Raw genomic sequence first — 288358 nt, forward strand, 5'->3', positions numbered from 1 at the left:
ATTTACATTTTAAGTTCAAAATTGAAAATTGTAATATTTAAAAATTAATATTAAATTTTATTTTTTAATTTTAAATGTTTACATTTTAAATTTAAAAATCTAAATTTAAAATTGTAAAATTCTTGAATTCAAATTTTTGGTGATTTTATATTTTAAAATTTCAAAAATTTCAATTTTGAATGATAACATTTTTTCATTTTTAATGTTTTAAATAGAAATTTTTAAAATTGACTTTAAATTTTTTAAATTTTAATTTCTAAATTTTAAAATTGAAAATCCTAATATTATAATTTTTAAATTTGTTAATTAAAAATTTAAATTTAAATGTTAAAATTTAAAATTTTGTGTTTTAATATTAAATTTTTGATTTTAGTATTTTGATTTTTAAAATGTAAAATTCTCTCTATATAAAATTAAAATCTAAAATTGTTATGAGTTTCTGAAATTTAAAGTCAAAGTTTTTAATTTAAATGTTAAATTCTTAAACATTACATTTTAAAATTTAAAATTAAATTGTGTTTGAGATTTAATCATCTGATTTTTCTTATGTAGCATGATAATTGTGTGTATATATATATATATATATATATATATATATATATATATATGAATTGCACGTGTTTAACATATATTAGATTACTTGCCATCTAGAGGAGAAAGTAGGGGGAAGACAGGGAAAAATTTGGAACATAAGGTTTTGCAAGGGAGAATGTTGAAATTTATCCATACATATGTTTTGAAAATAACAATCTTTAGTAATAAAAAAGAAAAGAAAAGATTGAACAAATTAGATTTTAAATGTCCAATATTAAAAATTAAAAATATTTAAAATACTTTTAAAATTTGACATTAAAATATTAATGTCAAGAAATTAAAAATTCCTAAATTTTAAAAATTAAATTTTGTATTAATTTTAAGTCAATTTAAATAAACAAAATAGAAATAAATTACATTAAAATTTTAATTTCCAATTTAAAATTTAAAAATAAAAAACTTTAGATTAAAAACTCAAATTTAACTATTTAGAATTTTAATTTTGAATTATCGTCTTGTAAATTTTGAAAATTTTAGGTTTTCAATTTAAAATTTTCAAAATTTCAAATTTAAACTCAGCGTGTTTAAGATATTAAAATTAAAAGAATGTCTGAATCAGGTGAGTCTGAATTACAGTGTTGTTATGATGAGAAGAGGAATGTTGAAATAGAATAAAGAAGACTATTGAACAAATATGTGGAAAATAAAGCAATTTTATTTTAATTTTTAATTTTTAAATTAAATTTCTTTCATCATTTTTACCTTTTCAATTTTCTTAATTTTAAAATTTGATCCCCACAATTTCTATTTCAAATGCAAAATTTTACATTCTATATTTTAAAATTTGAATTTTAATATCTTAATTTAGACATTTTAAAATTTGGAATATTTATATTCTAAATTTTTAAAGTTTATGTTTGTAATTTAAAAATTTTAATTTTAATGTGTAGAATTCTAATTTTGACATTTTATAATTTTCTTCAAATAATGGATTATTTTTCATGTCAGGCAGCTGTTTGTTTTATGAATAATAGCTGAAATTCAGTTATTAAACATAGACGATTGAAGGGAAGAGAGGCATATGGCAATTTAGTGGCATCTAGTTAGAAGGTAAGTTACTACAATAACTTAAATTGATGAAGGCATGCTATGATTATTGGTGTCTTCCTCTTTTTCATGGATCTGCTACACAGTATCTACATGATTTTGGTCACTGATAGGGCAATCATAGATTTAGAATTAAATGCAAAGATTTCAGTCTACTAAACAAAGGGACCTTACAGAAGATGATGTGTAAGGTTCTCTTCAACTTTAAATCTTATGAAAAAAATGCTTTAGAAGCAGTTCACTTTCTCCTATTTCCTTTCTTTTCAAAACTTCCCCTTCTTTCCCTTATTTGCCATCATATCTTGTCTATGTTTTAAGTCTAAAGTATCAATACTGGTAAGAGTCTTTAGTATCTTGAGTCCTGTTTTAGGGAAAGGAAGGATATAAAAGGTTAAAAATATATGATGACTGGCTACATGCTATAGGATAGGGATGAACATAAATAAAGGAGACTCGGTAACACAAATCTATAAATCTCTTGTAATATATTGCTTTTTATAGTTATTAATGAATTTGGAAAATAGGAAAAATTCTTCCTAGTGGAAAGAAGTGTAATGAGCTGAGGTTTGAATTGATGCACTGAGGTCCCAAGTACATGAGGCTAAAAGTAATGGGGCTATACTCTATTAATATACATGATTGGATAAAGAATGGTCCCTGCCCACTCTCCGTGCAAGTCCTGATGTGTTGTATAGGAAATGACGATTTTGGTGGGTGGAGGCAGAGAGAGAGAGACAGGAAGAGAAGCTGGGAGAGATTGGGCCTGGGTTCGAGACTCCGAGATGCTGGTTGTGTGGCTGCTGGTCGAGCTAGCTTCTTGACTCAGCTGCACACATTGCTATCGCCAATTCTCTTCCACCTCCGATCCTTCTTTACTGAGAATAAAGACTGACGATTTTCCCCTAACCTGAATTCCTGACTCCTGCTGATTTAAAAATACACGATCTTCACAAAGAAGGAAATACAAATTTAAGCACAATGTCTTTATCTGCACTGGGTTTTGAACTATAATCTTGTTTATATAATGGGCATATTAACTTTTTTTTTTTTTAAGCTGTAAGCCTTATTTTTGGTCTAAAGCTTTCTTTTCATACTTCATATAAATCATAATTGTTTAGAACTTGGAATTTTTTATGCATTTTTACTTTCACAATATTGCCTTGAACATGAACTGTAGAAAAGCCTAATCAAATTGTTTTTATTCCTTCAACTTTGACATTCTTCAAAATCAGAAGACTGAGGCAGAGATTTTTTTTTTTTTTTTTTTGAACATGCATGGGATGAACATTTAGGTATTCTGAGAATAACACATTCAAGGTCTCAAGTCTCTTGACCTCCCACCTCATTCAGTGCATTTCAAAAGTTCTGGATGATGACCCTTTGGAGTGAAGCTTCATGTATAATTTGAATTTGAATTTTGTTTCTGACCATAATTTAGGAAGGGGTTCTTCTCCTTGAGACATGAATAAGCAATCAAAACATTCTGAATTGCTTATTTGAGAATAATCTTCTCTTTTACAAATGGCATAACATAAATTGTTCTAGTTCATTATTTCAATGTATTTTTTTCTACTTGATTTAAAGTTCAGAATTTCAACTTTTTTGTCCCACAAGTCTGCTAAGAGACATAGATCTGCTCATTTGAACCTATGAATAGAAGTGAAACAATTAAAACACAATTTGTCAGAGGAAAAGAAAGAAAAAGATTATGGATATAGGTGCTTGGTTAAATGAGAGAAAATAAATCATGGATCTTAATCTGACATCTATGAACTTTTTTTCCTAATGTTTTTATAAATGCATTTCAATATAATTAATTTCTTTTAAAATTCTACATATTTTATTTCATGTATTTCAAAACAGTATTATAAGAAGGGGTTCAAAGGTTTGGACAAAATGCCAAAAAGGGTCCATGATACAAGAAAAATTAACAATCTCTGTCCCAAACCTTTTAGTTTGACACTCAGTAAAGTTCTTGTAGAATGGTATTAGGAGCCAGACAGGAATCCATCAAGTAAAACATGGGGGTTAGCTGCAGTGGAAAAGGACCAAAGTTAGAATAGGAGTCCAAGCAATGGAGGAATCAAGAAGCTGAAATTCTATTCCTAATTCATCTATTACTTTTGATTAATTACCACTAATATTGAAAGATTGAAATATATAGTCAAAAGATTAATAAATGGTGAATTAAGAGACTTGGATTCTAGGTAAGAACTCTTTTATTTATTAGTCATGTGCCTTTGGTAAAGTTGCTTGAGACTTCACTTTCTCACTTGTCCAAATGGGTTGATTCCTGCTTTCTCCACCTTGCTAGATTGTCAGGAGGGTCAAATAAGACAATACCTTCAAAAGCACTTTGTAAACTATAAAACTCTATGATTGCAAGGTGTAATTATTGCCAGCAGAATGCTCAGCTCTTTTCTCACATTTATGGTTCTGGATTTTAGGATAAATGGTTGAGAGGGACAAGTGTATAAACAGTTCCACTGTTGTTTTTGGCTATTGGAGGACACTGACCATTCCTTGGGTGGGAGCTGTGGACAGTGGAAGAGGTTTCTGTCCTGTAAATTTGAGCTTGCATTTCACAGAAGCCAAACTTGCTCAGCAGAATGAAGAAATCCCTTCTAAAAGTCTTGGTGAAGATAGCATACAGGAAAGGGTTGGCACAGGAATTAATGGGGTAGAACAGAACTAAAAGAATCTTTGACTTGGAGACAGTGATGAGGGGCATTTTGACGGAAGCTGAGATAGCAAAGAAGGAGATGGGCGCCATGCAGAGGAAGTCGGTGAAAATGAGCATGGCCATGCGCTTGGCAATCTTGGTATCACTGGTAGAAGAGACGATATTTGGGTTCCTCACAGTGAAGTAGATATGGGTATAACAAGTACAGATGATCACAAAGGCTAAAACATTGAGCACAAGGAGGAATATAACATAGAGCTGCGACAAAGTGCTATCGATATCCATGGGCAGGCAGATGCTCACCTTCATGTAGCTGCTGACGCCAAAAATGGGCAAGAGGGCAACCGAGAAAGCAAAGATCCATCCTATCAACATGATGCTGGCAGCGTGGCGGAGTCTCACCTTGCGGTCCAGCTGCATGGCATAGGTGATAGTGTGCCACCTCTCCAAAGTGATGGCTGTCAGTGTGTAGACAGAGAGCTCACTGGCAAAGACAGTGAAGAAACCTGCAGCATCACAGCCTGCGCCAGTTTGCCAGTCAATAGCATAGTTGTGGTACTGACTCTTGGTATGAATGTCCACTGAGGCAATAAGCAGTAGGTAGACCCCAATGCAGAGGTCAGCAAAAGCCAAATTGCACATAAGGAACCGGGGGACAGTGAGTTTGTACTGACTGGTGATCAAGATCACCAGCACCACAGTGTTCCCAGTGATGGAGAGGATACTAATGAACCATATGAGGACTCGGAGGAAGTTGTATCCCATGATGTCTTCACAAGGGTTAAATGCATCAGGTTTAGGAGAGCAAGCAACATCAACCACTTCATTACATAAGTCATAGTCAAATTCACTTTCTGTTATGTCAAACTCTTTGTTGAGGCTTGATATATATTCTTCTTCCATAGATCTTCTTCTATAACCCCACTCCATAGCCAGATCATTACTATCTTGTCTCACAAAAGATTTGTTGCAAATTGGATGCAACTCAAAACTAAAAAAAAAAAAAAAAAAAAAAAAAAAAAAAGTTTTAATGACTTGATTCCAGATTGCCAAGAACATTATTGCAATTATATGTGGTAGAAACATTGTGATTTCTGAGATTTCTTACCACCTTTGCCCTTCCTCCACCCTTAGCAGCTTATTGACTTTAAGGTCAAGTTTAAGGGTTGTTATTACTTTATATTCTTACATTCTTATACCTGACTCTCTCTCCCTATCCACTTTCCTATGTCTTCTGTATCCAAGAACATAAAATACAGGCATTTTCAGTGGCCATTCTCCTTGACTAAAACTCTTTTGTCTCTGCTTCCTGGCTTCTTTGGCTTCTTTTAAGTCTCAGCTAAAGTCTCATGTTCTATAAGAAATCTTTTTCAGTTTTCCCTAGTCTTAGTGCCTTCCCTCTAAGATGATATCTAACTTAGTCTATTTGTACTTAGCTGTTTGCATGTTGTCTTCCATTAGACAATGCGCTCCTTGAGAGGACTGTTTTTGTTTTTTCCTTACTTTGCATTCTCATTGCACAGCGCATGATAGATGCTTAATAAATGCTTGTTTTTATTTGTCATTTAGTCAACATATGCAAAAAGAAGAGTATGGGATTTACCTATTTTAATAATGGGCCCTGTAGCCCTCTTCTCCATACTCCTTCAGTTTGGTCAGTTGGTTTGTCTTAGAGTGAGACTGAGTTGTTCCTGATACTCATAATAAATCATTTCTTTACCATCATTCCACTCCTCTTCTCTCCCACCATCCTGTTAATCACCATCACTTAAGTTCAATCTCATTTTGTTTGAGTTAGGTGGCACAGTGGATAGAGTTCCAGTCCTGGAGTCAGGAAAACATCAATTCAAGTCTGGTGTCAGACACTATATGAACCTGGACAAGTAATTTAAACTTGTCTGCCTCAGTTTCCTCATGTATAAAATGAGCTGGAGAAGGAAATAGCAAACCACTCCTGTATCTTTGCTAAGAAAACCCTAAGTGGGGTTATGAAAAATTGGGCATAACTGAAATGACTAAATAATATCAGCAGCAATAATGATATTTTGTAGAAGAGAAAACTGATACTCAAAAATGGGAAGTGATATTAAATGGCAGAGTCTGGACTATCAGATCTTCTTCTTCTTCTTTTTTTTTTTTTTAAACTTTGCTTACCTAAGAATATAGAACATATTTTTAGCACATATGTTTAGAAATTATTGAAATGTTTATTTCATTGATTTTTATAAACACACATATGTTACATATATATTTTGGTACAGGATCTGTTATTTCATTGGTGTAAGTAGATTATTCTTTGTTTTTTTATGTTTTTATTTTTTCCTCAGGCAATTGGGATTAAGTGACTTGCCCAGGGTCACACAGCTAGGAAATATTAAGTGAATCAAGTCACATTTTAACTCAGATCCTCCTGACTTCAAGGCTGATGCTCTATCCAGTGCTCCACCTAGTTGCCTCAAGTAGGTTATTCTTAATGAGACTGCCCTCTCTACCAATATGTAGTCTAAAATTTATAGTAATTTAGAGTTGCATATTGCATATTAATGTTGCATATTAATAGAAATATTTTGTAATATGGACATCCTGACTCAATTATAGAATCTTTAGTGCATTTGCAGCCTGAGGATTAATATTACTACTGCCTTTTTTTTTTTTTTTTTGCCTTCTCATTCCCCTTCCCTACCACCTTGATCTGCCTAGATAAAGAAAATCATGAAAGTTGTTCCTATTAGTAAAACACTTTCTTTAAAGCAATTTTATATAGTAGGTAATAAACATATTGATTCATTGAGTTTCTTCCTTTTGTCCTTTATCCCTTCTTTTTTTGCCTTTCCATTTCTTCTTCCTAGTCTTCCATTCCTTCCCTCCTAGAAGAAGATTTCCTTCTTCTAAACAGGTAGTATGGGGAAGGGTGTTAGTATTAAGAAGGAAAATATATTCTCCTAAAGTGCCTAGGGACTAACTCATATATAAGGAGGAGTTGGCTTATTCAGGATTTCATATTATATTTCTTTCCAGGTTCCCACATTAATTTTCTCTGTCTTGGTCTCCATTTTAATTCAAACGTTCATGAGAATTTGTCAGTCTTAAAGAGACATTTTAAGATAGATTTGTATTGAAGCCAAATGAAAAATACTCTAATCAGACAGATGGATGCCAAATATAGAGAATAATATCAAGATAATCTCTCTGTTATGAAGCAGCAATAAAGTTATGATAAAATCTTACATGGAAATTTTATTTGAATACAGTAAGGTAGTTATTAGCAACTAACTATAAGATTCATGATTCACAACTTATCTGTTCTTTAAAGGAGAAACTCTATAATATGAATGCAGCATCTTTATTCATCATGTCCATAATCCAGGTTTCTGGTTTTCTGCTGGCTGCAATGAAGAGTATTGTAAAATAATCTGGAGGCTTTCCCAATAAGAGATTACTCAATCAGAGATAAATGAAGAGGTGCAGAGTTTGCATTTAGTAACTTATTTAATATTGGTTAGTATTGGTTGGAATGATTTCCAATCAAGTACCCCAGGGTACTTGGACTGGATTGTCAGTGAAGTATGGCTTGCTTTGAGCCAAAAGCAAGCCCAGAAGAGAATACTACCTTCTGAAAAGTACAAAGGCAAGTAAACCTTTTCCTCTGCTCAAAGAGAACCACTCTTTGAATCAGGGCAAGTCTTTTTAGAAGCAAGAAAGTTTTTCATATCACAACCTGCATTCTCTTAAAGAATGCTAAATAACTGACATGTAGAAAATGGAAAAAAAAAGTGAGAGAGAATTCCTGTTAACTACAGAAATTAATCAATTTATAAAAGATGTGTAAATTAATTATGAGAATTAAGTAACCAGTGCTTAATAGAAACATAATAGGAAATGAGTCTGTGTTTCAATAGTATATGATAAACAGGTGTTATGGGAATTTAAAGGGAGAGCCCATTTTGGATTTGGAAGGCTTCATGGAACAAGAGAACCTGGAATTGGACCAAAAAGGATAAAAAAGTTCTTTGACAAAACCACAGTGCACCTGGTTATAGCCTCAGTTGCTATGATGCATTAAGACCAGAACAGGAGTGTTAGGTAGTGCTGGTTGTGGAGTCAGGATGTGTTTAAATCTTGCCTCAGACTAGCTCTGTGACCCTGGGAATGTTGCTTAAGCCTATTTGCCTCAGTTTACTCATTTGTAAAATGAGCTGAAGAATGACAAACCACTCCAGTATCTTTGTAAAGAAAATCCTGAATGGGGCTGTGAAAAATTGTGCCCAACTGAAACAACTGAGCAACAAGAAAACTGGAATCATCCCAGCAACAACAATAAAATGATACATGTTTGCAGTGTTGGCAACATTCCAGGCAATGCTCTGAACATCTCTGAGCCACCTGCTCTTGTGGTGATCTTAATGTCCTTTGAGATTTCTCCTGGGGGGATTTCAGTTTCAGGGACTTGTAGGCTAATTGGTATCTTTCTTGGCCTGGTAGGAATTTCTATTTCTAATAAGAAAAAGGCAGCCCTTCTGCCCAGGTCTGGGCCCTTATGAATTCTAATTGCAGAGAGGAGTTGTGATTGGTCTTGAGTTAATCTCCAAAGTACTGGCTGACTGAATATGGTCCCTTAATGCATACTAATGGTTCTTTTGGAAAAGAAACCCTTTATCTGCAAATCATCTAAGTGGGCTTCAGCCTAGCTCTAAGTGGATCTCATCTTTGCTCTAAGTCATTTTAAAAACACTTCAGGACTTGAGGACATTTCATTCATGGCTGTGCATGAATTTGCCTGGGTGTATAACTCTGTATATGGTTTGTTTGGGTATTTATGTTTGGACTTCTCTTCTCTTGGAGTTCTCACAGAAATGATCCTCAGTAGTAATAAACTGAAACCCATAGTGAGTAGTCAAAGGCACTGGATTTGGGATTAAAAAGATAAATCTACATGTATATAAATGCAGCATTTTCCAAAGGCTGGGAACCTGAGTGACCTGGCAAAGATTTCCGGGAACTCTTGTTATGTTTTCCCATCTCTCTTCCATTTTTTAAAAAGTTCCTCCTTTCCTTTCTCCTTGGCCATTGATCAATCTGGGCTTGTGAGATATGTGTGTGTGTGTGTGTGTGTGTGTGTGTGTGTGTATGTGGGGGGAACAAGGGGGAATAATGAGGACAGCTCAAGAAAGCAGCAAACAAAAGGGAAGATGAAATGACAGATTCCAAGTGGTGACATCAGGAAGAAAAGGCATTTCCGTGACAGCCTGTATATGCTTTGGTGTAGATGTCCCTAATGGACTGATTGGATCTATCAATATCCCCAGAAATTACCAAATAAGATTGAATGAAAAATAAGGGCATGACTTACGCTTGCCGTCTCCAGTTTGCAAAGGCACAACAGTGGCTGGGATAGGTGAGGTTGGCTTCCACTAGCTCAGCAAACTTTTCCAAGTTGGGAAGAGTTTTAAAGTTGTAAGCTGACTTGGCCTTCAGTTTCTTAAGATTTTTCAAGCCATCGCTAGGGAGGGAATGGATCCTGGTCCTGGAAATATCTCTTTAAGCAGAAATTGAGAAGGAGAAGAGCAGGATTAAAGGAAAGATTTTAGGATATCTTGCTTAGAAGGTGAAAGACCAGAAATGCTCACAAAATATCTACATAAAGTACAGGGGGAAGTTTTGGACTGGTTCCCTTACCTTGGATTATTTTGTACATAATGGTTTTTCTAAAGTATTACTTTCTCATTGTCTGCTCCCTACTCAGAACTTTCAGTGACTACCTATTGCCTTTAGGGTAAAGGCTGAACATTTACAAATTAGCCCTATATAATCCATTCAGATTTATTTCTCATTTTTTCTATTGTAGACTAATACAAACTATGCCTGCTAATCCAGTTTATCCTAGATACTATGATTTATTAATAGCATGCACTCACCTGATGTAAAGAAGATACCAAAGAGATGTACCTTAGCTATCTTCCTTCTACTCTTACACCCCCATCCCCTCATTCCCCAGTATTAGTTCTGAAATTGTTTTATACTTAGGAGGACCAAAGTTTGTAGCCTTTTACAAATGCATCAATCTAGGACCAAGGAAGCCCAGACCAATTTTAATTAACAATCACAAATAAGCTAGAGTTGATAATATTTCAACAGTGTTTTAGGGTTATATGAAGAAATTTAGTCATAACTCTTTCGATGTATTCTATTTTCCCCATTCCCAGAAGGATCCTGAGCCTGACCAGTTTCTGAACATATTTTGCACATTCTTTTCTCTATGATTTTGCAATGCTCTTGTCATTGCCTAGAGCAGGACTTCTTAAATTTTTTCCAGTCACAATTCCTTTTCATTCAAGAAATTTTTACATGACTTCATCTTGAATCTGAGCCCAGGTGTTTCTGGCAGCATTCACCCATGTGTAGTGCAAAGTGTGTATGTTGTATATTCAGAACCAAGGTTATAATGAAGTCTGGTGACACAACACAGACAAGCAGACAAGTGCTGCAAGAAATACCTTGGACTCATTATCCATTAGATTTTGAATTAGTTTTTGGTCATTTCACTGAGAAATCTTTTATTGTTGCCAAATTTTTTTTTACAACCCCCACATTAAGTTATGGGACCCATATGAAGTCATGACCTACACTGTTTTAGAAGCGTTGGCTTGTTCTGGAAAGATTTACATGTACTGATGCTGAGCAAAACAAGCAGAGCCAGAAATGCATTGTACACAATAACAGCAAAAAGATCTACTATGAAAGACTTGGTTCTTTTTAGTGGTTCAGTGATCCAAAGCAATCTCAATAGAATTTGGTCAGAAAATATCATCTGCATCCAGAAAAAAGAATAAGGAGACTGGATGTATATCAGTATGTGCTATGTTCATTTTTTTTTTCCTGTTTTTTTTTCTCTCTCGTGGTTTTTTTCTTTTACTCTGATTTTTCTCTCCCAGCATGATACATAAAGTAATATGTATTAAAAATAAATAAATTTACTAGGAAAAAAGAAGTTACTCCTCTGCTTTTTATTTCTTCACACTTTATCTTTTTCTTTGGGCCAGCTTTCACTTCCATAGGTCTCACCATCAGGGAGCATCAGAGACAGGGGAGAGAAGACATTCCATTTAACAATTTTTTATTGAGTTCTTACTCTGTACAATAAAGTGAAGTGATATTTGTAGTGATTCATAAACTTTGAAATCAAATACATATGCTATTATATATTATCTATATCTATCTGTATGTATGTATGTACGTATATATCTATCTAATCTTCTTGTTCAAGGAAGACTAGCACCTCTAGCATGAGGGCTTGCTGAGCCCTTTTCATGGCTGCTCATCCACCTTTGGAGTCATCAGGCATTTATTTCTCACTTGTGACTCCAGGAAACTGTAGCTTGCACAGTATCCACACCCTAGTGAACCATCTTGGCAGACACCCTACTGAGCCACAAATCCATCCATGAGTTAGAGGGGTGTCTATCCCAAGTCTGTGAAGACTTCTCTGCCCTGCCCTGCCCTGCCCCTGAAATGGGCAGATAAGAACAATTTGTTGCAATGGCCTTGAAGGCATTTGAGGTAGATACAGTAAAGCACTTAGAGCTTGGTCACACAAGATGATCCATTGCATACTGTACTATTCATGATCATTCTGACTTTTGTCTTGCTGCTGGACTTCATTAAAGTCCAGGAAGAGAGAATGAGGCTGATGACTTTGTGCAACTCTATCTTGCTTATATCCAATTTATGTATGAATTAAGACATTACCTTTTGAGGTCATTGGACATATTTGAAAATGAAGGACAAAATAACAATATTTATGATTGAAGGAGGCAAAACCCTGTTCTTTAATCGTATAGGGGCTTTTGAGTTCTATTTTTATTGATATATTTAATTTTACATCAACTATATTTCCAATTATATGTCACCCTTCTCTCCTTTGCAGAAAATTATTCTTGTAAGAAAAATTTTTTAAAAAAGAGACAGGAAGAAAAAGCTTGAGCAAAACAAACCAATGGATCATGCCTGATAACATATGTGATGTTCTACAAGTATAGTACACAATATCTTCAGTAAAAAAGAGATCTTTTTTCTCATATTTTATTTGAATTCAAATTGAGTAATTTATATTAATAGCATTTTATATTATTATAAGTAATATTATCATGATTTATTTTAACAATCTCCATCTTTCTCACCCTTTCCTTTATAATTACTAGAAGTGCTGCTATTTTAATTTTGTTATCAACTTTTTCTGTTTTACATTCAATCTAGGCAATTCCTTTGGGGTCTCATCCTTGATGCACACCAGTCTGACCCAATAGTGTCTTCAAACATTTCTTTGAGTTCCTCTTGAGTTACTTTATATGGTGAATTCTTGACAAGGAGTGCCCTTGTGTCTTCCTCTGCCTTATCTCTTTTGCTTTTTCCAGTTTAATTTCAGAGCCAAACACTTTGGAGCTACTGAGTTCCAGAGCCTTTTCCATGTATATATTGGATTCAAATTTCATGTAGCTAAACTGTCTTGTGGCACCATATGATAAAGTTCTTTTTTGAAAACAAGTCTGTGATGCCAGGTTTTTTATTTTATTGTATTTGTTCTTTGTTTTATAGCTCAGAAGCAGTTTTGTTGAAGTTCAGGTTACCAGAGAAGAGACTAAAATTTATAGACACTCCAGCATCCAATTTTTGTTTCTTGAACCCTTTTCTTTTCTCCTCTTTCCTGGTGCTTCTCTCATAGACACTCCTCTTTTTCTTTCTATTCTTCCTCGTTGTCGTCTTCTTCTTCCTCATCTTTTTTTATCTTTCTCCTAAAATTTCTTGGTTTTCCCAGGTTTTTCCCAGAAGATGCCTTCATAGAGCAGGTGTGATTTCCATAGCTGCTTCTTTAGGGTCATCCTCATCTTCTTCATCCTTGTCACTGCCCTCCTCATCTTCCTCATCGTCCTCATCTTTAGAATTTTGTTTAGCAAGAGCTGATGCCATCTTAGTGACTATGGGAGGCTCAAGTTTTTCATCTTCCTCCTAATTCACTATCCTTTCCTTTAGATTCACAGTCCTCCTTGGAAATCTTCCTGATTTTTATTCCTTTGGTTGGGGATACTGCTGCTTCTGCCCGGGTGGCAATTGCCTTACCTGGAGTGCCTCACTTCTTGCTTGGCACTATGATGGATTTGGCTGGGGTGGCCACATTCTTGGTGGGAGCCACAGTAGTTGTTTTTTCCCAAGGTTCGTGACTTGCTTTTTCTGTCTTCTGACATATCCATGATCATGTCTTCTATCTCTTTTGGGGAAGGGCCATTTTCTTTGGCTCATCTTGACTTTTAGAAGCTTCCCCTAACTTCACTATGATGGCAGCATGTGAGTAGATTGTGGAAGGTAGAGATCTACCAGCCAAAGCCCATGTAATTGTTGATGGTGGCAGGTAGTAGGAGAAGGAATCTGTCTGCAAGTAGTTCTTTGCTGACTGAAACTTAGATGAAAGACTTCTTCATAATTCTCTTCTATCTCTCATATAATTTTTAAGTTCCCTTTTGAGCTCTTCCATGAATTCTTTGTGGGCTAGATAACACTTCCTGTTTTTTGTTGTTTTGCTCATAGGTGTTTTTACATTGTTGTTCTCTTCTGAGTCTGTGTCTTGATCTTCTGTCACTATAATAACTTTCTTCAGATTGTTTTTTGTTGTTGTTTTCTGCTCATCTTTTTTGGGGGCCTTTTCCCTTTCTTTTAAATTTGAGCCCTGCTCTTGGAGAGGAAGGGGCACTGTCTCAGGCTTCTTGTACCAGAGGATGCAGGTACTGGCTGTTTAACTAGTGATGCACTGATGTTGTCCTGAGGGCACTTGGGACCCTTATGTCTAGTGGTATGCTGAGGGAGCAAGATGGGGAATGGCTGGCATTACTAAGGCTGTAGGGGTTGAACAGCTTATCTGGTGTTGAGCTGGGGTCTTAGTGGTGGTATCTGGCACATGCTGAGGCTGGTGAGGTGTTTCTAGGTTTCCATAGGGCTATACTGAAGGACATGACAATCTGACTGCCAGTAGCTGTCTCTTTGTTGAGGGCTTTGGTGAAGCATGCCACAGATGTCCAACACTGGCAACTACCTGTTTGTTTAGGCACTCGTAGTCTGGTGTTTATCTGTTTGTCCAGAGCCACACTGAAGCACTTGAATGGGATCCTGTATCTTTGCCTAGGACTATGCTGAAGTACATGGAAATTCTCAGAGTTGGAGTCCGCCCATTCCCTGACATGCTGAGGTACATAGCCAATATTGGTGTTGGCATTTGCCTGCTCCACCATACCAAGGCTTAGGGATTTACCACTGATTTGCTGAGCTGGGGTGCACTCATTTTCTATCTTGAACTGTGCTCTCCTTTTATTCAAGTGAGAGGCACCTTTCTTGACAATCTTCCAAATTTCTTGAAATCAAAGATTGTTTTTCCTTCCATCCTTTTGTTGGTTCTGTTGTTCCAGGATTTGTTTGGGGGGTATTATTTTATCTTTATTTGGAGGTAAATGTGGGAGTTATGATTTGATTTGTGACTTACTCTGTCATCTTGGCTCCTGGAACTAAACTTATTGGACCTCAGAATTCTTAAGTGTGTGGTTTGTCTTCTGTGCTCCTAGTTCCCTATATATGAGCCCTCTGCTCCTGGTGTCTAGTCAATCATTCTGTTCTCTGACCAGTTAAGAGATCCAATTAAGGTTCATGTCCATATTCTATATTACGGAATTCTCTTCATTCTTCATGACCCTATCAAAACTTTACCTCAAAAATTGTTATGTTAGGAAAAAATTTTTTTTTCTCTTTAATTTTCTGCTTATTTAAAAAAAGAGAGAATAGGAAAAAGAAAGACAAAAAAGGAAAATGTAACAAAACAGAACAACTTCAAAAGAGAACATTGTAATATGCCCAGCAGAACATCAGGTAGGTTTCAAAATATATAACAGTAAATTTCTGCTTCAAGAAAGAATATATAATAGTAGAAAAATTGTATTCATGAGTTCTGTCTTTTCTTTGCTTCCTTGTAGGTTGTTCTTTTATTCTCTACTGCACATTTTTTTTTTTTTTTTACTTTATTCCTTTTTTTCCCACCACCTTCTCCAAGCAGGTTATAGTTAAGCACATGTGTATTTAATAGATATATCACACACACATATACACAAACATTCACTCCTTATATATACATGGACACACACACACAAACATATGTAATTCATACATATTCACAGACCCACACACATATACAGATACCTATATATTCACTCCCATTCCTTGTTGTAGTGTTTGTGTATATCTCTTCTATCTCTGCTCATTGCTCTACTTTAATTTTGCTCCTAAACTTGTCTTGCTATTACTTAACCTCCCCCCACCCATGGATTCTTCCTTTGTCAACTTTCCCCATCCTTTGCTTCACCCTTTTCCCATTCCTTCCTCCTTATTTCTTTATAGATTTTGGAGGACCCTTTATGATATCTGTATATATATGTATATATATAGATATATAGTATTGTCTATTTAACACATTTCTGATGTGAGTAGGTTTTCAGAATTGGGAGCCCTTCTCTCCCCTCTAATGCCTCTGTGTCTATTCTTTCCCTGTATCTCATTTGTATAAATCTTTCTTTTGAGCTACCCAATTACTAATGTCAATCTTAAATTTATGGTATACATTTCCATGTAAAAAACATAAACAGTTTGTTCATGTTAAGTTCCTTGAAATTAATCTTGGACATTGGCTCTTATAGGTTAAATTTTCTATTGAATTCAGATTTGGTTGAAAGTTCTAAAAATCTGCAAGTTCATTGAATGTCCTCTTTTTTTCATTCAATATTATAGATAATTTTTCTGGTTATGATATTTTTGGTTGCAGGCTTAGTTCTTTTGATTGCCAATGTATATGATTCCAGGATCTGCAGTCTTTTTTTTTGTAGCTGACAAAAAGTTCTATACAATTCAAATTGTAACTCCAGCACATTTGAATTTTTTTCTTGTTTTTTGCAAACTTTTCTCTTTGATTTAGGAATTTCAAAGTTTGGCAATAATATTTCTATGTGATTTCCACAAAGGATTTCTTTGAAGTGGTGATCTAGGGGTTTTTTCTATTTCTACTTTCCCTTTGTGTTCTATCATAACAAGACCATTCTCTTGAATTATTTCTTGTATTATTGGGTCTAGTTAGTTTTTTTTTTTTCCAACAGAGATGTTGTAATCTGTCCTTAAAGAGCTTGCTTCCTTTGTTGTTTTTGCTATTTTTATTTGATGGGCACTTTGAAATCAATCAGAGATTCTTTCATTTCCCATTCTGGAGTTGTAATGAACTTAATGCCTTCAACTAGCCATTGTTTAGTCACTTCAATTGTGTCCGAATCTTCATGATCTCTTTGAAATTTTCTTGGCAAAGAAACTGAAGTGGTTTTCCTTTTTTTTTTTTTTTCCAGTTTATTTTATAGATGATGAAATGAGGCAAACAGGGTTGAGTTGTCGGAGGTCACACAGATAGTAAGTATCTGAGGCTAAATTTGAACTCATGAAGAGGGGTCTTTCTAATTCTAAACCCAGTATACCATATCCTTTGCCACTTAGCTGCACATTTGCCATAGTACCCTGATTTAGAATACTATATTTGCAATTAGAAAATCTGGATTCAAGTACCACACTAGCTGTACAAGACAATTTCATCTCTCTGACTCCATAGTTTCTTTTTCTGTAAAGAGAGGAGATTAGCCTTGGTGGCTTTAAGGCTACCTTCTAGGTCTCAGTTTGTGACCAGTTACTGGTGTTTATTTCATGGCTGCAGCTCATAGCCCTCCATACTTGTTTATTCTATCATTCTTTTCTCTCCTTCCACAAATCTTCTATATAGCATGTATCTTATATACTACATTCATTGTTATGGATTGTTGAAAATACTTCTTCAAATGTAGAATGAGAATAATTCTATTTGCACTGCCCATATCATAGCATTGTTGCAAGGAAAGGTATAAATTGCAAAAGGATATATAAATGTGAGCTATTATTGTTTTCTGCACCCTTTCTGAGCCCTTCATATATTCAACCTGTAGTGTGAATCCTTGAGCTATTTGAGATAATTCACATAAACTGCCTTGCCAACTTTATTTTACTATATAAGTGTAAGCTATTATTATTATTGTTATTTTCTATACATATATGATTCCCTAACCCATCAGCAAATAAGATCTTTGTTGAGGATAGCTACCCTCTGTGTTAAAGTCTTTCCTTATTTAGATTAGACTTCTCCAGTTTCTTTAACTAATACTCAAGTACAGTGATTTCTGGCAATTTCACCATTCTGAGTGCTCTTCTCTGAATAACATCAAGCTTATTAATGCTCTCCTAAAATATAGCACCTGTATCTCCGCCCCCCCCCCAATCCTTTTATCCTGAGAAAGAGTAATCAACATTTGCTGCCTCCATTTCATCTCCAATACAGCTTGAGCTCTAACTTTTGCAATCTTCCTGCTTGAACCTAACACTCTATTGAAACTAATCTCCCAAAGGTCACCAAGACTTCTTAATCACAAAATCTTATTGATTTTTTTTTTCTGTTTTCATCCTCTTTGAAATTTCTGCGGTTTTGTTACACTGCTGATCATACATTCCTTCTAGATACTCTCCTCAGTTGACATCTCAACACTGCTTTCTTTTGCATCCCTTCCTATTTGTCTATAATTTAATTATTTAATAAAAGGACCAGATATGTCAATTGATGCAATAACTTGAAAATAATTAAAAATAATTTTCTACCATAAATTACTATAACTTTTATCTGTAGAAAATATTACTTGGATGTAAATAATCACTTGCAGGTATTACATTTTTTCTTTGAGATAAATATTTTCATCTTAATATTTTTAGCATATGTCAATACACTGAATCAAATGCTGCAGCTTAGTTTGTCGATATATTCTTAAATTCTGGTCCTTCTAGTATGCCCCATTAAGAACTGAGGATAAAAAATTGAACAATTAATGTACTTAAGGAGATTTTGTTCTACCTGGGATAAACATGTTGACAAATCATGCCTAGACAAAATATGCAAAAGAAGAAATTTAGATGTAGAGAGGGCCGTCAGCTAGAGAAATGAGGAAAAACTTTATGTAGAAAGAGTTTCAAAGGAAACAGGACTCTAGGAAACAGAAGAGAAGAGCAGACCATTCCAGACATGGGAGGCAGCCCACTGCAAAGGTGGAAAGATGGGAATTGGAGTGTCCAATTTAAAGAATAGCAAGGCCACATTCAGGGAGTATTGTTTAATGAGCCTGGAAAATTAAATTGGCCCTAAGTTAGGAAGAGATTTAAAAGTCAAGCAGAGGAATTTATATTTTATCCTAGAGGCAATATTTGAGTTAAATATGTATAAGAGTAACATGGTCATTCAATCACTTCAGGAAATTTTTTTGGCAACTCCGTAGACTTCATTGGAGAAGGAATGAATTTGATACAATGAGACTAATTTTCCAACTATTTAAATAGATTAGGTGATGATTGATAAGGGCCTAGATTAAGTTGGTAGCCATATGGGTAGAGAGAAGAGGATGGCTACAAAAGATGCCGTCTTTCGTCATTTCTTCCTTGTCATCAAATGATTAGCTATGTGGCATGAGTGATAGTGAGAAGTTAAGGATGACACTGTGACTGGAAAGATAATAATACCCTTGATAGTACCTTGAGGAGATAGGTGGATTTTGGGAGAAAAAATAATCAGGTATGTTTTGGACATGCTGAATTTGAAATTCCTATGAGACATCCAGTTTGAAATATCCAGTAGACATAATTGAATCTCTGGAAACACTGAGATCATCCAATGAATTAATGAGAGGAGAGAAGGAGAGAGAGCGAGTGAGTGAGAGATATAGACAGACAGAGACAGACAAACAGAGAAAGAGAGAGTGGGAGAAATGGGATCAGTTAAGAAATATTATGTAGAGATGATGAATTGGAAAAGAGTACTGAGGAGAGGTCAGACTTCATCCTTTCCTTTTTTCCTTTTTCCCCTTCCCTTCTTCCCTTTCCCCTTCCTTTTTTCTCTTTTCCTCTTTCCTTCTTACCCTCTTCCCCTCTTCCCTTTTCCCCTTCCCTTCCCTTCCATCTTTTCATTTTCCCCTTTCTCCTTTTTCCTTTCCCCTTTCCCTCTTTTCCCCCTTTCCTCACTTTTCTCCCCTTTCCTCTCTTTTCCCCCTTTTTTCTTTCTTGTCTTTTCTTTTCTTTCCTCTTTCCCCTTTCCCCTTTCCTTTCCTTTTTCTTTTTCATTTTCCTTTCTTCTTTCTTTTCCATTTTCCTTTCCTCTTTCCTTTCTTCCTTTCCTCTTTCCTTTCCTTCCTTCCCCCTTCTCTCCTTTCTTTTCTTCCCCCTTCTATCCTTTCCTTCCTTCCTCCCTTTCCTCCTTTCCTTCCTTCCTCCTTTTCTTCCTTTCCTTCCTTCCTCCTTTTCTTCCTTTCCTTCCTTCCTCCCTTCTTTCTTCCCTCCCTTCCTTCTTTCCTTTGAAAGTGGAGGGCAGTATAAAATTATAAAGCCTGATTTTGAAAGGAAGAATGTGAGGTAAGAATTTAGGTCTTAGTAAATACTGAGGGGTGGAAATATCAATGAATCAGTCAAAATTTATTAATCACCTACTATATTCCAGGGACTGTATTAAGTGTTGATTATACAAATACAAAGACAGTCCTTACCTTCCAGGGGCTTACTAATGGGAGAAGACTACAAAATGTGCTCAGAATTAAAAATATATTTGGGAAGGGTAAAGCATAGTGAGAGTCTCAGTTCTAATCAAGAGATTTTAAAGTTTTGAAGTGTTGAAATAAAAAACCCATAGATTATGGTGAGATCAAAACAGTGACTATTCTTATGTGTGATGAAGCTTGATGTCAAGGAAGATGAGAAAACTGAGCTATTGTGAGAATATGTGTTTGAGCTAATATCAACATATATTCCAACTATGTTGACAAGGGTTCAAGTAGAGAAGAAGCCTGTGAGACAGATTCTCCTTTTTCTAAGACTTTGCTAGATCATTATTTTCATCTGGAGGCATGTGGATGGTTCAAGTTCTTCCTTTCCTCTTCCTTTCAAATGGATTAAAAGAAGGGACTTTTCAGGAAAGATGAGATTATATCAAGCATGAAGAGATATATTCTGAAAACCTGAAAATGCTTCATTCTAGTAAGCATCATCTTCCAGAGACTAATTCAGAGAATGCCAGAGATTAAATACAACCCAGACTCTAAGGGCTATTGATGTTTAGAAGATGACAAGTGAGGGACATAGGAAATAGCACTAGACAAGTATCTCCTCACCTCTAGATCAAAGGAGTAATGTATGGATGAGTGCAGAGATAGTGATGAGTATTATTTATCCATTGAATAGTATGTAGGTCCTTCTGAGTATAGTAAAGGATGTTGAACTATGGAGAAAAAGAGTCAATTGATAGTGCAGAGCTGAATTGTATTGGGCTTTCAAATCTGGGAAGTCTAGACTTAGGCAATGAAAAGCTTTTGAAGATTTTTGAGCAGGCTAATGATGATAAAAATCAATTTTTTTAGTGAGATTAATCTGTCAAATTTGATTTGAGGAAGAGGAGGGAAACCAGGGACATGGAAGGCATATAGAGCCCCTATATGTAGTAACATAGGTTTGAAGTGATAAGTTTTTTTTTTCAATATTTGACCTGTATATTTGTGAATTAAGAAGCATTATGGAACTTCTCTTGCTCTCTGTGGCAAGACAAAGATGAATAAAACTGGTTTCTTGTTTAGAATATGTTTATTTGGAGAGAAAAACTCAAACACATGAAAAACAATAACTAAACCTGTAACAGTGACTGAACATAACTTAGACATAAACTTAACATAGGAAAAACAATAACAAAAATACAAAGTGAAAATTAGGGATAAAATTATAGCTAGCATTTATATAATGCTTTATGATTTGCAAAGACTTGATAAATATCATTTTATTTTATCCTCACAACAACCCTAGGTGATAGGTTTTATCCCCATTTTACAAAAGAGGAAATTAGTAGAGGTAATTGACTTGTCTAGTTTTATTCGATTAATAAATGTCTGAAGCAGTATTTAAACTCAGTTTGTCTTCCAAATTCAATTCTAAATTCACTGACCAACTAGCTTTCCAGGTAGAGACTATTTACTATAAAACTTCTAGTGTTTATAGTGTTTGTATATTCAATAGAATAGAAGGCTGTGGAAAAGGTAAGACTACGTTATGGACTATGGGAGTAAATAGATTTCACATATATAAAAAGGCATTCTATGGCAGGGGAATAACTGAAGTCATGGTGAGATTATAATTATGGTGTATGCAGAGAATAAGGAATAGATTAGACTGGGTACAAGTCTGAATTTGTATAGGGGAGAAATAGGATATAAGGAAAATAAGTTGACCTGAGGCCCTGAATACCAGGATAAGGTAATTTCTTTGGTCATATCTTCGTTTAGTATATATCTATTCCATTGCTTGTGCTTATCATAATTATCTCTATCTTTGGGTGTTTTCTTGGGGTAGAAGGTGAATGTATAGTTTTATTTATATACTGCCTAACACTCTGCTGGATATGTATAATTAGGCCCTTAATTAATAAACACCATTTGATGATTTTATTAATGGCTTAGATAATGTTCCAATTATACTTGTGGGTGAAACTATTTTGGTTTGGATTACTAAAACTTTAGAAAACAGTTCTAGAATCAACAGAACTAGAGTGGAACAGAAAACAAATGCAAAGGAAATAATTGGCCTATTTTCTTGGATACTCTCTCCTATCTATTTTTGAGACTGTTCTTATGCTTTATGACAGCTCCTTTTCTATCTCCTTTGGTGAATCTTCATTTAGTCAAGTCTTTTAACTGTGGATAATCCCCTAAGGGCTCCTTGCTGGACCCTCTTTTCTCATTTGTTGATCCTATTTGCTCCCATGAGTTGAATTATCATCTCTATATAATGATTCCCAAATTTCAGACTTTAGTGTGTCTCCCTCAGCTCCAGGTCCTCATAATCAATCAAGAACTGGATGTTCAATAAGCATCTCAAACTCAACAATTAACCAGAACTCATTATCTATTTTCTTAATCCTTATCTTCCCCAGCTCCCTCCGTCAGTCTTCTAAACTTTGTTATTACTGATAGGGTCTGTTCTATCACTATTATATCCTCTCAGTCATCCAGATTGGAAACCTTGATGTTATCTTCAATTCTTAATTCACATTCACTTCACATATCTAATTTGTTGTCAAGTCTTGTCATTTTGTTTTCATGATGACTTTCATATACATTCTTTTTTTCACTTAAACAGCCATCTCAGTAAAGCAACTCATTATCTCTTTCCTAAAATATTTAAATAGTCTAATTTATCTCAGTGTCTAAAATCTCCCACTGGAGTGGGAAACTCCAGTCTAACCTCTGCTTAGCTGCCAAAATGGTATTCCTAAAGCACTAAAGAGGGAGACCACATCCCCCTTATTACTCAAATAAACTATATAGGGGCTTCCTATTATCCCTAAGACCAAATATAACATCCACTACTTTGCATTTCAGACCCTTTACAACCTGGTACTTTCATTTTTTTTTTTTTTTTGGTTTTTACGCATCTCATTTCCCCTCAAACACCTTCTGATTTATCTGTACTGGTCTACTTTCCTAACATAATACTCCATTTTTTAACTCTATGCATTTGAACTGGCTGTCCTCCATCATTTTCATAACTTAAAATTAAAAGAAAAAGATGAGTGCACACGAAACTGCAAATCTATTATGTACAACTTGCTGTTCCTTTTAAATATAAAATAAAGCTATCATTTTTCATGTAACATTCTTTTCCTCTCCTTTTCTTCCCTTCTCTTTTCCCTAAAGATGGCTACCATGAGACACAAATATGTATCTGTATGTATATTTACACACAGACATATATACATAAAATCATTCTATACATACTTCTGCTTATCAAATTTTTCTCTGAATGTGGATGACCTCTTTTTTCATAGATCCTTTAGTTAATTTGGGTATTTATAATTATATATTATATTATATATAATAATAATCAAAATGACTTATTTGCTCAAAGTTTTTCTTAAAACAATATTGCTGTGATTATATGCAATGTTCTCTTGGTTCTGCTCATTTTGCTCTTTATTGTTTTGTACAAGCCTATCCCTGTTTTCTCACACATTTTGTATATAGTTATTTTCATATTATCTCTTCCATTAGAATGTGAACTCCTGGAGGACAGATTCTGCATTTTTGCCTTTTTTTGTGTCCCTAACACTTAGCAATATGCCTGGTACATATTAAATATCTTAAAAAGAATTGATTATGAAAATAAAGATGAAATTTAAGAGAAAAAATCTGAAGATAGTTGATACTAAAGCACAAAAGCACAAGATAAGGGAATATTAGCTACACATAAATATGGCTTTAATATAACCCAGTTGAGGATTGCTTTTTTGGTCCTGGTTTGTCTGCTTACTTGTTTTTATGGATTATTATTGGATGTTATTAATTATTATTACTAGGAGTGACACATCCAACAGTCAGAAAATAGAGGTTCAATCCCTGATTTGAATACAATGACTTGATTTTAACAAGGATATAGAGAACTGAATTAAAAAATTAGAGAAATAGAAACTAGAATTTATGGGACTAATTACTGAACGTGTATTAGGGAAAACATAGAATATTTGTGTCAGAAATGTAATTGACATACTATATAGCACAGCCCAGTAAGTGAAGTGGAGAATAGAGGTAGATTTTTAGAAAGTGTTTAAAAAACTCAGCCTTTGGAATTTTTGTGTCAGAAACTGCAAAGTAGTTAAAATTGCTTTGTATTCATCTCTATTTGTTTACATTTATATTTGTGTAGGAGGTCACTAGTTGTTGAGGAAATATGAAATGCCTTATGTAGAAGATAGTGCTTAAGTAGTATCTGAATGAAGAGAGGCATTCTGTAGAGCAGAAGTGAGGAGGGGGTGATTTCCAGGCATTCCTATTTGACTAGTGCAAAGAAAAAGAGACGAAATATGGAGGGTCATATGTGAGGAAGAGAGAAGGCCAATTTGGCTGGATCATTGACTATGAGAAGGGGAGTGATGTATAATGAGGATGGAAAATGAATTTAGGGAAATGATACGAAGTGCTTTAAAGGATTACATTGGAAAAATAGCTCAACATAAGTGAAATGATGGAAGCAACTGCTTTGGAGAATTTGAGCGCCAGAAGGATCCACCCCTCATCTCTCCTTCTGGAGATTTCGAAACATTCTGTTAACAGTGTATTAGCTCATGGAGAGCCCCTTGGTTCCGAGATGGAAAGCAAAATAGGACACAGTAGCTGATTAAGGGATGCCTTGCTGGGTCAAGATCGACAAGAGTTAAAATTTACTCCCCACCTCATTTAATAAACTGTGTTATAGTCAGTGCCACAAATTGGATTTGAACAATTTCTCTTTCTTCCAGCAAAGATGTTATTACAGGTCAATCATTTCCATAAGTGAAAGCACATTTCTGGTGTACACTACACTGACAGATGGTTAGGAGACCTCTCTTTCATGATCCCAGTTGGGATAAAAAGGCAATTTACTATCTATAGAACTGTGGGTAATGGAACAGAATCATTCTCATACAAATAACTCAGTGTTTGAATCTGAACTATCAAATGAATCTGAGCTATAGCCAAATCAATTTGATAAACCATTGGAATAGGATTGTATTGGCTCCAGCTCAGCAAGGCGATGCATTAAATTTTCCCTACAGAGATCAGTTTCCCAAGGAAATAACAATTGCTCCATTGCTAAGAAAGACTTCAGAATGCAGAAATCACAAAACCAAAAAAAAAAGTCAAAGCTAGAGACAGAAATTGATCCTCAAGGTCAAGACCTATGAGACTCATCAGTTGTAGTCAGTTTTGTAGTGAATGAAGTGGTTGAAATTTGTAATCAGGGTTCCCAAATCCTCTTTTCTAGGACTGGTTCTTCCAGTAGCACTGCTTCTCTGCTCTCTCCCCCTGGTAGGGTGTTATCTAACCTCTTTTAGTTCTCCTTCCTGACCCCAAGAAAAAACCTGCTTTCAGGAAATGATTTATTAAACCAATTTTTAGGATATTTCCCCAGATTGCTGGGAGTCAACTTGTTATGTTGAATGGTTTCCAGAGATGCTAAACCTGAAGTTAGCATAGGGTAACCAGGTCTTTGACCTAGAGTGAGAGATTTAAAGACCAGAAAATTGAACACTTTTAGCAGAATAGGATGAGGAAAGGGAAATTAGAGCTCAGATATTGATCAAAGAATCAAAGAAAGGAAGTTTTGGTTTTAGAAGGCTGTGAGAGAGGAGTATGCTGTCTTTTCATTCCCTCCTTTCCCTTCATCTCATAAAGAAATCCCCAACTTGCTGCACCCTATCCCCTTCCCAAATCTTGCTCTTTCTCATTTTCTTTTTTTAAGCAGAAAAGCTTCTCTCCTCAAACTTTACCTAAAGTCTTGAGCCTGCAAAGGTGTTAATTAACTTGGGTCTATTTGAGGAAAAGTATTACAAAAATAGGCCTCTGGGATCACTGAAAACTTATTTCTGCAGGTGTTGGGTGAAAGACAGAGCAAGTGTGAAGAACTAGGAGTAGTCTTGTGACAGTGAACTGATATGGGCAGTTGTCAGAAATTCTTGGCTGCCTTTCCTGTTAGGTTTGTTTTCTGTGCTCTTGGGGAGAAGGAAACAACCAGAAAGTTATCATGGGCATGTATTCTTGGGGCAGCTTTATCTTTCTATGATCAAGAGTCATAGAATTTCAATGCCCAAGTCACTCTGGTCGGTATCTCATTCAAGTTGCCTAAGAATTCTTTCTAAGATAGCTCTAACAAGTGGCCATCCAGCTTTCAGTTGAATAATTTCTAGTTAGGGGGAATTCACTAGCTCTGGAAGTGGTCCATTTCACTTTGAGGCAGTTTTAACTGTGAGGAAGTCTTTTCCTGACATTGAACCCACATCTGTTTGTCTACCACTTCTGCCCACTGGTCATTCTGCCTCTGACATCTGCCCAGAATAAGTGGATGTATTTTTCCAGATTTGATCATGTCAACCCCTTCCCTAACTCAATAAACTCCAGTGGATTCCAATTACCTCATTCCATCTGGCATTCAAAACTCATCAAAATGGAATATCTTTCCAGTCTTCTTATATGTTCCTCTCTGACATATACTCTTTGATCTAGTGATACTGGCCTCCCAGTTCCATACACAAGATAAGTCATCTCTCTTTTCTGAACTTTTTTTCTTGCCGTATTACATGCCTGCAGTATTCCTCTCTCTTCCAACTACCTTGCTTCCTTTGGGTCTAAAGGAAAATCAACAGGAAGCCTTCCCTAATCCCTTTTAATTCTGTTAATGATTTCCTATTTATCTTGTCTATAACTTCCTTTGTATATATTTGTTTCCGTGTGGTCTTCTTCATTATATTGTAAGCCTCCTGAGGACAAGGACTATCTTTTGCCCCTTTTTGTAACCCCAAGGCTTTGTATAGTGCCTGACACATAGTAGATACTTAATGTTTATTGAACAAGTGATTCTAGATAATGCTCTTCAGATACTTGAAGATAACAATCAAGTCTTAATCTTCTCACAGTTAAACATGTCTTATGTAGAAAAACTCTTATGTAGGAAAATTCTGGGGTCATCATCCTGAAATATTGCATCAGTTTTGGTACTCATACTTCATCAGTTCCCTCAGTAGGGTTCTGGTTTTCAGTCTTTGTCCTTTGTCTTCTGATAGTAAGGCTAGAGAGTAGAGCAAAAACTCCCCCCAAAGAATCTTTTTACAATTCACAATGCAACTATTTCCTAACCAACTGTATTTCTGGATTTGACTTTACTATAATCATCACCCCTCATCTCACTGAGAACTTTTTGTGCACTATCTCTTTTTCCTTTCTCACCTTATAATTTTTTTGTGTACATTATTTTTTTCCATTTGATTATAAGCTTCTTGAGGGCATGGACTATCTATTTTTTAATTTGTATTGTCAGAGATTAGCAGAGTTCTTAACACATAGACATTTAATAAGTATTTCTTGAATTGAATTGAATTATGCCTGTGATAGCTAAGGTTCCCACCATCTTAATTGCCCTCTTCTAGATGTAATCTAGTTTAAATGGTACAAACATGTAGTTTAGTATTTTCTCATGCTATGAAAAAAATAAAGTCTGAAAGTAGTAATAATGGTAATCATGATGATGATGAGTATCATCATCAGAAACAGCTAGGTTTAGATGAATAGAGCACTGAGTCTGGAGTCAGGTAGACCTAAGTTGAGATCCAGTCTCAGATAACTTACTAATTGTGTGATCCTGAGCAAGTCATTTAATCTCTCTCTGTCCAGAGTTCCTCATTTGCAGAAGAGATAATAGCACCTACTTTCTAGTGTTGTTGTGAGAATAAAGTGAGATAATGTTTGTAAGTCATTTTGTGAACCTTAAAGTGTGATATCAATGCAAGCTATTATTGTTATTGTATAGCATGTTGAAATTTCATAAGTAATTTACTTTAAAGATATTGTCTTACTTAAAAATATCATCTTATTTATCTAGCTGTCTCACCAATGGCCCTATCACCTCCCTTATTTGGATACTCTGACTTTCAATTAGCCTAGGCATTTGTCTTTTTAACTATCACACATTGTTGATTATCTTTAAGTAGATGATTAATTAAAACATCAGAATTTCCCTCCACTATGATCTAGTGCTGCCTCCCAATCCTGCATTTGTGAAGCTGATTTTTCAAACTTAAGTGTACAATTTTCTTCATGTTTGTCCCTGGGAAACTTTATCATTGTGCTAAGTTAGAGGGATCTATCTAGATATTGATTTTGTCACTGAGTATACAAACTGTCCCTCTCAGATTTGTAACATCTTCAAATAACTCCAATATTTGGGCAAAGCAAACACCAAAGAAAAATTGTGCAATGACAATATGAATACATACCATTAGTAAGTTATCTGAGACTGGATCTCAACTTCAGATCCAGTGCTCAGTCCATCTAAATCTAGCTGTTTCTGATAATGATACTAATCATCATTACTATCATTATGACTACTTTTGTACTTTATTTTTTTTATAGCTTGATGAAATGCTAAATTCCACATTTTAGCACCATTTAAGCTAGATTATGTCAAGAAAAGAGCAATTAAGATGGTGTGAGGACTAGCCAACATGGGCATAATTCAATTCAATTCAAGAAATGTTTATTAAATGTTTATGTGTTAGGAATTCTGCTAAACTCTGAGGTTATAAATAAAAAACAGATAGTCCATGTCCTCAAAAAGCTTATAATCAAATGGGAAAAATAATATACGCCAAAAAAGTTTAGAAGATACCGGAGGAAGAAGAGACATTGAAGAAAAGTTCTCAGTGAGATGAAGGGTGATGATTATGGTAAAGTCAAATCCAGAAATATAGCTAGTAGGAAATAACTGGCCTATGAACTGTATAATGATCTTTTAGGGGGAGGTTTTTCCTCCATCCTCTAACCTTACTATCAGAAGACAGAGGGCAAAGACTGAAGCCTGGGGCTTCCTGCCCTGTTTATCCTCCTTTTCAATAGGATGTGAAGTTCCTTTTATAGGTTTTAGCCTCTGACATCCTGCTAATCCTCACCAAAGTCCTTATTTGTTTCAGGCACAAAGGAAGGCATTGACTGACATGGACCTTGGATGTTGAGGCCTGTCTGGTTTACTGACCCACAATTTTTTGCCTATTGATGAGACATTTTATTGCAATTCCTGAATTTGGATCTCTATCACCTTTCTTGTTTTAGGTGAAAGGAGATTTTGAACTTTCATCACTAGAATGTAATTTTAATGGTCTCATTTTTATTGCTCCAGGCAAATTCTGAGGTCCCTGGACCCCAGGCATGAATTTAAGACATCTAAGTAATAAATGACATTTTTAATAAACTGCAATTTGTCTAGGCTTTAATCTTTGGGTTTGTTATTTCCATTTTCTGAATTAAGTCTGGAGCTTTTCTTTTTTTAAAATACCCATGAATGTTTCTGCCACCATGACCTTTTCTGTTATGAAGTTAGATGTCTTCTAACTCTTAATGGACAGTGGGTGTTTGAGGCAATCTTTGCACATTATTTCAAATGTAACTCCAGTCTGTGATGTTTACCTTCTGAAAGACTGAAGGAGGTTAAAAACCAACTGAAAAACAGAAACTCCCAAGTTTTTCTTTTTCATTTGGTTAGTAACCAGTTCTTACTGGTTTAATATTCCTTAACCCTGGCCACTTTAAGATAATGAATGAATGACTAGGAAAAGCTTTCATTAAGTCTATATTATGTGCAAAGTACTGAAGATTCAAATCCCTGATCCCAAAGAGCTCACTTTCTATCAAGAGGTGACATATATGAAGATTTCAGCAGTAATCACATGGAAAAATTCTGTGATCCTAAGAGTAGAGTACCTGAGTAGATGATAATTCATATTTTAAAAGATTATTCCCTTGGTCAAGCAATTCCACTTCAGATATTGGACCAAATGTCAAAAACTTTGGTTCTGAGAATGTCCTTGTTGAATCTTCAGTAGCTGTGGATGCTGAAGAGATTGGGGTTATACCATCTGTGGAGGGAGTTTTCAGGCTTCATTTCCATGAGGATTACTTTCTTAGATGAGGATTGTAAGATTCATTCAGGAAGCAGGACTGGTGGCCACGAGGCTGCTGTTATTTGTGGGATTCTTAGACTCAGGATACTTCATTATCTTCACTTGGTTGTGAGGTTTTATGGTAGTCTTGATTCACCATTCCTGACCCACATTGCTTTCTGTTTCCCTGTCATGGTACCTTGCTACTTAGCTATGCTGGTTACTTGCTATATCAATATTTGGTTTTAATTATAGTAAGGATATAGAGCTTCTTCTTCAGGGGGATTGTTAGCCATGAATGATGGCTGTGAGGATTAGCCTAGAAGGGCAGCTGATGATCCTAGGAGGAACTACTATTTTGGCGGCTTTTAAATTTAGGGTCCTGGGCTGTCTCTACCGAGATCTGAGGGTAGGTAGTAGTTAAGGCAGTAGCAGTGGTTGGTATCACTTGGAATAAGGCACCTTCAATCCTTCCTTAGAATGCCTTATTGCTTCAGGTAGGCTGACTTGCTCACTCCATTGGTTGAAGTTAATTGGGTCGGCAGCCCAACAACCTATTGTCTTAGAATTCACTGAGACATAGAGTAATTGAATGTCTAGTCCCATGAATTGACAATGCTTTGGCTTTTCATTACTATCAAATGCCTAGGTAGGTTAGAATTATTCCCTTCTCCTTTATCTGTATTTTCCTTTATCATTATTGGACCTGAGAAGGTAGGGTCCAATGCTGGTCTCGTTTGGGAGGGAGTTTGGAGTTCTATTCAACATGGAATCTGTTGCAACTTAAAAGCATCTCCTGTGTTGTAGGGCACTGAGTTATCTGAGACAAATGAAAATACTTCATATGTTATGATGCACAGATGCCAGTTCTCTTGCCTATAGTTTGTCAGACACAATTAGGGCTTTCGTATCACCAGAAAACCACTCAAAATCAGGACTTTAGAGCTCTCTGCTTCCCCTTTTCCATTTTCTAGTGAGAGCTCAAGAAAACCTAGGTCTTTCCAGAAGACACTAAGTCTCTGGCTACTCTGTGCTGATTGCTCCTTCTCTTATGACCCTTTAATTTGTAGGGCCACTGGGATTGTTGGCTTTTGGCTTTTGACTCTCTATCTCCACATCTAAACTTTTTCTGCTTTTATCATCACCCAGAAGTTCATTCTACTAATTCCTATCATTCAACCCAATCTTTGTTTCTGTCATTTTTTAGCTTATAGGTCATTTGCCATTTTTTCTCAGCAAGTTCAGTGCTGTGCTCATAGTCTCTCAAATCACTAACTCTAATACCTGGACCAAGATATGTGTTGATATATACATTTGTCTTATCATCTTCCTCAATTCTTATGACTTAGAGCTTCATTCAGTCTACCTGTGTCACCCAAAGGACTGACCATATTTTAAATCTTAGTACTGTACATAATAGTATTACCTCTATGATTTTGAACTCAGAAATTCTTCTCTCTCAACACCTACTCAGATGTGGTATATTCAAAAGAATGCTAAATTTAGAGATTGAAGACCTTGGTTTCAATACTAGCCTTGCTGGTTAATAGCTTTGTGACACTGGACAAGTCATATAACCTCTGTAGGCCTCAGTTTACTGAATGTAAAATTTTGGATTTAGACTAGATGGTCTAAAGGTCCCTTTCCAGATCTGAGTTTAGGCTCCTGTCTATATAATCATATGATCTATTTAAATTCCTCTCTAACTCTACCAAATCTTATTCTTTGTTCCTACTAAAACGTCCAGTTATCGTATCATAGATCTAGGGCTAGAAAAGACATTAGATAGAATCTAATGTATTTTGCAGATGAGGAAGCTGTTAAATGACTTGCTTGTCCAAGGTAATATAGATAATAAATGGAAAAAGCAGGATTTGGACTTAGCTGTATGACTCCAAGTTCAGCATTCTCTATTGAACCATGCTGCCTCATTAGTCTCTATTCCCTTGGACTGTTATCACTGCTCTGGACTCATTTTCCTCTCATTATGGTCTTAACTCTGTATTTCATCAGTTCTATTTTCCCTTCTTGATCCCCTTACTCTTTTGTCCAACTGCCTGGTGTTCACAACCTGCCAATCCTCAAATCTAGATTTCCCCTACCATCTGCTTCTTCTATTCATATTCCTAAGCAACTAAAAACTTCTGTAGGGTTCCACCGTGCTTCCTAGACCCCCAACTAATACATAAAAAAGCTTTCATTCCTCTCTGATTGAATTCCTATCCCATTGTCCTTTATGACTTTTCTAAACATTACTTCTTTTTTTGAAGCTTCCATTTCCTTTTCACCCATTCTATTCATTAGCTATAGTTTTTTTCCTACTCTACTCAGAAAACAAGAGCCATCAATGATGAACTCCTTCTTTTTCTCTATTCTATATCTCAAAATGTCTCTAAATCTTGTCTTTCTATGCTATTTTACTTTTATTGGGGAAGATTGTGTCCCTTCTATTTACTAATGCCACCTTTTTGTTCATGCCCTCAGTCCCCTCTTCTCTCATCTTCTACAGTTGTTAATCCATTTATCTGTTTTCCATCTTCAATTTGTCCCTACTGAGTGGCTTTCTTTGCTGCATACAAACTTGTTTATGTCCATCATATCCTTAAAAATTCCTCACTTGACCTTGATATCTCTTTAAATGATTGATATATCTCTCTTTTCTTTCATTCTGTAGATATTATGTTATTATTTTTGTTCAGTCATGCTATTATTATTGTGCAGTCATTTAGTTATGTTCAACTTTTCATGATCCTATGGAATAAGTCTTCATAGGATTTTCTTGGCAAAGATGGAGTAGTTTGCCATTTTCTTCAGTTTTATGCAGACAGTGGTTGAGTGACTTGCCCAAGGTCATATGTTGCTAAATGTCTGATTTGAAGTCTTTCTGATGACAGGCCCAGTGCTCTTTCTATTGTGTCACCTACCTGCCTCAATTTATGCTATATACCTATTTATTTAGGTACTGATTTATCTCTTCATTAGAAATAAAATTGTGACTAAGGATTGTCTCATTACTTGTGCTTTTAATGCTAGCACTTAGCATAGTGTCTAGTATAAAGTAGGCATTTAATAAACAACAACAATAGTAATAGTAATAATAGGTAATATTTATATAGCACTTGCTGTATGCCAGGCATTGGATTAAGCACTTTAAAATTATTATATCATTTGATCCTTACAACTACTTGGATGATGGTGCTATTATTAATCCATTTTATAGCTGAACAAACTGAGACAAATAAAGGTCAAATTACTTGTTGGCATCAAACAAGTTGGTGAAGGTCTGAAGTTGGATTTGAACTCAGGTCTTTTTGACCTCGGGGCTGGTGCTTTATCCACTGTGCCATCTCATTATCCTCCAACCATAAAGGATAATAATAATGTAGTAATAATAATAGTATAACAATGAGTTCAAAACCCGCCTCATACACTTAATAGGTGTGTGATTGGATAAATCACTTAGTCACTAAATGCTTCAGTTTCCTCAATTGTAAAATGGTATTAAGAATAACACTATTTCATAGTGTTGGGAGAAACAAGTGAAATCCAATAAGATAATATTTGAAAAGTGCTTAACACAGTGCTTGGCTTGTAGTGGGTGAATAATAAATGTTATATGTCCCCTTCCTTCATCATCTAAGGCACAGATCTGATCATGATCATAATACCCTTCCTTTTCCCCCCTCCAATGTCTGATAATGTTCATAATTCTCTATTGCATTGGCTGACAAAATGGGAACTCGTTGGTCAGAATTTCTGTATTATTCTCTTCCCAAGCCCTAACAGCCTCCTACCCACCCTTTTTGCTCTTCATAGTCCTGACCCTAATCCTAATTTTAACCCTAATCCCAACTCTATTTCCCTCTTATGAACCTTTATATTACAGGGAAGTTGGATTCTGTTCTACATTTGATATTCTATTTTCACTTCTGTTGTCACACAACCTATAGTCTTAAGACTAGTAAGTCACTTAATCTTTGTTTGCTTCAGTTTGTGCATCTGTAAAATGGGGACAATAATAGCACCTATCACCCAGAGTTATTATAAGGATCAAATGAGATAATAGTTTTAATTGCTTAATCCAGTGTCTGGCATATAGCAAGAATTTTTTGTTTCTGCCTTTCAGAAATTCTTATCTTTTTTTCAGGTGTATATGTATGTGTGTGTATATACATATACAGCCGCTAGCAAACCCATAAAGGATTTTCTCCTCTTCTTGCCATGCATGATCTGATGACTACCATGACCCAAACTCTGCTTACAATCCTTTCTCTAACTTTTCTTTGTCTTTCCTTGTTCCACCTCCCACTTTGGAAAGGTCAGGAGGGACAGTTTCCAGCTAAGTGGCCTTGTTGTCTATTCCCATCTCCCCTTTCCATTTTCCTATCCTTGAGCATCTCAAATTAAGCCAGATTCCCTTTTGTAAATTAAAATGGGAGTTGAATGTCTCATTGAATTCTGTAGTCCTGTAACATCCTCCCCTCTTCCAACACCTGTTTTTGCTTCTTATTGCGAAAGAAGGCTATTCAAAGCCAATAGGACCATGGTCAGCTCCTATCTGAGCTACACAGAATTAACAGGCTGCTCCTTTAATAAGAACAAAATAAGCTGCTTTTTTCTGTCTTTGAAAGTCATGAAGGATACACTCTTGAAATCTGACTGCCATGTAAATGATTTCTAATGGATTAATTATCTTGTTTATTCTTTCTAGTTCAAGGCAGAATCCATGTCCAATGTATTCTACACTATGACACAATTTCTGTTAAATGTTTTCACTGGAGAAGTATAGATAATACTTGTTAGAGAAGTTCAAAAAAGAAAATGATGATTGTGGTCTAGATCAATCAATCAATTAAAATTAACAAGAATTTATTAAGCACTAACCTAGCTAAGTGGCAGCGTGGACTTGGAATCTGGAAGACATAAGTTCAGTTCTCCCTCAGACAACTTCTCTCAGACTCAGTAAAGTACGGATAATTGTTAAGGATCATGCCTAAGAGAAGGGGCAGATCAATTTTCCGAGAGTCTCCATAGCTATGAATCATAACATCTGAAGGAGTTGCAAAGCAGCGTTTAATGGCACAGGTGTTGCTTGTGAACTGGGAATGAAATAAATTGGAGGCAGAGGGAAGAGGAGAGAGATAAGAGAACAGCAATTGCCTCTCAGTCTCCTTGTATCATCCTCTCACATGAAGAGATCCACTGTATAGGTCTAAATTAGACCTCCAGCAGTCACTGGCAGGTGGCTCCTGAATCACTTCCTCCTAAATCACAAGATAATAATGGCACTTAGTCCACAGCATTGTTGTGAAAATCAAATGAACCTCCTCCCTGTTACTCATAATATGAACATTTCCACTGGCTGTCCCCCATACCTGGAAAGCTTTCTATTTCCATCTCTGCCTCCTAGCTTCCCTGGCTTCCCTTAAGTCTCAGCCAGAGTTTTTTTTCTAAAAGAAGCCATTCCTGTGCTTCTTATTCAAAGTGCCTGGCTTCTAAAACTACTCCTGAATTATTTTGTATATATCACGTTTGTATAATGTAGTTTGCATATTGCCTCGAAAATAGAGATTGGTTTTTGTTTTTGCATTTCTATGTATCTGTTGCACTTAGCACAATGCCTGGCACATAGTAAGGGTGTACAGAGTAAGTACTTTATTTAATAAATGATAGTTGGCTGACGAAAAGTTTTGCAAAACTTAAGGTGTAAATAAGTGCTGTATATCGTGATCATCATTATTGTTATTGTTACCTATTATGTTCTAAGTAGTCAAAAAAGACTGTACAGAAAAGATGAGACTGAAGTTGTCCCTTGAAGGAATGGCCTCTGAACTTTTAAGGTGATCCTTCTAACTTCAAATAGAAATACCTACTACATCTTCTTCCAAAGGATGTGTTTCTGCAGAGGCCACAGTATTTGCACTATCTTTAATAATAAAATAGTAAGTACAGGACGCTAAGTTAGGGAATAAAGGCACATAGAAATAGGAAAAAATTACACTTTCTTTTGAGGTGGTTATATTTTAGTTGGCAAGACATACTATAAGTATGATATTATATAGCATTTTAAGATATGCAAAATGTTGTCCTAATTATCTGAAGTGGGGAGTACAAGTTTTCTTCCCATTTTTACAGATTGAGAAGCTGGCTATAGGAGAGTTTCACTTAATTGCCTACGATCACAGAACTAGCAAGTAGCAGAATCAGGGTTTGAAGTTATGTCTTCTGACGTGAATTCCAGCACTCTACATTAATATATTCTACTTCTATTAATTTTGATAAAATTGAGTAGTATGGATAAGACTTGTTATAGGAATTAGAAAGAGACAGTGATCACTGAAGCTCAAAGCCAATCAGTCAATTAATCAACTCACAAACATTTATTAAAATCTATAAGCCTGGTATTTAATGAAGATTTCATGGAGAAGGTAGAACTTGAGCTGTTTGTTAACAATAGCAACAAAGGAAGGATAGTACTTAGAGAAGAGGAAAAAAGTACAAATTTCAGTTGAGTGGTTAAGCATGATCAGAGATGTGGAAGCAGGATTATGTGTTTTGTATTGAGGCATTGAAGAGTGATTGGTTGGAATGCAGAGTATATATAGAGCAACAAGGGAATGGATGTGACATCTAGGTAGGGACTAGTTTGTGGAGGTTCTTGAATGACTATGGAATTTGGACTCTATTTGTTAGGCAATGAGGATCCACAGATCAGTGCATTTTTTTGTTTTATGTAATTATAGGGAGTCTGAAATTTCAAGGTTGCTCAGAGTAAGTTGTGTGGATGGAATATAGCAATCAATCTCTTTTTGCAGGATGGTTAACTGTAATAATAATAATAGCTGGCATTCATGTGGTGCTTTTATAACTATCATCTCATTTGATTCTTGTAACAATCCTGAGAGGGAGGTCCTATTATTATCTGCATTTTATAGACAAGGATCTAGTGGCAGACAGAGGAGACATAATTTGCTCTGATCACACAGCAAGTATCTGAGCAAGATCTTAGTCTTTCAGACTCCAGGTACATTCTTCTATCTCCAATATCATTTAATTACCAAAGGTTATATAATATGTGTATGTATGTATACTTATGCCTATATACATATGCACATATACATACCCCTAACTTTACATGTTATATGTGCAATACTCAAGACATTAGATGTATATATGTATATGTGTGTATATAAGCATATGCTATTGCACATACACATACATATATGTCTATATGGTCTCTTTATATAAATATATGTAACATATACACTCATACATACATATACATATATGTGTATGTGTATATGGACAAATAAGTGGCTTGATCCATAGAATACTGGACCTGGAATCAGAAAGGTTCATCTTCATAAGTTTAAATCTGGCCTCAGACATTTCCTAGCTGTGTGACTCTGGGCAAATCACTTGATTTTATTTACCTCAGTTTCTTCATCTGTAAAATGAGCCCAAGAAAACCCCAAATGGGGTCAAAAAGATTTGTACGTGGCTGAAAAACAAATGACCACTACCAACAATATATGTATATTTGTGTATATATCTGCATGTGTATCACATATCCATCACACATATGTACATACGTGTGTAATATACAGAGACATGCATATTATACACATGTACATAATATACTAGAACTTGCACAAGATTTGAAAGTCTCAAAATATTCCCAGAAGTCTTTGTAGAGAGGTTTTGTGCTGTGTAGTAAACTTTGGCTTTTGATCTCCATCTCAGAACTAATGAACAAAGGTGAAAGGGTAGTTACTTACAGAATGACTGGTCCATTGGCTCCTTGGAAAATGTCATTAGGTAAGTCTTCCAGGTTAATATTGTCACTAAGATTCCTGCAGAGGGTTGAGAAGAGAAATAGGGGACCAGATGAATATTAATAAATAACAGCGCCTGAAGAACCATCTGCCTCTAAGTGGTTTGGAAGACCAGGTAAGCTTACTCACAGCTCATCCAGTTGGGTTCCATTGAATGCCTGGTTCTGTATCTCTTGAATCCCATTCTTATTCAGCCATCTGCAATAAAGCAAGCATTTAAAAACCAATAATGAGATTCCTCCTATTCACAGGCCTTTCAAGTGAGACAGAGGCTCCAGACTTGGAAGCATCAGGGGTAAGATCAGACGACTGCAATTAGAGGCATAAATAAAAAGATGCCCTCAAGTGCAGCAGCATCGGGAGAGCAGATGGCATTTGTAAGGTGGTGGGCACTGTTGTTCTGGCTCTATTGTATTACACATGTGGAGGGTTTGCCTGCCATATGAGGTGCTGAGAGACATACTTGTCAGTCCTGTGGTGCTTATGTTACAAAGCCATTGACTTAGAGCATTGAGAGTATGATGAAAAATTATTTTGCTTCCATTTTCCCTCACTGCTTCATTCCTTTCACCTATGATAAAGTCAAGCAACAGGCTTATCTGTAGGGAAAAGGAGGAATGATTTAATTAAACTGTTAGATAACTGAAAGCCCCAACTTTCCTTTTCACCCCCCAGTCCTCAGCCAAAAAATCTGTCCCAGTGACCTGCTTATTCAGGGTTTGAGGTAGAGACTCTGGATTAAGTTAAGAGAAGAAATGATGTCAATTTATACAATAGGGTGAAGTGAGGAGTGAGGTTTTGGGAGGAGAGTGAGAGAGTAGGAAGACATTGTGCAACAAGATGAGCCTGAGTTTTGGAGGATGACTAAGGGTGTTTGGGCCATTTTTGCCAAACCTCTGTGCATCTAGACTGAGATGAAAATAAGCTGAAAATGGCAGGACGTAGATTAATTTAAATATCTTTTGTCCTAACCCTGTTCCCATTGCTCAATCATCATTTCCTTCTCACAATTTGTCAATAAGTCAAACTCATCTAAAGGATGACCCTCAAGAAGTGCATTTGTTTTCAAGAAGCTGCTTTCACCAGGGCTACTTTGAGCATTCAGAAATGTTGGAAATCAGCGTGACTCTGGGCAAGTCACTTAAATCTGATTGCCTCCCTTACAAAAAAAAGCAAAGAAAAAGAAATGCTGAAAATCAAGGGAATCCCTCTATTGGGCCAATTAAGAGAGATTGCATCTTATGGTAGAAACAATCATAGATTCAATGCTGAATGGGGTCTTATGGAACTTTCAAATTTTCCCTCTTATTTTACATGTAATGAGGGTCTAGTCCATGTGCAACCCACTAATTTCCTAAGGTAGCATCTTGACTTGGAGTGAGCTTTTTTTTAAAGAAAATTATATTGACTGGAGCATGCTTAGATATTCTGTAACCAGTTCCAGTTAGTCTACCATGTTGGAAGGAGACATGTTCCATTGGAAGCATGCCTGGAACAGTGGTCTTCAAAAGGGCCTGAGGCAATACTGGCAGTCTTTCTCTTTGTGTTCATCTCTGGGGAATGAGATTGCATGTTCAATCACTGGGTGTAGTAAGACCCATCAATTAAGAGGAAGAGCCATAAGAGTTTCCTTTCTCCAAGCTATATGCAGCTCCTAAAACCAAACCAAACTAAATGAAAACTATACCTCCTTGGAGTTTCTGTTCTAATTTCAGAATAGTGTCTTTAACTCAGTAGTTTCAAAGACTAGGAATGTGAGAAAAAAGAATCCAGAAATATAGTAATCTGGAAAAGTATTTCAGTCAACCCTTCCCCAATGCCCTGAGAAACAAGGAGCCATTATCTGGAATGAAATTCCAGAATCCAGCTTAGAAGAAGATGGCAATTTGCCTTTGCCCATGCAGGGTCAGTGCTATTCAGGATATGAGCTAAGTTTCATATGGAATTCACTAAAGAAAATGAGGACATGTAGTAGAAGACTGTTTTCCTGAGGTGTTGGAGAAGGTGTCTATTATTAATATATCTTTGAAGTAAATATTCTTTTGTAAAAATTACATGCTTTAAGCACTTAAATGGAATTGGGGTACTAGTCATTAGTGGGGGAACACAGGTGATGTTGGCTCAGGCTATTGAAAAATAAAATCTCCCAACCTCTTAAGTGTATAGAGGGATTTGTAATAGACCAGACCCCAGGGGAATAGAGCCAACATGTATCAGGTAACATACAGATGAGAAAACTGAGACTAAGGAAGAACTTTCTAGGCTTTAGTTTTCAATTTGGATTAGATTTCTAAAGCCTATTTCTAATCTAAATTATTCTATGGCCATTAGAATCCTTGTGGGGCAATGGAAAGAAGATTAGATTTGGAATCAGAGAAACTGAGTTTATATTTTGACCCACCACTTTACTACCTATGTGACCTTGGACAAATCATTTCTCCTTCCTTGACCTCAGTTTCTTCATCTGTAAAATAAAAGTATTAGATAAGATGACCTATTAAGATCCTTTCCAGTTCTAAATTGATTATCCTTTGAACCTGATAAGTAAGGTGAAGGTAAGTTGAACCTAAAAAGAAACTCTTTAATTAAGATTTTTAAAACATTTTCAACATTTTGAAAGTAAATTATTGAGCTCATCAGTATCACTCACCCCTTTCTAAAAGATGGAAAAAAATCAGGAGCAAGGTGAGCAGGGTGCAACTTATTTTCTGAGACATTCTGGCAATTAGTCAGATTGCCCTCTAAAGGGAGCCAGATATTCCCTATAGTGTAAATTAGTTTTCAACTCTTTCAAACCACTAGAGCAGAAAAGCAGTAACTTGGTAAAATATACCCCATGATCTAAGAGAATTTCAACCAGGGACCACTTTATGGCTCAGGAGACTCTGAATTAATGATCCATATCAAGTCTTTCTTGCCACATGGCTGTCATTAACCCAGTGGGCAATCATGTAACACAGTGGATAGAGCACCATCCCTGGAGTCATAAGGATCTGAGTTGAAATCCAGCTGATATTCAACACTTACTAGAGGTGTGACCCTGGGCAAGTCACTTAACCCTGAATGTCTTGCAAAAAATGAAGAAATAAATAAACTGAGATGGAGCTCTTTAAACATAACCACCTTCATCTAAGATAATATTGCTTTGCTAGAAAACCTGCTTTATTATATCTTTTAGGGATGGAGGTGATCTAGAAGTAAGCTGAAAGTGAGACCAATCTGCTAGAAAAATACCCTAGATACTTTTTCCAATCTCTAGGGACATTTCCTAGGAGGATGTAAGCCACTTAGCTTCTTGGAACTCTATGGGCTAATCTTCACCTTTTCTCAAACAGGAGGAAAATCCTCTTCCTATCTTATATTATTATTATTATTAATAATATTAATATTATATTATTCCTTATTTTTTATCTCCCATTAATTCTTCCTTTTCCTAAGCTGGGATGAAAAACAACTGTTTGTGTTAGTGGCGGCCTTGTCAAAAAGCTGTAATACAACAAACAACGTTAAGGAAAAGAAAAGAGTTTTTATGAATACAAGGAAGGAAACTGATTTAGCCTGCTTCAAGGAAATTATAATACAATAGGAAGAATAAGATATGTGCCCAAATAAATTACAACTAAAAGTTAAATATGATAAAAGTAAAAGAGAGATCGTGTCAAAGATTTGGAGGATAGAGCGATTTCCTTATTTTTTTTAAATGGCATTTTATTCTTCCAATTACATGTAGAATAGTTTCCAATATTAATTTTTGTAAGATTTTGAGTTTTACATTTTCCCCTCCTTTCCTTACCTCTCCCCTCCCCCAAACAACAAGCAATCTGATGTAGATTATACATGTACAGTTTTAAACATATTTCCATATTAGTCATGTTGTGAAAGGAAAATCAGAACAAAATGGATAAAACACGAGAAAGAAAAAGCAAACAAAAAAGGTGAAAATAATATTCTTCAATGCACATTCAGCCTCCATAGTTCTCTCTGAATGCAGATGTTATTTTCCATCCCAAGTTTATTGGAATTGGATCACTCTATTACTTAAAAGAGCTAAATTTTATCATAGTTGATTATCACATGATCTTGCTGTTACTACGTACAATGTGAGAGATTACTTTCAACAGGGTGGGACTCAGAAAGGCTCCATAAAAAAAGTGGTACTTAAGTTTGGCACTGAAGAGAAAAAAGGGTTTGAAGGGGAAGTTGAAGAAATTGAGGCAGATATAATTGAAATGATTTGCCAGGGGTTATACAGCAAGTGATTGTCTTAGACCAAATTTAAGTCAGATCTTTATTGTCTATTAAAGCCATGATTATATGATGAAATGTGGAGTATATAGACCAGTTTGGTTAGAAGACTATGAAAAATGGTTGAGAAATAATATGAAAGTTTAAAAAGCTACGTGACAGACAACATAGAAGGATTTAAACACCAGGCTTAGGAAGTTGCACTTATTTCATCCAAGAAATAATAGAGTAGAGGATATATTCAGTCCTATGTCTCATGAATAATAATTTGTCAGTTTGGAAAATGGATTAAACAGTAAAACAACTGGGAAACAGAGAGAGCAATTAAGTTACTGTAATTGACCAGACTAAGGTATACTACCTACACCTTTGTTCTATTTTGTTATTTTCCTAAAAGTCATTAGAACCCTGGGTTTTAAAACAAAAATAAAAATTATTTCCTTAGCATAACTGCAAACTGTGGGTTCTGATCATACATTTTTAGGCAACCTTATCATTCTCCCAAATATCCTCACTGAACTCCTAGGTGAGCCTCTTCCTTTCATAGATTTCAAGGACCATAGAGACTGCTTACATTTCAGCTGCTCCATGGTCCCAAGGGATCCATAGGGAGCAGATTATTTACAAATCTGGCTTCTGGCATAGTGGATTAGAAGGTGGCTTGTTATTAATGCCATAGAAAAGACAATGCATTTTTAAAACTCAACCCAAAAAATTCAGAGAACAGAGCCAGCTCATTCAAAAACATAATTGTTCAATGAAAAGAAATCTCTTTTGTTCTCATCAAGAGGGCCCAACAGTAGCTGGCCTGAATTATTCTGAGAACATATTGCCATATCTTCCCAGACCAGCTTTTCTCCCAGTTTTCCTATCTAGACCATGAACATCTTTGCCTGCAATGCCTTGGCTTTATGAATGCATGAGTTATTCTGTCTTTGCAACAGATGTTACATCACAGGAGACCATCATTCAAAGAGCAATTTTAAATACTTGAATTATGCCACAGAATTATAAATTATTAACACGATTCCATGTTGTGATTCTGATATGTAAAGATGGGAAATGAGGGATATGCATAGAGCAAGAAAATAATTTTAATGGCTGGATGCCAAAGTTACAAGTCAGAAAGATGCATTTTTATTTAGGAGAGACTGTGGTATTAAAATACATGTGATATATTTGATTTTTTAAAAAAAACTTACAGTATCACACTTTCAGAACTTAGTCCTGCAAAAGAATTTCTTTCAATTGTTCGGATATTGATGTTGTCTTGAATGTCTCTACAAAAGAAGAAGGAAAAATTTCAGATGTTTTTGTTTATTAGACTATGCTAATTTGCTAAATAAGGTTCTGAGTGTTTTGGTCTGAGATCAAGATCATTTTTTGATTGCAAGGGCGTTAGTAAAGAAGAAGGAATTGAACATTTGGAAGTGACAGCTTGCAATTTATCTGCAGGGCCACTTCTTCCCATCCATAGACTTGCAGAGATTTCATATAACTGCCATTTGAGGATTTTCTTAGCTGATTTCCCCATGTTAAAGTTCTTTCTAGCAAGCAAGTAAGCAAACGGTTTATCATTGCCTCTCCACAGCTGGTCTCTGTGCAGTTTGGCAAATGTGTTTGTGCATCCTGCCATCTGGCAGCACTGGCCTTTTAAGCAGCTAGAAGAGAAGGCTGCTAGAGAAAAAAAGACCCTTTTCTAGGGAACAGGCCAAACCCAACAAATCATGGGTCATTTTGTTGCTAGTTTCTGGCTTTCTTTTGATTCTCTTGACAATGATACTTTCTAGTTGTCTTGGGCTGGTATCAGACACTGAGTCTTAAATAGCCCTCACCACCTTATTTTCATTTTGGGGACTCTTATTATTTACAATTCCCTACTGTAACTTTTAGTCTAGATTTTGACTACCAACCATACCAATTCTTTCTTTGCCTTTAATATTCATCTGCTTTTCCTTTGTTCTTCAACTTTCCCTATTTCTTTAATTTTCGGAAAATTTTCTCCCTTTATTTTTCTTTTGCTGGGTAGGAGGCTGCAGAAAATCTCATTAATTTTTTTGCTTGTCTTTCAAATTTATTTATTTTAATCTTTATTAAAAAATGACTTCTAAATATGTTACCTCCTTCCAACTCCTGACTTATTGAGAAGGCAAGAAATGTGATTTCAATTATATATGTGAAATCAAGCAAAATCATGTTATAAAAAAGCAAGAAAAAATAGTGAAAAAATTATTCTTCTATTTGTATTCAGACTCCATCAGTTCTTTCTCTGAGGTGGATTGTGTTTCTCACCATGGGTCCTCTGGAATTGTCTTGAATCATTGTATAATCAGAGTAGTTGATCATAATACAATATTGCTGTTACCCTGTACAATTTTCTCCTGTCTGCTCATTTCACTTGTATAAGTCTTCTCTGAAACTACCCTATTCATTATTTCTTGTAGCATATAATACACAATCATAACTATCATATATACAACTTATTTAACCATTTCCCAACGGATAGCATTCCCTAAATTTCCATGCTTTGTTACCATGAAAGGAGCTGCTATAAATATTTTTGCACATATAGATCCTTTCCCTTTTCCTTTGATCTTTTTGGGATACAGACCTTATAGGTATTTTGCTGTGTCAAAAGGTTTTATGCACAGCTTTGTACCTTTTTTGGGGATAGTTCTAAGTTGCTTTCTGGAATGGCTGAATCAATTCAGAACTCCATTGACAATGAATTCCAATTATTCCATATGCTTTCCAACATTTGATATTTTCATTTCTGTCATATTAATCTATTAGATTAGAGAAATATGCATTAAAACAATTCCGATACTGTTTTAATGTATATTTCTCTAATCAATAATGATTTGAACATTTTTTTATATTTGATTTCTTCTTCTGAAAATTGTCTATACCTATCCCTTGATCATTTATCCATGAGAGAATAAATCGGTTCTCAGAAATGAGGCTTTTATCAGTAAAACAACCCCCCTTCATTTCCTGCTTTTCTTTTACTTTTGACAGCAATGTTTTTGTTTGTGCAAACACCTTTTAATTTAATGTAATGAAAAGTATCCATTTTATTGCTCATATTCCTCTCTATCTCTTGTTTGATTATAAACCCTTCTATTACCCAGAATTCTGGCAGGGAAGAATTTCCATGCTCCCCTAATTGGCTTCTGATATCATCTTTTATGTCTAAATCATGTGCCCATTTTGGGATTATCTTCACATGTAATGTGAGTGATATTGTTCTATGCCTAGTTTCTGCCAAACTGCTTTCAAGTCTTCTGAGCACTTTTTGTTGTCCCCAAAATGGATTTTCTTTTTTATTATAAAATGCTAGATTACTGTGGTCACTTACTACTGTGCATTGTGTACCTAATTTATTCTGCTGATCCACCACTTTTTTTTTTTTTAAAGCTAGTACTACATTGCTTTCATGATTACTACTCTGCATTATAGTTTGAAGTCTGCTATTGTTCCGCTGCCTTCCTTTTCATTTAATGCATTAAATCTATTTATATTCTTGACATTTTAAAAATCTTTCCAAATGAATTTTAAAATTATTTTTTTCCACCTTTATAAAATACTTTTCTGGTGGTTTGATCTGTATGACATTAAACAAATAATTAATTTAGATATAATTGCCATTTGATTCAGTAAGTAATATTTCTCCAGACTGTATAGCTCTCTACTTTTGTGAAAAGCATTTTGTAATTGTGCTCATATAGTTCCTGTTTTTTTTTTTTTTTGTTTGTTTTTTGTTTTTGGCAAGCAGATTCCTAAGTATTTTATATTGTCTGCAATTAATTATTTTAATAGAATTTCTTTCTATCCTTTGCTTCTAGATTTTGTTGGCAAGATTCAGCCCCTCCCCACACACATTTGATACCCTGCAACTTTGATGAAGTTGTCAATGTTTCAACTGTTTTTTACTTGACTCTAGGTTTCTCTAACTCTACCTTCATATCATGGGTAAAGAGTTTTGTTTCCTCATTGTTTATTTTTATTCCTCAAATTGTTTTCTTGTTAATTGAATAATTCTCAGGATAATAGGCATCTTTGTTTCATTTCTTATTGGGGAAGTTTTTAATTTATCCCCATTGCAGATAGTAGATACTACTTATCATTTTGAGCAAAACTCCATTTATTCCTGCGCGTCCTCTTAATTTGAATGGGAATGAGTGTTGTATTTTGTCAAAAGCTTTTCCTCCATATATTAGTATAATCATATGGTTTTTTTATTATTATTGATCAATTATGCTGGTAGCCTTCCTAATATTGAACAAGACCTGAATTCCTGATATAATTTCTACTTGGTCATAGGATAACCAGGACCATATTATAGGATATGACTAAGGCAATTTCCTTGCCAGTTTTTAAAAAAAGTATCAGATTTAATTAGGTCTATTTCTCTTTTTTCCTGGCTTAGGTATCAATACTATATTTGTGTCATAAAAAGAATTTAGTAAGATTCTTTATTTTTTCAAATAATTTATATAATATTGGAATCAATTGCTCTTTAAATGGTTGGTAGAATTCATTGTTAATTCATCTGGTTTTGGAAATTTTTTTCTTAGGAAGCTCATTTGTGACTTATTCAATTTCATAATATTATTTAAATTTTCTATTTCCTCTTTTGTTAATCTGGGCAATTTATGTTTTAAAAATATTCATCTATCTACTTATATTGTCAGATTTATTGGCATATAATTTGGCAAAATTGCTCCTAATAATTGGTTTAATTTAATTTTCTTTTCTATTTTAATTCTATTTTCATTGGTGATGCATTTACCTTTTTCATTTTTGATACCAGTAATTTGATTTTGTCCATCTTTTGTCAGAACTTCCAATTTGTTCCTTACTTGGATATTTTAAAATTTGTTCTTTTTCTAGTTTTTTTTAATTGTTCAATTAATTGATCTGCTCTTTTTCTATTTTATTGATATAAAAGTTGAGAGCAATAAATTTCCAAGCAAGTACTGCTTTGGCTACATTCCACAAATCTTAATATGTTGTGTCATTTCTCTCTCTCTCTCTCTCTCTCTCTCTCACTCTCTCTCTCTCTCTCTCTCTCTCTCTGGCTGAGGCAATTGGGGCTAAGTAACTTGCCCAGGGTCACACAGCTACGAAGTGTCTGAGACCAGATTTGAACTTAGGTCCTCCTGAATTCAGGGTTGGTGCTCTATCTATGTAGCTGCCCCATTTTTTTCCACTCTTTTATGAAATTATTGATTATAAGATTTGTTCTTTTACCCATTCATTCTTTAAAATTATATATTAGTTTCTAAATAATCTTTAATTTATACTTCCATGGTCCTTCCTTAAGTAAATTTTTATTGTGTTATGATCTGAAAAGGGTGCATTTGATATATATCTGCTTTTTTCTTAGTTGTTAAGTGTTTATCCCTAACACATGGTAAATCTTTGTGAAAGTGTCATGTATAGGAAAGAAAATGTATACTTCTTTCTATTTTCTTTCAAATTTCCCTGGAGCTCAATTATAACTAACTTTTCTAAAAATTTATTCATCTCATTAGCTTATTTCTTATTTATTTTATAGTTGTGTCTACTTTGGAAAGGAAAAAAATTGGAGTTCCCCACTAGTATAGCTTTGTTATATATTTCTTCCTGTCACCTACTTAACAATTTTTTAAAGAACTTGGATGCCATTTAGAACATGTTTAGTATTAATATTACTTTATTGTCTATGGAACCTTTTAGCAAAATGTAATTTCCCTGATTTCTCTTTTAATTAGGTCTATTTTCACTTTCACTTAATCTGAGATCATGATTGCTACCCCTGTCTTTAAAAAAAAAAAATGTTAACCTGAAGCACAATAGGTTCTATTCAGGTTCCTTCTTTACACTCTGTGCTTAAATCTATCTTTCAAGTATCTTTTTAGTAAAGAACATAATTGTTGGATTCTGATTTCTAATTTGTTCTGCTATCCATTTCTGTTTTGTGGGCAAGTTCATTTCATTCACATTCCCAGGTAATATTATTGGATATTTTTGTCCATTCTATCCTTCTCCCTCAAAATTTATCCCTATATTTTTACCCAGTTCTTCTTCAAAAGTCTGTTTTACTTCTGACATTTTATCAACCTCCTTTAATCTGCTCTCTCTTAACTTGCCTCCCATAATCTCTCTCCTGTCTATTATACTTTCCCTCCGTTCCCTTAACTATTTCTTCTCTTACTTTCTTGTTGGGTAAGAAAGTATTCTATACTCTATATTTTTCTATATTAAACCCAGTGGGAATGTTATTCTTCCTTTGAACCAATAATGATGTGAAGGAGGTCAAGCATTGCCCACATTTTCTCCTCCACTAGAAAAGTTGCTTATTGTTTACCTCTTTTATGTGATATGATTTCCCCAATTCTTCCTCTACTTTTTTCTTTCTCTCAATGCTTTGCTCTTTCTCATTCCTAATTTTATTTTACTTTATTTTATTTTTTGAAATCATCCCATTATAGTCAACATACATCCATGGCTTCTATGTAGATTCATTCTAACTGCCATAGTAATGATAAAATATTAGTGAGTTACTAGTGTCATCTTCCCATATAGGAATGTGAAAAGTTTAAAATATGTCTTTAATGATTTCTCTTTAATGTTTACCTTTTTATACTTTTCTTGAATCTTGTGTTTGCATATCAGATTTTCTATTCAATAGCTCCAGTCTTTTCATCAGTAATGCTTGAAAGTCTCTATTTCCTTTAATATCCCTTTCCACCTAAAGGATTATACTCAGTTTTTTTCTGAGAGGTTTATTCTTGACGGTAATCCTAGCTCCTTTGCCTTTCAGAATATCATATTTCAAGCTCTCCACTCCTTTAATGTAGGTGCTACTTAATCTTGTGTGATTCTTACTGTGGCTCCATGATATCTGAATATCTTCCTGGCTACTTACATATTTCCTCCTTGACCAGGAAGCTCTGAAATTTGGCTATTATATTCCTGAGGGTTTTTATTTTGGGATCTCTTTCAGGAAGTAATTGGTAGATTCTTTTATTTTCCATTTGATCTCCTAGTTCTAGGATATTGACAGTTTTTCTTGATAATTTCTTAAAATATAGTATCTAGGTTCTTTCCTTGGTCATGGCTTTCAGGTACACCAATAATTCTTAAATTACCCTTTATTGCTCTATTTTCCAAATGTATTTTTCAAATGAGATATTTTATATTTTTTTATTTTTTCATTCTTTTGATTTTTTTTTTGTTTTCTCATGGAATCATTAGTTTCTATTTGTCCAATTCTAAGTTTAAAGCAATTATTTTCTTCAGTGATCTTTACAACTCTTTCCCCAATTCTTCTTATTTAGAAGTTTTCTTCAGTGAATTATTATCCCTTTTCTACCATTAGGCCAATTCTGGGTTTTTTTTTTTTTTTTTTTTTTTTTTTAAGGCTTTGTTTCTTCTATATTTTTGTACTTCTTTTTATCAAGTTGTTGACTTTCTTTTCATAATTTTCTTGTGTCACTTTCATTTTTACTACATTTTTTCCCCTCTCTCTTATTGATTTTCAAAATCTTTCTTGAGCTCTTCCAGAAATTCTTGTGACCAATTTGGTTCATGTCCAATTCACATTCTTTGCTTTGAGGCTTTGTTTGTAGCTGTTTTGATGCCTTATACTTAATTTTCATTGTCACTATAGTAGCTTTTTATAGTAAAGTTTTGTTGTTGCTGTTTGCTTATTCTTCTATTTAGTAGAAAGTGCACTATCTGAAGCTTCTGGTTTTTCATGGTGCTATTTTCTGAGATAAGTCTGGGGTTCTTTGTTCACCGTTTTCCTGGTCTGTACTCTGGTCTTTATACTGGGAAGGGACTTGTTCTCCTGTAGTTGCAAATGCTACTGCTTCTCTTGGCCCTAGAACTGTGACCAGGAATGCTGTTCTCCTTCAGTTGCAAGCACTAGTGCTCCTTTCTGTCTTGACACAATGACCAGATCTTCTGCTCCCCTGTAGCCACAGTGCTCATTTTTATCCCATCCAGTGCCAGCAAGGATTCTTCTCTAATCTCTTTCTGACCAATTGGTCTAACTCCTTATCATCTCTAGGGTGAAAGCTCCTGGAGCTGTTGCTGCCACTGTCCCAGCTACTTCTGAGTTCTCCTGTTAGTATTGCCATTCTATCCCTCCCCTTTATCCAAGACCTCTTCTAAAGGTTTCTTAAGTTATTCTAGATTGGAAAAAATATCTTACCCCAACCTTTTTTTAGATATGTTACTCTAGAATTTGACATGAAACATTTTTAAAAATTGTTTGGAGGGGAATGATGGGAGAGCTCAACTGAGTTGTTGCTTGTACTTTAACATCTTGGCCTCCTTACCTTAATTTATTTACCCTAGTTCTGGCATCAAGGCAACAAGAAAGTTATTATGCATAAAGAGATGAAATACCTTCTTAAATGACATATGAGAAGTACAATAAAAATATCTTTATATCGAGTTTCTCCCCAACCTCCAATTCTTCTCCCTAATCTGCCAAGTTGCTCCTTGCATTGGAGATTCATAGACTCAGAATCAGAATTTCCTTAGTGTCTATCCCCCTATAGAGAAGGAAAAAAATGTCTTTGACAACCGATTGAAAAAAAGTATTCTTTGCTTGAAGATCTCCAGTGAAGGAAAATAACTTTCCCCTAAGACAACCTTTCCCATTTAAGGTCAGCTCTTATTCTTAGGAATGCGTTTTTCTTCTTTTTCTTTTTTTTAATATACCAAACTACAATTTGTTCCTTTGCAATTTTTTACTATATCTCCTAGTCTACTTTCTGGGGCCAAGTGACCAAGTTTAATCTCTCTTTCCTTTGATAACCCTTCAAACACTCTAACACAACAAGCATGCCTACCTACATCCCCAATTTTCTTTTCTCCAGGCTAAACTTGTCCAGTTCTTTCAACCTTTACCCCTCTGGACCCTCTCTAATTCATCAATGAACTTCTTAAAATATGATGTCCAGGGTTGAATATAATACTCCTAATGTGGTCTGCTAGGCCAGAAAGCAGTAGCATTATCATGGCCTTTTTCCTGGAAGTTATGATTCTCTTCTAAAAATTAACTGTCAGTTTTTCTGATTCCATATCCTTATTGTAGTTTACTAAAATTATCAGATTTGGGATTATGGTGGTCAGCATTAATGTGTCCAGTCTCCTCTTTTCAAATGCAAATTCATTATTCTGTCTAGGCTCTTCTTTTAGAATGCAAATTAACTTATGGAGGTGAATTCACTAAATACTTAATATCCTTCCTTGATAGAATTTATCAGTTCCTGGCCACCCTTGAATGGAGGGTCAGCAAGAATTCAAAGATTAAAAGATTGTTAACTTCTTGATCTTCTTTTCATATGGAAAGGTATGTTATAGGGAAAAAAAAACAAAGGAAATTTCCAATACTTTAAAGTTTAAAAAAGTTAGGACAGCTATCTAAAAACACTGGATTTATTGGGAAAAAATTCTTAGCGGGTAGAGAGTTGAAAGGCTTGGAAAGAGAAGAAAAAATGTTGGTCTAGATCCTTTTCAGCTATAGATCTCCAATGCTATGAACACAAACTTTAACCACTTCCCTCTCTTGTTGGAGGCTCATCTTATAACACCATCTCATTGAATAACAGGCTGAATGCTACCAATAAGCAATACCTGGGCTTCCTGTATAATACAAATATATTGCTTTCTCCCTTTTTCTCTGCACATCAACACAGTATGGGATTATTTGATTAAGGAGTGGCCCAAAGTGGCATTGCAAATAACCCAGCCCCGTGATTTCTGGGTAAAAACAGCTACTGAGTGAACTGTTGGAAACAAATTAATAATAAAAAAAAAAAACTTACAGTAAAACCTTTTGCAGAGATTGAATCTTATAAACAGCAGGCAAATGCTTAATACCAGTATTTGATATTAACCTAGAGAGGGAGAGAAAAGGAAAAGAACAAATGAGACAGGCTAGCCTAGCTATTGAAAGCTAATGTTTGGCTTTTTATGTTATAGAATATTGATCTTGATAATCAAGAATACCAGCCCATAAAATTGTAAATATTAGCATAGAATTGTGGTATGCCAGATTTAAATTTTCCATTTTAAATCTGTAGGCAAGTGTTCAGATGAAATAGAAAATTCCATATAATGAAGTGTTGCTTTTTTTCTGCTTGAGTGGAGAGGGACATGTTCCTGAAATACAAGAAAATCAATGAGTGAATGTATATGATTTTGACATAAAAGTCTCTATAGATCACAATAGACCATAAGATGTACATGCATAAGACAAATTATTTCCCATACTTAATTTTCTCATTATCAATGGTACCCCAGTATTCAAAATCTTCAGATATTAGGATAAAATATTTTTTCTTTCTTTTGCTTCCTATATCCAAAACAGCATTAAAATCTGCCTGGATTTTCTTTGTTTCTATGTTTCCCAAATCTAGCATTTCTTCCTTGTTCCCAAAGACTCATATATAATTTCCACCTCATGTCTATCTTCTCTGGATTATTACAACTTCATAGTTGGCCCACCTGCTTCTAGTTCTTACTTAGACCTTTGGTTGATCCTTTGTACAGCAGAAAGAATCATTTCCCCTCTGTCATTATAATCATGTGATCCCATTAAACCCTATTTAGAATCCTGCAATGGCTCTGATTTATTTCTGATTGAATTTCAAGCCCATAATTTGAGGACCACCACAACACATTTGTAGTCTTTCTTTTTAGGTGACTTTGGATAGAGGTAGAAAGTAGAGGTAGGAAATCCTGCCAATGTGGCCCTTAACTCCCACTATTCTGCACATTTATTAGATATTCAATGCCATATCGAAAAGATACACTGAAAAACTGGACATTTCTTCACAAAGAAACATTTTTGCCTAAAATATAGTATGTATATATATGTAATCCCAGTTAACACAGATAAATAAGTTGTATATTATTATCATGTATTTAATAGATATAGAACATAATCTTAAGGGAAAGTACTTTTTTTTTTTTTTAATCTGGAGAAAATTGCTATGGCTAGAAAAAATGTGTGATGCATAGATTTCAGGAGGATTTTCCTGAAAAGACTTGGACAGTTCAGTAGTTTTCACCATGTGAGACATTAATTGAGTGAGTTAACCTTTGTCTTTGGAAGAGATACCTACTTTACTCTCCCCAACCCCCAAACACTCTGCAATTCAGTGACATTGATTTCTTTGAACTCTTTGAACAAGATATTCCATCTTATGATTTTGGGCTCTTTCACTGACTGTCCCCCTTGCCTGGCATATTATTCCTTCTGATCTCAGCTTTCTGATTTACCTGGTTTCCATCAAGTTCCAGCTAAAATCTTATCTTTCCTTATTCCCATCAATTCCAGTGCTTTTTCATTGTTGATTTTGAATTTATTCTGACTATATCCTTTTTTGTACATAGTTGATTACATTTTGTCTCCCCGTTTAGACTGTTTTTTGAGAGAATAGTAACTGCTTTTTACCTTTCTTTGTATCACCAGAGATTAGCACAGTATCTGTTATATCAGTGTTTGGGAACATCCAACCTGTGGGCTGTATAAGGCCCTTGAAATTATTTGCTAAGGAAACTGCAGGTGATGAGCTGAAAGCTAGGTACAACTTTCTACTGCTTGAATTCTACGAATTGGTAATTTTGTATGGCCTGTGAATGATGTTATAAATATACAAATGGCCCTTGGCAGAAAAATTGTTCCCCATCCCTTTATTACATAGTAGGTACTTAATAAATATTACTAACTAATTGAGTTTAACTTTCATTATATCAAGAAAGTTTTCTGTGTAAAAGAGTTTTTGTGAAGAAATTTTAACTGCTGCCATGAGAAATGTGAATTGTTTTAGGCCTGTGATTCCTTTGTTCATGGAAGAATCAGATTTCTAGCTGATGTGTTTTGTAGTGTGATATAAAAAAGGTTTGAGAGACATATTTAATTAATTCTTTCCTTAATCAAGATAGCATATAATTAATAAAAGAGGTCATTGAAACTCTTAAATGCCAAAAAACCCCTCAGGAACCCCTCAACACTTCTATGCCCTTGGAAAGTGGGTATTCCTGAGGTCAGCAATCAACTCTTATTGGTGAACAATGAGAAAAAATATTATAATGAAAGGTAGACCTATTCTAATAAGGGGCTGGGGGACATGAATGATAATCTAGTCTTGGATAAAGGGGTTTTCTCTTTTCCAAACTATCACATCTAGAGCAATCAAGACAAAGGAATCCACCTTTACTTAATCCTTGTTGAGTGGAACACAATTCATTTTAGATGAACTTTTTTGTAAGGTTTTCTAGTTGGGAGGAGTCTCTCAGCCAGGATCAAAAGGACATTAAACTATCCTTCGGTTCAATATAATTCAATAAGTGATTATTAATATATGAGAGAAATAATCATTTGTTTCAGAGGTGATTTTCATTACCAGCTTTCTCAGAGTCCATACATTACTGAAATATTAATTAATTTCTTTGTATTATTAGTTAATGTTAATAAATGATGCAGCTCATGTAATAAGATTTTAAGTTTTACCACTTTGTGCATAGTCTACATAGAAGAATTATCTCTTAGTCTACTGTTTAACTCATTATCCTATTAATTCTTACCATTTCAAATTCCAAGGTAACTCAGAAGTGTATTTTAATATTTCCTTATTGACTACTGAAGCTAAAATTCCTTTTTCTCATTACTCAATCAGTTCTGAATCACCACTCCAAGCTTATCATATGCATTTACTTAATAAACTGGAGAATCATTTTTTTTCTCATACGTCATTGCTTATTTCTCTCTTCTCTATAAAAATTTTCTAATCTCTTAGACTTAAATAAATATCAAAGTTATTGGCTGCACAGTTTATTAGCACTATGACAAAAAATAAAAAAAAAGACATAAGCATTATTTACAGTGTTTCAGCTTTGAAAAAGATCATAATCTGACTTATTTTTAACCATCCCTGATATTTTAAATTGTCACTACTTCTAGAAGACAGTTATTACATTCAGCTCAAAGTCTTTCAAAGATTCTCTTTATAGGGGCAGCTAGGTGGTACAGTGGATAGAGCATCAGTCCTGAAGTTAGGAGGATCTGAGTTCAAATCTGACCACAGACACAACATTCCCTATCTCTGCAACTCTGGGTAGGTTGCTTAACCCCAATTGCCTTAGCAGAAAAAAAAGAAAAAAAATTCTGTTTTTTTGCAATTTTTTGCAAAATGAATATTACAAGAGTTCTCTCAGGGAAGAAGTTCTATTTATCCTTTTTTTTTCTGTACTTTACTCAGTTTCTCTTCAGTTATGATAATCTCTCTAGAATTTCAGTTAAATTTCCAATCTCCTGAAACTCTTTATAGAATAACAGTCTCTCAATCCCTTTTTAGATGACAGGTAAAACTCAGTCTCTTAATATATGATTATTAAAACTGTCTTCTCAGAGACTTCTTATAGACCAGAGTTAAAATTTACACACATTCCCAATTATTCCCTGAAGGATGGCCATTAAAATGGTCAATTCTCAAGTTTCCAAGATTTTTTTTAAAGATACAGTAAGAGTATCAGAGGGATCTGAGGGTGTGGGGAGCTATTGAATTTGATATTACACTAAATAGAATTGATATTTATTTAAGCCTATTGATCCAGTGTTTGGGATTAAGAGAATATAGTAAATACTTTTATAAACCAAGGTTAAGGTTTGGAGATAATCAACTGATGAAGTTTTGTATTTGTGGTAGTTTATAGACAAATGTAAGAATATGCTTCTTAATTATATTTGAAAGAAGTAATATGGAAATGAGTGAAGTAGAATCCTCTTGAGTAGGGGTTTGTTTTATTTCTCCTAGAGCAATTAAGATATCATTGCCTTAAGATAGGGGTGTCAAACACATACAATCTAGAGCCATTGACTCACATATAAGAATCCCTGTAGCCTTCATATTGACTTATATAACTATATATTAATATTATCTATTTTTAATTGTATTTCTTATTTCATCAAATGTTTTCCATTTCCATTTTAATCTTGTTCAGGACTCATTTAGGAGTGTTGGGGGTCTCATGCTTATCTTTGCATTAAATCATTACTACTGTGGGAATGTACATTCCCATCCCCTGCCATTGTTACATGTGAATTAAGAAAACAAAACAAAATAAAACAAAACCCTGTTACATATAGAATATAGGAAAAAGAAAAAAAAAAAGAAAACAAAACCTTATTTCACAGACATAAAAAAAGTTAGATTAGGTAAATCCCATTGAATTTATTTCTTACATAGGTTTCATGGGATATATCTATTCCATCCCATTGACCCTCAGACAGCTTGAGAAACACTGTTCCACCCTGGTTAACACATAAGAGAACTAATTAAGTTACCATGTATTTGGCATTTAATCATAGTAGTAATGAGTGGTTTTAATTTTTTGCAAGTGTGTATGTGTGTGTGTATTGGGGTGTGTGTGGAATGTTTCTCTAAATTTTATTTCCTGGCTTAATTTGGATAATTGATTTATTCATCTATAAAATGAGTGCATGGACTAGATGGTCCTTGAGGTCCCTTCCAAAATTGATCTATGATCCTATTAAACACTACAAGTCCAGAATAAGGTTGTTTACATCTCTGTTTCCCCCATAGCACTTAGTATAATTCTAGAATACACTAGGGGCTAGATAAATCTCTTCTTGATCAGTTGAAGTGCCCCAAACATCCCCTATTCCCCTCATAATTTGTTAAAGGTCTGTCATGAATAAAAGTATTTAAACCAATATTCTTCACACAGGTTATTATAAAATTGGAAGAGACCTCAGAAATCATCTAGTTCAAAATATGGCTGAATAAGGTCAGTCAACAAATGTTTCAATAAATCAATAAACATTTATCAAAATCTTTTATGTTCCAGGCACTGTAGGAATCATCAAGGATACAAATAAAAAGGAGAAAGACAATCCCTGCTCCTGGGGAGATATCTAAATGGGGATGACAAAACAATAGGAAGCTGAAAAGTTGGAATGTGGGGGAGAAGGTACCCAATTTAGGAGTATAGTGAAATCAGAGAAGCTCCAAATGAGTTTCCCAGATGAAAAATGAAAGGTATCTGAGCTGGTCTCTCTTAAATATTCATGATTCCACCCTCCAATCAGAGAGACAGAAGGTAGGGATGAGATGGAATCCTAAGGGAGGATGATGAAGTTATTCCATTGATTAGCTTCCTGTGGTGTGGTGAAGTCAGAGAAGTCCCAAAGGAGAATCTTATCAACATGGGGAGAAACGAGCATCTTCTTTACATGATACCTAACAAATGATCAGATTTTGCTAAAAGACCTCCAGTGAAAGAGAACTCATAGTCTTGTAAGAGAGTCTATTCTATTTGTTGATAACTCTGTTAAAGCTTTACATCATACCAAAAATCTTTCCTTTGCAATATGCACTTGTTGATTCTATTTTTTCCTATTGGATTAATTACAACAAAATTAATCACTTCTCCATGGGATAGCCTATCTCAAATTTTGTCCCACAGAAAATCTCTAGCTCTGTCTATCTATATATCTTCTTATATAAATGTATATAATATATTCTCCACTAAAATATATAATATCAATGAGCACATGTGTCAAAATATGCATTGTATAAAGCAAGTTTCTACCCCCTCATTTGTTTTGAAATTTCTCCCAAACTTTCTCTCTATTCCTTCTAGAGCCTATTTCATATCTTCAGGATCCATGGACTAAGATTTATGGGGTCACCGATAGTTATATTTCAACACTAAAAGGGTGGAATCATTGAATTTGGAAACTGTTGACTTCATCCTTTCCTGAGGCAACTTACATTTTCATTCAACATGTAGAGGAGAAAAACCAAGTCCCAAACATTGTGCTTTCTGTTATGTAGAGGCATTATGGTGTGCTATTTAGAGGGTTAAAGAAACTAGACTGAGAGGATAGCTTGCTTCTCGTCTGTCTTCGATAATCTAACACTTAAAGTCCAAGCCTTGATCCTTTTATACTTCCATCTATGACATGGTTCATAGATTATTGAAATATCAAATTCCTTGTGAATGGTCCTTGTACATTGGTCCCAAGTCCAGGGGAACCAGTATCAGTAAGATGCTGTAATACTGAGTGCAGTAGGGGGTATGTGGAATGAAGAATAGGATGGGGCAGTTTCAATGAGCTAAATTCCTGTGACAGAGTGAAATGACTCCCAGATCAGGCATAAGTTACTTATGCTATGGTGAGAGGATAACACCTTTTGTGTTTGGGTTATCAATACAAGGTGGTGTGGAAAATTTAAGCTTTCAATTAAATGTACAGATGAATAAGAATTAATACTATCTCTTACTGGTCTTTGTGTTTAACTATGCTTTACTTTTACTTTTAAAAAGTGCATGTAATTTTGTGTTATTAGGAAAGGGGAGTTATCCTAAAACAGACTGAAGCTGTAAAAGTCATAAGATTTGATTAGATGATCATGTAATAACCACAGATCAAGGAGAAGAATAGGACTACCTAAAGATGGCAGGGTGAAGGAGAAAAAGGCAGTTCTCTGAGATCCTAGCAATTACTCATAGTACCTTCTATTGTTGAGTAGTTTATAATAGATATGGTAGATGAATACCTAATAGTACCTGATAGTTATTACTGAATAAGGCCATGCACTCTTCCTGATTTCAGAGCATCCCAAATTTTGTCACATATCTGATTTCAAATAATTTCTTATTAGATATGTTATTTTGGGCAAATGATGTAATATGTTTGTTGCATATTTATCCCCATGATAAAGTGGGGATAATATAATAATAGGGTCTACCTCACTGGGATGTTTTGAGGATCAAATGAGATAATATTTATAAAGAACACTTAGCACAGTGCCTGGCACACAGTAGGTGCTATAGAAAGGCTTATTCTGTTCCCCTTTTGTTACTATTCATTAATGAGCTGCATCTGGATTTGGTGACCTCCATGAAGAATTAAACACCAAATACAGAATAAATTCTCTGTTACTTCTGCCTGAGGCTAAGAACCAGATGATTTCTTTAATACAGAGAATTCTCTGATTAGAAAATTTTCACTACCAAAGGGGGTTTGCACCTTCTCTGCAATTTAAGTCTTAGAGAATTTCCCAGAGCACTGAGAGGTGCCCGTAGTCGTGCAATAATATGTGTCAGAAACGGGATTGCAGGTTTACCTGACTTCAAAGCCGGGTCTCTATTTCCCCTATGCCAAGCAGCTGCTGCTGCTGTGAGAGAAAAGTGAATTTTGTCTATTTCATTAGTACTTCTTAATCATAATAATAATGTCATTTAAATGGCACTTTAAATAGCTGAATTTGATGGATTAAATTGATCTTATTTGATCCTCAAAACAATCCTGTAAGGTAGAAACTATTATTATCTGCAATTTACTGTTGAGGAAACTGAGAGAGATTAAGTGATTTAGGGTCATACAGCTAGTAATTGATGAAGGCAGGATTTGAAGACAGGTCTGTCCTGATTCCAAGTTCAGCATTCTATCCACTGTACTATTTAGCCAACATTTGTGGGCTATAGCACTTTGAATAACAGTAACTTTGATATGTTTATTTTACTGAGATGGGAGGTGTTTTATGAAGATGATGGAGGGGAAAATGCAGGGTTTCTCAAGGAAATCTGTGGGAGTACATTATTTAATACCAATAGCTGAAGCTTCCACAGTACTGTGTCTGAGAGATTAGATGGACACTTAAACCTTTGATCTTTATGGGGGGAAAAGAACAAAAATGAGTGAGAAATACAGGTATGCCAAGTTTAAGACATTTAAAAAGATCTAGTGACTATTTGGTGAGATAGATTATTGGTGATTACTCTATAGCTGAGATTCCATATAACCCCAAGATAACTCAAGTAATGGCGTTCAGAGGAATACTCAGTCTTCAATTCATTTCTTCTTTTTGATCAATAAATTCAAGTGTGATGGAAGCTGGAAGTGGGTAATCACCTAGACAGCCTATGTCTCCACAAGTTTGCTTTGGTCAAATGATTGTTTGCTACAAAATTATTTTGATTCACTCAACCAGAGTTCATCTTCAAAAGTAGGAAAAAAGCCTGAGGGTAAAATGTAGTAAATTCAAGTTCTATAAATGAATCCTTTAAAGAAAGTAATCTCTCTTTTTGACAGTTAGGATGTCACTTTGAGCTGCTGTTAACACCTTTCCTTCCAGAATTTCTCCAGTTTTGGGATGAAGTTATTAAAGTCCTACAACACATTTTTTTTTTCAGAAAAGATGGACATTGGAACTGTCATCCTTTCCCATTTATTTCTATAATGACTTAAAGATTTATAAGCCTTTCATTGACAGGTGCCTCTACAATTGCTCATTGTTATTAACATTATTATTTCATTTCTAATGCTTTGATTGTACTGAGGTGTTTCATTTTCCGTCTTCAAGTTGACAAACATGTGTTTCTATTGGTATGTGTGTGCTTGTTTGTAATGTATGCAAACATTTTGCCAAAATATTCTACCACAGAGTTTAATTAGATCAGGACAATTGGGCCTTTTCCCCACGTAGCTGACAGAACTTGCAATCCTTGTGTAGATAGAAATGCTTAGTGATTGTCTAGTGAGAATAATTCATTTTAAAAATAAGTTACAAAATGGTGACTAGAATAAACTCCCTCCTCCCTCCCTTTGAACTGACTTCAAACCTCCACCACTTAGTTGAGAACAAAGGACACATAACAAGCTAGTATACTGTTACCTTCCTTAAGACCCCAGTGGACACCTTTCAGGACGCTTTGCCCAAGAACCCATCTGAAAAGTATTGCTTTTCAGATGACTGTCTTTGCTTCTTGTTCAGACGTTTCTTTGACCTGAAGCTAACATGCTGGAGTAAAATCTTACATGGCGAAGGGGTTATGATAACAATTAGCATGAACATCAACTTTTACCTAAGAGCCCCAAGAAAAATAGCACCTTTTGGATCACTGGCCCTTCATTCATTCTGCTTCTCTAGATCCAGAGAATAAAACATCCCATGTCTTTAAGTGGGACTCTGAGGATCCCCAAGATCCTTCTGGAGAACCCATGAGATCAAAATAATTTTCACAATGATATTAATATATTTTAATTTCTTATTAATTTCAATATACACAATCCATATAAACAAAAGCTCTTTTGGGGTCTTCAATAATTTTCCATATTATAAAGGAGTATGTAGATTAAAAAATGCTATTTGCGGTGTCTAGAACCACTTCTTGAAAATATATTATTTATAATTGTCATATTTTAATCTACTTTATTTACATATATCTTCCCTACTAGAAAAAAACTGATGAAGGGGATCCAGCATCCCTAGCTCAAGTTCTGCCATTTTCAAGAATCCTTTCTTGATTTTTCAAGTTATTAGACAACTCATATTTGTAGGAAGTAGGAAAACAGTCTATAGACAGAGATAGAGATTGAAGATAAGTGAGGTGTATTATAGAGAGAGCAACATTCTGGAGAAGATTGGCTTATACCAATACAGTTGTAACCATTAGAGAGTGATTATGTGCTATAAAGAATTATACTCTAAGTAAAAGTCAGCATTGTATAAAATAATATCTGCTATACTTGGAATCAGAAGTAGACCTGAGTTTGAATTTTGATTCTGATAGTAGCTATATGACTATGAGAAGATTATTTAATTATACCAAATCCCAGTTATAAAATGGAGATGATATCTATATTACCTATTTGATAAGAATGTTATGAGGATCAAATATAAGTAAAACTTGAAGCTCTATATAAATGTTAATTATTGATGAATTCTATAGGGATTCAGAGAAAAGAGAATTGCATCTGGGCAAGGGAAAAAAAAGGATTTTAAGACTATAGGATTCTATCCTCAGACAAAACCAGAATCTCAGAATTCTACATTCTCCGAAGCTTAGATTTGGTGGTTAGCTAGTCTGTTCTGTAACTGAACAGGAATCTGTTTTACAATAATCCCTTACCAGCTGTCCTTTATACCTTTACTTGAAGACCTTGATATGGCCTTCTTCTAACATGATATTGACTTATCTAGTATTATTTGCTTGCTTTGTTTAGAGAGAATTGAAGGGATTTGGAAGGAGCTACAATGATAGTTGTAGTATAAACTAAGAAGTTTGGGGTTTTTTGGAGGGAGGAAGTGGACAGAATGTGAAGACTATATTATTTTCCCAAGATTACAAAACTATTATCTAAAATTCAATGTGTTAGACACATTTAATAGTTAACATATTTTACATATGTATTATATTTTGTAATGTAAACAAAATATATATCACTATTATATACATAATTACATAAATATATATTTATAAGTTATTTACAAATATACTTATGTAATCCTTTATATAGCTATGAGCACAATTGTAATTATTTACTTCCTATTGTGTTTCTTATGTCACTCAGTTAATATAAATTTGGTTACTCCTGATACATTTGCTTCTAGGATTTTCCATTTGCATTCTTTAAGCCTCCTTTAGTGGACATTTCCCTTTTTTCTTCTAACTTTTTAATAGGGAAGATAAGCCAGTGGTAAATAGGATGGGAAAGTTATGTTTATTTTTATTAGAATGAAGTCTTTGTTATCATCATTCTATGAGCTAGACATCTACAAAATTTCTTTTTCTATATTTTCTATATAGAAAATAATGAAACCTCCTAACTGTCCAACTAGCTTCTAACATCATTCTTAATGAATCATGAAACACATTTTTGTTCATGGAATGGAGGAAGAAAGGGAGGGAAGAAGGAGACATGGAGGGAAGGAGGAATGGAGGGAGGAAGGTAAGGAAGGAAGGAGGAGGGAAAGAAGGAAAGAAGGGAGGGAAAGGCATAAGAAAGGAGAAAGGTAAAGGACTAATGCCTTCTCTTAAAAAGTTTACCTTTTCCTGACACAATGTAGCATATATATATATATATATATATATATATATATATATATATATATATATATATATAAATAATACAATATAATTTTCAGTCAATAGTAAGGGGTAAGTGTAACAACTGACAAGATTAGGAAAATTGTCATTGAGGAGGTAGAATGTGAACATAGTTTTCAAGAGAAATATGTTATGTCAAGAGATGTCAGGATTCCTGGAATGAGAAAGAGCTAATATAGCATGGAGTTAGAAGATGGAATGCCAAGTAAAAGATTAGTAAATTAGCCAGTATGGCTAGAAGATTTTATGAGGGGGAATTGTTAATGTTGGGAAGGGGGGACTCCAAGAGTTTGGGATCTCAGCCCAGTGACGTGAGGTGTTTCAAAAGAATTTGCAGGCTTGAACCCATCTCCTAGTCAAGGGCAAAGTTTTATTGCAATAGTAATAATAATGCCATTACAAAGAGGACTGAATTGTAAAGGAATTCAGCAGAGAAACAGAAGCAAGGAGATACCTTTATCCAGCTTTCAATCATAGATATGCTAATTCTATGGCTCATAGGTAGAAAGGAGTAGTCACCAGAAGGAGTGGTTCTCAGTTGATCAGATTATTACTGACAAGATTATCATTCAGCAATGAACTAGGGAGTGATCTTATTCACTATTGTCTCAGCAGTTTGATCTATGGGAGTTTCCTGAGGCCAGAAGCTATCTGACTAAGGAGTGGTCATACATTGGGTATGGGGGTTTCCTGAGGCAGATTCCAAAACTAGAAGATTTAGGACTATTGACTTATTGTTAGAACAATTCACTTCCCTGATGTCATGCTCTTCTTTGAGAAGGAAGAACAAATCACCACATCAAGATTCCTGCAACAATCTCTCTGGTCTCTCTGACTTGAGTTTCCCAATTCCATTTCATCCTTCACTCACCTATAAAAATGATCTTCCTAAAGCACAAATCTTACTGTGTCTCTCTTATTCAATAAAATCTAGTGACTCCTTATTACTCCCATGATTAAATTTAAAAGACCATTCTGTTTGTCTTTTAAAGCTCTTCATAACCTACCTCTGTTACCTTTCTAGTCTTACATTTCACTCTTTGATACATACTCTATGATCCAGTTAGACTGGCATCCTTACTGTTCATTAAACAAAGCACTTTATCTCACAATTTTGAATGTTATTATGGGCTGTTCTCTATGCTTAAGATTCTCTTTTTCCTCATTTCCTTTTGATTTTCCTAGATTCCTTTAAGTTTCAGCTAAAGCCTCACTTTCTGCAAGAAGTTTTTCCTAGTCTTCTTTAATCATGTTGTCTTCTCTTTGTCATCATTCCAAATTTATCCTGTATGTATTTTGTTTATACATAATTGCTGTATGTTGTCTCCCTCCTTAGATTGTAAATTCCTTGAGAGTAAGGATCCCACCCTTTTTTTTCTTCACTGTCCAGCATATAATAGATGCTTTATAAAATGCATACTGGACTTTACTTAAGGAAGTCTTAGTTATTGAGTATATGAAGAAAAAAGGAAAGCAGTCTATATTCTCTAACATTTTATGAGGAAGATACATCATATGCTCAGAGAAATAAATAAAGGATAGACTGAGAAAGTGTTGCTGAAATCAATCCATAACAATGATAAAGATTGTGAGAAGAGTGAATTCTATGCAAAGGAAACAGCTTGTTGCAAATACCTAAAGGTGAAGAATAAAATGTCTCCAGGAACAATTTTCTAATTTTTTCTGAAATTGAGAAAGCCTGAAAGGTAATAATATGAACTAAGGATGAAAAGGTAAGTGGAGTCCAGATAATGGAGGATCTTAAATGCCAGGCCAGGAAACTTTTATTTTATAAAGGGTAAAATGAAAGGTTCTAGAAGGAGGGTAATCAAATAGGGAACTCTTATGATAGTTCAGGCAAATAGTGCTACCTGAGTGAATGAAGAAAAAGGGATAAATCCAAGAATGTTGTTGAGACTTGACAAAACTAATTGGATTCAGATGAGGCAAAAAGAAAAGGAGTAGGAGAAAAAAATCAAGGCTAAGTTTGAAACTAGTTGACTAAAAGAATGGTATGCTCTCAACAGAAACATGAAAGCTTGGATGGAAGCTTGATAGGTTTATAGGAGGAGATAAATTCAATTTTTGACTTAATGAGTTTGAGATGCTAATGGGACAGTTGGTATAGATTTCCACTTGGTAAATTGATGATGTACCAATGGAATTCAAGAGTGATTAGGACTGGATAAGTAGATTTATAAGTTATCTGTGCAGAGATGAGAAAGATATTCAAAGGTGCTGATATAATCAGTGAAAGAGTAAGTATATAGAAAAAAGAGCACCAAAAATGGAGCATTGGGGTACAACCACACTTAGGGAGTGGGAGAAATATGATGAAACTACAGAGATTGGGAGGACTGGTAGAATAAAGAGGATGAGAACTAGGTGATAGCAATGGAATAGAATTCAAGAAAATGGGTACTTGATAGCATCAAAAGCTACTAAATATCAAGAAAGTTTAGGATTAGATGCAGATTTGTTTCCTACTGTGGGGCTCAATGTAGTCAGAATAGAGTTGATATTTCAGTTGAACTTTAAATGATGGACAGAAGTTCAAAAAAGGGAAGAGGATAGATGATATTCCAAGAATAGAGAAAAACATGAAGGTAGTAGATGAAAGGATGAATTCTGAGGTGTAGAGAGTAATTCTGTTTGACAATACTATGAAGTATACAGAACAAGATAATAAAAAATAAACCTAAAAAAACTGAGATTGCAAGATATTGTCTATCAAGGTCCTTAAAAGCCAGGCAAAATAATTTGAATTTTACTTAGTAAGAAATAGAATATCAATTAAAGGTTTTTGAAAAGGGTGAGATAACCAGATGAATACATATGGAAGATCATTTTAGCAATGAAAAGAAGAAAAGAAAAGGAGGGCAGAAAGAACTGTTAGGACTATTGGAGTGGTAAGAAGGCCTTCTGTTAATGGTAGTGGGAATATAGAAGAAGAAATGTTTCAATAGGTGGAAAACAGTAGAAGCTGATAATGAGAGGGTTAAAAAGGTCAAGGGTCAGAGATCTTTTAAATTTGTGTAGCAGGAATGCATTTTATAGTGGTTTCACAGGTAGAAATGTTGAATTTGGAAGGAGAAACTGGTTTAGGGGAATTATAAGTTGAATTTTGGAGATGTGGCTATCTAGGCAGAAATGTCCAATAAATAATATTTGCCAATGGTCTAAAGTTGAACCCCAGATTATAAGGACTCATACCTCCAGAGAAAAGAAGAACCAATATTTATTTCCAGGTTGATAGCAGATAAAAGTTGGATCAGCTAGATGTATCACTCATAAAATAAGTAATTACATCATTTTTGCTGTGCCCAAACACTCTAGTTCTCATGGCAACATTTTCAGAAACTTGTAACATTGAGAGCCAGAGACACGCTTAATATTTTCTCACTAATAACCCACTGAACTGTGAGTTTCCTTTGTCACTTTGCTCCTATGCAAGATAATTCTTGGCTCAGAATTAGCTCTTAATGAGTGTCATCCACAGGATGACTCAGGGTTGAATATGCAAAAGCAGACAGTTAGGTTTACTGACAATTTGGGGGCCACTAGAAATAAAGTGGGCAACAATCACCCAGATCTGTTACTTCTGAGTGTTTTCTCAAAGAAGCTGCCACACTTGCAGCAACTACACCCTGCTAAACAATCTTGGCAGATTGGCTAAATCAGGTTGAGGATAACCAACCAGCCTCAAATCCATGGTTAATTTGTGAGGTGTCTACCCCAAGGATGTGAAGACTTCCCCAGTGGAATAGGCAGATGAGAACAATTTGGTCCAATGGCCATGACAGCAGCTGAAGGTACTCCTGTGGAGTGCTTAGAGCTTACTCAAATATTGAATATGCCAAAGTTATCCACTGTGTTCCATATCATTGCCAGTCATGTTGACATTTATCCTGTCAGGACTTTGACAACAATAGAGGAAAAAATGAGGCTGATGATTTTTTGCAACTCAGCCTCATCTAATTATAATTCATACACCAGTCAAGACAAACCTCATGATGTCATTGCTCATATTCAAAAATAAAGGACAAACAACATTTCTGACAAAGAAATAAATAATGCTTTGGCTGATTCTTTAGTTCAACAAATCCAACTCAAAAAACCATGCCCCCTGCTAGATGCTGCCATTATAAAGACAAAAATAAAATCCTGCAATTCTTGCCCTCAAGGAGTTTACAGTTTATTTCCTTTTAAATATATCTCTCTTACAACTTTTCCTTCTCCTTTTTATTGTCACTACCTCAAGCCATGCTTTCATTACATAGATTTTTAGGATTTAGACTTGGAAGATCAATTAGATTCAGAAATTATTTAATCCATTTTACTTGGGAAGGAACTGAGTCATAAATAGAATAAAGGATTTGCTCAAGTTGATATGATTCAGTTGTACTAGAGCCTAATAGAATGGTATAAAGAGAGAGAGTTAGTCTGCGAATTAGAGAAACCCAAATTCAAATCTCATCATAGGTGAGATAAATGAGATATTCTAGTTAGATGATCTTGGGTAAGTGATTGAACGACTTAGTGCCCTAGGCACTGCTCTAAGTTTGAAATTACTGATATGTATCGGTGAGGAAAGTTTCCATAATGGGAATTCCTTAAAATAATAATAACAGGATTTACTTTCAAAATGGCTAGATTAATTCACAACCTCCTCAACAGTACCAGTGTGCCTGTCTTTCTGAATACCCTCTAACAATAGTCATTTTTCTTTTTTTGTCCTCTTTACAATTTGATAGATCCAGTAGTATCCTAGAGCTGGCTCATACTTGTTCTCATGAGGTAGTTGTTAAATTTTCATTGTGAGGATTTACACGTTGAAAGTCAACAAATGCTACAAATCAGGACTTGATTTGTTATTTTGTTGATTGTCTAAAGAAAGCGATGCAGAAAATGTTAATAATGCTGATGAAACTTATAAGTGTGTTGTGCGTAATTTTTTTTTTTTTCAGAGAGCCTGCTAAATACTTACCAGCATATCTCTGGATAGGTTCTAAGGTAAAATTTCAGTGATGTTTTAATCCACAATCCTCTAATTAATAGTTAAAGAAAGTATTTCTTAAGTGACTTGTAATGATTTGGATTTCTTCATTTAAAAAATATTTATATTGTTTAATCATTTCTATATTGGGGAATGACTGTCATTTTAATACTCGAATCAGTTCCTTAAATATCTTGGGTATCACAGTCTTATTTTCAAGGACATTCATAACATGGCCTTGTCCTGCTTTCTCATCCCTTTCCTCCCTAACACATTCTTTTTATTCTAGGTGAATAAATATCTCATAGTCTTCTATTGGCTATGTTCTTTCTGGCTTTTGGATATTTACTAATTTGCTTCATTTATATGGAATGCTTCCCCTCCTCCTCTTACTTAATTTTATTCTATCCCATCCTTTAAGTCTCAAAGCAGTATTTTTTCTTCCATGAAATTTAACCCACAGATTAAGTTTCTTAATCCTTCCTATTCTGAATTTCTATAATATTTAAAGTTTGTACCATATAATTTATTACCTTTTAAAATATTTTTTCTGTGTTTTTCAGTGCTTGGTTCAATTTGGGGTTCAACTAAGTACTTTTTGATTGATGGGTATCCAAATGATGAGGTATAAATGGGTTGTGCCAATGTTTCTAAAATGTATTTCTGTGTCTTAAATTTCCTAAATGAACTCTTTCTAGGATGGACACTTTTAGAGACCCCTAATTTCACTCTTTGCTTCTTCTATCACCAAAAGAACCTGGCTGTAGATGGTTCCTAAACATCTTAACAACCTGTCTCTTTCCTGTCTTTCCAATTTTCTTAAATTTGAAACCCATGCTCTATGAACCAGAGCCAAAAGCTTTCTTGGGATTTCTTGCACATAATGAATGCTCTGTCTTCTGACTTTGTGCCTATTCACTTATGTCTGGCATACTCTTCTTCTTTATCTCTACCTCTTGATCTTCTTCCAAAACTGAATTCAGCTCAAATCTCACCTTCTATAAGAGGTCATTTTTGATTTCTCTCACTGTTAATATTTCCCTTTAAGATTATCTCCAGTTTGGTTTGAAGAATCCTCTTTTGAGGATTGTTTTTACACCTTACACACTTATGATTTTGCCCAACAAGAGATTCTTAAAAAAAAAAAAAAATTGGCCATGATAATCATCTACCAAGCTGTGAAGGGCTATAGACAGTGTTTGTATAAATACTAATGAAAAAATAATTCTTTTATGGTATTGATGAAGGGAGAGACAGGAAATAGGCAGGCTAGGTAGGAGCCTATTACAGAAAAGAAGTGCTAAGTATTTGAACTAATACATTGAGAGTATTAGTGATTAATTATTAGTAATTTTATGATCAAAACAAGCATGGTGAAATACAGGCCAGGATTCAGCTAAACTCTTTCAATGTTCCTTTCTAAACAACTTTCAAATAATGTCTCAAATCAAATTTTAGATAAGGAGAGCCAACAAAAGGTCAGAGGGAGACATTTTCCAGTCTGAGATAATGGACATAGGAAAAGTCTGTTAAATCTAGGTGGGCACAAGTCCAGAGAGTGGCAAGAGCACCAATGGTGGGCCTTGGAGATGGCCCAACAGCAGAAGCAGCAGTAGCAACTTTGGGAGCTCAGCCCAGAGAGGGTAAGAGGGTTTGGAGAATTGGCTAGAAGAGAGATTACAGAGGACCCTTTGTTGGCATTGGATACAGTTTGGCATTGGGTGAAGCTGGCATTGGTAGGTAACTCTATTGCCCATAAGCAGTTCTGAGTTGCATTTTCAGGATGAAGAGGATTGCTTGTAATTAAAGGGAGCAGGACTCTTGGTCCTGATTCCAGAGTTAAGAGGACCACTACCACTTGTGGCTTTAAGGGATCTGGAGTCTTTGCTAGGAAAAGATCAGAGTGCAGACCAGGAGAACATTTACCATACCTTCCAAAGATAACAACACCTTAGAAGCATTCAAAACTTTCAGATTACCAGAACAATCTCTAAAGTTGGCAGTACAAAAAAACCTTAAGCTTGGCACAGAGTCTCATCACTCTTAGCTGAGCAGAGCCTAACTTTAACATAAATATCAAAGTAAAGAAATAAGCTGAGAAAATAAGCAAAAAACAAAAAATTTACCCGATTATAAAAAAGCTGTTATGGTCTCAGAGAAGATCAAGACATAAATAAACTCAGAAGACAATTCTATGAAAAGAGTTACAAGCAAATTTCAAAGAAAAATGCTAATTAGGCTCACACCACGCTAGAATTCCTGGAAGAATTTTTGTTTGTTTTTTTGCTGAGGCAATTGGGGTTAAGTGACTTGCTCAGGGTCATACAGCTAGAAAGTGTTAAGTGCCTGAGGTTAGATTTGAATTCAAGTCCTCTTGACTTCAAGGCTGGTGCTCTATCTGCTGCACCACCTAGCTACCCCTAGAGAATCCAGTTCTCTTATTTTACTGATGAGGAAACTTAGATTTTTTAAAAATTGAGTGGAGAGAAAAATTGGGAAAAATGAGAATGATGCAAGAAAATTATAAAAAGAATCAATATATTGGTAAAAAGAGGCCTTAAAATACTGAAGAAAATATCACTTTAAAAAATCAGTATTGGTCTGAGGTAAAAAAAATAATCACTGAATAACAAATACCTCTAAAAACAAAATTGGCTAAATAGGAAAAAAAAAGAGGCAAAAAAGTTTTCTGAAGAAAATAATTTCTTAATAATTAGAGTTGGGCAAGTGGAAGCTAATGATTCTATGAGAACTTTAAGAAATAATAAAAATCAAAAATGAAAAAGAAGAAAATGAGAAATATCTGAAAATAACTAATCTGGAAAATAGATTCAGGAGACATAATTTAATTATTATTGGATTATCTGAAAGCCAAAATAAAAAAAATAGACCTTAGATATCATAGTTTTTTTGGGGGGAACACATACACACACACACACACACACACACACACACACACACACAGAAATAGAGACAGACAGACATTGAGGGGAGAAGATGGACTGGAAGGATAGGAAGCCAGTCGATCAGTGACAATGAGTGAGTGACTCTGTAGAGATTCATGATATATAACTTTGGGCAAGTCATTAAACTTTATTTCTCAATTTTCTCATCTGTAAAATGGAGTCACTAATAACCACTCTCTCTTATTTCATAGGCTTTTTGTGACATCTGATGTATTTCAAAGAGTTTTGAAAAAAACATAAAAGCTATTCAAATTTAAATCTTCATTTAAATCAAATTTTTCCTTCCAGTTTAGGGATAATAGAGTATGAGGTTAACTTGGAGGTTGTCTAAAACCAGTTTTCTTATTTTACTGATGAAGAAACTTAGATGCTGAGGGGTTAATTGAGTTGTGCAAAGTAGTCAATGGGAAAGATAGGATGTTAAGCCTAGGCTATAAATCTAGCCATGTTTTTTATTTCACCTTTTTTTTCCCTGTTCTTCTCCTCTATGAACTTAAGGGACCATAACTATCCCTTGCCCTGCTGTACCTCAGTTTTTTTCTTCTATAAAACAAAGCAATAGGACTGGAATCTAGTGACATTATACAAATTAGGTCACCTGGTGAACTGTAAGGTTACTTTTAGCTGTAGTGTTCTATTTGTCAAAATAACTGGGGTTGAAAATAAACATGGAAAAGCCCATTTATGAAGTTCAATAAGATCAGTGTAAGTTTTTGCCTGAAATGTATTTCTTGGCTAGTTTGGGGGTAAAACCAGGTCTTCCCACAGTTTACTTCTTTTATACTTGATTGACTAGTTGATAATGAATGAATGATTAAAAAATGATTGAATGGCTGTCTGACTTTGGCATAAAACAAACAAATAATTATAAGTGCAAAATGAAGAATGTGAAATGACTTCAGGAACTGACCCATTATAAAATGTCAGGAGAGAGTAGAAACCCTCCCCCCCCCCCTTTAGCAAATCACTAACTTTTTATTTTTTGGTTATAAGAAAGCTCCGGGTGTTAGTTTTGTTCTCTGAAACAAAAGAGCAGGACCTAGGCAGAATGCAGTGATGAGGGGTAGGAGGAAATTTCTAATTAGCTTTTTCAGAGAAAGAGTGATGTGTCCCTTATTCAACATATATAAGCACACTTATGGAGCAAATATCCACAGAACCATCAGTCAAATAAGGCAGATGGAATTATTGCCATTATCAAAAAATGCATAGTTCTAGGGAGATCTGAGATCTGCCATCTGGACTAGAAGATAGTTTGGTGGTGGGGGTGGGGATACTCAGGTTGTATCTGAAAAAAGGCTACTGAGGTGCAGCTACCATCTATTGAGTGGAGAAGAACAAAATCCAGCTGGCTGTGAATTATAACTAAGGGATGCAAAAGTAAGAAAATATTGTGTGAATCTTATTTACAGATCAATAGATAATCTTTTCTGCACAAAAGGTCCGTTAGAGGAAGGTAAAGCAATAAAGAAGGAAATGTTACCTGTAAACAATATTTTTTTTAATCCCACCCAGATGAACCCTTTTATGTTTGTTCCTTCTGCTTGTTGTATTTCTTTATTCATGAGTTTTGAAAAAGCATTTCAGATTTCTCAGTGATCTGTGGAATGTGTAGATGAACAGCCCTGATTTCTGCATTTCTCTACTTCTAAGCTATCAAAAGATCAGCATGAAATGGAATCAGAGATGAGGACTCTGGCACAAAATTTATAAGTAAAAAAGTGCACCCTAATTAGAAAACTGAAGAAAAATATTGCCTTGCCCTTAAGTCCTGTAATTTCCTGTTATGGAACTGGGAGCACAAACATTTATCCTGAATTACAAAAGCCCCAAACTATCCTACTTCCCTTCTGCTTTGTCCATTTTGTATTTTTTCTTTGTCTCCAAGGAAGTAATATATCATCCCAAAAGATTGGACCTGTGAAATCTTAGCTGTTGATTATATGAGGCTAATGATACTTATGACTTCTGCAGGGATAGAACAAGAGGAGATTAAAGTTTAATTGGTCATCATTTCCATAATTGTTCCTCAAATTTAGGAGCTCACATATGCTATTTAAACATCAGCACTTTGCAACCTGGAAAATATTTCAAAGGACTGCAGATGACTTTGGTATTCAAATGGCAATATGACCATAAGGAAACCTAAACAAACACAAAGGTCTGGGGAGGGAGTTTTTAGGGTCTGGGGATACTTACAAACTTATTTTTGGAGCTATAGTGATTTTAAAGGTACAAGGGAAGTTCTCCCTGGAATGCCATCCCTATTACTTGTATGGGCTTACTGATGCTTGAAATGCCTTTAATAGGGAACTGCTCTTTCATTCCACAGATATGGGACTTATGCAAATATTGCTGGGAGAGATAATGACCATGGCCATTAATATCATAGTCTGAGTTTAGAAGAAGGAAGGAGTAAATACCTATAATAATATTATTACTGTTGTACAATTATTCTACATGAAGGTGAAGGGCATTATGAGAAGGGGAATTAGGAAGGGCACAGAAAGAAGAGGCTGAAGACATAAAAAAAAACAAAATCTCCATCAACAGCACTATTCTGCTAGACTTGTCCAGAGCCAAACTTACTGCTTTATCACCACTAAGCTCTTTTTCCTCAATTATAACACTTCTTTAGAACTCCAACCATGTCTCAGCCCCTTGATACAGTATATCTCTTGTTAGACTCCCTAATGGTAGGAAAAGGGTATGTTTTTCCAATGTTGATAGTATTGGGTACTCTCCAATAATTTAATGGCTTAAGTTTAGCTACTTTTTCCATTGCAAGACCAATTTTGCAAAGGTTTCTTACCTCTTTCATCTTATAACCTTCCTTCCCTTTTCTTCCCTCACTTATTACTACTAGGTAATGCATTGTAGTCAAAGTTCTTTAAAAATAATATAAAATATTGATGTGCTGATACCTCATAATATAAGAAAGAGAATAGGAAGAGGGAACCCTATAGACTATAACACCAAATGAGTTCTTATTGATAGGGAATTCAGAAAAAAATTTTTAGAAATGGTAGTAGTGATTTGAACCAGCAATGTAACTATTAGACCATATCCCAAATAAATAAAAGGAAGAGCAAAAGAATCCATATGTACCAAAATATTTATAGTAGCTCTTTTATAGTGGCAAGGAACTGGAAACCATCGATTGGAAATGGCTGAACAAATTATGGTATATGATTGTAATAGGATTCTATTAGGAGGTAAGAAATAAGGGGATGGTTTTAAAGAAATCTAGAGACTTAGATGAACTGATGCAGAGTAAAATATGCTAATTTATAGAAACACAGGAGAATAATTTATACAAGTAAAATTACATTGGATAGAAAACTTTGAAAAGATTTAAGGACATTTTTTGGTTTAATAATCAACTTTTATTTCACTATGATGAAGCATCCTACTAAGAGGAGTGATAAACTGAGGGTGCATATGGAGACATATCTTTTTTGAACATAGCTAATGTGGTAATTTGTTTTACTTGACTATGAAATACTTGTTACAAAAATTTGGTTTGCTTTCTTTTGCTTTTCTCAGTGTAGGTTGAAAGGTGGGAGGAAAAGAATATGGATTATTGTTCATTAAAAAAATAAAAAAATAAATGGTGTCAGTGAAAACCCATCACAGGAACATAAAGAGTGCTAAACTGTCTCATATAAAAGTGAAAACTTGGGGGAGGATTCTGGGAAGATGGTGGAGTAAATCAATAAATTTCAAGCTCTTCAGATTTTCCCCACAAATCGAACACATTTGCATCTCAAGAAGAACACAGACTAGTGAAAAATCAGGAAGACAGGATAGAACAGGTGTCCTACTGGTACAATCCAAGAAGATCTGAATAAGGGCTCTAAACTGGGGATTAACCCCTGTGAAGTGCAAATATCTCCAGACCAGCTCTGCAGAAACATCTAATGGGGAGTCCTGGGTCTAACTGGGTGTGGCTAGAGCCTCAACAGGAGCTACAGGAACTTTCACCTTCAGAATCTGGAATGGACTCCAGGATCTGAGAAGGAGTAGACTGACAGAACCTTCTCTGATTAGGAATGCCATGCCCAGCTGTGCTAAAGGTTCAGGGCCCTGAGAGAAGGAACTAGCACATCTGATGAGTGCAGAAATAGGGGAACAGGGACACTGCTGGCTGCAGGCACTCACAGAAAGGGATAATTCTTGGTTTGGGAATTCCAAGTCAGAAAAGGGAACTGAAATGAAGCAACTCCCCACTCCATGATTAGAAATACTCCATGATTAGAAATGCTTCACTAATACCTATCATTAAAAAACTGAACCAGCAAAGAAGAAAGAACCCTACTATAGAAACCTACTATAGGAATAGGGAAAACTGGGGTTCATCTTCAGAGAAGAACACTGTAGTAAAAATGTTTCTTCTACCCCAAAGAATAACATGAAATGGCTCCTTGCCCAGAAAGAATCTATAGAAAAGCTTTAAAAAGAATTTAAAAAGCAAATGAGAGACATTGAGGAAAAGTTAAGCTAAACTAAACTAAAATAAAGCCATCCAAGAAAAAAATAAGATTAAAAAAAATCTATCAAAGAAGATTGAGTCTTAAATATGAAAATAACTCTTTGAAAATTAGATTTGGGTAAGAAGAAGTCAATGAGTAATAAGAGACCAAGAAATAACAGAATAAAGAATGAAAAAATAGAACAGAATGTTAAACATAAGAAAAATAACATCTGGAGAACAGATCAAGAAAAGAAAATATAAGAATAATTAGATTGCCTGAAAGTTGTGACCAAAAAAAGAACCTTGATACAATAATGCAAGAAATAATCCAAGCAAATTGTCCTGTGCTGATACAACATGAGGGCAAAGTAGAAAAAAATACCAAAAAGAATCCACTGATCATCACTTCAAAGAGAGCCTTTGTAGAAAACATATAGGAATATTATTGCCAAATATTGAAGTCCCCAGATCAAAGAGAAAATCATGCAAGAAAAAAAAAAAAAAAACAATTCAGATATATTGGAGCTACAATTAGAATTGTACAGGACTTACCAGCCAGCAGCCACAATAAAAGATAATGGGTTCTGGAATCATATATACTAGCAATCAAAAGAACTAGGCCTGTGGCCAAAAATATAATATCCAGCAAATTATCCATAATATTGAATAAAAAGTGGACATTCAATGCATGTGTAGATTTTCAACAAAATCTGAATTCAACAGAAAATTTAACACAAAAGAGCCAATATCCATTTAATTAATCCAGTAATTTCAAGGAACTTAACATGGACAAGTTATTTATGTTTTTTTTTTCCTGAGGCAATTGTATGTGTTTTTTTTTTTTCTTTTTCTTTTCTGAGGCAATTGGGGTTAAGTGACTTGCCCAGGGTCACACAGCCAGAAGTGTTAAGTGTCTGAGATCACATTTGAACTCAGGTCCTCCAGACTTCAGGGCTGGTGCTCATCTACTGTGCCACCTAGCTGTTCTGTTTATTATTTTTTTTAATTGAAATGTACACCATATATTTAAGCTTGACATCAGTAATTGGATAGTTCAAAAGAAAGATTTATACAAATGAGGTGCAGAGGAAGAAAAGATCTCTGTCTATTGGGGTGGGGGGCGAAGAGGGCTCCTAATTCTGAAAACCTGTTCACTTCAGGACTGAGTTAAATAGACAACACTATCTATATACCATGAAGGGTATGGCATCCTTCAAAATTTATAAAGGGAAGAAGGAGGGAGGGTTGAGAAGGGGGGAAGGAAAGGGTAAGGGGAAAAAGATAAAGGTGAAATTATGAATAGAGGGAAGTTAAGCAATAGCAAGGCAAATTAAGGAGCAGGATTAAAATAAAAGAGCAGGGGTAGGAAAGAAGAGATCATAAACACTACAAGGAATAGGAATAAATATGTATATATGTATGTGGATCTGTGAGTGGGTCTTGGTTCTTAATACTACCTCACTGGTCTTCCTGCTTTTAGTTACCTTTTCAATTTATCCTTTATACCACTGCAGATTTTTTTTTTTAACTCAACGTTCTTATTTTGTTATTTCTTTGCATCTGCTAAATTCCCATCAAGGATTTAAAGATCAAATAAATAGATGGTAGAAAGAATATTGGACTTTCAGTCAAAAGTCCTGAGTTCAAATTCCAGTTTTACAAATTACTGATGACCCTCAGCAAGTCATATCATCTCTCAAGATCTCATTTTCCTCATTTAAAACAAAGAAGATAAATAGGAACATAGGCCGAATGATTTCTAAGGTTTTTTTTTTTTTCCAGTGCTAAAATATGTATCTAAAACATGAATTTCTCTATGCTCTTTCCCTTACCTGATTGCCCTATTGGTAACTACTTCCTTCCTACTATCTCCCTCTACTTAGCTTCATGCTTCTCATATGTACTTATTTATGTTAGACAAATACAGCATTTATTAAGCACTTATTATGTTCTAGGAACTGTGCTAAGCACTGAGTATACAGATGAAAAGATAGTCTTATCCTCAAGGAGACTGTATTCTAATGTTGTTAATAATATCAATTAGCAATCAACAAGCACCTACTATGTTTCAAGCAATAGGGATGTAAATATCAAAATGAGACAGTACTTTTCTTCAGGGAACTCACAATCTATTGGCAGTCAAAATGAAGGAAAAATTAGAAGTGATTATTGATGTATGGGAAGCAAGATGGCATGATGGATAGAGCTCTGGGTAGTCAGAAAACCTGAGTTTAAATCTTGCCTCAGACACTTACAAGTTATATGACCCTAAACAAATCATTTATCCTTATTTACCTCACTTTTCTTATCTGTAAAATGAGGTGGGAGAAGGAAATGGCAAACCACACCAGTATATTTGCCAATAAAGCCCCAAAAGGGTTCACAAAGAGTTGGATATGATTGAAAATGATTCAAGAACAACATTAATATATGGGACAAGTAATCCAGCGATGGTTCTAAGGTAGTCAATTTGGTTGGTTGGAAGAATAATTGTGTCTTCAAAAGAAATATTAAAGTTTAGAATAGAAATAAAAACTTTTGGGGAAAATAATGAATTTATTTTTTGATATATTGAGTTTAAAATATATGGTTAACATACTGTGAAGATGTCTACCATGCTTTTGGTAAGATGGGACTGGTTTTTGTGTTTTTTTTTTTAAATCTCCCTACTGTATATTAGGGCCTTAGGTCTAACCTTGTTTTTGTTCTCCTATGATGCACTATATAATGCCTTTATTTAGTTACACACTTTAAGTATATAGGCTTTTTTAAAAAATTTAATAGCCTTTTATTTACAGGTTATATGCATGGGTAACTTTACAGCATTAACAATTGCCAAACCTCTTGTTCCAATTTTTCACCTCTTATCCCCCCACCCCCTCCCCCAGATGGCAGGATGACCAGTAGATGTTAAGTACATTAAAATATAAATTAGATACACAATAAGTATACATGACCAAACCGTTATTTTGCTGTACAAAAAGAATCAGACTCTGAAATATTGTACAATTAGCTTGTGAAGGAAATCAAAAATGCAGATGGGCATAAATATAGGGATTGGGAGTTCAATGTAATGGTTTTTAGTCATCACGCAGAGTTCTTTCTCTGGGCGTAGCTGGTTCAATTCATTACTGCTCCATTGGAAATGATTTGGTTGATCTCCTTGCTGAGGATGGCCAGGTCCATCAGAACTGGTCATCATATAGTATTGTTGTTGAAGTAAGTATATAGGCTTTTAAAACTAGTTGAAAAAAAATGATTAAATTCTGTTTCAAGACTTATACCCTTAGACCTAATTTCAAGAGCTAAGATTGGTGTTAGTCCAGGGTTTATGTTCATATCTAGGCACTACCCTTCAGGATGACAGAAGTTTGGAGCTGAATAGATTTGCCCTTATGTGTTCTTATCTAATGAGTAGGCAGTTTGATGAGAGAGTAAGCACAGTGACTTTGCTGATGGGAAGCAGGGCCAGGATGGGACACACATTAATGCATCTTTCTCCTGAAATACAAGGCTACATTTGAAAAAAAGTGATATGCAATGAGCGCATTAAATAGGCATATGTGGGCACATATATATGTCTATGTATATGCATCTATATACATATATATTTGTATATTTTCGGAATAAGGCAGAAAGAATTCTTGGGGTCAAGGTTGAATGCTAAAAGCTACTGGAATCTATCTAGCTAAGACTTGTAAGATGCATCTCATTAACACCAAATTATAGCAGATCCCCTGTGGAGCTGCATGTGACAGTCCCATTAATGCAAATGGCATTCATTATGATGACTGTTGTTTCAAGTGAAAGTAAAAGGAAATCATATTAGAGGGAATTACTCATTAAACCTCAGAGCTTAAATAAAACCCACTGCTAAGTAGGCCACCCGGGTGGAATACAGGGTTACCAAGGTTGCCTGTTGCTGTCCTTGTTATACTAGGACTGGTCTGACTTGGTTGTAGGGAGGAAGTTGGATATAAGATAAAAATGTCTTACAGGTATCGGAGGCTTGGGAGATTCCAGAAGGCCTTAGGGTCAATAAGCACCAGGTTGTTGGCTTTCTCAATTCTTCTGTCAAAGAGAAATGAACATTGCATTTAAGTGAAGGGAAGTATTTCTTCATCATTTCATATTTATTTAATGAACTTTGAGGCTATCTTATGGCTTGGAAAGCTGCAAATTTCTTGTTGCTAAAATGCCCCTAGTACCACCTTGCTCATTCATTCATTCTTTCATTCATAAGGATTTCTTTGTGAAGTGCATTTTACTCTGGTTGTACAAAGATCACGATTTGTCTCCTCTTTGTACCAAGGAGATAAAACAAGCTAATTACGGCCTTTATCGTACCTGAACCAAACCAGAGTAGGCACAGAAGACAGACCTGGGAGGAGTATGTAAGACCTGCCAACCATAGCACCAGCTTTGCTGATAATTTTCACTCCTAGAGAACAGACAAAGAAGGAGGAAGTGGAGAAAAAAGAAATGATGAAAGAAAATGGGAGAGACTGAGAAAAGAGAGAAGGGAAGAACAGAGGGAAAAGAGAACAATAAAGAGGAAGACAGAAAGGTGGAGAGTAGGAGAATGAGGAAACAATGGGAAAGAGAAGAGCACAGAGATAAATGTCTTAGCTCTTTTATTTTTAAATCTGGAAATTGCTCAACAACAAGATCCCTCGGCAAACTTCCATTAGGCAATATTTTCTCTACTCACCTTGGACAGATACTGCTCTATTACCATAAGAAAAAACAGCAGCTGTTACTCCCTTGTTAACCTGGTCTTTGTTCTGATCACCAGCTCGGAGGAGAATATGTCCAAAGCCCCAAGAAAATGATTGTCATATTCACTACTCTCTGGATCAATGTATATTTACACTGATATTCTGTTAATTACTTTCTCCTTGTTTCATTAGTTTTTATGTTGCAATTACCTGTGGCTGCACAGAACCCCAGACTAGGTAATTAATCATTTCAAGCACAACAGGCACGATACAGAGGAGGGAAGCAAGGGCGATGGCAACACTGAGCAAGGAGTGGTTTCTGTAATTGGCAAGCCCACTGAACCTCAGATAGGAGGCAGCTCCTTTCTGCAGTAGGACAGCTCCTCTGTAGATTTCCTGTCCACATTTCCTGTTAGAGGCACACAATTTCAAGCAGTAAGGGAGAGACTATAATCTTCTGAGAAGAGAAAGAGCCTGAGAGTATTTGGAGAAAGGAAAGGAGTGCAAAGAACAGTGGCAAAGGTCAAGTACAAAGGGAAACAAATTGCTGTTCCTTGACTGTTATTTTTCTTTTCCTCTCCTATTTATTTATTTCTTATTTATGGAATAAAACAAACATTTTCCCTTCATATCTTGCTGCCTAATTTGTATTTCTATTCTGGGACTTGAATGATGAGGGAAAAATAGATGTTCCTATATATGGATAGCAACATGCTGTTAATAGCCAGACACAAAACACTACAGGTGTTACTACAGTGATATCCATGGCCCCTTAAAAAAAATTGGTCTAGAAATCGACATGGGAAAAATTAAGTGAATGACAAATATCTATTGTACAGATTTTAATGATTGGTTTGGTAGATAGCCCATTGAAATAGGTCATTAGTACTAATACCTGGAACAGACCCTGCAGATAGACAACGAACTTAGCCCAAAACAGGATTGGAAGAAGAGAGTGTATTGGACAGAATATTGGGAAATTTAGAAGCATTTTCACTGATTTTATGTTGTTCTCTCATTAAATTACAACAGCAATGATAGCAAATGGTGATAGCACCAATATTCTTTTGGTCATTCCATATGGTTGAAATCATTCAACAACCTGGATCTCAGAAGAATTCAAATTGGAGTGACACAAAGAACAGCATGTGAGTGTAAATAGACAAAAGCATAATACTTGGATTTGCATACAAAATGTGGTATAAAAGAAATCCTCAAGAGCATGCTTAAGCATAGAGACAGTGAGTTGGCACAAATGATAGAGCATCAGACTCACAGTATAAAAGAACTGTATTCAAATATGACCTCAGACACTTATTAGGTTGATAAGTCCTTGGACAAATCACCCGTTTGCCTCACTTTCCTTATCTGTAAAAGGGGATAATAATTGCACCTACCTCCCAGAATTGTGAGAATCAGGAGGATAATATATGTAAAGTGCTTAGCACAGAGCTGGGCACTAAGTAGAAACAAATATTAGATCTTGTTGTTTTATTGTTAATGACCACAAAGAGAGGTAGGTTAGATAATACAGCAAGAGCAAGGGAATAACAGAACATTCTGTGTTGTCCATTCTGTCCTCAAAATATTAAAAGATCTAGAAGACCTCAAGGAGTGTGGATAGATCCTTTGAGAAGAATTTATAGAAGACATGGGCAAGACTTGGAAAGGATATGAAAATAGAGATGGGTTATGTTCTCTACCTCAGTCAGGAGTTCTGACACCAATTAAATCAGGGACAAATTAAGCTAAAATATAAAGGAAGATTTAAAAAATGCTAACCAGTTTTGTTTGAAATAATTCTCCTTCAATACTTATCTTTTCATTTTTCTGCTTTTCCCTTTTCTTATCCTCTTCTTTTTCCCCCCTTTTCTTTCATACTCTACCAAGAAGACATTGTCAAGATGAAAACAGTTTAAAATGTTGTATTAATGGAGATGCCTATTACTTTTATGCCAGAAAAGTCAACAAATAAATCAACAAAATAAAATGTCCTCCTTTTAAACATGATCAATTTCCTTTTAGAAACATTTTATACATAAAGTATCCTATTCCTCTTCACTTTTTACCCTAAGGAAAGGATGCCAGTGGAAAATGATGGCTATTATCATTCTTTCCTCTCAAATGTATAACCACTTCATCTTTGTTCCTTGTCATAGAATTACCTGATGATATCTTTCACCCCTGGCTTGAAAGTTCCTTTTTAGTTATATTCAATCAATCAATCAATAAACATTTATTTAGCACCTACTATGTTCCAGGCACTGTGCTAAGCAGCTTATTCACACCTACCATGTGATTCTCCATTGCTCTCTGTGTGATACTGATTTTTAATTCTTCAGTGATCGTTATAGTCCATGTTTCACTATCATTCAGCAGCACTAGTACAATGTTAGTATTAAAAATATGGATCTTCACTTTCATGATGGGTATCATTAAAAAAAGTTTTGCAATGTCCCCAAAACAATCCAGTCACTGCTCTGTTGTTCAACTCTTGGTCTATCTCATTGTTTATATGTACTGCATGTCCCAAACAAGTTCTATCTATATGCAAGTTGTATTTTTGGCAAAAGAAAATTTTTTTTGTCAGGCTAAAATCCTTTTGATTAATTGGAGATCTTTTCCAGGAGGTGCTGTAGTCTTCTGGGGCTTGATGAAAGCAGAACATGAACATCTATAAACAGAAACTTTTGAAATACCTTACCATCCATGGGGAATCTGTCTTTATCTTTGACTTTGCCCTGAATCTCCTATTATAATATTGAACACATTTGGTGATCATACATCTCTCTGTATGTATCCATATATGACACAAAATGTTTATGATCATAGCATTGTTGCACAGAGATGTTTCTGTTACTATATGCTACAAGGAGTCTTGAATGATTTTAATGTACAGATGGAAAACACCTTATTTAAAAAGGAGCCTGGAAGGCAGCAGTTTTACTTTTTCATAATTTATAGACTTATATGCTAAGCAGAGTCTTTGATTCTCTATATCTTTCATTTAGTTGTGAAATGGTAAAGTCGTTGAACATCCTTCTCAAATGTCTGATTGTTCCCTACTCCTTCAAAAAGATATCTTTTATTCATGTTTAGATAAATCTTATGAAGAGTTTGTATAAATGGAAAAGTAGATATATAGGTAGGTAGAGACTGATATTCTCTTTGTTGTATCTATGTCCTCCCTCTTTTTAAAAGTGTTAATGAAGTTTGAAATTCCTCCACACCTTTGGTATCTTCCCTTCCTTCAAAAACCTTGAATAATATTCCCTCAATTCCTTCAAAATGATGTCACTTCCAGCACCATTTGCTTTTCTCTATCTATAATTGTATCAATCTGACTACTTTTTTCCTCTTTATCATTTTTATCTTCCCTACAAATACTTCAGGGACTGTGTGTAGTGTGACTGGCACAAGTCTATTGTTTTGTACATATATTTCAAATTCTTTCCCATGTATGTATATAAAAATAAACACTCACATACATAAATGTATATATACATACATATTTACAAATATTTTCCATCTTTCTTTTGTTTGTTGTCTTCTTCTCATTTTTGTCCTCAACTGCCTTTGAAATGATAATGCTTACAAGTTTTCTTTAAAATTTTTTTTAACCATTTAGTACATCTCTGCCTTATTCAGTGATACTGTTTATAATCATTCATTAGTATTCCTTTAAAGATTTTTTTGCAAACTATTTTATAGTCTAATGTGGTGTTGTATTTGGCAGCCATCTCTGTTTGGCAACTTAGTCAAATGATTGCTTACTAGCACGCTATCTGGACTCTTTTGTTCTTATTGCTGTGGGCAATTAATTTACATTGGTTAAATGTCTTCATAAAATTATTATAGGGTGTACTTCTGTCATTTATGTTATCCCTTTACTATTTTGGATTGTCAGTTATTCAATTAAATAGTTTAAGATTGAATTTAGGGAGTAAGTTTCTCATGTTATTATTCTTGCTTTGTACTAATTCTCGTGTAAGTCTTAAGAAGTCAGTATTTTAACTACATAGAAAGCTGATTCATGGATAACTTCCACATCAGTAACAAGTCTTTTTCTGCCTGTTAAAATTAATCTATCTCTTTTTTATTCTTTTGCAATTTTACTTGCTAATTATCATGACCAGCAAATACCAATTCTTTTCTTAAGGAAGCGGTTTTTTATATAAAGACATGAAGCTTCTTTGTAATCTCCAAGTCTTTGGTTCTTCTTCCTTTTCAGATTCCAGTTTACAATGTTTTTCTTCCTGTTATGAGCCAGAACTTGAAACAGGGTGCTAGGTCACTGGAATTGATAGAAACAATGATTATGTACTTGCTTCACACCTTTGAAGTTCACACCTTTGGGAGAGTTCACACATTAGCTCACACATTAGAGTTCACACCTCTCACACCTTTAGAGATCACACCTTTAAGAGATCATATATAAGGAGCTCCCACAAGCCAACTAGAGACTTTTGGAAGATTCACAAGTCAGGATTCAGTGGAGAAGATTCACAAGTCACAGCTCCCACAATCTCACTCTCAGAGGAGGAGTCAGATTCATTCCATATTATACCTGCGTGCTGGCTGGAAGCTTTTGGATTCAGAGGAAGGTAGAGGCTGAAGCTGGAGAGTCAAAGGACTAGTGGCGAGAGCTCTTGGAACCAAGGAGAAAGATAGGCCTCTATTAAAGCTAGCCAGGCCCCAGGAAAAGGGACAAGAGTTAAAAGAAAACAATAAAGGATTGGACTTTAACTCCTGGCTGCATATGAGGTGATTATTACAGTGAACTAAGACAAAGGTTGCCTCCAGAAGCCCCGCAAGAAATCTGCTCCCAGAGAATGATTATGATTTAAAGAAGAGAACATTACACTTCCTATTCTCACTTTCTATGCCTTTGAATCAAAGTCATCAGGCATCAAAATATATGTTGATTTAACTTGAGCTATCTTATAAATTTCTTCATATAATTTCTCTACAACCTTAACCTTAGTGGCCAAACTTCTTGTAGAGCTTTAATTATTTTCATGGTAGTCTTTAGGCAAGTACTTAAGACTGGTAATGGAATATGGATAGGAAATGATAACTATCACTTGAAATAATGTTTGTGTTACCTTTTTATAGATAAAACTCACTTTGCATATTTCATTTTTGCTTTCCTTGAAGTACTTGTGAGGCATCCCTTTAATTTAGTAGAATATGTGAAAGTTGGGGTCAGCCAGTGGAGAAGAAAGGAATAATGCATTGTAAGTAGAGTATATAAATTCCCCTTATTATTTAGCGTAAGAAGTGGCCACCGTTTTTCTTACTTACATTTCATGTAACTTTGGTAAGTTGGAGAATACGTCAGCTTCTATTACTTCCAAGGCATCATTTTGAGAGATTTCTCTGTGGATAAAGAGATGCTTGATTAGATTAAATTAAATTACTAATATTTATTAAAAATCTGTTATATATCATGGGGGTAATGAAAAGCCATAGTTGTTATCTCTAAGAAGTTTATAGTTTAGGTGGAGAGATCATATATAGAATTTATATAATGTCTCATTGTGTGGGAGGCACAATTAGAAAATAATTCCTAGGCAATGTATAAGCAAATGAAAAATCAAAGAATCTTTAAATCTTTAATATGAAAAGATATTATCAAGAATCTAATCTGGCCCTTGGTTTTACAGATAAGGAAACTAAGGCCCAAAGAAGTTAATAGTTCACTTAATGTTGAATATCATAAAGCTGCTTAACAACAGAGCCAGGATCAGAGATTTCAAGACTTAGAACTCTCCAATCAGGAATCTCTTCTGTAGTACAAATGAATCTATTATGGACAACTTTTTAAAGATGGGTTTTTGATCTGAGCTTTGAAGGATGAATAGGATTTGGATATAGAAGATGGGGAAGATATTTTGGTAGAAGGAAGAATATGAACAAAACAAGAAAGTATGGGTTACCTGTGGTATGTGTTATTTTCAGTGTGAAGGGAGAAGGGGCCACAGAAAATGTTTGAATTGGGCTAAAGATATTATTATGAAATGTTGCAACTGAAAAAAAAGAAATATTACAACTGGTCCTTTGGGAAATAGAGAAGTAGATAAGGAGAGAAATCAACGTGATGATTGGAGTCTGCCCTCCTCATCCTGACTGGCACCCCTGACCAACTGTTACTAGCAGACAGAAAGGCACAGGAATTATAGAAGTGGCAGCACCTCCTAGACCATTGGCTCTACTTCCATCTTAGTCCTCACATTTGGGGAACTCTTTTGGAAGAGACTAGTCATCCCCACTAACTGCCAACCACCTGACATTCACAGGCCAGGTGAACCAGCCAACAAGGCAAGCTGAGAGAAAGACAGGAGGTAACATGCATTATCTTAACTACCACCACCATCTTACTGCCAAGTACCTCTAGACCATGATGGAGATAGCCTAAGACCCCAAATCAAGGAGTTTTGGAAATAGCAATCTAGTGTCCAGCAATTTTGAAAAGCAATTACTATGGAGATATGGTCTGGAAACTACTCCTGAAGGCGCCTCAATCACAGTTACTGGAAAAAAAATTCTTTCCACCAGAGTTCTTAACTCTGTTAAACAGTTCAACAAAAGAAACCTTTACCATTTTTTCCAGTTGAAATGACATCAGAGAAGAGGAATTGCCATCTTGTTTTGCCACTGTACCCTGAGGATAATGGGACCTTTCCATCTGACTTTACTCTGCTACCCTTCCATGTGATTTCCAATATTAGAATGTGAACTTTTTGAAAGCAGGGTTTGCCTTACTTTTCTATTTGTTTCCCCGTTCTTTAGCTCAGTGTTTTGCGCTAATATATGATTAATAAGTGCTTCCTTTAATCATCCATTGATGTAATTTGCCTTATTTATTTCTAACTTTCTGAATTCAATAATAAACTATATCTCCTTGAATTAGAGATGAATCAATGTTGAACAAAATAAATGATATAACAGAGGGGGAAGGATTTTCCTAATAGGATGGAGTTTGTGAGTCATTTTCTGATTGGGTAACGCACATCAAGAATTTAAATGGTACAATGTACAGCATGCTAGTCCTACAGTCAGAAAAATCTTACTTGAAATCTGGTTTTATTAGCTGTGTGATCCTAGTCAAGTTGCTTAAACTCTGTCTGCTTCAATTTCTGAATTGCAACAAAGAGATAATAAAGTGCTTGCCCTTCAGGGTTGTTTTGAGGATCAAAGGAAATATTTGTAAAGTACTTAGCATAGTGTTTGGTGCATAGTAAATGATTAGTAAATGCTTATTTACTTCTTCTTATTTCCTTTCCCCATCAACCTCAGTGGAAAGATAATTCTGGGACACTCCTCATAAAGGGCTGACCATAGGAGAGTGTCATAGCATCTGTGATAGAGTCTGAGAAAATTTCAGAAGATAGTGTTATACCCACCAGTGCCCTCTTATATTGGGTTGTATGCATCAAAGGTCAGGTGAGGTCCTAATTGATAACATAATCCTTTTTTTAAATATCCTTATTATAATCCTTATTATTCAATGCATTTTAAAGTGTCTAGAATGTTCCTGGTATCTCAGGGACATGAGTTTAAATAGAATGCGTTATCTCTTTATTTCTGTATTATCATAGCTTTTAGCAAACTTTTTGCCTATGTTTTTGTGTGTGTATTTTAAAAAAAACTGTTTTATTTATTTTAAACATTCTTTTTAAATTTTGAGTTTCAAATTCTCTGCCTCCTTCCACCACCTCACTGATAAGGCAATCAGATAACTCAACTTACTGATAAGGCAAGCAATATATTAATGACACATGAGAAATCATGGCAAACATTTCCATATTACTAAAATATAAAGAAAGTGAGAAAATTAGACTTCAATTGACACTCAGAGTTAATTATCCTTTTGGAGGTTGATAATATTTCTTTTTATAATGAGTCCTTTGGAATTGGTTTGAATCATTGTATTGACTGTATTGTAGTCAACTCTCACAGCTGATTATAATCACAACATTGCTATGCCTGTGCACAATGATCTCCCAGTTCTCACTTCACTTTGCATCAATTTATACATATCTTGCCATGATTTTCCTGAAACCACTCCACTCATCATTTCTTATAGTAAAACAATACTCCATCCCAGCTTGTTTAACCATTCCCCAATTGAAGCATTTCCCCTTGATTTTAAATTCTTTGCCACCTTAAAAAGAGATATAAATAGTTTTCCTTTTTCTTTGACTTCTTTGAGATACAGACCTAGTTAGTGGTATTATTGAACAAAGACCATGAAGCTTTATAGCCCTTTGGGTATAATTCTAAATTGTTCTCTAAAATGGTGGGACCAGTTTACTACTCCATCAACAATTCATTAATGTACTATTTTTCCTCATCACCTCCAACATTTGTCATTTCTGATAGGTATAAGATGATACCTATTGATGGGTTTTAATTTGCACTTCTCGGATGGGTAGTAATTTAGAGCATTTTTATATGACCATAGTTTTGATTTTTTCTTTTGAAATCTGCCCATTCATATCCTTTGACCATTTATTTAGTGAGGAATGGCTCTTATTTTTAAAAACTTATTCAATTTTCTATATATTTGAGACACATGATCTTTTTTAGAGAATCTTGCTTTATTTTTGATATTTCTTGTTCATGAAAAAATAGATTCCACAATTATGTCTTTAAATTAAGTCTATTTTTAAATTTTGCTTTGTTTCAGATTATGACTTACTGCTATCTTTCTTTTCTGTTTTTTTTTTATTGTAGCAGAAGCATATTAGATTCTGCTCTTGTTCTTTATTTTAATTCTCTCTGTGTCTCTTTTAAATGACAAATTATTGGATTGTGCTTTCCACCTTTTTCTGCTATCCACTTCCATTTTATAGGTGAGCTCAATACATTCACATTCACAGTTATCAATAACTGTATATTTCCCTTGATCTCATTTTCTTGTTTGTTTTTCTCTTTTTTCTTTTTATCTTATCCTTCCTCAAAACCCATTTTCTTTTTAGCTATTGCCTTCCTTAATCCATCCTCCTTTTCTCATACCCCCTTTCTTTTATCTTCCTCCTCTCCTATTTCCCTATTAAGAAAAAAAGATTTTCATGCAACTAAGTGTATGTGTGTGCATATACTATATATACATACATACATATATATAGACATGCATGTATCTATGTACATACATACACATATTATCCATATTATCGTCTGCTACAGATCAGGTATTAGGAAATGGTGGCCAAAGGTCTCTCCAAGCTATTTCCCTGACTCATTTTCTTTTTACTCTTTTATTACTTTTACCCTTAATTTTTGTTATGGGAACCTGGAGTTTGGAGAAAATACTTGTCTCCTTCAATTCCCCCAGTCTGATCTTTCTTATGAATCCTTATTCTATGCCTATGGGTGGAGAATCTGGAGAGTATGCTTCTTGGATTGCTCTCTCCAAAATGACAGAATCTTTTCTATTTTCCTCATAAATTGCCTACTCTTCAGGTTTCAAATATTATGCTTCTCACATCCTTCTTTGGAAGATGGAAAGGTACAAGATCTCTGATATATCCTCTATCTCACTTTCTATCTTACTCTATTTCCCCCCCTCCCCCATTTTTTCTTTAAACGATCCTTCATATTCCTGGTTGGTCTGGTTGAAGAAAATTCCTCTGGCTAATTTGTATCAAGGGGCCTTCAAAATGAAAACAGACTCTTTAATTCATTTCCTGGATTAGCATTGGTCTCTAAGGCTAAGGACCAATTACCAAAACCTTCTCAATCCTCCTTCCTCAGCCTCATCTTCTCTGAATGCTCTCAGCATAAGATCTCCTTCTAGATTCCTCTTCTATGAATCTTAACAGTCACTCCTAATTTTCCTCTTGTTGGTCAAGATGAGCTATGAGATTCATCTAAGAGCCAATACAAACTGTATGACATTTTTTTGTTCTATGTTCCTCATTTTTATCTCCAGAGACCTCTCCACGGAAGTAACTATTTCATGAATTTTTCATTTCATAAGAATTAAAAAAATTGGCACTTATAATATGTGATCTTAGCAAATTTCTCTCCTCTAATAATCAGAGGAAACATCACCACAACTTGAAAGAGTTAAGATATCACTGCAGGGCCCTCATTTATTCTTAGGGAGTAACTTGGAATGTAAGGAGAAGAGAGTCCACTACTCAGAGGCTCAGACCTCATGAAGAGACTGGGCAACTTAATTAGTTAATGTTTATAAAGTGACTTGGAAATGAAAAGTGCTATTATTAGGTGTATTGGGGAAGGAGCCCATGCAGTTTTAATGCAGCAGCTGAGAGTGTCTCAGGAAATCTTACAGGCAGAATTAATTTAAATTGGCTTAGAAAGGAGCACTGTCACCCAGACTGGAAAACAGCTGAAGTGCTGAGAAGAAATATAAAAGCCAAGGGAATGTACTGAAGGGAGGGAAAGAGAAGTCCAGTGAGAGCACTAAAAGTACATAACTCAATGGTGTAGGTAATCGAAGGTGTTGCTTTTGAATTCAGTTGCTTAGTGAATCTATCAAGGTTTGGGGTTTAAATACCCAGTTGAAATGTGATTGCCCCGGCTAAGGCTATGAGTCTATATCTTTAGTGATTCATTCTGCACATTAAATAGCTCACACCAGAAAGTAGGGAGTCATTTCTGGTATTTTGGAATGGGGAGGTGGCTAGGGGATTCTTTCCAAAGTCAAATAATCATCAATTATCCCCTTTCAAGTGTGAGAACTATATGGAGGATGTGAGTAGGTTGTAGCATATTTCCAACAAAGTTGAATAGAAGAAAGTATATAGTGGGGACAGAAACTTTGTATCTCCTTCCCTTTGTGATTATTTTTGCTGTTTGCTTCCATTTTAAATATGATACTAGAAAGATGTATGACTGAAAAAGGAGGTGGGCTGATTCTGTGGTATGGATGAAAGATGGTAGATGGTTCCTCTATTCTGCTGATATGCTGGCAGGGTCAAGAGTTCTAGAGATGGCTCCAAGCATGCTGAATAAATCCTCTGGGGGGGGGACTTAAAGGAGAAAATGGACAATAGTTGCATAGGATGAAAAGAAGAATTGGGTTGAAATCTGCAGAATTGAAGGGAAAACCCAGGTCACTGAGATCACAGAATCATGAAAGTCTGAAAACTGGATTCCAGGAGACATTAGCCTGTTGTTTGAACCTTGCTTCTACTGGAACATCTGATGATTTGGATCTATCAAATACTAGGAAAATTCTGTAGGATAATTTAAAAATGAAGAGAAATGTGTTCAAATATTTAAAGCAATAGAGAAGAACAGAAAAAAGGATAAGAAAAGTAAAAGAGAAATCTTTGAAGGTTATTCCTAGTGATATCAATAGATTTAAGTTATTCCTGATCATTATCTAGGCTATAGTTATACTAAGAGTAGCATATTCCTGCCTTATAATTTGGGTACATGAATTGATCACCATATACATTTATGTTCTAAAAATACTTAAAATTAATTTGGCAATTCATTGTCAAAGAGGGACCTGACCAAGAAAGAAAAATACCTCTGGGAAGGAAAGCAAATGTTTGCAAATAAGATTCTTCCAAAAAGATTCTCCATTTTATGTTCTTCATGATGAAGTCCAAAGAAATATGGGATATATGTTGAGCTGAGAGTTGGGTGACCAGGTTTCTAGGTGCAGCTCTGCTGCTTCTTAGCTGTAAGGTAATCTTTCTGAAACCTTGCTATTGTAAAGAATTTTGGACATCATATAAATATACCTTGCAATGTCCCTGACATAAGCATGCATATATATATTATCATGTGTTGCTCTCTATATATGCATATATATATATATATATATATATATATATATATATATATATATATATATATATATATGTTCCTTGAACTCTTACAATAGCAGGGAGCTCTGTACCTTATAGGCAGTGAGACTATAATGTCAGTGAGACATTTTGAGAGATCTCTACACTGACCTGAAATCTGTCTCCTTGTCATTTCCCCCCTCCCTGATCCTAATTCTCCTCTTTGGAGTCACAAAGAATATTTAATCTTTCTTTCACATAACAACCCTTATTAAAGATAGGGGATCATTTCCTTTCCCCACTCATGGTTTCCTTTACCTAAGTGATATCTCACCACTCTTCACACATATATTTTCTCCTATGTAAAATGAAAGAGATGAAAAAGGTAATCTCTTACAACTCCTAACACTGACATTCTGTTACATACTTCTGAAATTTAGACTATATCACTTCTGGGAACTCTCCAACAGATGGCACTGGTAAACCAAAAAAACATTAAACTACCCATCAAGAACTGGGAACTTTGGGGGTAGTCCTGTGAGGAGAAAGAGGACATTACATTTCTTCCCCAGAGGACGGAAATGCCCCTCCTCCTAAGCCATAACTTATTTATTACATGTCAGATTTGTACTTTGGATGGTTTGGGAATTTGAACGTTTATTATCCTAGGAAGGAGGAGCTGTGGAATGTAGTAACTTGGAAGGTTGTCATGCTATTCTGGTAGAGATGGTGGAAAAGAGAAATTCTCTCCTCCTATTAAGCCCTGTCAAATCCACCCCAAGCACCACATGAAATACACAATAAAACTGCTGGCTGAATCATTGGGGGCTGGTCCTCTAGAATGAAAGGAAAATTCCTTCTAAGTATTCCCCAACAGGCCGTCAATCTGTAAATGGGCTGAAAGCCCCTATGAGTTATAACTAGGTCTGCAGGAAGAGGTTTGGAATCCTTTTATAATCACCCAAGCAGTCAGTGATGGTAATTGAGAATCAGGATTATAAAAATAACTTTGCTTATCGGAACATTTTACACCACTCTTAAGTGCAACATCATAAAAGCAAGATAACTTGAAACAGCCTTTCCTATATTGTTGTTAGTAAGGGATTTTTCACTTTCAGGTAATTTGAAGGTAATTTTGAAATAAAAAGGCTGAATCTTAAAAGTGCATACTCATGGAGAACTGTAGAGCATCCATAAACTAGTACCTGCTCTTGACCCTAGTACTTAATAGCCCATATTTTCAAGTCAACAGAGAAAAAGAGGTAAATGGTAAAAGCTCATTTGGGGGTAAAACTTCATTTTTAGATTGATGAAAGCAAAGATTTAAAGCCCCTTTCTTCCAATTATTTTGCTAGTGCTCCATGTTTATGAATGAGAAAAATTTTCTGAATATGGTATACAGAAGGAAAAAGCCCAAAGAAAAAAGGAATCCAAATAAAACGAATCAATAAGAGACTTCAAGATTATTACATCTAGTACATATAATAATGAAAGAGACTTGACTGGTTAGAAGATCTGGGTTTTAGTCTCACTACTGTCACCAATTAGCTATGACACCTTGGGGAGGTTATTTAACATATCTAGGTGATAAATTGCTCTCCTGAAAATAATGAATGGTTTAGATGACCTTGAATCTGAATCTAAAGGTTGTGAGCCTGGGTCAGGAATGATTGTGTATCTGAGACTGTGTACTGGACAAGAAACAGGAAGGAAGGAAAGTGAGCAGTGGCTGTTGTATGTTTCTAACCCTGGTGTGGATTATCTGTTCCAGTGTTCAGCCTAGTCTGAAGTTGTACATCTTAAGGTGACGAGCTCAGACCAATGTTGAGCCTACAGTTTTGTCATTCTGAGTCTTCAAAGCTTCTGAGTAAGCTGAAGATGATTAGGGCCAAAAGTAGTTTACTAAATCTCCAACTAGAGGCAGACTTACAAGTTTTATTATCTAGATTCAAAATTGGATCAGCTGCCTACAAATCTTGGTTCAGGAGTGTGGTGAACAGACTTTAATTGGCTCAGACAGCTTTGGAGGTTCACTGGAAAAGGTAGTTCAATAACCTGAGTTTACCCTGAGAACTTTTTAATGACCTAGCTCTCAAGACCAAGGAAAGCAGCAGCAGGTCCCCCAAAATACAAAATAGGACTAAACAAGTTGCATCCATTACTTCTGAAAGTGTCCTGAGCTTGATCCTAACACAAATTAAAATTCATAATTAAAAATTAATTCACTTTAGTTAAGAATTTTAAAATTATCATAAAGAGTTATTATGTTGATAGAGATATACTAGACAGAAACTTAGAAGAAAACAGCTTGGATATAAGTTCAACTAGAGTTTCTGGAAGAAAGGAAATACAATTAAAAAAAAAGGAGTTAAGCATAAACTTATAGACAAAACGAAAGCCCAAGAGAAAAAATAGAAAATTTATGAGAGTTATAAAGGAAAAATTTGGAGGAAAAATTAATAGCTTAAAAATAGAGTAGTGAATTAGTGGAATAGATTAAGTACACAATACACAATTGTAAAGGATCATAATGATTTAGTCTGATAAAAGAATCAAGCTTTTGGGATAAAAATGTAACATTTGACAAAAATTGCTGAGAAAATTGAAAAGCAATTTATGCCAAGATAAAGTCAAAATGGATAAAATGATTTAGAAATTAAGTGATACTGTAAGTCAATTAGAAGAGCATGGAAAAAAATGTACCTGGAAGCCCTATGAAGAAGAGAAGCATTTATGACGAAGCAAGAAGCAGAGAAGATCACACGTAGTTAACTGGATAATTTTGATTCCATGAAAAAAAAAAAAAAAACATTTTGCACAAACAAAACTAATGCAGCCAAAATTGGAAGAAAAATAACAAACTGGGGAAAAATTTATAGCCAGCTTCTTTGATAAAGACCTCATTTCTCAAACATGTAGGAAATTGGACCAATTTTTTTTTTAAATGAGTCATTCTACAATTGATAAATGATCAAATGATTTAAACAGGAAGTTTTCCAAAGAAGAAATAAAAACTAATTATAGTCACTTAAAGAAATGCTCTACATCACTATTGATTAAGAAAATGCAAATGAAAACAACTCTCATATACCACTACCCCATGTCCTGTTAGCTAACAGGACACAAAAAGAAAATGACTGGTGGAGGGGATGTGGAAAAATTGTGACACTTATGTAATGTTGGTGGAGGTTTCAACTAGTTTAATCATTCTGGAGAACTATTCCTTACTGTTCTAAGGGCTCTAAAACCATGCATACCCTTTAATTCAGCAATTACCTGGTCTTTATCCTAAAGAGATCAAGAAAAGTGGAAAAGGATTTATATGTACAAAAAAATATTTAGAGCAACTCTTTTTATGTGGTGGCAAAGAACTGGAAATGTATATTCCTTGGGGGATGGCTGAATTAATTGTGGTATATGATTGTGATGGAATAGTATTGTGCCCTAAGAAATAATGAGGGTGCTGGCTTCAAAAAACATCTGTAAATACTTATGTGAACTGATGCAAAGTGAAGTGAAAAGAACCAGGAGAACATTGGATAGAATGTCAACAATACTGGAAGGACGATCATCTATGAAAGAATTAGGTACTCTGATCAAAGCAATTAGAATTCCGAAGAACCATAATGAAAAATGTTATTTTCTTCCAGAGAGAGATCTGATAAATTCCACAGACTAAAACATTCTTTTTCTTTTACTTTATTTTTATTGTTTAATTTCACCTCTGCTTTCTTTCACAACGTAACTAATATGGAATTATGTTTTGCATGACATATATGTGTGTATATGTATGTGTGTGTGTGTGTGTGATATCACATTGCTTGCCTTTTCAATCTGTGGGAAAACAGTGGGAGGCAGTGAGATGATTTGGAATTCAAATAAAAAAATGAATATTAATGTTTACATGTAATAGGGAATTTTTTTCTTTTAAATGGTATTTCCCCCCAGTTACCTTTCCAAAAAATTTTAACATTAATTTTTACAAGATCTTAAGTTTCAATTTTTTTTCCTTTCCTTTGTTTCCTTCTTTCTTCTGAAGAAATTAGGTGGTTTGATATAGTTTGTACAAATGCTATCATATAGAACATAATTTCCATAATAAGGCAATACATTCCACAATAAGGCAAATGAAAATATATGCTTTGATCTGCATTCAGGATCCTCTTTATCTGAATATGTATAGCATTTTCTTTCATGAGTCTTTTGTACTTTTCTTGGATTGTTGTGTTGCTGAAAAGAGTTGAGTCAATGATAGTTGATCATCACACAATGTTATTGATACTGAATACAATATTTTTCTGGTTCTGTTCAGTTCACTTTGCATGAATTCATACCAAGTCTTTCCAGGTTTTTCTGAAATTTATCATTTCTTATTGCATAATAGTATTCTATTACATACATATATTACAAATTGTTCAGATCTTTTTCCTAGATCATGTTTTTCCAATGAGGTATTTTACATTTTCTTCATTTTTTTCTTCTTTTAATTTTGCTTGAATGATTCTTGATGTTTCATGGAATCATTAACTTCCATTTACCCAATTCTAATTTTCAAGGATGTATTTTCTTCAGTTCACTTTTGTACCTCCTTTCACATTTGGCCAATTTTATTTTTTTAAAAATTATTTCCAGGGCAGCTAGATAGTGCAGTGGCTAGAGCACTAGCCCTGAAGTCAGGAAGACCTGAGTTCAAATGTGGTCTCAGATACTTAACACTTCCTAGCCATGTGTCCCTGGGCAAGTCACTTAACCACAATTGCCTCAGCAAAAAAAGGAAAATAAAAAAAAAATAAAATTATTTTCTTCAGTAGATTTTCCCCCCATTTGGCCAATTCAGTTTTTTTAAGGAATTGTTTTCTTTAGTCATTTTTTGTGGTTCCTTTTTACAGCTGTTGACTTTCCTTTCATAATTCTTCTATATATCCCTTATGTTTTCCCACAAATTTTCTTCTCTCTTATTTGATTTTTAAAGTTCATTTTGAACTATTCTAAGAGGTGATTTTGGGTTTGAGACCAAGTCTTACTCTCCCCCCTCTCCCCCCCCCCCCCGCCCTTTGAGGCTTCACATGTGGGCCTTTTTGTCCTTGTTGCCTTCTTCTGAGTTTATGTTTTGATCTCCCCTGTTGCCATAGAATGCTTCTATGGTCAGAAATCTTTCTGTTATTTTTGTTATTTTATAAAAGTTGAGTAGTTATGGTCCTGGGCATGCGAGGCACTATCCCAAGCTCTTGTGCAGGGGGTCAGTGGTGTGTTCACTGACTTTCCATACTGGGATCTCAGGTGTTGACATCTTGCTAACTGTTCTGGGGTAGCCCACCCTAGTTGTACCTGTTTTCTTGATATCCTGAGGATGGTAATTTGCCTTCTGTGGTGCAAGTAGTATGTTGAGGAGTCTAGGTTGCCGATGTGTATGTTGTGGCTAAGAGCCTCCCACTAGCTTGCCTAACTTCTGTTTTGGGATGCACTCCTTTTTTATCCAAGTGAAACAGACATTTCCTGAAGTCCTTCCAAGTTCTTTTAAGCTAGAGAATTGTTTTATGCCATCTTTTTGTGGGTTCTGTCACTCCAGAATCCCATTTAGAAGCTTGATTTAATATTGTTTCTAAAGGAAACTAGGGAATGCTCAGGCAATTTCCTGGATTCTCTTTTCCATTTTGTCTCAACCTCTAATGCCATGAAATATATATTTTTTAAAAAAGAAATAACAGCTTAACACAAGAGGAACAAAACATTAGTCAGATGACAGATCGCTTGAAAATTAGAATGACCTAAATGACTTCTAGAATCTCTTCCAAATCTAACATTCTATATGGTAGTACAGTGCAAAGAAAACCATAACCTGCCTTTTGACATATGGATAAAGTGTATTCAATGAAATATGTTACTCAAGTAGCTCTATGTAAAATGGTTTCTAGGTATGGACCAGTAGTGAATCATTGGCCTCACATTTCAGGTTGGCCCTGCCATAAAACTAAATAAAGTAAAATAAATGAATAGAGCCAGAGGCCAGGAGTGGAAATGGTATATTCACTATCCAGCTTACAATTATTGGTGGAATTATTCCATGTGTTTGGCCTGCTTTTGGGCTCTATTGATCAATAATGTGATTTATCATCGGTGAGTCTGCTGTGGGGTAACTTGCACCAGTGCCTCCATTGTTGCCATCTCTTGGGCCTGCAAAGTCCCCTATCCTATCTTTGTTCTTCCATTATTTTTAAAAAACCTATTGGGAGTACATTCCCTATTGGGAATCCTTGCCCAGGTCAATTATTAATAGTTGTTGGGGGAAAAGTAGAGATTGTCCATATGTTTATGTATTCTGCTCATTGGTCTGTTCTCTGAATTAAAAAAAAAAAGAAGAAAGAGGTATAAATCATCCTTTTGGATCACTGTTATAGGCCAAAATAAAGAGATGACTCCTCTTACAGCAGTCCATTTTTCTAAAAGTCCTTGCTAGCCAGTCACTAATCATCTTGGATGCTACCTTAGTTACTGGAAACCACTTATTTGTTGGTTTTGTCCTCTTAATATAATCTAGAATAGAGAAGTATAATCATGAAACAATATAGGGCTAAAGACATTAATTTTATTAATATTTGGGGCATCATGAAGAGGAAATTTTCTCTACTGATGCAGGTTGGGACCTTCTCTGCAATTTAGAGTCTTAGTGAGTTGTTTGGAACACTCAAGTTGTGATTTGTCAAGGGTCATGCAACTAGTATATGTCAGAGGTGCTGGGTGAACTTAGGTCTTCCTGGCTTCAAGTTCATCTCTTATGCTCGTAAATGGATCTCCTCTCATTAACTCCTTTTCCAATACAGGAACAAACTATTGTGGGTAAGTTCTTTAAAATGCTCAAACCCTCTTTCCTGCCTTAGGAAACACTGGGCTTTCAGTCTTATCCAATTATCACTTATCCTCTGGATGGAACTCCAATAGGTATTCAAAATGTAGTCAACTATATTTTCAAGATTTTTCAGGAAGAAAGAGATCTTATATATTTTATGAAGATTCTTAACTAGGACTAAATCAGAAAGGGATTTCCATTTATCCAGCACACTCCAATAACTTGAAGCCCTTATTCTGTAAAGCTTTAGCTTGGGAGCAAAGTCACATCTGGGAACCTGAGTGAAGTGACAGGAACATTTTTGGCAGCACACCTTGGCAGTCTTGTCAAGGATTCCAGGATTTCCCCTGGTAGAAAATCAGTTGCCTGCATTATTGCATTAAACTGTCCCATTTAATCTGACAAGCATTTGATCCTGAGAGATGAGCTTTCAAACCAAGTCCCTGGATTTGAAAGCATTAGCCTTGTCTCTGTACACAGCAATTTTCTAACCAGTGACTTGCAAGGATGTGTAACATAAGACTACATGCAGTACATTTAGAAGGTGAGTTTTCTGTTTGCTGCATTAAGGTCAGTGGAACACAAATTCTTAAAAACGCTGATGGTTTTCTTGAATCAGAGAAATCACAAAACTTGCCACAAAAGCTGATAATTCAAAGGGAGGTGAGATTATAATGCTCACACCAATCTTCAGGTATGGACCAACCCTCAGCAAAATAACAAAGGAGCTGGGGGTATGTCTTTGGTTGCCTTGTGTTCCTGTTTTCAAAGCCAATTCTAAAAAGATCACAGGAACATAGAGTTTTGGGCTGTATACGTCTGACTCTCTCACTTTCCAGATGAAGAAAATGGGATCCAGAGAACATGTCCAAAACTGAACTTATTATCTTTCCCTCTAAAATCCACTCTCTTAAGTTCAATATTACTATTGAGGACACCATTATTCTTTAAGTTACCCATAGTGTCATTTTCAAATCCTCACTCTCTCATTTCCCCCTTATCCAACAATTTCCTAGTCCTGTCAATTCTACCTTTGCAATATCTCTCATATACACTTACCTCGTCTTCCTCTGGCAGGGTTGCCTCATTTTCTCACACCTGTACTATTGCAATAGTTAGCTGGTTTGTCTCTTTGCCTCAAACCAACTTCCTACTCCAGTCCATCCTTCACTCAGTTACAAAAGTAATCTTCCTAAAGCTCAAGTCTTACCACATCACCAACTTATTCAATTAACTCCACTGGTTCTTTATTACTTTCAAGATCAAATTTGAAATCTGTCCAGGATTTATATCTCCATTTTCATTGTCTGTCATCCATGTCTGGAATTCTTTCTCTTTACATTTCTATTCCCTGGCTCCTTGTCTTCCTCTAAGTTTCAAATAAAATCTCACCTTTATTAAGAAGCCTTTCCCAGCTATTGCCTTTCTTCTGTAGTTATCTCCTAATTCAGTGATTAAGGGCTCCATAAGGATAGAGGCAAAGGATGGCTTAGTTTTCCTAATCAATCTAGGGAACTGAAACTTGGGAAATTCTTTAGCTTGAAATGGCTAAAATCTCTCACTGAATCTGGGGCCATTTCCAATTGTCAACCTATGTCTTGCTCCTGGACCTTGATGACTGGAAAAAGGAGTGAGACTTAGCATACTTTTACCTCATTTAAGTTTGATTCATTTGAAGGTCAGGATATCACCCTCTGGATGTCATTTTTTTTTTTGAGAATGGAGTAGGAACCTTAGAATACAAGGTCCTTGAAGACAGGAGCTATTTTGGTCTTTGTATCTCCGTTGCTTCGCACAGTGGTTGGTGCATAATGGGCACTAGATAATAACTTGTTGATTTGACTTGAAATCATTTGTTCAAAGTCATATAGCTAGTAAATAGCAAAGTCATGATTTGGACCAATCAAAAGATCATATATTAGAGCAAAAAGAAATCTTCCAAGTCATGGGTTTTTCTCCTCATTTTATAAGCAAGGAAATGGGGATGAGAGAGTGAAGTGATTTTTCCCCAGTGTCACACAAATACTAATCGCTAGAGAAGAAATTGAAATCTAGATCCCTTGACTTCAAGTATACTAGCCTATAGAATTGCAGGAAGTGCCTGAAAGGATTCTAGTTCTATGAGCCAGCTCTTTTCAGAGCAGAGAAAAGCTAAATAAGCACACAGGATATAAAAATGAATGCAAAGGATATAAAAGTGAGTATAAAGGATATAAAAATTAGTTTTCCTTCTTTAACTGATCTCAAGTCTTGAGACTTTCAGAGTTCATTTTGCTGTCTCCTCCCCTAATTCCTTTGTTTTTTCAAAGTGAGTTTTATAAGCAATTAATAAAGATGTAAGAGAAAATGAATGTCATACTTTAGTATGTCATGATGGGGATAACACAATTCTTAGATAGATTATCTCCTATTATTTGGTGAGTATTTTACATGACTTCTGCATTACCCCCAACCCTATTAGTGCCTTTGGCAGTTACCCCTCCTCTTCCTCCTACTTGCCAGCAAGTATTTGTCACTATAATCAAATCAATATTACCATTGTTGGAAAATGTATATAGCCTACTCCCCTTTGGGTCCACTCATCATACTTGTAGCTTTTTAAGCCAAAATATTCCTCCCTAGTCACCATTCATCTATACATGTTGTCTTTTCTATTGTAATGGAAGTTTGGTGAGGACAGATACTGTCTCACTTTTGTATTAGGACAGAATAAGATCTTAATAAATGTTCATTCATTGATTTATTCAGTACTATAGCAACCAGCTTCACTTTAAGTGCATTACCAACTGCTCCTTATAGTACACAAGTAATTCTTTGTGCTATTGGCTTGAAAGAGAATATGGGGGAAATATTAGTACCTCTAGACTATAAGATGGATCCAGGCCATTGCTTGGTATTTTAAAGACTACAAGGGCTTCTGAACCTAATAATCATGCATTTATTTATTTAATGTTTTGATAATTATATTTCAATATCATTAGTTTCCTTGGGTAATGATCTTTATATTTTTTTATGTATTTAAAAACATTTTGCTGACGAGAGATCCATAGACTTTACCACACTCTGAAAGGGATCTGTGACATGTTTACTACAGCATCTTTTTCTTTTTTTTACTATGCAATTAGAATTAAGTGATTTGTCCAGGGTCACACAGGTAGTAAGGGTTAAGAGTCTGAGGCTGATTTTGAAAGTAGGGCCTCTTGACTCTGGGTATGGTGCTTTATCCAATGTGACATCAGGCTTGTTCTGTCTTAACAAGGTTAAGAACCTTGGTTTTAGCCATTATGCTTCAGCTGAGTTTAATTTCTCTTCTAGTGGGCTGGTGTAGTTAATCCATTCAGAAGAGAAATTCTGGAGGTTTAAGAGAATGAGTATTTGAAGAGCTGTGTATAGCAATTAGTCATCCAACAAACGCTTCAGAGAAAAATGACATATTTTAATTTTTTAAAGCTCACAGTCTAAGTGGCAAGTAGTATATGACACAATTTCCTAATATTATCACTATAGAAATAGCCTCATTTTTGCTTCCGAAGGTCTCAGGCCTCTGAAGTTTTGCATCTCAGACCCATCCTGATCTTATGGGTCCCTAAATGATTATAGTCCTTCTTTTGGGTGGGAGACTCCTATTTAAACAAGTACATCAAGACTATTTCTTTTGTTTCAGTATGTGAGATATAGTAATTGCATACTATTTTCAATCATTCATTAATTTCCCCAAACTTTTGTTTACTTTATTTCTGTGCCTCTTACACACATTTCCTTCTACAATCCTCTTCTAAAGATTTTCCCAGATACCACACTATAACATGGAGAGCAATCTTGAGTTAAAGGCTGCATCTCCAAGATCACATAATTAGTAAGATTAGGAAGAAATTTCTAAATCCTAGATGATCCTATCAAGGAGGAAAGACTTCTAATGTTACTGGGAATGAACTATGTGTCGCTCATTGGAAGAGTAGTCTAACTTATTTTGGGGAAGATTCATTGCCAGGAAACTAATTTCCAGGAAACAGGTTGTTTTTTTTCCTTCAGCCACAATTACTCATGAAGACTGGCTGATAATTTTTTTTTTTCCCATGAGGCAATTAGGGTTAAAGTGATGGGCCAAACTGCTGAGAGTCACACAGCTAGTACATGTCAAATGTCTGAGGCTGGTTTTGAACCTCCCGTCCTCCTGATTCCAGAGTCAGTAACAATTAAGATGAAGAGAGATTTTGATCTGTGTCAGTGGAGGGAGTGAAATCACAGATAACTAAAGAACTGAAGTAATTGCATAATTTTAAAATAATACAAGTTAACATTTTCTGACTTTTTCTTTGAAAGAGAGAAGGTGGAAGAGATAACTTCAAACTAACTTAATTAAGTTGATTTTTTCATACCTGTGGATTCTAATGAACTTTTTTCTCTTGGGTCAGTAGGCATTTTCATTCAAAGAAAGTATGCCACATAGAAAAAAAGTATTGTCTCTGCAGTTAGAAAATATGGCTTCCAGTTTTGTGTCTTCCATTTGCTACCTGGGAGATTTTGAATGAGTCACTTTAGTTCACTAGGTCTCAGTTTCCTCATTTGTGAAATGAAGATCTTTAATAAAATAGCCATTAAAGTATTTTCTAGCTCTAGACTGCTAGATGAATCTAGACTGCTAGATGCTAGCATAGGAGGAAGAGTCAGGAAGACCTGAGCTAGAATATGACTTTACACATGTACAAGTTGTATGTGATTCTAGGCAAGTCATGCCTACTCTCTCTGCCTCAGTTTCCTCATCTGTAAAATAAAGATAATAATAACACCTACCTCCCAGAATTGTTTTGAGGATAAAATAAAACACAATATTTGCAAAATTCTTTGAAACCTTAAAATTTCTATATAAATGTGTGTTGTTTGCACTGGTCTAGATCAATTAGGTCAGTATCTTAGAATGCAGTGCTAACGAACCCAAAGTTGATAGTTTAATCCTTGAATGGGCCAATTTCCACACTGAAAAACACTGTTTCCTAGCCACAAACGGACCCCTAAATAAACTCCCAGAACAACTCCCTAATCTTGTCCATATAGTGAACCAACTATTCGATGCCTTTATTCACATGAAGAGATTTGGCAAGCATAGATTACTCTCGACAGGGGAGGAACAATTCAAAGTTCAAGCTCATCAAATGGAAGGTCAGGAACATTTTAGAGAAAGGCAGGTGAAGAATGGAGTTCCCTGAAGGACTTTGATGAATTGGGAGATTTCATCTCTATCTGTGGGTGATGGGGACATGCATTATTTGGGAGGAAGGGAACTATGTAGACTCTTCAAAGATATTCTAAAGTCCTTGACTACATTATTTCTTTTGTTGTTCAGTGTCCAACTTGGTGTGACTCCATTTGAGGTTTTCTTGACAAAGAAAATAGAGAATTTTGCCATTTCCTTCTCCAGTTCTTTTTATAGATAAGGAAATGGAGGCAAACAGGGTTAAGTGACTTGCTCAGAATCACACAGCTACTAAGTTTTTGAGGCTGGATTTAAACTGAGGTCTCCCTGATTCTAGGACTGGCTGTCTATTATATATTGATGTTTTGCTACTCCAAATGTCTCTTGCTTTCATATCCCCATTAATAGTAAATACAAACTCATTAATAAGCAATGATTGTAGCTACCATAGCTAGAAGGCAGGCTAATAAGACCAGAAAGATATTTAATTAGGTAAAATTCACCACCAATTTCCTTAAGAGGCAGAAGAGAGTGTTTTTAAAGTACAATTTAATTTTCATTGTGTGGTTCTTAGTCAAATTAGTTTCCTTTGTCATTGGAAATCTGAGTCTTTATGAAAGATGTACATGGCCCCAACGGGAGTATGGTTGAAATGGTGGTCAAGACCATTGAACCACACTAATGTAGACCCTCAAGTTAAACCCTCATGTTTTTAAACAAAAATAATGCCAACAGCAAATGATCACAAATCATCATGCCATTTTTTAAAACTAGCATTTGTCCTCAAAAAATTCCAAAGAACTATTTATTCTTCTCCACAATCTGTCTTCCAAGCCATCCTAGTAAAAAAAATGTGAATAGTACTTGTATCCAAATGAGCAAGATAAACTTTTAGAGGCTCCTCAAAATGGTTTCCATTTTTGAAATGAGTATTTATGTTTTTTTGTTCCAATTAAGCCTTAAAGATACTTCCAGGAAGATGGTAGATTTAGAGGCTGCAAGGAAGCCTATCTCCTCAGTTTCTTGTTTGAGAACAATAGACCAAAAGAAAGCAAAAGCTACTAGAATTTCTCAAAAGAACTTTTTTTTTTGAAATTTTTTTTGAAAATCACACAAAACAATTGGCAACCCACATAAGTGCTATAATACAATGGAATTACTATGAATTCAAAGGAGTTAAGGCCAAAATACCGGAAGAAAAATAGAATGAAACAAAAGCAACAGTAACAGGGAGACAAAATGGTACAGTGGGAAGTATGTTGCTTCTACAGTCAGAGATCCTGGGTTCAAATCCTGAGTATTACCTAGGTAAATTTAGGTACGGAGATTCCCTGAGTCACAAATTCTTCATTAATAGTCTGTAAAGTTCCTTCTCTATCCATGAATATCAGAAACAAAGTTAGAGTTTTCTTAGGACACAACAATGGATGATAAACATCTTGTAATAATTAGATCAAGAAAAAAATAGCATGAAGATCACAAGGTAAAATGAAGTGAGAGGTAAATGAATATGATTAAAGTATAACAGGATAACATAAAAAAACATAATGAAAAGGAAGAAAAACTTTTTTTGGGAGAGTTGTCTATAATACAGTTAAAAACGTTGTTCCCATGATACCTAGACCATAGTTCAGTGACAAGCTTACTTCATTTAACACTTTTGTAGTAAATGAGTTGCTGTTCTTGGAGTCATGAAGATTTGGTTTGAATCCCATTTCAGATACCAACTGTATGATTCTTGACAAGTCATTTTACTTCCCTTGGCTTTAGTTTCTACATATTTAAAAAAAATTAGGTTTGATAACCTCAGAAGTCCCTTCTAGGTTTTAAAAATAATTTTACGTCTAATACCTGTGACAAGGCAAATTTTTTAGTTTTTCCATTTACAAGGTCAATAAGTTGGATTCAATTACTTCTGAGGGTCTTTCCAGCTCTTTGATGATATATATATGTGTGTGTGTGTGTGTGTGTGTGTGTGTGTGTGTGTGTGAATTGTTTTCATCACAGGCTTCCTGAGCTGGATTGATCTATTTCCAATACACTTCTGAGTAGTTTTTCCCCCCTATATTCTATGAATATAGTACCTTATTTAGGGCTGAGTTCATTTGGTTAATAATCATTTCAAGTTGAATAATACATATTTAGGGAAATATATTCATTAAAAAACCCCTCTCAAATCTAGTTTTTTATTTATTATTCAGGCCAGCATGATTCTTCTTTATGACAGACTTATGATTTTTCAGTCACTCAATTGTTTATGACTCTATGGTCCAATGTACTGGCAAAGATACAGCATTTTTTTCTCCAGTGGGTTAAAACAAACAGGATCAGTAACTTGCCAAGGGTCACACAGGTAGTGTCTGATGCTGGATTTGAATTCATCTCCCTGACTCACAACCCAGTGCTTTATCCATTGGGCATCCTAGCTGCCCCCCATAGCAGAATACTTCAGGGAATTGGGGTGAGTGAGAATTTGAAGTAGTCTCTTTTTCCTTAGTTTAATTATTAGACTAAGAATTCACAAAAAGAAACATCTTATTAACAGTTCTGACTGTAGGTTACTCAACCTCTACTATGCCAGAGAAAATAAAATAATGAGATGACACATTTATTACCATTGATTTTATTAAATGTGTTGTCAGAGAGGAAAGTAATAGAGGAGAACAGCTTGAAGACAATTATACCAAAATCCATGCAAGGCAGAGAAGTCTGAGAGACTTCATGCTGAACTTCAATATCCTTTTGTTTATTATGCAGCTTTCTTCCTAGCAGATGTGATGCCTCCAGGGCTCTTCAAAGTGCAGCAACAACAAAACAAATGCAGCAATGCTCAAACATATATATGGTCAGTAATAGCCTAGATCACTGTTTCCCAAAGAGAGAGGGAATGTGGTGAACTTCCATTAGAGGTGAAAACAAAGGTTGTTTTTTGGGGTTGTGAAGCTGATTGCCTCCTTCTAACAATTCTCTTTGTTCTTCCTCTCCCTGGTTGGCTACTCCTCGAAGTTCCACCTTTGTGCTCCACCATTTTGCCATGTTGGCTTCTGGTCTTGTCCCACCTGCTCTAAGTCATTGGATCTCTGCGATTCCTCTCCCTCCTTCCTCCCCCCCCACCAGTGTATAGTGGATAGAATGCTAGACTTAGGATAAAGAAGACTAGAATTCAAGTCCTACTTTTGAAATTTACTATTTTTTAGCCATAGTCACTTTACCTCCCTTACCCTCAACCTTCTCATCTCTGAAAAATAGGTATAATAGTACTTGCTTTACTGGATTGTTATAAAAGCTCAGATGACATAGTGTATATAAAATATTTTGCAAAGTCCAAGTATTCTATAAATGGCACCTAATATTCTCTCTCTTCCTCAGGCATCCATAACCCTAATGCTATCAGGGATGAACTCCACAGTACCTTCAGAGGCTTTTCTTTCCAAACTCTATTGCTCCGTACTGTTTCCCTACCTTTTTCCCCCTCCTCTTTTCCTTCCTCATCAAAATGATTAGAGCATCATTTGTGCATCTCTTCTCTCCCTGACTCATCATGACAACACTCTTTCTTGGGCAAACAATTCCACTATTGGTCTAGAGATAGGAATTCTCTTCCCTGTAGGGGGAAGTCATTTTTGTTGTTTACTGGCCAGATTTGGTGCCTTAAACTCTCAGGTGGTCATTCTGTTTATATATGCCACTTTTCTTAAGGAAATAGTGTCACACAATATATTCTTTGAATGCCCATTACTCCAAGTTCCTTCTTATGGACTAGGAATAAGGGTCAGTGAGAGTATCTTGTTCATTCTGAATTCTAGAAAAGGAAAGTGAGAAAAATTTTCTTAATAAGCTGCCATAGTTACTCTCTCAGAGTATAAAGATTATTTTATTATCTGCTTAAAAGAGGACTCCACTGATCTCACCTTTAAATATAATTTTCATTTCCTGCCCATCAGAGACTCTGGTACTCTTTACAAATCATAACAGCAAATACAAATAGGACATGGAAGCTCAGTGCCAGGCTCCTTCCAAGGTGCCAGGAACACTTAAATCATTTCCTCTGAGACTAGTTCTACTCCTTTGTCATCTTCATCATACTTCTAACATCTCTTCCTCTTTCTCTGATTTTCTTTAATAGCCCCATCCTTCTCTTCTCCCAGTCTCTGTTTTTTTTTCCTTTTCCTCTCAACAATTACTCTATTTTTTATGCCCCTCAATTTTCCATCCCATTAACTCTCATGCATGGCATTTGACTGTCTTCTTTATGGGCCTTCCGTTTTCCCCCACTCCTTTTAATTTTAATTCTTGTTGAGTGACAAGGAACTTATATTCAACTGCATCTCAAATGGAGTCTCACTGGAGCACCATATCTAAACATCCCGCTTAAAAATAGCACCTAGAGCATAATACCATTGTCAATAGAGCTATTCTAAACAACAGGGAGATATTTTCACTGACTCTATATTGGATTGTTTTCCTAACTGTAACTGAACAGCCTCCTCTAGTAGCTAGAATTATGAGCTTTGCATTGGTGCTTCTGGGCCCTGTTGGTTCTCTTTGGTATTACATTCTAAGCTTTAAAGTGCCCAAATCCAACTGCTTGTCATAGGGCTCACATGATCAGAGAAAAAATAGAATAAGTCCATTTCCCAGTAATCCTTTACTACTGCCCATAAGAGAACTCTTTCCTCTTAAGGGCTTTTCCAACTCATTCTTTGGAATTAGGTTGTTGGTAACAGTTGAAATGTCGATTTTTATTTGTTGTGGTTCCATACTATATATTTTTTAATTTTTAAAATTAATTTCATTCCATGCCAAGATGACATTATTGACCCATTAACTTAAAAATAGTAATTTATTGAAGGACTGATTAGTTCTTCACAAAACTGGGAAACATTGGTTTAAAAGTTGTATTGCATAATTTTCCCAAATTCTGCATGGTATGTGATATTATTATCTACGTTTCACAGTTAAGGAAATTGAAGGAAACTAAGGTTATACAATTAGTAAGTAGCAAAAGGTGCATCTGAGTGCCCAGTTTTCTATCCATTGTGCTATGAGTACTACCAGCTGATTGCATTACTTGGGAGTCATGTAGTCTAATTCCTCTCTTGAATAGAAAATTCTACAAAAATTCTTATTCTTACAAAATTCCTACAAAATTCTTATTCTGTCAGATTTTGCTAGAATTCACCATCTACACAACAAAGCAACCCATGCCATTTTTTAGGGACAGCCTAATGTTTTCATTTTAACCAAGGGAATTGAGGAGAGCAGGGATTTAAATTTCTTTTGTGCCAGGGATTATTCTAGCAGTCTGATGAAATCTGTGGATTTAAGTAATTGTTTTCAGTAATTGAAAGAAATGCTAAAATTAAGTTAGAAGTCAATGAAAGCCAGGGTGCTTTTTTTCTCCATGAAATTTCACAGATTCCTAAGTTAGAACCCCTGAACTAGAGAGACAGAAGTGAAGTTATCAGCTAAAGTAATTGTGGTCGCCATTTAGGTGTTAGGAGATCAAGTTTAACTTGGGGTATTTAAAGAGAAGTTAGAGGAGATGGACAATGTCAACTTTTTACCAAAGGTCAAGCATTTTGCTGGATACGTAAAAAACCATTATTGAGCAATGTCCAAATCAAGTGCAAAGTTGTGAAGGTATTAAGGCAGAACTTTACACCAATTTTTTGGTTCTGCATTCAAGTAATATCAAATAGCAAAAATCTCTGCATAATTTTCTTTGGGAGAAACGATTAAAGAATAAATATGTTTTTTGCTTTCATAGATCTTCTCTAGTAGGCGATGGAAGTATTTTCCTCTCCCAATGTGAATAGGTATGACTAATCCAGCTTTTCAAAACCTTCCACAATCTTGTATCATTTACCTGTTCAAACTAATTTTCACCATTCCCCTTCATTCTCTTTGTTCTTGCCAGATCATTCTCCCCATGTGTACTATGCAGGCTACCCATAGTTCTTCCTTTTCTCCCTTGCTCATATTATCTCACCACCTGGAATTCTCTTCCAGACCTTACCACTTGGGCAAATTGTACTCATCCTTGATGACTCAACTCAAGGCCAATATTCTCAATGTAAGACTCCAAGTATACAATCTAGCACTTTATTATATACAATACCATGGGAGTCATGTATCTTGTACTATTTCATGTATTTTGATTTTTTTGGATAACACATTGATATTTTAGTTGGACACTCAAGCTCATCACTCCCTCTGCAATACCTCTCCCCAACCCTATCAAGTTTTTATTTCCCTTGAGTTCTTGATTTATTTATTCCTATTATCTATATATTCTGCTATTTTCTACCTGTCCTAGTAACCTATCTTACCTCTTCACTATAATTTAAAAGTAGTTTTACCCTGATAATAGCATTTCTTTCAGTCTACTTTTTCTATTCTTTATTATGTTCATGGAATTTGCATATTATTACTTCTTTATTAATTTTTGCAGATCATTGTTTCACCATTATCTCTCAATAATTTTGCTTCTTTTAAAAGTCTACAACATCTACTCAGACTACTGTTCTCCTATCCTTGTCATGGCTATTTCTAGGATATACTTCTTTTTATCTTTCTTAGTGAGTTGAGCATCTCATTCATGGTCATTTTCCAGTCTTATACCAGAAATCATCTTCTCTTGTGTTTTGTGACACCCCCAACAATCTTGGTTTTCTTCTTACTCTGGTTGTTCCTCTGTCTTACTAATCAGTTGTTTCCTTTTCCTTCTCTCTCACTCTTAAATGGGTTTGGTTCTTATCCATATTTGTTCCTCTTTTTATACTTTCTCCCTCAGGAATCTTAACCACATCTATATCTTTAGCTATTATCAAAATCTGACTGGTGAGACAGCCATTGCAGAATTCTTTGGGGATTTTAATTAAGGAAGTGTAATGATTGAAGCCTCATGAAAGAATTAAGATTTTAGGGGTGGCAGGAATCCCACACTAGATAAAAGCCAAAATTTCAATCCAGTTCTTCTGATCACAGTCCCATATGCTATACGAAACTTCTAGCAATATAACAATTTTATTACTTTTCCAAGACAGCTTCAAACCAATTATTTTACTTAAGCTTTTTAACACTTGAATGAGGTAGTTAGGACAAGTGACCACAGGATCAGACAGGATACAGACTTAGAGGTATAAGAGGTATAAGACACATCTGAGGCTGTATAGTCCAAATCCTTCCTCAAGATTCTTCAAGATTTGTGTTCATAGGCACATAGATGGTGACAAAGACAGAAGAACTCAGAGAAGCAGCTAGGTTGGGTAATGGGCTGAAGTGCTGGATTTAGAGTCAGAAGGATTTGATTTTAAATTCTATCTTAAAACTTTCTAGATCTTTGACCCTAGGCAGCTGATGGCAGGGGCTGCTAGAAGGGATAGAGTGCTAGGTCTGAAACATTTACTAGCTATGTGACTATAGGCAAGTAACTTAACTTTGTCTCAGTTTTCTCATCTGTAAAATGAGCTGGAGAAGGAAATGGTAACTCCAGTATCTTTGTTAGGAAAATCCCAAATGAGACCATGAAGAGTCTGAAATAACTGAATAACAACAATAATGACAAAAATGGCAACAACAATAATAAAGATGATATATTTTAATCTCTCTGAGTTTCAATTTACTCAACTGTAAACTGGGATTAATAAATATATTTACTTTATAGGGTTATAATGAGGATCAAGTGACAAATATAAAGTGCTTTATAAACCTCAAAGCGTTGTATAAATGTTAGCTATTAGTATTATTGTAAAATGAGTTGAAAGAAATTGCAAACCACTCCAGTAACTTTGCCAAGAAAACCCCAAAAAGGGTCATGAGGAATTAGATGTGATTGAAAAATGACTGAATAATAGAATTAATATTCATTACCACGATCCTATTCTTATCTACTATACTTCCTCTCCATTGCTGCAAACCCCCTATCTACTTCTGAGCCAGAACTTTTTGGATGCCCCCAATACTTTTTCTTTGTTTCATCCTTATTTCTAAAATTGTATGTATTTGGAAGGGAAGAAAATCATTAGGTAGCCAAATGTGACATTGCTACAAATGAAGATTCTGGGCCCATTCATTACATCGAATGATGATTCGAGTTTTAGAATTCATTTGAATGCATTATTTCTACCATTTGTACATCTAAATGTGTTTCTTGCTGTCACCAACTACAAGTGATTTTACCCCCCCCCCTCTTCTTAACAGCATTGTGTTTTTAAAGGTAAGAAGCAAGAATTACCATAGCAACTGATTTTCCAATTAGACCTCAGTCGCTGACAATCAATGAGATTAGACAAGGTCAGTGTTTGAATAAGCCCTATAGTGTATAAAAGGGTTGTGGAGAATTGGAGACAGGGAGGAAATGAGAGGCACTCGAAAATCCTGGCCCCATAGTGGAATAGGATTCATTTGTTATATGCAGCTTGTGTAACCTAAAGATATTTCTTATAGTCACATCACATCATGATCTGCCAACAATATCTAGGAATGGGAAGCAAGAGATATATGGTATAAACTGAATGCCTTCTCTCCCCACCTCTTCAGTCTGCAAATGATTCACAGAATTAAATAAGGAAAATAACCAATTTGAAAGCAAACACAAATAGAAATTGAAGGAGGAGATGAAGAGGAGTAAGCAATTGAGACATTTTCAGCTAAGAATGGAAACTTTCTGGTTTGCAAGGATGTAGGATGCCCTAGATACATTCTTGCCTGGAGTTTGGACTTGGGCTAGAGGCAGCACCTGGCCCTTGATAAAATGGAAATGTTGGTAAAGTTTGTCTTCATGTTCCCTGTAAAACATGGACTTATTTTTGTATGCTGTTGAAGTGGCAGTATATTCTTTTGGAGGTGTTGGAAAAAAGCAATTGTATGTGTTCTTTTAATTTCCACCTCCTATAGACAGAGGAAGGGATGACTTTTAGTTAACTAAAGTGATTATTTACTAATATGAGTGACCACTAAAAGTAAGCAATGTGTTGATTAAGACATTGAGAGTAAGCTGTAATTTTTAGAATGATCCAATGAGTTTCATCTAGAGAGATCATATATATAATTTGATAGAGGGAGAGGAGGGAGAATTATCCAGCAAAGGAGGTATTATGTACTCTCTGAGGCTATGAGGGAATGGGATGACTGCTAGCTGCTAATAGAGATCATAAACCAAGCCTGGAGAATTGTAGTTAGTTAGACTAGACTAGAAGTTAAGGATCTGGATTTGGATTGAATGCTCTTAATCATATTTCTAAGGGCATTACTCTATTGTGTGCTTCTCTTCACTTACATATTCTCTTTTCTCTCCTAAATAAATCCTTATAATCTGGATTATGTGGCCAAAAGGACATAGAAAGGAAAGCAGATGCCAGGGATATTCATGTAGGAGAGGGAAAGAGAATTAGAGCTTGGATACATTGGATTTCTGAATAGGGAACCCTGTAGCTCAAGTGATTAGAAAGATAAAAATGATTCTTAAATTGAAATTCATTTTTAAGGCATTTTATAAATAAGAATTCAGTCATTTAGCAATCGTTACATATTTCAAGGTGCTCTAAATCATTATTGATCAGGGAAATGCAAATTAAGACAACTCTGAGATACCACTATACACCTGTCAGATTGGCTATAATGACAGGAAAAGATAATGATGAATGTTGGAGGGGATGTAGGGGGGAAAGTGGGAAAACGACACTGATTCATTATTGGTGGAGTTGTGAACGGATCCAGCCATTCTGGAGAGCAATTTGGAACTATGCTCAAAAAATTATCAAACTGCACATACTCTTTGTTCCAGCAGTGGTTCTATTGGGCTTATATACCGAAGAGATCTTAAAAGAGGGCAAGGGACCTGTATGTGCCAAAGTGCTTGTGACAGCCCTTTTGTAGTGGCTAGAAACTGGAAAATGAATGGATGCCCATCAGTTGGAGAATGGCTGAATAAGTTATGGTATATGAATGTTATGGAATATTATTGTTCTATAAGAGATGACTTCAGAGAGACCTGGAGAGACTTACAGGAACTGATGCTAAGTGAAGTGAATAGAACTAGGAGATCACTGTATGCAGCAACAAGATTATGTGATGATCAACTGTGATGGACATGACTCTTTTCAACAATGAGATGATTGAGGTTTGTTCTAATGATCTTGTGATTGAGAGAGCTATCTACACCCAGAGAGAGAACTGTGAGAACTGAGTGTGGTTCACAACATAGAATTTTCACTCTTTTTGTTGTTTATTTGCATTTTATTTTCTTTCTCATTTTTTCCAGTTTGATTTGGTTTTTCTTGTGCAGCAAGGTAATTGTACAAATATATATGCATATATTGGATTTAACATATATTTCTACCATGTTTAACATATATTGGACTACTTGCCATCTAGGGGAGCAAGTGGAGGAGGGGTGGAAATTGGAACACAAGTTTTGTAAGAGTCAATGTTGAAGTGTTATCCACGCATATGTTTTGAAATATAAAAAGCTTTAATAAAATAAAAAATAATGATAATTTCATCTTTCAAAAGTGCAGGAGTCAATGAGAAAAGCTGTTATTTTAAGTGTAATTGTCATCATATTAGAGAAATTTAGTATAAATTAAATGGACATTAAGCCAAAAGGAGAGTAAATGTACCATCTTTAACTTTATGAAAGAGAAGTGAAAAGTGGGCACATTCTGATTTTTGCTCTAGATTTTAGGAGAAAAGATTTCAAAAGAATTCATGCCCTAAAATTCTGTTATCATTAAAATACTGAAAATACCAAGAGAAATAATTATGCTAAGAAGAAAAAAAGGGGAAATTGCCTAAAGAAACCAGTGTAGACTCACTAGGCATTCACCAACCTTTGATTTTAAAGTGATATATATAGAAGTTGGAAGCAAAGACACTATTGGTGTCCAAAATAACATTGTGAGAGACTTCACCAAATAGTTGACTAAAATTTAACTAAATTATTTTCAGAAGGACAGTGTTGAACTAGAGAGGATTATCTAGAGGAGGACAATTAGTGTAGTAAAGAGCTTTGAGTCCATGTCTTTTCAGGACTAGCTGAAGGGATCCCATATATTTAGTATGTAGAAAAACTCATGGTGTCTGCCATAGCTGCCTTTAAGAATTTTAAATTATGTTCAATGGAAGAATTATGATACTTATTCTCCTTTGCCCCAGGGAGCAGTACTAAGAGTGGTTAGATGGAAGTTACAAAAAGGCAAAATTAGTCTTGGTGAGAGGAAAACTTCATACCAGTTGGGATTATCCACAAATAAAAGGGACTGCCTTGAAAGCTAGTGGAGATCTTCAAGCAAAAAAAGGTCAATGACCTCTTGTCAATTGAATAATACAGGAGATTCTCATTCAGGCACTGGACAAAATGTTCTTTGAGGTCTCTCTTAAATAAAAGAGTAATAATATGAGAGTCTGATTTTAAGAGGTAGCTGGTATATGGAGAAGCTAATCCCCAAATCATTTCATCCTGGACCATTTCATCCTGAGACTCTCTATTCTGTATTCCTACCTGATATATTCTTCTTCCATTTCTGGAACTTTACTTTTCCATCTCTCCCATTTTCTACTCAGTCATTTAAAAACCCGTTTTAAGAAAAGGTCCTAAAGCTTACTATCATGGAAAGAGCATTCTAAGTCAGAGAGCTTGGATTGAATTCCAGTTCTATGAGTACTTATATGATATTGGATAAATCTTTTGTCCTCTCTAAATCCCATTTTCCTCATTTGTTCAATGAGCGGATTAAAACAGATAATCATAAATCCTCTCTATTAAAATACCCTATTAAATTTAGACTCATAACAATTTTAAATGTGTCCCTTCCTTGGGACATCTGCAAGTGAACAGAAATCAGATTTTTGTTGAAAGGATGAGGTTTCATTGGGAAAATTTTAAGCAACAGGTGGATAGTTTCTGGTTGGGATTGCTGCTGAAAGGGGTGACGAGGAGCATTTTCTTGTTTTTTGGGTCTTTCATAGTCCCTGTAAAATCATACTACATTACTGTCAATAACTTTGCTTCTGTGGAAAGCTAGCATTGATTAAAAGATCTTTGGGGCTCAAATTTACAATTGTCTTATGAGAAAGGGGGGTAGGAGAGAGGTCTCTTATGAGAAGGGGGTAGGAATTGTTTTGAACATTTAAGTTTTAAAGTCCTTTCACTAAAATAACTAGCTTGTTGGAAAGAATTGAGAAGAAAAAGTAGAAAACCATTGATAAAGGCTGTAGTATTTGCCTTCATGGTTCTTTTATACTAGGAAAAACAAAAAATTTGACCAAAATATTTTATTTGGTTTGACTATTGGGAGTATATAAAATAGACTCACTTATCCTATTTTAGTGGCCCCCACATTTTTTATTTCTAATAAAGACAAAATAAAGGGAAAACAAAATGGCATTTACATCTAGATATAGGACTCATTTTTATCAGTTTAGCTCAGGCGACTAGGTACTTAGGAATTACACAATGCCTTTGGGGTCTCCCTCAAGTTTTCCTTTTTCTTGGAGCTTCTTTTTCTTTCCTTTCATCTAAATAAGCACCCAGTTCCATTCCATGGGAAAGTCTTTTAAAAAGCTAGTTTATATTTGCTTTGTTCTGTCCCATCCCCCCCATCTCCCTTCCCTGCACTAACTAGAGGAACAGAAGGATTAAAATCAGGGAATCAATTGAAATCCTGTTAGGAAAAGTGGAGAGTGGGATGGGACAATGTCCTTCAAATTTCTCTCTTTGACTCCTTTTGTCCTCACATAGAGTTTCCTCTTGACTCCATCTTAAGGTATCCATGAATGTGGTAAAAGTACCCAGATCACCATACCAGGTGTGCAAATATAGTGTGGGGGGAAAGCTTTGGGTTTTGTTTTTCTTCTTGTGATAAAACAACAAAAATATATTCTGATTCTATGCCAAAAGCCAAGATTTCAGTGTCACCTTCAACCCAAAGATTGTGTGGGACTTAACCACTTCAGGAAAAGTTCCCAAGTTGTCTATTACTCCTTACTATATAACCAAAGTCCCAAACAATGGACTCATCAGTTTAATTTCATCAGGTCTTCTGATCAATAGCTCTGAATCTTCCTGAAAGAGATTTAAAGTATTTTTGAAAAAGACCTGAAAATTGAGGGAAAAAAAACCAAAATAATAATACAAGTAGAAAAACAGAAATTCTGGTTCACATGGGAAGGGTTAAGGGATAGGGAGATATTTTGGAATAGAAGAATCTTCCATTTTGTGATTCTCTAATTCTCTAAGGTTTGAAAAGGGCTTTATATAAAGACATCTAGGTGAAGTAATAGAGGTACTAGGAGTATAGTCTTCAAATTCAAATCCAGCCTTAGATACTAACTAGTGTGATCCTGGGTAAGGCATGTTTTTTTGCTTTGGTTTTCTCAATTATAAAATAAGTAAAATATTAACACCTACTTTCCAGGGTTGTTTTAAGAATAAAATGAGATATTTGTGAAGTGCTTATTAGCACATAAGAAGAGCTTAATAAATATGTATTTTTCTTGTTTCCTTCCCTTTCCTTTACATACATTAAATCATCTAATACTTAAAATAATGCTATGTAGAAGTTGATTTTGTTGTCCCCATTTTTATAGAGGAGGAATTATAGTTTGAGATAGGTTAAGTATGTGCCCAGTCTCACAGGTAACAAGTATCTAAGTGAATATTCAAATTCAGGTCTTCTTGATTCCAAGGATAGTACACTCTACTCTATATCAGGGGTTCTTGACCTCTTTTGAGTTATGGACACCTATTGCAATCTCGTGAAGCTTAAGGATCCCTTCTTTGGATAATGGTTTTAAATAATTAAAGGAAATTATAAATTTCAGTTAGAGGTTAGTGAAAGGAGATGTAATTTTCTATCCCATTCAAGTTCACTGACCATAGGTTAAGACCTTATCGTTTATATGTATTGAGATTGACCTTGTTCATAACAACGACTCAAAGATGTGTTTTGATGTCTTTAAAGCAATTAAACTGTATTTCAGGGGATATTGTACATTGTCAGGGCAGTTATTCTCTAACTGCAGAGGAAGGTTTTTCTGGATAATAAATTCTATGCCTCAGTTTTTTTGGAAAGATGGCTCACTGAAAACTATCACAGAAGGGTCATTGGGGGAGAGGAAGTCACCCCAGCAAAGCAAATCCTATTATGCAAATCTGGCCTGATTCATTTTGACATGCTTTCCTCAATTGCTTCATTTGATTTCATATGTTCTGTCCCTTATAAGGACCTCCACTGACAGTCTAAGTGATAGAAAGTTCTGCAAAAAATGGCTATTTTATGTACATTAATATCATGACTATCCACAGGGTAAAATTGTCAAAGAAGAAGAACTTGCTTTAGGCCTTTCTTCATTTCTATATTAGCCTCTCCTGCCTTTCTGTGTTCCTTGCATATATCAGAGACTCTAAGGTTGCCTCTGGCTACTCAGTGCTCTACACTGGGGTGTCCTGCATGGATCTGCCCTTCCTAAGAGCCATCCTGTGCTCACGATTCCTTTTGCCACATCAAAGCTTTACTGTCATTCCTTCAGAGTCCTGCTGGCTGATGAGCTATTTTGACAAACAAGTTCAAAGAATCAAAGACTGACAGAGCAGGAAGGAAGCTACTGTATGATCTAGTTCACTGGGGCCTGGAAAAATTAACTTGCTCAAGATGGTACCAAAGTAGTTAATGGGCGGTAGTAGTTCAGTATCTTATACTTCCCAAATAATATATTTGGGAACATGGACTTCCAATTATATAACCAAAATTAGTAGGTAAGGAGAGGAACTGCTTTGGAACCTTTGGCAACCAACAAATTAGGTGTTTTTTTTGTTTTTTGTTTTTTTAAACAGATGGACCTGTTGATACTACTTATATACCAAGATGGACTTAATCTTTATGGGGAAGTCAGGTCTATGAAGACAAGTCCAGCCAGCCTAAATATAGGATTTTAGCCCAGAAGCTGAGATTAAGAGATTTTTCTTTTTGTACTGGCAAATTAATGTGAATAGCTTCTGGGAAAATCCCAGGGTCTCATGTAGGGCAATAGCATTGTCCCTAAGCTAGGACAGAATCTACATCTCAGGCAAGTGCTTATTGAAGATTGATCAAGAGTAGGGAAAGTTATTTGATTTAGCTATATGGAAAGTATAAACTGAATAATCTTATAAAAATAAAAGACCATAAACCTAAACAAACATATTTAAGGGTCTCCATTTTTTCTTTTATAAAATGCATTAAACAATGTTTAAATGGTTTTATTTACCAATAGAACATTTATCTACTTGAATAGAAAGCAATTTGATAAAATTTTGTACTTAATTGTGAGAGAAGAATATGTTGTCTCATGTAGAATATAGCTTTTCCTTACTGGAAAATCTCTTAATCTCAACTTCTGGGCTAATGCAGAATGGACTATAACATTCATAATGACTTCATGATATTGTTGTAGTTCTCATATCAAGGCAGAGACAGGGCTCATAAAATCATACATGCTAACATGTTGGAGATGAAATGGGTTGCCTTTCAGAGGGACTTTTCTGTGTTCAAAAAGGAGCCATATGTAAACAAGACCAAATCCAAGAGAATAAAATACCAGTGACAAAATTTATGCATAGAGTATATGTGAAGGGCTAAATATATCCTTCTTCAATTCATATTATTAAAGGAATAAGGGATCTTAGTTGCTTGGTATTTCACCCCCTTTAATTTTTATGGACTGGAAAACCCAGTCCAAAGAGTAAAAATGTATTAGGAATAGGACCTCCAGCCCAAGCCTGATAGCCAATCTACTATAGTTCCTATTTTAAAAAAATGTCTTTGAATCATAACACCTATTTAAACACCCACACTTCCTATGAGTAATATCAGAACCACTTATATCTTCACAAAGTATAAAATTAAACTAAGTTTTGACATTTCTCTTCCCTCTGCACTCCAGGCTGTACCTCTGCCATACTAATCCTGTTAAGGCATTGATATGATCATCACTCCTCTGTCAAAGATTTTGTCCATATTCACTTTCACTACTCTTTTGACTACCATTTTCTGAAGCTGACATCCTCATACAGCATAAAGTAGCCTGAGGAAATGGACATGGGCTTGCTGCATTGTCTTTACTTCTCCAAATTGAGTTCCAAATCCTTACAAGCATCCCAGTATTGTGATCTTAGGCTTCAATGACTTTCAATCAAGTTTGAGACCATAAGTTAATGCTGTCTTACAACTCCATTTCTGTGATTTAATCCTTGGTTACTACTGCTATATTTCAGGGGCATGTCCTTTCCATTGAAATGTTTTTTTTTTTTCCAGAAGGATTTGATCCCATCTGAGAAGTTTCTTAGTTCAGAATTAAGGAGCTCTATGTACTGAAATTCACAAAGTTCTGTCAGAATCCTTACATTTTTTTCTGATTCCACAGATGGTTTCTTTCCCCATGATCAATTGTGATAAGTTATCCTTGAACAGTCCTCTGATCAGAAGCATTTTCATTGTGCAATAACTTTTTGTCTCTAAGTGAAGTTTAGTGAGCAGCTATTATATATACTCTCCCCAACTTTTAATCTCTCTGTAAGGATGCTTCAATATACAACTGGTTCAGACAATTTGCATTACACACACTATGTTTGTCTGATCCCTTGTATATTTTTCAAAGTATTTTTTACCTCCAGAAAGAGTCTACCACATCTCTTTCAATATTCTTGTGCCATCGTGTTTTAGATACACTCAGACACCAAGAGTCTACTTAACATTGGCGTTCTGGCTCCTTGCAGACATTGTACCAGTTTTAGCTTAAAGCATGCTCAACAGGCTAGGTAATCACCTAACCACAAGATAGTTATTTTAAAATCACATTGGTAAAACCTTTTATCCAATCAGAGTCTGAAAAAAAATTTCCAATCAATTTGGAATTCCAAAAGATGATCCTGGATGAACTCTAATATAACACCTGGTTTCTCCTCAACTTTCACGTCAGTCTTACCAGATAAACTGCCTCAGGGTTGAGGTGATTTGGATCCATGTTCATTCCAGGATTCCCCAAAATATGTTGACCTTTACTAATCATTAGACAAAGATATTCAATAAACAACATAATAAACAAAGGAGCGATAAAAATACTTTAAAAGCCATTTAGTCCATTTGCCTCATTTCATAAACAAGGTAAGTTTAAATGATTTTCCCAGGGTCAAAAAAGGTAGCAAATCAAGATCTCACTTTTCTACAACTGTATATTTGTCTAGGAGGAGTGGATACAATTAGAGAGACAACCATAGAGAACATGTGTGGATAGGGTATATACTAGAAAGGGTAATTCATGCTTTTGATAGAATGATATTTTCTGGCGTTCTCATCACACTATTCTCCCCAGTGCTGTCTTCTTTGTAAAAGAGGAAGAATAAGTTCTGCTATTTCTTTTTTTACTTATGGTCACAGGTTTAAGCTTTAACTCTTTTAGTGAGAGATTTCAGGTAGCCAACTATCAGACTATGAAGAAAACTTTAGCAGCTTTTCTATGCATTAGAATGGAAATAGATCCCTGTCCAGTATCTTAACTCTGTTCTATTTTTCTTTCCAGAAGGAGAATCTTAACCTTCGGTGGGCAAGGTATTTTGGGTCACAGAATTTCAAAACAACTAAATAGAGCCCATAGGAATTGAACTTGTTGAACATATTCTCTGTTTACCTAGAGCAAAATCTTAGCCCTAAATTCCTCTCACTTGAGATTTAAACATCTCCTTTATCGTTCATTCATTCATGATTGTCCACTTACCTGTTTTCAAAATCATTTTGGAGGCTATCTATCAACAAACTTCCAGAGCTCTCTGGATCTGATGCCCTTCCTCCTCTCAAGATGCTTTTGAGTTTCTTATGAAATGAAAGTGTGGGGAGTCAAGAACAAAAGGAAACCCAGGTGCAGCGTTGTCAAGATCCCACTTATAAGTTGTCACGATTTCTTGTGTTTATTATGTCTTTTCAAAGCTTTGGTCCCTTCTAGGTCATTATGTGATCATGGTCTTTCTTCAAGGCCCTCATACAGCATTTGCTTATGCACTTCTCTGCTGTGACATATTGATTTTGTTATTGAATTCTTTGAGTCAGGTCCCAATTCTTTGTGACCCCATTTGAAGTTTTCTTGGCAAAGATGAAGGAGTATTTTGTTGTTTCCTTTTCTGGCACATTTTTTAAATATTAAAAATATTATTAAAACATTATTTTCAGAACATATACACAGATAATTTTCAGCATTCACCATTGCAAAAACCTTGTGTCCCCAACGTTTTTTCCCTTTCTTCCCCTCAACCCTTCCCCTAGATATTAACTAATCCAATATGTTAAACAAGTGCAATTCTTCTACATATATTTCCACAAAAATCATGTTGCATAAGAAAAATCAGATCAAAAAAGAAAAAAGAAGGGAAAGAAAAAAATGCAAGCAAACAATAACAAAAAGAGTGAGAATGCTGTTTTGATCCTCATTCAGTTCCCCCAGTCCTCTCTCTGGGTGTAGATGGCTCTCTTCATCACAAGATCATTGGAACTGGCCTGAATCATCTCATTGTTGGAAAGAGCCACCTGGGTCCATGAGAATGATCAATTCTCATATATAATAATCTTGTTGCCGTGTACAATGATTTCTTGGTTCTGCTCACTTCACTTAGCATCAGTTCATGTAAGTCTCTCCAGGCCTCTCTAAAATCATCCTTCTATTTGTTACTTATACAACAATAATATTCTATAACATTCATACACCATACTGATGGGCATCTACTCAGTTTCCAGTTTCTTGCCACTACAAAAAGGGCTGCCACAAATATTTTTGTACATGTGGGTCCCTTTCCCTCCTTTATGACCTCTTTGGGAAAGATGTCTGGCTCATTTTTTACAGATGAAGAAACTGCAGCAAAGAAAGTTAATTGACTTAGCAGGGTCACACAGCTAGTAAGTGTCTGAGGCTAGATTTGAACTGAAGAAGAGAAGTTTTTCTGACTACAGGTGTGGATACTTTATTGTCTATTAACTTAGAAGACCAAAAATTAGTAGTCTTTATCTTAAAATTGTGTTTTAAAATTTTATTTTGTTAAACATTTCAAAAATACATTTTTAATCTTTGTCTGGCTTTACTAGGAAGTTTTTTCTTTTCTTCTGCTCCTTTCCCTGAGGGCCTCGAATTTTACTTCTCTGCTTTATACACATTAGATGCCAGGAAGAAAAGGTTACATTGAAATGTAGGAGGAGCAAAGGCTCATGAAATCACAGTTTTAGAGAAAAAAGAGGCCTTAGGTGTCATTTAGTTAAAATTCCTCATTTTATAGTTTGGGGAACTGAGGACCAGAGAGCAGAAGGAATGCTTAAAGGTCACACAGCCTATTAGTATTGAATCAAGATTTAAAAATAGGACCCCTAATTCTAAATCCCAGGATTTTTTCCTTTCGACTTCAGGATAAGTGAAAGTATCCAGAAAGTTTGTATTGAGAATAACACAGACTTTCCTAACCTAAAAATATCAATTTTCTAAGCTCAAGGAAGTGTAAAGATCACATACTAAAAGGTCTTCTGTTTCAACTTATCCTCTGAAGAAAACATGATGAGCATAATAAGCTAGAGAAATGTTCTTTTTTATCACAATAATATTTTATTTTTCCAAATATATATGGTTTTCAACAATCATTTTTGTAAGATTTTGTGTTCCATATTTTTTTTTCCCTTCCTTTTGTACCTCTCCCCTCCCCAAGGAGGAATGTACTTTAACTGCTGGTCAGTGAACATTGCAATACTGGTCCATTGCAAATTTTTACCAGCCTGTAAAACTTTTACTACTAAAGATCCTGATTTCCTAAGACTCAAACTTAAAATTATGACTTTTCTTTCCAAGGTGCCATGGAAAAAGGTCTGCACTTGGAGTCAAAGGACCAGTTATTATATTGGTTCTTTTATGTTTTTGAATTTGGCCAAGTCATCTAATGTCTAATGTCTCAGTTTCCCTTTCCATAGAAAAAAGGTGAGTTGTACTAAGTATACCTAAGAAACTTCTCTTCTCTGTATTATATACCTCTTAATTTCTAGCTTCCTTTTTTTTCAGCTCCAGGTTCCTACTTTTTGAGCACTTGTACCTTAAAGAGGTTATAAAGGGCAAGGTGGTCTACACTGGTGATTTTAGCTACTTTACCATTAATTTCCATATTTATGGAGTTGGGAAATACTAAATTTCATGGTTTTCCTTGGCTGTCTCTTTTGGCAGAGACTTTGATATTCTCATTGTTGATGAGAAAATGACCTGAGTCAAAATTTCAGGTTTTAAAGCCACAGTAATTGGAATTCATTCCTAACACAAACTATCTGACAATGCAAGACAGATACACTTGTGTGGAATCAGCATACTTAAGAGTAACACAGACCTTTTTCTTTTGACTTCTATGAAACCCTAATTAAATGAAACTGATCCTTGCGTGGAGTGAAGCCCTGATTTTTATGCATTGAATTTGTATGGTGCCTCATGAATATGTATTAGAGGGTGTTTTGGTGCTGTTCATTTTTGATGAGTTTGGATACAAATGGATTTCACTGAGAATGAAATGTTCACACGCTAGAATGAGCACATCTTTGCTGTTTCTGAAAGAAGGTGGGAGCTTCCCACTTTGCTTTGCCCACAGTTAGGTGGGGTGACATGTCAGGAAGTCCCTACTGCCGTGTGGAAAGCCTGAATTGTATTCAGAAATGAAAATTGTAATCAGGACTTCCAGAGACAGACTCCCTCATATGTCAGAAACATACATTGCATATTTGTTAAAAGACTTCTAAGTTGAATGAAGTCTTTAAATTTGCATGTTATTTCTGGAAAATTGCTTTGAAAAGAAATACTCTCCTTTCTTCCTTCCTTCCTTCCTTCCTTCCTTCCTTCCTTCCTTCCTTCCTTCCTTCCTTCCTTCCTTCCTTCCAAGAGGAGCCCTGAAACTTTCTCTCTCTCTCTTGGACTTTGGGGAAAAAGCTTGGGAACTCCCTCAGAGAAGCTCTCCCTTGAGAGATCCACCCCAGGGAATCAAAATAAAGTGATTTTGTTATCCGGGTGGGACTGGTTGAGTCCAGGACCATTGAATTGGTGATTAGTCCAGAGACACTCATTCAATCCCAAGATTCTCTATTCTGATTCCAGCTCAAACTGCAACCAGCCCTCATCAAAAGCTCCTAGCTTAGGCTTCTATTATAAAAAGAGCCAACTTGGAGCTCAGTCCTTGCAGAGGGTCTAACATGCCATGCCATGCTATGCCAAAGGATCTCTCTCTCCCCTTGGCATAGCAGCAATTCTCTGCCTGCTGAAATGATACTTTCTTTCAGAGTTACCCCCTCTTTATCTCTTCCTCACCTATTTCTCTAAGAAGACTTTATACTTTTCTGTTGGAGTTTCTCTGCTACAAACTTTATTTCTTTGTCAGGACCTTGTCACCAACTTTATACCTCTCTGTTGGGATTTCTCTGCTAGAAACGTTATTTCTCTGTCAAGACCTTGCCACCAAGGAATTCAGTCTTTCTATTCATGCATAGCAAAGGCTGACTTCCCAATGCCAATAATGAACTTCTTTTTATCAGTCTAGCTTTTCAGGTTCATAAATTCCTTTATGGAGGACCTCTCTGCTGCCAGAAGGGATTCCCACAATTCCCTACCCTGTGCAGAACCCTAGGGGAATCTGGTTCCCTGAATCCCAAACCTGTCATTAATCTTCCTTCCTTCCTTCCTTCCTTCCTTCCTTCCTTCCTTCCTTCCTTCCTTCCTTCCTTCCTTCCTTCCTTCCTTCCTTCCTTCCTTCCTTCCTTCCTTCCTTCCTCTCTCACCTTCTCTTTTTTCTTTCTCTCATTCTTTTCCTTCCTTTAATAAATGCCCAGAAGTCTTGAGTCCAAAGCCAAACTCAGATAAAATCTCGATAAGGTCATTGGCAAGTCACTTAACTTCTGTCTGCCTCAGTTTCTTCAATTGTAAAATGGGAATAATAATAACAGCATTAACTCATAAGGTTGTTGTAAAGATCAAATCAGATTTTATATATCTATATATAGATAGATAGTGCTTACTTATCACAGTACCTGGCAATAGTATTTAATTAATTTTCATTACCCATTCCCTTTTTTATTTTACCCCTGTTCTTCTGACACCCTACTGTTAGATATCTCAAATTCTACTATACCATCATGTTGACTCCATCTCCCTAACATAAAAAAGTCAAGACCTCCAAATAAGCAAGATGCATTCTTGAAGATTGAAAAAATCTATTTAATCTTATTTTAAATTCACCACTAGAAGGGATTTGCCATTTTATAAGATTTATAAAATGATTCTTTGTAATATGAAGAATACTTTTCACAAAGTGAGTTGCTACCTTTTCATTTCTCTATTTGTTTTCTTGAATGTTTATATTTTGAAATTTCTTAAGGTAAGTCATTTGTACCAGCTTAATATTCTACAGGCTTAATCATTGTTAGGATTGTAAAGTGGAGATGATGATATCATTAGAGAATTGAAGAAAGGGCCATATGGGGAGGGGCATGCTGAAGTTTGCTCCATAGAGAGAATTGTTACCTTTTTAGTGTTAACATTGCTAAATCAAGGTTTGATTTATTGTTTTGTTGATTATCTATACTTTAGAAAGTAATATTAATAATTTGAATTAAATTAAAAAGTATAATGGAATTTCCCCCCTGATAAGTTATTACACATTTACCACCTCATTCTTGCACATAGGGTACATCTTCCCATGAATGGTCAAGTAAAACGTGTAAATTCTCTTTGGAGCCTAGTGGAAAGAATGGAACTATCCAAGTTAACTTCCATGGCTTACATATATCCCAGGGAAGGAAGACTATAGAAATAATCAAGGTCTTGAGATTCCCAGTTTGTTTTTTCTGTAAACTATTCATCACATTTATAGCAGCAATGAGACTTCATTATCATTTTCCTTCTTGCAGGCACATCCTTGAACAAGTTTATAAGAATTTTATTGTGGTGGGAAGAAGGAAGGAGGGAGGAAGAGAGGGCAGGGGGAGCAGGAGTAAAAAGGTGAGCTTCTCACTAGCTGAAAATTGCTGATTGCTTCACCTGTTCTGTGTTTATAATAAAGCTGAAAGAATGCCGCTACATCACACAGATTCTCACAGACAATACCCTTAATGAAGTTACTGAAGCTCATTTATTCATTCAACAAATATTATTAAATACTTATTGTGTACAGGTGAGAGAGCAATATGGTAATCTCCAGAGGAGTTACAATGTTTGAATTTACATAATACCTGCCATAATGGACACCTATATCTGCCTTCAGAGTATGAGATGACATTTAGTTGTCTTCAACATACGCGCTCCTAAAGAGCCAAACTCTAACAATGTTAGAATTGAATTCAAATATTTGAATGACTTCACTGTATTAGAAAGATTAGAATTATTTTTCTTGTAGAAAGTGGTAATTGCAAATAAAGTTAGATTTGATGTAAGGGGAATTTCTTAAGAATTAAGTTTATCCAAGGGAGGATCTGAGAAAATGGCAGAGTAGGTTGGTAAATTTTAAACTCTCCCAGTTTCTCCCACAAACAAAACAACATTTTTCATCTCAGGGTGAGCACAGACTGGGGAAAAAACAACAAGACTTGGGGCAGAATGGGTCCTCCAGGTACTGCCCAAGAAGACCTGAAGAAAGACCCCAGGCTGGGGATTAACATGTGTGAAATGCAAACACCTCTGGGCTGGCTCTGCAAATACACCAAGTGGGGGCCCCTGGGTCTAGCTGGGTGTGCTGGAGCTTCAGCAGGAACCACAGAGACTTTCACCTTCTGGATTGTGTGCAGAGTCAGGGTCTGAGTTTGGGAAGACTGAGGGAATCATGGTGATTAGGAACATCAGGCCCATATGTGCTGCAGAGATGCAGTCATAAGTGAGAAGGAGCCCGCATGTTTGTGAGTGATGAGGGAGGCAGTGGGGTAGGGATGCTCCTGGCTGCAGGCACTTACTGGAGGGTGGAGTTATTGGGTTGGGGTTCCAAGTCAGAGGGGTGAGCTGAAGTGAAACTTTGGGCAACATCCATCCCTCCCATGATTAGAAGTGTCTACACTAATACTTCTCATTTGAAAAATGAACAGTCAAAGAAGAAAAACCCAACCATAAAAACTTACTCTGGGAACAGGGAAGATCAGGGTTCATCTATAAGGGGAGACACTGAAATAAAAAGAAAAAAACCTTCTTCTATCCCCAAAGAGTAACATTACACAATCCCCTGCCCAGTGACAACTTAAAGAAGAACTTGAAAAAGAATTTAAAATCAAAGAAGAGACATTGACTTTGAAGAAAAACTAAAACAAGCAAAAAAAAATCATCCAAGAAAAACAAGATTATGAAAAAATTTTTTAAGCAACTAGAAAAGGAGATGCAGAGTTTTAAAGATGAAAATAACTCTGAAAATTAGAATTGGGCAAGGGGAAGTCAATGAAGGTATAAGAGATCAAGAAATAACAAAATAGAATATTTAGAATGAAAAAATAGAGCAGATTATGAAACATAAGAAAAACAATAGATCTGAAGAACTGATCAAAATGAGAAAAAATATAAGAATAATTAGACTATTTGAAGCTGTAACCAAAAAAAAATTTAGATACAATAATGTAAGGAATAATGCGAGAAAATTGTCCTGGACTGATAGAACATGAGGGGAAAGTAGAAATTAAAAACCCACTAATCATCACTTCAAAGATATCCTTTGTGGGTTAACACATAAAAATAGTATTGCCAAATTTCAAAATCCCTAGATAAAAGAGAAAATCTTGCAAGGAACAAGAAAAAATAATTCCAATTCTTGCATGCTGGAGCAATTAGAATTTACTACACATTTAGAATTGAACAAGAATTATCGAATGCCACAAAAATTACCATAGGTCCTATAATCATATAGATCAGCAATCAAAGGAATTAGACCTGCAGCCAAAATATTATGTCCAGCAAAATTATCAATAGCATTGAATGATAGAAAATGGATATTCAATGAACTTGCAGATTTTCAAGACTTTCAACCAAAATTAAATTCAATAGAAAATTTAACATTTAAGAGCCAATATCAAAGACCAATTTGAAGGAATTTGACATGAACACATTGTTTATGTTTTTTACATAGAAATGAATCTGTAAGTTTAATATTGACATTATTAATTGGGTAATCTTTCTTTTTATGATTCTATATCTTTTTTATTAAATTTTTTTGTTTACAAAACATATGCATGGGTAATTTTTCAACACTGACCCTTGCAAAACTTTGCATTCCAAATTTTCCCCTCCTTCCCCCACCCTCTTCCCTAGATAGCAGATAGTCCAATACATGTTAAATATGTTAAATGCAATATATGTATACATATTTATACAGCTATCTTGCTGCAAAAGAAAGATCGAATCAAGAAGGGAAAAAAAAAAACTCTGAGAAAGAAAACAAATGTAAGCAAACAACAGCAGAGAGAGTGAGAATGCTATGTTGTGGTCCATACTCAGTTGCCACAGTCCTCTCTCTAGTGTAGATGACTCTCTTCATCACTGAACAATTGGAACTGGTTTGAATCCTCTTATTGTTGATTAGAGTCACATCCATCAGAATTGATAGTCATATAGTCTTCTTGTAGCCATGTATAATGATCTTTTGGTCCTGCTCATTTCACTCAGCATCAGTTCATGTAAGTCTCTCCAGGCCTTTCTGTAATCATCCTGCTAGTCTTTCTTAAAGATCAATAATATTCCATAATATTTATATACCACAATTTATTCAGCCATTCTGCAATTGATGGGCATCCACTCAGTTTCCAGTTTCTGGCCACTACAAGAGACCTGCCACAAACATTTTGGCACATACAGGTCCCTTTCCCTTCTTTAGTATCTCTTTGGGATATAAGCCCAGTAGTAACACTGCTGGATCAAAGGGTATGCACAGTTTGATAACTTTTTTGGCATGGATTGCTCTCCAGAATGGTTGGCTTGATTCACAACTCCACCAACAATGTATCAGCGTTTGGGTAATCTTTCAAAAGAAATATTTATATGTGGTGCAGAGGAAGAATAGACACAGAGACATTAGAGAGGAGAGGAGAACTCACAATTCTGAAAATATACATTGGGTAGGGGTTAAATAGTTACACTACATATATACCATGAAGGGTATGGCACCTTTTAAAATCTATAAAGAAAAGGGAGGGATGGGCCTAGTTCAGCTCACTTCACTGTGCATCAATTTATGATGCCATATTTTTCTGAAAACACTGATATCTTATGGTTTTTTTTAATTGACTATTCTTTCTTCAAATTCTTTTATTTGTCTTATTGCTATAACTAGCACTTCTAATATAGTGAATACTAGTAGTGATAATGGATGTCCTTGCTTTACCATGATCTTATTGAAAAGGTTTCTAGTTTGTCAGCATTATAGATAATGTTTACTTTTGATTTTAGATGAATACTATTTATCAGTTTAAGAAAAACTAAACTGATATCCTGCAATTTCTATTAATTTTAATAGGAATGAGTGTTGAATTTTGTCAAATATTTTTCTGCATCTATTGATATAAACATATAATTTTTCTTGTTTTTGTAATTGATATGGTAAATTATGCTAAATCATCATACTGAACCAGCCTTGCCTTTCTGGTAATAATCTCATCTGGTCATAGAATATGAACTTTTACATACCAAAAATTTCCTTGCTATTATCTTATTTGAATTATTATTATTTTTGCATCACATCTCAATAGGAGAATCCTGTTCTTGCTCTATTTAAATAACAAAACCACATTTGTGTCATAGGAAGAATTTGGTTGAACTCCTTACCTATTTTTTTCTCATATAGTTTATAGAGTATTGGAATTAATTGTTTTTTAAATGTTGGGTGGAATTCACTTTGGTAGACAGATCAAAATCCATGTGTTCTTGGGGAATTTTTTTTCCTTAAAGAACTCATCTATGGGTTTTTAGAGTTCTTTTCTAACTAGGATTGTTTAAGAATTTTATTTCTTTCTCTGTTAATCTGTACAATTTATAATTTTGTAGATATTCATCAATTTCACTTAGATTGTCAGATTTATTAGTTTATATGCTAATTTGTCAAAATAGCTCCTAACAATTGCTTTAAGTTCATCTTTATTGGTGATGCATTTACCATTTTCATTTTTGATACAGGTAATTGGATTTCTTTCTTTAAAATAAAATTATTTAATGGCTTACCTATTTTATTGTTTTTCTATAACATGAGACTCAAGTTATATTTATTAGTTGTTTTTCCATTTTCAGTTTTGTAAATCTTGTCTCTATTTTCAGAGTTTCTATGTTGGTTTTTAGTTGGGAACTTTTAATTTGTTCTTTTTTCTTGTTTTTATTTTAATTGTATGCTCAATTCTCTTTTTAAAAAATGATTTGAATGTTTAGAGTTATAAAATTTCCCCTAATGATTACTTTGGCTATATCCTTAAATTTTGATATGTTGTCTCATTATTGTCATTATCTTTAATTAAGTTATTATTTCTATGATTTGTTGTTTGACCTACTAATTCTTTAGCATTATATTATTTACTTTCTAATTAATTTTTAAGTTATGCGTCCATAGCCCTTTGTTGAATGAAATTTTTGTTTCCTTATCATTTGAAAGAGGAGCATTAATATTTCTGCTTTTTTGCATTTGTTTTAGATGTTTTTACATCCTGACACATTGTCTTTTTTTTTTGTTTATGATGATGCCAGGTACTTTTGCAAGGTATACTTTTTTCTATTACCACTAATTTTTCTCCAGAAATCTTTAAAATCTCATTCCTCCCTAAAATTCTATGAATTTCTTTAACTATTTTCTTGTTTATTTTATGGTTAGATGTATCTAGTTCTGAGAAGCAAAAGTTCAGGTTCTTACTAGTATTTTTAACTGACTTTCCCCCCATCTGGTAACTTATTTAGCATTTCCTTTAAGAATGTAGATACTATGCCATTTGGAACATATATATTTATTACTGACTTCATTGTCCATTGTACTTTTTAGCAAAATGTGGTTTCTATAATTTTCTCCTTTAATTAGATCTATTTTTTACTTTTTTACTTTTTCTTCATCTGAGATCATGATTGCAGTGCCTACCTTTTTTTAAAACCTCGGCTGAAGTATAATAAATGCTTCTCCTGCTCCTTATTTTAACCCTGTATATGTCTTTCTGTTACAAGCATGTTTATTATAAACATTGTTAAATTCTGTTTTTTAAAAGCATTCTTTTATCCAATTCTATTTTTATGGGGGATTTCATCCCATCTCTCAGTCATAATTACTATATATTTCTTTCCATCCTATTTTCTTCTATTTTTCCTTCTCTATATTATATCCTGTCCTTTCTTAAAAGTCTACTTTTCTTCTGACAACTGTCGTCTTTAATTTTCTCTTCTTCATCACTCTCCCCCTTATCTTCTTTCCTTTTCCACATACATTTCTCTTTAAGATAGATTTCTAAAAACTTAGAACTGTGTGGGTGTTTTCTCTTTTTTTAATCAATTCTAACAAGAGTAAGATTGTATGATGTATTAAGATCTCTATTTTTCCTTCCATGGTAAAGGTTTTTTCTAGTATTCCTCAGTTATGAGAGACAGTTTTCCCAATTTTTTTCCTCTGCTACTCCTTTATCCAGTGCATCCCACTTTTTTACCTGTCCATCTTTTTTTTTAGATTATCTCAATAGAACTGATTCATACTCATGTTCTCACTATAGACTCCTTGTAACTACCTCAGTCATTATGAAGTTCTTAACAGATAGATATATAAAATATAACCAGGTTTGCCTTATTAAGTTCTTTATGATTTCTCTTTCAGGTTTCCTTTTTTAATTCTTCTCTTAAGTCTTGTGTTCAATTTCAAATTTTTTATACAACTCTGATTTTTCATTAGGAATGCATAAAATTTTTTTATTTCATTAAATATCCATTTTTTGTTTAACTGAAGCATTATACTCAGTTTTGTAAAATAAATAATTCTTTTTTGTAATTTTGTTCCTTTTTCTTCTGCAATATTATATTTCAACCACTTTATGTTTTCAATGTAAACTATTAAATCTTGTGTGATTCTATGCCTTCATAATATTTCAATAGTTTGTTTTTAGCAACCAGTAATTTTTTCTGTTTGATTTCAGAGCCCTTGAATTTAGCTATAATATTTCTGGGAGTTTTCCTTTTGGAATCTTTTTTAGGAGGTAATTGGTGGATTCTTTTAATTCTTTTGCTCATTGGTTCTAAGTATTGGGGTAGTTTCCCTTTTTAATTTCTTGAAATATAATATCTAGATTGCTTGATCATTGTTTTCAAATAGTCTTTTAATGCTTAAATTATCTCTTTTCAATCTATTTTCCAATTTGATTGTTCTTCTGATGAAATACTTCACATTTGTATTTGTATAAATATTTCATGCTCTTGATTTTGCTTTTATTATTTCTTAATGTCTCATTAAATCATTAACTTCCACTTGCTCAATTCTAATTTTTAAGAATTCTTTTCTTCATTGAGCTTTTATACCCCTTTTCCCCCAATTTGTCCAATTCTGTATTTAAGGAGATCTTTTCTTCACTGAATTTTTAAAAATCTCCTTTTCTATTTGGACAGTTCTGCTTTTTAAAGAGTTATTTCCTTCAGAAATTTTTTCCCTTTTTTACCATTTGGACAGTTGTGTTTTTATGGGTATTTTCTGCTTCTTCTACCAAGCTGTCAATTCTCTCTGGGTCCAGTTTGCATTTTTCCTTGCGGCTTTGCTTATAGCTATTCTTAAATGTTGATTTATTCAGAGTTTGCGTTTTGAATTTCCCTGTCATCATTGTAGTCAGGTTCTTTTTTGTTGTTTGCTTATTTTTTCCAGCCCCCCCCCCTTTTTTTTTTTTGACTCATTGAATCCAAGATGGGGTGATCCTGGGAAAGATGTAGTTATCATTTTCCTGGTATGTGTTCTGGTGTTTACCTAGGAAGATCTTAGGATCCATTGCAGCTGCAAATGTCAGTACTCCTCTCTGCCCCACAACTAAATATGAGCACTAGAGTTACCAGTGTCTGTTCCTATGTCAGGACAGGCTTCCCTGTAATCTTTTTCTGACCAGTTGTCCTATCTCTGAGGACTTTTTTACTATCTCTGAGATGAGCCTTCCTGAAACAACTGCTTTCCTGGTATTTCCTCCAAGCTGATACTACTCTTGCATTCTTCAGGTCATCTTCTTTACTAGTGTTATAGACCTCTCTTTCTAACCTCCTTAGTTGTATTGGCATGGAAAGAAATTCTTATCTTGACCTTTCCTTAGCTATGCTGCTCCAAAATTCTACTTGATGTATTATTTTAAAATTGCTTGATGGGAAATATTGGAAAAGTCTGGCTGACTTGCTGCTTCTACTCTGCTGTCTTGACTTCTTACCTCCTTGAAATGTTAATATCATGAAATTCAACAAACATTATTCTTAAAGGTAAAATTTGAAATAACCGAGGAAACAAAGGTTTGAATTTCTAAGAACAGTGATTTATTAAGTAATGCATGTCAATTGCATAACAGGCCTCCTCAGTTTGATGCTGGACCCCAAATACAGAAGGAGACAGATTTTTGTGCATTAAAAGAAAACAATTCATAGTCTATGAACCAAGAGACAAGATTATCTAATCTCATGTCTAATTGGAAGAAAGATTAGGGGCCTTTCAAGTTGAGAGGGCCAGAATGAATAGGTGAAATTCCCTGAAATCATAAAAAGAGGTATTCTACTCTCCTCAATCTGTAATCAATTAAACAATTGAACTGTATTCAATCAAAGAAACATGAAAACAGCAATTGATTGACCAGTACAGGGACGATTTTTAGTTAAGACATATGGATTACTGAGATGTATATTTGTTAGTAAACTTGCATCAAACTTGGACCTGATGGTGTTTTTGGTCAGCATAAATTAGGATCTTATTTAAGCATCTTTAAGCAATAGATAAATAGGACCAGATTTGCAGCTACATAGGGCTAGCTTCAAATAAGGCAATAAAGATTTCTCACAAGACAGAAATTGGTCTAGACCCATAATTAAATAGAAGGGGAACAGAGTCAGATCCAGAATTGAATCACAAGATGGCGTCAGTATAATTCAATCAATTTTTACAATTCCTATAACACATACAAAGCACAATGCCTAGGTCTTTGAATGAAAGTCATAGATGAAATAAAATAAGCTCTCTGCCCTCATTCAGCTTATTGGAGGAGTACTATATCACATGTATGAATAACTATGATACAAAGTAAGATATGCTAGGAGCACAGAGATATATAATTATAAAGAGAGATGATATTTTTATTTATCCGTTTTGGGTTGTGTCCAGTTCTTTGTGGCACCAACCCATTTTCTTGCCAAATATATTAGTTAACCATTTACTTTTCCAATTTATTTAAAGTTAAAGAAATTGAGACAAACAAGGTTAAATGACTTGCTCAGCTTCACACAGTAAGTGTCTAAGACCAGATTTGAACTTTGCAAGTTGAGTCTTCCTGACTCCACATTTAGTACTTCTATCTACTCTGCCACCTATTGGGTATTACCTTGAGGTAGGGGAAAATAATTATTAGTAATTATTAGTAAAGATGTTATAAGGTAAAGATTATGTTATTTGGAAAGCATGAAAGGGATTTCAACAGATCAAAATGAAAGAAGAAATTGAAATTATGAGGAAGTGAGAGTCATTAAAGGAACTGACACATAAAGGAGTGATAAAATATTTGGTTTTGTCAGATTACTGATTTAATACTACTGATTTAGAGTAATATTTCTTCTCAAAGTGACGAGCATGAGACAATGTGATGGAATTTAAGCAGGCAAAATTTAAGACAGATAGTTGAGGAAGCAAGTCACCCTTAGGATGAAAATTTCCATACAAGTTCTTTTGGACAAAGTGACAATTTTCCAGAGTTTAGTGCTATTTACACTGGGCTGCAATAAACTGAAAGTATAGGTAAAAAACAATGTTCTCTTCATTAAAGAATATACTAATATTCTAAATTGGCTTTGAGATGATTTCAACTCATCGTTTTCATTGCGTAATCTGGAAATACAGCTCATTAATTATCAGTTTCTTCTTTTCTTTCTTTTTTTTTTTTTTTTTGTTACTACAAGGTGGCTCCAGCTTGGGTGGATAAAAGGGAGTTTAAATGTGGCATTTATTGGTAGGAGATCAGAAGTGGAAAATCAAGTCCTGCAAGGTGGAGATGAAACCTTTCCTTAGGACTGAATTTCCTAGTTTGTTTTCTGTGACTTATTTATTGTATGATGCTTTATAATTTGATTCCTTCTTACTTAACTGTGGTGTGTGTATGTGTATGTCCTATTTAGTGTTATGATAAACTTAAAAGATAAGATCATTAGTTCCTTTAGTTATATTATTACCACTGGATGCCTGTTCCTGGAATTCATAATCTCTCTCTCTCTCTCTCTCTCTCTCTGTGTGTGTGTGTGTGTGTGTGTGTCTCTCTCTCTCTTTCTCTCTGCCAAATAACTTGACATTATCACACAGCTAGTAACTTTTAAGTATCTGTGGCTGGATCTGAACTCAAGTCCTCCTGACTTCAGGGCCAGAGTCTATCCACTACACCATCTAGCCGTTCCTAGCACTCAGTCTTTTACCATCTGGCTCCAAACTATCCAGTGTGATCTCCTCTTGTCCTTCATTCATTCTACATTCTGACCAAACTGGGCCATTCTCCATCTCCAATTCTTGCCCTGACCTCATTAGTCACTAGCCATTATATTTGGGGCAGGCACATTTGCTCATTTCATTTGCATGAGCTTCAAAAGCTTCAAAAGCTACAAATCAATGTATAGGATTGATACATCCTATCTTGTATTCTTTAGCAGATTGCCTTCTCTATCCTCTCTACTTTCTTACTAATCTGAAATTACTTCCTATTGGCTATTTCCTTCTAGTAGATAAGGTACTCTTCTTTGCATCTGTTGAAATGTTTCCCTTTCATGAAACTTTTGCTCAGGTGCCACTTCATCCATGAATCTTTTTCTAATTCTCCTTCCCCTCCTTGCATTTGACCTCTCCAGCCTCAAATTTCTCAGGAAATTTTACTTGATTCTTTGCTTTGCATTTAATTGCTCTCTCCCTAGTATCATCAGGTAGGGCACAGTGGATAGAGAGTGCCAGGTTTGAAGTCAGGAAGATCTGAGTTTAAATCCTCAGTTTCCTCAACTATAAAATGATCTGGAAAATGAAATCTTTGTTAAGAAAACCTCAGATGGGGTCACAAAGACTCAGATATGATTGAACAACAAACAATTAGCATCATGATAATTTTTATTAATGTCTCTTCCAACTTTTAGATTTTAATTACTTTGGAACTTACCATGTATCCAGTGTTTAGTACAAGTATAGTATTTTGAACACAGGAGTTTCTTGATAAATATTCATTAAATGAATGGCTTGTGTGTTCCAAATGCACAATTACAAACTCTGGAAGTACTTTATCTGATCATAATCTGTTGCTATTCCACATCTCCCTCTAACTAATAACTACAAATTCTGCTTTTTATCCTCATTTCAAACTTTAATCTTCCCTTTAATTCTAACTTCTTTCCCAGGAAATCACTTTATGCACTGGCTACACTCCCTTTCTTGGTGACCATTTGGTGAACCTTTTAGACTATACATTGCCTTCTTTCTTTTAATCTATTGCTCCCTTATCTTTTGGAAAATCTTGCCCTGCCAAACTTACACCTTGTATTACTCCCACCATATGCTGCTGCCTTTGCTCTTACTCATGTGCTTCTAAATGAAACTGAAGAAAACAATAAAACTGTGCTGAATGGACCTACTACAAGTTTATGATGCATAATCTAAACAATACCTTAACTGTGACAAGGCAATACTTTTATAACTTTCTAATTCACTTGATCACCTACCACTAGACCATCCCTATTCAAAGCTCCCACAACCCTCCTTCCTGTCACTTTCTCAACTGAGAACATCACTTCATCTCTTATTGAAAAAAAAATTGATGCCATTCACCGAGAGATCCCTTTTCTTCCCGATTCCTCAACTCACACCTCCCGTATACCTTTGCCACTATCTCTGCCTTTATCCCGGTTTTATGTGAAGAGATGGCCCTTCTTCTTGCCAAAGCAAACTTCTGTCCATGTACAAGTGACCACATTCTATCTTGTATTCTTTAGCAGATTGCCTTCTCTATCCTCTCTACTTTCTTACTAATCTTAAATTACTTCCTATTGGCTATTTCCTTCTAGTAGATAAGGTGCTTTCTTCATCTATAGGAGAAATTTAGGACAACATGAAAATTCTGAGTACTGGGAAGGCAAGGAGTATGGAAGAGAAAGGATGCAGAGAATAGAGAGGAAAAAGAAATAAGGTTTTGAAGAAATATATTTGTTAGAATTCATGATTTTGCCATGGGCTGATATTTAGTTCAAGTCTTTTCTTTATTACTTTACACTAGATGATGTCAACACAAAGGCAGACACACATACTTCCAACCTTTGAAGGGTCCATGGTCAGGTATGGCAGGCAATATATGTAAAAAAAAAAAAGCCCTGACTAATAGATATTCTACAAGTCTGTTACTATTAAACACAACTCAAATATATAAGTACTTTTTTACTTTTCAAAACACATTCCATATTTAATTGCAAAGTGTAAATTAGTGAAGCCAAAATATAAATGCCATTTCTTTACTTCAACTTTCTCTTAATCTTAGATATGCATTGTGGATCCATTTTACTAATTAGATCCCGCTGACATTTTTCTCTTTTTCTCTAGTTTCCTTGGTGACTGCCTAACTTTAGCAATGGACTACTCCATTTAAATGTATCTTTTGACCTTTGCTTTCCTTTTAGATAAGTCTCGGTGGATATACAAGTGACAGGAGTATTATGATAGACAGTTTATTGAGAGACAGAGAAAGAGAGAGAGAAAAAGAGAGAAAGAAAGAGAGAGAGACTGTGTATGAAAGAGGGGATACACATCTTATTTGAATCTTTTCCTGTTTTAAAGCATCTTATAAAGTCATAAAGTACCCATATGGATGTGGCTTTGATGGGCATGATCTAAATGGGGAAATAAAAATAAATAGTTTGTGCATCGATTGGATCCAGCATTTAGATTGCATCTTTTTATTTTTAATACTGTTCTATTAAAAAACAAGCAAGAGCCCCCAGAGCAGAGCTGAAGGGATATTTTTAACTGAAGTATTATGCTGCCTTAATTGTGTATCTTCTCTGGATAGGCACAAACTGAGTTACTGACAGGGCAAGGGGGTGGGGAGAAGGCTAGTTCATCTTCCTGTACATCTGTGAACAGTGATAAAAGTAACATACTTCAAGGTCTCTTTCACAAACCCTATTGGCAAGGAAGGACAGAACAGCAGGTGTGGATAAAGTCTTTGGAGATAAAAAGGATGACCTTGTTCTGTTAGTGGTTAGGAGGAGAAAGCAACATCTTTACAATAACAACAAAGAAGAGCCTTGTTTGAATAACCATTGATGAACCTAATCATTTAGGGACCTCACCTATGTAAAACTGCCACTGGATTTTAAATTGCTAGTCATAATGATGATGATGATGATAAATTGATTTTATTTATATATCACTTCATTTATATAATACCTTTGTATGCTATTTCACCTAGCACAATAATAACAACTAACTTTAAAATTTGATAGCTGTTTTTATAGATTAGCTCATTTGAGTGTCCTAACAATTCTGTGATGTAATTACCATTGTATTATCCTAACTTTACTGCTGAAAAAAACTAAGGCTCAGAGAGTTTGTTGTTTCTCATGGCCACATAGCTAATAGCTATCTGAGGTAAGACTTGAAATCAGTACTTACTCACTGCAGGTCTAATTATAGTTAGAATCTTTGAATGTAGCTTACTTAAAAGCACTTGTGTCCAGGAAATTTGGAGAAGGCAAATAGAAATAGGTAGAAAAAAGAAAATGGAGATAACTAAGTCTGTCCTAAACCAAATTTGCAATTCTATAGCAATTAAAGTCATTTTTATGCATCTTCTACATGGCATCCTTTATGTCCTCTATAAACCAAATCAATAAAAACATCTTAATTTACAAGAGGAACCAGAAGTCATATGGCACTGGTGGCAAAAACAATAATCTGGATTAGGAAAATGCAAGCACAAAAACACGTCCCCAAACTCAAGTAACGAAACAATACAATCACATAGATGGAAAGCAGGAAGGATCCAGAACAAAGAACATAGTAAATATCAAGTTGCCAAATGATGTATCCATGAATTTTACTCCTGGATTTTACTTAGTAACGAAGAGGAAGGCCCCAAATCGCATAATTTCACACAAGTCTTTGCATTATGAGTTCTTTGGAATTGTGTCAGTGATCTTTTAATTGCCAGATCTCATGATTTTTTCTTTCGTTCTTCATCTTTCTTCACTCTTCTGCAGACTTTAACCCTTTTAATAAAACTTTTTATCTTAAGTGCCCCCTTATCCCTAAGTTTCTATGATATTACTACATTTTGATTATTTTCTTTCCTGTCTGACCACTTCTCAGTTCCTTTGCTGGATCTTCATGCAGGTCACATTTATTTCCTTTGTAGTTCCTCATCAATTTATCCTAGGCCTTCTCTTTGTTCTCTTCTCTCTCTATAATATTTCACTTGGTGAAATATTCCTTGCACGGGACATTCTATCTCTCAATTATGGACATTTCTGTTGGATGTTCCTAAAGCCTAAATTGCAGACATTGTTATTCTCCATCTCTTTTCTTCCTTTGCTTCCTTTGATTCCCAGCTACCTTCTACAAGAATACTTTCCTTATTCCCCTCAATTCTAGAGCTTTCCTTCTTTGATTATTCCAATTTGTGTTGTAAATAGCATGCTTATTTATATTGTTTGCAGGCTAACCTCCCCCATTTGATTATGAGCTTCCTAAGGCCATAGACTCTCTGGCTTTTCTTTGTATCCACAAAAGTCAGCACAATTATTGGCATACAGTAAGTATTGTAAAAATAAATGCTTATTCACCAACTATTAAGTGTTTATTATGTGCTACATTCTATGCTAGGTCCTGGGAAAACAAAGACATAAATAAAATGCAAAGGAATTGTGAATAAAGCACAATATTGGGCCTCAGAAAAAATTTACTTTGACTTTTTCTTTAGCTATTTCACTACCTGTCTAAAATTGGTCAAGTCCTTAAACCTCACTGAGCCTGAGTTCCTCCAGCCTTAAATGAAGGATTTGGATCTCCAAAGTCAGTGCTCCAAATCTATGGTTCTAGGGAACATTCCTTATCTTCAAGGAGATTGAATTCCATAGAAACTATTATGTAGCCTTTCATGATATACATAATACATAGAAAATAATTTGGAGGCATCAGGAAAAGCTTCATATAGCAGTTGGTATTCAAGCCAAGCTTTGACCAAAATTAGAGCTTCTTAGAGGTGGACATGGTGTGTGTGTGTGTGTGTGTGTGTGTGTGTACACAAAGGTCAGAGAAAGGAGATGGAATGTTAATTATGTGGAACAAGTCAGTTCTTTTGGACCCAAAAATGTGTGAAGGAGAATAACATAAAAAGAAGTTGGAAACAACATTGGCTAGTCTTTTTCAGATGGAATATACTGAAGAACTGAAAATATTTGTGTTCCATTTTTATATTCTTCATCTATAAGACATGTAAATCTAGAAGAGGAACTTTCCAATCAAGTTGAATGTTCTTAATAGTTAGAGCATTTAGGGTTAAATGGTTCTTAGCAAAAAAATTAAAATCCCTGGACCTGTCACATGGATAGTAAATTGTGTTTAGAACCTAGGTCCTTAGACTTCACAATACTTTCCAATATATCATGGTGCTTTTCTCACAGCAGATTCATAAGCAAAACGTGAATGATAAGTGGCTCTGGGGAAAAACAAAAAAAAAAACCCCAGAAAAACAAAACAAAACAAAACCCAATTTCTGTTACATTCTTGAACTTACCCAGTTTCAAGAATTTGGTATCCAAAACTGCCTTCCTCCTCTTTTCTCCCCCACCATAAAAAAGATCCATAAATAAGAAGTCCCTTTATTTGACAGTTTAGAGGAGCCAACTTTTAGATTTTTTAGATTTCTGTTGCCAATTTAAAATAGTTGAGACTAGGGATCTGTGATAGAAACACTGAAACTTCAAACAACAGAAGGACGGAAAACAGTCTCTCCTATTCCCTACAAATGAGTAAGAGCAGCAGAAATATGTGTTTTCTGGATATTTAAGGAAGATAGGAAATGAATTAAAGATCTTCCAGACACTAATTCATGCTTGACCTATCTTAATAATGACAACTTACTTGGCTCAAGTGTTCTGTTTTTGCAACTGCTGACAAAGTCAATCAGCACCTTATTGGTTAACTCTGATTATAATTCCTGGGTAAATGCCCAAATCTCTTTAGAGGCTTTGCCCAGAAATGAATCGGCACTCTCTCTGGAATGTAAGGAAACACATAAAATAAATATCTCTGAAGGAAGATGATCTTCACTCCCTGAATACCTTGGCCTAAGGTGGATTTTGATATTGGTTGTTTGGGTTTTCAAGTAGTTGAGTTCAAAATCAATGGGATCTGTTATATCATCATGATGGTACCAAAAGATCATTAGTCTTAGAATCAGAGGAATCCTGGTTCTGCCACGTAGTGTCTGCATAACCCTGGACAAGTAACAGCCTATTTAGACCCTAATTTTCTTTTTGTAAAATGAAGGGTTTGAACTCAATCACAGGGATCTTTTTTAGCTCTAAAGCTAACAGGGAAAGAAGGGAGGCTTTCACAAGCCTTAAGTTAAGTTAGCCTTCACTAGATCTGTAATCTTTAAGCCTTTATAAACTGAGTATATCTACTAGTAAATTTTATGCACATTAAAAAAAAACTATAAATATCTTAATATATACTAATTAGGTACATTATAAAGCTTACATGAAAAATTTAAAAAGAATAAAATATTGAGATAGAGATAAAAAGCTATCAGAGTAAACAGTCAGCATTATAGTTTATTGAATAGAAGAATGAGATGGTCATTCCTAAACTTTATGAAAATAACTTCGGAGCTGTGTGAAACTGGATAGGAAGATATTTAAGGCAAGGAAACCAATTAGAAGGCTATTTAAATAGTGCAGGGAAAAGTTGATTATGTCCTGAACTAGGATGAAAGAAAAAATAGGGAGAACAAAATTACATGATTTCTTAACTAATTAGACTTGCAGGTTGAAGAAGTATAAGGAGTCAGATGATATTGAGGTTGTGAACTTTGATTACTAGGAGGATGCTGGTTCCCTTGACAGAGAGAGGGAAGCTGAGATGAGGAAGGGATTTTGGGGAAAGATAATGAGATCTATAATGTGGATCATAGTGAACCTATGTCTACTCATCCTTTGCAACTTATTCTGTCCCACTGAAAATGGGAAGGAAGAGGTACTCATTAGCACCGCCCCAATTAGATAAGATGCTTCCCAAGGAAGCATATACTAAGTCATAGGGTAATATGGAAGATAAGAGTAAATATGATGGCAGAGAGAAGAGGAATTTTCCCAGTGGCACTTTTACAACACTACTGATTGCCATGGATATTATAATCTTTACAACTATAGCAATTTAATAATGACTTCCTTGATGGACTAATGTCTAGCACAAAATTAGAGAAATTGGGAGTTTGCACAATTAAGGGAGTTTGATGTGTTGGAGTAGGTCCAGTGCTCTAGCATAACAAAATTGAGATGTGTGCTGTTTTCTTACCCTCCAAATAGTTGATCATACCAGCTTTCTAGTCAGGTTATGGCTTCAGCTGGCAACCTATCCCCTACTTTGCTCTTGAGGGGGAAATCCCACATGAAAAATATGCCAAGAAACATGTCTGGGATACTTCTTTATAAAGCATATGTATCTTAGACTTCATTTTTAAGGGCTATGTCCTTACAATGATTTTAAAGAAAAGAAGTCTTTACTGTTTTGTGAATATTCTTATAAGACACAACTTTTCAAAGAAAGTTCACAGTATTATAAGATAGGTAGTATGACAAAGCAGAAAAAAAGAGATTCTAGGGTCAAAAGTCCCAATTGAATCTTGTCTCTCTTGTTTGCCAATTATTTGACTCTGTGGAAGTCACTTTTCTTCTCTGAGCCTCATATGAAGAAACACCTATTAGATGAAAAATTTGACTTTGATAATCTTTAAGTCTCAACTTTTATCACTTCATTTACCCCTGACAGAAGTCCTGTAGGACTTATTCCCATTTTACAGATGAGGAAAATGAGATGAAGAGAATTGGTTAAAGTTGCATAACTTCCACATAGTGATAGAACCAGGATTATTATCTAGTCATAGCTGCATGAATGACAAAATTTCATATTTAGAAGGGCCTCCAGAGACTATGTAGTCCAATCCATATCTGAAAAAAATCTTTTCCACAATGTTCCCAATGAAGGATAATTCAGTCTTTATTTGAAGACTTTATCCAAAAGGCCAGAGGATTTCCTTTTGATATTTTAATATTTAACACTTTTGACTAATTAATAAAACACTCAGGCTGTCCATGTTGTTTTTTAGATACATGACTTGCTGACCTGCTCACCTTCGCTTTTGTCCAATGTGTACATGATAATGAATTTTATACACCATGTTATGTATTGAGTTACCATTGGTAACATAGTAAATCAATTTAAACTCATAATGTGTCATTCTCTTACGCTTTGACTCATTTGTCATTCTGATTTTATTGGCGTTTGTGAGATTCGTAGCCATTTAGTATTAATAGATAATGTTTAAAAAGAGAGATGAGCCTTTCTGGCAGGGAATGTCTTGGGATTATTTAAAATATAATCCAATTTCCTTATTTTTTTTCTCCTCTTTTATTTTGAGCCTAGATCATTATCTATCTATATTACCTATCTAAGCTACTAATGGTCTTAATTAAATACATGCCATAATCTGTATATACCCCATCCATTTTTTGTTTTCCCATGTGAATAGCTAGGCTTTTAAACCACCGTGAATTTTCCTGACCAGGTTCTTTAGTATTCTGGGGCCTAGTGCAATCAGTATAATGTCATCCATTAATTGGGATATATTGAGAATCTCACCATGCATACTACATCCCTTTGGTAATCAAAAAAAATTGGGAAAAAAAAAACTTTGAATTTGTAACTATCAGGAAATTGCAAAAAAAATCCCAAAAAACCCCAACAACAACAACAACAACTCAGCAAACAAACCAACAAACAATAGCATAACCATGGGAGATACTTTGTTGGAGAAGAACCTTTAAGATTGTATTTTATTTTAGCCATTAAATGTTTTGGTTTTTTTTGCAATTAAAAAGTTGTAAACACAATAGAGTCTTGTATTCTCTGTACTTTTCCATCTATTTTGCAACTGTTATGATTTCACCTACCATAGGAAATAATTATGAAGTATTGCAATCAGAATTATGTGCACACAGATCTCTCTACCACTTATATATCTCCCTAGAGTGAATGAAGGTAAAAGAAGGCAATTACTATTTTATGAACCTTCTAGAGGTAGAGTTAGAATTAATGAAAGGTTTCCAGGGTAACATTTCTGGAAGTTTTAAGAGTTAATTGCAGACATGGGAGGCAAGGACAATGCCCTTTCCTTATCCTCAATAATATTATAAAGAAATGTGTTTTGGTAATTATTGTTCATGTAGAGTCCTTTCCTAACAAGGAATGTTAATGACATAGAGACAAAGCCGAACCAGTTCTTTACTTGCATTGGGTCACCAGGAGTTTTCCTCTTTGGAAATGAGAAATGTGCTTTGGAACTTCTCCACAAAGTCAAAGATCCTTTCTTTCCTCCCTTCATATCTTTTATTCTTCATTTATACTAGTCCCAATGTGGCATTTTCCTTTGAACTTTTGAGATACACATACATGATCCTCAATCCAAATAAAGGATTCAGTGTCTGAACTTTTGAGACACACATACATGATCTTCAATCCAAATAAAGGATTCAGTGTCTTAGCCACTACTGTTACAAAAGGTGACCGAGGCAGCTTTAGGACCAATTCCAGGGGGAATAATGAAATTTGTATTAGGGATTCTATATACCTCTTTCCCTCTTTATAGTGTAAGAAATATTGAAAAGTTAGTTTTCCACAGAATGTTTCAAGCTTCAAGGTAAAGTAAAATAATAAGTACTATTGACCAATGAATTTTCAGAATGGGAGAAATTAAGGAAGATTAAGTTTCCCCAGAACAATTAAGTGTCAATTTCTTAGAAATCACACAAACAGAATTGGGGAGTTAGGAAAGCACAAAGTGGCCAGAAATGCAAAGATATTTCTTAAAATGTAACTTTAACAAATTTTCCTTGATAACTGAATTTCAATATCAAGCATATTTCTAACACTGGTATCATCTTTTCTTCCTATCTCAATATTCTTGATCCCTGCCAGAACCTCATCACTTTATTTTCCAACCAAAATGGCTTCCATTGCTAATTGCTATTGATGACATTCTATCTTCCACTCCGGTACCTTTGGAGGAACTTTCCTTGAAACTTCCAGAATTCTTTCCTTCACTCCTGCCTCTAGGCCCCTTCAAAGTTCAGCTCATGTCATCTGCTATAAGAAATGTTTCTTGTTTCTCTCAGTTGTTAAGACTCTTCCCTTTACTGAAATTACATTGTATTTATGTTGTGTGTAATACTTATCTATGACAGGTTGTTTTCCCCATTAGACTGTCAGTTTCTTGACAACAGGAACTATTTTATTTTATTATTTGTGCTTTCACTAACAATGGTTGGCAAACAGCAATTGTTTAATAAATGCTTATTGAATTGAATTGAAATAAATGAGGGCTCTCCTTCTAAAACATTTACTTTGGTATTAATCACTTACACATGTTGTCTATATGATGTGTTTCTTTTTCCCAAAGACATCTCATTTTGTCTTTTTTTTCCTCATTGTGGAATCAAAGGTTGGTCCTTTTGAAAGGACCAAAAAAGATAAGCCTTGAAATCATATCACATAAGGCAATTCTTATATGTAAGATATCCATCTCTACTACTTTTAAAACAAAGGTTCTTAACTTGTGAACTATGGACACTTCTGGAATTTGTGAATTTGGATGGAGAAATATTCTCTTTATTTTCACTAATTTGGAACTGAACTTTAGCATTTTCTTCAATTATTAAAAACAAGCAGGGAAAAAACATAGCAGCAGACCATTATTTTGAGAAAAGATCTATAATTTTTATCAGACTGACAAAGGTACCCATGTGACAAAAGAAAGCTTAAGAACTTTTGTTCTAAAATAAATATGAGTGGATTGAAAATTGGTAACTTTTTAATCCCTTTTACTCTCTGAATGTTGTATAGTGTTGTATAGCTTGGCTAGAGATCAAATAATAAACAATGAAGAAAGACCAATGAGCAAACTCCTGAATTGTATATGTGCTTCATCTTTTACTTCCACAGAAAAACATTAAACCACTGCTTTAAGTTCAACCTTGACTTTAGTAAAGGGATTCTACTTCTTGTACTTGAAGGGAGCTGGTTTTAACACACACACACATGAAGCTGACATGAGGGACACAAAATAATTTGCACATATTGATCTCGTAAGTTATGTTCTTCAGGCATTATTTTCCCATTTCATTAATGAGAAAATGGAGGCTCATAGAGAATAAACAACTTGTGTAGTATCATAAACAATTGTCAGGAGTTGGACTTGGATACTATACTCATTCCAAGTCCATTATATAACCCTTCTCTCTGTGCTAATAGCTCTAATAAAAAGAAGTCCTTACCTAAACATGCAATTAGCCTTGGAGACAGAAAGCTAAACAGAAATGCAATTCATTAAAATGCAAATTATCAACAACAATATGAAGAAAAGTTCCAAATTACTAACAATAAAATAAGCGCAAATTAAAACAACTCTGCAGAATTGTTTTAAACCAGCAATGATGACAAAGAGATTGTCAACATCAGAGGGACTAATGGAGGACAGGTATACCAACATATTCTTTTTGGAGTTGTCAATTAGTAGAATTATTGTGGGAAATTTGGATTTATGGAAAAACTATAAAATTGTTCATGTCTTTTGCTCCATGGCCCCTATCCCAAGAAGGCCAGTGGAGAAAGGAAAATCTCAAATTTATCAAAATATTAATAGAGTAATGAGAGTTTTTGTAGTTACACAAATCAAGAAACAAATTATCAACAAATTATCTTCCCATAGATTAGTGAATGGCTATGCAAATATACAAATATAATGGAATATTTTATTAGGAACAAAAAATGAACATGAGAACATATATGAACCAAGACAGAACAAGGCTAACAAAATACATAATAACTATAATGATGTAAATGAAGACAATATGAAAAGACAAAATTTAGGTCAAATGTAATGCCAATTTTGGTTTACATGGTCAATGTTTAAAAAAAAAGTTTGCTTAACTTTTTAAGGGCAGATAGTATGGGGAATTATTTATTGGAAAGAGATTGTTATGTCAAAACAAAATCTGCCAAAAAAAGAAAAATATTTCATCAATTCATCATTTATTCTACCATCTTTGTAGATATTAACTGACAAGTGGTTTTTGTAAGCCAAAGACAGGCATTTGATAACAGTAGAATGATCAAGGGTGTGGTAATAAAAATAGAAATTTGTTTGTCTTTTTGCAGGTGCAGACTACAGTTTCAGGATGGCCCCAGAGTCTGTACATGAACATGAATATGAACCATAGCATGTAATAGAGGGTAATAAAATTAGCAGGCACATTCATTATACTGTCAATATTGTATTTTCTTGTTATCTTATCTCATGATATATTTTTTTGGATTCAAATAATAAAGACTTTTAATACCTCCTTTTCTTTTTCCACACTGCTTAACCAAGTGATATTTATTAAGAACCTAGTATATGCCAAGCATTGTGGTAGACCATTGGGAAACAAAAAGCAAAAGTCAATCTTCTCCCCAAAAGTCTAATGGAGGAAGAAAAGAGTCTTATAAAGAGGCACAGTAAAATACACATATACACACACACACATATAAAAAAGACAGAAGGTGACATATTTGGAGGCTGAAAGTGGTTAGGAAGAAAGCTCAAGGACCAGAAAAGGCTTCTTGCTGTAGGTGATATTTCTACCAACTTTTCAAGAAAATCAGCAATTCTAAGACATGGAAGTGAAGAAGGCATGCATTTTGGAAATAAGGGCCAGCCAAAGCAATGACATAGACATAGAAAAATGGTATTGTGTGTAAGGAAGATTTGTTTGTCTGGATCATAAAGTATGTGGGAAGGGATAATGTGAAACAAGGTAGGAGAGGTAGAGTAGAAACAGATTGTGAAGAACCTAATACTAAACAAATGACCTAAAATTTAATCTTATGCTCCAAGTCATTATTAATCAGAGAAATGCAAATTAAGACAACTCTAAGATACCACTACACACCTGTCAGATTGGCTAAGATGACAGGAAAAAATAATGATGATTGTTGGAGGGGATGTGGGAAAACTGGGACATTGATTCATTGTTGGTGGAGTTGTGAACGAATCCAACCATTTTGGAGAGTAGTTTGGAACTATGCTCAAAAAGTTATCAAACTGTGCATACCCTTTGATCCAGCAGTGTAACTACTGGGATTATATCCCAAAAGAGATTATAAAGAAGGGAAAGGGACCTGTATGTGCACGAATGTTTGTGGCAGCCCTTTTTGTAGTGGCTAGAAACTGGAAACTGAATGGATGTCCATCAGTTGGAGAATGGCTGAATAAATTGTGGTATATGAAAATTATGGAATATTACTGTTCTGTAAGAAATGACCAACAGGATGATTTCAGAAAGGCCTGGAGAGACTTACACGAACTGATGCTGAGTGAAATGAGCAGGACCAGGAGATCTTTATATACTTCAACAACAATACTAGATGATGACCAGTTCTGATGGACCAGGCCATCCTCAGCAACGAGATCAACCAAATCATTTCTAATGGAGCAGTAATGAACTGAACTAGCTATACCCAGAAAAAGAACTCTGGGAGATGACTAAAAACCATTACATTGAATTCCCAATCCCTATATTTATGCACACCTGCATCTTTGATTTACAAGCTAATTGTACAATAATTCAGAGTCTGATTCTTTTTGTACAGCAAAATAATGTTTTGGTCATGTATACTTATTGTGTATCTAAGTTATATTTTAATATATTTAACATCTACTGGTCATCCTGCCATTTAGGGGAGGGGGGGTAAGAGGTGAAAAATTGGAACAAGAGGTTTGGCAATTGTTAATGCTGTAAAGTTACCCATGTATATATCCTGTAAATAAAAGGCTATTAAATAAAAAAAAAAAAAAAAAAAAAAAAAAAAAAAGAAGTGTGACTCTACCAATTACAGGCCAAATTTTCAATCAGACACAGTTTACTTTTACATGACTGAAGCCACACTTGTGATGATTGTTGTCTCCATTTTTACTGCTGCTTACCCAAGATTAAATATTGCTAGTTATAAAAAAAAATAAAATAAAATAAAATAAAATAAAATAAAATTTAATCTTAGAGGGAATAGGGAATTACTGCAGAGGACATGATCAGATGTTCTAGGAAGATCATTTTGGCTACTGTGTGGAGACATTAGAGGCAAAGAAATCAATTAGGAGGTTATTTCTATAGTACAGGCAAAAGATGATGAATGTTTGAATCAGAATGTTGGCTGTGTGCCTTCTCAATATATAGTCCATGTTCACAAACATTCTTTGTATGTTCCCTCTCCAACCAATGTTGTGGGAAGCTGTAGGGAAGTATGCCAATTGTCAGTTACTTTATTATGTTGTCTAATTAAATATATTGAAGAAATATTGATGTAAAATCATGACAATGTTGTAGAAAAAGACATAAGATTTGAGAACTGGTTGGATTTGTGGGATGAAAGCAAAAGAGGATGCTAGCATATATGTCTTTGAAGTTATAAACTTAAGTGATTGAGAAGTTCTAAACAGAAGTGTTTTAGGGAAAATGTGAGGACAAGTGTATGTTTAACATTTGAGTTTGAGATATCTATGGGACATTCAGTTTTAAATATTTAATAGGTAGTTGGTGGTATGGGACTGGAGTGCAAGAGAGACCTTGGGGTTGGATATGTGAATCTCATATTCATTTGCATGGAGATGGTAATTAGAAGAGAGAAAAGTTTCTAGGATGTATTCCTGGAGAATACCTTTAATAAAGGAGCAAGACATAAATGATGATGGAGTAAAGAGATCTGAGGAGAAGTAACTAAGGAGAAAAGCCAAGAGAGAGTTATGCTAACAAAACTTAGAAAGGAAAGCATATAGGTGGGAGGAAAGAGTATTAATATTAAAGGCAATAGAGACATTATTAGAGCTAACAATGAAAAGATGACTTTGGAGAGGACATTTTTAATTGAATGATGAGGTCAGAAGCAAAATTGAAAGGGGTTTAAATAAGATGAGATGAGTGGAAACAAAATATGTAGACGGGTTGCTTTTTCAAATTTGAGTGAGAAATAAGAAATATAGGACTATGACTTTTTAAGTGATATTTTAAGATCACTGCACTAGAGCTATAAGGAATCTCAAAAGGCATTTAGTGTATGTTCCTCATTCTATAGATAAGATCATTTAAAAGATCGAGAGAGATTATTTGATTTGCCCACTGTTACACAAGTTCCTGAAATGACACTGGCAGAATTTGAATCTATTTCCTCTGAGTAAAGTGAGTGCTCTTTCCATGATATCAATGTTGTTGTTCAGGTCTGGAAATGAATCAGTAACCCAAAGGCTCACCTAATTAAGACCTGGGAAGTTCATAACCAAAAAGTCGGCTGTCAAAAGCTGTTCTGTGTTTTGTCCAGAGTAATTCATGGCATCCAGTATACTACAGATGCATTATCATCAATGTCAGTAGAGAGAATCTTCCAATTGGCAAAAATCACCCATGTTTCCAAAACATTTAAGAGCCATTTACTATAAAATTTCTCTCTCTAAGGTTTTCTCTAGGATTGAGAAGGTAAATCTTTTTTCTCCTTCAGCTACATTCCTATGTTAACTCTTAAAAATAGTTTTCCAGCAATATGACCTATTTCTTCTTTGTCTATGAAATCAAAGCTTTATAGGAAACACAATGACTTTATTACTGGAGGAAAGCAAAACTAAGGTTGTCAACCCTCTTCAGCTTTTCTAAGTGAAGCTTTCAGCTTAATTTACATGGAGCAGAGGCATGATGGGAATTTATAGAAGAATTAAGACTTTTTTTACACTATTTCAAAGATGAGGCTGAAGGGTTAGAGTGCAAAGGCTGGCTATATTTGTCAAAATGAATAATCGCAGATTTGATATAACTTCTGGATTATGATACTAAAGAGTTGAGACCCTTCCCCTAACCAGAGGATGAAGGTAAGAGGCCAATTGCTTTAATTGGAGAACCTTTAGGTACTAGCAGTAGGGTCTTGGCAACAAGTAACCTAGCATTGATACCAACAAATGGCAGCACCATGGAGAAAATAAGCCAATATGGAGCCTGAGACCTAATGACATTAGCATAGTGGGACAAAAATATCTTAGCAGAGAAACAAGTAGAGAGGGATTTCATTGGGTATTATGAGCCAGAGGAACCTGAGATTCCCTCGCTACATACGTTCCCTATGCAATCTCTATTTTTGCCACATATTACCTTGGCCATGTATATTCCCTACACGTGTATCTTTTCTCTAGCTATGTTCTGTGTGTTCCCCTTCCCATTAGTCACATGGAAAGGTATGGAAGAATTGCCCCATATCAGTCATTTTGGAGCAGTGTTGAGCTAAATGTTTTTTATCTTATTTTTTTTTTTTAGATTTAGTATGCTCTTTTGAAAGGTGAAAGAAACATTGGTGAAGGATCATGAGCTGTGGTTTTGAGTGATTGGTGACATATATCATCTTGGAGCATGGCCTACAATTGGGTTGGAAGATTGACTAATGAGTGATAAAATTTTAGAAATGAAAAATATCATCAAATCTAGCTCCCCCCCCTTTTTATTTATTTTTTATTTATTTATTTTTTTTTAGATATTAGGAAAGTGACTTCTGTAGAAAAGTGATTTGTTCAAAGTCAGGCAGCTAATTAATCACTTAAATCTTCCTAAAGGCAAAAATGGAATCTGAAAATATTTCTGGTACTTTAATCTTTTACCTTTTAAGTGTTTCATAGCCACCTGATCTTCTTATGCAATGATTTGTATGTTTATTCTTTGTTTGGGGTAGTCCAAATTGGTTGAGGAGATCTGAAACACTGTTTTTGAGAGGCAGTTTAACTTTTTAATGGGACCAACCACCTGTCATGGAAATGAGGTAGCACAATGAATATAGACTGTTGGGACTGGAATTGGGGAGATTACTTTTGTGTGTTCAAATACAGTCTCACTAGCTGTGTGACCCTGGGCAAGTCACTTAACTTTGTTTGCCTCAGTTCCTCCTCTTTAAAGTGAGTTGGAGAGGGAAATGACAAACCACTACAGTATCTTTGCCAAGAAAATTCTAAATGGGGCCATGAAGAGTGAGATATGACTGAAAAAAAAAAAAGACTGCACAACAACTACCAGTCCCAATAATAAACTTACTTCCTTTTAAATACCCTTCTTTATACTCCCTCCTCCCTTTTTTTCTTCAAATTATCTTCTAGGAGGGGAGATTGAGTCAGGAATGGTGTTGAAGGGAGGGAATAGAGACGAGTGTTCCATTTTTATATGCAAATAAATCACTTGATTATATTTTTTGTCCTTATGTTATCATGAATATTTCAAATGAATTTTATATGGTTCATATTTATGGTTTGGGAGCAATTTCACATTTTGGCTCACTGCCGCCTCATCTGCATATACCATATCTCAGCTGATGTTGATTGGTTTCATTTACATATTCATCACATTCCTATTTTCAAAGATATTTTGTTACAAACTGGCTTTCTTCTCCCCCTCCAGTGGTATAATAGCCCATCGATGTGTTTTTAAATTACACTCATTTCCATATATAATTTTTCTGGTTAATGATAAATCACTATGTTGTCACTTATCTCTCCCCCATTCAGTGTAATCTTCTCACTTTATACCAAGCTGACATATGGCTCCTTAGTAATTAAAGACAATGTAAACAGTTTACAGGGCACTTTGCAAAGCCACTTCCCATTGCAAAGGGTTTTATGTTCCCTTTCCCCCAAGTCTCTAACCATTGCGAAGAGGAGCTCTGTCAGCAGGAAGGTAGCAGTCACACAACCAACATGAAAAGTGAGCATGGCCATCATTTTGTTGCTAATAGGGGGGGATCCCTGGTCCCAACTCTATAAAAAAAATAACCTTTTTCTTGTTAACTCTTGATAAATGTTGCCACAGAAGGACTGATTGACCAAATTAATGGATGCCTGTGCTGCATTCTAACTAACTAAGACCTCCTTGGACCATCAAATAAGATTGCCCATACAAAACAATCCGCATGAGCTCGATACATGCTAGCTGTTATTTCCTTCAAATTCAACCAATGGCAAACTTTCTTCAAAGCACTTACTAGAAGCAACGCATGGTGTTAAGATCCAGTCATTCCACACTAGTCCCTGTGATTAATCATGTGAAATAGGTGTTATTTTTCCTATTTTACAGAAGGGAAAACTGACACTGCAATTCAGAAACTCAGAAGCTCTGAGAAATAAAACCAGAGAGACTTTCTGAATGCTCATTCAGGAAAGGCGAGACTAAAAAGGGGAATAGCTCTTACTGCAGTTTGTCTACAAATATTATTAGCTAACGTTTGTAAAGCGAAATGAGATTTGTAAAGCATTTTGTATCCATTTTCTTATTTGATCATTGTTGCAAGAGGTAGTAACAAAAGCAAGCTAAGTGCATTGCAAAGAGCTGACCTTAGAATTGAGAGTGATATAATATAGCAATGATTTTGTGGGGGGGCTTCTGTTCTAACAATAAATCAGTAATCCTAAATCTTCTGCCTTGGTTCTAGTTTTAGAGTCTGCCTCAGGAAACTGCCATGCCCAATCTGTCTGATTCTGAATGGACCACTCCTCAATTCGCTGCTGATTGATAATCTGGTCAGTGATAATCTGGTCACTGTGAACCAGATTCCCAGAGACCATTCCTCTGGGCCATAGAATTAGCATGTCAATGATAGAAAGCTGGATAAATGTGTGTCCTCCCTTCTGTTTCTCTGCTGAATTCCCTTGAAATTTAGTCCACTTGTAACTGGCATTACAAGTACAACAAACTTTGCCCCCTGACAAGAAAACGGGTTCAAGCCTGCAAATTCTTTTGAGACACCTTGCAACACTGGTCTGTAATTTCAAACTTTTGGGGTCCTTTCCCAAATTCAACAAGGACATCAGTGTCAAGACCCACTTTTGACACATGATGGCTGGGCAAATCACTTCTAGTTCATTAAGCAAATTTATGACTATTACTACTACTACTAGTACTAGTACCACCACTACTACCACCACTACTGTTACCACTACCAGCCCCACTACAACTACTTTAATACTACTATTACTACCACCAATACTGCTACCACTAACTACCATTACCATTACTACCAAACTATTCCTTCTCTTCTTCCTTCTTCTTCTCCTTCTTTTCCCTCTCTTCCTCTTTTTCCTCCTACCTATTATTTATATAACACTTGTAAAAAAGTTACCCATCTAAGAGCCTATCCTTAATAACTGTGGTATATATGTTTTTATTATCCTCTTTTATAAAATGGGAAATTGAGGCATAGAGAGAGTAAATGACCTGTCCATGTTCATACAGATATATCTATATGGGAATGCCCGCAATAAAATTTGGATCCTGTTTTCTGTTAATAAGCTCAATGCTCTATCCACTAAATTATTTTGCCTCCACAGAAAATTGTATTACTATATAGTATTAGTAGGGGAATAATGTGAAATGTCTAGGAAAGTAGGTTGGATGTGTAAGAAAGGAAGAGGAAGGGAATAAGCATTTAAATACTACCTACTATGTACCAAGTATTGTGCTAATAATGTTTTACAAATAATTCATTCAATCTTCACTACAGTTGGTGAGCTAGGTGCTGTTATTACTATTTTAAAGTTGAGAAATTGAAGTAAGCAGAGGTTGATCAAGGTCACCAAATCTTTGAGGTAAGACTTGAACTGAAATCTTCTAGGCTCTGAACTTAGCACTCTATCCACTATACCACTGCATTAAATTCAAGGATAAAGTTTTTAAATTATATCTTATAGGAAATAGAGGACCATTGAAAACTTTTAATTTAATTTAATTCATTACTGTTTTTTGCCACTGAGAATTTTTAGGCAAAGAAATTATATGTTCAGGCTTTGACAAATAGAATCCCTGGCGAGAATGGTTATTCCTTGCTCTCCAAAAATAGACAACCTTAAAGTGTACTTAGAACTTTTTGAATATGGATCCCCCCGAACTTCATTCCTTTTATCTCTGGACTCTCTTCTGGAATGGTCTTTATCCTCCTCTCTGCTAGTCTAAATCCTGACCATTCTTTAAACTCCAGTTGAAGGGCTATCTCTTGCTTTCCTAATCACCCCAGGCCATAGTAATTTCTTCTGTGCACTGGATCTCAGAGGCCTTTGTATATTCATTTTATCCTATCCATGAGTGGAGGAAGTTGCACTAGATGACAACAAATTCATTTTTTAATTCTATGATCTAGACAGAGGTCTTCTCTCATACTGTCTTCCTAACTGTTATTATTTAGGAACTGTGTTCCTAATTGTTCTATTCTTTACCTATGATGATAATAGCTAGCATTTATATACCCTGCTAGGATTTGCAAAGTGCTATACAAATATTATTTATTCCTCACAATAATCCAGAAAAGTAGGTAGTATTATTGTGCCCATTTTACAGATTAGGAAACTGAAGTATAGAGAGATTAAGTAACTTGTCTAGGATGGCACAGATAGTAAGGCAGGATTCAAACTCAAGTTTTCTTTACTTGAAGTCCTAGATCCCATCTGTATTTGAACATGACTATTGTGGAAATTTGCTTTGCTTGATTATATGTGTTGGCAATGGATTTTGTTTTTCTTGCTTTTTTGTTTTTTTCAGTGGGATGGGAGGAAGAAAAGGAAGGAAGAAAATGCAGACTTGAAAAAAAATTAAGAAAAAAAAAGAAAGGTAGTTGTTCTAGAAATTTTTGCTTCCTACCTGGATCTATTGAAGTAAGAGAATTAAGGTTGTTACTGAACAGCAAAGGATGATATAGTCTCTGCTACATCATGAAGAGACTATCAGGCAATATTTTCTAACAATTAGAATTGTCCAACAATACAACAATTTATACTGTGAGGTAGTGAGTTCTGGTCACTAGAGGTCTTTAAGCAAGAGCTGTTAGATCACTTGTCAGGAATAGTGTGGGAGTGATTCATGACTTCTAAGTTTTGGTGACTTTCTAACTCTGAAATTTGTCTGTTCCCTTAAATAACAGTAAACCCAGCATTGAGGTATATAATTATGAAAAAAAAGATATTGGGAAAGGAAGGGAAAATAAAAGTTTAATCTTCATGAAAAGAGAAACACATATAACCCAGAAAGTCTATCTATAAGACTCTCTTGTTTCTCTTCCTTATCAGAAAAAAATATTAAGTGCCCCTCCATTTAATTTGGTTTTATCTCTTGCTGTTTTTGATGGCATTTAGAGCCCTCTACCCTAGCAATTCCATTCCTGGTTAAGAATAAATTGAGTACCAGATCCTCTTAATTCCTTGAAGGCAATATCTGGGAAAAGAATATTTAACTTTATCATTCTAATCCCGGAAAACAAAGATTAGGTTTTACACATTCACAATTGTGGTCCACTCAAAGTAAACACAATCTATGATGATGCAAATTTGCAAACCAGACAAATTTAAACAAATATTTTCAATTTACATTGCTTATGAACACTTTCTTCTTGAAAGCAATTCAAAACTCTTATATTTTATTCCCTTTTAGAACTAAACACTAGCTATAGAATCACAAATCTAGGATAAAAGGAATTTTAGAGACCTTCTTGTATCACCTCCTCATTGTACAGTTTGAAAATTGAGTCCCAGAAAGATGAAATTACTTATCTAAGGTCACACAAGAAAGCAAGTAGCAGAAGAAGAATTCAAATCAGATTCTGATTCCAAATTCAACTCTTTCCAGTACACCATGATGCCTCACACTTTAAAAGAACATAAAAATTTTATCTTTTTTAAAAAAAATAAATATTACTGATATATTTTTTAAAATCTGCATTTTCATTTTTCCTCTGGCCTCTTACTCAATTTCCAGAGACTTCCCTTATAATCAAGAATTTAAAAAGAGGAAAGATATAGTTTAATGAAACTGACATATTGAAAAAGTCTGACATCATATGCAATGTTCCCTACCCGTTGTCCCCCCAATCCAGCAAAAGCATTTCAACACTCACATGTTAGAAACTACTGTCAATTAAAGATATAGCCAAATAGGGGGAAAATGTTTTGAAATGAGAATAGAAATCAGTAGACACATAGGGTTTGGTTTATGTAACTCACATTTATACTGTCAGCTTTGGGGGAGTTTCAGGAGAAACTATTCTCTGCTCTGTTAAACTAAAGATAGAAAACATTGGGAAGAGGATATGATGTGCTTCCCTTTGTTGTGGTGTAAATTGGGGTGAATTTATACCACCCATTTTTCTTTATGTCAATGTTATTTTCTATGTGTGGAAATTTAAGGATTTTAGCTGGCACCAGAAAATTAGGGGAAAACTAATAGAATGTGCTAGCAGCAGGAAACTAAAAAATCTCTGTGGTGTAATGGTTGGGAATCTGAAGGTGGAGATGAAATAACTGAATCAGAGCCTCTCCTTTTAGTCATCTGGCCTTGGGCTAATCTTTTACCTCATTGGGCCTAAATTTCCTTATCTGCAAAATGAGGCAGAGGGTTGGATTAGATCACCCTGACAAGGTCCTTCCCTTCTTTAAAAATCTATAAGAATGGGTACTTGGTAGGAAAAAAAAAAGAGGAAATTCAATTACAGGGAGAGGGATGCTGAACATGTGTGGAAATAGAAGGTGATTTCTCCCTTTCTCTCCCAAACTGCTATTCAACTGGCCTGGAGGTCAAAGGTAATGCAACTAATGTAAAAGGGCAGAAGATTCATAAGACTACAAGGTTAAGAGTTTTAATCTCTCAGATATAGAGAAAAGCAATAGAGAAAGCTTAGGTGATGACTTTTTGGTATCCATTTTCTGCTCCCATCCTCTTCTCACAGGGGAATCCTATCCTCTGACAGCAATTACATGGAAACTTAGCATAGTCTAGGAAAGTGCAGAAGTGCTGGATGTGGAGCCAGAAACACCTTCATCTATATGTCTTCTTAAACTGAATACCAGCAAATCACTTAACCCTTATGAGCCTCAATTTCCTTCTCTGTAAAATGAGAGAATTGGACTCAGTGACCAAATAGATCCTCTCTAGTTCTAAATCAACGTACCTATGAACTGAGTTCAATAAGATTAGAAAGAGAACTAAAGAGATAGACTGGCATTTCTCTGCTTCTCTTGCAGAATTGCCAAGGTGGCAGGGGAGGTATAGCACATCATTTTGAAATAATTCATCTTTGCTTGCACTCACACCAGGCCTGTGTTTGTTTATTTTGCTGACAATGTAGACCAGCCAAACACCCTTATCCCAGCACTATTTCTTACAGCAATACAGATGTATTGGTGACGGTTCTGTTTGGGAACACTACATTATCTTCTCTTGTTTCAATTTCTCACAGATCTTTAACTAGATGAAAAACCTGTTCTGGGAACAAGCCAGCCTGACTGCCTGGTTACAGAGCAGGGACCTACTCTCAAGATGTTTCTCCATTCCAGACAACAGCCAACCTATTGCCTGCCTTAGCAATATGGAAATTTAATCAGGTACATACATTTTCTCCAGGTCCCCAAATCCTGAGAATGCTCCTCTTGGAATGACTTGAAGTTTGGTGAGGACAAATCTCCTAGAAAGAGAGAAAAACAGCACGTAGAAAGGTCAGTCCTTGACTTTCAGTCACTGACTCTGTGCTTGGTACTGCCAGGTTAAAGGAAAAGAAGAGGTATGCTCCCTATCCTCAGGGTAACTTTTATAATCTATCTGAGGCCACAAGGCATTCACACCAAGAAAGAGAGCTAATAATATCAGTCAGTCGGTGACAAATGCCAAGTGAGTGGTTAAGGCCCTGCTATCTCAGAAAGCAAAATAAGAAGCTAAATGAATGACTATTTTTATATTTGGTATTACTGATACAAACACTAGTCATTTATTTAGTATTAATAATAATGGTTAGTATTCACATAGTGCTTTCAGGCTTGCTAAACTATGAGTTTTAAATGTATTATGATATAACTTTAAGAAGCATACCCATGTATATGATAATAATAATGATAACAGTAATAAAAATTAACATGTATAGCACTTATTATGTACCAAGCACTGTCTTGTTATCTTATTTGATCTTTACGATAACTCTGGGAAGTGAGTGCTATTATTTTCCCCATTTTGCAGATAAGAGAACTGAGGCAAATGTGACTTATCTAGGGTCATATAACTAGTAAGCATCTGTGGCCAGATATAGTCTGAATTCAGATCTTTTTGACTACAGGCTTGGTGTGCTATCCAGTTATTTGTGTATTATTAAACAGGATATATTTATTCAACTTTGGTTTGCTTGGACTGGGCTTTGATGTGCTTAAATGCAACACTGTGCAAAGGGTTTCTGGACTAGAGTTCTGGGCAGGACTTATGTTGTTCCCTAAGTTTGTGCAGATATTTTCAATGAGATGTATATGATACTTCCTTAAAAAACTGGTGTACTAAATGCTAAAGAAGAGATCTTGAAACGAAGGAATGGTGATAACTTCCTAGAAGTGTCTGAAGTACAAAGATACAAAATCAGAATGGGTCCCTGTTGTGTTCTTCCCCTGGATATGTTGGAGGTTGAATCATCAAAAGGTATAAGGCTCTAGACAGATGCTCTGTGGGGAACATGACCAACCATGAATTGGGAACAGAGATATTTGAAAGCAGAAGCTATATGCACCCTTCCTAGGATTTAATGGCTTTATAGAGTGTAACCTTGTGGCCACTGCTGATTAAAATGAAACCATAGATATTAGGTGTGTATGTAATGGGTGTTTCCATGCAGAGAGGAGTGCAATGTTCTCAGAAGTTGAACAATATCTTCTTTCTGTGGTACTGTTCCCTTCCCTCTCCCTCCACCATACACAAAAATGCTAGAGAAATTCATATATAAAAATAATAGAGCAGGCCATTTGTACATTATTGATGGAGATGTCAACTGATACACTCTGGAATACAATCTAAAATTATAAACACAATGTCATTAAACTGTACCTACCCTTTGACTAAATATATTACCATTAGATTCATACCCAGAGGAAACTGGAGATAGGGGGAAGATAGAAGAAAGATATGTATAAGAATAATTACAGCAGCAATTTTTTGAAGTTGCAAAGATCTGGGTGCCAAATGTTGCCCAAAAATTGATGAATAGGCAACTGAATTATTGTATGAATGTAATAAAATATTGTTGCAAAGGAAGACTAAAATACTCAAAAAAACCTGAAGATTTGCATGAACTAATGCATTTTGAAATGAGCAGTACCTGAAGAACAATTTGTATAATAACAAAGACAACAAAATGAAGAAAGACCCTAAAATTCTAAACAAAGGAATAACTAATAGTTATTTCAAAAGATAAATGATGAAATATATCTTCTCCTATTGTAGACATCAGTAGTAGAGTAGAGATTCAGAATATCAGAATAATATGTATGTTCTTGTGCATGATCAATAAGTTAACTTGTTTTGCTTATCTATATTTATTTGTCACAGACAGAGCTTCTACTAGACAGAAGTGTATGGTTGTAAGTAATTGATAGGTATGAATAAAAGAAGCATCAATAAAATATTTTTTAAAAAAGTTATAGAAGAAAACAAAAAAAATACATCATTGGACACAAATAGAGCAGTTTTGTTACCACTCTATTAAATCCCATATATATATGCATATAGAGTTGGCTTGACCATATAGACATATATATATATATATATATATATATATATATATATATATAGTCAAATCTACTATATACCAGAGATCCAATTTTTTATATAAGCCACATTGTATATGTGTTTGTATGTGTGTGTGTGTGTGTGTGTGTGTGTGTGTACTGAAATGTTCTTGTGAATGATTAAAGTCATAATAACAAAGAAAATTAAGAGTGGAAAAAGAGAAGTACAATGTAAGCTGAACCTTAAAGGATGATTTAGATTCAGAAGCCCTCTTGAATCATTTCAAAGGTCCCTTCTAGCTTTAAGATTTGATGATTCTCTAACCAGAAGCACCATAGCTGAATAGGTATTGAGAGTGTGTTTTGGGAATCTCTACATAGGAAGTCCTTGACTTTTCTGTAGGGCAAGCCATATTTTTCACTCTTTGACTTCACTGTAAAACCAGGATTCAGTTTTCTTTTTGTTTTAATTCTTCCCTCTCTGCAAGATAAGAATAAGAGTATTTCCTTTAGTCTGCTGTCAGATAGACTTAAAAAATACTACCACAAAATGATAGGAAACTACACAATCCTTCATTGTTCAAATAAACCTGATTGGAATGAATGGAACTTTCTTGTTTCAGATTAAGTTGTTTGTGAAACTACTAGTATTGTGTCCCCTACAATAATAACATTTATATATCAACTTTATCATATGATAATAGATTTCTAGATTAGAGGTCATTAAACCCACTTTTTTTAAAAACAAATTAAGACACTGAAGTATATAGAGATTAAGTGACTTGATCATTATTGTCCAGCTAATAAATGTTTGGGAATTCAAATACAACTCTCCTAACTTTAAGTCCATGATTTTGTCTATTAAAACACTCTGCCTATAATTAGGAATTGTTGAGAAAATCAAAGATTTTTGTGCTAGTGAATTAAATGCTTTCAATACCAATCATGGAGCTTTCCTCAAAATGAACAGAAGAATTGATTAAGTTCTTCTACCCATTGTAGATCCAACATTTGTGACCTGTGCAAATGAATGATTCTATGGTCATTCAATATCCTTACTAAAACAGAAAAAGAAATAGCCTTCACAATATTTATGCATCCAAATGAGATTTCTTCAAAGGATATTTTAGCTTACTTCCATCCCAGGAAGACTAAAGACAGGAGTGCTGCTGCAAAACTAAATCTATGGTTACCAGAATTGATTTGCGTGAGGAGATGGGGAAGGGTAGTAGCTCACCGAGATGACTTTCTTCATGACTTCTATATTTTAGGCAAGGTCACATTTCTGACATTCTGATAAATTCCCCTTATTTCTAGGGGGTGTAGGGCAGTATTTGGTAGAGAAGCAAAGTTACTTCCACTGTTAGTTCTGTACTTGGAATCTGTGAAATTTAATTGAGAAAGAAATGAAGAGAGAAAAGAAATGAGAAAGAGAGTCTGACTCACTCATTGGTTTAGATGACATGGAATTTCGACTTTGTGAAACTCCAGTTTGCATTGCTGGTCCCAAACTCATTCAAAAAAGAAAGGAGCCTCAGTTTCTGATTTGACCTATAACTTGCCTGAATCAGTATCTAGAAGGAAAGCCTGAATAGGCACAATAATATTTATTCTGGGCTTCTTATTCAGTACTTCAGCTATAGGATGCCTTCTTTTTTTTAAATGAAAGAGGCTGATAGGGAATACCAGTAGAAGAAGTTAGGTTAAAATAGGCTGTAACAGAGCTACGTATCAAAAAGCAGACAAGGGACACAAAAAGACTTTCAATATCACTATAATTTATTTCTATAGAAACTGCTCCAGAAAATGCTGCAACACAGAACTAAGGGAACTGAAAAGGTACAAAATGTAAAGCAGCTTGAAGAATAAGATTACATATTGTATCAGATTGCTCATGCAACCTCCCCGTTTTCTTCAAAGTTAGGAAGCTAAAATAAGCCTAAATGAAACAATTATGGAATAGTTAAGGGATCTGCAGTTTGGTTCAGGGTATAAGTAAAGATAGAATTTGGAGATACTAGCCACCTGGGATGGGACAGTAAGGCAAGGTTTCAGAGGGAAGATGAGACTTAAGTGGGCCCTTGAAAATCTAACATGAAATCAAATAACCCTTAGAGCCCTATGTATGAAGTGAGGTATTTAGGGAAGGGAGGGTTTCTTCTAGATTACTTGATGTTACCTGTTATCAGCACAGCATCCAGACTCCAGAGCACTACAGAACCAACTATATGAGTCTATAATCATTCAGAGTTCAACTTCTCTATCAAATTAGGAAAATGTGAAGGGTTGGTGAAGAGTGGGTAATGTCTAGATTGTCATATGAAATTGTATGGACAGATATTTATATGTAGGTTTATTTGTATACAAATGGCTATATATATATATTTACCCAGATGCACACACTCTCCCTCTCTCTCTCTATATGAATAATGTATAATATAATATTTAGACATATGTATATACACATACATATAATATATATACATGGTTGATTAAACCTCTATTATCTAAACATACACACATTTTTATGTATATAAATACATAGAGTAGATAGACCCTATGTTTTTATATATAGGATACATGCATATACACATGCTTTTATATACATGCACAAATAGATGTATATGTCAATATTTATCTAGACACACCATTATATATGATTGCATACATTTATACATAGATGGTCATATAAGCATATGTGTGACACTAATGTGTGTATATACATACATACATACACATATACCTGTCCATCTAACATATATAAAGTGTATATGGATGAATATGCATATAAATTATAGATATGACAGAAAATTCAAGTGGACAGCAGATGGAGTCCAGAACTAAGAGAGAGTAGATTGTATTGTACTTGGGATTGTATTGTATTGTGCTTTTAAGTAGCCTGAGTTTCTCTCTGAATTGAACATGTTATTCTTCTAACATAGATATTATTTTTTTCCCCTCAAAGACTGGGTCTTCCCATCTTGTTCAGGAGATTTGAACCGTATTATCTTCCCCTCCTCAGGCATGTTGGTGGCTCCCCACTTCCAAAGTTCACCATGTCAGTCCTAAACTTAGTGCTGGCATTTGTATAACCAGCTTCAGCTCAGAAATCCCAAGCTTAACACATGGGCCGGTCATGGGCTCTTTAGTAGCTGGTATTACAGGTATGGGTCACCACATTTGGCTAACACAATAATTCTTTTAGGGATACTATATGGCTGCAAGTCAAGAATACTATAATCTGCCAGAAATCAAAATTGTGGCTCTCCCAAAAGGAAATAGAGACATTCATGATGAGCATAAATAGAATATAGCATATTATCAGTGATGAATTTCACATATAGAGCAAAGTAAAAGGTATCACAAAAGATATATGTGTCCTACAATATAAGTATAAGAATAAAGGAGAACACTTGGACAGAATGTTTATTGATATGCATACATTTAAGGCATTTAGAGGAAGGACCCCATCAAGTTGGTTATATCCTAATAAAGAATTTTTAGACAAAAGTCCCATAGAACAAGAAAGCATGTACAGAATATTATCTGTACTGTCCCATCAATAAGATCTGGGATTCATTAACAGATAAAATGAGTATCAGTGGGCTAGAGAATGTTTTGGGGAGAATGAACAAGATGATGAAGATCATACTTATATACAGAGAGCACTATCCTGAGCAACAATACTAAATCATAATGCTGTATGAGAATAAGTTGAAGGAATTGAGGATGTTTAATCTGGAGAAAATAAGTCTTAGGGAGGCCATACTAGCTGCCTCAAGTATTTGAAAAGCTGTCAGTGAGATGAAGATTAGTCTTGTTCTATCTGGCTTCATAGAATAATAACTGACAGTTATTTAACACTTAAAGTTTGCAAAGTGTTTTATACATGCAAATCTCACAACAACTCTGAGGAGGTAGGCATTATAATTTTATAGATGAGGGAAAAATAAGTTTAGAGAAATTAAGTAATTTGAATATATTCATATAGAAGGCAAATGTCAGAGGTGAGACTTGAACCTAATTCATGGGAAAATATAGAGGCTGATATACTTTCTCTATGATAAAAAGCATCTGTTAGTGAATATATTGCTTGTTGCACTGGATTCTAACTCTTCTCTCCTTATCTTCATTTGCCTTGTTCCTTACTGGATTTACTTTTAAATCACATGTAGTTGGCTTCTTCTCTACTCTTTTATTAAACTAACTCTATTAAAAGGGTCTCTGAAGGTGCTTCAAATCCACATTTTCCCTTACCTTTGACTTTCTAAAATCATTTCTTACGGAATCTGGGCAAAACTTCCTGGATTATGTGACCAATGCTAAATTGAAATGACACTAATGATTTGGTGACCAATAGTCATCTTTCTCCCCCTGTTTCCTATCTTGCTCCCAGAAATTCAATAGTGATTCTACTTAAATTGTTAGGCTAGCCCAAGACTCCTTCCTTTTCCAGCTTTGGTGGAAAATTCTATTAAATGTTCACGACCCTTTTCAGAACAGCTCTGTGACTGAATATAATTAGTTTCATTCAGGTCCTTTAAATCATCATTCTGAATATCACTTCTCTTGCAAGCTGGCAAATTGAGAAATAAATTTGGGACACTGGTTTGAAACTTTAATTTCTAGCGCATACTCTTCAAATTGTATTTTGGATAGAATTCCAAATTTTTACTTGATTTTGTTATCATTGCTCTTTTCTGTTGAAAGTTAAGATGTGTGTATGTGTGTGTGTATGTGTATGTCTGTGTGTCTGTCATCTGGAACTAGAGAGGGAAATCTGGTTTCCCTTTCTTTCTGTAATACTGCTAATTTTTGGGTCTCCTATCAGTCATGAAACTATTGCTTTTTCATTTTCTTCTGTTCAATTTTCATCCTTCTGCTTACTAAGTGTGGTTTCTTATGATTTTTCTAAGAGTCTACTTATCTTTTCTCTCTGTGCTTTGTTCATTGATGACCTCATTAGCTCCTATAGATTCACCTATGGTCTTTAGGCAATTGACTACATACCAATTTACCCAGTGCTCATCTCTCTTCTGAGTTCCTGTCAGGATCTTCATTGTTTCATATTTTTTAGGAATCTCAACCTTAATATATCTAAAATAAAAGTTATTATATGCTTTGCCCTCAAATCCCTTAATATTTTTAAAGTAAGTTATTATATATCGTGTTCTCTAATCTCATCCCTTCTCCAAAGCTCTCTGTTTTTGTAAAGGTGCCACCATCCTTCTAATTACTTAAATTCATGACCTTGTAATTAATTTCATCCTTGATTCTTTTTTTCTTTTAATCTTGTATTATAATTTGTTTGTAAATAGTCATTTGCAAGTTGTTTCCCTCTTGTGCATGGGAACTGTCTTTTACCTTTCTTTCTTATTAGCACAGACTTGGCACATAATAAGAATTTAATAAATTCTTATCGACTAAGTATTTCTGTGCAAGTTCTTTCCTGACTCTGTCCTTGGGTCATCCTGCCTTTATAAAATTTTGAATATATTTGTATTTACTTATCTGAAACATGTATCTCTTATAAACTCCTTAAGGTCAAAGACTGTTAATTAATAGGAGATTTTGGTTAATTGGAATTGTGTTACAACTATTTCACCTTGAATTAAAAAGGAACCATATTTCTCAGATGGATGTTACATCATTTGTATTATCGGACCTTCCTTAAGCTTGGGACTTTTTCACCTCATTTCACAGATGAACATAGAGAGATGATATATTTTCCTTAAGGAAGCACAAGACATTGAGATAGCTCTGAGAATGGATTTTTCCACTGTCACAGGCGTCCTAATTTCCCTTCCAAGATAACTGGGATTGGAAAAGATCCTAATTATTTCAGGGATTTTAGAAACTTCTGGATTTCCTTGAAAGCTCTCTCATTCTGTGATGAACTTCAATCCATTCATTCTTGGCCAAATTCAATTTCCTTCTTTCACTTAAGGGAGAGAGTTTAAAAGAACCTAAAAAAAGCTCATTCAACTACTTGGAAAATAGCCAGTTGAAAACCACCTTTTGATAATATCCCAAATGTAAATGACATCGACAAATGCATTCTTTAATAATGCATATGAGTTCAAAAATTAATGGAAATAATGCTTTGCAAAACATGGTGGTCTTTCTGCTAAATTCTAAAGGTTTTGCCCTTCCACTCTTAGATTAGAGTTCTCATAATTAACATCTGAGAGTGTGGTCACGCAAGCTGACTACAGGAAAGGAATAAGCAAAAGCCACTAAGGAAAAAGAGAAGCTGAAACCATCCAGATTAGCTATCCATATTGTGCTTTCTCTTCCCTACCCCCTCCCATAATCTAATAGTTCAGGGCCCCAAATTTTGTTATTTCCATACTATTAAATGGAAATGTGCATAATTCATGCCATTCCCCAATGTCTAACGCATATTTGTTAATCTGTTGAGTTACATGGAATATTGGAGAGAGTATTCATAGAATTGTTCATCTAGAGCAGAACAGGACCTTACAGGACATCTAATACCAACTCATCTTAGATAAGTCATTTAATATCTGGACCCCTGTTGCTTCATGTGACATTCAGACTCCATAGTTCTTTTTCTGAATGTGGATAGCATCATCTATTATGAGATTTTTGGAATTGTCTTTGATTATTGTATTGCTAAGAAGAGCTAAGTTCATCATACTTGATTATTATATAATGTTATTGCTGTGTAAAATGTTCTAAATTATCTTTATTTCACTAAGCATTGGTAATTTAATTTGGTTTAATTCTCAGGTTTTTCTGAAATTTGCTCATCATTTCTTATGGAGCAAGAGCAATCCATCACATTCATATACTACAATTTGTTCACCCATTTAGCCAGATACAGATATCTCCACAATTTTCAGTTCTTTGCCACCACATAATTGCTGATGTAACTATTTTTGCATATGTGGTTACTTTCTCTTTTTATACAACCTCTTTGGAACATAGACTTAGTAATGATATTGCTGGATCAAAGGGTGCACACATATTTATAGCCTTTTGGATATATTTCTAAATTGTTCTCCAGGATGGTTGATTGCATCAGCTTACAACTTCACTAACAGTGCATTAGTACCATAGTTTTCCCACAGTCTCTCCAACAGTTCATTTTCTTTTCCTGTCATTTTAGTCAATCTGATATGTGTGAATGATATCTTAGAATTGTTTTAATTTGTATTTATCTAAACAATAGTGATTTAGAGCATTTTTTCATTTGACTATAGAAATCTTTAATTTCTTCATCGGAAAACTATCTGTTCATATCTATTGATTAAAGATGACTTGTATTCTTATAAATTTGATTCAATTCTCCATATATTTGAGAAAAGATGCCTTTTTTAGAAATAGTGGGTGTAAAAATTGTTTCCCAGTTTTTTGCTTCCCTTCCAATCTTGGCTGCATTGGTTTTGATTGTGTAAAATCTTCTTAATTTAATGTAATCAATTTTATCAAATTTGTATTTCATTATGTTCTCTTGTACTTGTTTGGTCATAAATTCCTTCTTTCTCCAAAGATCTGACAGGAATATTATCTCTTGCTCTCCAAATTTGCTTGTGGTAACACTGTTTTTATCTAAATCAATTATTCATTTTGATTTATCTTGGTATAGAGAGTGAGATATTGGTCTATGCTTAGTGAAATCAAATATTTTTTTATTAATATGGTCAATTATGCTGATGATTTTCCTAATATTGAATAAGTCCTGGTCATAGTGATAAACCATTCTGATGATAAATTGCTATAATCTCTTTTCAATTTTCTCTAAAATTTTTTATCAACATTCATTAGGGAAATTTGTCAATAATTTTCTTTCTCTGTTTTTGTTCTTTCTGGTTTATGTATTTAAATCATATCAGAGGAAATTGGTAGAGTCTTTCATTTATTTTCCCAAATACTTTTTGTAATATTGGAATTAATTGTCCTTTAAATGTTTGGTAGAATCAGCTTGCACCTTAAAGATTTTTTCTTAGGGAGTTCATTGATGGATTGTTCTGTTTCTTTTTCTAAGACTGGGCTATTTAAGTATTTTATTTCCTCTTCTGTTAATCTGGGTAATTTACATTTTTGTAAATATTCAAACATTCACTTTGATTGTCAGATTTATTGCATATAGTTGGGCAAAATAGCTCCTAATTATACCTTTAATTTTCTCATCATTGGTGGTAAGTTTCCACTTTTCATTTTTGATCTTGATAGTTTTAATTAAAAAGAAAGGAGAAAACCAATCATTTACTTATTTTATTGGTTTCTTCATAAAACCAACTCTTATTTTTATTTATTAGTTTCATAGTTTTATTATTTTCAATTTAATCTCTTCTTTTATTTTCAGGATTTCTAATTTGGTATTTAATTGAAAAATTTTAATTTGTTCTTTTTCTATCTTTTTTTTTTTTTAGTGGCATGCCCAATTCATTGATCTCTTCTTTCTGTATTTTATTCCTATAATACAAAAAAGTATTTTAGCTATATTTTGGCATGTTATAGCATTTTTGTGGTTATCTTTGATGGAATTATCAATTGTTTTTTATGATTTGTTGTTTGACAAACTCATTCTTTAGGATGATATTATTTAATTTCCAATTAATTTTTAGTCTATTTTTTCATGGCTTTTACCGTACATTTTAAAAAATCATATCATGATCTGAAAAGAATGCATTTAATATTTCTATCTCTCCTTTCTCCTTTTACCTCTCATTTCCCTTTTGAATAAGATTAATTTCTATATTCAACTGTGTGTACATTATTCCCTTTTTGAACGAAATCCAATGAGAATAAGGTTCAAATAGGGTTTATCTCCTTCCTGCTTTCCCTCTACTGTGATAGATTATTTCTCTCTTCCTCTGATGTAATTTGTTCTGTTTCCCATTTTCCTCCTCTTCTAATACAATCCTTTTTTCACTCCTTAATTTTTTTATATCATCACATTAACTTTAACCCATAACTTCTGTCTACATATACTCCTTCCAAGCCCCTAATAGGGATAAATTTCTAAAGGGTTACAAACATCATCTTCCCTTTTAGGGATTTGTTTTTAGTGAATAAAATGTTTGATTCTTTCCTGTTTATCTTTTTATGCTTCTCTTAAATCTTGAATTTGAAGACTGAATTCTCTGTTCAGCTCTGGTCTTTTCATCAGGAAAGTTTGAAAGTCTCCTATTTCATCAAATCCATCTTTTCCCCTAACAGTTTAATGCTCAATTTTCTGGATAGTTGATTCTTGATTATAATCCAAGCAGTTTTCCTTGATAATTCCTTGAAAGATATTGTTCAAGCATTTTTTTTTTTGATCATGGCTTTCAGGTAGTCTAATACTTCTTAAATTATCTCTGCTGGATCTGTTTTCTAGGTTGGCTATTTTCCAATGAAGTATTTTACATTCCAATGAAATATTTTACATTTCTGTTTTTTTTTTTCATTCTTCTTATTTTCTTTGATTGATTCTTGGTGTTTCATAGTCATCATCTTTCATTTACCCAATTCTAATTTTTAAAGATTTATTTTCTTTTGTTACCTTCTTTTTTGTACCTCCTATTCCATTTGTCCAATTTTACTTTTAAAGTACTACGATCTTTTTGAAGATTTGATTTAATAATCTTTCTGAGGGAAATTGGGGAGAACTCAGTTAAATTCCTGGTTTCTCTCAACCAACTTCTTCTGTTTTCAATTTAGAGATTCTGTATGTGGCTCCACCTCCACTTATTCCTCTGGGCTCAATGGTTGAGGAGTAAGTGATGGAATACTGTTCTTTAGGAACTCATTTCTCATTCCTTTGCTATCTAGTTTTTATTAACACCATTTGGGGGAAGCTACCCTTTTCAATGTCATCAGTGATCTCTTTATTGTTAATTCAAAGAGCTAGTTCTTGGTACTCATCCTTCTTTACCTCTCTGTTATATTTGATACTTTTGACAGCATCTTCCTTGTGGACACTCTTCCCTTCTTTTATTTCTGTGGTGTTATTCTATTGGGATTTTCTATCTTTCTCACTGTGGAGTTGATTTCCTTCTCAAAGGTGATTGAAACAGGACAAAAGATCTGGTAGGTCTCATCAATTTGGAAAAATGCAAGGCTGCTATCTGAGAAGCAACCATGGACTTAAACTCTTTTGGTCTCCTTTGAAGAATCATTGATTGTGTCTTACCTTGCAAGCATGGAAACACCCAAGAGCTCTGTCCTAGATTCTCACTTCTTCTCTAGAATCTTTTTTGATAATCTTATATGATCTCATGCATGGCCTTAACTCTCATCTCTATGAGATGACTTTCTTTAAATTCAGCCATTGTTTCTCTTCAAGGATTTAGTCTGACACTTCTAACTCCCCGTTGGATATTTCCATTTAAATATCTTACAGACACATCAAATTCATTATTCCCAAAATAGAACTCATTACCCTAACTTTCCCTCATTTCCAACTCATTCTTCAGTTTCATCAAGGACAGCATCATTCTTCTAGTCATCCAAGATGTTTTTCCTGATTTCCTTTAATGCTAGTGTCTTCCTTCTAAGATAATTTCTAATTTGTTCTGTATATATAGTTTTGTAGATATTTGATTATATGTTCTCTCTCCCATTAGACTGTTAGCTCCTATCAGTCCTTCCAGCCTCTGATCACTGTATGTTTATTTTGTATATATCTCTTGTCAGCTTCTCTGGGAATATATTATAACACAAAGAGGATATAAGCTCTTAGGAGGCAGCTATTATCTCTCTTTATATCTTATAACCAGTTCTTAGAACCTAGTATGTACTCAATACATTTTTTTATTTGACATGACATTAAAATAATATGTGATCATATGAGATAGAAAGAAGGCAGCATAAAAATCTGTACTAAAAACTACTAATGTACTCGGGTTATCAGAAGCAGTTGCATGGCATTTAAAAATGTAAGTAATTGGGAAGTGTGACAACATTGAAGCACTAGCACCTCTCATGTACCCCATGTGCCTTAGCAAGTCATTATATTCCTGGATGTGATTTCAGATGAATCTAGGTCAGAATCATTTCATCAACAAGTCTTAAAGTTCAAAAGATATTTTGGCAATGATGTATTTCTCCTTCATGTTATAGCTGAGGCCTAGAAGGGTAATGCACTTTGCAAACTTCAAAATGACTAGCTCAAAGCTCAAGAACAAGTTAGAAGTGACATCATAGACTGACAGAACAATGGTCTTTGTTCTCACAACAGTGATAAGCTCACTGGAGTCATCATGGTGGGCTACTGAGCCCTCAGGTATTGCTGAGGGCAGCAGGGATATGAGCATTGTGAGATGGATTTTTATCTGTGAGGTCATTTATCTTGGGGATAGGGCAAGAGGATGAACTGGATAGCTTTGTGATACAAACTGCTCTCAACTTGGCAAAGAGAACCAGAAAAAAAAGATGATCTTTGTTTGCTTAATCAAAGGCAGATTTAGCTGTTTCATAAGACCTTTAAAACTAGTTTCTCTTATCTGTTTAGAAGTTGTGAGCATTTAATCCGAATGCATACACATTGAATAATTATCTTTTACTGACTGTGTAAAATGCAAATTTAGGATGTTCAAATGAACTCTGTTGGAGTGAAGAACAAGTCCATAAAGCCATTTAACTTAAATAAAATACCTCATGAAAAAAAATGAACAACAACCAGAGCTAGTGATCAGAATGCTTCCCATAACCAGACTGAGTTCTGAAGTAATAAATATGTTATTTATGATAGGTTTTGAAGAATGTTTTCCTTTAATCTCTGAGGTAATAACCAGATCTTATCTACTTCTAATCCTTAGATGCAATGTGTATTTTGTCAGAAGGAAAGATTTCCTGTGAAATTTAATTTCCTCAAGGGGAGGGGAGAGACATTGGGGTTGTTTTTCACTTTGGAGATGGACTGAAAGTCCTACCAGGAGCTATGATGAATAAGTTTGTTTTGCATCCAGAGAGCACAAAAGAACAATGGATCTCTCCAATCCACTCGGTGGCATAGGGCAGTGTCTCAAATATATAAGATTCGTGGTATAATTCAATCTGAATAATACTGACTTTTTCTATAAGAAATTGGTAGAGAAGTACCAACTATCACCAGAGAAACCCAGCAATTTTTCATATTGCTCATTTATACCATTTATATAGTACTTTAAAGTTTGAGATGTGCTTTTTGTGGAGTGGAGTGTTACAACTCTGAGGTCTCTGATGCTGGGGAGGCTAAAACCTGTGGCTTGCTAGAGGGTGGGAGTTCTTAGTTACAGTATAGTTGAAATCAGTCAGGTATCTGCATTAAATCTGGTACCAATATGATGAGCTCCCTGGGAATTGAGGGCTGCCAGTCTGTTTAAGATAGTGCAAACTGGCCCAGGTTGGAAATGTGGCAAGTCATAGATTACAGGTAGTTTAGCAGTGGGGTCAAGCTCATAAATGGTCACTGAACATCTAGCCTAAAATAAGGGGACACAGTCTAAAACAAACAAACAGAAATCCAAACTGCTTTACATGTGTTATTTCACTTTAGACTCTCAACAACTCTGAAGTAGATGCCAGTATCATCCCTATTTTATAAATGAAGAAACAAAATATGAGCAAGGTAAGTGACTTGCCCAAGATCATACAGTAAAAGTATTTGTCCAAAGCAGAATTGGAACTCAGATCTTAAATACTTAGCTGCTTCATAATCCGTACATAATCCTTCGTGGAATTATTGTGTATGGGAGGCAACTAGTTTATTGAAGTTTCAGGGCTAAAGACAAGGATTGTTTTTTCCCCACTTCTCACAACCCAAGAATATATTTGAATATATCACAAATCTGAGCATTCAACTCTAAAGCATCCAATGTTGAACATCACCAAGTAATATTGATAAGTGAATACTGTTTGTCATTCTTTATCTCTTTTAAGCATAGCAAAGTAAAAACCAATTGAAGGTTTGTTAAATTATGGCCAGGAATCCAATAAGATTCCCCTCTGGCCAGTTTCATTCTTTATCTCTGGAAAACCATGTGGGGCTATAGAGACAAAGAACACTGCTTTGAGATTGGCTCAGTGCAATGTGGTAGGAGGATTTCTTAGCTAGCACAGAATGTTGTAGTATGGACTGTGGAACTCCTTTACTACACTTTTCAGAAATATTCAGTGCTCAGGCAGAGCTGAGTCCTGAAGCAGATCCTACTCACCCAGAAAAATGACTGGTCTTTAGCTCCCTAGTTCCAAAGATCCAAATTGCCAAGAGTTACCATGATATTTGCTTAGACTCCCTTTAGCTCAAGATTCTGTCATTGATGGACTTACTGAGAACGAGTATGGGAAAGACTCATTATTCTAAACATCACCAGGAATCTGCTTTATGAGTTTGTCACCTAAGAATTTACATAAATCATTCTTGTATCTGATAAATAGCCTTTTCCATGATACAATATCAGCAGAATATAAGCTCTTTAGGGTCAGGGGCATTCTCATTTTTGTTCTCGTTTTTTTAATACCTAATTAAGTATTAGGCACATAGTAAGTACCAAGTAAAATGGAGTGAATGAAATTGCACTATATTGAACAAGAGAAATCTCTTACAACTGGTATTATAGAATCTGACAAATGAAACTATATTTCCAGTATTCATTTTCTTTACAATATTTTCTTTTCTATAATCATTTTTAGTTGCTAAGGAGCTTTCCTTCATATAACCCTGCAATATAGGTTTTTTTTTTTTTTTCTATTTTGGTCAGGAATTTCAAAGAACAGAGACAAAAACCACAATAATTTGACCTAATTGCATATTTGTTAATAGTATACAAAAACCACTTCATGGTTAGAAAAGGATATATTTCCCTTGATCTCCCTTGTCACCAATGTGGGAACTTTCTTTGATTTTGGTTCCAGGAGCTGAACCATTATATATTCTGGGAGAGATTGCCCTAAATCCTAGAAGGTTGGATTTCAGTGTATCATGGCAGTGAGGTCTAGCACTGTTCTATAATTGTGATGATAAAGAGACTTGATTTGAAAATTTTGTGAATAGAACTTTAAATTGAAAAGTGAAAGAATAGGAAACTGCCCACATTTATTAGTCATGCATGGTATTACAGAGAGTAAGGAGCAAGTCCAAGAAAGGAAATATGTCAGAAGAGAGACCAAATGATTTCATAGGAGATAATATGAAAGAAGAACAAGGATGATAAATCTCTTGACCTCAAATGTCTATGTACAAATATGCATCTTATGGGCAATAAACAAGAGAAATGAAAGATGTTAATATAGGGAGATAAATTCAATATCTTAGGTTTCCATGACACTTGGTAAGCTGTGACTTATTTATTATTTATCTTCTAGACCTCTCAGTAACATTAGAGCAGCTAATAATTTCTTGACTTGTCTTAATGATAATTTCATCTTTCAATAGAAACATGAAGTGATGAGAAGCATTTTATTCTGACTCTGATTCTCACCAATAAGACATAGTTTTTTGCTACTAACAGACATGTATGGACATATATATGGAGGATGTCCAGCTCAAGATACAAATGAAAAAAGGGATTCCATGTAGGTGATGATGCCTTCAGATATTCTTGTCTGTGAGTGATATGATAATTGGATCAAACCTGAAATGTGATTGGATTCCTTAAGGTATTGGGCTAGTAATCTTAATATATATACCTTGAAAAGACACTGCTGGTAGACAACTGAACTGAATAGCAGGGGCTCAAATTGGGTTGCCTTTTGTACATTGCAAGTTCTCAAGCTTCTTTCAACACCCCAGTATTCCTCCAGTAAGGCTATATGACTGAAAGTTATAGAAGAATTATTGTCTTCAAATGTTTAAGTTTGGTAAGAGTTATAGGGCTGTGTTAAACCATGAACAAGCTTTAATGAAGTGAATTGCTTGACTGGAGTACTATAAAGGAAGATGACTGACAGGAAAAGAAGGGACCCAAGTGAGAATGAAATATAATTGGTAGAGCATCTTCATGTTCCACTGCTATCAAGACTACATCAAGAGATCTAGAGGATTCTTTCTGGCATTTATAGAGTAGATTTCCTAAGGAGAATTTGTGGAAGGACATGGATAAAGGTTTCACTGAATGAAAAGCCATGGCTGGGTGACCCATGGCCCTACTGGAAGAACATCCACCTTGATGCAATCACATAGCCATTAGGATACTAATCCTGATGTTAGGATCCATTTGAGTAGAAAAGCTCAGGAGACAAATTAGAATAGATTAGAATAGACTTAGGCTCCTGAGTAAAAGGTTAGTTCAAGTTCAAGTTATAAATCTCAGAAAAACCACATCCCAAGAAAGGTATTTAAGGAACTGGCAGGTGTGATTGTTGAACCATTTTCAAAGACTTGTGAAAAATTCTGGAGAAAATTATTAACAACAAGAGAAATGCAAGTCAAAACACCCCAGAGGTTTTATTTCACATCCAAGAAGTTGGGGAAAAAAGTTTAAAAAGATGAGAATTGTCAGTGCTGCACTATCTTGGAAATACTGTTATACCAGTTCCATTACAGTGAATTGGTTGTATTGTGAATTGATATAAACATTTTGGAAATGAATTTAGAATTATGCAAACTGACTAAAATGTACACTTTTGTATATAAATATTCTACTCTGTGATATGTGCCTAAGAGAAGTCATTGATCAAAAGATAGGTTCCATATATTTATAATATGGAATATTTATAATAACACTTTTTTTTGTGGTAGCAAAGAACTGGATCCATAATAGAAGCCCATTGATTAAAGAGTATCTGAGCAAATTGTGATTCACTAACGTACTAGAATGTTTCTGTGTTGTAAAGAATGATGAATATAATAAATAGAGAAAAATGGAAAGATTTATAATTGATGAAAAGTGAGGTAATAGGGGCCAAATATTATATATTCAATTACTAAAACAATGTGAATGGAAATTAAAGTCCACAAAATAATAGAAAATTAATGGTGTATGATTATAAAGAACAAATGTGGACCCAAAAAGAGATATGAAACAATTCATTCTTCTTCCTCCTTTGCAGAGCTGAGGATGCACAATTATGAAACATTGCATTTTTTTAATATTGGAAAGATTAGATAGAAATTGGGTAATAATAAAATTTCTAGATCTGTTGGAAGTACTCATTTTGAGATGGGGGTAAAAGGCATCAAATTATAAAGTTAAACCATCCCAGCCTAGAGACATTGCATAGATATGAAAGGGGCATAGAGTTTTTAAAAGTTAAAGAAGAAATTTTGTGAGATTATGGGTTCTTAGTATTTGTCTGAAGGAAAGATCTCAGAATGGAGACCTCCTGGAAAAGTATTTTGTTTAAGCTATAACTCAGGCAGGAACTCTCTCTCCTATCAAAACAAGGAATCCTGGAACCTATCATGAAAGAATTATAAGGAAAAATGCAAAAAATAAATGGGGAAGCAGATCAGGTTTAGGGACTTCTCCTCAGTTTGCACACTTGGCATAGGCTGAAGCTAGTGACCTCTATCTGTTCTCTATACCCTTCATATATTCAACCTGATCAATGCTCAGAGTTTAAGAGCAGAATTCAGATAAAAGTATCCTTGACTGTATTGTGGACCTATAGTCAGAGTGAAGATACCTTTTTGCAGATGGGAACAGAGATATTCTGTGTATCTAGTTCAGGAACAGTTATCTAGGGCAAGTCTTAGGCTATCCTGGCATTAAAATGGAGAAATTGTGATTTTTTAAAAAATATTTCCCGCAGTGATCAAATGTTTGCTCTTAGGGGCTCTGTGCTATTATGGAACGTCTCAAGTGCAGAATATTGCCCTTTTCCTCATGTTTTAGTTAAAGTTTAGTGAGAAAAGAAAAATCATGATATAATTTTAGCATAACACAAGACAGTATGCTTGACTATGAATGCAAAATATAAGTGCTGCAGGTGCTTTGGAAAAGGATGTTTTAGGATGGATGTTATAAGAGCCAAAATGTGTCTAAAATCTATGGCCTTCTCAAAGTCCTGGCTTCAATGGCCAAATTTTGTTCTAACCAGTTTTATTCCTTTTCCAGGTTATGTTTCTTCAATGTTAAAAATCAATTTCCTTCTCTTCTTCCTCCAACAGCATTTTTACCAAAATTCAAACAGGGTTTTAATTACTCAAGTAATTAAATTTTCACTTTCAGATAATCAAAGGACAAAACAACTCTAAATCTGAGAGGGACCTGAAAATGATTCTAGTTCAACTACCTCATTTTAAAGATCAGAGAATTAATTCATGGATTGAGGTCAAAACAAAAACATCACCTTCCTTATTTGAATAAAAAAAGAAAAAGAGAGGTAATTATATCAATATGGCCATTATAAATATTTGTGCAATGGAAAAGCCATTATATTTCAAAACTTGATCAGAACACACTGTAAATTTTTTCAGAGTAAGTTATTTTATTTATTTAAATGTATAGAATAAAATAAGCATTTTTATTATATAGTATAATAGAAAAGATGATAGCATATGAAACTGCAAATCTATTACATACAACTTGCTACTTGCTATTTCTTTTAAATATGTAATAGTTATGTAAATTTCTTCTTTTTTACCCATTTTTTCTCTCCCTCCCCTACCTCCACCTAGAGATAGCTGCCATTAGACACCAATTGGTATATACATATATATTTATATATAATTATTCTAAACACACTTCTGTAAATTCTACAAAGCAAGATAGGTATGCTGTCCCTTCATCAAAAAATAAGTGATCAATGAATTGCCTGTCTTCAGCTTTCCCTGATAGTCAAAGATCCCATTCTGAAGTTCGGTAGCAATGAGACAATCATGAGCATTCTATTCTTGGGCAGTTCCTGGGTAGAAAACCTCTCGTGATAAGAGTGAAAGGAGACAAAAATGAATTTGTATTTTTACATTTAAAAGAATATTAGAGATACCTGTGCTTTGACAAGAATGAGGATGTACTTCTATGCCCAAGTCCTAGAATGAGCCTTTCTTTGAGTGCTTATGGCACTTAATTGCTCATTATATAATGAAACTTATTGTCAAACATCTTTTTTTTAAGTTAATTCATTAATTCCTTTCATCAGGCTTCATCACCTAACATATAGATTATTGCAATGGCTTGCTGTTTAGGGTTCTTGTCTTAAGCCTATGTTAATCCATTTTCTTCAGCTGCCAAAATGATTTTACCAAAGTACAGTTCTGACTTTGTTACTCCATTCAATAAATTCCAATAGACCCTATTAGGGCAGCTAGGTAGAACAGTGAATAGCATCAGGACTGGAGTCAGAAAGACGCATATTTCTGAATTCAAATCTGGTTTCAGACACTTACTAACTGCATGACACTGGGTAAGTCACATAACCCTATATGCCTCAGTTTCTTAATTTGTAAAATGAGCTGGAGATGGAAATGGCAGACCACTCCAGCATTTTTGCTAAGAAAAGCCCAGATGAGGTTACAAAAGTCAAGCATAACTGAAAACAGCTGAACAACAACAATAGACCCCTATTATCTTCAGAATAGAAAAAAATTCTTTATTTGGTTTTTGAAGTTCTTCACATCTTTCTATCATTCCAGTCTTCTTACTTTTCCCCCCATTATTCCGACTCTATAATCCAGAGACCAAATACTTGCTCTTCTTTCCACATGATCCTCCATCCCTAACTCAGTCTCTTTTCACTGTTGTTCTCCATGCCTGGAATATTATCCCTACATTTTACCTTTGCAAGAAGACTCTTGGTTTTTTCTCTTGTAAGTGCCTTCCCTCTGAAACTAAGAACCTCATTTGTTAGATGCACACAGTTATTTACTTACTGTCTTTGCCATTAGAATATGAGCTCTTTGACCCAGCAGTTTCAGTACTGTGTCTATATCCCAAGGAAATCATAAAAGAGGGAAAAGAACCCATATGTGCAAAAATGTCTGTAGAAGATCTTTTCATGGTAACAAAGAATTGGAAGATGAATAGATGTCCATCAGTTGGGGAATGTCTGAATAAAATATGGTATATGAAGGCGATGGAATATATTGTTCTATTAAAAATGATGAATAAGCTGATTTTAGAAAGTCCTGGAAAGATTTACATAAACTGGTGATGAGCGAAACAAGCAGTACTAGAAATACATTGAACACAGTAACAGCAAGATTGTAGGATGATCAACTAAGAAAGACTTCAGAGCTTCAATGATCCTAGGTGATCCTAATAAGCTTTGGCTAGAAAAAGTCATCTGCATCCAGAAAGAGAACTATGGAGATTGAATGTAAATCAACACATACTGTGCTTCTTTTTTCTGTTTTTTTTTTCTCTTGTGGTTTTTCCCTTTTGTTTTGATTTGTTTCTCTCAGAATGATTCATAAAGAAATGTGTACTTTAAAATGTTTATATATATATATATATATATATATATATAACCAGAAAAAATAAAATAATTAAAAAATAATATTAGCTCTTTGAAGGCATGTTTTTGAATACCCATTATATAGGACAGTGACTGGCTTATAGTAAGCTGTTAATAAAGACATGCTGATTTAGACTCCTCTCCTCCCCAATCCACACAGCACTTGATCTAAGACACTAAATAATAGATAATTTTTAATTGATGGACTGTGGAATGCCAGGAAGATGTTATTTATTGGATGGAAATATGATTTCCACAAAACAACTAGCTCCAAAGCAGTCTTATGCATCCCGATTTAGATTTTATAACTCAGTTTCTGTCATTGCTCATTTTTAGGGTTGGAAGAATGTTAGTTTCTTTGGAATCCTCATACTAAAAAAAAGCCATACATAATGTTTATCATAGATTTGGGTTTGAGTTCTATTCAAATCATGTGGTAGCTAGGTAATCCAATGGATAGAGCATGGGGACCAGAGTCAAGAAGATCTAAATTCAAATTTAGCCTCAGATACTGAATCTATGATCTTAAGCAAATCACTTAACCTCTATTTGCCTGTTTTCTAAAATGTAAATTTGTCAATGTACAATTGTAAAATGGGAATAATAATGACACATCTCCTAGGACAATTGTGAGGATCAAATAAGATAATATTTATAAAATGCTTAGCATAGTATGTGGCACATAATAAGGGTGATAGTAAATTCTTATTGCTGTCTTTGTTTTGTTTCTAACATTAAGAATGATATCTATGGGATATTTACTCAGCTTTTCTGAGCCATTATTTCCTCCTAGAACTGGGATGGCCTCTGAGACCTTATGACCTTATGGCCTTATATATGGTCATACACACACACACACACACACACACACACACACACACACACACATATGGCAGGGGGAGAATTGTTAATATTCCTTGATAAGAATCTCAATCATCTTTTCTGTTATTAGAATGGACTAAGACTGAGAAGTCCCAAGTTGAAGTTCTAACTCTGTTCCTAATTACTTATGTGACTTTAGGCAAATCATTTAAATGTTCCCAGACTCAGTTTCTTAATTTCTCACATGGGAATGATATTATTTGGATTACTTATCATTGATAGGTTTCTATGAAGGGCAAATGGAAAGGTAATCTATGACCGATGCAGAGCTACATAAATGTAAATTATTATTTTGACCTAATTATGTATTTTTCAGCACCAGTGATTATTTCTCTCCAGCATGAACTGAGATACTGTCTTGCTAATATATGATATGTGTATCAACATAATATGCTGGAAAAGAAAGGTGAAAAAGTAAATGAGAGCGAGGGAGAGAGGAGCAAGGACATTCTAGCACGCACAGGTTTATTTGTGACTGAAATTAGCTTTCTTAATAATAATTTATTTCAATTCAGGGTGGAAAATGGTTTGGAAAAATCATTATTTTGGTTCCATTCAAGTACAACTCTAACAAGATTTTTTTCTTTAAAGGATTCATTTCAAGAAAGAAAATGCTTGGCTTTAGCTTAGTTCTTTGCACTGGTGTTAGCTTCATCCATGTCAAAGAAGGCTAGCTTTGCATCATTTAGTAGAGGCAGGTTGGTAGACATTCACTTGAAAAATCACTTTCTACAAGCTAGGGTGAGGAAGGTTAGTGTGGTATAAGAAAAGGACTGGGGAAAGGGCAAAGAAGGTGTAGAGGGCCTTTGTTGTATGCAAATTGCTCATCCTTTATTTCTTGCCTTTTTTATTTGCTCTTGTCAGTGCTGACTTGGTAAGAAGTTGGTTGAGAAGGAGGAAAGAGTTCCCAGTGGGTGATCAGTATCTTTGCACTGACAGGTAGTTCTTAGCAGTAAGATAAGGGAAATGAAAGGGGATATTGTGATGGGCCACTATAGAAACTAATCTAAGATTATCCATTTAATTTAAACCAACAAGTATTTATTAAGCACTTGCTATGTTGTAGGTACCTAGTATTGTGCTAGGTAGAGAAGCAAAATGAAATAATCCTTTCTTGCAAGGAGTTTACATATTAATATGAGTATATAAAATATTTCACATAAAAATAAATTGGATCAATAGAAATATATACAAGATAGTTAAATACCAGATGGTATGGGAGTCAGGACAGTAGCAGTTGTGGGGTTCTGGAAAGTCTTGGTGCTTAAACCAGGTTTTTTCTTTCTTTCTTTCTTTTTTCTGACAGTTGGGGTTAAGTGACTTGCCCAGAGTCACATAGCTAGTGAGTGTCAAGTGTCTGAGACTGGATTTGAACTTAGATCCTCTTAACTCCAGGACTGGTGCTTTATCTACTGCTGATCTGCTCCTTAAGCCATGTTTTAAAGGAAGAGAGAGTTAGAGCTTATGAAGAGAAGATAAGGAGGGAATTCTTTCCAGGCTTGGGAGGTAGCTGATGAAAAGGGGCAAAATGAGAAATGGAGTAGAGCATATGAGAAAAGTCCATTTTGGCCAGATTATAGAGTTCAGGAGGAGATAATGGGAAATAATATACCATGAGTCTGGAAAGATAGGTTGGGACTAGGTTACACAGGATTTTAAGAGATAAGCAGATGAGTTTCAATTCAACATTAAAGGTATTTCCTAGTCTTGAATAAAAAAGGTGCTCTACTTTTCAAAAAGTGGGGAGGTCTTAAAAAAAGGTTTGTCCTTAAGTAAGACAGAGGCTAGGCAAATCATCTGCCTCTATTAATTTTTATAATAAACAAACAGATAAATAAAACAAAATCTGGTTAAAATGAACATTGAGAATTATCTGGAAAGACAGAGTTGAAAATAATCAACTGAAAAGTGGACATCACAGGATCAGAAAGCTAGAAGAGTCCTTAAAAGTTATTAGATTCAACCCCCTCATTGTATAAATAAGGAAATTGATGTCCAAGATCATCATGGTTGTCATAGCCAAAGTTTAAAATGGGTCCTTTGACTACCACATCATTGCTTTTCTCATAGTACCATGCTACTAGTGGGCTGGTGAGTAGGGGCAGGATGATTCATTTTGTCTACTTTAATTTGATAATAGATGAAATCGGGCTACCTCATTCTGGCATTCCAGGTACCTCTCAATCACTACCTGTCCATGTCTTTTGACAGGAAAGGATTGAGTTGTTTTTTATTTTGTTGTTGTATCCAACTCTCTATGACCCCATTTCAGGTTTTCTTGGCAAAGGTATTGGAGTGGTTGGCCATTTCCTTCTCTAACTCATTTTACAGATGAGGAAATAGAGGCAAACAGGGTTAATTGACTTGCCCAAGTTTGTACAACAAGTAAATGTCTGTGGCTCCAGGATCAGCACTCTGTGTTTGTGTATAATTTCTATGTATTTTTAGGATTGCTTAAAAAGTTCTTTCCTTTCTGCCAGAATAAAAGTGAGGGCAAAAGAAGGTTAATAATTCACCTTCAATGCCCTAGAGTGTAGGGAGAAAAAGAAGGAGATGACTAACTGAGACAAAACAGTTGGAGCATCAGCTCTTTCTAAAAGTCAGGTCTACAAGCTGTCTATCAAATACCATACTATGATGCAGCTCTTTGTTCCCGTCCCCAAAACATCATCTGTTCAGTCTCAACACTGATACATGTAACCTTCTAGGACAAAGCAATCCCTGTTCTTAGGAACATCACTCATTTGTTAGTAGCTTTGGTGCCAGTACACTCAAGGCCACTTGAGCGCACACAGTCTAAAATAAAGCATTGAGAAATGTTTATCTACTCTGGCCTGAATTCATCACTATAGGGCAGGTTTAGGAGTGGGAAATGATGAGAAGGTGATCTTTTGAGAGAATGCTTTTAAGCAAAAGAGAAAGTTTCAGACACATTGAAAAGGATCTTGGTATTTTATTTATTTCTTTTGCTCCCTAAATCATGGAATATTTTTCATTCATATTTTGACATTTTATTCCCACTACCCCCACCCTCAGCACTGGAACTTCATGCCTAAATGCTCCCTAGGAGAGAGAGCAGAGAAAGGGGAAACTTACTCACTCCAAAAGATAAATTATTGATATCGAAACCTGTCATTAAAGTTGAGGTTTAGTAAAAAGGAGTGGAGAGAGAGAGAGAGTGATCACAAGGGGTTTTGGCTACCCAAAGGAAACAAAGAGAATATCATAAAGGGAGCAAAAAATGCAGAAAGAGAAGATTGTTTATGAAAAGGACATACTTTATCAACATCACAATTTTGCTGAGGTCCCTAGATGCCAAATAAATGTGCCCACTAGTTATATGAAATACTTCCCATTAGAAGAAAAGATATAATTTTCATCAGGTTTGAATGCTGTCAGACATCTTAGTCCCTACAGGTCCACTTATCATGTATATATTTGCAAGAAATTAGTTTGTACCTTCACAGAGACCTTTGACAAATAGAATTATTCCTGATAACAAATTTAACCTCCTAGTCACTGTTCATATCTTATTCATTCTGCCCACATCTTGTTAATTTGGGCCATGCAGATAAATAACTTTCATTGATTATCTATAATAATTCAACTCTTTGATTATGATAATGTAAGAGAGAAGAGGCATAGATAATATAAACATAATGGATAATCCAAAAAATATTTTTACATGGCTTTGAAATTCAGTCTTATTTAATTCCAAAGTTAATATCAGTGGGAAGATACAGAAAGGATCACCTGAGGTTAGAAATGAGAATCCAAGAGATACCAGAGAGAAAAATCTATGTAGTTTGGTGCTTGATTGCATGCGAAGTGCTTATAGGAAAAGGAAAGGCAGAGAAAGAGGACTGGAAAAACAATAGAGATATTGTCAGAAAAGGGAAAACTGATAGGAGGCACAGTTTGTAGTGACAAAAATTGAGTTTGGTTTTCTTCATATATGAGGTTATGGAGGAGTTGGCTGGAAAATTAGATAGCCAAAAAATACAGTAGGATCATACATCAAATGTTTATTTCTCACCTGCTATATATTTGCTAGATCATGGAGGAGTTAAGACTTGGCCTTTGCCATCAATCTATTTAGGAGCAACATATATCCATAGAGAGTAAACAATTTCACACATTAATTAGATATTTATTCAACAAAATAATATTGATATTCTGAGGGTGAAAAATATACTAATCTGGATGATCAAGGAAGACTTCTTGGAGAATATGATACTTGAATTGAATATATGCACCAGCCTCATGTTTCCCAGCATCAGGGACTTACAGGCACATACCACCCTACCCACTTCAGAATAATGTTTCTTAGTCAAATCGGTCATTTCTTCTTTTTCAAAATCTTCAGTGTGTCCTAAAGCTTCCTGAGGAAATAACAAATTCCATTTGGCATTCAATGGCCTTTTTAACCTAGCACTACCCTACCTTAGCTGCTTTCTGTCATAAATATTCCCTTCCACAAACTGTGTCCCAAAAAAAAGGAGATGACCCATTGCCCTTCTCCTCTTAAACCACTCAACAAACCAAATATTTATCCTGGAACACTTAGGCCTATATAAGATAGAAGACTGAATCTTGTACAGGACTTGTGACAGGATTTTTACAAGCCCTTTGGTGATTCCCCGAATATAATAGAAAGATCCAGTTCACTCTCATTCCTTGTTCATATGGCTTTGGTTGGGGATAGAATGCCCATGGGGAAAATATTGTGTCTCTCATGCCTGACTGTGCAAGCTGTAGCCTTCTTGACCCCAGAGGACCATTAAAACATGTGGGGGTTCATGTTATGAATGTCACAGAGAATAAGAGCCCCCAGAATCCTCCTCTGACAGACAAAGGGCCATTATATAACCACCCATTATTTTATTTCTTCTTAGTGCCTTTTTTGTTTCATGTTTTTTTAGGCTCTCTCTGCTGGCCCTGAGAAGGGAAACAAGGTGAGGTAAAAAAAAATTGTGTGTGTGTGTGTGTGTGTGTGTGTGTGGATTTTTTGAAAATCCCTTTTCCATTCTTCTTTCCAGGTATTTTCTCCTTTAAAATGCTTTTGATCTTTGATTCAGACCGACCATAGTTTTCATTGAAAGAATAATCATCAACTTTCAGCACAGCTGGTCACTCTGCTTCTCTGGCTGGTCAGGGAAAGTATTATTATTAGAAATTTTCTCCAGGCTCCAAGGGGGAAAGAGCAGTGATTTGTTCTACTGTTCAGGGCATAAAAGGAAGGTGAGAAATTCACTTTTTTTCTTTTAGCTAGTATGTCTGAGGACCTCGAGCAATCTCCTTGGGTCCAGTCATTGCCTAGGATACCAGGTTTATTGATTGAGATCAATTGTGATAAAGCCTCCTACCACTGATAGAACTCTGTAGTTGGTTCTCTGTCAATCTTCAGCAGGGAGTTCATTATAAGAGATAGTTGAGCAAAATAGAAGTCTTCTGTATTGTATTGCAGGGGCTGGTTTCTATATGTAGAAGGAATCTGTCTATTCTGCATATGCTTCCTATTGCTAAGATTATCTCATTTCCTCTTTCAGGAGGCTCTGTAAAATGGGAAAGCTTCTGGTCTTTGACTCAGAAAATTCAGATTTGAGTTCTGGCTTTGCTGCTTCTTAATTGTGGGACTTCAAGTAATTCATTTGAGATTTCTGACCGTAAGTTTCCATATCTGGAAAATGGGAATGATAAACTTGTGCTCCTTCATAACAGGGTTGTTATAAGGAAAACTATCTGCATGCTACACTATAGATACTGTATACTATATAGGTAGATACTGTATACTATATATAGATAGTACACATATAGGTATAGTATAGATAATATATAGGTACAGTATAGGTATATAGATAGGTACACTATAGATAGTATATAGGTACAGTATAGATAATTGAGCTATTATTTTCTTCTTTGGTCAAATAATATCATATCCATGCAATACTTTATATTTTTTACTTAAAACAACTTTATTTTTTACTGATATTTTTGATTTCTACATCACATTTCTGAATATACCCTTTCCCGCTCCAAGAAGTGATCCTTTGTAATCAACATTTTAAAAAGAAAGAAAAAAGTGGTTCAGCAAAGCTAATAAGCATATCAATCATGTTTGAAAGATGATTTGTGTAGAATATTATGATTATCCTCCTCACTTTTTCATAAAGAGGCAGGAAGTAAATTTTCTTAACTCTTCTGCAGGGCCAAGATTGGTCATTTTGATTACGTAGTGTTTGTTCAGTTATTTAAAAAAAAAGGAAAAGAAAGAATTTTCATTGTTGTTGTGCATTATCTTTTTAGTTCTGCTTTCACCACTATGTATCATATCATATTATTTTTCCAATGATCCTCTGAATTCTTCCTATTTATCATTTACTATGCTATAATAATAGTTCATTACATTTGGGTGTCATAATTTATTTAATCATTCTCTAATTAATAAGCATTGACTTTGTTTCCATTTCTTTACTACCACAAGAGTACTGCTATGATTATATTGGTATGTATATGCAGACTTTCTGTCTTAAACTCATGGGATGGTTAAATCATACAATGAGATCCCTAGGTTAAAAGATATTTTTGTATCTTTCAAAACATTTCCATCCCATTTGATTCTCAAAATAATCTTGAGAATGAAGTAGTGCAGACATTATAATTGTCACTAATACAAATGCAGAAACAGGTTCAGAAAGTTTAAGGAATTTGCTCAATATTCCATAATCCAAGATAACTATCAGATATTGAGGATTCTTCCATATAGCAGTAATCCTTATGAAAAATTACATTATTTATACCTTAGTTTCTGTGGCAGCTGCCCTTTAATCAAAGTGCTCTAGTATTTTTTGAGCATTAAAATTCTATAATAAAGATTTCTTAAATCATACAGAGTCAGAGTCTCTTCTACCACTTGCAAATAGATGTTTTTGAGATCTGTTAATCAACAAAGGAGGTAAGGATAAGGCTACATGGAGTCTGACAGGAGAAGCAGGGGAATTAGACAAGGTAACCTTTTAATAGTCTGTTAATTAAGAAAATGATCCTTATTTTTGGAGGGGTTGGGCAATTTGGGTTAAGTGACTTGGCTAGAGTCACACACTTAAGTGTCTGAGGCAAAATATAACTCAGGTCCTCCTGACTCCAAGGCCAGCATTCTATCCATTGTGCCACCTAGCTGACCCTGATCAGTTTTATCATTAATCTATCCTCACCCCTAGATTGTAGAATTCCTTAGATTTGATTCCCTTTGCATGAATAAACAAGTGCATATATTAGTTAAGCATTATGTAATGGTCACTCCCATGGAAAGGCTTTTTTCATACATCAAAAGATTTTGTCCAAAATTAAATTATAAACTTCTTTTGGTAAAGAGTTTTATTTCCTATTATTTTCTACAATACCTATGTATCCTACATGTTTCATAAATTCTAAATAAATGAAGGAACAAAAAAGTGAAAAGTTAATCTTAGCATTCAGTCCAATCCTTACATTTGGCTCAGTATGGATCCCTTTATATAAAAAGCATTAAAACCACTATTGACATGGAAGTCCTTTAAAGGTATGTAGTATGTTGAGGTGGTTAGTGATTAAGTGTTTGAAACTGCCAAGCATCTTTGCCAATTTCTCTAGCCATAAACTGAGGTAGAAAAATTAATTAAGGTTTCTGCTTTGTCTTCTGAACAGTGAGATTTCATAAGCTCAGAGTAAAGAGATAACAAAAAAGGAGAATTGGAAATCAACTTCTGTCACGTATTAATCACTGAAATAATTTATCACATTGTTTGAGCAATGCTACTTGTCTGTTCTTTTTGAGACAGCTAGAACCTTGAGACAATATATTCTGACCAGTCCCAGTGAGTCACCAGTTTTGTGCAACTGAAAGTTAAACTAACAAAACAAAAAAGCTTGGGAGACAGAAATGGAGAGCAAGATAGGACTTTTTCCTTCATTTCAGAGCTGTGGTCTGTCAGGCTTAGCTAGGGAGTGAGAAAAATATATTTTTATCTTAGTAGGGTGGGTATGGAGAGGGATGGGTTTGAAACTGGAAACACCATCTATCTCCAAAAGATTGTGATATGGTCTAATAAACTGTCTTGTTGCTGTTGTTCATTCTCTAAAGAGAATGTCTTGACTTATGCATGAATTGGGCTTAAATGATATTGAATTAGGCAAAGCCATCAGTCTCACTCCTTCTTCCTGCAGACGAATTGCAGAACACAAAATATTGCACAGTACAAAAATATAATTATGAAAAACGAAAAGAAATATGGATGGATATATAGTGATGCTGAGTGAGGATAGTAGACAGAATAATCTACAAAATGACTATGCTCTGAAAATACACATAAGAAAAAAAGATGAAGTTAATATACTCAGAAATGAGTTGTAAATAGTTTCCATTTTATATTTTTATATGTAATCTCATTTAAGTGTTTTACAAGTAGTAAGTATAATGTTACAAAAGGAAAAACTTTGTTGTTATTTTTATCATGTGATTCACCAAAGTAAAGAAATTATCATAACCATTCCAGCAAAACTAGGAAACCCTATCTCCCTTCCTCTGTGTTAGCTTGCTTAATAAGTATATTTGTACAGGGCAGGTATTTAATTATTGTTGATGTTCTTTTAACTTTAGTCAGAGATGCTTTTTACTACTATACGGTCTCAAACATAAGCTTTAATTTTTCTCATCTAAAAATGCACTTTGAAAGCCATAAAAAGCCTTTTGGGTACTTCATGGGTCTAGACCTATCATTTTTATTTCTCGATAACTTTCCTCACCAAAGAAAACTGGTCATTAGTCTGTTATTTAGTGTGTTTGGGGAACTGTGCAGTTAGATGACTTGCACATGGGTACAGAGTTTGTCAGGGGTAGGATTTGAACTTGGTCTTTGTAATGACAAGGTTTCTATCCACTATACAATATTGCCTCTTGTGTTATACAAAAGTGAGATTTTATTATTATAATAGTGTAAATAATTCCTTCATAAAACTTCAGTTTAAGTATTTTTTCTTGAAGCAAATATTTTTTAAAAAATGTTCAGGGGAAAGAGATTATATATAGTTCATTGGGTAGAGTCTTGAGATCATATCATATGATGATGAAGTGAAGGAGTTGAGAATGGTTAACCTAGAGAAGAAAGAAGAAGGCCATAATAGCTTATATTATATATTTTAGGGGTTATAATAATAACTTATAGCTAGCATTTATATAGAATTAATGCAAAATATTTATAAATATTGACTCATTTTTTTCTTTATAATCACCTCAGGAAATAAGTACCATTGTCCCTCTTTTATAGAAGAGTAATTTGTGGCAGAAAGAGGTTGAATCTCTTGCCCTGGGTCATACAGCTAGAAAGTATCTAAGATCAATTTTGAACTTGGGTCTTCCTTACTACAGATCTAGTATTCTACTATTATGCCACCTAGCTGTGGAACTAGACTTTGTTCTTTGTCCCAAATGGCAAAACTGGATAAAGGCCGATCACTCTCAGGACTTTACTACCATACTTTAGCAGCCTTATTCCTTGTCTTCCTATCTGCTCCCATTGCTGAATTTTCCTGGAACCTTTTTTTTTTTTTCCAGAAATGGACCAGAGAAGCCTGCCTTCATTCTTCTCACTTGCCATGTATTATATCTGCCTTTACTTCTTTTTCAGCTCCCTTTTATGTTTGTTTGTTTTTTTTTTTTTTTTCTATTAGAAGGTAAGCTCCTTAAGGGCTGGGACTATTTTTTGCCTTGTGTTTATATTTCCAATTCTTGGTACAAAGTACAAAGCCTGGTAAATAATATTTAATAAAGATTTGTTGACTAACTTGAAGCAATGAATAGGGGAAGCAGATATAGGCTTGATTTACAGAAAAAAAATTTGCCCAATATAAATAGCTATTCAAAGGTTGAACAGGCTGATGTGGCAGGTAGTGCCATTCCTATAATTTGAGTTGCTATAGCAAAGGTGGAATGACTAATTTTTTTTTGTGAAGTATTTTTTGTTTCTTTAAAACATACCTTCTAGGACTCTTCTTCAATTATATATGTGAACTTATAGGTTGTGGTGGCCTATGCTGACTGCTTCTCCCCTAAGAGATATAGGGGTAATATTGAAGGGTTGGAGGTTCTAGTACTGTTGTGCATGGGCCTCAAAATTGTGTTTTCTGTTGATAATAATTGTGTCAATTAACTTTTATCATCAAAATATATTTTTATTTATTTGGTTAAATATTTCCCAATTTTGTATAAAAATTTAACATTCATTTACAATTTTTTTTTAGTTTTAAATTTTTTCACCCCTCTGTTCCTTCTGTCACCTGGAGAAGTCAAGCAATTCAATATTTATTATATATTTATGTTTCAATCTGCATTCAAAGTTAATCAGTTCTTTCTCTGAGCTGGATAACATTTTTCATAATGGCTCTTTTGGAATTATCTTGGATCATTGTCTTGATTAAGAGTAGCTAAATCTTTCACAATTGATCATTCTTAAAATATTTCTGTTCCTATATACAATATTCTTTTGGTTCTACTTATTTCACTTCAGCAAAAGTATTTATTAAGATGATATATTACAAACAATTGATTAAAAATTCTACTCTCTTATCTCCTCATGAAACCTAGTGTTAATTCTCATCTAACAAAAACATAGTACCCCAAGAGAAAAGGCTTAAACATTTTTCCTTCTTTTAAAAATTATTTTTTTTCAATTAAAAATATTTTTATCTATTTTCCATCTCATCCCTTAAGGAAAAGAAAAACAAACTCATTTTAACAATTACACAGAATGAAATAAAATAAGTTCCCTACTGACCAAATCCAAAAATGTATGTCTCACTGTTCACACTGAAGGCATCAGGAAGCATACTCCATCATTAGGCTTTGTATTCATCAGAGATCTTAGATCTTTTAAAGTTGTTTATCTTTACAATGTTATTATTGTATAAGATTTCCTACTGGCTCCTTTATCAGTTCATTTCCACTTTTTTCTAGGTTTCTGTCAAACCATCCCTTTAATCATTTCCTATAACACAATAGCATTCCTTTACATTAATATATCATAATTTTAGCTATTTCCCAATTAAAGGATATCTTTCTCTTGTTTTCCAGTTCTTTACCATTAGAAAAAGAGCGGTCATAAATATTTTTATATAGCTGTGGTAAAGTTTCCTCAAAACAAGTAAGTTTCATACATAAAAAACTGGGCCTATGTGAGCAGGACTAGGCCATTTCAGTATTTTACTTTCTCCAAAGGCAAAACAGAAAATAGAAATGTCTCTGCAGCTATCCCTGGGAGGTTTCATGGAAACCTAGCAGGAGTTCAGCATAATAGTACTGAGTACAGAAGAAGGGAAATACTGGGCCACAGTGAATTTTTGTTTTGCAACATTAGAATTGACAAGGATATGTTTTGTAAAATGAAAATAGTTCATTCAGCAGTATAGCCATATTGTGTTCAGGGAAGCTGGATTTCCCAAGACAGAAAGAAAATGATCTGATGTTAGAGCAAGTGAGGAGACAAAATTTAAATGGAAAATCATCAGCCTCCTTCACACTCAAGCATCCTATTTTTTCATACAAAAATGATCACATAAGGCTACTTTTCAGGGCAGTGAAAAATATTGTAACAAGAATTTATGTATTCTAGCAATCTCCTTATCCCATTGGTGAAATCCTTCCATTGCCTCCATTTTGTAGAGAGACTCAGGCTAGCCAGCTTTCATTTCCCTTCCAGGTCAGATCCTGATTTATCAATTGCAAAACTAAGTCTCTGTTGTTTTCTCATTCTGGATCTTTCCTTAGTACCGGAGGCCTGCTCACCTTAGGGCATTTAACCATGCAAACTGCTCAGTTTGGCATATTTGTTTGCCAGGCTAGTCCCCTTATTCCCTGGGATCTCTAATGTATGGAGTGTCCCAGGCTGGCCAGCCTATTATCACTTTAGACTCTGATTCTGACTCTTAGACTTCAAAACTATCCCACATCCTCCCTCCATACCTTTTGGAATTTTTTAAATGAGCTATCTTCCAGCACTAGAATGTAAATTTCTTGAGATCAGGGATTATCTTTCTTTATTCTTGTATTTGTATCATCAGCACATTGCACAGTGCATGGCACATGGTAAATATTTAACAAATCCTTCCCTCTCTCCCTTTTTTCCTTCCTTCTTTCCCTCTCTCCCTTTTTTCTTTCCTTCTTTCCTTCCTTCCTTCCTTCCTTCCTTGCAAATTATTTAGGAAAAAACATCTAGGTTATATGGAAAACTACTCTGGATCATAAAAATGAATCAAACATACTCAAATCTCAATTTTATTATTATTAGAGAGTCAGTACAGGAGAACAGAAAGCTCTAGATTTGAAGTCAGAATATTTATTTCAAATCTCAGACCTTTTATTTAAGGTCTGTGTTCATCTAACATATTAAAGTATTAATATGGGCAAAAACACTTTAAAAAAATTATTTCAGTTTATACTCACAAGCAAATGTGGGAAGTATTTTGGCAAATCACATATACTCCTTAACTGGCAGGTTCTTCTCCTATGGGAAAAATTGGGACTCAACTAGATAACTTCTGATCATTTCAGCTCTAAATTTCTTATTTTATCTTATCAGATTCCTTGTAGTATTTTCTACTTCTTCATCTTCAGCAAATGATGTAACATAAACAACGAATATATTTATGTTGGTCTTTTTTCTTTCATCATAAGCACTACAAGATGAGATGACCAAATGTTCCATGAAATTATGTTTTTATGTTGTGTTTAGACCCAAGATGAAACTAGCTCTCTCAGTATCTTGATCTGCTTCTCCCAGAAGAATGAACTATCCTACTTTTTAGAATATCATTAATAATAATATTAAAATCTCTTACCTCACAAACTTGTGAGGTTTATTGATAATCATGATAATAACCAATGTGACAGGAGAATTCTGATAGTCCATGCAGGAAGAATAAGGAATAAATTCATCCCTTCTCACATAGCACAAATCCTTCACCTTCTTTGATCCTGCTCCTTATTCCTTTCAAGAATAGCCTATGTAACAGAATTCTTCTATGGAGTCAAAAAAAATAGTGAATCTAGTCTGAATGATGTTATTCATTAGGTCAAGTCAGAGGGAAAGATCCTCAATTAAGGACCATACTTTCCTCTAGAAAGTAAAATAAAGACAAGTCATTGAGCTTTTCTGGTTTTCTATTTGCTTATTCTTAAAAAGAGGATGTTGGCCAGGTTACCATTAAAGATGCTTTCGACCCTAAGTATTATGATCTCCAAAGTATCATTACCTTCATTTTTCCACATGAGGCTGCTGACTTTTAGTAAGAATAATAACTTTTCAAAAGTCTCATGGTTAAGAAAATAGCAAGGTAGGGGGCAGCTAGGTGGTGCAGTGGATAGAGCACCACCCTGAAGTCAGGAGGACCTGAGTTTAAATCTGATCTCAGACACTTAACACTTCCTAGGTATGTGACCCTGGGCAAGTCACTTAACCCCAATTGCCTCAGCAAAAAAAAAAAAAAAAAAAAAAAAAAAAAAAAAAAAAAAAAAAAAAAAAAAAAAAAAAAAAAAGAAAAAAAAAGAAAAAGAAAAAAAAAAAAAAGAAAATGGCAAGATTAAAATTAGAACCCAGGTCTTTTTTTGGCTCTACAGTGTAGAACTATAGCATTTTCTGTTTTCATCATTAGCTCATTCTGCCTACAACTCCCAGACTAATTCTAGAAACATAGTCAATATAGCACTACATTAAGGATCTATGATTTTATCAGAGAGAGAGACCCAATAACTTGACCACTCGATCTGTGATTTAATAAGAGCATCTAATGATCTAGATGACAGATAAGTGATCTAGATAAAGCACTTTGCAAAATTTAAAGCACTATATAAATGCTAGCTATTGATATTAAGTCACAAAGAATTTCCTGAGTTTCAAAGAGATCAAATAAATTATATCAATATATCACTAGTAAACTCAAGCAATGGGATTTAAACCTAGCTGATAAAATACATGGAAATCTAAGATAATGTTTGCATAGGGTTTTGAAAAACTTAAAGTACAATGTAAATGCAATTTTAATATTAATAATGATAATGATAAATTCATCATTCTATGATGTCATGTTCCCTCTGGGGAGATAAGTATTCAGTATTGTTGGTTAGTTAATTAAGGACCTCTTAGGAATTCCTTGTAAAGGGAAATTCTTCTTATAGAACTGGTCAAAACTCTGCAAATCAGATCTACTGTATATAAAACTTATGGAGTATGTATAACTTTTATATAATATAACTTCTGCTGCCACCCTTTTGCCACCAATAATGTGATGATATTCTGAAATCTCCTGGTGTTAGCAAAGAAAAGAATATACACCAGGGCTCCATGCTGCATGCATGGACACCTGACTCCACTATAGGAGTCTGTCTTCAGAAGACTGGCTTCTACCACTTCAAAGTTTCTAGTCCTTTCATTTTTTATAGCAAAAGTTATTTTTAAAAAGAAAAATATCCATAGGACAGTGCCTCTTTTCTGTCTTGTCCTTTACGTGATCTGTTTCTTCAAGACAAAATGTGATCTTCCCCTGCCTAGAACGCTATTTTCTCCCACATTTATTTATTTTTTTTAAACTCAAAGCACTTCAATCACATCCCCCTTTATTTTTCTCCTTCATGAATGCCTGTTCAGTCAGGCGGGGCACGCGCCATTGCAAATTGCTCATAACCAAAGAATCAGAGCTCTTGCCGTAGCCTATTTTCTTTTATCATGTCTTTGGTGCTTCAGAAAGACTGGCATTGACTACATGAGAGGTAAATTCCTCTTTTCTTTTCAGCTTTGGGATAAAGTATTTTTTGCCTAAAGCATGCTCTGAGCTGGCTTCTTTGTGACTACAAGCCAGAAAGAAAGAGCTGGAAATGAAGTGGCTGACCCATAGGAGCCTTTCTGCACAGAAGACAGGAATCTTGTGGGGAGCATCCCAGGCCTATTTATGGCAAGTCAAACTGTAATCCTCCTGGATCCCAAAAGGATACATGGCAATGTCCTCCGGTGAAAATTAATCTAAAGGGTTGCACATATGCAGATTGCTGAACTCATCGGTTAATATCTTCATCTAGAAGTTCATTTTGACTCAGAATCATCTTTGAGGGATCATCTTTGACTTTTGTCCAAAGTTGTAAAGTCTCTAAGAGACCTTATAGGGTAGGGTCAGGGAAGCAATATATAGGGATGGGGATGGAGATGGGGATCTGCTTTCTTCTATGGCAGTTCTGGACCCTGACAGTCCCATGCCTCATATACTTCTACTAGCTCAGAACTACACAACACACTTTGTCTTGTCCCTTTGGTTGCCCCTAGGTAGCTACCCTCAGGGTCTCATCTTTCTCCTAGGGCCTCCCTTCTGCCATATCCCCTTCCTGTGGCCTCCCCCTCACTCCTTTACCTCCTAAAAATTGGGAAGTCCAAAGCTGATGAATAACTATTAGGCTAATATTGGAGACATTAGGCTTACTTCTTGAATGATGGTCTCACTGTATTCAGTCAGGAAAGAATAATCCTGGAAATGGGGGACACTTATGACACTTTCCTCCCTGTCTCTCTGTCTTCCTCTTTTTCTGGGTCTCTTCTATGTATCTCTCTCTTTGTTTTTGTCTGTCTGTCTGTCTGTCTGTCTGTCTGTCTGTGTGTTTGTGTGTGTGTGTCTCTCCATCATCTCTCCTCCTTTCATACAAAGGAAGTTTGGACTGTCTGACATTCCACTCCATCACAGGGCTGTGCCCCAGGATATTTTATGTAAGTGCTCTTGCTTCTTCTCTTAAATCAATCAGCTCCAGATACCAGAATCCCTAGATGTAGATCAGCCAGACAAGAATAGTTACTGTTTTCTTTAAAACGTATCTTTTATTTCACTTTATATCTCTTTTCTTGTAACTACCACTCTAGTCCAGGGCATTATCCTTTCCCGCCTGGACTATCCAAACACTTTGTTGTCTGGTCTTCCCAACTCCAGCTTCTTTTCCCTCAAAACATATGTAGCCAGACTAAACACATTAAGTATTGCTTTATCACACCTTCCTTGCTTTTAAATGTGCAAGGGTTCCCTTTGGACAAGTCCAAATTCTTCTGCGATTCATTGGAAAGGTTTTCTTGTTGTTCCCAAACATAAATATCCTTTTTGTCTTTGCTTATGATGTGCCTTTTTACCTAAAATTTCCTTTCACTTCTTTCTTTTTTTCCAACTGTCATAATGTCTCGCCTCCTGCATATCGATTGCTTGGTGAGTTCAACCTCCACAGATCGATCCCTTCTCTGAATTTTCATTGTACTTCCTGACCCTACAATCCTTAAATGTTCTCATTATTTTATGAATATAAATTCTGCCTCCTTAGATATACCATATGCTCTTTGAAGGCAGAGACTATATAATTTATTTCTTTGAGCTCCTATTGGTACATATCATCATATTAAGTAAATCATAATTGCCTAATAAATAATTCTTGCTGATTGAGATCACCATGTCACGAGACTTTTGTACACCTGTGTTCATTATGCTGTTTAGCATCTGGGGATTTAGAGGTTTTTATATGACTTGTGTTTATCAAACTTGGATTCTGCCTTTCTTTTCTTATTCCTATTCTATTTCCTCCTTTTCATTGCCTCAGCTGCCCTACATCAAGCCTTTCTGGGTCTTATTCTTATCACTTGACAAATACTTGTTTATATCTGGTTGCTGTGGTTTTAGAAAAGATGTAGCCAAGTTGAAACATGTCCAGAAGATGATTGTGAGAGATGTAATGATAACTGACATTTACTTAGCAATTTAAGATTTGAAAAGTGCTACATATCCATTGGGGCAGTTAGGTGGCACACTGGATAGAATGCTAGGCTTGAAGTCAGGAAAATTCATCTTCCTTAATTCAAATCTAGCCTCAGACACTTCCTAACCTTGTTTGCTTCAGTTTCCTATAAAAACAAGCTGGAGAAGGAAATGACAAACCACTTCAGAATTTTGGTAAGAAAATTCAAAATTGGGTCACAAAGAGTCAGAAATGACTGAACAACAATGACAACAACATATATGTATTGTCTCCTTTGACCAGCAACAACAGGCAAGATGGTTGTTAAAGGTAGTGTCATCCCTATTTTATGGAAAGGTGAAACTTAGAGATGTTCAATGATGTGTTCATGGTCACAGAGCTAGTACTATATGAAAGCAAGATTTCAATTATAAATGTCTCCAGACTTTAGATCTAGTGCTCTTGCTATCCTTTTCTGGAACCTACAGCTATCTCTTGAAGGGCTTGCAGATACTTAACATGGAAAAGAGATTTATTGAGCACTTGCTAGCTGTCTTCAAGTACTTGGAAGACTTCCATATGAAGGAAAGTCATCTTATCTTTCTTGGCAGTATACTCTCTTCCAAATCACCAGAAGTGCTTTCAGCCCAGTATCCATAACTATCACTGAGTGGGAAAATCATTATATGGAGAGGACCCACCTTTCTCATCACCACTAGCAACAATTATTAATACACACAGGAGCACCCCCTCCAGACATCCAAATCCATAAAGCAGAAGCCTCCAAAATCATCACTGAAGAGAAAATCATTGTGGGTATTGAAGCCCACCTTCCTTTTCATGACTATCAACAACTATTCACCAAGAGATAATTTTTGTTCAGATATAAGCTGGATGATTGCCTTTGAGTTCTTTTCCAAAGATAAGATTTTGTGAGGGGGTTGGATTAGAGCAAGGATTCTTAATGTTTGGTATATTTTAGACTTTTGTTAATCTGGAGAATTGTATGGAACCCATCTCTGAAAAAATGTTTTTAAATCCTTAAATCCATAAAATACATAGGATTACAAAGGAAACCAATTATAACTAAATAATTTATTTTCCTATTCAGATTCATAGACCCCCTGAAATGTATTCATCAGACCCAATTTACAAGTTCCTGGACTAAATGATCTCTCAGGTCTCTTCTAGATATTATTTTTCTTAAGTTAGTAAATCAATGATATAGGTATATCAGAGAGGCAGAAGAGAACAAAGTCAAAGAAAAAGGAAAGGTTAAAATATATATATATATATATATATATATATATATATATATATTACACAAATACACACACACATATACGCTACTCAAGACTTTAGTTTGACCATCAATATTGTGGTTTGAGGAACAAATACTGTAAATGGATACAATATTTTTGCCCTTCATATACAACAGAATAGGAAGCAGGCACTTGCCTTGTAAATTAGGTCAGCATCCAATAAAAAGCACATCCAATATTATAAGAAAGGTTTGGCCTTGGGCAGAATGATAAAGTAGAGAGAGTTTGTCATCCTGCTGCTTTCTTCCACCTTTCTCCACCTTAGTGATGATTCTTTTCCTTCTCTGACCAGAATAATAACATCAGAGATTGTTAGAGCTGGAAGGGACCACTTCCCTTATTTCTGCCTTCCCCTTCCCTTGCCCTCCCCCTCACTCCCCCGACCACATCATATTCATTTACTTTGTCTCCCATTACTGTCATCCCAAAACCTGAAGTTGAGAAAGGAAATGATAAATCAAGCTGTGCATAAAAGAAACCCTAAGTAGTCATAACTTCGGACAAAATGTTCCAAGCTGAGCCCTGTGCCAACAGAGACTATAAGGAGTCGGGATGCTGGTACAGAGAGTGGATATACGTGGGATGCTTCCATGAGGAGCATTGAGAATTTGATGTGAATACAGGATAAAAAAAAAGGCAACATGAAAATTCTGAGCACATGGAAGAGAAGATGCTCAAAACATTTTTGCCAAGGACAATTGCTAACTTTGATATTGTAGTCATAGGTAGAGAAGTTTCGTTGTTGAGGTCAATTCTCTGAGACCTCTTTTTTATGAGGTTTTCTTGGTAAAAATACTAGGGTACTTTGCCGTTTCCTTCTCTAGTTTATTTTAATGAGATCTGAGGCAAACATGGTTAAGTGACTTTCCCAGGATCACATAGCTAGTACATATCTGGAGCTAGATTTGAATTTTGATCCTCTACACTCCAGAGTCAGTGTTCTATTCATTGCTTTGTTATAGAAATGTTTGCTTTATTCCATAAATGTAGATCAAACAATTAGCTAAAACAAAAAAGAAAACAGCATCAAATCAACAGACATCTATTATGTACAAGATACATAAAATTATTAAAAAAAAAACCAAAAAAACCCACAATTTTTATTCTCTAGGAGTTTACAATCAAATTGTGGAGAGGAGGGCAAATATTATTTGCACACTATATCACAGATTGTGTATATATCACAAATATACATTTTTGATTTTCCTTGCAGAATCCACTCAATCCTTAACCTTCTACAAAAGGCTTTACTCAGTCCTCCCTCCTTGTACTTACTAGTATCTTCCTCTCTAAAGTTACATTGTTTCTATTTTGGGTGTATCTCATATATATTAATTTGCCTCTTCAATTAAAATATAATCTTCCTACCCAGTCCTCCCTCCTTGTACTTACTAGTATCTCATTTATATTAATTTGCCTCTTCAATTAAAATATAATCTTCCTACCCAGTCCTCCCTCCTTGTACTTACTAGTATCTTCCTCTCTAAAATTACATTGTTTCTATTTTGGATGTATCTCATATATATTAATTTGCCTCTACAATTAAAATATAATCTTCCTAACTCTATAGAATTCCTTATTTCTGTCGATCTCAATTGTTTTAGGAGAAGGCTTTCTTGCTCTTCATGGTTGCTAAGGTTTTTTTCATTCCTCAAATATTTGTCTCTATATTTATCAAGTTTATACTTTTGTCTGTTTATATGTTATATACCTCAAATAGAATATAAGGAGCTTGAGGGCAGGAACTGTTATTTTTTTCTTCTCATTTTCTTCTTCTTTCCTCATTGCCTAGCTTTTCACATAGTATGCAGCTAATAAATATATATTGGTTTGAACTGGATTTCAAGGAACAAGGATTCCTTGAAATGCTCCTTTGAGAGATAGAGATTGAAAGGGAAGAAATATGAGAGTGATGAGATCCTGATTGTTGCCCCCAGCCCCCCCCCCCACCCCAGCCCAAACCCCATGGAAATCCTCAATCATTAGCTGACAGGTACAGATACAGTTCTACATAGCCTATAATTTCATCATCCATCAACTTTAGACATACCACAGAAATCAACCAATAAGAAAGTAGCACCAGTAGGATATAGACCAGGACATTAAACCACAAACTTGAATTAATCTTTCCCGTGACATGGCACTTGTGCATTCTCCTTTTTTGCTGTCCTTCGGGTGAACTTATGGTGGAGTCAGGCTAAGTATAATATCATTACCACACATTAATATCCCCTTAAGTGGATTTTTCTGTATGTATTCTGGGTAATTGTGCAGTTCTACCATGGCTTTAGGACCTCCCCATGTTAATCAATTCCTCCTATAACCTCAAAATTGACATATTATGTAATGTAATCAGAAAATTTACTCTAAAAATCCTTGTCTGGATTTGCTGGGCTGCTGACTCCTTCTGGGAGTTCAACCCATCTAATGAGTGTGTAAATCTCATTAAAATGCTTTTGCTGGGGTTGGAGAAAGTCAAACCTGTTACAGTGTTACAGAGGTAACACCATGACACATACCTGAAACCTCAACAAGAGGAAATAAAACCTCAGCATATGGGGTATTCTGTCCATGGCCAAATGAGAAAGTTCTGCCTGGTAGAAGCCTCTGTCCTTGAACATAGAAATATTCCCTCACTTCTCTTAGGGGCAGAAAGCTCCTTATCCTCCTCTCCATTCAAATTAATTCAATTCAACAATTACCAAGAGTTTACTATATATCTTCCTAAGCCTTTGTAGTAGGAGGGGAAAAGAGTCTTTGCCTTAAAAAGCACAAGCAATCATTCAACATTACATGTACAGGGGACCTTAGAGACTCATTTTATAGAGGAGAATATTGGCAGGGAGAGGTTAAATAACTTCCTAAGGTCACATAGCTATATAGTAGTTGAGCTAGGATGCGAGTTAGTCTATAATCAGTTCTAAATCTTTCATCCAGTAATCTTCTCTATTTATACTTAGGCTGTTTGCGGTATCTGGATTGCCTTTCTTCCCTTTGTTGAATTCATGCTGTGCTTTGTTGTTCAATAATTTCTCCATTTGAAGTTTTCTTGGTAAAGACATTGGAGTAATTTGTTGTTTTCTTCTCCACCTCATTTTACAGATGAGGAAACTGAGGTAATCAGGGTTAAGTGACTTGCCTAGGATCACAGAGCTAGTATCTGAAGCCATATTTGGATTTAGGAATATGTAATTTTCTTACTCTAGGTTAAGCATGCTATTCAGTCCTTTACCTGGCTATTCCTGATGACTTTCTACCCATTCTTTTAACTTGAGCTCAGAGGACCACCTCCTCCATGAAGTCTTCCATGGATTGCCCAGCTGGCAATGACTTTTCCCTACATTGGACTTTACATAGTATTTGGTTTGCAGTTCTTTGATATACTTGTAGTGCACAGTTGTTTATTCTGGTTTTTTAAAAAACTGTATGTCATATCATCCTTGTGATATAAGCGGAATGTCTAGCAAGTTTCCCCCACAATGTAGACTAGGAAATTTTACTCAAATTCATTGAAACTCTCCTCCAGACTCAGAGGAATAAAGGCTTGGTCACCTGCACAAAATATCCAGGGCATAAGTAGCTCCAGATACTCTGTGAGGCTTTACCAGTGAACTACCATGGGCACCATAGTACATCTAATTGAACCAAGGATGTGTTTTTACAGAGTAGCCTGCTGTTCTCAATGTCTTTCCTCTGACATGGTTACCTAAGTTCCCTTTTGTTAACCATCGGATATCTGAGTGTCTCGTTTCATTTTAATTTTGTAGCTGAGATGAGAGACTATCCTGAAGCAATCATGAACTAAAACTATAGTGCTGGGGGGAAAGCTTTGGGAAATAGGACAGAAAAGGCTTTGGGGATGGGATATATATTCCCTAATGAGGATACAGAATAAAATGGAGTTACTCAAGATAAATGTTTATAATCGTACCTGGGGCATATAGCCCCAGCAAATCCATGACCTCTTTATAACCTTCTCTTCCTCTAGGCACTTGATAATACTTGACTAGTCAGTCAACAAACAGCTTAAGTATGTAGCATGTGCCAGGGACTATATAAAACACTGGAAATACAAAGGCAAAAGCAAATGAATAGTAACAACAATAATCGAAATTTCTTATTCCCAATTGTTGTTCATCCTTCATTTTCAGAGTCCAAATGACATCATCATGTTGGGGTAAAATAGTAGTTGATGGGTGATGTCTTGACTTGTGCTTGAATTTTGTATAAGGGAGCTAGAAAAAGTCCTAATCCTCATTTTCTTTTCCAGAATCATCAAAATCCAGTGGCAAGACAAAAGTTGAGAAGACTGACAATGACATGAGATGCAGTGGATAGCCTTGGTGTCTTCCATGTATGAGTAAATTCTAAGCACTCCCCAGGACCTGCTTTAGCTGCTTTCTAGGCCATAGGAACAACTGTTCTCACCTGTGTATTCTGCTAGAAGTCTTTGCAGGCTTGGGGTAGACATCCTTATAACTCACTGACAGATTTGAGTCCTGTTGGTTACCTGCAATCTTGACCACCTATAGCTTCTTGGAGCCACAGGTGAGAGTTGAGTGCTACAGAGACACCAAAGGTGGTGAACCCCCCCCCCCCCACCAGAAGTATATGAACACCATATACCCTGAAAATGAACTGCCTTCCAAAACAGACCTTTCCACTTTAGAATAACTTTGGTATTTAAGACATTTTTCTTATATCAAGTCAAAATTTGAATCACTTGAAAATATATATATATATATATATATACACACACTCATGTTTTGCCATTAGGTGTTAAATGCTAAATAAATACCTAACAGGATCTATGTTGAGCAAATGTGAAGCAATTCTGTGTAGGGGAAGACATCAGGCCCAAAGGGGAACTAGGAATGGTTTCTTACTGAAGATGAGATTTGAGATGAGTCTTAGAGAAAATAAAAAAATGCATATATATATATATATATATATATATATATATATCACATTCACAGTACATACATCCATGCAAGCATATATACACTTGTGTATATATCCCATACATATGCATACATGTATATGTGCACACATGCATTCATGTATACATACATGTGTATAATGCCTGTGTATGACACACATATATGTCTGTGGGTATGCAGGCATTGGGTTCAGCCAGTGGAAGGACACAGGCTTCCTGTGGAAATGGGGAAATAGAAATGCTAAGGTAGATAGAGAGGAATAAGCCATAAGAAATCTGGAAAGGTAGGAAGTGGTCTGATTATAAAGAGCTTTAAATACCAAATAGAAGACTTTACATCTAATTTTGAAGAAAATAATTGTTGCTCATGAGCAAGAGATATGACATGGTCATCCCCTTCAGACTTATATCTTAGAAAAGCTCTGTTTTTTTTCCTTTCACTTGAGCAACAAACAAAGCTCCTAGCTAGTTTGTGTCAGCTTCTTTGGCAGTTAGTTGGGTTTTGGGAGAGAGAGAAAAAAAAAGTCTGATTCCCTTTCATGCATAAAATACCATTCCCTTCTCTCCCAAGACACACTCAGTCTTCGACCAGGACACAGCTCCAGGCTGCCACAAAAATTCCAATGTTCCTTTTCCTGCTCCCTAAAGAGGGAGCAAGGAAGGGTTGATGAAGTAGGAGCAGGAGAGAGATTGGAGGTTTGGGATGGATCTCCTGACACTTACAGAAATGCCCTTGAATGAAGGAGAGCAATCCAGGAGCCCAGAGGAAACAAATGTTATCATAGTGAAGTTATTCATAACATTTTTTACTTTGCTATTTGCTGCATGCATTATGAGGCTTAAATAATTCAGTGCATATGTCCTAAATATTGGTCTGGTGAATGGTAATGGCTCCATCACCTACAAAATAAGACTATTTAACTGCTCCTCTTGGCAGGCAAAACGGTGCCTTAAACATTTTGATGTGATGAACAAGGCATTTTGGAAATGAAAACACCAGCACTAGTTATACTTTCCCTGTTGGTTTTGTAGGATAGAAAAGAAAGAACATTCTCATTCTCTCTTGCCCAAGACACAGACAGAATGACCTTTCCCTGGTGCATTTATTGTCCTATTTGGCAGAAGTAATTTCAGTAATAGGGTGCTAGTGAGTTGTACAAAGCAGACTTTAAGCCAAAAGCTCTTCTCCCTCCAATATTCAGATAGATCAGCTTCCCCACAGTCCTTTCTCCCAAAATATGTAGCATGGGAGAGATGTTAAAAGGACAGTATGTTATCTCCCTGGCCAGGAAGGCCAGCCAGTGATGAGTCTTAATTGTGTGGACAGGCTGAATCAGGTTTTTGGGGGAAATGAGACCATTCTGCCAAGAAGCTTATGGCTATTTGGGACGGCTATTTGGGACATCTCCTTGGGATAGAGTACCTGGAGTCAAGAAAACCTGAGTTCAGATCTGGCCACAGACATTTGTGTGACATGGGGCAAGTCACTTAGCCTCTGTCTCAGTTTCTACAAGTATAAAATGGGAATAATCATAACAAAAACAAGAAAACCACCACCTAACTCCAATGGTTTTTGTGAAGGTAAATGGCTCCAGTCCAGTCTGTCTGTCCCCACATACCTGGGATGTTCTCCCTTTTTTGATTTCCTTGGTTTCCTTTAAGTCTCAAATAAAAGCTCACCTTGAACCTTCCTCAATTCTTCTTAATTCTAGTGCCTTCCCTCTATTAATGAATTCCTATTTGCCCAGTACATAGCTTGCTTTGTATATATTTGTTTGAGGGCAGTGACTGTCATGCCTCTTTTTGTATCCCATGTTTACCATAGTGCTTGGAACAAAGTAGGCTCTATTTTCATGCTGTTGCTTCTTCTCCTCTTCCTCCTCCTCCTCTTCCTTCTCTTCCTCCCCCTCTTCCTTCTCCTCCTCCTCCTTCTCCTCCTCCTTCTCTTTTTTCTTCTTGTTCTTGTTCTTCTTCTTCTTCTTGTTCTCTTTCTTGTTCTTCTTGTTCTTGTTCTTGTTGTTCTTCTTTTCTTGTTCTTGTTCTTGTTCTTCTTCTTTTCTTGTTGTTGTTGTTGTTGTTCTTTTTCTTCTTCTACCTTCTTCTTCTTCCTCCTTCTTCTTCCTCCTTCTTTTTTCTCCTTCTTCTTCATATGGCCCCAACTCACTAACAATCAGGGAAGCAATATTTACAAGACAAGATCTGCTAAATGCCAGATAAGTCATAGAAACTTGAAGTACTGTAGGGGGTTGGAGAAGTGTATCCTGGAGTGGTCAGGAAAGGCTTTAAGGAGGAGATAGAATTGAAGTGAGGCTTTAAGTGAAAAGTAAGATTTAGATAAGTGGGAGAAAAAGCATGGTATTCCAGGTAGGGGGGCAATCTGAAAAGGCTCCAAATACTATCTGAAGTAAGGAAAATCAGCTTTCAAATGCAATTAGTATTATATGATGATAACTTTATTTCTGAAGTCAGAACTGTAACTGGGAATGGCAGGTTAACATAGGGGATGGTCAGAGGAATTTTTATGCATCACACAGGGCCTGTACATTGTGAAATGGGGCAACCTGTTCTCCAGACTCCTGCCTATAGCCCCCGTGCATTTGGAGATGGAGTTAAATGCTGGGATTAGATGATCATTAAACTAGGATTCTGAGGCTTATTGAGTACACTGATTTACCCAAACAGGAAAGACACTGTTTGACAAGTATTCTCTGGGAAGTGACTCCTAGACGTAAAAAGATTCTAGGACCTTGGCAGTGGGGCTAGACAAAGAAATGGACTATAACAGGCTGGCTCATGTCAGGAGATATATATCCATTAAAAGGGTCCTTCTAAGGGTTTTTTTTAAACTCCTTATAAGGTTAATTATAAAGCAGATTACATTCTGCCACCATTCACTGAGACAAATTTCAGTAGTTGGGAACCATTTCAGAACAGAACAGATAGACATCTACCTCAACTTACCCAGAAATAACGAGATAGCCATAATGTTAGGACCTAAGGTCACTCATTTAAAATTTCCAATAAGAAGCCCCTTCCAAAGGGGAAAAACCCTTCAACCTTAAATGAATTTAATTAGTCTTTTGACACAGCCAGACAAAGGTGCCCCTAATTATCTGAATTGCTTTTTCTCAGAATGTACTTGGCATTTGTTTTAGAGTTTAATAGTTCCCCTTCCCCTTCATTTTTCAGAGAAACTACATTTTTTAAAGGCAAGGTTTTAAATATCTTGCCACCCCATTTATTATGTTTTCCTAACTCTGCCTTCAAGGTGAGCAGTCAAGATAAGCTGCTGATCTGCAGTCCCATCTAATTTTGTTTTTGCATCGCTCTGTTAAGTTGTCTTGCTTCCAATAATCATTAAGATGTAAGTGACACTCCAGGGGAAATCAATTCCTTTTGACTGAATAGAAAATAACTCCTACCCCCCTCGAATCATAATTGCTGCTTTGTTTATTTTGCTGTTGCTTAAACTCCCCTCTTGTTTCCACCCAAGTGAAGTGCTCTGGATTGCAGGCATCAGCCTTAGAGGCTGAAGGGGGAGATTGATGGAGTACGTTTTCCTGCTCCTCAAATCTTTCTCAATAAAAGGAAATAATTAGAACCACTTAGGAATAAGAATTGCATTTTTTAGTAACAGGCTAAATGTACCTTCCTGGAAATTATTTAAAGAAGAAAACCATTCAAATTCCTCAAGGAGTTACCCTTTTGTTGTAGTTTGTCCCCATCTTATCTCTGGAGGAGATAGGGCTGCAGAAATTTCAAATCTGTAAACTCCTAAAGGACAGAGACCATATTTTAGACTTTTTCTGTATCTACATTTTGGTAAAGTATTTTGTATAGTATAGAGTATTTACACTTTGGTAGTGAGTTCAACAAAGGCATGACTAAATGAAGTGAATGATAACAAAACTTTACTTGTTTGGACTGAGGTTAGGGACTGAGTTACCAAGGAAAAGCAGATCTCAACAACAGGGAAATTTTGAGTACCTATTATGTGCTCAATATATAAGGGTTTCTAATGAGCACAAATTATATTTTTTTCTAGGTATTATATTTTTTCACTGATTCTTAAGAGCCTACAGTTTTGGGAATGTTGTAAGTATTTAGTGGATTAATGTAGTCTCCTGACAATATGTCTAAGCTAGGTTATATATGAAATAATTTAAAGACAGTGGAATGGTTGCAAATCAAATAGAATTAGTGTAGGAAGGGATTTCAGAAGTCATCTAATTAGCTTCTGTTAAATTCAAGAATCCCTTCTACCATATTCTTGGTTAAATAATCCCGTGATTTTCAAATATTCCATAAGTAATATATTTTCCAGGTGCTTTGCTTGCCTTCATCTGGATTTACTCATTGATAGCTCCTTTAATACATGGTATACAAAATTGAATATTATACTCTAAATGAAGTTTGACTATTATTATGTCCCTTATTCTAAGTATTATGATGCTATTGATATAGCCTAAGAATATATTCAATTTTGGGGGGGTAATTGTGCTATACTCTGGAGCTATTTTGAATTTTACATCAATGGTAAATTCTTATTCTTTTGCATATGAACTTCCTCTAAGTCAGGTCTTCCCTCTCCTGTAACTGTGCAGGTAAATTTGCTTCTATACCAAAGTGTATATCTATGCAGTAAATTTCTTCCTGTCAGTTTCAGCCAATAATTCAACTTGTCAAGATTTTTTTTTTGCATCACACTTCTGTGGTCTAACATATTAGATCTCTTTTCCAGCTTTGGGTCCTTTATACATTTGATAAAATTAATTTCTATGTCTTCATCTAAGATTTGATAGTAAAAACTGTAATCAGGACAGAGCTGAACTGCACACTACTAGAAATGTCCTCTAGGTTGACATCAATCAATTAATCAACTCTTTCAGTAAGTCATTCAACCAGTTACAAATCTACTTAGCTATGGTGTCATTTAACTCAATCTTCGCTACACTGATAAAGAATAAAAATGAGAAAATGATATGGCATTCAACTAAAACAGTTCCAATCTAGTGTATTTAAACAAGTTATTGGTGCTGAATAATATGAAATGAATGGAGGAAAGATATCTCTAATTATGATGATTTCATAGAGGAATAAGTCAATTGCTTCACTAAGCCCTAAAGACCCTAAAAAACAACTTACCAAACAATCAACTTACTTCCCAAGTGGAGATATATAGCAGCCCAGCACATGTATATATTTGTAATATAGATTAATTTAAAAAATCTTATGGAGAAGAAGTTTAGAAGATTATAAGGAATGACATCTTATAAAAAAGAGAAGCATTGGAAGGGGAAAAACAGTTTAAAGGAAGCTTGGCAACAGACTGAACTAAATAGTAAATCTGAGGTTTTTAAGGATGCAATTAAAAGGAAAGAAACAAATAGAAGAAAGATGAAACAGAACCACAATTTTTAAAATAGTCAAGTAATGGCATTTGGACTCTGGTATCACAGTCCTAGCTATTCTTATAAAGAAAATGGAAATGATACCATGGGAAATTTAGATGGGAAAAGCAGTTATACTGGGTCCAGAATATGAAAAAATAGATTATTTTAGGAGAAAAATAATTTTAAGTAGGTTGAGAAAATACTTCTCCAGGTATCTCCAGGAGGGCAAGGTAGAAATATATTGGATTTTATTACCACTCCAAAAAGACAATCGATAACATCAGTTAATACTAATACAAAGGTCTCTTTTCCCATCTACACAAAAATGTATGAGATTAATCTATATACATATACCAAGGACATATATATATATATATATATATATATATATATATATATATGACTTTAAATTTGACTTTAAAAATATTCAACAGTAATTCAAATCTTTATCATTATACAATTGACTGAAAGATAAAGTGGATAAAAAAGATCTTGTGATTTTTTTTCTGGTTTCTTTTACTTAGTTTTCTGACTATAAAAATTTGATTTTGTAGAACTAAACACCATCTTAAGGGCTTTTTCTTCTTTAAGGTGTATGTATATATCAAAGTTCTTGAAAGATATAACAACTTATTTCATGACTCTCATTAATATCTGTTCAAAACAGAGGAGCATGAGTTTGTCAAAGTGAATTACCTTTATTGTGCAGAGTATCAAGCATGATTGCTTGTTGAAGAAGGATTTCCTTCAGATACCAAGGATCCTGAAACTATTCAAAATAACAGTCTAACTATGGAAAAAGAAGGAAAATAAAAATTGCCTACTGTCCAGATTATAATATGCATTATAGAGAAAAGCTATGAATTTGGCCAATCAGTACAAATACCACTGATGGATAAAGAATTGAGCTCAGCATTGAATGATAGGAGTGCAGGTTATGTGCCCTTTGGAAAATTTCAAAGTTATTATAATAATTTAGAGGTTGAACTATCTGATCTTGAAGGTTCTTTTTCATTCTAAATTTCTGATGCCATGATCCTTTCCTACTAACACTTTGGACTTTTCTCTGAAACAAAGGCCCATTCTTTAAAAAAAAAATTTTTTTCCTGATGTTATATGGCTTTAAGTCATAAAACAATATGATCTTTGAAAATCTGAAATGGAGAGATACATATTGAGAGTGAATAGGTTGTAGCATATTAAAAGCAAAAACAAATAAAGAAATAGAATAGAGAAGAGACCTCAGGTCTTGAAGTCAAGTACTGTGTTCCAATTCTGATTTAAAGGACTTGGAGTCAGAGACATTTGAAGTTATGCTTAATACACTAGCTTAATACACCTGTCATTTAACATCTCTGTATCTAAGTTTCCGCATCTGTAAAATAAGATGGTTGAATTTTAGTTTTGAATATATTATGCTATGATAAATAGTCTCAATGAAATGTATAATAGAAAAAAAAGATGGGTGTATCACTTAGAAAAAGTGAGACAATTGTTTGATAGTCCCCTGGTATCCTCATGATGTTAAGAGAAAGGGAAAGTCCCTAACAAATTATGTGGACTTTCTGTGAACAATTTGTGGAAGATCCTGAACAAGAGTGGTATAGAATGTGTTCACATGGATGAATTGTGATCTATGTCACTAGAAGGATCAACATTACAAATCCATTATAGTAAAATACAGAATGTTGACAAGGATATCATGAAGGACTTGGACAAATATTTCACTTGACTCAAACTCCTGCATATACTACTCAGTTTACTATATGTTCCTAATTTGCAAGTCTTGTCATCAAATAAAATAAATAATAAATAAATATAATAAAATAATAAATAAATGATAAAATAAAATAAAAAGCATCATGGTGGCATTATTAGTATTGTCATAAATTATCATTATTACCATTATTACTCTAGAAAAGCAGAACTTCTCTGTGGAAACACAACTGGTAATCAGGACAGAATATAGCAAAAGACATAGTGATTTAATGGTCTTCAAAAATATACTACATCTAAGGTTGAGTCGGGAGCCACAGTAGTAAACTGGGTGGGATGTTTCATGCCTTCAGACTGAATCAGGAAAACAGAAACCATGTTCCCTATAAATTCTTTTTGGGCAGGTAAACATTTAATGTTATTCTTTGGGGTAGGAGAAGTTATTTTTATTTCTTTTCTCCTCTGAAGATGAACCTGGTCTTCCCTAATCTTGTAGTAACTTTCTGTTTTTTCCCTTTTGCTTGCTTTTTTTTTTAAATCAGAGCTTTTGAGTGTAATCACTGTTAGTTCTGAGGTAGGGGATGGTACTCCTTCAGTTCTGCCCTTTGAACTGTAACCCCAAACCAATAATTCCATCTTCCTGTAAGTATTCATAGACAGCAAAGTCTCTAACTCACTACTTCTGCTCTCACCAGGTATGTTCTCATCCAAGATAGAGCCTCAGCAGCACAGCAGGGTCTGGCTTTCCTTAGTAGCAGAGGGTCCCTCAATCTTCCCTGACTCAGACATCAGACTCCCCACATTTTCTGGGAGATGAAAGTTCTTTGTGGCTAAGGCCAAGTCTACCTCCCTACCCAGCTAGTCCCATGATTTGCTTGTTGCTTTAATGGAACTACCCTGGAGAGGTTTACCCTTTACAGGGACCAAAACTCCCTCTTGGTATCTTTCTTCCAATCTTCCACAATTGTCCCAGGAGGACCACTGTTCTGACTCAATTCTAATTTGCATTTAACCACTCTACATTTGCCCTGAGGTACAGTTTGTCTTGTTTGTGGGGGGAAATCTGGATTGCTTGGAATTTTTTGACTTTCTCTACTATCTTCCCAAAATGCTCTCTGAGAAACCATATTTCTGAAATTAAATCCAGGTACCAATTTCAGAGGTCTGTGAAGTTAAAATTATTTTCATAATAATAAGACATTTTAATTTCTTATATAATAAATATTGACAGATAAAATTCACACAAACAAAATATCTTTGGGGTCTTGAGATCAAAATGTATGAGAACGATTGAATTAGCAAAAAATACTTGTGTTCTAGAATGAGAAGAACAGTAACAACTTTACAATAGTATACTGAACCAGTGAAGACAAAATTTTAGACAAGCCATAGTCGCCATAGTCACTGATTTCATCATATTATGGTCTAATAGGTGAGGTCTGAAGGATAAGATTTGTGTCTTATTCATCTTTGTACTCCCCTCATTTCCAGCAGACTAATTTGTCCACAGAAAAAGTTTTCAGTAAGTGAATCAATGAAGTTTTTATGAAATCAAGAATTTCCAATTCTGTCTTTATATAATATTTTTCAGCTTTCCTTTTCTTGATATCCAATGATGTGCTTTCCCAGTGCTACAAGTCTCTAAGTTGGAAGACTAATGTTCTGATTCCTAGCTTTGTGACTCTTGTCAAGTCATAAAGTCATTTTGGAGCTTCTTCAATTTCTAATTTCTTCAATTAGAAGAATCACAGAGCTTGAAATACATATTTCACAGGGATATTGTAAGTAATATGCTTTGTAAAACTTAAAGTGAGTGGCTGTTATTATTAATAGGCCAACTAATTAATAATTGATAATTAATATTAACTTGAGTTTTCCCTTTGTTTTCATTCTTCTAGTCAATCTGTAAGGAGCAAGATTCCCCAAAAATGGGCAATAGGAGGAAGAATGAAAAGCTAAGGAATTATAAAATTAAATGAAAAGAGATAGAAGATGGAATTTTCCCATTTCCATTTTTTCTTTTCTTCTTCTAAGATCTACCTAACATTTGTAGTCCTATTTTAATTAGTTGATGCCTTCACTGGGTGATTATAGTTTTCATCTGTATCCTAAGCCCCATGGGGCATACAAAAGGAGAAGATATAACTTCTTTCCTGAAGAAGCTTACTGTCTCTTTGGGGAAAATGTAATTAAATACAAAAAGAGCAACACAGGACAATGCATTACATGCACACATACATATGTATATCAAGACAACCTTTTTTTTTTAAAAAAAAAACTTTAATAATTTCACTATCCTATTTACCATATTAACTTTTCATCCCTCACAATCTCACAGTCTTTCTCTCATTCTTTCCCCCCACTATCTCCTCCTTTAGTCCTTTTTCACATGCAGAAGACGTCCTCTTTGCTGAGGCAAGTATCTCTACATTTAATCATAATCCCAAATAATGTATCTTGTCTTTTCCAGTAGATTTCCTCTTTTATTGTACTCATTCTTTTTTTCACAGTTAATAGTATTCATTAATTTTTGTAAGATTTTGAGATCTAAATTTTTCTCTTCTTTCTTTCCCCTCTCCCTAAAAAAAATTTTGTAAGCAATCTGATATAGGTTATATCTGTATAATCATGTTAAACATATTTCCAAATTAGTCACTCTGTGAAAAAAAGAATCAAAATAAAAGGAAAAAAACACAAGAAAGCAAATATGAAAAAAGAAAAGTGAAAATAGTATGCTTCAGTCTGATTTCAAACTCCATATTCTTTTTTTGAATGTGTATGATATTTTTCATCATGAGTCTTTTAGAATTATCTTGGATTATTGTGCTGCTAAGAAGAGCTAAGTCTATCCTTGTTGATCATTGCACAGTGTTCCTGTTACTATGTACAATATTCTCTTGGTTCTGTTCTCTTTCATAAATTTATATCATACTCATTCTTTTACTAATTTCCAAACTCTCGCTATATATTGGATGATTCCCTGTTGCCAACAAATGTGCTCATGACTTATCTACTCTTAACAACAAAACAAAAACAAAACTATCTCACTGAATCTCTCCATCCCTGATCTTTATCTCTCTTTCTCTTTTAAATTTCCTCTGTAATCAGTGCCTCCACATCCCCTCTTACATTTCCTAAGATTGCTGCATCTTAGTTTCCAACCCTTTCATTCAATCTAGATGATTCTCTCCAAAGATTTCAATGATTTCTCAACTGACAAATCTAATGGCCTTTTCTCAGTCCTCATCCACATTCACTTTTCTGCACTCTTTCACATCTGGCCCTCTCTGGTATATTGTTGCCTCCCTAGACTTTTGCAACGATCTTGTTTCTTGGTTCTCATTCTTGTCTGATGGCTTCTCAGTTTCTTTTTCTGGATCTATCTCCCTTTTCTCCTGGGACTGTTTTTTTCTTCTTCTATGCTATTTAGTTTGCTGAACTTATGAATTCTGATGACCTCAATTATCATCTCTATATAAATAATTCTTTAATCTATTGATCAAACCCTAACCTTTCTCCTGATCTTTAGTCTCACATCACCAACTGTCTGTTTGATATCTTGAACTAGGTGTCCAGTAGACATCTCAAACTCATCATGTCCAAAACAAACTTAATCTTTCCTTACTAGACCTCCCTTTACACTACCTTCCCTATTATAATCTAGAAGATCATCATCCTCCCAATCACCCAGTGTCTTAAAAGTTTATTGTTATTACTAACTCCTTACTTGTAGTCATCATTCAAATACAAATATTGGCCAAGGCTTGTCATTTCTACCTTCACAACATCTCTTTCATACATCACTTTTCCATTCTTACAGTAACTACCTTGGTATTGCTACCCTCATCATTTTGTGCAGAAACTACTATAAAAGTCTTTTGTTAATTTTCTCTGCCTCGAGGGTCCCCATTCCAGGCCCCAAATCTCTCTGCTGCCAAATCAATTTTGCAAAAATGTAAGACTGACCATGTTATCTCCAGTCAGTTAACTCCACTTATTATAACACTTTATTACTTTCAGAATCAGTTTTTGCTTTTAAAGGTATCTATAAATTGGGCAGTTCCTATTTTTCTAGTCTTCATATACTTTACTTCTCTCTATATATTCTAAGAGTTAGAAATATTGAACTACTTAATATTTCCTGTTCATGATGTTCCATCACCTAACTCTATCCCTTTTCTCCAGCTCTTCCTTATTATCCCTGAACTGTTCTCCCTCTTCATCTCCATCTCCTGGATTTCTTCAATTCTACCTTCTAGAAGAGGCATTTCTTATACTACTACTGTCTTATCACAGAAATTGAGTGCCTCCCATTTACATTTGTACATATCTTGTATTTACATGTTTGTTTGCATGTTGTTTCTCCCATTAGGAGATGAAGAACAAGAACCTTGTTTTTGCCTGTGTGTGTATGTGTTCCAGTGCCTCGCTCATATTATTTGTTTAATAAATGCTCGCTATTATTACACAACATGTATTCATGCACACATATAATACAGATTATAAAGGGTTCCAAGACTAAAGTCTCAATACATAAATCTTTCAAAACATTCTATTTATGTATATATTTTAATATTGTTTATGTGTACATCTATTTATAAATGAATGAAAAAAAAACTTTATTAGATATTTACTATATACTGGATTGAGGGCTGGGGATACATATTCAAAAGCAAACTAGACCATTGCTAAATTGGTTTACATTCTATAGGAGGCAGGAGACAATATATATACATTAAGGTAAGGTGACAGGGAAGGGTATATTGTTTGGGAAATCTTGGGAGAATGAAAACTGGAAGAATAAAACAACTCACTGACACACTTTCTCAGAGGCAGTAGGAAACAATGGTGGATAAGGAAAGGGATAAATGGTACCAGGGAGTTCAGATCTGAATCACTTAGCTCTTCCCCGGCAGGGTTGGTGAAGATCACTTTTGAACAGTGAAGCTTCAGCAGTAGCTAAGCAGCGATTGTGTATATATTTTAAATATGTTTCTAGGGTCAAATTGTACACTATAGATGCTTCTCTATTTGACTCATTTCCTCTGCCTTATCCAATCAATGACAAATTTTGACAGTTCTACCTCCATATTATCTCATTTATTTGTTTCACTTTCTTCAAGCCATTGTCAGCAGCCTAAGGAAGGGAACAGCATGGTGGATAAAGGGCTAAACTTACAGTCAGGGAGAACTGGGCTTGAATCCCCCCTTTTCTTCTTATTTGTGTGTTTATAGGCAAGTCCCTCCCTTCTCTATCAACTTCCTTATAGGTAAAAAGGACTTAACAATAAGAATAGTTTCTACCTCATAGGGTTGTTATGAGGCTTAACTGAGAGAATTTGTTCAAAGCAAGCTTTAAAACATATAGTAAACGGCAACTATCACTATCACTGCTAGACTATCAGAAACAAACAAACAATCAAACAGCAAGAAGAAAAAAAAAAACCCAGTTGGTCTGACCTTAGGATTTCTATTGAAAAATGCAACTTTTCTTCTTTACAGCTGAACACCCTAAAGAGCCATAACCGTTTTCATCACTATATCTTGTTTTCCTAGGGGAACTGTTTTCTTTCTCTGATTCCCTGCCTGACATTGCCTTGAATTTCCACCTAATATAGGACACACATATTATATATCTACCTGGACTTTCAGGTTCAGAACCTATTTCTAGAGAACCTCTTCCAGATAGTTTGAGCAGACAAATGCTTTTCAAAACCTATGGAATTTTTTGCTCTAGGTATAATGCTTTGTTTTAACTTGTTTCAGGATGTTTGTTTAGAGAAAATTATATGAATGCCAACAGGCTCTTGTTCTCCCTGAAGAAACTCGGAGACTTTTATGATGAGACTTTTTAAGAAGTCATTTTTCTTCAGTCAGGCAGCAGGAATTTGGTAGGTATTCCAGATGGCTATTTTGATATTCTATTTTAGAAGATTTTATTTTTATCACCCTAAAATTAATCTTTCATTAAAACTTAGACACTTTCTTGTATCCCATTTCATCTTTACTCCCATCCCCTTCCCTACTTCATTTTGTTTTATAGTACAGTGATGTTTTACCCCAAAAGGAACAATAGACCAAAGAGAATGAAGGCCTCCTTTATTTCTTTTTTAAGTACAAAGCAAGTTCTTGGAATTTGTGCATGTTCCACATTTGTGCATGTTCCTGTTAGGAGAAACCATTCTGGCAATGGATATTTAAAGTTCTGAAATGCAGCAGCCTTCATGTTTTTCTTTTTTAGTTGTACATTGTAGATTTGCAGTTTCATGTGCAATTCTTTTTATTTATTCTACTATGTTATGAAAATATTTTTTATTTCATAAATTAAAAATAAAATAAAGAAAATTGATGGGGCAATCTTCACTTGGGAGCAAGTGAGATAATAGTGTTGTAAAGTTTAGAACTAGAAGGTCTTTTGGAGATCATTTAAATTCAGCCCTCTCATTTTGAAGAAGAGAAAACTCGATCCCAGAGAAGTTAAGGACCTTGTCCAAAGAAAGGTACACAGGCAATGGGTGACAGTCTAGAGTTCAAACCCAGGTCATATCATTTCAAATACAGTTTTTTCCTTTCTCCCAATGCATTTGCCCTTTGGAGAGCTCTCAGTTCCACTGCTGAGACACAGATTCTCCTTTTTTTGACATACTCACAACTTTTAACTTTGATCAAAAGGTGAAATAGACAAAGACAATTCTGTGACCCCAACATCCCTTCTAATTTCTTTGTTCTTTTTATTGCCCTTTTGCTCTCTTCACTGCTTTCCAGAAAAGATTTCGTTTCAGTCATTTATACCTTTATGTGAATCCCAGTGGATTACTTTTTCTAGGGGCATTTGGAGCATATTCTTCATCTCTAATTAAGAAATGAGCTTTATTCCCAGCTTTGTTCTCACTTAAAAGAATCATAGGCAACTGTGATCAGGTAGAACTTTAGAGGAGGTTTTAGAAGAGTGGCTTTTGAGCCCCACTAAAATCATATCCACTGATAAGGCAGAGTGCATTTACAAATTCCCTTCCCTCCTTAGCTCTTCCCCCAAACTAAATCAGAATATTACAGAATGCAATTGTGTCATTGTCTGCACAAGGCTATTAAAAATTAAGAGAAGGTACTGGTAAATTCCCGAATCCAGAGTAATAAAATAAAACTAAAGCCATGGAAAGGACTTCCACCTTCTAAAACATATTGATTGGTCAGATGCTAGAGAAAATGTCATACTTTAGCCATCACAGAGAATGTGCTTTTTAAAAATTATTTTCTTGTTTTCAATGTCAATACATCAACAGCAGATGTGGGACTGCGCCCGAAGTCAGTCAAGGACTTGGATTTCAGAGACAATTTGGAAACCACCCCAAATCATTTCATAATGTTTAATTTCCCAATCTAAATGACTGTGTGTGATTCATTGCAATTTGCTTAGCACTACAAAATGAACTAACATTACACCTGTCTTCTTCTTGCTTTCTCCCCAATAGCCTCAAACATGAGACTTAAAACTTCATTTATATTATTGAATCAAATAAAAGACACATCCACTCTAGCAGGTAGTATAGTGTGGTGATAGGACCATTAGATCTCAAACCAAAGACCTAGTTTTGTATTCAACTATAAAACCTCATTTGTATTACATTAGGCAAATCACTAAGTTTTATTGAATATTTGTCTCCTAATATAAAAAATAGGAATAATTGAAGTTTATACATGATTACCCCTTTATCTTAAAAGGACAAATCTATAGTGAAATTTAAAAAATACCAGCTAATTTAATTGATAAGCAAGAGGAAATTAAGGATCCCAGGCAATGCACATAGCATATGCTTAAGCATTTGTTGTAGGGAAAAACAACAGACTATTAAGAGCACAGCACCAAATGATCATGATCTGAGTGATTCACATAATTATTCCAACAAAATGCATTCATATTCCTAGAAAATCTGCACCTTTTTGTTTTCACCTAGCCTAGTGCCTAAGATAGACTAGTAAGTATTTATTTGTTGAATTGAGTATTTAAAAGTAAAAAGTAAAAAAAAAAAACAATTTAGAGATTACTTAGTCCCAACCCCTCATTTTGTAGATGGAAAAATCCTGGGAAAAGGAAGGGAATAAGCATTTATTAAGTGCTCATTGAATGCCTACAAACATGCTTATGGTCACCTTACCCTGAAAAAAACATCATTTGGTCCATCCATTTCTGCTATATTCTTTACCTCTCTTCTGTCCTTTATAGCTAAATTCTTCAAGAAGGCTATTATAATTTTCTCCTCTCACTTCTTAACCTATTACAATTTGACTTCTGATCATAATCATTCTACCAAAACCACTCTCTTATTTGCTAACTCCAACGGCCTTTTCTTTATCTTTATTCTCCTTGATTTTTCTGAAACCTTTGACATTGGATCACATACTTCTTCTTGGTATTCTCTTCTAAGCTTTTGGGACATCACTCTCTCCTATTTTTTCCCTACCTAATCTAACTATTCTTTCTCCATCTCCTTTGTTGTATCCTCTTCCAGATCATTATTCTATCCTGGGGCCCTCTTTACTTCTCCCTCTTTATAATTTTAATTGATGATCTCATCAGCTCCCATGGATTTAATTACTGTCTCTGTGCTTATGATTTTCCAATTTAACTTTTTTCTTGCCCCAATATCTCTGCTGACTTCCGATCATACATCCCCAACTATTTTTCAAGACACTTTGAACTAGATATTAATAGTCTATTAATATAGACATCTGAAACTCAATATGTTCAAAATAAAAGTTATTATCTTTCCCACTAAACTCTCCCAACCTCTTTGTAGCTTCCCTATTTCTATACACAGTAACAACATCCCCTCAGTCTCTCAGGCTCACAATGTAGGAATCATTTGAATTCAGAGAGACACACACATACACACACACACACACACGCACATAAACACGTGTATGTGTGCACACACTCAGAGAGAAAAAGGAGCCAGAGACAGAGATAGATAAAGAGAAACACAGAGAGAGACACAGAGAAGGAGAGAGACAGAGACAGATAAACAGAGAGAGACACAAACACACAGAGAAACACACAAAGAGATACAAACAGACACACAGAGAGAGACAAAGACAGAGACAGAGAAAGGGAGGGAGAGAAACAGAGATTCAGATACTTACCAGGTGTGTTATCTTGGGCAAATCACTTACCATTTACTTGGCTCACTTTCCTCAGCTGTAAAATTGAGCTAGTAACAGCATTCATCTCCAAAGATTGTAGTGAGAATTAAATGAGATCATATTTATAAAGTGCTTAGCACAATAGCCTGATTATCATTAATATTATTAAAACAAATAATAGTGCAATTATATATGGAAGTTATTGTATAATGTTTCTAATTAATTAATTAATAATTATTGTATAATGATTGTATAATGGAGACATTCACCTTTCTTCACCTGGAGGAAATTACTGTATCTATTATTTAATTCATACTTTAGATAGGAAGAAATTAGAATTCACTGATATTACGATTTGTTTATATTTACAAAACTAATGAGGCAGATTTTAAACCCAGATCTCTCTGACTTTAAGTCTGGAACTTGTCTATGTTACCTCTAGATTAAATGGTTTGTCTGTGTCCTCATAGTGAATTTGTAAATTGCATTGTGATTCCCTAGTAGATAAAGGATTCAACTTCAGGTTCTTTGAATGTAAGCTCAGTATTTTTCTATTAATCCCACTCTCACTTCACAAATGAGCTCCAGTTCTTCTCTCTTTCTCTCTGAAGCTCCAGTTGTATATAAATCTATCTATCTGCCTAAATGTTCTGTGTCTGTTTGTCTGTCTGTCTATTTATCTATTTTATCTGTTTATCTATCTGTATATCATTAACTGCTTTTTGACATCTCAAATTGCATGTTGTGTAGGCATTTCTAACTCAATCTGTCTAAAATAGTTTTCTTTTTCTCTTTCCCCCTTTCTCATTTAAATGAGAGTTTTTATTATATTTTCCCAAACAGATAAGGCGAATTATGGAGAGGGAAGAGAGATAATTGTCAAATTTAGTGGTGGAAAGATGCTTCAGGAAGATAGGAGAATTTGAATTGGGCCTTAAAGATGTGTAGGTAGGATATGGCTAGGTGGAGACAAGAGAAGCGGGTACTCTGAGGCAGAAAAAACAAATCTAAAGTTTGGTGTGATTCAGGGATGGTGAATAGATCAGCTTGCCTTCATGATACAACTAAATAGAACATGCATTTTTGGAGAGCAAGAGTAACTTTTCATTTTGACCTTGTATACTCAGTGGTTAGCACATATAAACTTGTAAATAAGAAGAATCTTTAATAAATGTTTGTTGGATTGGTTTATATTGGGTCAAAGTAGTGAAACAGAATAAGGAATAAGTTAAGAGGTGGCCAGGCTGTGGAAAGATGTGAAGGTCAAGCTGGAAATATTGAATTTCATCTTACAGGAAGAAGGAATACGGGGGAATTTTGGAATGGTAGTTCTGAACAATGTATAGAGTAGAATTAAATTGTAAAAGATGGTTGGGAATATTAGGCATCCTTGAAGTAATCTAGATGTGGAGTATAAAAGGAAGAAAAGCCTAGAATGAGTTTTGGGAGTGATTTACAATGTTCATTTCAAAAGGATACATTTTCCTTAATTCCAATTGACATTACTCATCTTATATCTTAGTAACTCAATATTTTAAACTTTGTTTATATGCTTGAATGTGTGTTGTATCCCCCAAGTGTGAGGTGAGTTCCTTGAGTGCAATGACTTTGTTTTCATCTCTCTATTCCCAGTGCCTAGCACAGAGTCTTACATACAGTAAGCACTTAATAATTGTTATGTTGAACTGAATTGAATTTTGAAAAGAATATATAACTTGGAGTTGGAACATATGGGTTTGAATCCTCATTCTGACACTTAATGGTGATGTGACCTTGAACAAATCAGTGTTCTCTGAATCTACAGAAGCTTGTTTCTTCATCAGCAAAATAGGAATATTTCTACCATTTGTTTTACCAAGTTGTTGGGGGAAAGTCGTCTATATACCCTAAAATGCAATAAAAACCCAAGTTGGTATGGTATGAATCATTTGAAAGTCTTTTGAAAGTTGGAAGATTAATTTCTGAAATGAAAGCTCACTCAATATTTGATTGAATCTTGCGAGTCCCAAGCTCAGAGCCTTCCCCTTCAAGAGACTACACTTAATTGTTAGGGAAATCAGAAATCATATTCCCATCTAAACAATTTTCTATTTTATCTGTCTTTTTAGAATTTGAATATTCTATTGTTTTGGGAGGGGTTTGGCCACTGAGATGAAGGGGTGTGTGTGATGGTGGCAGTGGAGGAACTCCAGTCTTTCATATTTTTGTTTCAAGTTCCTAGCAGAGGTTTTGTTTGACTTTATTCAAATAGTTTTGCCCATATCCTCAAGACTTTTAGGTCAAAAAATCTATTATACTCTAAAGAACAAGGCAATGGCAGTCTTAGGTTGCAGGAACAAAACATTCTCTAAGGCACTGCAAGAGGAGGTCAGATCAGAAATAAACATTCAGATCTTAGAATCAACCACAAGAAAAATAAAAATAATCTTTACCTCTGTTATCTGTCTTTGTAAGACACACAGGCTGACACTGTTGTGCAATAAGTCTAAATTAGTCATAGAATCAGATTTAAAATGGGAAGGGAGGACAGATGCCCCAATTCTACAGATGAGGAAACGGAGAGCTAGCGAAGATGCCCAAGGATACACAGGTAATAAGAGACAGAGCAAGAATTCGAAGCAAGATTTCTAATACCAAAGTCAGTGCTCTTGATTCTACCTAGTTTTTTAAATGGAGAATGAGGGAACAGAAAGAAGAATGAGTTCTTGAATCAAACATAGTAGCTAGATGATCTAGAATATGGCTGTGGGAACCACAAGACAAGGTTAAGTTAATTTCCCCATCATGCCCAAGCTGACCCACTTCACTATGAGCTTTCTTGGTATCTGGGCCTGAGCACAAAAGGACAGCCCACACCAATAAGTAAATAGGGTAATTTTGTCCTTCCCAAGCAAGTGCAATTCTGAGCTATCAAAACTACTTCTTCAGTTGCCAATAATAACCCTCAGTAAATTATAGCTTTCAGCCAATTCTCTGGGTAGAGTTCATTGGCTGCATTAGGGGAGACTTCCATAGCTGTACAATTTCCTTCTTTTTCTCTCTAAATGTGTTTCACTCTGCAGCTGCTCCTATAGTCTTCTCTCTGAAACTTCTGAGAATGTGACTCTTGCCACTTGATAAAACTTCAGATGCTGGATACGGGTTCCTCACTGGTGGGTACAAAATTCTTTTGAGAAAGAATTTATGCAAAGATGGGACATCCAATGTTAAACCTAGTATAGAATTAGTAAAAATGATGATACCCTTTTTATTATAAGAAATTCTTAATAAGATAGGAGAATTCATAGGGTATCAGAATAACATGTGGTACTGGAAACAGCAAGGTAATATAGAAGGAAGTAATCTGTACTTAAAGTCATGACGATCAAAATTCAAATTCAATTTTATATAATTATTTAGCCATCTGACCCTGAGCAAATGAAATAGCCTCTTTCACCTTTGGTTACTCTTCACTTTCTCTTCTTCTCTGTCTCTCCCTTTCTTTTCCCTCTTTCTTCTCTTCCCCCTTTCTGTCTTCCTCTTTCTCTCTTTCTGATGCTTCTTTGACACAGGTTAGACATTATTTTCCTGCTTTTTTTTCATGAGCTCCCATCTATATGCTAAGAGAAGAGACTTCTATTCTTATCCTGTTACTGAGGGATAAGATTCAAGCTCTCCACTGACTACTTTAAGTCCTATACAGCTAGTCATTATCTCAGGAGGATTCAGCTTCTGACAGGAGAAAGTTGGTTACCAATGGAGGCTTTCCAGATTTTATTAGTTACCTCTCAAGGTAAAATAAAAACCAGAATCTTCTGATTATGATCAGATCATGTATCAATTCTCTGTAATATACCCAAGAAGAGTAGGATGGGAAAGGGGAAACTTCTCCCTCCAAGAGACTTGTTATTGAAACTTGAGAATCCTTGAATCCTTGGCAAGACTGTATGAAAATTCATGTAGGAAGTCATTTTTACATCTCATTAGATTTACAAAAAGAACATGGAAGGTCAACATATTAAAATTTCAAATGGCAAAAAATGAGGCACAAAGAGTTCAAACATTTTGCCTAAAATCACAGAACAAGTGGCAGAGCTGAGACTAGAATTCAAGTGTCCTTATTCCTACTTAGCCTAATTATTTTCCTTCTATCACATTGTCCTTGTATGAGCCCTTGCTATCATTTAAGCACTAAATTTTGTGTTTAACATTTCAAAAATCCAACCCCTGAAAAAGACCTACATATGCAAAAAATGTTGGTAGCAGCGATTTGTAGTGACAAAGGATTGAGAATTGAGTGGATGCCCATCGATTGGGGAATAGCTGAATAATTTGTGGCATGTGAAAGTATTGTGATATAAGATATGATGAGTAGGTAGATTTCAGAAAAGCCTGGAAAGATTTACATGAACTGATGCTGAGTCAAATAATAAAACCAGAATAGCACTGTACATAGTAATAGCAAAATTACGTATTGATTAACTATGAGAGACTTAGCTCTTCTCAGCAATACAGTGATCTAAGACAATTCAATAGTCTTGGGATACAAAATGGCATCCTCACCCAGAGAGAGAGAGAGAGCTATAGAGACTTAATGTGGAGCAATGCATATCATTTCTACCTGTCTTATTTTTTTCTATTTATTTCTCATGATTTTTTCTTTTTTGGTCTGATTTTTCTTGTACAACTTGAGAAATATGAAATATGTTTAAAGGGTTGTAAATATTTAACATGTATTGGATTGCTTGCTGTCCTGGGGAGGGAGAAAAAATTGGAACATAAAATCTTACAAAAACAAATATTGAAAACTAGCTTTACATGTATTTGGAAACAATATAACATTATTATGAAAAAAATCTACCCCCTACAGCCTTCTCTTTGCCTGAGTATAATTAATTTTTGGCAAGTATTATTTTTCATACATTTTATAGTTTCATGAAGTGTGTACGTGCATAAACTGACACACATTATCATCTCATTGCTGAGTGTCTGGTCACAAACTTCTCCAAACTTTGCCTTGTTTATTGTTGGATTAATATATAGACCATTCAAGGATTGCTCTTGTTATTACTCTGTTGGTATAGCTTCCCAAACCCTCTCACATCTTCAAACATAAAAGGAGGAATTTAGTAAAAAGCAATTTATTTTTAGCCAGCAATGTGTAACCCACCTCTACTGATCAGAAACCTGGCACAGTCCATACTTGTTCCACCTTTGCTGCATGGCCTAGAAGCAGAGAGTTAGAATAGTCAAGAGGAAAGAAGAAGGGAAGGAAATGTAGAGGCTGAGAAGATGTCTCCTAATGCCATCTCTTTTTGTCTTTGACCCAAATATCAGCATACCCAGCTCATATCAGATCAGAATGCCAAGGTGATAGTGATGAGATACATGGAATGAATTTTCCTCTAATGAGCTCAGGGCAGAGGCTGGAAGTCAGGGGGAATGACAGTATAAAAAATGTAGATGGTAAAATGTGTGAGTAGTTTTTTGCCCAGATGAACCTGAGCAAAAGTGAAAGCTCTGACATGTTGATGGATTAAGCAATTACAGGCTATGAAGAGGCGGACCCCTCCCACCTGCCCACCCACACTACAGGCGATAAACCTTACAGTCAATCCCCAAACTCAGAATATACTGGGTCAGCCAAAATATTTCATCTCGGGGTTTGGATGGACTGCCTGTGACCCAGGCCCCCCTGTTCCCGTTCTTTTCAAATTAGACAAATGCTCTTCCATTCCTACACCATTTCTGGGTTCTGATTCATTTAAAATTTTCCTTGGTTTCCAATGCAAATACATAGCAAAACAACCTTAAAACTGGTTATGGAAATAAAAAGGTTACAAAATAAGATATTGATACAATTAAAAAAACCCACAATCTTTTAATCTATGTCTTCCTTCCTTCTGGTTCTCCTCTCCTCACTTATTTGCCAATGTAATGTTCTCCCCCCCCCCCCATTTTTCCCCCTAAACTATTCTGGCATAAAAAAGATAATAAAGCTAACATCTCATCTAAATAATTCTAGAATAATTATAGCTAACATTCATATAGAAATGAGATTTGCAAACCACTTTATATGTTATATTATTTAATCCTCACAACTACCCTATGAAGTAGGAACTATTATAATTCCCATTTTAAAGATAAATTAACTGAGGCTTTGAGTAATTAAACAACTTCACTGTCACATAGCTAATAAGTTTCTGAAACCTAATTTCAAGTTTATTTATTTATTTATTTTATTTAATAGCCTTTTATTTACAGGTTATATGCATGGGTAACTTTACAGCGTTAACAATTGCCAAACCTCTTGTTCCAATTTTTCACCTCTTACCCCCCACCCCCTCTCCTAGATGGCAGGATGACCAGTAGATGTTAAATACATTATAATTTCAAGTTTAACATTGTACCTACCAGATGCCCTTTTAAATAGTCAGGAGAAAATTATTTTCATCAAATCATTTAGAATGACATCATCATCATCACTGCTATCATCATAACTAGGATTCATATGCAATTTCCATCTTTTATTTTATTTCTCTCTCACAACAACCTATTTTCTCCATGTTGCAGATGAGGAAAATGAAACTGATACTGGCTAAGTGACTTCTGTAAAGCTGGAAAAACACTGGCCCAGAGTACTGGCCCTTGTCAAAATAGCAAAGTTATTAAAGATTATCTTTGGAGCCATGGCCTTCAATTTTTTTCTTCCTCCCCCTCTTCATATTACAGCTCAGTTATACTCCACACTTTCTCCTTCTATGTCCCTTCCCACCAATAACACTTGCTCTTAAGTAACACTTTGCTATCAGTTATTTACATCTTCCTGCGAATTTAATTTACTCTTCCAAAGGAGCTTGTATTTTATAAAATCTGGTATCTCATTGTCCAATGAGGGATTTGTTCCCTTTTATAAGAATCAAAGACTTTAGCTGGCTGGTAACTAAAGTATTTTTCTTTTGGGGGGAGGAGTGGGAATTGGAATGATAGTCTATTGCAACAGAGGTGGGGAGACTAAACTTAAAATTATACTCCCTAGGTTGATTGTCTATTCATTAAAAAAATAGCTAGTTGAATTAATAAATAAATGTAACACTCTGGGCCTGATTTGTTTTTATCTGGTCTCTTTTGCCCTAATTTTTATCTGTTAGCATTCTCAAAGAAACCATAAAGGTGAACAAAAACAATTTAGATGAGAAGCTGACTTGTAGCATGAATGACAAAAGGTCATTGTAGTAGGTGGTGTGGTAATTACTTACAGGGTTTACAGCAGTATGAGATTACAAAGAATAATTTAAAGTTTGGATATCACAGGCCTGGATAAAATGAGGTTGATGGATAGGCAAGTTTTCCTGAGCCTCTGTTCCATGAGCTACTGCCATTGAAGTACTAACAGTGACTCTGTGACATAGATGGTTATGGGAGAGGAGGTAAGGAAGAAAGCTTTTGGGTATATATTGTAGGCTATGGATAATTGATTTTCTGTTGCCCTAAAAATGTACTGTCACTTCCAGAAAACAGTGGGGGAAGCCTATCTGATATTATTTAATCATCTTTATTCACTAATGAATAGAGGAGAAGTGAGATCTCAGTAGCCAGATTTAGGGTTGGAAGAAACTTTAGAAGCCATCTACCCAGTACTTGATTATTTTTTCAATATTTGAATAAGTGAAATTACTGAGAGTAAAAATCATATACACAGTGTGATTGTGGCATGAAGAGTCCTTTCATTGTAAACTGAAGATGTGATGTCTAATCTTGGCTCTCCCACTTAACAGAAACCTTGGCCAATTTGCTTAACTTTGAAGAACCTCAGCTTCTTGATTTCAAGGAGAGAAACCATGGTAGTGTATTGGAAAGAAGCCTAGAAGAAGTTTGAGGAAACAGGTTGGGATTCTTGCTCTGCCACTGACTGACTGTGGGGCTTAGATGAAATGCCTGAGTGAATGCCTTGTACCTCAGTTTCCTCATCTGCAAAGTGAGAGAGTTAGATTGTTTCTTCTCTGATCTTCCTTTCAGCTCTAAGATGAAATAATTCTAGAATGTTTTGCCATGGGTAATATATGAAATCACACTGCACAGAGCCAAGTGATCCATGTTTTAATAACCTTTGCCAAATTACTTTGGGCAAGGTACAAAAGTCTCTGGACCAATCATTTATTTCCTCATATGTAATGGGCTAAGGCTTGAGTCTATGCACTGAGGTCCCAAGCACGTGAGGCTAAACAGTAATTGGACTATACTCTATTAATATACATGCTTGGATAAAGAATGGCCCCTACCCACTCTCTGTGCAAGTCCTAATGTGTTGTATGGGAAATGACGATTTTGGTGGATGGAGGCAGAGAGACAGGAAGAGAGGCTGAGAGAGATTGCTGGCTGGGTTCGGTTCTGGTGGCTGCTGGTCTGATGGCTTCTGGTTTGGCTAGCTTCTTGATTCATTTCCCTTTTACCTCTGATCCCCTTCTACCTCCGATTCTTCATCATCTCTGCTAAGAATAAAGATTGATAATTTTCCCCTAACCTGAATTCCTGACTCCGGCTGATTTTAAAATACCTAGTCATCATACTCATGTAAAAAGTTATGAGTTTGAACTAGAACATACCTCTGGTACCTTCCAGGACTAAAATTCTGTCCTTCTTTTGAAAGGGTCTTATTTATTGAATGACTCAGATTAGGTTAATTTTGCCTAACTTCACAGTTGAGAAGAGGACAATGAAAAGAGAAGTAGTGAAGACATGTTTTAAAGGAGGTTAGTTATTTGTTCCTGGAGCTCAGCCATAAAGGATCTCTGCCAGGTTTATAATAATCTAAAAGTAACCAGGCTGTCCTATTGGGTCTAGTCACAATCTACTGTCTGATTGAGACACTGTAGCCAAAACACATACACTGACAATCGTGTCTCTGCTCCTTTGAAAAATACTTTACCAGAAAACAGAATGAGACTCAGAGCAGAGAAATGTATGCTAACTTTGGAATAGGGACTGGTTTTTACTTATGGCTCTGGCACTAATGTAACCCTGAAAACATTGTTCATTCTCTTTGGGCCTCAGTTTCCCTAAAAAATGAGGATGTTGGATTGGATGACCTCTGTGGTGCCTTATAATTCTAAATTTTGGTTCTTGTATCTATGATTATTGGGAAATCTGATGAATGAGGTGGATCTGGATGAGGGCTGCATGCATCCCCAGCAATAATCCTCAAAGATAGTTCACTTAGCAGAATGAGCAAGGGAAGAAAATTCTGCAAGTGATCAAGTAATTAATAGTTTCAGGGGCCATTGTGGGGGGGACACAATTTTCAATCAGAGGGAGTATAATAAATAAAAAAACTGGATTCTATGAGAAATAACCATAGTTTCATATAGAGAAAATTTTCTTATCTCCGGGTGTCAAAGATAATCCATGGTTTAAATGCATATTGGATGTGGACTCTTATAGTTAACCTGTTGCTATTCATTATAGTGTAATGAGAGGAGCTCAAAAAGTATGAATTCTAGTTTTACTTCTTTCATTGACTAGATGGCATACTAAAAAGAGTGTTAGACTCAGAATGAGGAAGATTTGAGTTTGAATCTTGAATTATCCATTTATTATTATGTGACTCTGGACAATTCATCAAACTATTTCTAAGTTTGGTTTTCCCATCTGTAAAATAGGAATAATAATAGCATTCAAGGTTGTGAGGATCAGATGAGATAAACATATTATATCAAGTGCTTTGCAAACTTCAGAGCACTCTATAAAAGCTAACTGCTACTACTACTGCTGCTGCTGCTGCCACTGCCACTATTATTCCTCCTACTTATATGTCAAGTTAGGCAAGTCATTGAACTTCATAGAACCTTGGTTTCCTTATCTGTAAAATAAGATCTAGCTGGTCTCCAAGGCCCTTCTAAGAAAATTTCCTTCCTTTTTAAGTGACTGAGCTTGTTTCTGACAAAGACTAAGAAATTATATTTCTTTTCTTTCTTTGCAGAAGAGGAGGGTGGAAAAGGGAAAAGTGTGTGGTACTTTGGATATAAAATCTCTTGTCAAAGATGGTTGAATTTGCTGAACTCCTTTTCTCTCTATTTTTAGATGATTTTTTAAATGATAGATGATTTTCTGTGTAGAAAACTGGGGAGGAACAAATTTGAAAATTGGGTGATTCAGAAATGGAATACATCATTAAGCTTTGTAAAAATAAATGATTCAGTAGAAGTTGAGGGAAAAGTCCCTTACCTAGCCAAATGCAATGTGCATAGTAGGTTCTCAATAAGTATCAGTTGAACTGAGTTGAGCAGAAAGTCCATTTTCCTAGCTGTTTGAGAGAGCTTTTCATATTCCCCTGGGGAAAAAACCTCAGATATTTAGAAAAAAACACTTTTACTTGGCAAACATGGTTGTCCCTAGAAGGTCATATGGGTATTCCAAATCTTAGTAGATAAACATGTCTGAATCCTCTTCTGTCCAAAATCCTATTTCTTTCTCTCAGATATAGCTCTCCTAAAAGTGCTGTCTTATTTTTTGTATTCACCAAAATTATGGTATAAAACTCGAAAATAATATGCAGTTTTAAAAATTCTATTTCATCCTTCCCTTTTCCTTGGGAATTTCATTTTACAATCTTCTTTTAGAGTACATTAAGAATCTTTTACCCAGCTATGTTCTTTGGAAAACTAAAGGTCAGAAGAAATGTAGAAAAAGGAGAACTAGTATTTACCAAGTCTCCAACAGAAATGGTTTAATTGCAAAATAACAGTGACACATAAGACCCAGGTGCCAACCACACAGCTGTTCCCTCAGTTACTCACAGTTCAACAGCATTCCGAGGGATGTCTGAAGGAATCTCGGTCACCTTGCTTTCTTGGCAGATGAAAACCCTGTCAGAACAGTGGCAGATTGGATGATGACATCCCAAGCCTGAGCCCAGGAAAACTAGTAAGGAGATCCAGGGAAAAGCCATGTTTATCTTTCCATCCACCCAATGTCTTGAAGATCTGGAGTTAGTTTATGTGGGTTTCAGTGGCTCAGCACAACTTCCTTTAAAAAAAATAAAAAAAGATCTGCCTTGAGAGCTGATTTAGGTTGTGACCCTTAAAAGGATGAATATTTCTTGTTGCCAGTTCCAGTTCCTGGGCTTTGCAACTATGTGCCAGCAGTGGTTTTAGGGGTAAGATAAGCTGCTTGTTTATCCCTTACTTTGTTTAAAGGTTCTATATGAGCCTGATCCCAAGGAAATAAGCAAATAGAACCTTGAGGAATGTCTGAAATAGTTTGCATATTTGCCAAATAGAAATGCTCTTCTCTGGGTTAGTTCCTCTTTTTCCTAAAATCACAATTGATTGTAAGGAAACTGAGATCCAGAAATTCAATGTGAGTTGCCAGGTCATGCAGAGAGATAAAAGCTAGACTACGAGTCCAGATCTCCTGTGCCTTAGGTTTTTCATACATTGGTCATCATTTAAGTACTCCAAAGGAGTACAGAGTAGCGAGCCAACTTTCAACTTCCAATACTAAGAAAGGGGCAGGGAGCCCCTTTTGACTAGTGTAATTCCAGTTTTTCCTGTGTTTTATCTGGTATGAACTTATACCACTAATGCATGGATTAATGTTTCTGAGCCCCTGCCTCAGTGAAGATACTAATATACAAAGATCATGCCTTAAAGTTGGATAAAGTGGTTGCCCCACTTTTTGGAAAACTGTTTGTATTCATTGTGTGTTCAGTCATTGAACTTATTCTGGATGAGATATGCTTTTTGCCAAGAGACCCAGCTTTGGATTTATGAAAACAATATTCAGGTCCTGAAAAAAGCATGATCCCCAAAGAAAGAATCAGTCTTTTCTCTCTCTTTCCATCCTAGAATAGAACACAAAAATCATGAAAATAAAATAAAAGGATGGCCTATGTGTATAGACTCCCCAAACAAATGAATAAGGACTTTTCTATAAAAGTATTCAGGAACATGAAAACCTTTTTCTTCTTCCTTAAAAGAATGCTTAAAATAAACATATTCACATGTGCAAGCTGACAAATAATTAAAACATGAAACAACAAACTATTTTTCTTTTGATACTCTTCTGGGATATTGATTCTTAAAACATTAGCACTTAAAAAGCTTTGTGGGACTACCAAACGATATTTTAACTTTCATCTTTGACCTGCATTGTCAATGTAACTCATAAATATAAATCTTTTGGCAAGCTGCATCCTGGCTTGGACTTTCTTTTTCCTTTCATTGGTAGCATCCTCCTGACAGTGGCAATAGTCTCCTCTAAGAAGGTGTTTAAAAAAATCACATTTTCCTGGAGTACCTGAACATAGACCCAGGAGCTTCCACATCTTAAATTCACTAAGTTGACACTAGGGCTAGAAAAAAAAACTATCTCAGGATGCTGTTCATTATTTATATTAAGGAAAAGAAACAAAGCAGAAGAAAAAAATAATTAGAAACTTAAGGTCCATTCTCAGGCTTGTCTGGTCTAATAACCTGTCCTGACTTCCATATGTATACCATTGATATTCCAGGGAGAAAGAAGGGAGAGAGCAAGAAAAGGTGGATTCTTTCCTCTTAAAATTCACCTCAGTTTCCCTCCCCCTTTTTTATATGGCATTCAGCTAGAAACAGTCCTTGGACTAGTCATGATTTTGCTACTATTTACTTACACTTACAGGTTTATAGACAAAGAGACAAGATATCAGCTATTTGTAGCTGCATCAAAGTATTGGGTTTTAAGCTCATCCTTTCTATCCTTAACAAAAGTATTCCTTGGTACATTATCAGTAGTTCCCAGGAAAACAAAGGTTCATATGCACCTCCAGTTCCACATGATTTTAAACTCTTTTTCTAGATCTCTATAATTTGAATTTTTTTCAATTCATGAAGCATAGAGATTGTGTTTTATTTGCACACATCTATTAAAATGGTGTTGTTCAGTTTTTATGAATCAGTCTTTTTTCTAAGCAATTGTAGTTGATAATTTAATAAATGATAATGATCCAGTTCTATTTTATTGGTTGACTGCTCCAGGATATTTTGATATCAATATTTATAGCATGAGGATTTGTCCGTCTGACAGTCTATCAAAGATAATGAATTTCTGAAGTATTAGTTTTATCTTCTTCCCCTCCCCCATCCAGTCATGTCTAGGTTTCTGGTAGGCACTAAATTTTTACATCCTGCAGTGATATTATATAATTCCAATTTTTATTATCTAATCCATACTGAATATTAATTTTAGGTTCCTTATAGATAACCCTTCTGCAATTTATTATGGAAAATATATTCTATTTGGAAGGTAAATGAATGATTACATTTGACAAAACTACTGGTATGCACCTTCTATTAGTCTTTACTCTTGCACTATGAAATAGTTCCTCCTTATTTCAGTTTTTTATATTTCCTTTACATATATTAAAATTTTTTCACTTACTGACTCCAAAGATATTTGATATTATTGAAGTCATTTTCCATGAGATGCTTTATTTGTGATATTGTTCAGCAGAAAATATATAGCTTGAGATAATTAACATGTACATTTAAATAATATATGTTAACAAAACAATGTAATCATGTATTAATATAATAATAATCATTGATATCTTTCTGCCTGGAACTGTCATATAATGAGAATGTACAGTTATATTTCTCACTTGTCACTTCTATCATCTGAAATCACATTGTCTACTTGACTCCTGTGAAGGCTCCCTCCTCTTTTCCTCGTTTCTAGTTTCCCTTTATTTTTTATCTTTCTCTATTAGATTATTAGAGTAGATGCTGTCTTGTTTTTGTGTTCTCAGAGCTTACCATAGTTCCTGGCACATCATAAGTACTTAGTAAATTCTCTAATTATGTATCTAATAAAATAGTTTGGTTTGATTCCTAATAATATACTCAATTCCCTTTTGGAAAGGTTTTAATAGATCTATAATTAGGCAGAACTATAATGGACTTTTATACTCTTTCTTTCCTCCCAAACATATACCCAATTGAATAAACTAGAAGCTTTCCCAATAAGATCAAGATTTTATTCAATATTGAGCTAGAAGTGCTAATTTTATCAATAAAACAATAAAAATTGAAGGAATAAATGTAGGCAATATATACTATATGTATTATTATAATATATATTACAGATGATAAAAGTAGTACACTTAAGACAACTCTAGAAAATCAACTAAAAGTAGTTAAAACAATGAACAACTTTAGCAAAATTGTACAATGTACACTAAACCCACACAAGTCATCAACATTTCTATATATTATCAACAAAACCCAGCATAAGAGATAAAAAGAGAAATTCCATTTAAAATAACTCTAGACAATATGAAATACTTGGGAAGACAAACACAAACTATAAGAACATAACAAAGAACTTTCCATACAAATAAAGACAGTTCTTAACAATTGGAGCAACATTAATTGCTCATACGTCAATATGATAAAAATGACAGTTCTACCTAAATTAATTGATTTACTCAGTGCCATGCCAATAGAATTACCAAAAAAATTATAGAGGTGGATAACAAAAACAAAAACAAAATTCATCTGGAAGAACTAAAGGTCAAGAGTATTGAAGAAATCAATAAAACAAAAAAGATGGATTTGTAACAGATTTTAAATTATGTTACAAACTGGTAATCATCAGAACAATCTGCTACTGGCTAAGAAATAGAGTGATAGATGAGTGGAATAAATTAGGTACATACTACACAGTATCAATTGAACACTGTAATCTACTGCTTGATAAACCTAGAGATCCGGGCTTTTGGGACAAGAACTTACCATTCAACAAATACATTAAGAGAGCAGTTGGGCAGAAACTAGACAAAAACAATATATTATGTTGTATTCAAAGTAAGATTAAAATGTGTAAAATGATCTAGACATGAAGATAATATCATTAGGAAATTAGAGGAGCATAGAAAAATTTGTCTTATATTTGTGGAAAAAAGAATTTATGACAAAAGAAGAGGTAGGCAGCACCATGGAAAGAAAGTAAAATGTATCATTTTGATTACATAAAATTAAGTCATCTGCAGAAACAAAACTAATATAGCCAAAATTATAGGAACAGAAGGAAACTGGGGAAAACATTTACCACAAGTTTCTCTTGCAAAAATATCATTTCCCAAATACATAGGAAACTGAGCCAAATTTATAAAAACAATATTTATCTACAATTTATAAATAAAGGATATGAAACATGCAATTTCTAGCAGAATAAATCAAAGCTATCAATAGTCACATAAAATGCTCTAAATCATTATTAGTTGAATCAATTGTGGGGTACCACCTCATACCTATTAGTTTGCTTACCTTGACAGAAAAGGAAAATAATAAATACTTAAGGGATGTAGAAAAATAAGTAAACTAATGCTCTTTTGGTGGAGTGGTTAACTAACCCAATCATTCTGGAGAACAATTTGTAACTATACCTAAGGAGCTATAAAACTGTGCAACTTTGACTTACTAATACCCTTACTAGGTTTATAACCCAAAGAAATTAAAGAAAAGGGAAAAGGACTTATATGTTCAGCAATATTTATAGCAGTTCTTTTAGTGATAACAAAAGAATTGGAAATTAAAAGAAATAGTCAATTGGGAAATAACTGAACAAGTTGAGGTATATGATTATGATAGCATATTATTGTGTTGTAGGAAATAATGATTAGAATGGTTTCAGAAAAGCCTGGCAAGACCTATATGAACTGATACAAAATGAAGTGAGCAGAAACAGGAGAATATTGTATACAGTATCAACAATATTGTTAGGATGATCAAATGTGAAAGACTTAGCTACTCTGATCAAGACAATGATCCAAGACAAATCCAAATGACCCATTATAAAAATTAAAAAGTTATTCACCTCCAGAGAAAGAACTTTTGAAATTTGAGCTCAGATTGAAGCATAATTTTTTCACCTTTTTCATATATGAACGTTAAAAATAAAGCTCAGAAATATACTCCATTTTTGCTCCTTTGTCCCCTTGTCCCCTTAAAGCTGCCCTTAACTCAGGCTATGAGTTTATATTCATTCATTTCATCTACTTCTTAAGAAAATTATTTTAAGAGTCTTTAATGGTAATATTGGAATCTTTCTCAGCTCCGCTATCTGTTCCAAGGTCTTACAGTGAGAAATACATTTGAACTTTATTTTTTAAAAAGTATCTCTTCCTACTCATTTCAGCTTTCAAGTTCAGAGGTTATCTGTAGGATCTTACAGAAAAAAATCAGATTTTTAACTATTTAAAAAATATACACAGTTTGTTACCTAATAATAAAATAATTATCTATTTTAGGCATGTTACATAAAATCTTAGTATGACAGTATCTCAATAAAAAGGCATTTCAAGCAAACATAGCATAAATGATCTACTCTAAAATTAGTATACTAATGAAAAAGTATACTTGGAAATGATATTGAAACAGTAGAATATGCATACTATTGGAGTACTCTTTCTTTTAGTTCAATCTTCAACATATCTTAATTCCCATTTGGATGATCAGTTTCCACACTCTCCCTTCTCCAATTCATCCTCCACAAATATTTTGTAATACACATAACTGGCCAAATCATATAGCTGCTCAGAAATCCAGTGGCATCCTGTTGCTTTTAGGACAGAACAGTACTCTATCTAATATAGAAGCTATCCACAATATGGCACCTGCCTACATTTCTAGCCATGTTTCTCATCATCTTCTTTTATGAACATTACATTTCTAGATAAAATTATATTTTATGTTTTTGCCAAACTTTACATTCCATTGCTTTTCTTTATCCCATCCTATAGACTCTTCCCCATTTGTGAAAAATCCTCTCTGCCCATCTATATTTTAGAATCCCCTAACTCTTGCTAACATGTAGCTCTTGAGCTACCACCTAAAGAAAAGCTCTTTGCTAATTCCCCTAGTTATTTGTATAGTGGCGAATTTGGATTGTTCCATTAAATCACCCAACCACTCCATTTAAACTAACTGACAAAAGATGTTATTCCCTGATAACTTAAACAAATGAGTTTTAAATCAATAAAGAAGAAGTGTGAATAATATGTGTACATCTGAAAAATCAGTCATTCAAAGATATTGCAACTAAATCAGACTAGAAGTTTCAGAGTGGTTTAAAGATAGTAGCACTCCTTTATGGGGATTGTATAAAATGAAGATTTGAGAAACTCTTTAGTGGGCACTCATTGATGCAAAAAAGCCAATGTCTATAACAAATCTTTATCTCATGTATAATATAGAGGAATAGAGAATTTGAATGTCTGGGAGACAAGAGGAGTGAGCATCTAGCCAAAACCTGAGAGCGCATCATTTATTAGAGAGAAAAAGAGTCCTGGCCTCCTTGTCCTTGCTCTTAATATCCTCTCCCCATCTTTGGATGGAGAAATAAATACCCTGTCGAGCAGTATCTTCATAAAGACCATAGGATTTGGGCTTTTTAACTATCATACCACCAGTGTCCCAGTGGCAGCAGCAGCTGAAAACAGTGTCTATTTATATCAGGAGTCAAGGAAAAATTAGACATATCGAGAAAAAGCACCAAATGTTTCTATAAGAAATCTAACATAAAAGCTACACCCTAGTTAAGGATAACTTTATGAAGGCATCCAACAATGAGGCTGTGTGAGTGATTCCTTTGCCTTTCAAAGCTGGAACCCACTTTGCACTGGACTTATGAATTGTAGCATTAAAAATCATTGCCCTCATCCTCTACCCAAAACTTTTAATGGTATCTCTAGAACTCTGAGGGCAGATATAGCTACTTAGATTCTGGAGAGTCAATCTGCCAGTGTGAATAGAGTCTAAGAAGATATCTTTATATCACATACCACACATGGGATGCTAATTTGGGATAAATTTTGGGTCTTTTATATTTGTGAGTATCTACCGGAGAGATTCTTCACCTGACATTTTTGTTTCAGGTTTTGTTTTGTTGAGTTTTTGTCTGTGGATACCCTTGTTTTTAGCATTTCTTGCTCTTTTGTTTTAGACCAGAAGTGTTCATTAATCAGTTTCCTAGTTTGTTTTCTTAGAAGTCCATCTAATTCCTTTATGATAACTTTTGCTTGTTTGAATGCTTATATACTAAGATCTGTTATGATATTATATATAGCATATTACAGGATATATGAGCAATAGAGATTTTGCATTCCTAAAATACTAGTACTTAACTGTTTACCCAGAACATATACATTTATGACATATTTTAAATGTTCATATTTTTCTTTTACTTTTAAGTAGTTTTATAGTGTTTGTAATTTGTAACATCAACCCAGACAGCTTGAATGAGACTGTTTTGAATGACAATTATGTAGAATAAAGTTTCTGTGCTGCCCTGGGAATCTCTGGTAATTAGATATATATGTTTAATTTTGTTGAGGAAACTGAAATCTCTTTGGGGGATTTTTTGAGGAAATTTTATTTATTATCCTGTTTGTGACAGTAAAAAGTGAGTGAGAAACCTTATTTGGATGGCTCTTGAAGTAGCTTGCCTGGCCTCTAAGAGATGACTGACAGCATAAGGATTCTTAGAGAGATTTTGATACATACTTGAAATATATGACACAAGCAATTATAGTAGTAAGGAAGAAATAATTACCTTTCCAATTTCATGGATGGGGAAGAGTTCATGACCAAACAAGTGATAGAAAGGATCACAGAAGATAAATTAGAAATGTTTATTATACAAAATGTAAACAATTTCACACAAATATAATGCAGTTAAATTTAAAATAGAAACAAGTCTCAGAAAAATGTCTTTGTAGTAATTTTTGATAAGGGTTTTATATGTAGATATATAAACAGTTGGTTCAAATTTATAAGACTAAGAGCCATGCCACAAATACCACATGGTCAAAGAATATGAAAAGGAAGTTCTCAGAGAAAGATAACTTAGCTATCAATAACCAACTTGAAAAAAATGCTTTAATCTCTAATAATTAGAGAAATGCAAATTAAATATAACTCTGAAGTTTCAACTCATATTCATCAATGATAAAAATGACAAAAGAGGAAAATGCCAGAAAAAACATAAAATGATACATTGTTCATGGAGTTGTGCATTGTTCTAGCCATTCTAGGCAAATGGAAAGCATTTGGAACTATACTCCCAAAGTTATTAAACTATGCAAACCCTTTCACCCATCTGTATTATTACTAGATCTATACCCCCCAAAGAAATCAAAGAAAGAAGAAAACAACTGATATTTGCCCAAAAAATTTAAATCAGTTCTTTTAATAGCAATTACAAATTGGAAAATAAGAAGATGCACATCCATTGGGTAATGGCTAGACAATTTGTGATATAAAAATTAGTGAGATATTATTATTACATCAGAAATCACAAAATTAACAGTTATAGAGGAAAGTGGGAACATCACTATGATTTGTAGCAGAGTAAAGTGAGCCAAACTAGGCAGAACATTTTGCACAATGATGACAACATTATAAAGAAAAACAACTTTGAAAGAATTTAGAACTTTTAATGATGCACAAAAAAACATACATACAGAGGACAGAAGAGGAATCATGACGAGCAAATCTTACCAGAAAGAGAAGGGTCTTAAAGTACCTAATCTCTCTGTCTCTGTCTCTGTCTATCTGTCTGTCTCTCTCACACAGTTATCAGTTATAACCATTGTGGGAAATTTATTTTGTTAGACTATATATATTTGTTATGAGTGTTTAAAAAGTGTTCTATGGGGAAAGACAATGTGAGGAAGAGATAATAATCCTTTGTAAAAATAAACAAATAAAAATGTTTTGCCTGCTTATTGGTGGACATACTGTATCCCCATGATTATAAGTTCTTAGTGAAAGCTCTTTAATTTCTACTTTTGAATCTTCCATGTCTAGAGCAGTGCTTATAATCAGTTGGCTTTTTATATTTTCTTTGAATTAAATTGAATTGGTACCAGTGATTAGTCAATGAAAGGTAGTGGTATGGTGGAAACAGAACTAGACTTGGAACTAGTAGAGGTCTAGGTGTGAATCCTGTGTATGCCCAATGATTATCATAGTATCTGGCACATAGTAGGTGCTTAATAAATGCTTATTGACTGTTTGATACTTACTAGCTATTCCAGGGAGGTTGATGGGAGTAGGTCACTTTGACCATCAGCAAAATGAAGATGATACACATAGTATTCGTTTACCAAGGTGTGATGATCAGATATAATTAATGCAAAATACTTTGGAAAACTTCAAATTTCATATACCATACATTATTGTTGTTGTTGTCATCATTGTTAATGTTGAAATCACTTCATAATAATTACTTATATATAGGCATTTTATCAACTGACTAATATATAAATCAAAAATAACACTAAATTAGAAGAAATGGTAAAAACAAAAAAAGACAATGTAGGGCATTATTGAGGGTATAACCTGACCTATTGAAAGAAGCTGTTGAGTTGTTGAAAAGAAAAGACAAAAAGTAAAGCTGTTGACTCTCCATATCACTACTTTTAGATGTATTCCACTATTGCAAAACACTTGCCATAACATTGCCAAGAGAGTACAGAGACTGATCTACATAGCAAATATTTGTTTTCCTGGCTAAGTGAAGATACTTGCTAGAGAAATGCAGGGCTGATTTAGATTGCTGGCTCTTTTGTAAAACTTTAGTTAGCATGACAATGATGGAAGTTTTGAAGAATATTACCACACAAAACAACAGAAAAATGGCCTAGGAGAAGAAATAAACCAGCAAGCAGCTTGACCTGATAGCCAACTAATCAAAAGCATCTCATATGAGCTTTATTGGATAAAACTGAAAGGGGACTGATAAACAATAAACATAAATATAACAGATTAAGGAGATTTTATAGTTTATTAGCATAATGTCCACAACACAGTAAGTGTCCAATGAAAGCTTGTTGATTGATTGATCTCTTCTCAATATTTTGGTACAGAAATCACAATATTTTTACTTTACCATCTCAGTAACTTTCGTGTTGTATCAGGATATAAAGAACACCTTTCAACGCCAAACAACATGAGCCACAAATTTGACCAAAACACATAAACTATATCAAACAACACAAAATTTTTAAAAAGGGATTGAATTTTAAGATTTCTTTAAAAAGGAAATTACAAAAGAAACAAAAAAATCATGATTGTTATCTATTTACAAAGATAAAGAAAGATAATAATAATAAAAACATGCAATCAGGATGACATTCATAACTACTGGCCCATAAGATTAATTTCTCATCTATATAAAATTTTTATGAGAATCTATGCACGCATTGTTGATATCCTTTCTAAAAACATGAGAAAAAAGCAGACAAACTTTGCAAAGCATTTTGTATAGCAGACTACCTCACATTAAAAAAACAATAACACAATAATTGAGGGAAATAAGGATTCTAAGACAAACAAAATACAATTAGGCAGAACAAAAATTTGTCCTAAAGGTTCTCTTCAAAATGTTTCATCTATTTGATGGACCTGTAATCGCATTGATGTAGCACAGTGGTTTTCATACCATTTTATACTGAAGACCAAAGAAATTTTTATCCATCAACATTTACTATGTTAATAATTAAACCTAAAAATCCCTATTTATTCACTTAAAATAATTAAAAAACCATTACATCTTAACATATATAAACATATGTTTATGAAAAAGAAATACATTTTCCAAAACACAAAAAATGAGGAGAGTGGTATTCTTTTACATATTTTTGAGACTATCTTTTGATGCCTGATTTAACAGAATACTTTTGAATTTTAATATTTGCTTTTGCATTCAGCCTATTATGACATGTTGTTTTGGTAAAAATATATGAAGAAAATGTGACCTTATGTTGATAAATAGTTGGAAAAGTTAAGAGTAATTTAATAGACAAATAACATATTAGTATTAACACAGAAATAGTTTTGACCTTGCAGATCTGGAAAGGTATCTGAAACACTCCATCCTGCCTTTGATTGATATAAAGACTCTCCAGTGATATAGGACTCAATTCATCCCTTCCATCTTATTATTTTGTACTTCTTTTCCATGTTCTTCTATCATTCTCCCAAAACACTGGGGCAGTTTTGTGTACTTCTTTTGCCTTGGTCTAGATACTAATGGAATGTATGTCCTTCGTTTAATACTCTTTTTTCCAAACTTAATAATATTTTATTTTGTCCATTTTCTTGTAAAGATACTTTTCAACATTCATTTTTGTAAGATATTGAGTAGCTAATTTTTTCTCTCCCTTTCTTCCCTCTCTTCTGCTCAAGACAGCAAGCAATGTGATTTGGTTATACATATATAATCATTTTAAACATATTTCCATATTAGTCATTTTGTGAAAGAAAATGCAGAACAAAAGAGAAAAATGGTGAGAAAGAAAAATAATTTAAAAAAGTGAAAGTTGTATGTTTTGCTCTGGATTTAGTCTTCATAGTTCTTTCTCTGGATGTGGTTAACATTTTTTATTGTAAGTGTATTGTATTGGATCACTGTATTACTGAGAGGATGTAAGTCTATTATACTTGATCACCACCCAATCTTGATACTATGAACAATGTTCTTCCAGTTCTGTTCTCTTTACTCAGTTCCAGCTCATATAAGGCTTTCCAGGTTTTTTAAATCCACCTGTTCATCATTTTTTATAGAACAATAGTATTCCATTGCATTCATATAGCCCAACTCATTCAGCTATTCCCAGTCATTCTGAGCTATATCTTGCCACTAGTCTCAAATGGTTCTGGAGGGGAAAGGTGACCTTGCACAGCCCTCCCTGATTTAAATCCAAATTCACTTGCATGTCATTGCATCATGTCGCTGATGTTATGGTATTCTTTGAGAATGAAGGACAAAACAACAATAATCGATTAACATGCAATTTCAAATTCCTTGATTTTAATTTCAAACACAAAAAGAGCTGCCACAAATAATTTTGCACATGTCTGTTATTTCCTCTTTTTATAAACTCTTTGAAATACAGACCCAGTAGTGCCACTGCTAGATCAAAGAATATGCATAGTTTTATATTTCTTTGGGTATGATTGGATCAGTTCACAAGTATACCAACCATACATTAGTGTCCCAGTTTTTCCAGAATTCATCATTTTCTTTTCCTATCATCTTAGTCAATTTGATAGGTGTGAGATGGTATCTTAGAGTAGTTTTAATTTGCATTTCTCACCAATAGTGATTTAAAGCATTTTTTTCATATTTTTCATCTGAAAATTTTAATTTTTTCATCTGAAAATTGCTGTTCATAGACCTTGACCACTCATCATTTTGGAATATGATTTATATTCTTATGAATTTGACTCAGTTCTCTAGAAATTTTAGAAATAAGTCCTTTTTCAGCAACACTGACTATAAACAAAGTTTCTCAGCTTTCTACTTTCTTTTAATCTTGGCTTCATTGTTTTGTTTGTGCAAAACCTTTTAAATTTAATATAATCAAAATTATCCATTTTGTATTTCATATTCTTTATTTTTATCACAAATTCATCATATAATTTATATCATATAAATTTATCATATAAAGATCTGATAGATAAAACTACCCCTTTTTAAAATAGACTGCTACTAAATTTCTTATAGTATTACCATTAATGTTTAAGTCATGAACCCATTTTAACCTTATTTTGGCACAGGGTGCGAGATATTTGTCTTTGCTTAGTGTCTGCCATACTGTTTTTCAGTTTTCCTAGCAATTTTATCAAATGGAGAGTTATTATCATAGAAGTTGGAGTCTTCAGGTTTATCAAATAGTTGATTTACTAGAGTTACTAACTACTATGTTTTGTGTACCTAACATATTCCATTGATCCTCCACTTCATTTTTTAGATAGTATCAAATGGTTTTTATGATTGACACTTTATAATACAGTTTTAGATCTGGTATGGTTAGGAACCTTCCTTTACATTTTAAAAATTAATTCCCTTGATATTTTCGCCCTTTTGTTCTTTCAGATGAATTTTGTTATGATTTTTTAACCCTATAAAATAATTTTGTGGCAGTTTGATTAATATAGTATTGAATAAGAAGATTAATTTAAGTAGAATTATCATTTTTATATATTAGCTCAGGTTATCTATGAGCAATTGATATTTTTTAATTGTTTAAATATGGCTTTATTTGTGCAATAATTGTGTTCATATAAAACCTGAGTTTGTCTTGACCGGTAGTTATATTATCTATAGTAATTCTGAATGGGATTTCGCTTTCTATTTCTAGCTGCTGTGCTTTGTTAGTAATATATAGAAATTCTATGATTTATGGGGGTTGAAGTAAACCCCCATAAATCATAGGAGTTCTATGTATATCATCATATCATCTGCAAATAATGATAGTTTTGTTTCCTCAGTGACTATTCTAATTCCATTTTTGTTTTCTTCTCTTACTAGTAAAGCTAAAATTTCTAGTAAAATATTAAATAACAGTGGGGATATTAAGCATCCTTGTTTTACACTTGATCTTATTGGGAGTGCTTCTAACTTACATCAGTGGCATTTAAGGCTTGCTAGTGATTCTAGATAGGTATTGCTTATCATTTTAAGGAAAACTCCATTTATTTCTATGGTCTCTAATGTTTTTAATGTGAATCACTGCTTTTTCAGCACCTATTGAAATAATCAGATGATTCTTTTAGTTTTTTTGTTAATATGGTCAATTATGCTGATAGTTTAAATAATATTGAACCAACCCTTTTGAAATCCCTTTTGGTGACAAATTTATGTAATCTCTTTGTTGATATTTTATTTAAAATTTTTGCATTGAAATTCATTAGGGATATAGGTCTAAAGTTTTTTTCTTTGTTTTGGGTCCTCCTGGTTTAGATATCAGCACTGTATTTGTGTCATAAAAGGAACGTGGCAAAACTTCTTTGCCTAACACATATGCACCAAGTTATTATAGCATCCAAATTCCTAGAGGAAAAGTTAAATGAGTTATATGAAGAAATAAACAGCAAAGTTATAATAGTGGGGGATCTTTACCTCCTTCTATCAGAACTAGTTAAATCTAACCTCAAAATAAACAAGAAAAGACTTAAAGAGGTGAATAGAATTTTTAAAAAGTTGGAGTCCTAAAAAGGGCATGAGAATGAACACTCATTTTCAAAATCATCTCCTTTATAAGACACAGAGTATTTTTAAAATCTCAGATCAATATTATGAAGATGCATAATAAGATTGCAAACAAATCCTTCTTGATAGCATGTTTTTGCTTTTGTAATATTCTTAATATTTTTTTTATTTCCTCAAATAAATCTAGTGAAAATGCATTGTAAGAATGTAGACCACAGCCAAGGCTTTATATTGAATGGAGACATCGTGCCTACTTCATCTCATTCTCCTACTACTTTCTGATCCCTATTGTAATATATTAAATTCCTCTTCACATAATAATCTTTCAAATATGAATAGAAATATTTCATTCATGATCCTCCTAAGGTCATAGGATCATAATATCATAAAATTATACTGCAAGGGTCCTTAAGATGACATTTTATCAAACCTCTTTACTTTATAAATGGAGAAATTTTAGCTAAGATAGCTTAAGTGACTTGTTAAAGGCTACTATGGTAATAAAAGGTAGAATGGGAACTGAATTCTGATCTTCTGACAGAAATTTCAAAGTTCTTTCCACTATACCATACTTTCAATTTCTTCTTCATGCTAGATCCATATATGATGTGGTTTTAAAGACTTTTCCATTTAACTTGCACTATGATTTTTTTTTACCAGCTTGTCAATATTCTTGTTAAAATAAGTCTAAGAATTAAATGTACTCCAAATTGGTCAAACCAGGGAAGCCGGTACACAGTGAGAAACACTCAGTTCTATGGTCTAAGATGCAATGCCACTCTTAAGATAGTCCAAGTTTGTTGAGTCATTTTTTAGTCATGTCTGATTCTTGATGATCTCATTTGGAGCTTTCTTCACAAAGATATTGGAGTGGTTTATCATCTCCTCCAATTCATTTTACAGATGTGGAACTGAGGCAAAGAAAGCTACATGACTTGCCCAGTGTCACATATCTAGAAAATGTTTGAGATCACATTTGAATTCAGGTCCTTCTGATGTCAGGACTGGTACATTATCCATTGTGCTATTTACCTTCCAAGTCCAAGACTATACTAGCTTTATTGGCTGCAATATCACACTGATAACTCATAGAAAGTTTATAGTACCCCACAGATATTTCAGCAGGATTGCTCTTGAGGCACACTTCTCACTATACTCACTTATGAGGTTAATTTCAAACCTTATAAGGTTTGTCATCATGAGATTGTCAAAACAATCAATTATATTGCATACATTTTGTTAAATTTAGTGCCTGGAACAGAGTAAGCATTTAAAAATGCTTTTTGACTGACTGAAGTATTTATGCTATTATCAAGGGAGGTTTTCTCTCCAGGACTGCAAATCACAACTCATCTATGTTAATCCATCCTGTACAATTCTTGTCCATAACTTTTCAAAATACAGGAAAAAACATAGTTTCTTTTGTTGTTGTTATTGTGTTATGATGTGGGGAAACAGAGTTGGAATGGTTGAATAGCAACAACGATAATGAGAAACTATTTGATACATGTAGAGGGAAGGTAATTGATACTTTTGAATAGTCTGTGTAAAATTTCACTTATTACCTTCTAGTAACTTTTGAAATGAAAACTTCAATTTCTGAGTAATTTTTTCTTTCCTTTTTCTAATATAGTCCCTCCAACTAAGAGTTTTGCTGTCTATTTCTTCCTGTAACTGGCTTAATATATTCGCTAGGAATTTGTATGCTCCATCATTCGGTATATATAAATTTAAATTATTTCATTGTTTACTGTACCTTTTATCAAGAATGGGACAAATGGAACCTTTTCCTTGAGATTGTAGTTCTGGAGTTTTGCAACATTGTTTCTCAGGGTTTTCCTTGTGGGATCTGTTTCTGAAGGTGATTTATGGATTCTTTCAATGACAATTTCTCCCTTTGTTTCTAGAATACTGGGGCAGTTTTTCTTGTTGATATCTGTAAGAATGCTATCCAGTGAGATACTACCTCATACCTTTCAGACAAATTCCATTTGTCCCATTCTAGATTTTAACATATGATTTTATTCAGTTAGCTTTTGTATCTCTGTTTCCATTTGGTTAATTCTACTTTTGAAGGTATTGTTTCCTTCAATGGATTTCTTTTTTGCATTTGGCCAATTGCATTATTTAAGGAATTGCTTTCCGTTTCCAAGCTGTTGACTCTCTCTTGCCTAGCTCTCACTTCCATTGTCTGGTCATGTTCAATTCTTTGTGATCCCATTTGGGGTTTTCTTGGCAAAAACATAGCATGGTTTGCCATTTCCTTCTCCAGTTCATTTTGCCTCTAAGGAAACTGAGACAAACTGGGTTAAGTGACTTGTCTAGGGTCACATAGCTAGATTTGTACTTGGGTTTGTTTTTGTTTTTGTTTTTTTTTGACTCCAGGCCTGGTGCTCTATCCACTGTCAATCTAGTTGCCTAAAGTAATATATCGATAGATTACAAATCAATTTATGATCTAAGCTATTGTTAACTTTGGCTTTCATACAAGCCCATTACAAGGTAAGGTTCTTGATAGCATTTTTCACTTTTCCTCTAGCTTTTGGCACAGAGCCTAGAATATAATAAGTAGTTTTAGTAAATGCTATTTTACTGACTCATGACTAAGGAGGTTTCTATGATTTTTTAAAGTTTCTTTTACTTATTGATTTATAACAGTTAAACTTCTATAGAAAATGGTAAATAGTGTGTGTTAATGTCTGTTATTCCTGTTTTTATAATTTGTTAACATCGGCTTATTTAAATAGTTCAAGCTGTAATTGGGAGCAGCTAAATGGTACAATGGATGCATTACTGGGCCTGGAATCAACAAGACCTAAAGTTTAAATCCTTAGATACTTATTAGCTGTGTGATCCTGGGCAAGTCCCTTAATCTCTCTGTTTGTTTTAATATCCTCAACTGTAAGGCAGATAATAATAATATTTATCTATCAGAGCTATTGTGAAGATTAGATGAGACAATAATTACAAAATGTTTAAGACAATATTTGCCATTGTACTAGTAAAGCCATATAAATATTAGGTATTATTTGATTCATTTTTTGTTATTATTCTTCTCATTTGATATTTCTTTCTTCGTTTTAACATATTGATAATTGTCTGTGCACAGATTGAGAATTGGTTTCTACATTTATCGATGTGCAGCTTTCTATTATTAATATCAGTTTTGTAAATCCATTTGGTATACTCTTTTTCTGGGTCCCTAGACTCCCTTCTCAAGGAAAGTGTTCATGGTATATAGTTTTGAATTTTCGGTAATGACAACAAATCTTTAACATCCCTCACTTAACCAAAATTTTTGGTTTTCTTCTAATCTGATTCTGTCCTCATGATTGGTAAATTCTACCCTGTAATCTCTTTGGGAAAATACTTAGTACTTAAGAAAATACATTTTCACTTCTAACTAGATTTAGCTCTTTGATTTCCAAATTATTTTTTCACCTTCCCTCTGAGTTACATGTTCTTATAAACTTCCATTTTCCCGTGTACTTTTGTGTGTTGTCTAATCCCATTAAAATGTATATTCCTCATGGACATTTCATTATTTATTTATTCATTTTTATTACATTTTCATTCTTATAGTTTTGAACCTTAGAAAGCATATAATAAGGACTTTATAAAGGCTTAACCTAATCTAATTTGGATTTTAAATTTTTATAAGATAGCAGGTAGAACCCTGGGCTTGGAGTTAAGATCTGAGTTTAAATCAGACACCAACCTGGACAATTCACTTCACCTTGTTTGCCTCAGTTTTCAACAACAACAACAACAAAAAGTTAATTCCATCAAATCTAATAATCTCATCTAAATTTTTTTGCCCTTGAATTTTCAACATTGCCAGGTTCTTTATTTGACTATGGCAAGAAAGTCTAAGCTATAATATCATTTAAATGAAATATCTTTTGCCTTTGGATTCCATTTATAGTAAAATGTAAAGACTGATGAAATTAAGTTCCTCAAGCAGTATATATTGGTCACTGGACAATGATCTTACATTTAGAGTATAAACAATTAACTTGATATATCTAGAAGGTCTGACACCAGTGATTCTGAGACTTCTTACCCTGTACCATTCTACCACAACCCCGAAAGACAGCTCCATCAGACTGAGAGTCACTGTGATTAAATAGTGTTTTTAAACATCAATTATTATATATATATATATATATATATATATATATATATATATATATATTATATAAAATGTTTATATCAGAAGTTACTCATGACATTAAAAACCTCAATAGAAATCCATTGACATTTGGAAACAGGATGGTTTCCTGTTTCCAAATGATAGAGTAAGATAAAACAATATAGCTTCAAAAAGTACTTTTCAAAAGTATTCTAGCAAAAATCTAAGTAAAGTATCAGAATAGGAAATCGAAGACAATGAGTCATCATTGTAGCAGCACATCACAAATTCAATCTACAAGGGAAGTAATCTACTACAAGGAAGTAATAATGGAGCAGAGGTGGATTGGAGTCAGAACCAAGGAACAAAATAGAAAGTTTTCAACACTGTTCCTTTTCTAGAAAGAGAAGGAGGATCTTAGAGAACTCCGGAGACAGAAATATAGGCCACACTTTGCCTTTGACCCAGAGAGTTCATTACAGACTCAGTCTCTAGGAAAAGAACAACAGCAAAAAACATAGTTTTCATTTGAAACCTTTAGAACATTTTAGGTAAATGACAGGAGGTGGAGTTAGCAACTGTTTATTCACTTAAAATTGAATCTGAACCAAGCTCTGGAGTCCATAAAAGCCCCAAAGGTCAGTAATTTGTCATACTTTTGATGTGACTGCATATGGTCTGCTATGAAAATTTTTAGCTTTCCTGCCTGAGTAATTCCTATTTGTTTCCCTCTTGGTGTGAACTCTGCCAGCTATTGACTTAATCTGGGATAGGAATGCTGCTGAACTCATTCAACATGAACCAATTGATATTTCTTCTGTTGAGTGACAAAACTGATTCCCTTTGGGGTGATATTATTGACCTGGCTATTCCCCTGCAGGCTTCAGAATGGGCCACTATGCCTTTAGGTTCAGAGCCACAGAATTATTGTTTGCTCGTGGACTTGCTCCTCTCTCATTCTGGATTATTTACTCTTAGTTGAATATTTTCTTCTGCGTCCATCCTGACTGTGTGACCCAGAACTATGTAATGAATAACAGAGGTATTAGTCATTAACTGTTTCTGAATCCTGCACAAGATCAAGCTCCTCTTCCAGATCAGGGACAATTTCTTGACTCAATGCACATAAAGTTTTTGTTCATTAAAGCTCCAACCCTTCTTAGAATACTTGATTCCCAGTGTCAATAGTACTCTGTCAATTTTCCTTTGATAACTTGGGCTAGAAAAAAAATTACTCCCTCTGAATTGTTTCCTTTGACTTCATGAGCAGGACTGTTTTATGTGTATTTTGTTAATCAGTGTAAAAGTGTTATGAGATAGACCTTAATGTAATTCTTCCTAGTATCTTGCTGTCTTGGCTCTATCTTTCAAATTATTTCTAGTTTTTCACAGTTCTTGTTTAATGTGAAGTTATTCAAGTATTGGGTAGTTTGGTATTCATTGAACTTCTTTCAATATTTTTTTTCTTTCCAAAGTGAAATAAATAAAATTAAAGTCTTTCTTCATAATAAATACAAATACAAAGCAAAACAAAGATATCAACCACTAGCTGGGTCTTAAAATTACTTCATTGTGAATCTCTATCCCATTACCTCTGTAAAGAGAATTGAATTGATAACTGCCTGTAAGTCTTTCAAAGTTGGTTTCCTTCATAATGTTGTAGTTGTTTAAATTGTCCTGATTCTGATCACATTACTCTGTATCAGTTCATAAAGCTTCTCTCAGGCTTCTCTGAATCTATTATTTTAGTCATTTTTCTGGTAAAAATGCCATCCTGTTTCCAAATGTCATATGTTTTCTTCATTTGATACTATCTACTTTGTTCCTAGCTTTTCCTACATTAAAAAAAAATACTATTTCAAATTGTATGCTGGAGCCTTTATCAAATCTTTTTTTTTCTTTGGGATATGTGCCTAGTAGTCATCTTACTAGTTCAAAAAAGGTGAAAAGCTTAATGCCATTTTGTATTTGATCATAAATTACTTTAGAGAATATTTGAGCCAATTCACAGCTCATTTGGATGTGTGGCTTCCCATAATTTTAAAAATCATTTTCTACTTTTTAAACCTGTACTAATCTGATGGGAATGAGATAGAATTTTGATTTGTAATAATTTACATTTCTTTTTTCATTATTAATCTGGAGAATTTTTAAGTGGTTGCTGATAGCTGATATCTTATTTTGGATGTTGTTTACATCCTTTGAGCATTTATGTATTCAGACATTCATCTTACTCTTCTGTATTTTTGTCAATTCACTATGCAGCTTTGGGTTGTAGAGATTTAGCAGAAAAAAAATTGCTGGCTTTGTTTTCCCTTTCTTATTCTGGGTTTATTTTATTTGTATAAAGAAGACTTTTCAATTTTGTGTGATTTTTCAATCATTTTATCATAACTTCTATCCTTTGGTCAAGAACTCTTCTTCCATATTTGTGAAAGATATCTCCTTCCCTTTTCTTGCAAATTGTTTATTATATGACCTAGACAGTATCCCTGTCATGGATCCATTTGTAGTTCATTTTGCTACAATGGTATAAGATACTAGTCTAAGGCATTTTTTTTAGGGGAGGCTTCATTCCGATTTTTTTAAGTGTATTTTTTTCCTTTGAATATTGAATTTTCACTCCAGCACCTTTATCAAACACTACTATTAATGATTTCTCTGGGTCTTGTAATACATTTTGTCTATTATTCCCTTGAGATCTCTGGCCTTTTATTCTTTCAAATAGATTTTGTTATAATTTGTACTAATTCTAAAATTCTAAAATGACCTTTTGTAGTAGACTCCAAGACAGGTCATTTATGCATTTTGTGGTTTTCCTACTGGAAATAAGATCTGTTTTTGGCTTTTATTTATTCTCCAGTGCTTTTCAGCATCTGACACTTAATAAATGCTTCATAATGGACTAATAAAAATGATGTTGATTTTTGCTGATTAATTTTTTATTCTTCTGATTTCCTTTATTGTTAGACCAAATTTGTGATTTCATCTCTTGTTAGGATATCCTGGTGAAGAAAGTGTTCTACCAAAGCAGACAGGTATTTCTTCTTTAGCTTAAAGCCTTTAAGGATTTCCTGGGGCCATTTAGAAGATAAGTGAGTTGCCCACACATAGACAAAATTTGAATCTAAGTATTTTCAAAACAGCTGTATACTATTCTTTATTGTCTTTCTGTTCTCCTAAGTTATTAATTACATTATTTAAGTTGTGTGTGTGTGTATGTGTGTTCTGATTCTTTTCATTCTCAGTTAAATATCAGGGATAATTTAATCTCTTTTTGTTATTGTTTATGCATTTATTTTTTTATCTTATCTATTTTTAAAAGGATCAAGAAAAGCAACTGACATTTAGCTAACTTGATTAAAGAAAAGGGATGAAAATCAAACAACTAAATTACACTAAATAAAAATAATGTAAGATCACAACAAAGAAGGAATAAACATAAGAAGTTTCAGAGAAGTATATCGTAGCAAAGCACAGAATTTAAAAGAAATAAAGGATTGCTTTCAAGAACCTAATATATATATATATATATATATATATATATATATATATATATATATCAGTAGAACATGAAATAGCCATCTTAAAAAACCAAATTAGAGAACTTGTAATTGAATAAATCATTTTATCCTAGTGAGGAAAGTGTTCTACCAAAGCAGATGGATATTTCCTTTTCATCTTAATTTTTAAAAGAAATTTTTAAGAATTAATTTAAGAATTAAGAAGGACATTTATTTAGGGGTTAAATAAGTTGCCCACACATAGCTAGTAGACGAAATTTGAAACCACGTATTTTCAAAACTATCTACTTCTATCTTCTTCTTCATTTTGTCTCCTTGTTACATCTTTGAAGCTATTAATTGTACCATTTAGTGTGAGTGTGTGTGTGTGTGTGTGTGTATTTGAGTGTGAACATTTGCCAATAAATTCTAAGAAATCTTATAAGATTATATCAATTATCCTCAAAAACTGAGAGAAAACACTTCATAAAATTCTTTGTATGAGGCAAATATAATGCTAATGCCTAATCCAGGGAATGATAAACAAAGACAGAGAAAGAACTATGCTCCAATTTTACTAACAATCACAAAAGAAAACATTTGGAAAGATATCATTGCAAAGCAATGACTATGGTAAAGATTTTAAAATGGATTTACTCAAGATATGCAGGCATAGTTCAATATTAGGAAACAAACATAATCAATCGCATTAACAACAATTACTTTCCAAACCATGTGTTAATGTTCATAAATACAGAGAAAGCAAATTTTGATAAAGTTCAACAATCTTATGAATTAGTTTTAATGTAACAAAACTATATAATTACAACCAATTTGCCAATTATTTTAAAGAACCTTTTTTTATGACACCTTTCTTTTTCCATTTTAATAATGTATATTTTCCAGGATACTTTTTTTTGCTTAATGACTAATTTAGCTGCATTTCAAAGATTTATGTACATGATATCATTTTGATAATTTTCTTTCATATAATTATTATTTGTTTCTATGATTTCATCTTTGAAATTTCATGAATCATTTATATTACCATTATGTTTTCATTTATTCACCACCATATGACTTTGTTGTCTGGATTAGAAATTAATTACTATTTTATTGTTATGATCTACAATGAAGCTGTTTAATGTGTCTGTCCTTTACATTTGTTAATGATTTCTCTTTGTCTTAAAATGATAGGTTTTGGGAAGGGAACTATGTAATACTAAGAATTATTAGTTTCATGTTCTCATTCAGGAGATGCTATAAGTTTTTGAACTCAAACTTGTCAATTTCTTCAATAATTTCTTCAATATTTTTCTGGTAGAATTTTTCAGCTCTAAAAGAGGAATATTAAAATTTCCAATAATTTTGATGTTACTAATATCTTTTTTTTCTGTAAACAGGCAACTTTTCTTTATATACTATGCTATTTCACATTTATAGTTAGTAATAAAATTATTTCATTATCTATAGTAGAATCTAATGTAGTTTTCATTTTTATGTCTATATTGTACAATTTTACTTCTGTTTTTTTCTTATATTTGAAACTTCTGTTTGATTCTTTTATTTATCTGAAGCTTAGTAAGATATTTTCTGCATTTTCATTTTTGCTATATATTTTTATTGTTGTTAAGTATCTTCAGTATGTTTGGGGACTTTATTTTCTTAAACATTCTTCCAATCTCTTTTTTTAATGGAGTTATTTAATTCATTAACATTTAATAACATACTGTTTCAGTTTATATTTCTCCTTTTGTTTCTTTTCAATTGATTTTTATTCCCCTTTTTATTTTTGTGAGCACTTTGTCACTGTCATTAATTTTTCATTTTTCTTAATTATTTGGCTATCCTTTTTAGGGGACATAATGATGTGTTGTGATTTAAGGTCCTTTATTTTATGAATATCCCACTCTTTTCTATAATTTTGTTTATTATCTCTAGAGTGATCCCAATGAATTTGAATTGATAGTTCATTGTAGCTGAAATTCTTTCTTCTGGATACTTGAAAAAATTGGTACTGAAATTCTGAAATTTATCTTCTATATATCTTGGAGTTTTAAGTATTTTGGGAGAGGAGATCTATTGATTTAATTAATGAAAACTTTCTTATGTGTTTTCAAATAGACAATTTCATTTTATCATTTTTTGGAGCATCACATTACACTTTTTATTTACTGTTTAATTTAAGACAAATGAAATCTGTCAGTTATCTTTGTGCATGTTGCCTTCAAAATCAGTATTTTGACTTATATAGAATTTGCATATTTTTTCCAAACTATTTTTGTGTTTAGAAAGGAAATAAAGAAATTGTCTTTCCTATGTATGAGTATGAGAAGAGTTTGTGACCAAACAAATGACTGAGAGAAAAACATAAGGTCAAATTTTTTATTATAATTTTTAAAAAGTTGTTGCATAATACAAAATGAATGCAACTAAAAATTAGAAGAGAAGCATGTAACTGGGTAAAATTACTTTTGAGCTCATTTCTCTGATAATTATCTCAGTATAGGGTGTGGAGTCAAACTTACTAGAATAAAAGCCATTCCCCAAAGAATAAATGGTCAAAGGATTTAAACATTTAGTTTTCTGATGAAGCAATGCAAAGTATTAATCTTCATATTAAAATATTCATCACTAACAATTATAGAAATGCAAATTAAAGTAATGCTGAAAATCAACTTCCCAAATCAACATTAGATGGACAAATTTGACAAGATTATGAAAATGATAAATGTTGGAGCAATTGTGGAAAGGTAGGCACTGTTAATGGAGGTATGTCTGTGTATGTGTGTGTGTGTGTGTGTGTGTGTGTGTGTGTGTGTAGTGTGTGTACGTTCCTATACCAAGGGATCATTGACCAAATTATGGTATATGAAAGGCATGGAAAAATTGTGCTATAAAATGATAAAGATGGTAGTTTCAAAGAAACCTGTAAAAATTTATTAACTAGTAAAGATTTAAGTGAGTAGGGCCAGCATAACAATTTGTACCTTAACAAAATTATCTTTTATGCTATTTGGAGTTTCTTGTTGTTGTCCCTATATTTTTAAGGATTTCAAGAATTGTCATTTTTTACCAGGGATTTAAAATTTTATTTTACTTAGTAGTATACAATTTGTTCAATGTATTATGCTCTTTATTTGTTTTTATTCTCATTTTTTCTTTGGTTTTTATGAGTCTCAGTATTGGTTATCTTCTCAGAAATTTAAGTTATAGCCAGCCTTTCTTGCTTATTTTTTTTTCTTTCAACTTTTTCTTCAATTCCTCTTTGACTTTCTCTGACTTCCTTCTTTCTTCTTTTCCCCTTTCTTGTCACTGATACATATATCCCTAAAGCTGGGCATCCTTTGTCCTCTTATGATATGAATGGTGGGACCCTGACTGCTTCTCTGCCCAGAAAATATCCTAGGAGAGTTGAATATCACAAATATATTTCAGTAAATATTCAGATTATTATCTTTCTTGGACTTCTGATTTATTTCACAAACCTAAAAGTGGAATCTCCAATGGGCATTTATCTATTTTAGAACATACTTCAAATTTTCTTTACAAAATGGATAGAAAAATTCAAAGTATAAAAATATCAAACCCCTTCCAAAACTGAATATTTTTATCATTTTTATTTCTCATTGTGAGGCAAAAGTTCAGAGTTATTTTAAATTTGCATATTTCTCATATTCTCGGAGATTTAGAGTCTATTTCTTGTGGTGCTTAACATTTTGTAATTCTTTTGAGAACTATTTGTTCATATACTTTGATGAACTTATTCACTGGGGAATGGCTTTTGGTCATTTACTTGTATTAATTCCCTATACATTTTGGATAGCAGATCCTTCTCAGAATCTTGTGGATTTTAACTCATTGAATAATTTTGGATCCTTGTATTCAGAATCCATATTCCTCAATTTATATGCAGTCTTAACAATCTTATTTATTTGAGGTTAAAATCCAGATAGATTGCAATTCTGAAACAGGGAGAGAAGTAGCTAGAGATAGTGAAAAAATAACTTTTAACCATGTGGTAGCAAGAGAGGAAAGAAGATATTTACAAAAATGTCATTATTATTAATAAAATATTTTGGGATATTTAATGTAGGAACAAAAAGTCCTAAAAGCCTCAATGGACACTGTGTGCACCACTGTTATAGCACATTAAAAATAATTGATGTTCATCATGATGATATAAATCATCAAAAAAAAAGTTTACCAATGTTCACGGTACTCTGTTTATCAAGACAGAACATTGTGTAACACATCTTAGAAAATTTTCTATCCCAAATGGTTTAAATAAACACAAAAATGTCTTTTGACTGATGTTAAAATCAATACATCAGAAAACTTACTATTATGGAATTCCCATTTCCTAAGTAATCAGGATTTGCCATCAATTTAATGCAATAACTTTTTTTCTTTTTTCACCCATTTTGGACCTTTTATCTATCCCTCTTGTCACCATGACTTTTCTTAAAAACAAATCATAGAATTTTAGAGCTGGAATGACCATGGAGGATCATGTAATCTACACCTTTTTTAGGTATGAGGTAACTAAAGGCCCAGAGAAGAAAGTGACTTACTAGATCAATGCATTTGCTAAAGCTCCTCTTTCCTCCCTCTCTCACCCTTTGGGGATATTTCTTATAGCCACGCATCTTTCTTAGAATATCTGGATTCCAGGGCAGCTAGGTGATACAGTAGATAGAACACTGAAGATCTGAGTTCAGATTGGGCCTCAGACACGTGACAAATGTCAAGGATTTCTTGGAAGGAATTTAGAGATTTTTTTGTTTGTTTTATCTGCCTTTTTTCTACTTGTACATTTGTAATCTTTCTCTGAACATGTCTTTTCCAAAGCCTTCTTTGCCTTTTGTTTAGTGGACTCTGGCTCCAGTTTCTATGACTTACTCTTGGGATATTTTTGACATTTTAGGCTCTTGTTTCTTTACCTTTTCTTACCTGTTGCCAAAAAGAAGTCATTCAGATATGCTATATCTAGCCTCAGTATTACCTGCTAACATTAGCTTTCTACCTTTGCTAGACAGCCAGTGGCATGGGGACAGATGAATTAAAATCTAACCTCAGACATTTGTTAGCTGTGTGATCCTGGGAAAGTCACTTAATTTCTGACTTCCCTCAGTTTCTTTAATAATAAATCAGAGTTAATAATAGCAGCTACCTCACAGGCTTGTCATGAGAATCAGATGAAATTAAATGAAATAATAATATTTAGCATAGTGCATGGCATATTATAGGCACTATGCCATATAAATGCTGTCCCTTGTCTATTTCATTTCCCTCACATTTTGTGTATACATGCACATGTGTACATGTACATATACATATATGTATACATATAAACACATCTATATGTATATTTATGAGAGATCCTATGGGTCACATATTTGATGATGGGGGAAGTTATATGAAGAACTTTGCCTTATTGCCCTTATCTCTTCACCTTTTCTTTTCTCAGTTATCCTTTGTCCTTGAGGATACTGACCACACCGATATATAACCTTCCCTTTCTGGAATTCATCTAACAGGTCATATCTTTCTATGGTCTTAAAAGGAAAATTATAGTACGTCTAACCTGAAACAACTTTCTTGGACCAAAAGGTAGACAATATGGTGATGTAGGAAGAGAAATGAATTCTGAATTAGAAGTGTTACATCCAAATTTAACTTTACTACTTGCCACCTGTGTGATTTCTGGTAAGGTTACTCTTTCTCCAAGCCTTGGTTTCCTAATTAGCAATGGCAAAGGAACTGGATTAGATAAACTCTAAAGGGCCTTTCCTTCTATGATCTTATGAAATATCTTTTCTGTCTCTTTATTTTGGCATGTTTGGTGATTTATTTCAATAACCAGATAACTATTTTGGCTGCTTTATGACTACCCTCTGCTAGTAGCAACTTAGTAATAAAGACATTAATGCTTTCTAATTTCTAATTTCTTGCTTCTACTCTAAAATTATTGTTGCTGACACTTCTTCTTCATTGGTCTGCTCAAGTCACCTTTCTCCTATGTGCTCCTAAAAACATCAGTAAAAGGCAATTTTAGAATGGGACACTGATACTTTTTTGGTGGAACTTTGAACAGATCCAACCATTCTGGAGAGCAGTTTGGAACTATGCTGAAAAAGTTAACTGTGCATACCCTTTGATCCAGCAGTGTTACTACTGGATTTAATCCCAAAGAGATCTTAAAGGAGGGAAAGGGACCCACATATGGAAAAATGTTTGTGGCAGTCCTTTTTGTAGTGAAAAGAAACTGGAAACTGAGTGATTGCCCATAAGTTGGAGAATGGCTGAATAAGTTATGGTATATGAATGTGATAGAATATTATTGCTCTGTAGGAAACAATCAGCTGGATGGTTTTAGAGAGGCGTGGAGAGACTTATATGAGCTGATGCTCAGTTAAGTGAGCAGAAGCAGGAAATTATACACGGCAACAACAAGACTATATGATGATCAATTCTGACAGATGTGGCTCTCTTCAACAATGAGATGATTCAAACCAATTCCATTTGTGTAGTGGTGAAGAGAAGCATCTACACTCAGAGAAAGAACCATGGGAACAGAATGTGGAACACAACATAGCATTTCTACTCTCTCTATTTTTATTTGCTTGCATTTTGTTTTCTTTCTCAGTTTTTCTTTTTCTTTTTTCTTGATCTAATTTTTCTTGTGCAGCAAGATAACTGTATAAATATGTAAACATATATTGGATTTAACATGTAAACATATTATATAATATATATATATACACAATGTATCTATACAATTTGACACATATATATGCATTGTATTCATATCCATATACACATATTATCATAGATTGTGTATTGTAATATATATTCACTTGTTCACATTTCATTTAATTATATGTTTATATGTACACATTATACATGAAATATTGTATAAATATACACATTTCTACAAACATGGTATATACACACATTGAATGTATATACATACTCAGATATGTGCAGTGTTTATATTATAAGTATATATTAATATATGTAACATATATAATTATATATACATGCATCATATATCAATATTATATATATATATATACATCCATTATATATTATCTGTACATAACCATATATATTCAAATATGTATATATATATATACTATCAACAGAAATATATAGTAGACAGAAGTAGACTAAGTTTCATTACAAAAATATTTTATGTAGAGGAAATGACCTAAAAACTTGTTCTACAAAGATAGGATAGGAGAGTCATAGAGCAAAGTATAACAGGCAAATTATCTCAATGATTTTGTATCAATGGAAAATTTATAGTGCAAAAGGATGAACACAACTTATTGTATAGACTTTTTATTGGAATTTTAATGGCAAAACATGAAGAAGATTCACACAAGAAGGGAAGCTAGAGATGATTTCCAATATGTACCATTGGGGGAAGGAGTGTTTCATATCAAAGAAGCTAAAGATTCATTGAAGTATTAAAATACAATTTTCTCTAAATTCTCCTTCCTTTAAAAAAAGTCTTTTGTGAATTTCAAGCAACTGTCTGTCTTTGGAAATAAATATTCTGTGTCTCTGTCTTCTTCAAAAGCTACCTTTTAATCTGATTTAATAATCAGTTTTTAATCATCTGAATTTAATAATCAGAATTTAATAAATGCTAATCACTGTGCTGGGGAAACAAAAACAGAAAGGAAACTTTACTCTCAAGGGTCTTATATTCAATCAGGATAGGGAATGTGTACAAATATACTGATATGCAAAATAAAGACAGAGTAGGATGCTACAGGAAGACACAGGTAGCTGGAGAGATAAGGAAATGTCTCCTGAAGGAGGTGATACTTAAACTGAGCTTTCAAGCAATTCAGACATACTAAGAGGCATAACTAAGAAGAAAAGTGCATTCTGGGCTTGGAGGTCAGCCTGTGAAAAAGCATGGAAATGGACAATGGAATGATATGTATGAGAAGCAATAAAGGTACTTTTGTTGTTTGGACCATAGAATGCTTAAAAATCAAACTATGTGATTGGAAAGGTGGTGGTGCTGAGTGGGAGCCAGATTATGAAAGCCTTTAAAAATAAACAGAAGAGTTTGTATTTGATCCTAAAGGTAAAAGAAAACCACTGATGGATAAACTTTTGATTTAGAAATAGCCTCATCTCACCACTTATTTCTTATTTTCTTGTTTTTAACTTGCTTCTCAATCTGTTTTTGTCTTCAATTTTCCCTTGCCACAAACCAAAATCCATCTTCTTTATTTCCCCCTTCCCTTCTAAAATAAATCATTTTTCTGAACTGAAATTCACAGCAAACATTTTACATCATAGTATTTGAATTACTACAGACATTTCCCTTGTCTTCATTCTATCTCAAATAATAACCTCTCTCTGCACAATCTCTTGTTGAACACCTGCTCTCAGAGGTCATCCAAATATCCTTTTTCTCTAACAGTGTCTGTATAGGAAAAAAATCTATGAAAATATTCATCTGACCTTATTTTTTATAAGCTCTATAGCTGGAAAGGATGTCAGAGGGCATTTAGTCCAACTCTCACATTTGTGGGATAAAAAAACTAAAGCCTTCAAAGGTTAAATGATTTACCTAAAAATCACAGAGAAAGTAAAATTTTCTTTTTTTTCTCAATAGTATTTATTTTTTCCAAATATATGTAACGATGGTTTTCAACATTCATCTTTGCAAAACCTTGTGTTCCAATTTTTTTCTCCTGTCTTCCCCTCCATCTTTTCCCTCCCCCAGATAGAAAGTAATCCAAATGTAAGTTAAACATGTGTAGTTCTTTTAAACATATTTTCATATTCATCATGATGCACAAGAAAAATCAGATCAAAAGGTGAAAGGGAAAAAAATGAGGAAAAAGTACAATCAAACAAATATCAACAACAATAAAAAGTGAAAATACTATGCTTTGATCAATCTCCATAGTCCTCTCTGGATATGGATGGTTCTTTCCATCACAAGTCTTAGAACTGGCTTGAATTTCTTCATTGTTGAAAAGAGCCAAGTATATTACGATTGATCATCACATAATCTTGTTGTTGCTGTCTGCAAAGTTCTCTTTGTCCAACTCATTCATGTAAGTCAAAAAGTAAGAATTTCAATCCAGATTTTCTAACTCCAGAGTTTATACTTTTCCCCACTATACTATGTTATACTTTCTCCCCTGAAAGTCTGCAGGAAATTCAAAATTGACAAAGCAGCTCTGTTTGCTTTTCTTTACTACTTTTCCAGTCCCCAGTATTCTTTTTACCATCCCACAGTATTTTGTTCCCTCTGCTTTCCCTGTTCATTGTGCCCACTAAAAGCCAAACTCCTACTAAATTCATTTTTTCTATTTTTTTCTATGTTGTTCATCTTTTTGTTCTTCTGAAAGCCTACAGGAAAATGACAATAGGTAGAAAAAAAAACTGAAAGCATTTAGAGATATTGAACTTAGGTCCTTCTCCCCTTTATAATTCTAGCATCAATTAAGATTATGATGAGGGTCTGTGGTTAATGGTGGAACTTTTAAGAAGGAAAGAAATAAAAAAAGTTAAAGTATTGAGAAAAGAAGAAGGAAAAAGGGGAAAAAACAAGGAAACTAGAAGGAAATGAAGGAAGTGGGGGAAGAAAAAACCAGAATTCAATTCAATTCAATTCTACAAATATTTACTTATTGTCTCCTAGATAAAAAGCACTATGGTAGATATTGATCAATTAGTCAGTTAATAAAATTGTATTGAACCTTTACAATTTATCAGAGATTGTGGATACAAGATAAAGCAAAGGTATGGTCATTGCTTTCAAGGAGATGACATTATATTACAATATACAGAGCATTATTTAAAGTTCCATAGAGTAAATTATAGTTGAGGTAAGAGGAAAGGGTGTCTTTAAGGAAGAGGATTAGGCATAGGAAAAGATTTTCTACAGAAGGACACAGTCATATATTGAACACAGCCATGCTCTGGGGGAGGTTGCTTTCTACTGGTAGGATACCACATTTTCACAAGTACAATCAGTGAAAGAACTTTGGAGGGAGAGTACTTCATACTAGGGAGATTGAGATCACACAGGAAGTGACAACTGAATTGAGACTTGGAAGAAGACAAATTCCAAGAAAAGGAAATGAGGAGGAAATGCATTCTCCAAATGTAATTCTTTCTCTTCCCTCAATGGCTTTTGCATCTATAAAGAGGCTTTTGAAATAGAGTTTCCCTTACAGATTAAGTTTGACTAGTTACAAAATCTGTATGAAATAAGCCTAGAAAGTTAGGCTGGAATTGGATTTTGTAGGGCTTTAAATGACTACCCAAAGAGACTATATTTAATGAATGAATAGATGAAGGAAGAAAGAAAATAAGGGAAAAATAATTTTTTTAGTCCATGCTCTGTGTGAAAACACTCGAGGCTCAACTTAAAAAAAAAAGTAAGAAAACCCCCTCCTCCCAAGAATCTCACATTCTCATGGGAGAAATATACACATAATTGAAAGTTTCACTTGCAGGTTAGATGGATAGGTCCCATGGTTTTTAGGATGCAGCAGCAAAGCAAATGGTACTATCTATCTCTTCTTTCACAGCATCTGCATTGTTAATTTATGACAGTTTCTAATGATGGACTATTTAACAGTGTCAAGAATTTTGGTGTCAAGAACTTTCTGGGGCTTCATTTGCTGTGGCTGCTACCAGGCTTCATTTCTACAAAGTTTGGCCCCTATTCTGAGGGCACTGAACTGGAAACATTACTATTCCTAAGACTCTTGGGTTGGGAGTTCTACACTGTTGTCCTCACATTCTGACAAGAAATAATATTCAAGGCAATGGTGGGTAATAGTGATTTGGCTTATCTGGAACTTGCTGTTTTTCTTCTCTCTGTCGCTCATGCCTGTAATGCTTTCTCTTCTTTTCTTTAACAGTTGGATTTCCTGACTTCCTATAAATCCCAATTAAGATATCATTTTCTGTGGGAAACCTTTCTCAGTCTGTCTTATTTCTAGTACCTTCCCTCTGTTAATTATTTCCTATTTAATCTTTATATAATTTATTTATTTTCGATCTCCAATAAATTGTAAATCCTTAAGGATGACTGTTTTTTGCCCTTTTTGTACCTCCTAGTATGTAGTAGGTGCTAAATAAATATTTATTGATTGAAATTGACTTATGAAAATATCAATAACTATGGTGAGATCAAGAAGCATGATAAGAAAAGGCCATTAAATATGGTGATCAAGAGATAATTTTGGACATATCCATTTCAGTTGAATAATGAGGCTAAAAATTATACCATAGAGAGTTAAGAAGAGAACAAGGGGAAAGGAAATGTGGGGTAATGATTGTAAAAATTCTTCTTAAGGAATATCTTTTATCACTAGAAGTATATAATAAGATGATAGCTAATAGAGCTGAACAGATCAAGTGAAGTGGGTCTTTTTGTTTCTTTGTTTGTTTGAGAATGGAGAGATATGGACATGTTTGTAGTCTATAAGGAAAAAAAAAAACCAGGCAGGAGACTGCCAAAAATTAGTAAGAGAGTGGGAATGAAAAGTGCTGAAATTGGAATAGGACTGCTTATGCATGCAGAGGGGGTTTGCCTTTGAAAGTAAAAAAAAAAAAAGACCAGCCCTTTGTGTTAGACAGGGATGAAGAAGATAGCTAAGAAAGCTATGTGAGTGATGTGAGATTGAGAGAAGGCTGTCAAAGGAGGTCCAAGACACACAAAAAGGTTAAGAACCTCTAATTCTAGAATATAGCTCTCTTTGTTTCTGGGTCAGGGCTTCTTCCACCTGAGTGCTACAGAGACTTCAAAAATGGTGGCACTGGGGCACACTTACAAAGGCTGGATGAAGTGAAGTGGGATGAACCATGTCCAATAGGGTCAGGTGCCATGACATATTTCACCTGTGACACATCTTGAGAACTGCACATCTAACCCATTTGGGCATTAGTGTGGCCAATTCTGCTTCTGGCATTCTTTAAACTTATCATGTGCTTGCATACTATGTCTTCTCTGGGCTGTTCTCTCTAGCTCATATTTTTGAGCAAGGAAATTTATTGTCAACTGTCAGAGATTTTTCATAGGGTTATAAAAAAGCCTCCTCTAATATAAGCATCAGTCACTACTTCAGAGACCATCTTAGTGACTTTCAAAAGAGTTCTCCAGGTAGAATTGCCAGCTCTGAAAACTAGTTGTGTGACATAAGGAGGGGGAATCACCCTTCTGGTGATTTGTTTGTTTTTGTATTTTCAAAGAACTGTTCTGAGACCCAGTGTGGGAGGCAGTGTTTGCAAAGAAAGGATTCTTTTTTTGCTGTTGTTCAAACAAGACATCATATTCTTTAGTCTTCAAAAGAGATAAGTCTGGAAAGTTCTTTGTTGTTTTGTACCCAGTTTTGTACCCAGTCTACCATGTCCCCTTTCTGTCTCTCACCCTACCCAGAGAATCAGTTGGGAAATGGGAGGCTTCCTTGCTGAAAGAAGGATATGTGGATTTTTATAAGGGCAGCTTTTGAAAAAAAACTGCAGTGACAGGAAAGTTCATTTTCTCTACTTTCCAATTTCCTAAGTTTTGGCTCAGTTGGTGATTTTTCCTCACCCCAGTAATATAGTTCTCTCCTGGTATCTTGGCTTTAAAATCATACATTTTGAGAGGTGGGATCATATCAGTGACTATTTAATCTGACTCATATAGAAGAGGGATCCCCACTCTAATACACCCCCAAAGAAACCATCCCATTTTGGAGGAGGTAAAATCATTAGAAATTTTTTCCTGACGTTGAGACTAAAATTTGACAATTTTCATCCATTGCTCTAGGTTCTACTTTTTGAGAACAAAGACACCAAATCTAATTCCTCTTTCATGTGACAATATTAAATACTTCTTAAAAACCATTCAGTATTTTCTGAATTCCAGTTCTATGTAGACATCTCACCAAAGCACTCAATAAATTTGTCCTGTAATGAGGAAAAAAAAGGTCTTTGAGTAAAAAGACCTACTTTAGCATCATGTCTCTGGCAATTGAAACATATGAGATTTGGGACAACTTATTCAACTTCTTGGGGACTTAAATTCTTTATATATGTAATACTTTTAATAATTATTTCACTTCTTATCTTCTAAGGTTATAAGAAACACAATTAGAATGGGTTATAATTCAAATAGAGAGATTACACATATGCACACATGCTATTTACACATATACCTACAAATAAATATACTACAAAAATCTTATAGAAAGCTTTTGTGCTTAATGGAGGAAATATGTACAATGAATTGGATTAAAAAGAGTTCACTAAATCTGGAAAAGCTTCATGGAGAAAGAAATATTTAAATTGGTCCTTGAAAGACGATAGAGTTTCAGTCAGTAAAAATTAGGGGTGAGGTTGGGAGAGACCATTCCTGAGAAAGGGAATAGAGGTAGGAAAACATTCACTAAATTCAAAGATTGTGAGCATTTTGGTTTAGCTGGAATAAAATATGCATAAAGATAGAGTACTATGAGGTAGGAGGGAGTCAGATTTCAGAATGCTGAAGGGCACTGTGCTTATAGGCTGTCATCTATTCTGTCTATACTTAAACCAATTGGTTCTGACACTTGTCAGGAAAGAGCATAACATTCAAAGTACAATTCCCAACAGAAAAATGTTGGATTGCATAACCCTTTATATACTTTCATTAAATCTTTGATCCTACCACACTGTGGTTGTGGGAAAATGTGTCATATTGACTTGACCATGAGAATTCAGGATACTAAATATTAAAAGTAAATTTGTAACAACAATACATCCAAGGTTAAAGATAATAGGAAGGGAAGTTCTTGAAAAACAATTCCTCTCTTTTGCGTCTTCTTAATTCCCATCAAGATGGATAAAATTTTTTTGCCGGAGAAGTTTTAAAATCTATACTTCTGAGTAGAGTTCTTTTTGAAACCTTTTTGAGATGTTAAATTCATATAGGGCAATGAAGTGACTTTTAGAGAGGAAATGTGGCAAAATGGATTAGGTGTTGCCATTTGTATCCAGAAAAAGAAGTAAGGAGACTGAATGTAATTCAAAGAAACTGAATGTAAATCAACACATGCTACCAGAGTCACTTCTTTTTTCCTGTTTTTTAAAATTAAAAAAAAAATTTTTCTCTCCACCATGGTTTTTCCCTTTTGCTCTGATTTTTCTTTCCAACCTGATTCATAGAGCAATGTATGTGCAAAAAAATATCCAAAAAACAAATACTAACTAAATATTTTTAAAGTGGATTGGGTGTTGGACTTCTGAAGTTATAAACATAAGACATAAGTTTGATTCCCATCTTCTATGCTGATTGGCTATATGATTCTGGATAAGTCACGTAATCTTTCTCAGTATTACTTTCCTCTACATTAAAATTTTATAACAATGACATCTATCAGAAAGGGTTACTACAAGGACTGAATGACCTGGGTATATGTATATGGGAAGTTTAAATTTCTCCAAAATATGAGTAATTATTACTATTTTTTTATTCTGTTCATCTTATATTCAATGAAGTTCAAATAGAAATAGTCCTGGAACAAGTCACTATCTTATTTATGTTTATTTATTTTAATTTGGCACACTATTGAGAAGGTATATTTAATTGACTGCTTTTATAAGAAATAAAAATATTTGGGTGTCAGTTCTACTTTTGAGTCTTACTCAATATATCTTTTGGAAATCTCCAATAGCAGACAGGTTGACAGGAATGACATGAAATTTTATACTACTCTTACATACTTCTTATTTCTTCTTTGAACTCTATATTTTGAGAGCTTTTTGTTATTTGTAATTGAATGATTGTGAGTACTTATTATGGCAATATCTATTAAAATAATCTTAAATTTTGATGAACTAATGTTTTGCCCAGATGATTGTAGTTAATACTTTCATCTATGCTTCTGATGATGGAAATATCAATGTAGTTTATTTGTTGAAATCCCAATGATACTTTGAACAGAGAGATTTATCATTTGCTAGTTTATAATGGATTAGAGAGCTTCTGCTGCATAATGGTGGCCACTTGAGATTGCCTTTCCAACCTTTGGTAGGTGATTTTTCTACCTTTCAATATACAATGATACCTTATGGAGTATCTCTCATTTCATATATATATATATATATATATATATATATATATATACACACACACATATATATATATATATATATATATATATTATATATACACACACATATACACATACTCATTCATAAGCATATAGAGTATGTTCAGGAAATACTAGTGTATCTGGTATGAGGGCTGCCAGCTCTGTGTAGAACTGCTTTTTAATTTTGGTGTCCATCTGATCCACCTAACTCTTACCTATAACTCCAAGAAGCTGTAGCATAAATAGTGGCCATATTCTGGTAAACCATTTTAGCAGATGGGCTAAACCAGGTTGAGGGTAATAAAGGGGTATTAAGTTAGGAGGTATTTACCATAAGCATATGAAGACTCTTCAGGTGGAATGAGTGGATGAAAACAACTTGTTCCAATGGCCATGAAGGCAGTTGAAACAGGTGCTGTGGTGCTTAGAGTTTGGTTGGACATTGAAGACTCCAAGGTCATCCACTGTATTATCTTAACCCCATCCTGCCAGTAGACTGTGATGATTGTGGAAGACAGAGAGAGGCCTGTGATTTTATGTAACTCTACCTTATTTATATGCAATTTATGCATGAATCAAAAGATATCACCCATTCCATTTTGCCATTTTTGTGTATCTCAAAATCAAAATGACAGGGAAAGGAGTTGTAGTCATAACCTTGCAGGTTTCTCACTGGAAGTAGCAGGGGAATCAAAGAGCTCTCTGGTAGCTGAGCAACCTTTTAAGAACTATACTACTCACCTCACATACATTTTAGAATGGGCATCCTAAAATTATATGCTTACACAAAACTAGCCTGATTACTGCGGCAGTCAGGGACCTAGAAACACACACTTACACAAAATGTACCAAAACTTCTGCAAAGATGATTCTGCTTTCTGTCAGTACATAGAACATACACACTTTTATAGACAAGACAAACTCCACTAAACTTAAAAGATGAACAATTTTTGCTGTGAGATAACTCATCATATACTGCATTTAAACAGTAGCCCTGAGAGAAACAAAGCTGCAAATGAAAGCCAGCTTACTCAAGTTGGAGCTCGCTATATGTTTTTCTGGAGTAGCTACAATGAAGTAGAGCATCATGAAGCTAGTGAAGCTTTTGTAATTAAAATGAATCTAGTCAACAAGCTTATATGTATAACAAAATGAATGAATCATAAGCACGACAGTCCAATTGCCTGTTGTAGAAAACATCGTGCTACTATCAGCAGTGTCTACACTTCCATCATGATGAATTTTGATGAGATGAAAGAAAAACATCCTTATTGTCAAAATGCCAAAAGAGGAAAGGTTTATAATTCTGGGTGACTAATGTTAGAGTAGGCTCAGGTAACCAGAAATGTGAGGGACTCCTTGGGAGGAATGGGTTGAAGATTTGTACATCTCACGATCTTCTCATCACCAATACTATCTTCCATTTACCTAAATGCAATAAAACTTAGTGGCATTCTCATAGCAAAAATAACATTTAATAGATTTAATAGGCGCATAATTAATTGTATGATTATATAGAGAAGAGACAGGTTGTGAGAGTGACAAAGGCAATGTGTGGCACAGACTGCTGGAGTGATCAGAGACTTATCCTCTCTAAGCTAAATATTCATTCAAGTTAAGAGAAGTGGCCCCAAAGCAAAATGACTATCAGTAAAATTAATGTCAATCAATTAGGGTGCTTCTTTGAGTAGGAATAGTTTGTTGCCAACTTGGAGGGAAAGTTAAGCTAGCACACAGTTGGCAACAATGAATTAGAAAAGGATTGGGTCCCTTTCAGAGATTTGATATACAGTATTGCATTTACTCATCTGAGTCAGAACACTCATAAATATCAAGGCTGGCTTGATGAAAATGATAGAGAATTTAAGAAATTGATAAATGAAAAAGAACTCCACAGGGTTTACCCCACCCCTGGATAGTTCATGTATCACTAAGAAAGCAATATTTAAATCCACTAAAAGTATATCCTTCCTTCTTTTAGAAGACAAAAATGATATAACTATCTAGTTAGGTTACAGCGTGACTGACTAGCTGATCTGCCCAAAGTAAGTTTGAAAAGGTCTACCACAGGTGGGGCACAAATAGTGCATGGTAACACTTGGGGTAGATTCTCTAAATTTATACCTCTCATGTTTCTTTTGAGCTACTTTACTTCTGCTTTTTTTCATATAGCATATCATTTTCTCTGATGAAGGCATCCCATGCTAGCAGTCTTGTGTCACTGTTTCTCAGGTCACATAATCAATTCCAAAGTTATTTTTGAAATTTTATTTAATATTTTACCCCAGTTAATTTTTTTAAAAAATTTAATATTATTTTATTTTTCCAAATATAGGCAAATATTAATTTCAACATGCCTCTTTGTAAAATCTTGGGTTCCAAATGTTTTTCTCTCTCCTTTCCCCTCCCCTCCCCCAAGATAGTAAGCAATCAGATGTAGGCTAATCATGTGCAATTCTTCTAAATATATTTCAATATTTGTCATGCTATGTAAGAAAAATTGCAGCTAAAGGAGAAAAATAAGAAAGAAAAAAATAACAACAACAAAAAAAGCTGAAATCACTGTTTTGATCTACATTCAATCTCTCTTGTTTTTTCTCTGGATGCAGATGGCACCTTCCATTGGAAGCCTAATTTGAATTTTCTTGAATTAACTCATTGTTGAAAAGAGCCAAGTTCATACAGTTGATCATCACAAAGTCTTATTGTTACTATGTACAATGTTCGTTTGGTTCTGCTCATTTCACTCAGCATTGATTCATGTTACTCTTTCCACACTTTCCTGAAATCAATCTGGTCATCATTTTTTATAGAACAATAATTTTATTATGTTCACATACATTCATATACATACATAACTTATTCAGCCATTCCCCAACTAATGGGCATTCACTCAATTGCCAGTTGCTTGCCTTTACAAAAGGGGCTGCTCATTTTTGCAGAAGTGGGTCTTTTTCTCTCTTTTTTTCTTTTTAAAAAATCATTTATTTATTCATTTTTAATTCACATTGCTTTGTGAATCATATTGGGAGGGAAAAAATCAGAACAAAGGGAAAAACCATAAGAGTGAAAAAAACCCCAAATAAGTGAAGATATCATGTGTTGACCCCAGTTACAATCAAAATAAATTTTTTACATTTGTTTTTAATACTTTGAGATCCAGATTTTCTCCCTTATCCCTACCTCTACCCCCATTATGAAAGGACATGTGAAGTTATGCAAAACATTTCCATAAAAGTCATGTTGTGAAAGAAAACATAGATCTCCTTCCTAAAAACAAAAACCCTCAAGAAAAATAAAATAAAATGTATATTTCAATTTGTCTTCAGACACAATCATTTCTTTCACTGGATATAGATCGGATTTTCATCATGAGTCCTTCAGAATAGTTGTGGGTCATTGTATTACTAAGAATAACAAAATCATTTTCAGCTGATCATTCTAAAACATTGCTATGACTTTGTACACAGGAAATTTCACTTTGCTTGAGTTCATAGAGGACTTCCCAGTTCTTTCTGAGAGTACTCTGTTCATCATTTCTCACAGAACAATAATATTCCATCATGATCACATACCACAATTTATTCAACTACTCCTCAATTGACGGACATGCCCCCAGTTTCCAATTATTTGCTTTGAAAAGAAAGCTGCTATACTTTTGTATGTATAGATCCTTTTCCTTTAAAAAAAAATCTCTTTGGGGATTCATGCCTAATAGTGGTATTGTTAGGCAAAGGAAATACATGATTTTATAGATCTTTGGACATAATTCATATATATTGTTCATTTATCATTTGGATATGACTTTTATTTTTTATAATTTGATTCAATTCCCTAGAAATGAAACCTTATCAGAGAAATTTTTTTCAAAATTCTTTTTACAATTACTATTGCTATTTTTCTCTATTTATTCTATTTACTCTTTTCTTTAAACTTGTCCTTCCTCAAAAGTGTTTTCCTATTGACCATTCCCTTCCCCAGTATCCTCTCTCTTCTTTCATTTTTTGTAGTTCCTGTGTCCCCTTCCCCATCTTTGGTTTCTCAGAGGTCCCTAGGCCAGTTCCTGCTTTGCTGGGGCCGAATCTAGGGACAGGGCTGGGGCTGTACTGGCACAGTGTGTCAGAACTATGTGCTTGACTGTCACTCTGGTGCCACAGATATTTCCTGCTGACATTCTAAGTTGTCTTCAGCTGGAAAATTGTTCTACTCTGTCATTTTGTGTTTTCAGATACTTTAAAATTTGTTTAGAGTCATTAAAGGATTTTGGAGCAATTTGGACGAGAGATTAGCAAGTTCCTCCTGCCTTTACTGTATTATCTTGGCTCTACCTTCTTGAATTCCAAAGTTCTCAGGAGAGATTTTGCAAGTATCCTTGAATCACTTTTTCTGACCACTATATGAGCAGTTACCATGAGTGTTTTGCATAAAATAATGTTTTTGACAAGCTACGTTTGACTTTCAAATAATATGGCCAACCCAAAAGAGTTGTACTCTTTATAATGGATACATCACTCATAATATTTCCAACAAAAGTAAAATGCAAGGAAAGCTTAGAGGTTTCAATTAAAAAAGGTAGGTGAAATTCAATTTTATTCTGATATTAATAATCCAAATTCTTTTCATGATGCCCTGAAAATGATTTATGGGCCAAAGACCTATGGTCCATCTCAATACTCAGTGCTTATATAGTCATATTGATTAGTGATAAGGATGTGATTTTAGAAAGATGAGCTGACCATTTCCATAGTGTTCCCAATAGATGTTATCAATCAGTGCTAAAGTCATTGAATGTTTACTACCAGTTGAACTCAATTCCTCCCTTGCTGAAGTTCCAAAGGAAGAAGAGATTTTGAATTCTGCTAAGCTTCTTTCATGGTGTCAAAGCCCCTGGTTCTGATTGTACTCCACCTGAGATTTACAAGATGGGGAGTCCATTGTTCATACAAAATCTGGCTGACATTTGTGGATTATATGGAAAGAGGAGGTTTCCCCTGAGAGTTTAAGGATGCTTACTTGCTCATCTGTCTAAAGATAAAGGAAATAGATTGTCCTGTGACATTGACTTTGGGGATAAGGGAGAGATAGGTCTCTGTTTTAGTCATTGCTGTCAAGATTCTTACCAGATTTCTCAATAATAAAAGGAATCTTCACCTGCAAGGTGATCATCTACCTGAGAACCAGGGTGGCTTCAGAAAGAGCCAAGGAACAGTCAATATGATGTTACGTAGCTAAGTACTCCAAGGGAAAGGCTGGGAGCAGAACAAATATCTGTACACAACATTTGTATATCTGACCAATGCCTTTAATACTGTCAATTATGAAGGCTTATGAAATTATGACAAAATTCAATTGCTCAGAGGAATTTATCAGTAATATATATTAATTTCATGATGGCATGCTTGCCTGGATTCTGGTTAATGGACAATGCTCTCAGACTTTCCAAATCTCCAATAAAATGATACAAGGCTGTATGCTTGCTCCCATTCTTTTTATCATGATGTTTTCAACCAAATTGTTTAAAGATTTCATGGAGGACAAACATGCCATTCACGTCAACTACTGCACTGAATTCTGCAACTTGAAAAGGCTCCATTCCAGACTAAAATGAAGGGAGTGTTGATGCATGATTTTTTATTTGTAGATGATTGTGTACCCAATGCAGCATATGAAGCTGAGGTGCAACAAAAGATGGATTGATTATTTGCTGCTAGTGCTAATTTTGATTTGCACATGACATGAAGAAAAAACATGTGCTCCATCAGCCATCCATATGTGGAATCAGTTACAAAAAACGGAGAAGTTTTGAATGCTGTGGATAAGTTCACTTACCTTGATAGTATACTTCCCAGGGATGTATACATTGATAATTGGTTGACAAAAGAACTATTGGAGTTGCTTAGTTTAGGCTTTGAAGGAAAAAGGGATTAGAGAAGAGGTATTAGACTGAATACTAAACTGAAGGTCTACAAAGTATGTTTGTGAAACCTGGATAGTAGTATAGCAGTGCCCTGCCAGGAAACTGAATTGCATCTATTTGAATTGTTTTAGGAATATTCTGAAGATCATTTGACATGATAAGATACCAGTCAATCAAGTCTCTTCTCAAACTAAACTGTCAAGCATTCAAACTATACTGCAGAAAGTACAATTCCATTGGGTTGACCATGGTGTTTGAATGCCAAAGATGTGCTTCTCAAAAAGACTAATATGAAGAATTCACACAGAGTGGTCAGAAAAAGTGTTACAAGGACACTCTCAAGGTCTCTCTTAAGAACTTTGGAATTGATCGTGTGACATGAGGAAAACACTGACCCAGGATTGCACAGCATGGAATGCCCACATTGGAGAAGGTGCTGTGCTCTATGAACAAAACAGAAATGAAGCACCTCAAAAGAAACACGAGAGGCAAAAATTTAGAGAATACACCCCAAGTGTTCACATGCATTATTTGTGCCCGACCTGTGGGAGAGCATTCTGAAATCATATTGATCTGATCAGCCACAGTCAGACACATTGTAACTTGGCTCTAACATAGTGATGTCATTTTGGTCTTCTTCAAGAATGAAGGACAACAACCATATATTCATGAATGCATCTAAATGATAAGAATAAACTTTGAATAATTTTTGGAAACAATATCTAGAATTGCATTCATAAAATATACACTTCTCTTTCAGGGAACAAACATATGACTGAACTTAGCTGCTTTTTTCTGAGTTTTTTTGGTTGAAGTCATCCCTGGACCTTTTAGTTTCATTCTTAGATCAAGAATATTTCAAAGCTTTAGAAATGCAATTAAAAGATGGAGAATGGATATCCTCATCTCTAACATGAGGACATTCTATTAATGCATATCTAGATGACTATTTCTATTGATATTTTAATTCTTATAGTAACTTTTACTATTTAGGTCCCCATGTCTCTCTGAATCTGGAGTCACCAGGTTAGCTGTTGAACAGACATGGCTGTCCATGGTGGAGTAGAAAGAACCAGTTACTAATTTGACCAGCAGATGTAGCTCCAGTGTTTTCTGCACCCCTTCTTATTACTTTGAGACAATTTGACTTATCTGTTACATGGGGCTAAGAATACCTACTCTGTCTACCTAACAGCTGCCACAAGATTTGGATGAGGGATAGTCTGTGAGAGTTCTTTGAAAAGTATAAAGTTTTGAACAAGTAAAAAGGAATGCAAACACAAGAGCTATGAAGGATGTCCTGCTGTCAGGGACAAGCCAAGATAGGCTGTGACAGAACCATCTGGTCATCTCCTCCTTCTCTATTTGGAACATCTGACATTTATTAGGATAATGGAGAAGGAGCCAGGGACAAATCCTATCAGAATCACTGACAGTTTGGATTGTGAAATGACTATTTATTTAAAAAACAAGGTGACTGCATGTTCTCAAGACCAACTTGTGGTAAAATTATCCTTGATTCTGGATTCAATATAAAAGTTCTGGAGTTTATTGAATTGGGAAGAGTGGAATTACATAGATTTGTACTATAAAAAAATCACTTAGGCCATTTTGTAGATGACTGATTTAAGATAGTTTTCAACATTCACCTTTGAAAATCTTGCATTCCAAATTTTTCTCCCTTCTCCTCCCAACCATCCCCTAGACAGCAAGTAATCCAATAAGTCTTAGATTGTTTCTCCTGGATCTATTTTCCAGGTTAGTTATTTTTCCAATGAGACATTTTACATTTCATCTTCTTCTTCTTCTTTTTTTTTGCTTTTGCTTGACAGATTGTTGAAATCTCATTGACTCACTTGCATTTATTCAATTCTAATTTCTTTTATTAAAGCTTTTTATTTTCAAAACATTTGCATGGATAATTTTTCAACGTTAACCCTTGCAAAACTTTGTGTTCCAATGCCCTTTTCTCCCCACCTCTTCCCCTAGATGGCAAGTAATCCAATGTATTTTAAACATGGTAAATATATATGTTAAATGCAATATATGCTTACATATTTATACAATTATTTTGCTGCAAAAGAAAAATCAAATCAAAAAGGACAAAAAAATGAGAAAGAAAATAAAATGCAAGTAAACAACAACAAAAGGAGTGAAAGTGCTATGTTGTGATCTATACTCAGTTCCCAGTCCTGGGAACTGGACTGGGCATAGATGGCTCTCTTCATCACAAGGTCATTGGAACTGGCCTGAGCCATCCCATTGTTATGGAGCCACATCCATAAGAATTGATCATCATATAATCTTTTTGACATGTACAGTGTTTTCTTGGTTCTACTTACTTCACTTAGCATCAGTTCATATAAGTATCTCCAGGCCTCTCTGAAATCATCTTACCAATCGTTTCTTATAGAACAATAATATTCCATAGCATTCATGTACCATAACATATTCAGCCATTCTCCAACTGATGGGCATCCATCTAGTTTACTCAATTCTAATTTTTAGTGAATTATTTTATTCAGTTAGCTTTTTTGCATTTGGTCAATTGAACTTTAAAATGAATTTTTTTCCATTGGATTTTTCCCCTTTTCACAAATTCTGTTTTTCAAGGAGTTCTTTTCTTTTTCATTTCATTAAATTTATTTTTAAGGATTTATATTTTTTTCCCATTTTGCTAAATCTATTTAAAGAGAAATTTCTTAAGATAATTTCTGTGTTTCCTTTAATAAACTCTCCTGAAAAGCTTTTTTCCTTTTGCTATTTTTCTTAAGACCCTTCTTGAACTCTTTAAAGAGAGCCTTTTGAGTTGGAGACTAATTCATATCTCCCTCTGAGGCTTCATCTGAAGGCATTTTGCCTTTGCTGTTTTCTTCTGGGTTAGTGTTCTGATGTTCCTTGTCTCTATAGTAGCTTTCTATGGCCAGGGCTTTTTTTTGCTCATTTTGAAAAGTTGAACTCTGCTCCTAGGACACAGGAGAGATTTTTCTAAGTTTCTTTTTCAGGGAGACAGGGACCTCTTACTCACTGTACTGGTTTGGAGCTTGTGGTGCTGCAGGGTTTCTTACCTCAATTGGTGAGCCTGGCTAAGTCCCACCTGTTATGCTGAGGTTTGGAGGCTCACAATTTGCCTTCTGTAGTTGTGTTGGAGGACTCACAGCTGGTCTAGTGATCCACAGGTTTCTGAACCAGGACAGAATAGCAAATACTGCTATACTTTGGCTAAGAGCCTCCCACTGGATTTCCCCGCCAAGTCTCTCCACACAGGGCCTCCCTACACTAGGCCTCTGGATTATGTTCCCCTCATGGACTTTCTTGAAATCCTTCCAAGGTACCTTAAGCTAGAAAATTTTTACGCTCTGAAGGTTTGTGGGGTTTGTCACTCCAAAATCCCATTCAGAGGCTTAATTCTGAGGGAAGCTGGGGAGAGTTCAGGCAATGTCCTGTCTACTCTCCTTAGTTCTACCCCTCCTGCCCATGGTAAGTCAGTTTTACAGGATGATGAGATTTCCTAATATTGAGGTTCCTCAAGGCATGATGGAGAAATTCAGAGAGGTGTATCTACTGAGAGAGAAGATTTTGGAGATAGAGATGAGAAGATTTGTCAGCTTTCTTTGATAAATGAGGGGAGAGTGAAGAGTCAAAGATTATATCAGGCGTCAAATCTGATTTGGATCAGGAGGAGGATGGTATTAACATAAATAGGAAAATTCAAAAGAGGGTTTGCATATAGAAGGTAAAAAAGATGCATGTATAAAATTTGCAACAAATCTAAGCTATTTGGTTAATTCTGTCTCACCCAAAATGAAAATGGAGCTTGGGGGTGAACACTCAGTTTTGCGGGGAAGAAAGAGTAAGAAAGAGATCACAGATACTAGCATAAAATCAAATAAGAAGGAAGTAGAGGGGCTACCTAACCTCAAAAGCCACTTAGGAGCTTCCTAGTTTATAGTCTTAGTAATTAGATACTATTTGAACCACAAGTTTGAGTTAAAAGGCTTCAGGATGTGCATAGAGAGCTAATAGCTCTCTTCACTGTTTTCTTTTCTCTCCACCATCACTCTTCCTGTCTACATATAGGCTACCCATTAACTTACGTCTCTCCATTCTCCATGGAAAGTGAGAGATACATAGGGCCTGGAATGATAAAGGTACCTGCTACTCTATTGTGGTGCAAGGGAGGGATGGGCTGAAGTGAGAAATGACCTGGTGATAAAGCACATGATTAGCTTTTATGGTAGTCTATTCCAATTGGTTCTTATGTCCTGGCTTCTCTTCTCCTGTAGGGGAAGATCTTGGTCCAGACATGTTAGTAGGGGAGAGGTTTATGATGATCTACTTGAGCCTATAATTTGGTGATGAAGCAACCATATGCTTGTGTCTTGGTACTCAGGATTTATTCAGTGCAGGTGTTTAAAGATTCAAAGACCACAAAAAAAATGCACATCCCTAAATCTGATTTTTGGTTTTGGGTGATTTGGGCTCTTTGAATGAGGTTGCTGTGAAGCTGATGCAAGAGTGATATCTGACTGCAAAAGTCAGTAGACCCCCTTAGTAGGGGGTTGATGGTACTATACAACTGACTATAGCATTTAAATTTACATTATAGAAAGAATGAGGCATTGCCATCACCACTTGAACGTGGGGGTCTTGGACATTACAATTTCAATGCAATTCTCCTTCTATCCTTCCACAATATGATTTCTTCAAGCACTAATTACTCTAACTTTGATACCTTCTAAATTCTGACATTTGACTGAAGATCTATGCTGTTTATGGCTCTGATGGATGCCCATTTCATCCCAAAATTATGACCAGGGGATCAAGCCCTAGTAGTTCTATCTAGAGAAGCACTGTGAGATATTCAAAATAATATAAGATACGTATCTTTCCATTGGTAATGGGAGTCATTGACCAGTGGTGTATAAACTAGACACTGAACAGACTTAAGTCATGTTATATTCATACCCCAGCATTGTTGGAAATGTTACTTGACATAGATCATTCCAAGTCTACCTGCCATTCTAAAAGAGCAGAGTCAGAGCTTGCTCCATAGTATTTGGATTATTTGGATGTGTCTAGTGCTGTTGAAGTAGAGAATTTACTCCCCCAAAGCCATAAAGATAGTTGATTAATTAGTCCCAGGAATATCAGTTCTGGCTCATTAACCAGCCCACAGATTATAGAAGTTCCTAGGTAGGGGATGGATGAACTGAAAGAAAAAAACAATAAAAAGTTTTTGGCCCTCCAGCCATACCAGTACTCTGGTTCTATGATTTCCTGAAAGAAGAACAAAAAATTCTAGCTTTTCATGATTACGAACCCTGAATGTCATCACCTTCAAAGACTGGCATCTCCTGCCCTTGTTCTTTAATGTTCTCAACCAGCTGCCAGGGGGAAAATTTGCCCCTTCTGTGAAATACGTGGAAAGGCCTTTAAAAATTCAAAGCATTTTGTCCAAATTTAATATACACAGTATGTCTAGACAATTTATGAAACTGTGAGAATGCTAGTTGAGATTTACTTTCAGTGAGGACCATCATGTCTCTCCCAATATCCTTCCATGAATTTGCCATGATTTCCATATGAAAACAGAGAATAGTCAGAGAATACCCAGATGCTTCATCTTGAAAAGTGCTTTAGAATAGCAAAAGACACAGACTTTTCCCAAGAAATCCATAAAGCATTCTGTAGTCCAACTCTTCTCCTATCCCTTTATGCACGCCTATCACATTGTTATCAAATTCTTCATATTACCATTAAAGCATGAGTTCTACCAGCTCACTCCTGGTTTGAGAGACTAAATAATAAACAGTAATAATAATAGTGATGCATTCAGATAGTTGTATAAGCTTAAAGACGTATTTTTCTTCTCAACACTATTTAGGTTGGAAATGCAGGATTAGAATCCCCATTTTACAAAGGAAGGAATGTAATCTTTAAATAATTTGCAGATGGTCACACAGTTAATATGTCTGAGACAGGATTAAAAGCTAGGTCTCCTCTCTACAGGAATAGTCACCTTGGATGTAACCTGTCTCTCTCCATATGATTTTCCAGGTCCCAATCTAACTGCTTCAGATTATACTGACTCACATAGCTATTGTTACGACGTCCTTGCTTTGATCATAGATTTAGTAGTGATATATATTGCACTTTCATTTTCTTGGTGGAAAAACAAAAATAAAAACAAATTTCACCCTGAATATTTCACTGAGATGGGGAGTGAGATCAGGCTTCAGCCTTGAAGGAAACTTCTCCATATGTCTACCATATGTAATAACCCTCTTTCTTGCATGAGACTTGAAAATAACTACATAAATACAGGCCCAAGTTTGGTGCAGCCATCAGTTCTCATGTCTCCCCAAAAAAGATAAAAGCAAAAACAAATAAAAATCCAAATAATATTGAAGAGGGAAACTTTAACATTTCTTAGGATCATGAAAATTATAGGATAGAGAACTTCAAGGGATATTATAGATTATCTAGTTTAGCTTTTTCATTTTACAGATGAGGTATTTCATAACTTTTCTAAAAAGTGTAATTTCCCTCCAATTTACAAGAAAAAAATCAAACAGATTACATAAAACACAGCAAAATTTTTTCTTTGACTCCACCTTTTTTGCCTAATAACTAGGGACAGCCCTACGATTTAGGTATTTTGGTATATATTGAAGTAAGAAAAATGGAAAGAATGACAAAACCCCTAAAATTTAATGGATCTTGGTGGATCCTCAAAGAGTTAATCACCCCACAATTATTTACCAGGCACATACTATGTGCCTAATCTTGTGTTGTGTGCTATAGGTAGGAAGGATATTAAAATATATCTCATATGTAAGAGGCAAAGGTCATGCAAGTAAAACCATAACAAGGCACACAAAATAAGTGTTAAATTGTATGAGGCAGATTGTAAGGACTATATAGACACAAAGACATAGAAATCACTGAAGTCTAAGTTCATTCACTGGATTATTAATTTACAGTAACCATCAAGTTCAACTGCCTTATTTTATACATAAAGAAACTGAGTCTCAGGAAACTATCTTGCTCAAGATTCCACAGTCATAAAATATCCAAGGGAGGTTTTGATTCCAAATCTTTCTGACTCTAACTCCAGTGGTGTATTCATTATTTTATATTGTCTCATTCAAGGTTTCCTGGAAGATATGGAACATGAAGAGGACTTTGAAAACTATACAACTTTGACAAGAAGAGTTTCAGGAAGGACATTAGAAATGTAGGAAGAGTGCATGAAGTTAGGGAATGTGACTGACTGACTTCTAAAAGTCAAACAAAATCTTAACTATGGCCAATGACCATCATCTTCCAGGAACTTCTTGGGGTAAGAGCCCTTTGTCACACATGTAATGTGTCTGAAGTCATGAATGTATGGGGACAGGGGAGATCAGTCGATCTCTCTATCATCATTCTGATGCTGTCAATTATCTAGGTAATTTGTCTACACAAATTAAGTTGTCTTCTACTAACTATGTGTCTAATCCTATGTTATGTGATATAAGTAGAAACTGTACTTAGTTATATAATAAAATGCATCTCATATCTAAAGAGACAAGGCTCATATAGGTAAAACCACAGTGTCACACAGATCACAAAAATTCTTAATTTCTAGGAGCTTTTGTACTGATGGCGAGAGGCAGGACATTTTACCCAGTGCTAACAGCTAACATATGAAAAAAAGATAAAATCAAAATGAGTAAAAGTCCTAAGAACTTCAGATGCCTCCTTAAGGCTGAGAATATCCAGGTTGAGCTGGATATCCAATATCTGGGACTGCAATTTATCAGATCTACTGAATTCCTTAAAGAATATATTTTATTCTAGTTTATCATGTTAAAGCGACAATATAACTATAAAAATACTTGTTCATTTCCAATTCCTATGTGACATGTTGTAGTATGATATAGTAGAAGGGACAGTGGCTGGCAGGTTGAAGAATAAGATTTCATCCCATCTGTGTTTATATCTATAGATATAGTTTATAATCTATCTGACCTTGGTAAGTCATTGAGCTCCATTTTTCCTCATCTCTAGAATGAAGGAGTTGGACTGGATAGTTGCTGAGGTCCCTTTCCAGCTCTAGGTCTATGATTCTGTTACAGAATAGTTGTGGTAAATTATTTAAGCCTTTGTTTATAAAATTCTTTTCTATCAACCAAAGGTTCCTTGGGAATATAATTAAGTTACAGTAGAACTTAACTTTAAGATCTCATTTTCTAAACTAGAATAGGAAGGGAAATGGTAGGCAGGAACAAGGGAAAATATTTTAATTTTGTTTTCCCTTTCTAATTAACAAGGACTGCCAAATCTCTCTTTGCTTTGGGAAAATAACCCTTAATTTTTACCAATGAGGGCAATCAACATGTCTACTAAATAAACACAAATCAATCAATGCAGCAAGGAAAGAAAAAAAATTGAGCTTTGTTTTTTATTCTCCTTAACTGGTTCTCACAAAGAGGAAATGGCTGTGTCTAGAAGGGGCAGGGATATTCTCTGAATGTATCATCCAAATGCTCAAATTGCAAGCACACAGCATCCCCTATTGCCAAGGAGGGAACATGTTTTAATTCAGTCAATCTCAAATCTGGGTGGAATCTTCCAGTGTAATAGTTGTCCCCTCCCTCAGTTCCCCCTTCTCTTTTAGAGCTTTGCTTCTCCTGTCATTTGTTCTGTTTGAGATGAAGCATGAATGATGATTTACACCAACACCATTGATCAAATGACACACTGCATTGTGTCATGACTGGCAATAAAGAAACATAAAAATGTCTTCTGGATCAAACTGACAGTATCAATCTAGATAGAAGCAATCCAGCCCTAAATCACCATGTCCATAGCAGCCAACTTCCTCCTTTCCAAAATCGGGTATTTTTATCTATATAAAGGAAGTCAAATATATGACACATGAACACATGCTCTAGGCAAAGAAGGGTTTATTCTAAAGGAGTTTGTGCTGTCACAGAGCCAATTATTTGGAGAGATTGAGGGTTACAGTTTTTTTCTGCTAAAAAGTAAGCAAAATTCTCCAATGATTGGTTTGGAGTATAGTGTGGAGAAGTTATTTTACAAGGTACCAAATCAGAGTATAGGACAAACAAGATAACTACTCATATTGCTTATCTGCAAGGAAGCCAAATGTAGGGATTGAGAAAAAGCAAACAAAATCTTACTGCCAACAACTATGCTGAACAATTTCTGATTTCCAAACTAAATCCTTAGAAGGCCATATTCTCATTCAGTTTGCACATCATTAAAGGTATAATTTTCCCTACTGAGAAGTAAAACAGGTAGGCAACATTAGGATTTAGAATTTCATGGTTCCCTAAGATAAAACTAAAGCCAGAGTATTCTGTGTGCAGCTTGTTGTCAAGGCCTTGAGTGTTTCTTCATCTTCTTGCTGACTGAGAAACAAGTCTTCTTCTCAGTTGTAGATCTTATACATTCTCAAAGAGTGATAAATTGTCATCTGTTCAAACTTATTCTCATTCTGTTCAAAGAAAACAGCTTTGCGATCATGTTGGGTAAGGCAATCTTTAGGGTATTTTTTTGTCAACTTATTTTTAAGAAATGGAAACTAAATAAAAAGGAAGAAGTAATGTCAAAGATCTTGATCATAAACAGATATGTTAATGAAAAAAGTTACAGAAGGAAATAGGGCCCACAGATCTAGTAAATTAGTTCAAGCATTTATGAATAAATACTTCAAAATGAAAGAATATGATTTAACACTTGATGAGACAGAAGACCCTATGGAATTTGAGGAGACTATGGAACCATAACATACTTTTCCTGAAGGGTTTAAAGTAGAATTGAGAATTATGAGAGCAGAATTGATGTCCTGCACAGCAAAAATAATGAGCAAAATAGGAAAAACTTGAATCTGCAATGGCAAACCTCACCAAAGAAACAAAAGGGGAAACAATAGATTGAGAATATAAATGAAGGTTTATCTAGAAGAAAAGCAAAAAACCAAAAACATTAAAAGAAAATTTGCTTACTATACAAACAAAACATATGGCTCTCAATGGTAGGTTGGTTGCATAGAGACAAACTAAGAATCATAAATCTCTGAGAAGAGGACAATAGGATTAAAAAATTACAAAAACAAAATCCTTAACACTGTAATAAAAATAATACTAGAAGAATATTTTCCAGAATTTCTCAGCATGGAAAATGATATTCCAACTGAAAAAATTCACAGTTCACCTCTAAAACCAAAATAAAGCAAAACAAACAAACCAACAAAAACAAATTTAAAAACTCCCTAAAAATCCGAGGCTGCAAAGTCCAAGACATGTAGTGGTTAAATCTAACAGTTCAATTAAATAATAACAGGTTCTGTAAGACCTCAGTAGGAAAACCATAAAACACAAAGGAAATGACATTCAAATAAGGCAAGATTATTCCAAACCCACTAGAAAAAGGAGGAGGAAATGTAATTATGTGTTTTCAAGAGCATTGGAGTTTAGGGTGCATCCCAGAGGGATCTATCCTGCAAATCTGAGCTTAACCATACAGAACAAAAGATGAATATTCAATAACAAAGATGAGTTTGAAACATTTTTAGAAAGAAAACCAAGATTGAAAATATTATTTGCTGCTCAAATAACCTAAAAGCAATTTCAGAAGAAGTGAATAAATAAACATCAACAACACCAGAGTACCAACAGAAAGATAATAAGGGATTTTTTTTCTAAAGGTACAAGAGGTAATAGTAAAGAGGTGGATAGAGAACAATTATGAATAGAACCAGTTTATACTCTACTTGCTAGTAAATATTTCAGTTGTGGTACATTACAATATGGGAGGGTACATAAAAAGAACAAGAACAGAACAGAAGGTTAGAGAGGAGTGAGTGATACACTAGGATGAAATAAAAAGCTAGCAATGAGGGAAGGAAGGTGACGTCTGTTGACTCAGTGAGGAAAGAGAAAGGGCGTATGAGAAAAAGAGCAGAGAAAGATTGAAAAAGGGCAGGGGTAAGGCAAGAGGTCTTTGATGGAGAGAGATTTTTTTCACTGCTGAATCCTTCTTTGAGTGAAGGGCAAGCAAGACTTTACAGTGGTTAAGAGTTGGGGGAATTGGTCAGTGAAAATATTACTTGTCTTGGAAGATGGGAAGTTGAAAAACTTGAACAACTGGTACCTAGAGGAGTCAGCACACAGGGAGGAAATTTCCAGACAAATGTAGAAAATAGTCAACAAAAGAGAATAGAATAGTGAAGGGAGAGGGGCCCTACCATGGAGCAAAACACTGTGACATCTACGATAATATTCATTGTTCTGAGAGGCAGTACAAAAAGGGGGAATGTATGGAGTACAATGGCAGAAAGTAGCTACAAAGCAAAACTTAGAATGGAATTCTGAAAGGCTTTGACTGTATAAAGAAACCAGAGAAGAGAGAGAACAGATAATTATATTGGTCATGAATGAAAGAATGAGGATTTAGAATAAATAGAAAGTGAAAATGGATAATGAAGAGTGAGAAAAATCCTTTTTGTAAAGTGCATGAAAATGAAATAAAAAAAGAACTAATGGACACGACTAAATGGAGAAGAGAAGAAGGAATCTATTTGATTGACACAGGAGAATATATATAAAATAAATATATAATCTGATAAAAACAGAGGAGAGGAACATGAAAATCAAACCCTGATGGGAAGAAGATTATAAGTACAATGAGTGAGGCAGGGAAAAGGTAAAAAGAGCCAGAGGAAACAAGTCACTTAAAAAAAAGATTAAAGCAAAATAATTGAAAGAACATATTACTGTGTTTACAGCAGAAGAGGGGAAAAACACAACTTGAAAAAAATAGAGACAAAACAGATCCAACCATTCTGGAGAGCAATTTGGAGCTATGCTAAAAGGATTATTAAACTGTGCATACCCTTTGATCTAGCAGTGTTTCTACTGGGATTATATCCCAAAGAGATCTTAAAGGAGGGAAAGGGACCCTAAAACATAAACTAAATTCTTATAAATTCAAATGCAAATGGCATAAACAATTCAATGAAACAAAAAAGAATGACATCGAGTGACAGACAGGATTTTATTATACCTACAATTTGTTGCTTACAAAGAATGCATTTAAAAAACAAAGATATACAAAAGATATAATTAAGGAATGAAAAAAAATCATGATACATCAGGTGAATTCTAAAAAAATCAAGAATTGCTGTAATGCTATCACATAAAGCAATAACAAAAATTCAAAAAAATAAAAAAGGAAAAGCAAAGAAACTACATGATGCTGAAAGGGATCATGAGCAATAAATAAATATTAGTAATAAAATCATATGCTTCAAATGCCTTGGCATCAAATTCATAACAGAAACATTATCTGAAAATCTGGTAGAAATAGACAGTAACATAAAAGTGACAGGAGATTTCAACATCTCTTTTTCAGTTCGGAGTATGTCTAACCAAAAAATAAACAAAAGGGGAGATAAAAAAATTGAACAAATTCTGGAGAAAGATATAAATGGCTTCTAAATGGGACAGATTTCTGTGAATTAAGTGGAACTTTTATAGAAATTGAATATGTACTACAGTACAAATTATAATGCAATAAAATGGTAATTATTTTAGAGACCACAAACTAAAGATAGTAATCCAAATAGAGACTTAAAAATAAAATGTCATATAACTAGACAGACATGGAATTAAAATAAAGGATTGGAGCAGATTCCATCATTCTTCATTTGTTAAATAAGACAGGAGCAGTATGGATAATTAAAATCTCAGATAAATCAAAATAAAAAATAGACTTAATTAATAAGCTACATGTTGACCAAAAAATCCACAGATAATATAGTAATACCAATACTAGACTTATATGTAGCAAATGGCATAGTATTCAAATTTTAAAGAAAAACTTAAATGAACTGCAGAAGAACATATATAACTAATCTGTCTTAGTGGGTAATCTTGATTTTCCCTTTCAAAACAAGAAAATTATTTTCTTTCCCTGTGGAAAGGCTACAAAGTGATTTTTTTAATTAAAGCTTTTTATTCACAAAACATATGCACGGGTAATTTTTTCAACATCGATCCTTGCAAAACCTTTTATTCCAAATTTTCCCTTGTTTCCCCACACTACCTCCCCTAGCTGGCAGGTAGTCCAATACAT

General features: G+C 34.6%; 1 protein-coding gene and 1 long non-coding RNA gene across 3 annotated transcripts; one reads left to right on the forward strand and one right to left on the reverse strand.

Annotated features, from left to right (window-relative positions):
* Positions 1 to 3845: 3845 nt before the first annotated feature.
* Positions 3846 to 232887, reverse strand: FSHR (follicle stimulating hormone receptor). The gene is made up of 10 exons (XM_003758290.3): positions 232306 to 232887; positions 159877 to 159948; positions 85418 to 85492; positions 79392 to 79466; positions 51859 to 51930; positions 43234 to 43311; positions 37916 to 37984; positions 37730 to 37804; positions 9675 to 9860; positions 3846 to 5315 (listed from the first exon to the last, which is right to left on the reverse strand). Exons 1-10 carry the CDS (start codon positions 232455 to 232457, stop codon positions 4085 to 4087), a joined length of 2085 nt encoding a protein of 694 aa, XP_003758338.1. The 5' UTR covers positions 232458 to 232887; the 3' UTR covers positions 3846 to 4084.
* LOC116421364 lies at positions 158953 to 207192 on the forward strand. 2 transcript variants are annotated; one of them, XR_004231699.1, is made up of 6 exons: positions 158953 to 159067; positions 159724 to 159868; positions 187159 to 187191; positions 187276 to 187477; positions 187786 to 187902; positions 204612 to 207192. It is a non-coding gene; the product is annotated as an uncharacterized LOC116421364 (long non-coding RNA). The 2 variants fall into 2 exon arrangements; XR_004231700.1 differs by lacking the exon at positions 187276 to 187477.
* Positions 232888 to 288358: the final 55471 nt, after the last annotated feature.

The sequence above is a fragment of the Sarcophilus harrisii genome, chromosome 2 (genome assembly GCF_902635505.1).
Source record: "Sarcophilus harrisii chromosome 2, mSarHar1.11, whole genome shotgun sequence".
Taxonomy (NCBI): domain Eukaryota; kingdom Metazoa; phylum Chordata; class Mammalia; order Dasyuromorphia; family Dasyuridae; genus Sarcophilus; species Sarcophilus harrisii.

Coding starts and splice junctions, on each gene's coding strand:
- FSHR (XM_003758290.3), bottom strand. CDS start 232,457: ATGGCTTTTCCCTGGATCTCCTTACTAGTTTTCCTGGGCTCAGGCTTG. Junction 37,985..43,233: donor AGTTCTGAAAGTGTGATACT/GTAAGTTTTTTT, acceptor GCTTTATTGCAG/ATGGCTGAATAAGAATGGGA. Junction 9,861..37,729: donor GCCAATGGACCAGTCATTCT/GTAAGTAACTAC, acceptor TTCTGCTTAAAG/AGATATTTCCAGGACCAGGA.